General features: G+C 39.9%; 6 protein-coding genes, 2 long non-coding RNA genes and 1 pseudogene across 23 annotated transcripts in view; 3 read left to right on the top strand and 6 right to left on the bottom strand.

The window, feature by feature from the left end:
• LOC112652891 (uncharacterized) overlaps positions 1-963 on the top strand; it is a 36,510-nt gene extending 35,547 nt beyond the window's left edge. For all 3 annotated transcript variants that reach the window (XR_004818961.2, XR_007413171.1, XR_007413172.1), the window contains one exon: positions 1-963. This exon is cut by the window's left edge and continues 639 nt beyond it. This is a non-coding gene — a long non-coding RNA (uncharacterized LOC112652891).
• The window catches only part of LOC112652888 (leucine-rich repeat-containing protein 37A-like), a 59,832-nt gene extending 27,921 nt beyond the window's left edge, over positions 1-31,911 (bottom strand). For 4 of the 9 annotated variants that reach the window (XM_035721186.2, XM_035721187.2, XM_049114649.1 and 1 more), the window contains exons 1-4: positions 31,735-31,910; positions 8,921-12,756; positions 6,082-6,153; positions 2,620-2,691 (exon numbers count right to left, since the gene is read on the bottom strand). In XM_035721186.2, the coding sequence (XP_035577079.2) occupies positions 2,620-2,691; positions 6,082-6,153; positions 8,921-12,204 (3,428 nt within the window). In that variant the 5' untranslated portion in view covers positions 12,205-12,756; positions 31,735-31,910. Of the gene's footprint in view, positions 1-2,619; positions 2,692-6,081; positions 6,154-8,920; positions 12,757-26,693; positions 27,045-28,706; positions 28,788-29,698; positions 29,843-31,734 lie in introns of those variants that run through there. The other 5 variants (XM_049114648.1, XM_035721188.2, XR_007413170.1 and 2 more) reach the window with 5 other exon arrangements.
• On the bottom strand, positions 12,254-14,478 carry LOC125755680 (leucine-rich repeat-containing protein 37A3-like). The gene is made up of 2 exons (XM_049113767.1): positions 12,431-14,478; positions 12,254-12,293 (listed from the first exon to the last, which is right to left on the bottom strand). Exons 1-2 carry the CDS (start codon positions 14,476-14,478, stop codon positions 12,254-12,256), a joined length of 2,088 nt encoding a protein of 695 aa, XP_048969724.1.
• Positions 15,920-20,052, bottom strand: LOC125755816 (GTP:AMP phosphotransferase AK3, mitochondrial-like). The gene has a single exon (XM_049114669.1). The coding sequence runs from the start codon at positions 19,879-19,881 to the stop codon at positions 19,198-19,200; it is 684 nt and encodes a 227-aa protein (XP_048970626.1). The 5' UTR covers positions 19,882-20,052; the 3' UTR covers positions 15,920-19,197.
• Positions 31,912-34,329: 2,418 nt separating the features above from the next.
• On the bottom strand, positions 34,330-144,633 carry LOC112652896 (uncharacterized). Of its 2 annotated transcripts, XM_049114662.1 has the most exons (20): positions 144,513-144,633; positions 134,837-134,980; positions 132,625-132,696; positions 122,527-122,580; positions 91,941-92,045; positions 91,260-91,318; positions 90,400-90,504; positions 87,854-87,916; positions 84,468-84,572; positions 80,122-80,225; positions 73,867-73,971; positions 73,306-73,359; positions 53,504-53,608; positions 39,520-39,573; positions 38,505-38,558; positions 37,559-37,663; positions 36,976-37,029; positions 35,549-35,603; positions 35,325-35,467; positions 34,330-35,221 (listed from the first exon to the last, which is right to left on the bottom strand). In XM_049114662.1, the coding sequence occupies exons 10-20, from the start codon at positions 80,180-80,182 to the stop codon at positions 35,082-35,084; spliced, it is 930 nt and encodes a 309-aa protein (XP_048970619.1). In that variant the 5' UTR covers positions 80,183-80,225; positions 84,468-84,572; positions 87,854-87,916; positions 90,400-90,504; positions 91,260-91,318; positions 91,941-92,045; positions 122,527-122,580; positions 132,625-132,696; positions 134,837-134,980; positions 144,513-144,633; the 3' UTR covers positions 34,330-35,081. The 2 variants fall into 2 exon arrangements, with proteins under 2 accessions (XP_048970619.1, XP_048970620.1); XM_049114663.1 differs by lacking the exon at positions 53,504-53,608 and having other exon boundaries at positions 144,513-144,630.
• Positions 113,927-115,440, top strand: LOC125755679 (uncharacterized; annotated as a pseudogene).
• A 2,514-nt stretch (positions 144,634-147,147) lies between the features above and the next one.
• Positions 147,148-222,966, bottom strand: EFCAB13 (EF-hand calcium binding domain 13). Its single transcript, XM_049113766.1, is given in 25 exon segments — positions 147,148-147,296; positions 150,480-150,551; positions 152,736-152,879; positions 157,788-157,838; positions 159,430-159,579; positions 162,669-162,740; positions 163,499-163,642; positions 163,709-163,754; positions 167,050-167,096; positions 169,492-169,540; positions 169,542-169,639; positions 172,122-172,196; positions 176,037-176,080; positions 176,359-176,477; positions 182,816-182,898; positions 184,245-184,286; positions 184,289-184,378; positions 186,619-187,111; positions 188,424-188,425; positions 190,146-190,217; positions 208,311-208,393; positions 209,162-209,289; positions 211,745-211,813; positions 211,815-211,860; positions 218,784-222,966. Coding segments are annotated over 25 exon segments (2,598 nt in total). The 5' UTR covers positions 219,014-222,966.
• Positions 222,967-223,322: 356 nt separating this feature from the next.
• ITGB3 (integrin subunit beta 3) lies at positions 223,323-287,851 on the bottom strand. Of its 5 annotated transcripts, none has more exons than XM_025436522.3 (15): positions 287,371-287,851; positions 271,417-271,502; positions 263,534-263,729; positions 261,960-262,212; positions 260,484-260,646; positions 259,688-259,849; positions 257,709-257,804; positions 257,199-257,288; positions 256,350-256,484; positions 254,559-254,988; positions 249,761-249,983; positions 248,749-248,849; positions 246,550-246,669; positions 240,923-241,089; positions 236,032-239,013 (listed from the first exon to the last, which is right to left on the bottom strand). In XM_025436522.3, the coding sequence occupies exons 1-15, from the start codon at positions 287,840-287,842 to the stop codon at positions 238,948-238,950; spliced, it is 2,760 nt and encodes a 919-aa protein (XP_025292307.2). In that variant the 5' UTR covers positions 287,843-287,851; the 3' UTR covers positions 236,032-238,947. The 5 variants fall into 5 exon arrangements, with proteins under 5 accessions (XP_048970610.1, XP_025292307.2, XP_025292308.1 ...); XM_025436523.3 differs by lacking the exon at positions 287,371-287,851 and adding an exon at positions 280,566-280,635; XM_025436524.3 differs by lacking the exon at positions 236,032-239,013 and adding an exon at positions 245,416-245,481 and having other exon boundaries at positions 240,949-241,089.
• Positions 229,025-235,233, top strand: LOC118355809 (uncharacterized). Its single transcript, XR_004818980.2, has 3 exons — positions 229,025-229,313; positions 234,117-234,291; positions 234,934-235,233. It is a non-coding gene; the product is annotated as an uncharacterized LOC118355809 (long non-coding RNA).
• Positions 287,852-288,358: the final 507 nt, after the last annotated feature.

Raw genomic sequence — 288,358 nt, 5'->3', positions numbered from 1 at the left:
ACAATCCAATCATGAAATGGGCAAAAGACATGAACAGAAATCTCACAGAGGAAGACATAGACATGGCCAACACGCACATGAGAAAATGCCCTGCATCACTTGCCATCAGGGAAATACAAATCAAAACCACAATGAGATACCACCTCACACCAGGGAGGATGGGGAAAAGTAACAAGGCAGGAATCCACAAATGTTGGAGAGGATGCAGAGAAAAGGGAACTCTCTTACACTGTTGGTGGGAATGTGAAATGGTGTAGCCACTCTGGAAAACTGTGTGGAGGTTCCTCAAATAGTTAAAAATAAACCTGCCCTACAACCCAGCAATTGCACTGTTGGGGATTTACCCCAATGATACAGATGCAATGAAAGGCCGGGACACCTGCACCCCGATGTTTCTAGCAGCAATGTCCACAATAGCCAAACTGTGGAAGGAGCCTCGGTGTCCATCGAAAGATGAATGGATAAAGACGATGTGGTTTATGTATACAATGGAATATTACTCAGCCATTAGAAATGACAAATACCCACCATTTGCTTCAACGTGGATGGAACTGGAGGGTATTATGCTGAGTGAAATAAGCCAATCGGAGAAAGACAAACATTATATGTTCTCATTCATTTGGGGAATATAAATAATAGTGAAAGGGAAGAGAAGGGAAGGGAGAAGAAATGGGTAGGAAATATCAGAAAGGGAGACAGAACATAAAGACTCCTAACTATGGGAAACGAATTAGGGGTGGTGCAAGGGGAGGAGGGCGGGGGTTGGGGGTCAATGGGTGACAGGCACTGAGGGGGGCACTTGATGGGATGAGCACTGGGTGTTATTCTGTATGTTGGCAAATCGATCACCAATAAGAAATAAATTTATTATTAAAAAAATAAAATTGACACATGGACATAAAACAAACTCAAATATTTAAAAAATAAATATAAAGAGCTGGGTAGTGAATAGCAGAAACAAAATGACTGTGTAAAAAGAAATGTAGTTTTATGACTTTATGGCTCCCTCTTCTGCACCTCTTCAGCACTTTGTCATCCACTTAGTGCTTAGTGCATTATGGTTTGAGCTTCTGTCTATTTTCCTTGTGAGATCATGAGTTCCTATAGGGGTAGGAAGCCTGTCTTAATCATCTGAGTGCCTATGATACTGGGCATAGTGCCTGTCATATTAGCTTTTGATTGACCTTTTTTTTTTTTTTTAAATGAATGAGAACACTTCAGCTAACATAAAATAATTGGCTTACAAAGTATTTCATAGTAGTAGTAATGAAGTGCCTAATCCTTTGAGCAGTTTATCTCATTTGATTTTCTACAAACGGTGTTTGTAAAGTTTAGAGTCCAGATCACAGAAGTAGCCAAGAAAACCAATACAAGAGTGGCTGTCCCCTAAGACTTGGAAGGTTTGATAACTTAAAGGACTATTCTTAGTGTTTAATCATGCTCTTGCTCTTTTTTACCCACTATCCTTAAACCTTCTACATTTGCAAGAAGACTCTATTTGCTCAAGAGCATCATTAATAGGGATTAATGACTTACACAGCTCTGGATGCCACAGACAAAGATAAAAATTGAACCTTTATAGCAAAGAACATGGTATCTCTGTATGTATACCTAGAAATACTAAAGAAACATTTCCTCCTTGACAATGAGGCTGGAGAGATTTTATTTTATAATTAGTTAAATTAGGGGCATTTCTGATATGTTTGCTTAATGTAAACATTTCTAACCATAATACTTAACCATCATTTTATTTTACTTTAAAGATTTTATTTCCTTAAGTAATCTCTATACCCAATGTGGGTTTCAAACCCACAACCTCAAGATCCGAAGTCACTTGCTCTATCAACTGAGCCAGCCAGGTACCCCTTAACCATCATTTTAAACATCTATTTTTAATACTGGTGCTAGAATTCCCACTGAAATCCTTAATCTGCTCTCTTGGTAACTTAATAGGTACTTGATAATACTGCTTACATAATTAACCTGCTTAAATATTTAATATTTAAATGTTTAATTTAGATTAAATATTAAAAACATTCTGGGTTAATGGCATTCAAAATAATGTAAGTGTTCTATATTTTCTTGTCCTGTAGGTGACAATTTGAGGTTAATTTTAATTCCTCTCATTTTACTAAACCAACTTTTTCAAACCTTTTCTGTAAAGGCCAGATAGTAAACATTTTGGGCTTTGCAGGCCATATATGGTCTCTGTCATATATTCTTCTCTTTCTCTTCTTTTCTCTTTTACAGCCCTTTAAGAACGTAAAAATCATTCTTAACTCAGGCTGTATAAAGACAGACCTGAGCATGATTTGATCCATGAGCCATAAATTAAGTATAAATGTAAGCACACGGTATATGAACACTTACAAGACAGGTTCATATGTGCATCCATAATTGCTCAGACCTAATTACCCCTTTTGCTCTATAACTGAAGGGTCTTTTTCTATCTTTATCTTGTCTATAGAATTAAAAAACTGAAAATGCATATGAGATATTTAATGCTAGAGATGGAAATTTATTGTTAGAAGAAATTATAGTGATTATCTAATTTGAACCCCATATTTATTTTACAGATAATATAACTAAAAACTCATAATAAGTGATTAATTAACTTACAAATACTGTAGGGATAGCAGGCCTTCAAATGAGTCCTTATGTAATTCAGTCAAATAATTTTCACTGAGAATTCTGAAAAATGAAAAGGTTATTTCTGCATCAAAATGCAAAACAACTACAACTATTCACTACACAGGACTAACTCCCATTTGGGAGGGAAACCTGTGTAATGGTGCCACCTAAATATACTAATTCTTCTTTAATTTAGGAGTACTGAGCTCTGCGCTGTTTCCACTCAAATCCTTTTTTTTTTCTTTATTCCTCTCTCTCTCTCTCTCTCTCTCTCTCTCTCTCTCACACACACACACACACACACACACACACACACAGCCATCCACTATTTGAACCAAAATGCATATTAATGTCTACTCTCTGGATCACAAAGTCTCTGCTAGAACCCTGGTTTAGATGACAACAATACTGGCAGAACTGACACTTCCTCCTCTCTTTTTCTAAATTCTATGTTGGAAGCCCCATACAGCACTATAGGTAAAGTCATTTGTTTTTTCCCCAACCAAAAAAAAAAATTTTTTTTGAGAACTAAAAAAATGCACATCAAGTGTACATAACATAAATATTCAGTTTAATAATTATAAAGCAAATACCCATGAAACACCACTTGTATCAAGAAAAACCCCTGCCAGCATCCCAGAAGGCTTCAGTGTGCCCCTTCCAATCACAACCCTCTCTCTGATTCCCCAGAAGTAACCATTATCCTGACTTTAATAATTTCTTTGCCTTTTTTAATTTTTTAAAAAGATTAATTGCTGGGAGAGGGGCAGAGGGAGAGAAAGAATCTCCAGCAGACTCCTGGCTGAGTGTGGAGCCCTATCCCATGACCCTGAGATCATGACCTGAGCCCAGTCAAGAGTTGGACACTTAACTGACTGAACCACCCAGGGACCTCAAATTTCCTTGCTTTTTTAAATGTAGTTTTACCTATCATATGTCAGCCATAAACAACATAATTTAGTTTTGTCGCTTCTTGAACTTTATATAAATGGAATCACAGGTATTATTTTCTATGTTGCTTCTTTCACTCAATATTATCTTATAAATTCATTATATTGTTGCATGTAGCTGAGGTTGGTTCATTTCAATACCTAGTATTTATTGCATGTCTAGCTACATGTGGCTACTGAATACTTGGGAGTGGCTAGTGTGACTGAGGAGCTGAAGTTTTTATTTAATTAATTTTTTTTACTTTAAAATACAAATGAAAAAACTGATACTCAACAGTTATTAGAAAATGTTTAAATATGTTTGCAACAATGTAGGTATGTGATATTACTTTTTCAACTGTAATTTTTATGAAATCTAAATACAGAACAAGTATTCTTGATAAAAGACTAGCAATCAAATTGAGATTTCAAAGAGTTACTATGGAAAAAAGAACATAAAAAGAACACAAACTCTCAATAATTTTTATACTGATTACATGATAGAAATGATATTGGATATTTTGAAGACAGTATAAAACATAGACTATCTTACTAATAATGGGTATAATAATTATATGTCGAAATAATATTTTGGCTATAAGAGCTAAACAAAATATATTAACATTTATGTCATCTCTCTCTTTTTACTTTTAATTTTTAAGTGGCTATCAGAAAATTTGAGATTACTTATGTGGCTTTATGGTTCAAACAAATAGTGTTCCATTTTATGACTATTCCACACTTTATTCATTCTACTGTTGGCAGATATCATCCAATAGATATATAGAAAAACAGGTTAAAATCCTGCCCCAGGAGAGCAGTGATCCATAGTTAGGAACCTCTGCTTACAAGGTATAACCTTCAAGCTGAACCAGACATCTGCAGGACTTACCACATTCGTGTTCTAGTATATAAATTCCCAAACACATGCTTTTTAAAAATTAATTTTTTAATTTCAATTCATTTTTTAAAAATATGTAATATATTCACATGGCCCAAAATTCCAAAGGTATATAGTACACAACGCAAAGTTTTTCTACTACCCTTGTCCACAGCCCACCCATCCCCCTCCATTCCCTAAAGAAAATTAACGTTATTTATTTCTGCGACAATTATTTTCAGTTTTCTTATAAGTTTGGGAAATAAAATATCCCAGTCAGACACTATCATGGAGAAATATAAACTACACATAGTATTTAAGAAATTCACAAAATAAAAAACAAATGCCTAGTTCTAGCATTTCTCCCTTACCAATAAGATATCAGACTAAGGGGCGAAATCTACTTTAGAGGGATCATAATCCCTATTTTTAGATTGCTATGATTACTGTCTTTTATTGTTAATTCAGGAGTCATTTATGACTTCTCTGCTCAAGTTGCACTAATGATATGACACCAAACTCTCATAAAAACACCAGTTGATTGCTTTGATTGTAATATTTTTTTTTCTAAAAACACTTGTGTCTACATTGACTTTTTTCTACAGATCAATTTTTATAAAAGATAACAGAAAATTGGCAAAGGACAGAAAATTCACTCAAGAAATACAAATGTTCAGTAAACATAGGTATTTAAATTTACAAGTAATCAGAAAACTTCAAATTCACATGGGACCCCTTTTATTCACGCATCAGACCAGCCAAGAAATGGAGAATATCCAGTAGTGGGTGGTATGAGGATGTGAATGCTGTCATGGTCTATGGGTTGGAGTATAAGTTGGCACAACTTTTTTGAGGGCCATTAAAATTTTACATCTACATAGTCTTTATTCAAACAATTCCATTTCTAGATATCTATTCTACAGAAATACCTGCCCACATACACAAAGATGCATGGTTGAGGCAGTTCACTACAGCAGCGCATGTGACAAGAAAATGGGACACAGTCTAAACATTCATCAATATGAGAATTACTATATACATTCATACTTTGGAATATATTACACAGGCATATACATGAATGGGGTAACCCCCTATCTATACACTAAAAGAAAAGAAATCTAAGACATAAGATAAAAGAATCAAAAGATTCATTTATAAGCATAAGCATAAGCAAAAGAATCAAGTTGTAGGAAGTTATCATTTATATAAAAACAAAAACAAAAACAAGGTAAGAAAATCCCACAACAAACCTATTTTGTTGTCTATAAATATGTATGTAGACAAATGCATGGAAAAAGATCTGGAAGGATATATACTAAATCCAGATAGTGGCTATCTCAGTGGTAGGGGATCAGAACACAAAGAAGATGTTCACTTTATCTATTCTTTCATTTTTATATATTGAGGATATAATCATGTATTCCTATATAATGGAAAATAAGTTTAGATTGACTCTAAATTTTAAAGAGAGCCTGTCAAATTCAATTTTCAAGATAAACATAGAATTGCCATCAATAGAGGTTGATTTGGGATATGGAGGGGGAAATACCTTTCCTCCAAGATACTGACTTCAAAATTTTTGACTAAGAAGGATCTCAGGATGCAGTGTTTTGTATTCGTATTCGGAGAAAATATACTCACAATTTCTCAGTCCAACGGTATGGCTTCCATGTATTCTCCTCAATGTAAGAAATAGCGTTTCCTTGGAAATTTCTGTGAAGAAACACAGTTCAGATCCTTGACTAGTTAGGAAAAGAATGAACAGAATAAGTAAAGAATCATAGGCAACCTTGGGGGAATATGCAAATGCAGAAAATACCAGCTTCTTAATATCCATAGCTATCAGCATCCCAGTTTGCACAATTAATAAAGAAATGTGGGGCCATTGGTGTAAACAAGCCATCTCCTTAGAACCGGAACTTCCTATTTGTCTAATTTCTTGGATAGATAATGCCAGTTAATTACTTTATGAATATGGTATTTTTCTCCAAATCACCTCTATGTGTCTAAAATGGTTCTTTCTGTAAATCAATGAGAAAATAATTGAACCGAAAAATGGCAAAAAAAAAGTATCAAACAAAGGTAAAGAAAACAAAGGTAAAGAAATCCTATGCCAGGAAACAAAGGTAAAGAAATCCTATGCCAGGAACACCAAAGCTTTGGCCCAGTGACTTCTTTTGAAATCTGTCCAGCTGTTAGGAGAAGTTAGAAATGAGAGGAACTAATATGGAGAGATTTCTTAGACATGTTACATAGGGAAAAGCAACAAATTACTGAGCAAGGAACAAAAAGTATTACCTGATTAGGGGAAAATTGCAAAGGAAAGTGATGGGAAGGACAGACACCAAAATGGTAACAGGAGTTATCTTATGGGTGGTAGGGGGGGTTGGGTGGGATTTTCACATTTTATCCTATATGCTTGTGACATTAAAAAAAATGAGAATGTATCCATGAATTGCAAGTATTTCAAAAAAGCTATGAAATGCCTGAGTTCAGTTTTAATCACTAATTCTGTATATGACTGAATCTTACCTTTAACTTATCTTCTTCCCTCAGCAACAACTTACCTATTCATTTGTTAAGGTGTTATTTATTCATGAGAGACCAGAGAGAGAGAGAGAGAGAGAGAGAGGAAGCGGCAGAGACACAGGCAGAGGGAGAAGCAGGCTCCACGCAGGGAGCCCGACGCAGGACTCGATCTCTGGACTCCAGGATCACGCCCCGGGACGAAGGCAGGCACCAAACCGCTGAGCCACCCAGGAATCCCCCCCCTATTCCGTTTATATACACATTTTTTTCAGGGGAGTCAGAAATAAGGCAAAACAGATAGCCATCTGCCCATCATCTGCCTAGTGGCCATTTCCAGTCAACCAAAATGCCTTCTGGTTGCTTTATGTTCCCTGATAAAAGATGCCTAAACCTGAATTTATCTCCCTCCAACTGGCTGTCCTTCCCAACTGCTGTATTTCCACCTGCTCATCCGGGACAGAAATTTCTGAGAGTTATAGTTGATTTTTCTCTTTTCTGGATGCACCCTGCCCACTACTCCCCTCAGCAGTTACGCAGTCTTGTTGCTTCTTCCTCTGTGATGCTTTCAGGATTTTCTTTCTACTCCTATCACAGCCATTCTGTTCTGGCCCCTTGTCACTTTACTCCCAGCTTTTGCTAGACCATTCTTTCTGGTTTCCCTGGATCAAGCTTTCCTCTTTAGATCTCTCTACATAGGGAATAGAAAACAATCCTCTTGTTTTAGTGATACATATGTCTTTCTGGAAAACTTTCAATGGCTCTCTATATCTCAGCATAACTTTCAAACCCTTCTAGCTGATAGTCAAGGGTATTCATAACCGTATCTTTCACTGCTTCCTAAGCTAATGTTTTTTTTTTCCAGATTTTATTTATTTATTCATGACAGACACACAGAGAGAAAGGCAGAGACACAGGCAGAGGGAGAAGCAGGCTCCATGGAGGGAGCCGATGTGGGACTTAATCCCGAGTCTCCAGGATCACGCCTTGGGCTGAACGCAGCGTTAAATAAATCGCTGAGCCACTGGGGCTGCCCTCCTAAGCTAATTCTTTTTTTTTTCTAAGCTAATTCTTAATTCCTGATCATTCTCGCAGCTGTGCCTTTGCTTAGACTATACTCCCTATTCTTGCTGTATTTAACAAATCATAGCCACTCTAAATCTCAGCTGAAGTTTTAGCTTATCCATGCAGCTTTCTCTGACCCCTACACTCCATTGATTACAGATTCTGGTGACTTACAGAACCTATAGTCTGTACTTAATTATAGGTCACCTGTCTTTCTATGCCTATTTCCTTTCTTCCCACCTATTATTTCATATTCTAAAGACAATGCCATACTTGCATGGCTGCCACAGTACTGAGTCCTGGGCGGGGCATAAAATGGGTGCTGTATATAGAAAACCAAGGGACAAAGATGAGTTCTAAACATAGCTGAGGAATCAAATAATAGCTAACACTCACATATATGTGAGGCACTGAAAACGTGTTTTATATGTATTAACTCACCAAATCTCACAATAATCCCACAAGGTAGTAACTATTACCCCATTTTATAGATAAGGAAATTGAATCAAAAGCTAATAAGTGACAGAACTCAATTCAAACCCAGGCAGTCTAATTCCGGAATCTCTACTCTTAACCACTTTTTTGTATATCACCAAGGAGATGGAAAGAGGGACATGTTGCTATAAAGATGGGAGAGTAGAGGTTAAGCGATTAAATCATGGGGCTAAAAAAACTGGATAAAGAATAAGGACAATTACAAGTAAACGAGTGCAGACGTGGGAACCACAGCAAACAGGAAAATGAAGATAAGGACAGTTGTCAAAGAAAAGGTAAAAAGAGAGAGTCAGTCAACATGGTTGGGGAGATGACGAAGGCCCAGGAAGACCTCAAAGAAAGGCTGCTGTGTCAAGCAGGAGGCAGGGAACAAATGAGAAAAGGCAATTCTTACAAGATGGTGAAGGTGTTGTTGTCCGTGTTGGGCTCTGGCACAGGCACTCTGCGGAGCCTCTGCTTTGGGCTGAAACCAGTACACGATAGCGTCTCATCTTTGCAGGTACAGAGCTCACATATGTTGACATTTGTGGTAACACTCTGTTCTGGCTGCTCAGTGAAAGTTGTATATGCCTTTTCTGGGAAGTATTTTGCAAAATGCACCACTGAGGGCTGAGTCGTTGGGGGGAGAACCGACTCAGATGACTCTGGTTGGTGACTTACAGTAATTTCCAAGTCCATAGGTGGAACAGTGACTTTAGTCAGGTTTGGCTGTTGACTCTGAACACGCTCTCGATGTGCAAGTGTCACCTCAAGGTCCGCTGGAGAAGGAGCTGTAGTCTTCTTCGTGGTTGCAGAATGTTTAGCCTCTGTAATAGGTTCTGGAGTAATGGTAAGCCCCAAGCCCCCATTATGAAATGTGATGCTGGGTGATTCTGGATGCTGGACTTCACCCTTACTTGGAGTTGGACTCATCACTTCCTGATGAAATGGATATTGAACTTTAACCTCCTTAGGTGGCTCTGGAGGCTGAGTTGGGGTCTCTTGCCTGGCTGGAGAAGGTTCAACTTCCATATTGGATCCTGCAGTTACAGTAATTTCCAGGTCCATAGGTGGAACAGTGACTTCAGTCAGGTTTGGATGTTGCCTCTGAATCTGCTCGAGATGCGCAAGCGTCATCTCAAGGTCCTTTGGAGGGGGAGTTGTAGTCTTGGTGGTTGTAGAACCTTCAACCTGGGTAGTAGGTTCTGAAGTTATGGTAAGTCCCATGTCCACAGGATGAACTGTGACACTGGGTAAAGTTGGATACGGAGCCTGATCCTGACCTAGGGTTGGAACTGTCCCCTCCTGATGGAATGGATATTGAACTACAACCTCCTTAGGTGGCTCTGGAGGCTGAGTTGGGGTCTCTTGCATGGTTGGAGAAGGTTTGGTCTCTGTAGTAGGTTCTGGAGTTATGGTAAGCCCCAAGTCCAAAGGTTTAACTTTGACTTTATTTAAGGTTGAATGCTGAACCTGAACCTGCTCTGATGGTGGAAATGTCACCTCAAGGTCCTTTGGAGGAGCTGTAGTCTGATGCAGAGTTGTAGACTGTTCAACCTCTGTAGTGGGTTTTGGACTTATGGTAAGCTCTAGGGCCAAAGGTTGTGTTGTCACATTTGGTGACCACAGGTGCTGAGCTTGATCCTGAGCTGACGTTGGAACTGCTGCCTCTTGATATATGGAAGGTTGAGCTACAAGTTCCTTAGGCAGCTCTAGAGGCATGGTTGGAGAAGGTTCAATCTCTGTAGTGGATGCTGGAGTTATGGTAAGTTCCAGGTCCAAAGGTTGAACTGTGACCTTAGTCAAGTTTGGACGGCGAGACAGAACCTGCTCGAGATGTGCAAATGTCACCTCCACGTCTTTTGGAGGAGCTATAGTCTTTTTCAGGGCTGTAGAATGTTCAACTTCTGTAGTGGGTTCTGGACTTACAGTAAGCTCCAGGTCCAAAGGTTGAACTGTTACACTGGGTGATGATGGATGCTGAATTTGATCCCAACCTGGTGTTGGAATGGTCTCCTCCTGATATACTGGAGATTGAGCTACAGTAACCTCCTTAGGTGGCTCTGGAAGCTGGATTGGAGTCTCCTGCATAGGTTGAGGAAGTTCAATCTCCTTAGTGAATTCTGAAGTTATGGTAAGCCCCAGGTCCAAAGGCTGAACTGTGACTTCAGTCAAGATTGGATGCTGAGCCTGAACCTGCTCTTGATGTGCAAATGTCACTTCCATGTCCTTTGGAGGAACAGTAGTTTTACTCACGGTTGTAGAATGTTCAACTTTTGTGGTGGGTTCTGGAGTTAGGGTAAGCTCCAAGTCCAAAGGCTGAACCGTTACATTGGGTAACAATAGATGCCGAGCTTGATCCTGACCTGGAGTTGGAACTGTCACCTCCCGATACATGGGAGGCTGCATTACAGACTCGTCAGGTGGCTCTAAAGGAGGACCTGGAGTCTCTTGCATCGTTGAAGTTTCAACCTCTGTAATGGGTTCTGGTGTTATGGTAAGCTCCAGATCTAAAGGTTGAACTGTGACTTCAGACAAATTTGGACTCTGAGCCTCAACATGTTCTGGATGTGGAAGTGTCACCTCTGGATCCTCTGGAGGAGCTAGAGTCTGCTGCAGGGTTGTAGAAGGCTCTGGAGGTACAGTAAACTCCAAGTCAACAGGTTTAGCAGTGACACTGGGCAAGCTTGAACGCTGAGCTTGATCTTGTCCTTGAGGTGGAACTGTCATCTCGTTATGGACTGGAAGTTGTGGTTCAACCTCCTTAGATGGCTCTGGAGGCTGAGCTGGAGAAGGTTCTGACTCTTGATGGGGCTCTGGAGACTGAGTTGAAGCCTGCTGCAGAATTGGAAATGACTCTAGCTTCTCAGGGAGCTCTGAAGGCTGAGTCTGTGCCACCTGTTGGGCTGGAGAAAGTTCTACCTCCTTAAGGGGCTCTAGAGGTAGAGATGGAGCTTCTTGCAGGACTGGAGAGGATTCCACCTTCTCAGGAAACTGTAGAAGCTGAGAAGGGGTCTTTTGAGAGACTGGAAGAGGTTCCACTTTGTCAGCAAGTTCTAAAGACTGGGCTGGGGATTCCTGTTGTGTGGCAGAAGGCTCTACCTCCTGTCGGGGCTCAGGAGATATAGCTGGGACCTGCTGGGGAACAGGAGGCTGAGCTGGAACCTCTGGTTGGGTTGGAGGCTTGACGTCTTCAGTGGGCCCTGGAGAATGAGCTGAGACTGTGTACTCATTTGAAGATGGTTCAATCTCCTTATGGGGCTCTGATGGCTCAGCTGGGGCCTCCTGTTGGGCTGAAGTAGGTTCCATCTCCTTAGGAGGGTCTGGAGTCTTTACTATGAGTTCTTGTTGGCCTGGAGGAAATTCATCTTCAAGGGTCTCTGGAGACTCGAAAAGAAGCTCGGACTGGGCTGGAGAAAATTCAACCTGCTCAGGGGGAACTGGAGCTTGAGCAGAGGCCTCCTGCTGCCCTGGAGCATGTTCAAACTTAGTGGGCACTGGAGTTATGAAAACCTCCAGATCTACAGGTTTTGCTGTGATATTGGGCAACATTGGATGCTGAGCTTCACCAGGACCTAGACGTGAGGATGTCACCTCATGATGTACTGGAGGCTGAGCTACAATATCTGTAGAGGACTCTGGAGGCTGAGCCTGGTGCTCAGGCTGGACTGGAGAAGGTTCTACACCTACGACAGGCATCTGAGGCAGAGATGAGCTCCACTGCTGGCTTGGAGAAAGTTCAGTTTCTTCAGGAAGATCTCCAGTCTGTGTTGGTACTCCCTGCTGATCTGGATAAGGTTCAACATTTTCAGCAGGGGCTGGATGTTGTTCTGGAAACCCACTCTTCACATGAATTTGTGGAAATTGAGTGGGAGCCTCTTCCTGAGCTGGAGATGGTTCTCCCTCCTCAGAGGCCTGTGGATACTGGGTTGGGGCCTCCTGCTGGGTTGAAGAAGGTTTAGCTTTCTCAGGAGTCTGTGCATGATGATCCTGGCTCTCCTCCTGTATTGAGGAAGGTTCACCCTCCTCAGGGATTTGTGGAAGCTCAGCAGGGGCCTCCTGCTGGGGTGGAGAAGGTTCCTTCTCTTCCTGAGTCCCTGGAAGTTGAGCCAGGGCCTCCTCCTGGGTTGAAGGTGATTCACCCTCCTCAGGAGCCTGTGAATCCTGAGCCAGGGTGTCCTGCTGGGTTGTGGAAGGTTTAACCTCTCCAGCGGTCTGAACAGGGGTCTCCTGCTGTGTTGGAGGTTTCTCCTGTGTGGGAGATTCTGGGGACTCAGTTGGAGTCTCCTGTTGAAATGGCAAATGTTCATTCTCCTCAGGGGACTGTGGAGGCAGAGTTGGGGCTTCATGCTGGGTTGCAAAAGGTTCCACATTAAGGGGCACAGAGGGCTGAGTGACAGACTCACGTTGAACTGGCAAAGGTCCCACCTCTGTAGTGGGTTCTGGTGTTACAGTAACCTGCACGCCTGCAAGTTTAACAGTGATATTGGGCAGGTTTAACTGTTGAACCTGATGGTGACCTGGAGGTGCAACTTTCACCTCATGATGCTCTAGAGGTTGAGCTGGGTGCTCCTGCTGGGTTGGAATAGGTTCCACCTCCCCCAAAGACAGCTCTGGTGGCTGAGCTGGTTGTTCTTGCAGGATTGCAGGCTCAGCCTTCTTGGGGTGCTGTGGAGGCTGAGTCACAGTTACAGTAAGTGCCAAATCTACAGGTTTAACAGTGACATTGTGTAATTTTGGCCGCTGAGCTTCATTCTGACTCAGAGATGGCACATTTACCTCCTGAGGTGGTACCTTCTCCTCTGGTGGCTGAGCTGGGGCCTCCTGAGGGGTCCAAGGTTCTACTTCCTCAGGTGCCTCTGTAGGTTGAGCTGAGGCTTCCTGTTGGACTTCAGGGGTACTTGAAGGTTCAGCTGGGGCCTCCTGTGGGCTTACAGAATTTCCAGCTTCCTTAAGGATCTCTGGAGGCTGAGATAGAGCGTCCTGAAGAAGTGGAGGTGTTTCTGTCTCTTCAGGGGACTCTGGATGCTTGGCCTGGGCCTCCACTCCAGGCACAAAAGGTTCAGGTTCCTCTACAGTGGACTGGAGAGGTCCTGCAGGGGTCTCCTGCAGGAGTGAAGAAATTTCAAGCTCCTCAGGGAGCTCTGGGGGTTGATCTGGTCCCCCTGGGAAATCCATTGGTCGGTTTTCCTCAGGGTATATGATATCCATACCAGAATCTGAATAATCGTCCTGCAGTTGTTCTAGGAGCTCTTTATTTGCAAATTGGTTTGGAGTTCCAATAACAACTTTGGCAAGCCTTCGATGCTGAACTAGATCTTTGTCCAGGTTTGGGGATGAAACAAAAAACTTTCTTTGGTTTAAACCCTGACTGTCCAGAGGTGGAGCAAGTATTTCCAATGACTGGTGATCTTCTGGCTCATCTCCAGTTTTCATCTTACTTTTGAGTGGAGGAGGTAGAACTATGGCCTGATTCTCATCACCCAACGCTGGAACCACTTGTAAGAGCCTTTCGTGCAGGGTTGGCTTGTCATTCAGATACTGATCTGTCTCTGGGGGCAGCTCACCATTTGAATCCGTGTCCAGGAATGGAACCAAAGTCTCAGTCAACTGCTTAGGCGGGGCCGATATCTGGGCTGGAGCAGAGGACCTCAAGTTATTAAAGCCCCCCCCCGCCTCTGCGGGGTGGGTAAGTGCCTGGAGCGATTCATGCAGGAGTTCAGAAGAGTGCGAAGACCAGGGTTCCGGGGGTTCCGGGGGTTCCGGGGATCTCCGAGGGCCGGAGGTCCGACGGGCCCACGCGGGAAGCGGAGCTGCCTGGCCCAACAACCACGACGGTTGCCAGGTAAAAATAAAAAAAAGGGAGAGGCAAAGCCTGGACATGATACTCTGCGGAGCAGAGACCCAAGCCAGTGGGGCGCTCGGTCTCGCCAGAGAAACCGAAATGTTCAGGGAGCCCGGTGACGCCCCCATTGTTAGCAACTGCGCGCCCCTCCCCCGCCTGCGTCCCACCCTTTATTTACCACCTTTGTGAGCTTGGCACAGCTGGGGTGCGGCTGGGCTCCGAAGCCCCTGGTTCAAGCCTCTTCCCCAGAATCCCCAGGCCAAGCCTCCCTTCCCCTGCAAAGGCCACCACTACCTCCCGCCGAGCTACAGGGAAGGATTTGGGCTGCTGGAGTCTGCAAGGACCCAGACTCCAGCCGCTCTGAGGTGTAGGGTCGGGGTGTGGAGCAGTTTCCCCAGGAAGCAGAAGACCTGGCGTCCCGGGAGATTCAAAATGCTAGTCCACTTCTGGCGGATCGAACTTGTCCTCTTCAAAGCTTAAATCCGAGACACATTCCTCCTCCCCCTGGCTGTACTGCTTCTAAGAAAAGAGGCTGACCTGAAGAATAAGCACAGGGACAGTGGGGAGGGGAGCACACTTCACGGTTACTCTGAATGTTGCCATTTCCTCTAAGTTCTCCCATCCGAGTACTAACCAGGCCCGACCCTGCTTAGCTTCCGAGATCAGACGAGATCGGGCGCGTTCAGGGTGGTATGGCCGTAGACTCCTCTAAGTTCTCAATACGCATGTCTGAGTTTTAATTCACTACTGTGTTAGGAGGAGGCTACCTACCACTGAATCAGCGATGGCTCCAAACTCCTGTGGGAGGGGCTTGGGGGCATGGGGGGAGGGGAGAGGTGAGCAATTCATTCTGGGAGTGAGAGTCTGAAACCAAGGGACTAGCCCTCCGTTTACATTAGGATGGAAAACTTCCGCGTCCCACCTACACTCAACACACCTGTCAATCTAGAACAAGTAACCTTGAGGTCTACCCTGTGTGCACGCATGGAGAAGGCACTTAAAATGTTGAGGTCAGCATGTTAAACTTTCTGGAAATACTGTAACTAGCGCCCCGTTTACTTCCTTCACTGTCCTTTCTATAATCTCTTTCATTTTAGTCCGTGTTTATGGGCTGGCACAAGCTCTGGAGAACGTAGGTTTTTGTTTTGCTTTGCTTTCAAGGATTTATTTATTCAGAGAGACAGAGGCAGAGACACAGGCTGAGGAAGAAGCAGGCTCCATGCAGGGAGCCCGACGCGGAACTCGATCCGGGTCTCCAGGATCACACCCTGGGCTGCAGGCCGCACTAACCCGCTGCGCCGCCAGGGCTGTTGGAGAGAACGGATTTTATCCTATTCCCAGTGTCTAGCACATACTATGGTTTTTAAATGGAACTAATTCCATAACTGGTCTTATTTAGGAATGGATCTGTTGTTAGAGTCAGGTTTCTGAAATCTATAGCATCAATACTGAATCTCTTTCTCTCACATTTCACAGGAAGCTAGACTTCTTAAAGTGTAAACTTGGATAAGTCTGAAATTTCCTTGACTGGCTTGATTTAAATTGAATTAGAAGAATTTTTGCACAGACAAAACTTCAAATGCTTTTTCAGAAAGTAACCATCTTTTCATTCTCTACTCTCTTCCCTTCAAAACAAATGTTGCAACTTCGGAGTTAGTTAAATAATCAGAATTCTAGCCCCAAATTAAGTTCTTAATGACATGAAACACATTCTTTGCTCCTATTATTTATTTTTTTTTAACATTCAATATATAGAACATTGGCATTTTATTTTAGAAATTACTTTGTCAACTTAATCCCTAATTCAGGGTTAGGGTTACAGAAAAGTTCTTCAACAAAATATTTCATACAAGATGTCTATGTGATACTGATATCTGGGTAATATACCTTATTTGAAAGACAATTAAAAAAATATTTTATTTATTCATGAGAGCCACACAGAGCCCTGAGGGGAGCCTGATGTGGGACTCCATCTCAGGACCCTGGGATCAGGCCCCAAACCCAAGGCAGATGCTCAACCACTGAGTCACTCAGGTGTCCCAATGCACATAAAGGTTTTCAAATGCTGTAGCATCATCTCACTTAAGGCCATAGTTACTCTGTTCCCAAGTCCCTGAGATTCTGTTTGAGGGGAGCGCTAAAAGGCTGTGTCCTCTTCTATGTCCACAACTATAGGAGCACTCTGATGCAATTGGCTCTCCAAATTTCAAATAAGGGGTCAGAGCCAAGGGCCAAGACTTCAAGAAAAGCCCCAGAAATTCCCTGCACTCAAAAGCAGTTTCAGAGTTTCACATTTCCCAAAAGATGACAGAGCTAACTATAGTCTTCCAAATCCTGTCAGTTGCTTTAAATTATGGTTATAGTATAGTATAGTATAGCTGTGGAACCCTTGAGCTTTAATAACCAGGTGCTTGAATTAAATCATGTAGCTCCTCTTGGGTTCTGGCATCTGTAATCTCTTCACACTGTCTGTATTCCACAGCTATTTTACCACTTTCTGTAATAAAGTTAACGAGGATCAATTCAGAGTTTTTCTTGTTCTAAAATGTGCTGTACTGGGTGTTATGCTATATGTTAGCAAACTGAACTCCAATAAAAAAAATAAAAATGAGATTGCTGTATACAATAATAGAACCCATCATTAGATATTCTTTTGAAATTTAAAAGCAGAAAATAAAGCATTTTCCTAGAAGTTTTCTCATCTCACACTTCTGTTTTTATCATAACTATTTTTTTAAAGACTTTATTTGAGAGAGAGAGAGAAAGGGAAGGAGAGAGAGAGTGTGAGCACATAAGCAGGGGGAGGGGTAGAGGGAGAGATAAAAGCAGACTCCCCACTGAACAAGGGAGTCTGACTGTGGGGCTTGATCCCAGGACCCTGGGATCATGACCTGAACTAAAGGCAGACACTTAACTCACTGAGCCACCAAGGCACTCCTCTATCTCAGTGTTTTTTTTTAATTTTTATTTATTTATGATAGTCACACACACAGAGAGAGAGAGAGACAGAGACACAGGCAGAGGGAGAAGCAGGCTCCATGCGCCGGGAGCCCGACGTGGGATTCGATCCCAGGTCTCCAGGATCGCGCCCCGGGCCAAAGGCAGGCGCCAAACCGCTGCGCCACCCAGGGATCCCTCTATCTCAGTTTTTTTTTTTTTTTTTTTTGTTCTAGAATTTAATTTTATTGTAGTACATTAAGAGTCATGTATGCCAGGAAAGCCAGTAATATTCATAAGCTTAGTAGTTCACCACAGTTTTAGAAAGCACATAATACATTCAAATAAGGCATTACAGAAAGTTTTGTAAAGAATTAAATGTGTCCTGCAATCCTTTTTAAAAAAAGCCTTGGTCCATTCTGAAAGATCAACATTGAATTTTTAAAAATCAAAAGAAAAGTTTTTTCCCACAAAAATACACGAAGAACCACTTGCTGGCATTTATATTTTGAGTGCCTGGGATAACAGGCCGGTGTTCAAAGGCAGTTCATAACAGGTTGTACCAGGACTCGTTGCATCTGATTTAGCACCAAGTAAGAGTAAATATCCCACTGAAGATGTAGCTGATTTTTTCATCCACCTCTCATCGCCCCACTCTTCCTGCCAGGCCACAGGACATAAGCACGCATCCTTGTTGCCCTACGAAGAAATCAAATTCTCTTCGCTTTTAAAGGGCTACTTACTCAGGCTACACACACAGGTGGAGTTCTTGCCCTGCTGACGGTGGCAGGGAAAGCCAGCAGCTGCCCGCTGCTTTCACTAGGAATAAAGTCCTTCAACAAACTCAGTTACCTTCCTGGTCCTTTTTAACCTCTCATGTAAATCCTTTTAATTGCTACTAATTTGATTAGTTTACTAATTGATTGTTTACTAATTATGATTGTTAAGCATGTCAGGGAAATTCTCCCCAGGCATAGCTGATCTATTTCTACTTCCTGAGGACCCAGTATGCTTGCTTTTATGTAGGGCCATGGGTTTGCTTTTCTTCTTGTATTTTGTCACTCATCACAGCAGATTTTACATAGTGATCAAAAAGAGAAACTGGCAAGTAGATCCTAAAGCACATACTTATACTTCTAACCTGAGCAATAATCTGAAAACACAAGACTAATTACATTTTCTGTTGATAATTCAACCTCACTGCTTTTGTAAGAACTTCCAATGTCAATTTCTAATAAATCATTTTTTTCAATACACATGTTCTCAAAACCTGTCACAGGAAAGTAATATTTTCCTATATGCTAATTTAACACAATTTTATAGCAGACTGAAAATTCTGAATAAACTGAAAGTTTGTTTATGACATAATAAATACAGTATATACGGTTAAGTTTTTAAGTTTCTTACTGTAAAGGCAACAGTGAATTTGCATCCTGAAACTAATCTGCATATCTGGTTGCTTGTTTTCTAGAATTTGATAGTGTTTCACAAAACCATGTACCACAGTGCTAACGATGCTGGGTTTTGGCATCAGTCTACAACACATTTCTCTGATGAGCTACTTTACCGAGTGACATGGAAATGTTTTTAGCTTCTCCAAAGAATAAGAAAATTTTTTATCAACCACTTAAGTCTTCTGAACAAAAGTTAATATTACTACCAATTGCTCTTTTAATTAGGACATCTGATGTTTTTAAATTACATACCCATAGAAGATACCCTGGGTAGACAAAAAGATGAATCTTAGTATCGGACTCATTTGGCCCATTCTTAATTTCCAGAATGAAATCAGTAGAAGTGAAACTAATATAATTTTCAAAGAATTCATACATGCCAGTCTCAGAACACGGAGCTTCTAAATGCACAGGCGAGGAGTCTCTGCTCATCTTACTGGTGATGTACACTTTGCCTCATGGAGTAACCGATGCTTTCTGGTTTATTTGTGGAACTTTTGTTTGTAGGAAAGCATACACATGGGGCCAGATCTTGTTGGTTTCTGTTCCAGAGAAGGTTTCCAATACTCCCTTTTTCCGGTAATATTCCAGGACCGGCTGTGTTTGGACTTCATAAGCCTTGAGTCTCTTGACAACCGTCTCTGGCTTGTCATCATCCCGCTGAATGAGAGGCTCCCCTGTCAGGTCATCAATGCCCACGGCTTTGGGAGGGTTGAATTCGATGTTGTAGACTCGGCCGCTGGCCGGATGAATCCAGCGCGCGGTGAGACGCTGCTTAATGACTTCAAAGGGCACGTTCAGATTAATCACTGTGTCTATCTGATAAGCTCCGTCCAGGGCTTCTGCCTGTGGAAGTGTCCTTGGAAAACCATCCAATAGCCAGCTATATTGGGTGAGGTTTTTCAGCTCATGAAGGGCCAGCCGAGTCATGACACCATCCGGGATGAGCTTCCCTTGGTCAATGAAAGTCTTGGCTAACACACCAATTTCTGTGCCCCGAAGCATGTTGTCCCGGAGCAGGTCCCCGCTGGAGAGGTGCTTCAGCGCGAAGTGCTTGGTGATGCGCGACGACACGGTGCCCTTGCCGGAGCCCGGCGCCCCCATGATCACGGCGCGCAGCAGCCGCGCGGACGCCCCCATGGCCGCCGGGAGCCGGGGCGCGGGGGCTCCGGCCTGGCTGCGCGCTCGCGGGGCTGCGCCGTGCGGGGCGGCGGGCGGACAGCGCTGCGCGCAGGGGGCGGGCGCGGCGCCCGGGCGCTCCCGGAAGTCTCTATCTCAGTTTTTAAAAAGATTTGAGAGAGAGAGAGAGAGAGAGAGAGAGAGAGAGAGAGAGAGAGAGAGAGAGAGAGAGAGAATGTATGTGAGGGCACTGGTAGGGGGAGGGGCAGAAGGAGAGGGAGAGAATCCAGAGCAGATTCCCTGCTAGGTGTGGAACCCGCATTCAGGGCTGGATCTAGGACCCTGAGATCATGACCTAAGCCAAAATCAAAGGTCCAATGTTGGACGCATCTAGCCACCCACAAATCCATCTCATTTACTGATAAACCAATCACACTTAAAAAATCATTATGCTGCACAGTATGCTTTAATATCTGATATCTCTATTCTGTCTCATTACCCCCCCCTTTTTTTTTTACTAAAGATTCCTGTATATCCTTAGATTTTTTTTCCAGAATACATTTAAAAGCAGTTTGTCCAGATCCCCTCCCCAAAGCATATCTTCCCCCCCACCAAAACATGTCTCTATTTACCTATAATCTATCTACCTACAAAGATACAGATAGATATGCAGATACAGACATAAATGTACGTATCTTCAAGAGATTTATTTTTAAAAAATTTTTTTATTTATTTATGATAGGCACACAGTGAGAGAGAGAGAGGCAGAGACACAGGCAGAGGGAGAAGCAGGCCCCATGCACCGGGAGCCTGACCCCGGATCCCCAGGATCGCGCCCTGGGCCAAAGGCAGGCGCCAAACCGCTGTGCCACCCAGGGATCCCTTCAAGAGATTTCTAGATGTTACCTAATTCAACACCAATCTTGAGGCTGGATTAAGTATCTTTCTAAATCTGTGACCCTGTCTCTCGTAATAACTATTTTTAAGGGTATAGTTCAGTGGCATTAAGTACATTCACATTGTTGTGCAACCATTTCCAGAACATTTTTCTTTTCATGTGCCCAAACTGAGACTCTGTATCCATTCCACAATAACTCCCCATCCCACCCACAGCCCAGCCCCTGGCAACCACCATTCTTCTATTCTGGAAGCCTTTTGAGATGATCCCTTCCCTGCTGCTTTCAATCCAGCTGGAGTCCAGTTTTCCTCTCCTTGCAGATACAATATACAATACTTTGGGGAGAGGGCGGGCATGCATCTGAACACTTTATTGGCAGAAACAGGCCTATGTACCTTATAGGCAATAAAATTTCCCTTAAGGCAAACTAGAGCTACCAGACTTTTTAGCCGAAGGAGTTTTGAATGTGTATATGGATACCACAGCATATTAGGGCGAGTGTTGGCATATTAGGGCGAGGCCAACAACCCAGACGTTTAGTTTGGTTCTTAAAGGTTGTCAGAGTTGACAGCTAATGGAGATTCCATCTGATGACCACAGAAGTCAATCTACACTGGAAGAGCTGCCCAAGCTGGAAACCTGTGACCAATCCAGGGACAGGGTCAACTCTTACAAACAAACAAAGCTTCTAATACTTAGCTAAGATTTCTTAGGTTTTTTTTTAAAGATTTTATTTATTCACTCATGAGAGATAGAGAGAGAGAGAGAGAGAGAGAGAGGCAGCGACACAGGTAGAGGGAGAAGCAGGCGCCATTCAGGGAGCCCGACCTGGGACTGGATCTCAGGTCTCCAGGATCAGGCTCTGGGCAGAAGGTGGCGCCAAACCGCAAACCACCAGGGCTGCCCGGATTTCTTAGTCTTTAAAAACTAAACTCCAGCAAACCTAGCTAACAGTTGAAGTATCCTATAGCTTCAAAATCAAGTAAGACTTGCAAATGAACTATAGATATAGACAATTGTTTTTTATTCTACACCCTACAAATATTGGTGAAAATTATGGACATCACCACCCAAATCATTGAGAGTATTATTAATTTTAGGTGGCAGGCCAATGTTGAGGTCCTTCCACTTAGAGGACTCACATCTCCCCACTTCCAGTTCTCTCTTCTCTAATGTCCAAAATTTCGATGTTGAAGTGAGTCTGATTAGTCAAAGAAAATCTATAAAGTTTGCCTTGATGATCCTTTTTGACCATCCATTGAAACCAAAATAATAATTTGCCAATTCTTGGCATTGGGAGCTATTTAGGGCAAGGGCCTGATGTTGAACCGCTTTATGTTTGGTGCCAAGATGAACCTAAAGACATGAGAGAGAGACCGAAAAATATCACAACCTGCCACATAGGCTAGTTTTGGATACACCCGAGAGTTATCAATACCTATTTCATGAACTGATTGTGAAGATTAAATAGGGAACAACATTGTAAGCAATGAGCTCATAGTAAGCCCTAAATGAATGTTATTTATCATTGTTAAGCTACAGTACTGTTCTGCATCATTTCTAGGGCCTCTGATTAATTGGAAGATTTCCTTCACCTCTAGTGGTGAGAGTGATGATGAAAGCAAGGAAGCCCTCCAGAAGCAAATGACAGGGTTGTAGGTGAGCAAAGGAAGTAAATTGTTTTTGTTGTCCCATCCTGTAGCTCCTGTCTGAGAACACAACCTGAAGAGCAGACAAGATGGACCTAACACGGACAAAGGACCTTAATCTACAACACTCTTCTCCCCAAGTTACTAACCTGTTAGAACAAGGAATATACATACTTCTATAAATTTTATAAGCAACGAAACAATTAGAGGTTATTTGCATTAAATAGCTCCTTTGAGAAGGCCAATGCCTCCAGTGTTAACTCTAAATGACTTACATTCTGTGGTGAATTTCTTACATCCACTAGTTTAGTCTTAAATGCCTATGTCAACTTTAGGCAGGATGTAGTATATTAACATATTCATAAATATTTAAATTTTGCAAATAAAGTCATAGCACTATTGTTCTTTTTTAAATTTTTTAAAGATTTATTTATTCATGAGAGACACACAGAGAAAGGTAGAGACATAAGCAGAGGGAGAAGCAGGCTCCCTTGGGGAGCCAGATGCAGCACTGGATCCCACAACCACAGGATCACGCCCTGAGCACAACCACTGAGCCATCTAGGTGTCCCAGCACTATTAATTCTTATTTTTAAAAAAGATTATTTATTTATTTATTAGAGAAACAGAGAGAGACAGAGACACCAGAGAGAGACAGAGAGAGAAGCAGGCTCCATGCAGGGAGCTTCACGTGGGCGGCGCTAAACCACTAAGCCACCAGGGCTGCCCTATTAATTCTTCACTGTTTGTTCCTCCATCCTTCTCTATCACTAGTTTATAAGCTCCTTTAGTGCTTGAAGGAAACATATCTTATTCTTTTCTCATTCCTAGAACCAAGTACATTCTGTTGTTGATTGAGCGAATGAATGAAAGAATGAGTGATAAGAAAATGAAATTACTTTCTCTAGCTGAAGCTGCCTGCTGGGAAGGAGAAATGAAGACAAACTTTTAAATGTTGGGTGCTGCAGGGGAGGCTAATAGTGAGGCATAGTGGAGCTGTTCTGGACAACAAGGAAGCTTCAGAAGGGCCCTGAGCCTCCGAGTAGGAGAGATAGCTGTCACCTTGGATAAGCTTGCCAACCAATTTTCTTCATGCTACTGAAAAACGTTCTCAGGTGCCTTAGACCTTTCCTTGATTTATTTGGTTTAAGACATTATTTTTTTTTCTGTATTTATAAAAGGCAAAAAACAACAACAAAAAGCCCAACCAGGAACTATGTGTAGTTGCCAAAGTATTAAAGAACACATAAGTAAACTGGCTAACAATTTTGGAAAGCAGGAGTAATAACCCAAGGTTCTGTGTTAAATAAATAAAGAGGGTGCCTGGATGGCTCAGATGGTTGGGCACCTGCCTTCGGCTCAGGTTGTGATCCCAGGTTCTTGGGATCAAGTCCTGCCTGCATCAGGCTCCCTCCTCAGCAGAGAGTCTGCTTCTCCCTCTCATGGTCTCATCCTCTTTCAAATGAATAGGTGAAATTAAAAAAATAAATAAATTCACATAATAGTAAATATAAGCAACACTCTTCTTGTGAAGATTTCCTAAAATAAGAGGCAGCATAAAATGACACGGGATTCATTTTTTTAACGGTTTTATTTCCTTATTCATGAGAGAGAAAGAGAGAAAAACAGAGACACAAGCAGAGGGAGAAGTGGGCTCCATGCAGGGAGCCCGATGTGGGGCTCCAGGATCACGCCCTGGGCTGAAGGCAGGCGCTAAACCGCTGAGCCACCCGGGGATCCCCGACACCGGATTTAACATCAATTGGGGGTTGATCTCTCGCTTCCAGTTTTTGTCATGAACCCTAAGTAAGCCACTTAACTATCCTGAGTTCGAGTTTCTTCGTGTAAAAAAAGGAAAAGGAAAACAAGTAAAAGAAAAACACAAAAACGACACAGCCACCCAAGGAAACCAGAGGATCGATGTAGCAATGCACCCGAAAGCATTCTGTAAGTCAGGAGAGCTCTATGAATGCTAGTCTGTCGTCACAGAATTCGGCACTTTGTGCCAGCGGAGTTAGGAATTTCCTACTTGACCCACCTTCAGTGGAGAATTCTGAAACAGATGCTTCTCGTGACATGCCCTTTGTGCTCTGTGAGCATCCCTTGCTGAATAAAACTTGATGATGGCACAGAAACCAGGGCGGGCCACTGCCGCGTTTGGGAAGACTCCTACCGAATACAGGAGGCCGAACTGGGAGAATGCTGTGACCAGAGAGCGCTGCGGGCTGGTCCCGCACCAAATACGTACATGAAATTTCACGCCCAGAAACCAAAACTGCCCGTTCCCTTATATTCCCTAAACCCTCTGCACAGGCAACCCAAGCACTTGTCACTTCGCGAACAGGTTTTCCTCTGGAACCCTAAGATTCGAAAAGCATTAGGAGGCAACAGGCGCTGGCTGTGGAGCGCTGCCCCTCAAAAGTCTCTTGGGGCTGAGCGGCCGCCGAGGTCCCCTCTAGAACCAGGGTGCCTCTCAGCGGAGACTACAAAGCGCTGAGGGGTAAGGCCAGTCTCCAGGGCTCCCGGTCACCCGGTCACCGAGGGGGCGGCCTTCTCCCTGTCCCCTCCATCCTGGCTCGGCTCCCGGGCAAGGCCTCGGCCGAGGGTCCGGACTTAGCTCCCACACCAGCAAGGTTTTATCCCTCTCGGTGGGAACCGCAAAAGACACCGACTCCGCCACCCTCGCGTCACTGCTCGCAAGGTGCCCCCGCGCTTCTTCAAGAGAGGCGGGGCCGGGGGCGGGGCCGGCTCGGCGGGAGTGGGGAGAGCCCCGCCCCGCCCCGCCCCGCCCGCCCTGGCCCCCCACTCTGCGCGGGTCTCTAACTCTACTTCCCCTCCCGCAGCCCCACCGCGCCAGAGTCCTAGAGCTTCCTTCTTCTCTTCGAGTGAATTTTTAGGGTAGAGTCCAAAGGGTGAGCTTCCAGGATCCCAGCGTACGGTCATCTTTATAGCAACTGGCGTCAGCGGCACTGCCAGAGAAGATGTAGAGTCCTAGGCCGTTAGTAGTTACCTACTGACCTTTAAACATGTGCATTTCTCCGGTCGCCTGGCTGGCTCAGTGGTTGGGGGTTTCCTTCCGCGAGGGCTAGGGCGTGATCCCGGGATGCCAGGATCCGTCCCACCTCGGGCTCCCCTGGGGGAGACCCCTTCTCCCTCTGCCTACGTCTCTGCCTCTCTCTGTGTGTTTCTCATGAATCAATAAAATCTTTAAACATTTTTTGAGATTTCTCAACTCCGTGTGGGAAATGATCTCTAAAGATAGAATACTTTGGCTTAATGCTTTCAGGAGGCACACCTGGGTGGCTCAATGGTTGAGCATCTGCCTTCCGCTCAGGGTGTGATCCTGGGGTGCACGATTGAGTCCCACATCAGGCTCCTTGCAGGGAGCCTGTTTCTCCCTCTGCCTGTCTCTCTGCCTCTCTGTCTCTCTCTGTCTCTCTGTCTCTCTCTCTCTGTCTCTCTCTCTCTCTCTCTCTCTATATATATATATATATAAAACAAAATCTATCCCATTTTATTATCCTAAAAATATGACCTTCATTTTTCATGCTAAAAAATGTTTTATGAAGAGTTGCTGATAGAGGATAGTTTTAATGAGTGCTTTTACCTGAGCTTTAAAATAAAAAGTTGGAATTTTTTTCCAACTTTGTTGATGTTTTACTGGTCTGTGAAATCCAAGTGAAGGCCCAGAAGTAGGGATATCAGTGGCCCAAGTGGGACAGTTTAATCAAACAGTGTTGTTAGCTATGTGCAGGACATTCCTCCAACTGCCCCTTTTCTGTCTTTGCATTGTCCTTATGCACGTTTTACTCCGCATTAGCACCTTCAGATCCCAAATAGAGATGCCTTTATTTTCTTAAACATCTAGATTTTAGCCCATTCTCTGAAAGCACCCCCAAATCATTGGCACCTGGCACCATCTCTTGACCCCAGCCAGCACTACTTTCTCCACCTCAATATACAAGACCCTTAGCCCCAACCATTATCTTCTTCGGAATCTTCTTTTACTCTGAAAGTAGTTGGCTTTGGAGGAATAACCGGGATCCTGATACTGTTTTAAACCAAAAATTGTAGATTTTATTACCCATCTCATTATCCATTGTATTCATTGTATGTATCCACTCAATTATTATACCCATTGGTTGAGTATGTCTCCGCTTCTCTGGGTAGCTTATAAACACCTCAAGAACAATAGTTGTGGTTTATTTTCCTTCTTCTAGTGCCTGCCACACTCTTAGATTAGGTACTGGAATATATCTACAATTAAAAATGAACAAATCAACACATTCTTTGCACAAGGAATGCTTTAATAATTATCCAAATATAACAACTTCTTCATTGTGGTCCTCTTGGTTTGCAAATGAGAGTCAGAACCAGAGGCCTGGGCCCAGACAGGTACAAGGAGGAAGCCCGAGAAAACCATTTATTCCTGGGGGCTATGGTCAGGTTTATTGGTAAATGGGAAGGAAAGAAAATAACCTGAAGCAGAGGCAAGAGGAAGGAGAAATGAATTCCTGAGTGAGAAGAGGAGCTCTGGAATGACTCTACGGCAGCCCTGTGTCCTGTCTCATCCCGAGAAACATCCTGTCATCCAGTAGGAGAGTGGCCGGCCTGCACAGTGCAACCTCCATGCTACCCTGTGGAAAGAAAACAGATTGGTTCTTGTTTTTACCACTCAGTAAGCTCCTTCTGCACCTACATGACCCAGATCTTAGAGCAGTGCTCAGAATCCCCTTCATTCCTAGCTCTCTGCTTTGTCCCCCCTGGCCCTCTGATTCTTCCCTTAAATTTCCCCTATCTGTGGTCTTTGTCCTCTACTTCCCCCACCCGATATGCTTCCACATTTTCAAATCCTTCTCTTCCTCTGAAGTAGGAGAGCACCATTGTAGAAGGATGAAAGATACTAAATAAATTAAAAGGTAAATAAATAAATAATCAATCTCAGGTGCAACCATTGACTCTTCCTCCAGAACAGGTCAGCCCTCATAGCCATCAGTGTCCCTTGTGCGTGGTGTTTCTAGAGTAGGCAAGGCACTTAACTCCCTCCATCCTCACAGACGCCTGGAGGCCAGTTGTAGTCAACTGGCCAGTTGTATATACAGCCAGTTGTATTCTGTGTATATCTGGTTTGAAGCTCAGAAAAGTAAAGTAAACATCCTAATGTCCACCGTCGTGGACAAATGCTGACAGGGGCATTTACATTTACAGAAAATGTTGCTGCCAATTAGCGAGAGGGGACCCTGTGGCAACCATGAAGGTATAGCTCAATTGCTCCCAGGCCTCCAGCTGATGGAACCAAGCAGGGATCTGCATCCAAACTGAACCAATCAGGTTCTTTATCCCAGGCACTTGGACAGGGACTAAGCCTAGGCAGTCTCTGTTGCTGCTCAGGACATTAGCCCATCCACTTGGGGCAGCCAGAGTCTGTGCTGTGGAATGTGGAGCAGAGAATGCTGCTCTCTACCAAGAAAGTAGTGAAGCAAATGCACCAGGAGGCAGAAACTTGCCAGGAAAAGCTGGCTGACACTTTCCAGCTCTGCTTCCATTACCTTCTGAGGTCTAGCCGCACCTGTGTAAGCTCAGTGAGACACCTTGTGCCCTCAGGATACAGCTCCCTCAACTCACTTGAGTTACTTTGTTACTGCATCCAAAAGAGTTTTATTTATTTATTTTTTAAAGATCTATTTTTTTTAAAAGATTTTATTTATTCATGTGAGACACACAGAGAGAGACAGAAACATGGGCAGAGGGAGAAGCAGGCTCCCTGATGTGGGATTCGATCCCAGGCCCTGGGGGATCACCACCTGAGCTGAAGGCAGATGATCAACCACTGAGCCACCCAGGCACCCAAATATTTATTTATTTATTTATTTATTTATTTATTTATTTATTTATTTATTTATTTATTTATTTATTTAGAGAGAGACAGAGAGAGAGAGAGCGAGCACCCTAACGGGGTGAGGGCCAGAGGGAGAGGGGGAAATCCCAAGCAGACTCTGTGCTGGTGTGGAGCCTGACATGGGGCTTGAATCATGACTGTGAGATCATGACTTGAGTGGAAATCAAGAGTTGGACGCTCAACTGACTGAGCCATCCAGACGCCCCCTCTAAAATAATTTTAGTACATCAGAGAAAGACCCAGATCCTGGGTATTGTAAGTCAGAGTTCCAAGCCCTGCCACTCTCCCACATTTTTCTAGGCTATAAAGGGGTCTAGTCCTTGCCTACTGTGCCTTTCTCTGTCACTACAACCTTCCCAGTGCTCTGGCTGCTAACTTAGTCCCACAGTGTTCTCCTCACCAGTTCTTCATACCCCCTGCTCCAGAGACAATCTTTTTTTTGCACAGCTGATGGCTGAGAGAAGATTGAGGCTCAGTACATCTGGAAGGGAGAGAGAGAGAGAGAGAGAGAGAGAGAGAGCGAGCACACCTGTGAGAACAGAGGACTAAGACTGAGGCAAGCTCTCTCTCCTTGGCTTGTCCCTGCGCTGGCATGTACCCCCCAGGGGCTGAGTATTTCCAGATTAGGCAAAGCCTCCCTCCCAGAGGCCTATTTAGACATCCCCACAATGGGGATAGGGAGTGGCCTGGGTTCTGGCAGGAGGCACAGGACAACTGTTTACCCCCATACTTCCTAGTCAGGGTAGATGGTAGTTCATGCCACGTTTGAGGGTTTCTAGGGAAAGGAGATGTCAAAACAGGCAGCATAGAGACCAAGGTATATCTTGCCTGATCAGGGAGGCTCTTCAGATGAAGAGTCTCGGGATATGAATCAGAGTATGAAAGAGGAGAGAAGGTCCAAGTCATGGACCTATGGAGCCTCCTGGAGCGGCTCTGAGGTGGGCAGTTTGCACTTGGCCTTTAATCAGACATTGGCCAAAGTTTTTACTTGATGGTTAGAGTGGAGCCTTCAGGGCCACCAGCCTGGAATTCGGCACTGGTTCTATGAGTCTCAGTTTGCTCATCTGAAAAGTGGGCATAATAGTTTCCATCACATGAAACACTGGGTAAAATGGGCTCTGCAGGTAAAATGGTTAGTATATAACACACTCTCAAGAAATGTTGGCTGCTGCTGTTGCTCCTGCTCTGCTATTAACTATGCAGAGCTTTTCTAGAACCCGTACACCAAAGAATATGCTAAGTGGATGGGCACTACAGCCACTTGTCAAGTCCTCTGCTCAGCAAAAACATTCCTGGACTCCATGGGCAGTCCCTCTGGGGACATTCCCAGGCCTTGCATAGGAATAGAAGTCTTGTGAGTAGAGCTTCCCCACCCTGGAGCCCTGGCCAGACCTTGACAGTCCTCGTGGCAAATGTTTTCTGAGTGACTCCTGTCATCATTGCACCAGTAATGGCTGTTGATCTGGAAGCTGCCGTCTGCGTTTTCATTTCCCTTCGATATGTTGAATCTGCTTTCCACAAAAGCCAGACATAGCCCTTCAAACAGGGAGAAGAGGGTTTTTAGAAGAGGGTTTTATGTTTTTAAAAGAGTGTTTTTTTTTGTTTGTTTGTTTTTAGGGTTATTGAGCTGAAGGAGGAGGGAGATGGAGAGAGGGAGATCAGGAAGCGGAAGAAAGACAAGAGGATAGGCACTTTTACGGAGGGATATTGAAGGTAGACAGGCATTCAATTTTCAAAGAAGTGAGACTATAAATGGCAAGCAAAGACAATGGGTCTCTTTGGGGCCCTTTACAATTACTGTCAAACAGCCAATCCCTTTGGGCCTGGTACCAGAACTTAGAGGGGATGTGTATCCAAAAAGCCCAGGAAATTATAAATTATAAATGTTAACAAATGGGCCTGGGTGCCTCCTGAATGTCTAGATACTCTGGGGGAACTTGGCTCTCTCAGTTCAAGGGCAATCAAAATGGTCAAAACTTAACGATCCAGCACCTACAAAAAGAGGAAGCAATTCAAAAGCCTCCAAACCCACCTAGCCATCAGCTTCCCCAGGATCCACTCACCTACACTCTTCCCGACATGTAACATCACGTCTAGTACTGTGTTCCCTGTGTTCAGTACTGGGACTAACCTGCAATCAGCTCTGGCTGGGAGGAGCTCCGGGTGAGGGTCGTCTCTAAATGCCAGGAAAACCTTCATGGGCATGGGTCTGTGACCACAGCCAACCCCACATAGTGCAACCCCCTGGGTTTCTACAGATTACAGTCCAAAAGGCAGTGATAAGCTTCCAGTGTCCCAGGCTGAATGAGTAGCCATCCCTCACCTTCCAGGTATTTGGATGATAAGGTACCATTGCAGCAGCCAACACAAGTAACATAATATGAATGCTAGAAACACAATCCTTGAGGACAGGTGCAGGAGAGCAGACATTCAGGAAAACCTCTTGAACCACGGGACATAGATCTCTACTCCTCCACACTTACTTACCATCTGAGGCCCTGTAGCAATGGAGCTACTCAGTAACTACCCGGCTCTGAAAAAGCACCTGGATTGGCTGTTGGGGGGCAGCAGGTGGGGCTGGCAAGAGACTGCACTAAGTTTTCAGATCAGATGGGGACCGCATTAAGGGAAGAATGGGCACAGAGCTGAGAGGAAGAGATGGGGGCATGGAGGCCTCATTTTAAGAAGATTGGGTTGGGGTGGTAGGAACTGGGGCGGCAAGAGTCGGGGGCAGTTTAGCAAAGATGAAGTGTTCTCAGGATGGCTGCAGGTGGAAAGAAAGCATGTGGTGGGCTGGGAAGTGAGGGCTTGAGTCGGTGTGGACAAGAAGATGCATCGAAGACTTGGGATAGGGCAGAGATCAGAGCTATCAAGAAGGGGGTGAGCTCAACAGGGCATCCGCTTGGATGGCAGGCATTGAATAAGGGTGGGTGGAGGTGGGTGTTAGGGCTGAGCAGACCTTCCGGGACTGGGATAAGAAAGCTGGGTCAGAAAAGGGGAAAGCCATAGCGGTGGGGCTCAGGGGAGGTTGGCGTGGAGCACCGGGATTGCCACAGGGGTTGAGGGGTGAGGATGTGATGCCTCAGAGGGCGGAGGAGGGATGTGTCTGCGCTCGGGGTTGGAACTGGACTCCCAGGGGGTCAAGAGTGTGGCTGCATTTACGCGACGCCAGGGGCGAGGGGGTGGGGGTACGTGCTGGGCTCGGGTCCCCGTCGGGAGAAGATGGAGGGGGCGGTCAGCAGGGGCTGTGCCGGCTGAAGGCTCGGCTCCGAGGGGGTAGGGCGCGGGCTTACAACGGGGAAGGCAAAGGGTTCTGAAGCAGGACAGCGCAAAGGCGACCAGGGGTCGGGACCACGGAACGCGCCCGCCGCCCGTTCGCATCTCGACCCCGCCCCCCTCCCCCCTCCTCCCCCTGACCCCGGACTCACCAGAGCGAGCGGGGAGGGGGCGGGGTCGCTCCTGGCCGCTGCAGCCTCTCAGCCTCCGACCCGACGCTCCGGCCTCTCCGCCACCGACGCCCGGAAACTGCGCTCGAGGCGCCTGACGCCAACCCGGCGGTTGGGCGCTCGGCCCCGCCCCCGGCCCGCGGAGCCAATGGCGGGGCGGGAGGAGCCGCGGGGCGGGGCCAACGTTCCTGAAGCCTGGGAAGCCTTGAACAAAGGCCAACAGAGTTTTCAGCAGCTCCTGACCACTGCCCTAGTAAGACCCCAGTCCCCCTTAAAGTGCCTGCCCGTGAAACTCAAGGCTGTCTAAAGAATTTGCTGCTTATTCCAGCCACCACCTGAAGATAGGGCCCCTGTTTCCCAGCTTCTGTGAGAGAGTAGGAGTCTAGCTTTGGTAGGTGCCAGTTAGCAAGTCCAGAAGTTTCCATATGGGCTAACCCCCTTCCTGCCTTTTGTAATCTTTCACTTCTGACTATGGAGCCCCTACTCATTCCCTTCCCTAGTCCCTCAATCTCCCTGTGCAATACTCAGTCACCTCTGTACTTACCCCAGTTGAGTTCCGTTCACGATGAACCCTCTACCCTGAGCCACTGCAATATTCTATTACTATGGAAATCTTCTGGACAACTTTAAGTAGTGCCTGGTTTGTTTTTTTATGACAGGGAAGATGTTCAGGATCAGTTTTTAAATTTAATTTGCTTATTTTTCAGGATCAGCCTTTATATAAGCATCCCAAGGATGTTTGAGTTTAGAGGTCCAAAGGCCACATTTTTTAAAAAAAGATTTTATTTATTTATTCATGTGAGAGAGAGAGAGAGGCAGAGCACAGGCAGAGGGAGAAGCAGGCTTCATGCAGGAAGCCCGATGTGGGACTCAATCCCCGGACTCCAGGATCACACCCTTGGCTGAAGGCAGTCGCTCAACCTCTGAGCCACCCAGGGATCCCCATAAGGCCACATTTTTAGAAACTCTGTTTCCCTATGGGCACCGTTTCCTCTGGCAGCCCTTTTGAATGGGGGCTATGTTTTCTCAGATACCTCACTGCCATTAGTCCATGCAGCTTTCATTCCAGTGAGAACATTCTGGAGGCCAACCTAAGAATCAACTCCAAGTGCTTCTCCAGTCACCTCTGGGGATGACTGCATGTGATTGGTATCCAGTATCTGGTACCTTAACCTGCTGCCCAGCTAAAATGACACCTTTTGTGTTTCTGACTTAGCTAGCTCTCCACCATGTTACTACTCCATGTAGACAACACCTTCCTTTTAGAAAGACTTTAACACCCACCCATTTGTTAGATAGTATTGGTTGGCTCTTGCTACCCACTTCTATCCCTTTCTTTGCAGGTGCTAGAAGCCCACAAACCACATTTCACAGATTCCCTTGACAGCAGAGTTCTGCCAACAAAATGTACCTGTGTGAAATCTAGGAGGTGAAAAGGAGGTGGAAACCATTCTTTCCTCCTCTGCAGCAGCAGATGTGCAGGCTACATATTGGGACTGCATGTTGCCAGTCAAGGCTTGGGACCATGGAGTGCTGCAGTGACTTCAGCAGTGGGTTCCCGAAGTGTACTGCCTTTTGAGTGGCAGCAGCAGCTTTGAATGTATGGAAAGTAGCTGTGGTAAAGTAACCTGACATTCACCACTGCTAGCCCCACAGTGGTGAGCATCCATTCCTTGTAAGACATTATGACCAGAGCTGATACCAAGGGATGGATGCTTAACCATCTGAGCCACCCTGGCATCCCAGAAGTGGAGGGAGTTGTGCTTCTTCCACAGATTGCACTTCATTATCTGTGTTGGTTGAGGAAGGCAGTAGTAGGTTTGGTGGTGGGTGGCTTTGGGAGAGAGCCTGGTAGCACACATCTGACCCTCAGTGGAGTCAGGAGAGGCCAGTAGGGTGGTCCATGAGAATGGGTAAGTGGCACCACCAATATATTTTCTGAAATAAAGGCGTGAGGAGGGCAGTCTTGGGTAATTACCACCCTCACACATTTTTCTTTACCCTAGCCTTCCAGCCCCTCCCTGCTAGCTATCCAAGGGTTGGGATTTTTTTTTTTTAAGGAAAAGAAACAAAATACCCCAATGTGAATTATCTATAGCTTGTAAGAATGAAGAACCCCCTTTGCCAAGACGGGGCACATATTTTGTGCATGAGTTTGAGCGCTTGGGAAGAAAAAGAGGCCTTAGCCCTACTGTGGAGCTAGGCTCAGTGATCCAAATATTCTGGTAACGCTAAAAATCTGAAAGGAGGGGCCAGAAACAGATGATCTTCTATGGGCAGGTCAAGCATGCTGTGAATAACTTGTATTTGGTGAACCAGGGGAGAGAGCACCAGAATAAACTGCCAATTGATTTAATAGTCTGTACACCTGGAGATATGTTTTCCGGTCTTCAGACACTGATTTTATTGGGGAAATGAGGGGTAGATATCCTTTTCATCATTGCATCCACTGCCTCTTGTGGAAGTACAGACTCCCACGAGGGATTCTAGCTTCAGGCCTGTTCCTTTCTCCCATGGCCCCTGTTACCTGTATATACCTGTTTATTTCCATTTTAATTTCTTACCACATGGCTAGAATTGATTATTAATTTATACATTTTTAATATGAGAAAAATAAGTATTTTACAAGCAATGCTGAGAAGCCAATATCAGAAAATAAACTTTATGGTGGGAATGTGAACTAGTTCAGCCACTCTGGAAAACTGTGTGGAGGATCCTCAAAGAGTTAAAAATAGATCTGCCCTATGATCCAGCAATTGCACTGCTGGGGATTTACCCCAAAGATACAGATGCAATGAAACGCCGGGACGCCTGCACCCCGATGTTTCTAGCAGCAATGTCCACAATAGCCAAAGTGTGGAAGGAGCCTCGGTGTCCATCAAAAGATGAATGGATAAAGAAGATGTGGTCTATGTATACAATGGAATATTACTCAGCCATTAGAAACGACAAATACCCACCATTTGCTTCAACGTGGATGGAACTGGAGGGTATTATGCTGAGTGAAGTAAGTCAGTCGGAGAAGGACAAACATTATATGGTCTCATTCATTTGGGGAATATAAATAATAGTGAAAGGGAATAAAGGGGAAAGGAGAAAAAAATGAGTGGGAAGTATCAGAAAGGGAGACAGAACATAAGAAACTCCTAACTCTGGGAAACGAACTAGGGGCGGTAGAAGGGGAGGTGGGCAGGCTGTGGGGGTGACTGGGTGACGGGCACTGACGGGGGCACTTGATGGGATGAGCCCTGGGTTTTATTCTATATGTTGACAAATTGAACACCAATAAAAAAATAAATTTTTTAATAAAAATAAAAAGAAAATAAACTTTAGACAGCCTGAGGCAGGACAAGGTCACTTGAGGATGATGACATGCGGAGTTCGGAGTTCACTGTCGCTCTCCTCACCCAGGTCTTCAGCAGCTGAATTTGTAGCCTGAGGCTTCTCTGCTGGCGCATCACCTTTCTCTCTGCAAAAAAAGAAGAATGCCTTTAACTCTGTAAAGGAACAATTAAACTTTTCATAATTAACTCATTTTAGAAAAGAAGTATAAATTGTCCCCAATCAGGTACCCTGGTTCCTTGTTGAAAATCTCATCCTCATCAGAAGAATCCCTGTCGTGTAGCTTCTGTGCCATGTTTTTCTTCCGTGTGGCATTGAGAGGTCTGTACATGTCCCAAAGCCACAGTGGCCGCCTTCTCCAGAAAAAACCCTCCTAGAAAACAGAAAGGACATAGTTAGTTCTGCATTTCCCCTGCTCTCTCCAGCCATGGGACTTTATCTTCCTCAGATTTACCTGACTCTCCCGTTGGATTGAACATCTCTTATGCAGCAGAGACTTAAAGAAGAGCCTTGGAGGAAACACATATGCAGACAATTAGTGATTCACGCCATTTCTCATGCCTCTCTTAATGTGTATCTCTGGTCCTATTAGGACATCTCAGTCCATAATCACAGGAAGCAAAATCATGACAGACCTGGGATCCTGAAAACAATCCCATGCATGCTACACTTCCAGAATTTTCCCATGTCTGTCTATAATGGCCCCACAATTTCTCTGGGGAGGCCTTTGTATGTGGCTTGGCATTGAGTATAGGCAAGATTTTCATCCTGCTCACCTGGGCCCTTGGCCAAGTACCCTCGTGCAGTGAACAAACTGTGCAACTATAACACAGAAGCACCTTACTCTCTCCAGAAGCAGTTTACTTTGGTCCCCTTTGGACTTTGTCTCATAGGCATCATTCGCTGGGGAGGAGAGAGAGGTGTTTCTATTTTCCTAGCTGCTGTATCCTACAAGTTGATTCACACCAAATAAATGCACGAGTCCAAGCAACAAAGTTACCTAACTCACTGACTTTCTCACTGCAGGCTGTGGCTAATGAGTGAGTGAGGAAGGTCACAGCCAGCACTAAAACACAAAATATTATTTTTGAATACAAACAATATAGAAAAAATCAGAATGTATACTACGTTTGTCTTAGAAACTGCTTATGTTGGCACGCCCAGGTGGCTCAGCAGTTTAGTAATGCCTTTGGCTCAGGGCGTGCGTGGTCCCGGTCTGGGGATCGACTCCACATTAGGCTCCATGAGAGGACAATTACCTTAACCCTGCTTAATCCCACGTTGTGAAAATAGTTTATGAACACAGATATTTCTGGTGAATATTTTAAGGCAGAAACCTACTTGTATTAGTAAATATATATATATAATTATCTTTTAAACTACCTGGCACAGTACCAGAGAGGACTTCAGTTAAAAATTTTCTGAAGTTGGGGTGCCTGGATGGTTCAGTGATTGTCTGCCTTTGGCTCAGGTCATGATCCTGGGGTCCTGGGATTGAGTCCCACATCGGGCTCCTCACAGGGAGCCTGCTTCCTCCTCTGCTTATGTCTCTGCCTCTCTCTCTGTGTCTCTCATGAATAAATAAGGTTTTTAAAAAAATATATTTGGTTTTTTTGCTTGTTTAACTAATTCTCAGACTACCTATCATCCTCTTCATGTTTTGTTGTATCTATCTAGAATTCAATGTATGCTTTCAAGATTAAGTTTTGAAAAATATAAGAAAATGTGGGACTTATAAAGATTAAAAAATTTTTCTATCATAAAATAACACAGTTAAAATAAAGAAACTACATTTAAAAATCAGTTCCTAATACGGTGGCTTGGTTAAAACTCTAATGAAATAAATCAAAATGTTAACTCTCAAATTGCTCATTAACTCACCTTTGAAAGACTTTAGACCATCCAACAATCTATCTTGAAAGATCTTCCCAGAAGCTACAATGCAAAGCACACTCTATATCAGATAAAATGTCATATACATGGTCAGAAAAATGATACATATATTCCATAATTTCAGGGAGAGTTTTCATTTACTGATTAAATATGTTATTTCATCCTCTAGTAAAAATATAAAAAAAGGAGACTATGTGAGAACTTTCAAGGGAGAATTATGCGATTCTAAACAGCTGACAGAACTGTTAACAGACTCTCTACACTGATATTTCTTTCTTCTTTGATCTCTAATTCTTCTAAAAAATCTCTCCAGATCACATTTCTTCATATTCTTTCCTGTGGTTTTGTCCTTGGCTAGAGGTCATGACATTAAATTTATTTTGCCCCTGATGGCCTGGATTAAAATGAACAGGAGGGTATCCATATAACTTAAGACATACCTTTTCTAATTACTTTAAATAAATGTATTCTTAAAGCTAAAAGAGAACTTTAAAAAACTTTTAAAAACTTCTCCCATCATACCATAAAGCTAAGTATTCTAGATGGCAATTAAGGTATCTTTATGGCTCACCATCAACTGGAAGTTTGTTTAGCAGTCTCTTTTGTTCTTTATCTGGTAGCTCAATACATATATTGCTCACAAAATCTGGCAGATATTGCACATTAATCTTTCGTCCTTTGAAAATATGAAATGTGATCATTCAATAATTTTATAGAATAATTATTTCAAATAATTTAATGATATTACACATGTTTCTTCTTAATTTGTGGAAGTTCAAAGATACAATAAGATATATACATCTATATCTATACAGAATTAAGAAGGATCATATATCAAATTTAAAGATAAAGATACTGAAAAGTATGATTTCCTAACTGGACAAGGAGTGAAAGTAGAAGAGAATAAATTTTATCTGAATAACTATCTGGTTATCAACATCAATTCATTTACACACCTTACCAGAGTATTATGCATTTAAAAATTTTTTTCTAAAATGTTATTTGCTCTTGGGCAGCCCCGGTGGCGCAGCAGTTTAGCACCGCCTGCAGCCCGGAGTGTGATCCTGGAGACCTGGGATCAAGTCCCACGTCGGGCTCCCTGCATGGAGCCTGCTTCTCCCTCTGCCTGTGTCTATGCATCTCTCTCTCTCTGTGTCTCTCATGAATAAATAAATAAAACATCTTTTAAAAAATAAATAAAAAAATAAAATGTTATTTGCTCTAATACTGACAATAAAAAAGCTTTATCTTGTTGCTTGATATATCCTGATTTGGGAATCTAGTGTTAATTAATAAATATTGTTAGTCTAAAAACTCCAGAAAGTTTAGAAGTTGTTGGTAAGTTATAGATTTGGTTACTATATAAAAAGGCAAATTATGGGACATGAGCAGCAAATATTATTAGAAAAGGTTGAAAGCTAATATTTACAAATCAGTAATAAAATAGTAGAAAATATTTAAAACTAAACTACTACATAAAGCCTGAGGATCTTGGTTTTATATAATTTCCTACTGACCTGCAGAAGCTTTCAATCCATCAAACAACGTTTTCATTATAATTCTCCCATATGCTGTAAGAAGAAAAAAAAACAGGATGATAAAAATAAAAAAATAAAAAAATATATAAAATAAAAAAAGAGATAGACTGTGAGACAAAAAATAAAGTTATTATTTGCAATATTAAGTAATACTCATCTGTTAAAGGGGCCAAAAGAATACCAATGGTAGGATTGTCCCCATGGTGAATACAGACAGAATACTATGCATGTCTGTCCCCAAAACAAAGTCAAGGCATCAGATGAGAGTGATAGTTCAAGTTTCAGATCATCAGTGTTTTGCTATTACAATACACAAAAATGTATTAATGATTAAAAGATGATAAAAGTGATTCATTTGCTCTCAGAGGGAAGAGTGTCATGGACAACACATTCACCACAAAATTCTTCAAGGAATGTTGGTGGCTGCCATTATTCCAAGGGTCTGGGATGTCAGATGGCTGACTACCACCTGCAGGAGACGACTGTCAGCAAAACCTGTAACCTTTTTTCTTCCCCTTCCTACTTTTCCTTCTTGTCTCTTTTTCTAAGGACTGATAGGAAGAGAAAGTAAAAAAGCTTCTTGGTCAATATACTATGCTTCTTTTCTAAAATTGTTGTTGCTACTGTTGTTGCTAACTGGTCTTTGGGAAAGAACATTTTATAGAAAATAACTTAATTCATGTAATAAAATTATACTAAAGATCACTCCAAAATCCTTTGTATCATCGTTGGGCAAATTTCCAGGAAAAAACGGCCTATGATATTCTCTAGTTTGTTGTATAAATTAGATTTCAAATCCATTCAAGAGACAATGGATTCCTTGCAATGCTGTAACATGGGCGATTATGTAAAAGTACTGTGTGGTGAATGTAATAAAATAAAAAAATCTCAATAAAAATGTAAACATGATTCAAAATCTGGTAGTAAAAATTTTTGTGTTGATATTTGTGTTGACATTTAGCAGACTTTTCTGCTAATCATGGTTCTTAAATACCTTTTATAGACTTCACACCATCCAACAATGTGTTCTGATACACTTTTCCAGCAGCTATTAAAAAAAAAAAAAACAGAAAAAGCACAATTTATATCCGAAGGAAGAGAACATGGACAGTTACAGAGCTACTGGAAAACTTGGGTAATTCTAGAAAGAAAGTCTTTTACTCTTTCCTTAGGAAATCTGTTCCATCTTTCCATCAAGTAAAAATTATTTTGGGAAAAAGAAAATAGTCTTGGTGACAAAAATGTATATAGTGTTCAGCAACCAAGAAGACTGATGGGAAGACTCCCATCAGAAAAAAAAATCACTACATCTTTATGTTCCTTCTCTCTTTTTTTCTTTTTCCTAATCTCTCACTGCCCTCAGTTTCCTTCTTTTTCTTCCCTTCCTTTCCTTTAGGCTGCTCAGGAACAGGAATGGGTAGCAATATTATGATCTGCATCAACTCTGATGGCAAAATTCTCAGTTGATAAGCTTGGTGACTCCTAGATTGAATCTATATGTCAGTGAACTTATCTTTTTTTCTAATCATTTCAGTACCTTATAGAAGAAATAAAGAGGCAATATTCTAGAAATGCTTACAATGACCCCCAAAACCCAGCTCCCCAGAAAAGCTACTCTGGCACTCATATGGCTCACTGTTGATTGGCACTGTTTGTTGCAGCTTCACAAATTCTTTCTCACTGAGCTCGATCCCCATGTTTCCCAGAATTTTCAGCAGATCACTGACATCAATCTTTTTTCCTTTCAAAAGACAGGAACATCAGTGCTTGAAAAAATGATCACCTTCAACTTGGAAGTAATGAATGGGCAAAATGAGACACATACAACTACATAGAATTACCGGGAAACCACAAACAAAATACAGGTCCTTAATGTCATAAAAGGAACACTCTCAGGGTGCCTGGGGGACTCAGTTGGTTAAGCATCTGCCTTCAGCTCAGGTCATGATCTTGGAGTCCTGGGATTGAACCCTGCATATGGCTTCCTGCTCAGCAGGGAGTCTGCTTTTCCCTCTCCCCCATCCCTCCACACTACCTGTACTCCATCTCTCTCTTTCTCTAAAATAAATATATAATCCCTTTCACTATTTCTTATAAGAGAAAGGATGGGAACTGAGTAGGAAAAATTAGAGAGGGAGAGAAACCATGAGAGACTCCTAACTCTGGGAAATGAACAAAGGATTATGGAAGCAGTGTTTGTCGGGGGGGTTGGAGTAACTGGGTGAGGAGGGCATTTGATGGGATGAGCACTGGGTATTACTGTATGTTGGCAAATCGAACTTCAATAAAAACAAAACAATAAATAAATAAGTGAAATCTTTAAAAAAAGAGAATACTCTTAGCAATGGATTTGTGTACATCTAATGCAGCAGAGGATAAGTTTGCCTTTGAGATTGGCTAGCAAATTTGAATAATGGAATCAATAATTCTGGCAGGGGAACTCAGAATTGTGGGAAGATTATAAATTATATGATTTTTCTCTATATATGCCTGTCAAGGTATGGGGTTATCTGAATATTGGTGAGGTAAATGATATTATTGTCTTATTAAAAAAAAATTCTGTCAAATTTCTTACCAAAATACAGAATTTTAATTGTGTGTTAAGAATTTAAGTTGTTGGGGATCCCTGGGTGGCGCAGCGGTTTGGCGCCTGCCTTTGGCCCAGGGCGCGATCCTGGAGACCCGGGATCGAATCCCACATCGGGCTCCCGGTGCATGGAGCCTGCTTCTCCCTCTGCCTGTGTCTCTACCTCTCTCTCTCTCTGTAACTATCATAAATAAATAAAAATTAAAAAAAAAAAAGAATTTAAGTTGTTGGGATCCCTGGGTGGCTCAGCAGTTTAGCGCCCACCTTTGGTCCATGGTGCGATCCTGGAGTTCCGGGATCGAGTCCCGCGTCGGGCTCCCGGCATGGAGCCTGCTTCTCCCTCCTCCTGTGTCTCTGCCTCTCTCTCTCTCTCTCTCTCTCTATGTCTATCATGGATAAATAAAATGAATAAATCTTTAAAAAAATTTAAGTTGTTTAAATAAATGCAGTATAGGACTCTGAAAGTAAGTATTTGATGAAACATAGTATAAAGACAAAATGTAACAGTTTGGATAAGTTGAAAAAATATATTTTTTTTAATATTTTTAAAGATTTTATTTATTTATTTATTCTTGATAGACATAGAGAGAGAGAGAGAAGGGCAGAAACACAGGCAGGGGGAGAAGCAGGCTCCATGCCAGGAGCCGGATACGGGACTCGATACCGGGACTCCAGGATTATGCCCCGGGTCAAATGCAGGCGCTAAACCGCTGAGCCACCCAGGGATCCCCTGAAAAGATATTTTTTAAATGGTACTTTTTTATCTTTTTATTTTAATTTCAGTCAGTTAACATGTAGTGTAATATTAGACTCGTGAAAAATATAGTGATTCAACACTTTCATGTAACACCCGAGGCTCATCACAATAAGTGCACTCCTTAGCCCCCATCAATGTGTTCTCTATAGTTAAGAGTCTGTTTTGGGGGGATCCCTGGGTGGCTCAGCAGTTTAGCGTCTGCCTTTGGCTCAGGGCGTGATCCTGGAGTCCCAGGATCGAGTCCCACATCCGGCTCCCTGTGTGGAGCCTGCTTCTCCCTCTGCTTGTGTCTCTGCCTCTCTCTGTCTCTCTCTCTCTCTCTCTCCTTCTCTGTGTTTCTCATGAATAAATAAATAAAATCTTTTTAAAAAAGAGTCTGTTTTTTGGTTTGCCTCTCTGTTCTTTTTCCCCCTATCATTTTATTTTTTTTGTTTTTTTTCCCCCTATCATTTTAAAAATAAAATAGTACAATTTTACAGTAACTTGCCACTCACTAGAAAAAGCTTTCAATGCATCCATTAACTTTTTCATTTAACCTTTCCATTATCTGTTAAGAAACACATGTAAGTCAAACACAGATATAACACTGACACTCATTAGCAATATGAAATTAAAAAATAAAGCAATATATGTATACTCTAATATTTTATCCTATATTCATCCCTACCATGAGCCAGAAGTTCTAAAATATTACTAGAGCTTTGATTCATTGAACTGTAGCAAATTAAACCTCTGGCAGTTAAGGATGAGATATAAAATTATTCACCATATTCCATAGAGTCAGCTTCATGACTCCTATGCATTTGAAAACTCTACTGTTTACACCAAGCATAAGGAACAGGATTTACAATTTGTGTGTTACATATCAATATTTGCATTTAGCTGTTACAATTGATCTTCCTGTGTAATAAGCTAATACTGTGTAATGAGCTAATAAGCTAATAACCTGACTTTTCTTTTTTTTATTTTTATTTTTTTATTGGAGTTCAATTTGCCAACATATAGCATAACACCCAGTGCTCATCCTGCCAAGTGCCCCCTTCAGCCCATCACCCAATCACCCCAACCCCCGCCCACCTCCCCCACTTCCACTACCCCTTGTTCATTTCCCAGAATTAGGGGTCTCTCATGTTTTGTCACCCTCTCTGATATTTTCATTCATTTTCTCTCCTTTCCCTTTATTCCCCCTCACTAATTTTTATATTCCCCAAATGAATGAGACCATATAATGTTTGTCCTTTTCCAATTGACTTATTTCACTCAGCATAATACTCTCCATGTCCATCCATGTCAAAGCAAATGGTGGGTATTTGTCGTTTCTAATGGCTTGAGTTAAACTCCATTGTATACATATACCACATCTTTATCCATTCATCTTTCGATGGACACCGAGGCTCCTTCCACAGTTTGGCTATTGTGGACATTGCTGCTATAAACATTGGGGTGCAGGGGTCCCGGCGTTTCATTGCATCTGTATCTTTGGGGTAAATCCCCAGCAGTGCAATTGTTGTGTTGTAGGGCAGATCTATATTTAACTCTTTGAGGAACCGCCACACAGTTTTCCAGAGTGGTTGCACCAGTTCACATTCCCACCAACAGTGCAAGAGGGTTCCCCTTTCTCCACATCCTCTCCAACATTTGTTTCCTGTCGTGTTAATTTTCCCCATTCTCACGGGTGTGAGGTGGTATCTCATTGTGGTTTTGATTTCTATTTCCCTGATGGCAAGGTATGCGGAGCATTTCCTCATGTGCTTGTTGGCCATGTCCATGTCTTTCTCTGTGGGATTTCTGTTCATGTCTTTTGCCCATTTCATGAATGGATTGTTGGTTTCTTTGCTGTTGAGTTTAAGAAGTTCTTTATAGATCTTGGATACTAGCCCTTTATCTGATAGGTCATTTGAAAATATTTTCTCCCATTCTGTAGGTTGTCTTTTAGTTTTGTTGACTGTTTCTTTTGCTGTGCAGAAGCTTTTTATCTTGATGAAGTCCCAATAATTCATTTTTGCTTTTGTTTCTCTTGCCTTCATGGATGTATCTTGCAAGAAGTTGCTGTGGCCAAGTTCAAAAAGGGTGTTGCCTGTGTTCTCCTCTAGGATTTTGATGGAATCTTGTCTCACATTTAGATCTTTCATCCATTTTGAGTTTATCTTTGTGTATGGTGTAAGAGAATGGTCTAGTGTCATTCTTCTGCATGTGGATCTGACTTTTCTTTGACACAGAGTTTCTTACTCCTTTATTCTATGTAAGTAAATTAATAATCACTTCAGTGATTAGCTTGAGATAGTTTTTTTAAAAATGTAGAGATTCTGTATATTTTTAAATCAATATTTAAAGACATTAACATGAAAGGATATTACAAAGATAGAATTAACTCAGAAATTTGGGATACTATAGGATCTCAGATTTATTTTTCTTTATTAGACAAAAAACAACTAAGTCATTGCATTTGCATAGAATATTTTTTGTCTAATTGTAGATGACAATATTTAAATAGAAGCTTCATATTATTTTTCTTCTTTATTTTCTTCTAAAAGTATACAGCAGGCCATTATACATTTTTTAAAAAATTTGTTGAGATATAATTTGGGCACTGAGGGGAGCACTTGATGGGATGAGCACTGGGTGTTATGCTATATGTTGGCAAACTGAACTCCAATAAAAAAAAACTATACAAAAAAGAGATATAATTCACATACCAAATAATTCACTCATTTAAAGTATATAAATGCACATTTTTGAGATATGCACAGAATCCTGCAACTATCACCATGATCTAATTTTAGAACATTTTCATCATCCCGAAAAGAAACCTCATTAGGAAAAAAAGAAATCTCATACTATAGTTTGTAACTCTCACCTACTGCCCCAACCTCAATCCAAGGCAATCACTAATTTATGTATCAGGGGAAATGTCAGGAACTATTAAGGGTCAATATATTATATGAGGAGATAGTTTCTGAAATCCAAACAGAAATATTAATATGCAGTAATACAGATCTGCCTATCCTGGACATTTCATATAAATGGAATAATATAATATGTGGCCTTTTGTGACTTGCTTCTCTCACTTAGCATAATATTTTCATTGATCCACTACATTTCGGCCCTTATTCACCTTTAGTTATATTTCAGAGTTTGTTTCTAATTCATTAAGGGGGATGCCTGAGAATATGGCCTTTAGATCATGGAATCTCAAATAGGGAATGGGACATTATATAGCGTCATAAAAAGGCAAACTTCTATATATCGTAGCCTGAATGTTTGAAGAGCCCTTACTGGGAAAGTGAATGAGTGCTATTATATGGCTATGGAATGTTAATAATCTCAAGTTAATAATCTCCCACGTTTTCTCTTTTATTTTTGTATTTTTCTGCAATAATATCCTTCCGGAGTGTTTTTCATGCTATTTTACACCCAAATACTTGTCTTTTCCATCACTTTTTATAGTCCAAATAATAGGACTTATCTATGTTTTCAGTGTTTCTTTGGATCCAAAATTTATTCGTTTTTTTTTTTAATTTATTTTTTATTGGTGTTCAATTTACTAACATACAGAATAACACCCAGTGCCCGTCACCCATTCACTCCCACCCCCCGCCCTCCTCCCCTTCCACCACCCCTAGTTCGTTTCCCAGAGTTAGCAGTCTTTACGTTCTGTCTCCCTTTCTGACACTTCCCACACATTTCTTCTCCCTTCCCTTATATTCCCTTTCACTATTATTTATATTCCCCAAATGAATGAGAACATATAATGTTTGTCCTTCTCCGACTGACTGACTTCACTCAGCATAATACCCTCCAGTTCCATCCACGTTGAAGCAAATGGTGGGTATTTGTCATTTCTAATAGCTGAGTAATATTCCATTGTATACATAAACCACATCTTCTTTATCCATTCATCTTTCGTTGGACACCGAGGCTCCTTCCACAGTTTGGCTATCGTGGCCATTGCTGCTATAAACATCGGGGTGCAGGTGTCCCGGCGTTTCATTGCATTTGTATCTTTGGGGTAAATCCCCAATAGTGCAATTGCTGGGTCCTAGGGCAGGTCTATTTTTAACTCTTTGAGGAACCTCCACACAGTTTTCCAGAGTGGCTGCACCAGTTCACATTCCCACCAACAGTGCAAGAGGGTTCCCTTTTCTCCGCATCCTCTCCAACATTTGTTGTTTCCTGCCTTGTTAATTTTCCCCATTCTCACTGGTGTGAGGTGGTATCTCATTGTAGTTTTGATTTGTATTTCCCTGATGGCAAGTGATGCAGAGCATTTTCCCATGTGCATGTTGGCCATGTCTATGTCTTCCTCTGTGAGATTTCTGTTCATGTCTTTTGTCCATTTCATGATTGAATTGTTTGTTTCTTTGGTGTTGAGTTTAATAAGTTCTTTATAGATCTTGGATACTAGCCCTTTATCTGATACGTCATTTGCAAATATCTTCTCCCATTCTGTAGGTTGTCTTTGAGTTTTGTTGACTGTATCCTTTGCTGTGCAAAAGCTTCTTATCTTGATGAAGTCCCAATAGTTCATTTTTGCTTTTGTTTCTTTTGCCTTCGTGGATGTATCTTGCAAGAAGTCACTATGGCCGAGTTCAAAAAGGGTGTTGCCTGTGTTCTTCTCTAGGATTTTGATGGAATCTTGTCTCACATTTAGATCTTTCATCCATTTTGAGTTTATCTTTGTGTATGGTGAAAGAGAGTGGTCTAGTTTCATTCTTCTGCATGTGGATGTCCAATTTTCCCAGCACCATTTATTGAAGAGACTGTCTTTCTTCCAATGGATAGTCTTTCCTCCTTTATCGAATATTAGTTGCCCATAAAGTTCAGGGTCCACTTCTGGATTCTCTATTCTGTTCCACTGATCTATGTGTCTGTTTTTATGCCAGTACCACACTGTCTTGATGACCACAGCTTTGTAGTACAACCTGAAATCTGGCATTGTGATGCCCCCAGATATGGTTTTCTTTTTTAAAATTCCCCTGGCTATTCCGGGTCTTTTCTGATTCCACACAAATCTTAAAATAATTTGTTCTAACTCTCTGAAGAAAGTCCATGGTATTTTGATAGGGATTGCATTAAACGTGTATATTGCCCTGGGTAACATTGACATTTTCACAATATTAATTCTGCCAATCCATGAGCATGGAATATTTTTCCATCTCTTTGTGTCTTCCTCAATTTCTTTCAGAAGTGTTCTATAGTTTTGAGGGTATAGATCCTTTACATCTTTGGTTAGGTTTATTCCTAGGTATCTTATGCTTTTGGGTGCAATTGTAAATGGGATGGACTCCTTAATTTCTCTTTCTTCAGTCTCATTGTTAGTGTATAGAAATGCCACTGACTTCTGGGCATTGATTTTGCATCCTGCCACGCTACCGAATTGCTGTATGAGTTCTAGCAATCTTGGGGTGGAGACTTTTGGGTTTTCTATGTAGAGTATCATGTCATCGGCGAAGAGGGAGAGTTTGACTTCTTCTTTGCCAATTTGAATGCCTTTAATGTCTTTTTGTTGTCTGATTGCTGAGGCTAGGACTTCCAGTACTATGTTGAACAGCAGTGGTGAGAGTGGACATCCCTGTCTTGTTCCTGATCTTAGGGGAAAGGCTCCCAGTGCTTCCCCATTGAGAATGATATTTGCTGTGGGCTTTTCATAGATGGCTTTTAAGATGTCGAGGAATGTTCCCTCTATCCCTACACTCTGAAGAGTTTTGATCAGGAATGGATGCTGTATTTTGTCAAATGCTTTCTCTGAATCCAATGAGAGGATCATATGGTTCTTGGTTTTTCTCTTGCTGATATGATGAATCACATTGATTGTTTTACGGGTGTTGAACCAGCCTTGTGTCCCAGGGATAAGTCCTACTTGGTCAGGGTGAATAATTTTCTTAATGTACTGTTGGATCCTATTGGCCAGTATCTTGTTGAGAATTTTTGCATCCATGTTCATCAGGGATATTGGTCTGTAATTCTCCTTTTTGGTGGGGTCTTTGTCTGGTTTTGGAATTAAGGTGATGCTGGCTTCATAGAACGAATTTGGAAGTACTCCATCTGTTTCTATCTTTCCAAACAGCTTTAGGAGAATAGGTATGGTTTCTTCTTTAAACGTTTGATAAAATTCCCCTGGGAAGCCATCTGGCCCTGGACTCTTGTGTCTTGGGAGGTTTTTGATGACTGCTTCAATTTCCTCCCTGGTTGTTGGCCTGTTCAGGTTTTCTATTTCTTCCTGTTCCAGTTTTGGTAGTTTGTGGCTTTCCAGGAATGCGTCCATTTCTTCTAGATTGCCTAATTTATTGGCGTATAGCTGTTCATAATATGTTTTTAAAATCGTTTGTATTTCCTTGGTGTTGGTAGTGATCTCTCCTTTCTCATTCATGATTTTATTAATTTGAGTCCTCTCTCTCTTCTTTTTAATAAGGCTGGCTAATGGTTTATCTATCTTATTAATTCTTTCAAAGAACCAACTCCTGGTTCTGTTGATCTGTTCCACAGTTCTTCTGGTCTTGATTTCGTTGAGTTCTGCTCGAATCTTTATTAACTCCCTTCTTCTCTTGGGTGTAGGATCTATTTGCTGTTTTTTCTCTAGCTCCTTTATGTGTAAGGTTAGCTTTTGTATTTGAGTTCTTTCCAGTTTTTGAATGGATGCTTGTATTGCGATGTATTTCCCCCTTAGGACTGCTTTTGCTGCATCCCAAAGATTTTGAACAGTTGTATCTTCATTCTCATTAGTTTCCATGAATCTTTTTAATTCTTCCTTAATTTCCTGGTTGACCCTTTTATCTTTTAGCAGGATGGTCCTTAACCTCCACATGTTTGAGGTCCTTCCAAACTTCTTGTTGTGATTTAGTTCTAATTTCAAGGCATTATGGTCCGAGAATATGCAGGGGACAATCCCAATCTTTTGGTATCGGTTCAGACCCGATTTGTGACCCAATATGTGGTCTATTCTGGAGAAAGTTCCATGTGCGCTTGAGAAGAATGTGTATTCAGTTGAGTTTGGATGTAAAGTTCTGTAGATATCTGTGAAATCCATCTGGTCCAGTGTATCATTTAAAGCTCTCGTTTCTTTGGAGATGTTGTGCTTAGAAGACCTATCGAGTATAGAAAGAGCTAGATTGAAGTCACCAAGTATAAGTGTATTATTATCTAAGTATTTCTTCACTTTGGTTAATAATTGATTGATATATTTGGCAGCTCCCACATTCGGGGCATATATATTGAGGATTGTTAAGTCCTCTTGTTGAATAGATCCTTTAAGTATGATATAGTGTCCCTCTTCATCTCTCACTACAGTCTTTGGGGTAAATTTTAGTTTATCTGATATAAGGATGGCTACCCCTGCTTTCTTTTGAGGACCATTCGAATGGTAAATGGTTCTCCAACCTTTTATTTTCAGGCTGTAGGTGTTCTTCTGTCTAAAATGAGTCTCTTGTAGACAGCAAATAGATGGGTCCTGCTTTTTTATCCAGTCTGAAACCCTGCGCCTTTTGATGGGGTCATTAAGCCCGTTCACGTTCAGAGTTACTATTTAGAGATATGAGTTTAGTGTCATCATGATATCTATTCAGTCTTTGTTTTTGTGGACTGTTCCACTGAACTTCTTCTTAAAGGGGAATTTTAAGAGTCCCCCTTAAAATTTCTTGCAGAGCTGGTTGGAGGTCACATATTCTTTCAGTTGCTGCCTGTCTTGGAAGCTCTTTATCTCTCCTTCCATTTTGAATGAGAGCCTTGCTGGATAAAGTATTCTTGGTTGCATGTTCTTGTCATTTAGGACCCTGAATATATCCTGCCAGCCCTTTCTGGCCTGCCAGGTCTCTGTGGAGAGGTCTGCTGTTACCCTAATACTCCTCCCCATAAAAGTCAGGGATTTCTTGTCTCTTGCTGCTTTAAGGATCTTCTCCTTATCTTTGGAATTTGCAAGCTTCACAATTAAATGTCGAGGTGTTGAACGGTTTTTATTGATTTTAGGGGGGGATCCCTCTATTTCCTGGATCTGAATGCCTGTTTCCCTTCCCAGATTAGGAAAGTTTTCAGCTAGAATTTGTTCAAATACATATTCTGGCCCTCTGTCCCTTTCGGCGCCCTCGGGAACCCCAATTAAACGTAGGTTTTTCTTCCTCAGGCTGTCGTTTATTTCCCTTAATCTATCCTCATGGTCTTTTAATTGTCTGTCTCTTTTTTTCTCAGTTTCCCTCTTTGCTATCAACTTGTCTTCTATGTCACTCACTCGTTCTTCCACCTCGTTAACCCTCGTCGTTAGGACTTCTAGTTTGGATTGCATGTCATTCAATTGATTTTTAATTTCTGCCTGATTAGCTCTAAATTCTGCAGTCATGAAGTCTCTTGAGTCCTTTATGCTTTTTTCTAGAGCCACCAGTAGCTGTATAATAGTGCTTCTGAATTGGCTTTCTGACATTGAATTGTAATCCAGATTTTGTAACTCTGTGGGAGAGAGGACTGTTTCTGATTCTTTCTTTTGAGGTGAGGTTTTCCTTCTAGTCATTTTGCTCAGTGCAGAGTGGCCAAAAGCAAGTTGTATTGGGAAAAAGAGAAAAAGAGAGGAAAGAAAGAAGGAAAGAAAAGAGAAAGAGAAAAAAAAGGGGAAGAAAAAAAGAACGAAAAAAAAAAGAAGAAAAAGAAAGGAGAAAAAAAGGGGGTGGGGGAAGGAAACAAAAAGCAAAACAAAACAAAAACAAAAACAAAACAAAAAAAAGAACCACCGGGGAGTATCTTCTGATTCTGTGTACTTTAAGTCCCTTGGCTTCTCCTGGAAGTTGTCCGTCTAGCTGATCTTCTGGGGGAGGGGCCTGTTGTGCTGATTTTCAGGTGTTAGCAGTTGGGGGAGCTGCTGTGCCCCTGCCTGGTGCAGGGCTCAGTGGGGGTTGTTTACCCCGTGAGGCCGCAGGAGGAACAGCCCCAGTGGCGGGGCAGCTCTGGAAACCTGGATTCAGCTCCGGAGCTCTCCGTCTGCAGGGCCTGGAGGCTCTGGGGCGGGGCCGCTGATCTGCTCAGCTCGGGGCAGGAGCGTCCTCGCTGTCCTGGGCCCTCCCGGCCTCTGCCTGTCCCGGGGGAGGCGGGATCCTGGGCTGTGTCCCGGCGCCCTGTGCTCCGGAGCCTGCGCTGGTGGATTCGCGCTCCTGCCCCGCAGCCCCCTCCGCGGAGCTGCCGCCCGAGCCCCTCCGAGCTGCTCCTGGAACCGCGCAGGCCCCTCCGCACGGAGCCTCTTCCTCTGCCCGAGCCCACCGAGCTGCTCCTGCCCCGCAGCCCCCTCCGCGGAGCCGCCGCCCGAGCCCTCCGAGCTGCTCCGGGTCCCCCCGTGCGCGCTGCAGCCCTTAGGGAGCTCGGCGCACTCTCCTGGGCGCGCAGTTGCTGTTACTGTCCCGGGGAGCCCGAGGGCATCCCCGCCCTCCTGGGTCCTGCTCCAACTCCCCGCGAGCCCCTTTCCCCCGGGAAGGTCGGTGCAGCTCCTGCGTCTCCGGGACGGGGCTCTCCTGTCCTGGGGACACTCGCCCCGGCCTCAGCCCGGCTCCTCGCGGGGCCCCTCCCCCTTGGAGGCCTTTGTTCCTTTATTTCTTTTTCCCCGTCTTCCTACCTTGATAGATGCGCGAACTCTTCTCACTGTAGCATTCCAGCTGGTCTCTCTTTAAATCTCAGGCCGAATTCATAGATTTTCAGGATAATTTGAAGGTTTTCTAGGTAGTTTGGTCTAGACAGGTGATTTGGAGACCCTGCTCTTCCGCCATCTTGCTCCTCCCCCCCTGGATCCAAAATTTAAAAGGTTCATGATACATGTTAATAAAATGACAAGAAAGAATATTGCCTTATTTTCTTTCTGAGCTCATTTCTAAATTTTTAATTTTTTTTTTACTGGCAAGTAAAGTTTTTCAGAGGCAAGTTTATAGAAGCTCACACCTCCACGTCGAAGCAAATGGTGGGTATTTGTCGTTTCTAATGGCTTGAGTTATACTCCATTGTATACATATACCACATCTTTATCCATTCATCTTTCGATGGACACCGAGGCTCCTTCCACAGTTTGGCTATTGTGGACATTGCTGCTATAAACATTGGGGTGCAGGGGTCCCGGCGTTTCATTGCATCTGTATCTTTGGGGTAAATCCCCAGCAGTGCAATTGTTGTGTTGTAGGGCAGATCTATATTTAACTCTTTGAGGAACCGCCACACAGTTTTCCAGAGTGGCTGCACCAGTTCACATTCCCACCAACAGTGCAAGAGGGTTCCCCTTTCTCCACATCCTCTCCAACATTTGTTTCCTGTCGTATTAATTTTCCCCATTCTCACTGGTGTGAGGTGGTATCTCATTGTGGTTTTGACTTGTATTTCGCTGATGGCAAGTGATGTGGAGCATTTTCTCATGTGCTTGTTGGCCATGTCTATGTCTTCCTCTGTGGGATTTCTGTTCATGTCTTTTGTCCATTTCATGATTGGATTGTTGGTTTCTTTGCTGTTGAGTTTAAGAAGTTCTTTATAGATCTTGGATACTAGCCCTTTATCTGATAGGTCATTTGCAAATATCTTCTCCCATTCTGTAGGTTGTCTTTTAGTTTTGTTGACTGTTTCTTTTGCTGTGCAAAAGCTTCTTATCTTGATGAAGTCCCAATAGTTCATTTTTGCTTTTGTTTCTTTTGCCTTCATGGATGTATCTTGCAAGAAGGTGCTGTGGCCAAGTTCTAAAAGGGTGTTGCCTGTGTTTTCCTCTAGGATTTTGATGGAATCTTGTCTCACATTTAGATCCATTTTGAGTTTATCTTTGTGTATGGTGCAAGAGAGTGGTCTAGTTCATTCTTCTGCATGTGGATGTCTAATTTTCCCAGCACCGTTTATTGAAGAGACTGTCTTTTTTCCAGTGGATAGTCTTTCCTCCTTTGTCGAATATTAGTTGACCATAAAGTTGAGGGTCCACTTCTGGATTCTCTATTCCGTTCCATTGATCTATGTGTCTGATGGTATTATGCTGAGTGAAATAAGTCAATCGGAGAAGGACAAACATTATATGGTCTCATTCACTTGGAGAATATAAAAAATAGTGAAAGGGAATAAAGGGGAAAGGAGAAAAAATGAGTGGGAAATATCAGAAAGGGAGACAGAACATGAGAGACTCCTAACTCTTGGAAATGAACTAGGGGTGGTGGAAGGGGAGTTGGGCAGGGGGTGGGGTGACTGGGTGACGGGCACTGAGGGGGGGGCATTTCATGAGATGAGCACTTGGTGTTATTCTATATGTTGGCAAATTGAACACCAATAAAAAATAAATTTATAAAAAAATAGAGGAGAAAGTGCAGATGAGAATTTATTTTGAATTTTTAATTCTTATTTTAAAGTTTCACAAGTTTGAAACTGAGTGGGGAAAAATTAGAGAGGAAGACAAACCATGAGAGACTCCTAACTCTGGGAAACAAAGAAAAGGTTGCGGAAGGGGAACGGGGAAGGGGTGACTGTGAGATGGGCACTAAGGAGGGCACATGATGGGATGAGCACTGGGTAATATACTTTATGTTAGCAAATTGAATTTAAATTTAAAAAAATTAATAAGAATAAAGTTTCACAAATTTGCACAAAAAAAATAAGCTCACACCTCAAGTTATAATTAGTAGTATAAAAATGTATATGCTTACTCACCATCAACAGGTAGGTTCTTTAACAAATGGTTACTTTCCATTCCTGTGAGTTTAATTCCCATGTTTTGCAAAGCAGTGTCTAATTCAGCGATATCAACAATTCCTCCTTGGGAGAAGAGACTATAAGCAAAGTTGAATAACCTTACAATGTGACAAAAGCTATGAATTACTGTGTTGCAGATTTTGGTTTCACCTTAAAGAATAAGGCTGAGTGTCTATTCAGTTGTATGCAAACTGTCAGTAATAAAGGTGGAATTAGAATTTCCTCCATTGAGTTTTTTTTTGGGAATCAATTTATATAATTAGCTTTTAAAGGTTGCAGCATAACTTAAGACTACTTACAGAAAGAAAAAATAAGATTCATATACTAGGGGTGGTGGAAGGGGAGGAGCCCGGGGGTTGGGGGTGAATGGGTGATGGGCACTGAAGGGGGCACTTGACGGGATGAGCACTGGGTGTTATTCTGTATGTTGGTAAATTGAACACCAATAAAAAATAAATTTATTATTAAAAAAACAAAACAAAACCAAAAGATTCATATACTGCTGCCAGTATGAAAGTATTATTTTTGTTTTCTGAACAGAAGTTCACATGGTTCTCTCCTCTGAATACATTTTCCAAAAAATGTCTAATAATTTCTCTCATTTTTTGTCAGATTATAAAATATTACATGGATACAAATTTTTATGATGACACCACTGACATTTGTGTCTCTCACCCAGCTTCATTGATAAATAGAATAGATACAACAAAAATATCTTCTAAGTCCCTTCCTCACCTCCCTTCTTTTCCCACCTTTCCCAGGGTGACTTATTGACTTATACAATTCCCACACGTTTTACTGCATATATTAAATGGTTTGGCAGAACTTTAAAGTTTATATAAGTCATATCACAACGTGGGTTTCCTTTTTGCTACAAACATTCTCATTGCATTCTTCGTTTTTTATATTTGTTTATGTTGAACCATGGAACACTGTTTCATTCATGTATTTATTTAGAGTGCACATGAACAGGGGTGGGGGAGGGGCAGAGGGAGAGAAAGAATCTTAAGCAGGCTCCAAGCCCAGCATGAAACTAGTTACAGGGCTCCATCTCATGACCCTGAGATCATGAACTGAGCCAAAACGAAGAGTTGGATGCTTAACCGACTGAGCCACTCAGTCACCCTTCATTCATTTTAAATACTATTTATTATTCTTCTGTAGTTATGCTACCATATACTGATCTATTCTCCTATGGATAACATTTAGGTTGTACTCAATTTTTTGCCATTACAAAAAACACACATTCTTGTGAATGTCTCTTTGTTGACAAGAGTGAGAATCTGAGTTATAAGTTCAGGAGTAGAATAGCTGGAGTGGAATACATACATTTTTAATTTCTTGAGATTTTATCCAGGTGCTTTTGAAAATGTTGCACCAATTAATATTAATACTAGTAGCGCACAAGAGTTTCCATTGCTTCATATCATTGTCAGGACTTAGTGTGGCTTGACTGCTACAATTTTGGTGAACTTGAGATCTGTGAATTAGTATTTTACTGTTGTTTTAACTTAGATTTCCATGATTATGTGTGAAATGAAGTACTTTTTATAAGTGATTGACCCCTCAGAGATCTCCTCTTTTGTCAAATGTCTAATCTTAACACTAGTTGTTCGCCTTGTTCTTATGGATTTTGGTCTTTCTAATGAGTATGTAGTAGTATCTCATTGTGGTTTAATTTGTTTTTCTCGAATGACAAATGATGTAGAGCATCTTTTCATATGCTTATTTGCCAACTGTACATCTTCTTTGATGAGATTGCTATTCAGCCATAAAAAAGAATAAAATCTTGCCATTTGCAAACGACATGGATAGAGCTAGAGAATATAATGTTAAGTGAAATCTGTCAGAGAAAAATCTTTGGCCTTTTCTTAAATCAAGTGTGTTCAGCCATGTCCAGTCTACTAATAAGTCCACCAAAGGCATTTTTCATTTCTTTTAGGGTGTTTCTGGTGGCTAGCATTTTTTTTTAATTTTTTTTTTATTTATTTATGATAGGCACACAGTGAGAGAGAGAGAGAGGCAGAGACACAGGCAGAGAGAGAAGCAGGCTCCATGCACTGGGAGCCTGACGTGGGATTCGATCCCGGGTCTCCAGGATCGCGCCCTGGGCCAAAGGCAGGCACTAAACCGCTGCGCCACCCAGGGATCCCCTGGTGGCTAGCATTTCTTTGTGGTTCTTCTTAGGATTTCTACTTCTCTACTTATATTGTGTATCTGTTCTTGTATGCTATCTACTTTACCCATTAGCGCCTTTAGCATAGTAATCACAATTTTTTGAATTCCTCACCTTATAATTCCAACACCCCTGCCAAATTTGAAACTGGTTCTAATGCATGCTCTCTCTTCCAATTGTGTTTCTTGGCTTTTACAATGCTTGTGATTTTTTTATTGACAGCTTGGCATAATGTACTGGGTAAAAATAACTACTATAAAGAGGCCTTTAGAAATCTGGTGGTAAAGGGTATGGGGAAGGGAAGTGTACTATAATCCTACGATTAAGTCTCAATCTTTTTGTGAGCCTTCATGTCTGGACTGTGAACGTCATGTGTGCTGTGGCTAGAATATGCTGAAGCTGGGTATTTTCCTTCCCTTGGTCAGTTAAGCTCTGATAAAAGCCTACAAAAGTGTGTGCCTACCTTCTCTGTGACACGGTTCCCTTGGAGTTTCTGACTTGTCCACACTGAGTCTCTAGCAATTCATCAATTACAGTTTAGGTTCTCTTGCCCTACCACTGGTTCCCAGAGAGGTTTCTGCTCACTAAGTTGTGGTTTGCATGTCTTTCCCTCCAATTTGGGTGCCACAGTTTCCCTGTGATCTCAAGTCTCACACAGATCCAAGAAGAATTACTGATTTTTACATTTGTTTGGCTTTTTGCTTACTGTTAGGACAGTGTAGCTTACTTATTTCATCTAAGTTACCAAACTTATTGACATGTATTTATTCATCCTATATCCTTATTACCCTGTTAAAACCAGGTACCTCCCCTTTTACTTTTTAAATATATACAGTAAAATGTGAATAATACATTTACCATTTCAATTATTTTTCTGTGTACAGTTCAATGGCACTAAGTATACTCATTTTGTTTTGTAACTATCACCACTATCTATGCCCAGAACTTTTTATCTTCCCAAATCAAAAGTCCTGACTCATTAAATAATACTCTCTATTCCTCCCTAAATCCAGCTTCTGTCTCTATGGATTTAACTACTCTAGGTATCTTACATATATGGAACCATACACTATTTGTCTTTTAGTGATTGGCTTGTTTCACTTAGCAAAATGTTTTCTAGGCTTGCTCATGTCTTAGCATGTGTCAAAATCTTCTATTTTAAGGTTAATGAACACATTGATTGATTCCGTCTCTTGGCTATTTGAATAGTGCTGGATATACAGTTTTGGATATATACAATAGTGTGAATATTTGTGTCCCTTCCAAATTCATATTATGAAAACCTAATGCCCAAATTGATGGTATTAAGAGGTGGGTCCTCTAGGAGGTGATTAGGTCATGAGGGTAGAGCCCTGATGAATGAAATTAGTTTTTATAGAAGATGTCCCGAAGAGGTCTCTTGTCCTTTTCCCCTGGTTAGGATACAATGAGAAGTCCGCAACCTGGAAGAGGGCCCTCACGACCATTTTGGCACCCTGATCTTGGACTTCCAGCTCCCGGAACTGTGAGACATGAATTTCTGTTTATAAACCATCTAGTCTCTGGAAGTTTGTTAGAGCAGCCTGAATGAACTAAGACATATACCTAGAAGTGGAATTGCTGAATCAGAAATTTTATTTTTAGTTTTTGAGGAACCACCATATTGGTTTTCATAGTTGCTGTGCCATTTCACATGCCCACCATCAGTGCACACGGCTTCCAACTTCTCCACATTCTCACCAACACTTGTTATATTCTGTTCCATTTTTTAAAGTAGCTATCCTATGGGATGTGCCTATCACCCACTTATCTTTTCCCCCCCCAGATGAGTAGTTTTTAAGTATAGGATATATAAATTAGAAAGGAATGGAAGGACTGAGCAATATCTAATGTTCATGAGGCATTAGATATACATGAAGAACCTGTTCACTAAATATATCAGAAGACCTAAACATTTATGATATTCTAAAAATTGCTTGAGATATTAAGAGAAGCACTAAATATTCAAGATATGATACATATTCATGAGACTCATTATTCAAATGGCTTTAATTTGGCAACCTATTGGTGACACCCGTTTAAGGTGTTATGTGTCCTCTGCTCAAGGAACATGAAACCTATGGCTCTTCAATGGCCTTAATGGCAAGCTGCACCTATTAGCTGGAGGTACTTGTCCCTGTGTCTTTCTGAAAGAGCAAGTCTGTATCATTGGCTAGAGCACTTTCCATCTGTGAGCCCATCTGCTTGAACCTCAACTCTGGTCCTTGTCACCACATCATCAGTATGGAAAACTGCTACTGAACAGATAGACACAAAACTTACTTTGTGCATTATGTACCTTAAATTCAGGTACTGTGGTACTTCCATCCACCTTACCCTAAATTTGTTAATTTATTATATTATTTCCCTCTCACTACTTGCTGTGTGTTCTTAAATGATTTAATAAACTGTGGGATTCAAATATTTTAACTGGGTCCATGAGCCTTTCTGTTCTGTGAACTCTGGGCTAGCTTGTCTGGTAGTATACTTTGAGGCTACAATTGCAGAAAGTTTCCCTTCATGATACCCAGATTATGCATATTAAAATATTGTTTAGGGGATGTCTGGATGGCTCAGCAGTTGAGCATCTGTCTTTGGCTCAGGGCATGATCCCGGAGTCCTGGAATCGAGTCCCGCATCGGGCTTCCTGCATGGAACCTGCTTCTCCCTCTGCCTATGTCTCTGTCCCTCTCTCTCATGAATAAATAAATAAAATCTTTTTTAAAAGTACTGTTTGGAATAAATCCTAGAGAATCAAGAATTTTCTATCAAGGCATTGCACTAAAGTATATAGTGTAAATAATCTGAAGTTAAAATTGCATATAGTTTATCGTGTAAACAAGGACTACTCAGAGTAAAAGACAGTGTTAAAAATAGTTAGTATTAACCTACCTCAGTGGTAAGCCATACATGTCTAGAGAAAATTAGGATATAATAGCACTCTAAAGTTAAACTCTAAGCTAGGAGTCAGCAAACTTTTCTATAACAGTTAGTAAATAATAGAAAGTATTTTAGGCTTTGTAAGACATATGATCTCTGTCACAACTACTCAGCTCCATCATTGTACTGTAAAAGCAGCCATAAATAATACATAAACTAATGAGTGTAGATGTGTTCTGATGAAACTGTTTAAAGAACAGAAGCAGATTTGGCCCAAGGGTCAGAGTTTGCCCTAATACATATTCAGTTGGGAAATACTTCCCCCCCCCCAAAATGGTAAAATGGCAGAGTAAAAAAGGCAGTGATATGACAGTTGGAAGAGCATTAAAATACAATTTAATGTAAGTATTATTATAAGTTGGGGTGCCTGGGCGGTTCAGTCAGTTAAGTGTCCACCTTTGGCTCAGGTCATAATCCCAGGGTCTAGGATCAAGCCCCATATCATAGGGCTCTCTGATCAGTGGGGAGCCTGCCTCTCCCTCTCCCTTTGCGTGCCACTTCCCCTGCTTGTGTTCTCTCTCTCTCTGTCAAATAAATAAATAAATAAATAAATAAATAAATAAATAAATAAAATAAAATAAAATCTTTAAAAAACCAATTTAGGATTTTAGATTTGCAGTAACTATTCACTAACCTGTAACATCAGTCGCTGCATCCATCAATGTGCTGAGTTCAACCTTCCCATTAGCTACAAGGAAAGCCGAACTAAGGTAATAATGCCAAAGAGTCATATATAAAACAGACAAAAAATGGGTAAGTTGGGAAATAAGAGATCAAAGTTCATTAGCTCCATGGCTTTATCTGACTCAACTTTAAGGATATAAACCCTACATATTAAGAATAAACTACACATTAGGTAGGGGAGAGTCTTTGTTTCTTGGACAAAATGGACTTTTGAATGTACCTCTCAAATTTGAAGGCTACTCTCTCTCTATCTTACTGGCAGGTTGAAAGGTCCCAATGACTTATTTGGCTATGTAGCAACTTCTCAGCTTTGGTTCAGCCACATCTGTCAGACTACTTTGTGGGGACCACCTTTCTTATCTTCCTACCTTTTCCTCACTTATCTATCTCTAGTTGTTTTGTCTATCACAACTATCTTGGAATTTCTGATCACATAAATTGGTGATCTGTTTCTTCTATTAACATTATACGTACTTGTTTATAAAAATAGGTATGTGGGCAGCCCGTGTGGCTCAGCGGTTTAACGCTGCCTTCAGCCCAGGGTGTGGTCTTGGAGACCGGGAATCGAGTCCCACGTCAGGCTCCCTGCACGGAATGGAGCCTGCTTCTCCCTCTGCCTGTGTCTGTACCCCCCCCCCTTCTCTCTCTCTCTCACTGACTCTCATGAATAAATAAATTAAATCTTTTAAAAAATAGGTATGTATTTCTCTATAACCCTAAAAGAAGGGTAGATATTTCGGATAGTTCCCAAACTGAAAGAACTTGTGGTAAAATAATAATTAGTTACAAAGGGGACTCAACAGTTCACTCAAAGCTAATAGGTTAGCAGAAATTCTACGTCATAAATAGAATGTACAAGCTTACTCTCCCATGTCCTAAAGCTTCATAAAGTCTTTATATAAACTATTAATTATTTTAAGAAAGTAATAAGTCATAAAAAGGCAATCAACTGAAGAGAAATACTATGCCTTATTGGGAATAAACTGGAATTAGGATGGTTCTGAGGGGGAATTTTAAGAGAACGCAGTTTGCACCTGTATATTCAGTATGAACAGGTATCCTCTTGGATACCACTGAAATTGGCAAGGATGTTGCTGGTCATTTCAAAAATGAGTATATTTTCTGCCAACCCTTTCTTTGGAAAGCAGAATGCTGCATGAGTGATGACTAGGAAATAGTCTTTCTGCTTTGATAACATTTATACTAATGATTTGGAGCCCTCTGGTTATGTACTGCTCAACTGAAATGTTAGAGGTCTAGAATATCTTTGAGATTCTTCTTGAAGACTTTCTATCACTTTGCATTACTTGTATTTTCACTCTTTTTCATTTATTTTGTTTAGTCTCTCTGATTATTCCCTTACTCCATTCATTCTTCAATATTTATTGCCCCTAAATATAAAATGATGTAGACATGGTTTCTGCCTGTGAGACCAATCACAGTTTATAAACAAGAGTGATACAAAGACACTTATTTTTTACACAATATGGTAAGTATATAATAATATCTGTCTGTATACGACGAATTTTAAACTAAGAGGAAGGGTTGGTATGGGTCATGGAATAAAATAAAGTGACTTCCATGGGTCAGGGAAGTTCTGGAAAAGATAAACTTTGAGATTAGTATTATAGGCAAGACCTGCCTGATGAAATATGCCTAAGTGTTTCTGTTCTAAAAATTAGGAGTATGTAGAAAAAGGACAATTGGATGTCAAATTAGATGCTATGGTATAAGCATTAGATAATAAAGAAGATCTGTATATTCATTGGTTAAAGAACATTTTATGGAGTTATCTACCAAATTTCTGGCACCATCTGAGGCACTAAAAAAATTAAAATGTGGTTAATAATAAATTTAACATAGTCTCTGCTTTAGAACAACTCAGTCTCTGGGGTGAAAAGGACAAATAAACTTACTATAAATAGAGTAGTTGGGTTGAGGTGAAGCAGACAATAAAATTAGGAGATCCTTCTGCTAAAATCCATCCACTTATAGCTACTGCTTTGCAACAGGCTGGGGAAAATCCCATATAAAAACCTTGAACCATGCCTATATCCAATACTATGGTTTAGACACTTCAGTTTTGAAGGTCATTGTGGAGATAGGAAATAACACAAGATAAAGCTAAAAGGAAAGTAAGGGTCAGATCATAGATCTATGAAATAGTAGTTCTAACTGGTAGGACTTGGTATCTGATGAGATGTGGTACTAAAAAAAGATGGAGCGAAAAATGATGCCAATTTTTAAACTTGTTTTACTCAGAAACATGATGGTGCCACCAGCTGAGAAAGGGAATGTATAATTAGGAGACAGTTTTGGGTAGATATTTTTGAAAATATTGAATTGAGATATAAAGATCTGAGGCTTTGCTGAGCAAGAATGAATTTGGTAGGTAGAATCCAACAGGAATCAGAATTTGGTTTTACCCAAACCATGTTTGGGGAAGAATTTGGGCTGCACATAAACACCTAGAAATTTTCAGGATATAATGACAGTCAGAAATATGAATGTGGATAATACTACCCACTGAAAATTGTAAAAGTTAAAATGATTAACGGTCTTATGATACGACTATTTGAGGGATACTAATAGGGCAATTAGTCATTTTTTTTTCTTTCTTCCTTTCTATTCCTTAACTTAAATGTTCATTTCGCTCCTGTAAATTCATTACTGGTTATAAGAGTTCTGTGTGTGATGTTTATAATCCAAAAGAAAAGAGGTTAATGATATGGGGCTTACAGAAACAAAGGACAGAATTTGTACTCGCATTAAGATTGGTTTCTTTAAGCTTTTGCAAAAATAATATTTTGATACCATGCAGAACTAATTGCAGACACTCTTGTGTACAAGTGCACAAACTCTCCTCTAACATACAGTAATACTTGAAACACTAGCCAGTAAGTGGCAGATTTTCTGTTACACTTTCATGTTTCTTTTGTGTAAGCTTGAATTCCCAGATTTTCCAGGACAGTGTCCAAGTTTTTCATCTTAAAGTTTCCTCCTTAGGAACCATACAGGAAAGAAACATGAAAAAAATGAGTTTAAAATATTAAAAATACAACTTTGCATGTGAATTATTACCTGAATATTTGTATATGTATATAATACTTTACCATTACTATAATAAAGACAATGGAAGAAATGGACTTATGTGATTATTACTTTTCTGTATGACTCCCATTTAAGATATCTAAAAGCATTAAATAATCATTAGAAAAATCAGAATTAGTAATTCTTCCTTTAAACCTTGAGTGGAAGTAAATAGTCATGAAGGGATAGGGTACAGGGTTTGATTATAACCAATATTAGAATAGGAATGAGCTTTGATGCTAGCTAGGGACCTAATTAATTAAATAGTTAATTAATTAACAGAGGGAAACTCATAAGGTAACTTTAAAAAAATTAAGTTTTTAAGCTTAAATTCAATTAATTAATATATTAGTTTCAGATGCAAGTTAGTGATTCATCAGTCTTATATAATATCCAGTGCTCATTACATCACATGCCCTCTTTAATGTTCACCAGTTACCCCATCCCCCCACTCTTCTCCCCTCCAGCGACCCTCAGTTTGTTTCCTATGATTAGGAGTCTCTTACGGTTTGTGTCCCTCTCTAATTTCATCTTCTTTTATTTTTTCCCCTCTACCCCTATGATCCTCTGTCTTGTTTCTTAAATTCCATATTATCATATGATAATTGTCTTTCTTTGATTGACTTATTTATTTTTTTTAATTTATTTTTTATTGGTGTTCAACATACCAACATACAGAATAACCCCCAGTGCCCGTCACCCATTCACTCCCACCCCCGCCCTCCTCCCCTTCTACCACCCCTAGTTCGTTTCCCAGAGTTAGCAGTCTTTACGTTCTGTCTCCCTTTCTGATATTTCCCACACATTTCTTCTCCCTTCCCTTATATTCCCTTTCACTATTATTTATATTCCCCAAATGAATGAGAACATATAATGTTTGTACTTCTCCGACTGACTGACTTCACTCAGCATAATACCCTCCAGTTCCATCCACGTTGAAGCAATTGGTGGGTATTTGTCATTTCTAATGGCTGAGTAATATTCCATTGTATACATAAACCACATCTTCTTTATCCATTCATCTTTCGTTGGACACCGAGGCTCCTTCCACAGTTTGGCTATCGTGGCCATTGCTGCTAGAAACATCGGGGTGCAGGTGTCCCGGCATTTCATTGCATTTGTATCTTTGGGGTAAATCCCCAACAGTGCAATTGCTGGGTCCTAGGGCAGGTCTATTTTTAACTGTTTGAGGAACCTCCACACAGTTTTCCAGAGTGGCTGCACCAGTTCACATTCCCACCAACAGTGCAAGAGGGTTCCCCTTTCTCCGCATCCTCTCCAACATTTGTTGTTTCCTGCCTTGTTAATTTGCCCCATTCACTGGTGTGAGGTGGTATCTCATTGTGGTTTTGATTTGTATTTCCCTGATGGCAAATGATGAAGAGCATTTTCTCGTATGCATGTTGGCCATGTCTATGTCTTCCTCTGTGAGATTTCTCTTCATGTCATTTGCCCATTTCATGATTGGATTGTTGGTTTCTTTGGTGTTGAGTTTAATAAGTTCTTTATAGATCTTGGAAACTAGCCCTTTATCTGATATGTCATTTGCAAATATCTTCTCCCATTCTGTAGGTTGTCTTTGAGTTTTGTTGACTGTATCCTTTGCTGTGCAAAAGCTTCTTATCTTGATGAAGTCCCAATAGTTCATTTTTGCTTTTGTTTCTTTTGCCTTCGTGGATGTATCTTGCAAGACGTTACTGTGGCCGAGTTCAAAAAGGGTGTTGCCTGTGTTCTTCTCTAGGATTTTGATGGAATCTTGTCTCACATTTAGATCTTTCATCCATTTTGAGTTTATCTTTGTGTATGGTGCAAGAGAGTGGTCTAGTTCATTATTCTGCATGTGGATGTCCAATTTTCCCAGCACCATTTATTGAAGAGACTGTTTTTCTTCCAATGGATAGTCTTTCCTCCTTTATCGAATATTAGTTGACCATAAAGTTCAGGGTCCACTTCTGGGTACTCTATTCTGTTCCATTGATCTATGTGACTGTTTTTGTGCCAGTACCACACTGTCTTGATGACCACAGCTTTGTAGTACAACCTGAAATCTGGCATTGTGATGCCCCCAGATATGGATTTCTTTTTTAAAATTCCCCTGGCTATTTGGGGTCTTTTCTGATTCCACACAAATCTTAATATAATTTGTTCTAACTCTCTGAAGAAAGTCCATGGTATTTTGATAGGGATTGCATTAAACGTGTATATTGCCCTGGGTAACATTGACATTTTCACAATATTAATTCTGCCAATCCATGAGCATGGAATATTTTTCCATCTCTTTGTGTCTTCCTCAATTTCTTTCAGAAGTGTTCTATAGTTTTGAGGGTATAGATCCTTTACATCTTTGGTTAGGTTTATTCCTAGGTATCTTATGCTTTTGGGTGCAATTGTAAATGGGATGGACTCCTTAATTTCTCTTTCTTCAGTCTCATTGTTAGTGTATAGAAATGCCACTGACTTCTGGGCATTGATTTTGTATCCTGCCATGCTACTGAATTGCTGTATGAGTTCTAGCAATCTTGGGGTGGAGACTTTTGGGTTTTCTATGTAGAGTATCATGTCATCGGCAAAGAGGGAGAGTTTGACTTCTTCTTTTCCATTTTGAATGCCTTTAATGTCTTTTTGTTGTCTGATTGACTTCCAGTACTATGTTGAATAGCAGTGGTGAGAGTGGACATCCCTGTCTTGTTCCTGATCTTAGGGGAAAGGCTCCCAGTGCTTCCCCATTGAGAATGATATTTGCTGTGGGCTTTTCATAGATGGCTTTTAAGATGTTGAGGAATGTTCCCTCTATCCCTACACTCTGAAGAGTTTTGATCAGAAATGGATGCTGTATTTTGTCAAATGCTTTCTCTGCATCTAATGAGAGGATCGTATCGTTCTTGGTTTTTCTCTTGCTGATATGATGAATCACATTGATTGTTTTACGAGTGTTGAACCAGCCTTGTGTCCCGGGGATAAATCCTACTTGGTCATGGTGAATAATTTTCTTAATGTATTGTTGGATCCTATTGGCAAGTATCTTGTTGAGAATTTTTGCATCCATGTTCATCAGGGATATTGGTCTGTAATTCTCCTTTTTGGTGGGGTCTTTGTCTGGTTTTGGAATTAAGGTGATGTTGGCCTCATAGAACGAATTTGGAAGTACTCCATCTGTTTCTATCTTTCCAAACAGCTTTAGGAGAATAGGTATGCTTTCTTCTTTAAACGTTTGATAAAATTCCCCTGGGAAGCCATCTGGCCCTGGACTCTTGTGTCTTGGGAGGTTTTTGATGACTGCTTCAATTTCCTCCCTGGTTGTTGGCCTGTTCAGGTTTTCTATTTCTTCCTGTTCCAGTTTTGGTAGTTTGTGGCTTTCCAGGAATGCGTCCATTTCTTCTAGATTGCCTAATTTATTGGCGTATAGCTGTTCATAATATGTTTTTAAAATCGTTTGTATTTCCTTGGTGTTGGTAGTGGTCTCTCCTTTCTCATTCATGATTTTATTAATTTGAGTCTTCTCTCTCTTCTTTTTAATAAGGCTGGCTAATGGTTTACCTATCTTATTAATTCTTTCAAAGAACCAACTCCTGGTTCTGTTGATCTGTTCCACAGTTCTTCTGGTCTCGATTTCGTTGAGTTCTGCTCGAATCTTTATTAACTCCCTTCTTCTCCTGGGTGTAGGATCTATTTGCTGTTTTTTCTCTAGCTCCTTTATGTGTAAGGTTAGCTTTTGTATTTGAGTTCTTTCCAGTTTTTGAATGGATGCCTTGTATTGCGATGTATTTCCCCCTTAGGACTGCTTTTGCTGCATCCCAAAGATTTTGAACGGTTGTATCTTCATTCTCATTAGTTTCCATGAATCTTTTTAATTCTTCCTTAATTTCCTGGTTGGCCCTTTCATCTTTTAGCAGGATGGTCCTTCACCTCCACGTGTTTGAGGTCCTTCCAAACTTCTTGTTGTGATTTAGTTCTAATTCCAAGGCATTATGGTCTGAGAATATGCAGGGGACGATCCCAATCTTTTGGTATCAGTTCAGACCCGATTTGTGACCCAATATGTGGTTTATTCTGGAGAAAGTTCCATGTGCACTTGAGAAGAATGTGTATTCAGTTGAGTTTGGATGTAAAGTTCTGTAGATATCTGTGAAATCCATCTGGTCCAGTGTATCATTTAAAGCTCTCGTTTCTTTGGAGATGTTGTGCTTAGAAGACTTATCGAGTATAGAAAGAGCTAGATTGAAGTCACCAAGTATAAGTGTATTACTATTGGGATCCCTGCGTAGCACAGTGGTTTGGCGCCTGCCTTTGGCCCAGGGCGCGATCCTGGAGACCCGGGATTGAATCCCACGTCGGGCTCCCGGTGCATGGAGCCTGCTTCTCCCTCTGCCTGTGTCTCTGCCTCTCTCTCTCTGTGTGACTATCATAAATAAATTAAAATTAAAAAAAAATAAGTGTATTACTATCTAAGTATTTCTTCACTTTGGTTAATAATTGATTTATATATTTGGCAGCTCCCACATTCGGGGCATATATATTGAGGATTGTTAAGTCCTCTTGTTGAATAGATCCTTTAAGTATGATATAGTGTCCCTCTTCATCTCTCACTACAGTCTTCGGGGTAAATTTTAGTTTATCTGATATGAGGATGGCTACCCCTGCTTTCTTTTGAGGACCATTCGAATGGTTAAATTGTTCTCCAACCTTTTATTTTCAGGCTGTAGGTATCCTTCTTTGTAAAATGAGTCTCTTGTAGACAGCAAATAAATGGGTCCTGCTTTTTTATCCAGTCTGAAACCCTGCGCCTTTTGATGGGGTCATTAAGCCCATTCACATTCAGAGTTACTATTGAGAGATATGAGTTTAGTGTCATCATGATATCTATTCAGTCCTTGTTTTTGTGGAATGTTCCACTGAACTTCTTCTTAAAGGGGAATTTTAAGAGTCCCCCTTAAAATTTCTTGCAGAGCTGGTTTGGAGGTCACATATTCTTTTAGTTGCTGCCTGTCTTGGAAGCTCTTTATCTCTCCTTCCATTTTGAATGAGAACCTTGCTGGATAAAGTATTCTTGGTTGCATGTTCTTCTCGTTTAGGACCCTGAATATATCCTGCCAGCCCTTTCTGGCCTGCCAGGTCTCTGTGGAGAGGTCTGCTGTTACCCTAATACTCCTCCCCATAAAAGTCAGGGATTTCTTGTCTCTTGCTGCTTTAAGGATCTTCTCTTTATCTTTGGAATTTGCAAGCTTCACTATTAAATGTCAAGGTGTTGAACGGTTTTTATTGATTTTAGGGGGGTATCTCTCTATTTCCTGGATCTGAATGCCTGTTTCCCTTCCCAGATTAGGAAAGTTTTCAGCTAAGATTTGTTCAAATACATATTCTGGCCCTCTGTCCCTTTCGGCGCCCTCGGGAACACCAATTAAACTTGAGTTTTTCTTCCTCAGGCTGTCATTTATTTCCCTTAATCTATCTTCATGGTCTTTTAATTGTTTGTCTCTTTTTTCCTCAGTTTCCCTCTTTGCTATCAACTTGTCTTCTATGTCACTCACTCGTTCTTCCACCTCGTTAACCCTCGTTGTTAGAACTTCTAGTTTGGATTGCATGTCATTCAATTGATTTTTAATTTCTACCTGATTAGCTCTAAATTCTGCAGTCATGAAGTCTCTTGAGTCCTTTATGCTTTTTTCTAGAGCCACCAGTAGCTGTATAATAGTGCTTCTGAATTGGCTTTCTGACATTGAATTGTAATCCAGATTTTGTATCTCTGTGGGAGAGAGGACTGTTTCTGATTCTTTCTTTTGAGGTGAGGTTTTCCTTCTAGTCATTTTGCTCAGTGCAGAGTGGCCAAAAGCAAGTTGTACTGGGAAAAGGAGAAAAAGAGAGGAGAGAAAGAAGGAAAGAAAAGAGAAAGAGAAAAACAAGGAAGAAAAAAAACGAAAAAAAAAAAGAAAAAGAGAAAGAAAAAGAAAGGAGAAAAAAGGGGGGTAGGGGAAGGAAACAAATCAAAAAGCAAAACAAAACAACACAACAACAACAACAACAACAACAAAAAAGGAACCACGGGGGAGTATCTTCTGATTCTGTGTACTTTAAGTCCCTTGGCTTCCCCTGGAACTGGTCCGTCTAGCTGATCTTCTGGGGGAGGGGCCTGTTGTGCTGATTTTCAGGTGTTAGCAGTTGGGGAAGATGCTGTGCCCCTGCCTGGTGCAGGGCTCAGTGGGGGTTGTTTATCCCGTGAGGCCCCAGGAGCAACAGCCCCAGTGGCGGGGCAGCTCTGGAAACCTGGATTCAGCTCCAGCAGGAACTCCGTCTGCAGGGCCTGGAGGCTCCGGGGTGGGCCGCTGATCTGCTCAGCTCGGGGCAGGAGCGTCCTTGCTGTCCTGGGCCCTCCCGGCCTCTGCCTGTCCCTGGGGGAGGCCGGATCCTGGGCTGTGTCCCGGCGCCCTGTGCTCCCGGGCCTGCGCTGTTGGATTCGCTCCCGGCAGCGCAGCCCCCTCCGCGGAGCCGCCGCCCGAGCCCCCCCCCCCCCTCCCCCAGCTGCTCCTGTAACCACGCAGCCCCGTCTGCAAGGAGCCTCTTCCTCTGCCCGAGCCCCTCCGAGCTGCTCCGGGTTCCGCCGGGTCCCGCGGTGCGCGCTGCAGCCCTTAGGGAGCTCGGCGCACTCTCCCCGAGCCCAGTTGCTCTGTTACTGTCCCAGGGAGCCCGAGGGCATCCGCGCCCTTCTGGGTCCTGCTCCAACTCCCTGGGAGCCCCTTTCCCCCCGGGAAGGTTGGTGCAGCTCCTGCTCCTCCGGGATGGGGCTCTCCTGTCCTGGGGACACTCGCCCCGGCCTCAGCCCGGCTCCTCGCGGGGCCCCTCCCCCTTGGAGGCCTTTGTTTCTTTATTTCTTTTTTCCCGTCTTCCTACCTTGATAGAAGCGCAAACTCTTCTCACTGTAGCATTCCAGGTGTTCTCTCTTTAATTCTCAGGCCGAATTCATAGATTTTCAGGATAATTTGAAGGTTTTCTTTTTTCTTTCTTTTTTTTTTTTTTAATTTGAAGGTTTTCTAGTAATTTGGTGGAGACAGGTGATTTGGGGACCCTACTCTTCCGCCATCTTGCCCCTCCTCTAATTGACTTATTTTTGATTGACTTATTTTGCTTAGCATAATACCTCTAGTTCCATCCATGTCATTTCAAATGGCAAGATTTTGGGGTTTTTTTGATGGCTGAGTAATATTCCATTATATATACATACACACTCACATACACATCATATCTTCTTTAATCATTCATCTGTTGATGGACATATAGGCTCTTTCCATAGTTTGGCTATTGTGGACATTGCTGCTATAAACACCGGGGGTACAGATGCCCCTTTGGATCACTATATTGCAGTAAATCCCTAGTAGTGCAATTGTTGGGTCACAGAGTAGCTCTATTTTCAACTTTTTGAGGAACTTCCATACTGTTTTCCAGAGTGGCTGCACCAGCTTGCATTCCCACCAACAGTGTAAGAGGGTTCTCCTTTTTCCGCAACCTCTCCAACATCTGTTGTTTCCTGAGTTGTTCATTTTAGCCATTCTGACTGGTGTGAGTTGGTATCTCACTGTGGTTTTGGTTTATATTTCCCTAATGCTGAGTCATGTTGAACATTTTTTTCATGTGTCTGTTGGCCATTTGTATGTCTTCTTTGGAGAAATGTCTGTTCATGTCTCCCCATTTTTTTTATTGAATTATTTGTTCTTTGGGTGTTGAGTTTGATAAGTTCTTTGTACATTTTGGATAATAGCTCTTTATCTGATAAGACATTTACAAATATCTTCTCCCATTCTGTTGGTTGCCTTTTGGTTTTGTTGACTATTTCCTTTGCTGTGCAAAAGATTTTTATTTTGATGAAGTCCCAATAGTTCATTTTTGCCATTGTTTCCCTTGCCTTTGGAGCCAATGTTTAGCAAGAAATTGCTGTGGCTGAGGTAACAGAGGTTGCTACCTCTGTTTCCTCTAGGATTTTAATGCATTCATGTCTCACATTTAGATCTTTCATCCATTTTGAGTCTATTTTTGTGTATGATGTGAGGAAATGGTCCAGTTTCATTCTTCTGCATGTGGCTGTCCAGTTTTCCCAACACTATTTGTTGAAGAGACTGTCTTTTTTTTTTTTCAGTTGGATATCCTTTTCTGCTCTGTAAAATATGAGTTGACTATAGAGTTGAGGGTCCGTTTCTGGGTTCTCTATTCTGTTCCATTGATCGATGTGTCTGTTTTGTGCCAGTACCATACATACTGTTTTGATGATTATAGCTTTGCAATAGATCTTGAAGTCTGGGATTGTGATGCCACCAGTTTTGGTTTTCTTTTTCAACATTCCTTTGGCTATGAAGGCTCTTTTCTGGCTCCATACACATTTTAGGATGATTTGTTACAGCTCTGTGAAAAAAGTTGATGGTATTTTGATAGGGATTGGATTGGATATATAGATTGCTCCAGGTAGCATAGACATTTTAACAATATTTGTTCCTCCAATCCATAAGCATGGGACATTTTTCCATTTCTTTGTGTCTTTCTCAATTTATTTCATGAGTGTTCTATAGCTTTCTGAGTACAGAAAACTTTGGTAAGGTTTATTCCTAGGTATCTTATGGTTTTTGGTGCAATTGAAAATGACATTGACTTCTTAATTTCTCTTCTGTTCCATTGTTAGTGTATAGAAATCCAACTGATTTCTGTGCATTGATTTTATATTCTGTCACTTTGTTGAATTCCTGTATGAGTTCTAGGGATTTTGAGATGGAGTCTTTTGGGTTTTCCATATAGAGTATCATGTTATCCGCAAAGAGTGAGTTTGTCAATTCAGATGCCTTTTGTTTCTTTTTGTTGTCTGACTGTTGAGGCTAGGATTTCTAGTACTATGTTGAACAACAATGGTGATAGTGGACATCCCTGCTGTGTTCCTGACCTTAGGGGAAAAGCTCTCAGTTTTTCCCCCATTGAGGATGATATTCGCTGTGGGCTTTTTGTATATGGCTTTTAAGATATTAAGTTATGTTCCCTCTGTCCCTACACTATGAAGAATTTTAATCAATAAAGGATGCTATACTTTTTAAATGTTTTTTCTGCATTTATTGAGAGGTTCTTGCCCCTTCTTTCATTAATGTAGTGTATCACATTGATTGATTTGTGGATGTTGAACCACTCTTACAGCCAGGAATAAATCCTACTTGATTGTGATGAATAATCCTTTTAATGTACTGTTGGATCCTATTGGCTAGTATATTGGTGAGAATTTTTGCCTCCATGTTCATCAGGGATATTGGTCTGTATTTCTTTTTGGTGGAGTCTTTGGTTTTGGGATCAAGGTAATGCTGGACTCATAGAATGGGTTTGGAACTTTTCCTTCCCTTACCACTTTCTGAAACAGCTTCAGAATTCCCCTGGAAAGCCATTTGGCCCTGGACTCTTGTTTGCTGGGAGATTTTGATTACTGCTTCAATTTCCTTGCTGGCTATGGGTCTGTTCAGGTTTTCTATTTCTTCCTGTTTCAGTTTTGGTAGTTTATACATCTCTAGGAATGCATCCACTTCTTCCAGATTATCTAATTTGTTGGCATATAGTTGCTTATAATATATTCTTATAATTGCTTGTATTTCCTTAGTATTGGTTGTGATCTTTCCTCATTCATTCATAATTTACGTATTTGGGTCCTTTCTCTTTTCTTTTTGATAAATTTGGCCAGGGGTTTATCAATCTTGTTAATTCTTTCAAAGAACCAGCTCTTAGTTTCATTGATCTGTTCTACTATTTTTTTTTGTTTGTTTCTACTTCATTGATTTTTGCTCTAATCTTTATTAATTCTCTTCCCCTACTGGATTTAGGCTTTATTTGTTGTTCTTTCTCCAGCTCCTTTAGGTGTAAGGTGGGCTTGTGCTTTTGAGGCCCTTCTTGTTTCTTGAGAGAGGCTTGTATTGCTATATACTTCCCTCTTAGGACTACCTTTGCTGCATCCCAAAGGTTTTGAGCAGTTTGTGTTTTCATCCTCATTTGTTTCCATGAATTAAAAAAAGAAAAACTCTTTAATTTCCTGGTTGACCCATTCATTCTTTAGTGGGAGCTCTTTAGCCTCCCAGTATGTGAGTTCTTTCCAAATTTCCTCTTGTGATTGAGTTCAGGTTTCAAACCACTATAGTCTGAATATATGCAGGTATTGAGCCCAATCTTTTGGTACCAGTTGAGACTTGATTTGTGATCAGAGTAATTACTGAAAAATATGAATTTAGTGCCATTGTACTCCCTATAAAGTCACTGTTTCTGTATATTCTCTCTGTTCCCTTCTGATCTATGTTACTTTTCGGCTCTCTCAATCATAAGATAACTTTAAAAACAAGTAGAATCTTAGCACCTTTTTTTGGTGAAATTCACATAAAATTAATCATTTTAAAGTAAACACTTCAGGGGCATTTAGTACATATTCATGGTGTTGTACAAATATCACTTCTAGTTTCAAAACATCTTCATCATCCCCAAAGGGGAGCCCAGACATATGAAGTAGTCCCTCCCTACTTCCCTTTCTAACCAGCTCCTGGCAGCCACTAATCTACTTTTTGTTTCTATGGATCTGACTACCATCTTCCTACATAAAAAGCTCTCCTTACACAACTCCTTGAAAATTTGGTAATCCTTTTCTTTACAATTTGCTATGCATGATTAGATTTTTCCATGAGTATGGATTCCCTAGAAAGATATATTGAGACATTACAGTATAAAATATTATGATGATGAAAGTAACTAAGTAATCTGTACATAGGAAGCTAGACAGGATTTGTAATCTAAATGATAAATGTGAATCTTGAAGATTTCAGATATTCCTGCCTTTCTTGTCAGGCTTTTAACTTACCCTTAATGGATTTCACATCATCCAACATTTTATTCTGAGATACATTTCCAGCAGCTATAGGAAAAAGAACAATTCATATCAGAAGGGAAATGGTATGAACATTCACTTACTTATTTTATAACTGCAGTGAGACAACTATTTATAATTGAGTGAAGAATGTGTTCTGTCTCATTATTAAATTTAAAAAGAGATTACAGAAAGGAAAACTGTGACAAATACATGCATTTTTTGGCAACTAGGAAGAGATTGATGGCTGAGGGAAACACTCTTTTGTTAAAACAATCACTTATCTTCCTTCTTCTTTTGACTTCCCCTTTAACTTCTCTTACTAGTCCTTGTAGTTTTCTTCTGTTTTTAATTAGGATTTAGGCTGATGAATTATCTGACATTCTGATGGCATAGCGGTTGATAAACTGCAGACTAAATCTAAATGACAACATCTTTTCCTAATCATTTTCAGTAATTTCCAGAAGGGCCTGAACAGGTAAAAATTTTTAATTGTTCACACAAGCCACAAAACCAAGTTCCCTAGAAAGTCTTTTTGGCTTCTATGTAGCTCACCATCAATTGGCAGATTTTCCTGTAGTTTTTTCAGTTCCTCATCTGTGAGCTCGATCCTCAGGCTTCCCAGAACTTTCTTCAGGTCACTGACATGAACATTTTTTCCTTTGAAAATACAAGAACATTAATGCCTGAGAATAATCATTACATGAAATGGTGAAAAATTCATTCTTGCTATAATGTATCTCCCCCTATTTGAGGAGATATAAGGGGAAAATGAAACATAACTAACTACATAGAATTGTGAGGAACTTACAAAATAGAACATAATCCCTTAATATTTACAAAAGAAATGTCTCTTATTTCTGGGAACAAGTCTGTCCTGTAGAGAACAGATTTGTTTTACAATCGCAAATTATGATAACAGATGGACATTTTATATATTCAGCTGTCATTTATTATATTTATTACCTTGTGGTTTGAATAACATGATTTTCTCTTCATGATGACAATAATTAGATATCAGTTTTATAATACAATTGTAGATAATTGTACAATGTACAGTATAATGATCCAACAGCTTTATACATTACTCATTGCTCATCATGATAAATGTACTCTTTTGATGGGATCATTTAGCCCATTCACATTCAGAGTAACTATTGAAAGATATGAATTTAGTGTCATTGTAATACCTATTCAGTCCCTGTATTTGTGGATTGTTTCTTTGGGCTTCCTCTTTCTTTTACAGGGTCCCCATTAATATTTCTCACAGAGCTGGTTTGGTGGTCACATATTCTTTCAGTTTCTGCCTATCTTGGAAACTCTTTATCTCTCCTATTCTGAATGAGAGCCTTGCTGGATAAGGTATCCTTGGCTGCATCTTCTTCTCATTTAGTACCCTGAATATTTCATGCCAGCCCTTTCTGGCCTGCCAGGTCTCTGTGGAGAGGTGTGCTGCTAATATGATATTTCTCCTCATATAAGTTAAGAATCTCTTGTCTTGCACTGCTTTAAGACTTTTCTATTTGTCCATGGAATTTGCAAGTTTCACTATTAAAGGTCAAAGTGTTGAGCAGTTTTTATTGATTTTTTTTTTTTGGTGGGGTCTTCTCTATCCTTGGATCTGAATGCCTGTTTCCTTCTCCATATTAGGGAAGTTCTCAGCTATGATTTGTTCAAATATACTTTGTGATCCTCTCTCCCTCTCAGCCTCTTCTGGAATCCCAATCATACATAAATTCTTCCTTCTCAGGCTATCATTTATTTCCCTAAGCCTTTTTTTCATGGCTTCTTAATTGGTTTTCTCTTTTTTCCTCAGCTTTCTTCCTTACCATCAACTTGTCTTGTCACTCACTCTCTTCCACCTCATTAATCCTAGCAATTAGTACAACCAGTTTGGATTGCATCTCATGTAATCTATTTTTAATTTTGGCCTGATTAGATCTCAATTCTGCAGTGACAAAGTCTCTAGAGTCCTTTATACTTGTTTCCAGTGCCATCAGTAGCTGTATACTTGTACTTCTGAATTGACTTTCTGACATTGTATTGAAGTCCAAATTCTGTAACTCTATGGCAGAGGGTACTGTTTCCATTTTTTTCTTTTGTGGTGGATTCTTCCTTCTAGTCACTTTGTCCATTGCAGAGTGGCTATATGGATGGGTTGAGTCAAACATATCAACCATGATATAAGTAAAATACACCCTATTTTACTGATTCTGAAGAGGTCAGAGACCAGAAAATAAAAGAAAAAGAACAAAATAAAACAAAAGGACCACTAAAGTGAAAAACAAACTTTAAAACAAAGTAGTAAAAAGGCCCAAAACTACAAAGAAGAAGAAAAATGAAAAAGAAAAAAAGTAAAGAGGAAAAAGAGAAAAGAAGGGGAGGGCTGGGGGATGGTGGTGAAGTGGTAGTGGGAGAGAATGTAGTCTACCTGAGGGGTCCTAGATGGAGATCCTCTTGGTTCTGAGTGTATTTTGTTCTGTCTGTTAGAAGATGCACAATCCCAAATTTATATAAACCAGCAATACTTTTATAAAGCCCCAACATTGACCACCAAAACATAAACAAGATAAAAGATGGGGGCAGAATGGGAAGGAAGAGAGAATATAATCTCACAGAATAAACCAGCACGGTATTCCACTTGGTTCTGGGTGTATGTTGGTCGTATTTTAGAAAGTATTAACTTTCACCATTGTAAAACAAAACAAGGCAGAAAAAACAAAAAACAAAAACCCATATCTCATATATCTACCAAAATTAAACTGAACATGTTGAAGGGAATCCAGAAGTGAAAAATATATTTAAGACATGTAATTGTAGAAATATCAAAGTCAAAAAGGAAACAACTTAAAAATGAGAACTGTAAAATATTGTAGTTAAGGTGGGAAAAGGGAAAAAATATAAGACTAATATATTTAGTATGATATAAAAACCAGTCGTAATGGAAAAAGAAAAAAAAGGGGGGGACCCTCTATTTCTATGTACTATTTTCCCTCGATTTTCTCTCGGACTTGGAGCTTTCCAGCACTGCTTGGTCAGTAAACTTGCTCTTCTCTTGTTTTTCCAGCTGGTCTTCTGGGGGAGGGGTCTGCTAAGCTGATTCTCAAGGAGATGCCCTGCCCAGGTGTCAGGCTCACTGTGACCTGTTTATCCTGTGAGGCCTTTGTTCCCTGGCAGCCCCACCTCTCCCAGGCACAAGGTAAAACAAAGAGGGAAAACAACAATGGTGGTGGCCAGATTTCCAGCTCTGGAGTGTAGCCCCGTGAGTAACTAACTGCAGTCTCCCAGTCTGCACTGGCCTAGATGCTCCTGGAGGCTGGCGCGGGTGCACTAATCTGCACAGCTTGTGGGTACCCAGCAACAGGAGAGTTCTTGCTGTCCTGTGCTCTCCCTGCTTCTGCCAGTCCCAGGGGGAATGCAGAATCTCCAGCATCCACTTGGGCGGCCTGGGATCCGGGGCCCGGTGATGCTGGATCCACGCTCCTGGCTGTTCCAGGGAATGAAGCACAGCCACCACGGTCTGGAGATGGCCCGCCTAATCCCCGGGCTTCTCCCAAATGCTCCGGAGGGCTGCGGCGCTCCAGCCCTTTACCTGTATCAGACTGCGGTTTGCAGTGAGCTTTTCCCCAGGCGTCCCTCCTTTTATAGTGACTACAGGAATCTTGAGGCTTCACTCCCCTCCTGTGATTCTGCCCCTTTCCCTGCTGAGCACTTTTTCCATTAGAGAAAACAACCACGCAGATTTTAAAGTTCCGGTTTCTCGAGGTCTGGGCTTCCCTGTCCTGGAGGCTTTCATCGCTGCGCTTTAGCCCAGCTACTCGCGATTCCCCTCCCCCACTATTTATTTATTTGTTTGTTTGTTTGTTTGTTTATTTAGCCTTCCTACCTTGTTAGAACCAAAACTTTACTCTCGGTAGCTTTCCAGATGTCCTCTCTTTAAATCTCAGGTCAGATTCGTAGGTGTTCAAGATGTTTTTAAAGTTATCTAGGTAAGTCTGTGGGACCAGGTGAGTTGAGGACCCCTACTATTCTTCCACCACCTTACCGCTCCATCTATTATTTTATTTTTAAGAATTTATTTATTTGAGAGAAAGAGGATGAGTGAGGGGGAGGGGCAAGTGGAGAGGGAGCAGCAGAGACAGACTCTGTACTGAGCAAGGAGCCCAATATGGAGCTGGTTCCCAGGACCCTGAGATCATGACCTGAGCTGAAGGCAGATGTTTAACTGACTGAGGCCCCCAGGCATCCCTATTCACCACTGTTTTAATTGGGATTTTTTGAAAGTATATTTTTCTCTACTGAGGTTCTAATTACTATTTTGCTTTCATGTTCACTAACCTAGGCAGATCAGTTCACTCTTGAGTTACATGATTTATGATTTACTTGAACAAAATATTCATTTTGAGGTTAACTTCCCAACTCTAATTATTTACATAATTTGTATTGTATTCAACTGAATTTTATAAAAATTAATATTTAAAGAGACTTAACATAGAAACATATTAAAGTACAAAAATTATGTCACAAATAGATGATTTTGGGGATACAAATTTTGTGAAGAAAGAGAACCAACCTAAAAAATTGTCACTCTTGGTAAGTTGAAAAATACCTGATTTTTTGTCAAATTTTAAGTGATAAAATACAGAATGTAATATACACAAACCCCTATATCATGAAAAATTTACAAATGAAGGTCTAGATAACAAATACTTACCGAAGAATTATAAGTATGTAGTGACTTAACGAAGTCATGTAACACTTATAGGTACACATATAACAAGTATTAGAACAGAGAACGGGAAAAAAAACATTATTCATATGATTGTTAAATCTAGGCCAAATAGAATCTTTGTTCTTTTTCTTCTGGATCTGTTGAGGCAGGACATTCCAAAAATTGTTTCTTTTCTTTTCTTTTCTTTTCTTTTTTTTTAAGATTTTATTTATTTATTCATGAGAGACACAGAGAGAAGCAGAGACATGGGCAGAGGAAGAAGCAGGCTCCCTGCAAGGAGCTTTATGTGGGACTCAGTTACAGGACCCTGGGATCATGACCTGAGCCAAAGGCAGATGCTCAACCACTGAGCCACCCAGGTGCTCCCAAAAGTTATTTCTAACTAACTAGAAAATCAGCTAGCTAAGTTAGCAAAGCATGAAAATATCCATCAGTTTTATGGGGCTGCTGGAAATTTTCAGAAACAAAGATGATAACACCTAGTGGGTGTAAAACTCATTATTTGAGTATATGCTTCCTTGGGTCACATTTCAACTAACCTTGCCTTCTCCAGTAAATTCACATCTCCATCCTGACAGACATATTATGAGGAAAGCTTTTACCTAAATGGGAAGTTCAAGGTCTATTTGTCCTCAGGATTATAACTGGGGATCTATGCTTGAGACTTAATCTTTCAGAAAACATTTTAAGCTCAATCCTGATGGTAACTCCCCAGATGACAGATCACCAATAAGCAGTAATTTAAAAATTCTAACTCTGATTTTTAAAAAGAAGGATGAATCATTCAACATGTCCATGGTATTTCATGTATACTTTTTTTTTAATCTAACAGTGTTTGTCATTGTCTTGATTTTAAATTATTATTTAAAAATGAGAAACAGAAATCAATGGCAATACTAGAAGATAGTCCCAAATAATGGCTATATTTCCCACATCATTCTACTTATTTTAGCAATGTTTTTAAAATTCCATAACCTCAGAAAGACAAAGAATAGTATTCTGTTATGAAACCTGGGGGTTCCACATTTAATCTCACTTTTCCTGTTTTTCTTATTTCATTGCAAGTAAAGAAAATAAGACAATGAAGACCACTTACATATTCTTTCTGGTACACTAAGTGGTAAAAATTAGAGTAAATTAAATAAATTAACAAAAATATATTTGAGGGAATAGTGTCTACCTTACATAATGATGGAATTAAATGTGCCTCAATAGGATAAGCAAGTATTGATTCCTCTAAGGTTATAAGATGGTTAAGTAATGTTCCAGACAGTTACTTCTTAGCTCTACTATAATGTTCTCAGACTAATATTGAACTTTTGCTTATTTACTTTGAGAATTCTTTTAGCCCCCATTCAGAATTTACTAAAATTTATTCAATGTTAGACTACCTTTAGCCCATCAAAGGATATTAGAACTTTGGGACAGTCCTTGGATCATGGAGTCTGGCTCAGGAATGTGTGGATTTAAGCAGAAGCTCAAGTGGTGCTGCTGGGCCTTCAGGCATTCCACACATTCAGGCCTGAGTGATCCTTTTCCCTTCTGGGATATCTGGAAGACATGGTCTTGTTCATTTGCTGTAGGAAATAAGTCCTACACTTCACATTCCTCCTTTATTCTGTCTTTTTAAATGTTCTTGAAGATGGTAGGGACAGAAATGCTATTTTAATAACTTCCTGCTAAGAGCTGATGCAGTTGATAGAGGATGTGATTCCTGATCTTGGGGTGGTGGGCTCAAGGCCTAGAGCTTAGTAAAAAAATAAAATAAAATAATTTCCCACTTTGGGCTATGTTCTATAATTTTTAAAAAATTTTTCCTGTGTTAAAGTTTCTTCTATTTTATGCATCTCATTCTCTTCCCCCCACAGCACTGTCTTCCTCTAATTCTGTCCAGGTCTAATAGTGGCACTGGCCATATTCCAGGCAGAAATAAAGTTGCTGAAAATATCAAGGAGCAAAACATGTTTACATGTAGTCTGAGTCACCTTTAATATTTCCATCTTCTTAATGCCAGAGTTTTCAGAGATTCTTTTATAGAAGCCCATACTAACCAATTCAAATATATCTTAAATACTCACCATCAACTGGTAGATCATGTATCAGATCATTAATTTCCTTTTCTGAAAAGTTCATCCCCATATTTTGCAAAGGAGTACCACTTTATTGACATCAATAATCTCTTCTGTGGGAAAAAAAGAATATAGGAAAAACTTATTAACTCCAAAATGTGACCATTGATATTATTTATGGTGCATTCTGATTATTTGCCTCATGAGAAACACCAAGATTCAATAAAGTCCATTCATAAATATTAAAGGGGTCAATAAGACTGTTAGAATTAGAATAGAAATCTTCTAGGTGATTGGGAAATTTTTAAATCATTTACACCAAAGGTAAAATCAAAATATGGTTAACAATTAGGTTTTTTTTTTTTTTCTGAACTTTTAGACACCTTAACTTTATTTTTAAAATTTTTTTAAAAAAGATTTTATTTATTTATTCATGAGAGACAGAGAGAGAGAGAGAGAGAAGTAGAGACACAGGCAGAGAGAGAGAGAAGCAGGCTCTATGCAGGGAGCCCAACGCCGGACTCGACCCCAGGTCTCCAGGATCACACCCCGGGCCAAAGGCAGCGCTAAACCAACTGGGCCACTGGAGCTGCCCGACACCTTAACTTCAGACAAAAATCTGTACTCACATTCTGTTTCCATTTATGTGGAGGCCTATGTTATTCAGACCAATCTTTCTGCTAAAAACTGAAATCTTTGATAAAATGTAAAAAGCATTGGGGCACCTGAGTGGCTCAGTCAAAGTGTCTGCCTTTGGCTCGGGTCATGATCCCAGGGTTCTGGGATCAAACCCCACATTGGACTCTCTACTCAGTGGGGAGCCTGCTGCTGCTTCTCCTCCCTGCTTGTACTCTCTGGTACTATCTCTGTCTCTCTCAAATAATAAATAAAATCTTTAAAAACAAAGCATGTCCTCAAAAGTATTGAAAAGCTGGTAAGAGAGTAAGGAATTACTACTGCAAAATCTAATGGAAAGCAAGAACCTAGAGAAGTGAGCAGAACATTGTTACTGTTTTTGCTCAAATGATATTTGCTCCATCTGGATTTGAACTGTAATGGTTTGCCTCATAGAGTGTGGGTGATTCTGTCCAAATGCCCAGTAGAAGCAAGTATTCCCTAGGAATGTACTTCCATCCTTAGCCTCAAAGGGTTCTTTCAATAATTACCCAAGGAAAATCTCTCACAGTCAAAAGAATCAAATGCAGAATAAAACAAGTTACCTAAGAGAGAATAAGCATAAATAATAGGCAGTAGCAACATGCTTACAAAAACTTCAGATTTAGAAATTATCGGGCACAAATCATAAAACTATAATGGTTACTATGTTTAAAGCAATGGAAAACAAGCTACAAAATACCTGCAAGAAATGGGAAACAATACAAAATGACCTACTTTAGCTGAAAAAGAAAAAAAAAAAACAAATGAAAAGAAGAGGGAATGATGAGGAAGGAGGGAGGAAGGAAATGGTCATCTGTACAGGAACATGAAGGGGACCCTGAGCCATATGGAATTCATCTTCCACCCACTAGTGAATCTACGGTTACAGGCAAGTCCTTGGGGCAACCATTGACTTAGTGCCAAACAGAGGTGCTGTCTTTCTTTCCTGAGCTTCTTAGTGGGTGACTCAGGATGTCTATGGGGCACTCTTGTTATGCACAACTACTGAGGCACGTATGACATCATCTGCACCCCTGGAGGCCCAAGCTAGAGCCAAATGAATACATCACCACATGGTCTAATCTTGACTCAGAATAATGCAAATCTATAGTGAATGTGGAATATTTTGATGTTAAATTTAAATTGGAAAGGATGGTCAATATTGCTGTACCAAAGAAAACAATAAATAATAGTGTACTATATGCCTTCATATTTCTTCATTATATTGGAATTTTTAACTTGGCAAGATAAGAAACATGTACATGTGATAAGTCCTCTGATATCCTAAGTGGTTTCTAAACCTTAAAAAATCAAACTTCTTCTCATTAGGAAATACTTAACACAGCAAATGGAAGATGGGGGAAAAAAAGAAAAACCAAATACCTTACTATTAAAAATCATACAAAAAATATGTTTCCATAAAGAATAGCCAGAGCCAAGGTAGGGGGGTGGGCATGAGGAGCCGTGTGTGTGTGTGTGTGTGTGTGTGTGTGTGTGTGTGTATGAGGGCTGGGGAGTGAGGTGTTAGATCTATCAATATTAAAAGATTATAAAGCTATTAATATATTCAAAGCAATTTGGAACATGAATAAGCAAACCAACAGAACAGAATGTAAATTCCCAAAATAGACAAATGCATATAGAAATCAAATATATAATTAGGATGGCATCTCAAAATGAAGGGAGTGGTGACAAACTTTTAAGTAAACGATTTTGGACAACTATAGAGCCATTTCAAAAAGGTAAATGAGATCTGTATTTCCTGATGGAATGGAATGTGAAGTACATAGTATTACTTATGAAGTAACTCCTGGGATGGAGTTTCATATCAGGCTTCCTATGGGGAGCCTGCCTTTTCCTCTGCTTATGTCTGCCTTTCTCTGTGTGTCTCTCATGAATAAATAAATAAAACCCTTTTTTTTTTTAAAGAAAAGAATTCTGGAGGTGGGTGGTGGTAGGGGTGGCATGGTCGCATAAAAATGTGAATGTATTTAATACCACTGAACCATACACTTAAAAATGGTTAAGACAGTAAATTTTATGTTATGTATATTTTACAACAATAAATAAATTGAAAATAAAAAAGAATGGAATACTGATACATGCTACAATATGGATGAACCTGAAAACTATATAGTAAGTGAAATAAGCTAGTCACAAAGACCACATACTATCCCATTTATATGAAATGTCCAAAACAGCCAAATCTATAGAGACAGAAAATAGATTAGTGGCTGCCTGGGACTTACAGCGTGGTGGGAAGAATAAAAGGGTGGGAGTTATAGGGTATGGGGTTTCTTTCTGCGGTGATTTGGACACTCATCAAGTCCTTTGATAACTCTATTAACCATAATGATATTGTGATTAGTCCCCAAAAAGTAAATTATAACCCAAAAAGGCAGATCCAATGACTCAGACTAGAAGGACATGGGGCTAAAATGGGGAGATGGCAAAGAGGAAATTAGAAGCAAGTAAGAAAACAAGTTTTGGTCTGTATCTCTGCATTGTATATGAAACTGTCTTCCTACCATGTCACTGAGAATTGAATAGACAGCAGTGGATTACAAACTTGCCTGAGAACATGGGTTCCTAAATGCAAACAAGGTAATAGTACTTCCTATAATGTCAGAAGATGATTGTGTGTGGGATAACTATGAGAGCATCTGGTACTAACAATTGGTAAAAGATTAGTATAAAGCTTTTGATTAAGTACAAAAGTCAGCAAATATTCAAGACATCTATCAATAGTCTACCCTAAATTACCAGTTTACTTCTCATTTGGTATAGAAACTCCTTTCATTTATTCTATTCATTAATTATTTATTATGTGCTTAATATGTAAAAGATACTCTGTTGGGAGGGATAAAGATGCACACTGAAGGATCAGGCATGGTCTCTGCCAAAAGAAGCTCTCATTTTTAAGAAGGGAAGAGTGGTACTCGTTCGTAATACAACTAGTTAAGTCAGTGCAAGGTGAGTAAAATGTTGCCTCTCAGGATTTTAGCTTATATTACTAGGATAATAATGATGCTACCAAAATTGTGAAAGAGTATGAAAACAAGAGCCAGAATTTCTCAACTACTGGAAATGCCATTGGCACCTTCTTCAGGAACAATTCTTCATCATGTTGAAAAGTCATATGAATTGCAAGGCACTTAGTATCCCTGACACTCAAGGAATGTAATGCTAACAATGCCCACCCTTACAATCACTTGGTGACAGCCATTTGTGACAACCAAATATGCCCTCAACCTATTTCTAAAAGCCCCATGTGGCTACTTCGGTCAAATACCACAATGAAAACTATGAACTCAGTTTCAGACAAAGTCTATGATGTCTGAGGGATGGTCATAGAAATGTCCTATAGAAATTCAAATACAAAATTCAATATTTGAATGAGAAAACTGATCTGAAGATATTAATCTGTACATTCTTAGAATATAGGGACATGGGAGGAAAAGAAGTTTTTCTAGAGAGAGTGTTAAATGAAACAATGAATTGAAGACAGAGCTTCATTCTGCTCCCTGGGATTTATAAAAATGAAAAAATAGGACTTATTTTTACATTAGGAATTAATTCTTCCTGAAGATCTACAAAATATCTTCTGAGTACCAATGTCACTAGTTTTAGAAATTCTCAGATGCAAGTTCACAAGCACAAACTCCCTTTGAAGGTACAGTCATTTCTCAAATACTCACCATTAAGTAGCAGGTTTTCTGTTAGTTTTTCCTGTTCCTTTTCTGGGAGCTTAATTCTCATTTCTCCCAGAACGCTGTCCGAATTACTCACATTAACCTTTCCTCCTTAGGAAAGCAATAGGGATAGAAAATGAGAAAAATTGAATGTTTCCAAAATATTAAAAATGCATTTGCCTGTGTATTATTAATTAGCCTGTGCTAATGCTATAAAAATAGAGAAAATATAACTCCTATCTTTGTATTATCATTTAACATTTTTAAAAAATTTAAATTCAATTTGTCAACATATATCATTTAACATTTAAAAAAGGACTATCAAGACTCATTTGACTTTTCTAATTATTCAGAAAAGTTTAATAGGATGGATAAACTGGAACCTATTTCCTTTTACCTTATCTTATGACAACCTGAGAGCAAAATGTGCCTAAGGTATAATTTAGCACCCAGAGCTGTTGGACCACAGATCACATTGTTCCAAATAAGAACAAGTAGTCATTCTCATTTGTCTAAACTTCCAGATCATTTCTGCTGAGCAATTGCTAATCCTTCACTTCAATGTTTGCTGTGTAGACCTTTATTTGATTTCTTAATTTAAGATTTTCTCATTTTATTTCCACTCTCCCTGTCCTCCGTTTTCTTTTCCCTGACTCTTCTCTGACTTTTTGTGGACTTTAGAAACCTCAGCATTGCTTATGATTCACAGTGAAAACAGTTGCTGATATAATAAATTTAACATAAGGTTTTAGGATGGCATTTATTTCTATTTAGAGATGTGTTCTTCTGTGGGTTTTTAAAATGTCTTCTTTGTGCCAAATTAGTAGCTTTAGAGATTCTTTCCATCACTTCATAAACCCAAGACTTCCCGAGTGGCTCAATGTTGTGTTAAATGCTCAGTGTTAATTTGCATGTTCAGGCTCAGATTTTTAAATTCCTTTTCTGTGAAATTCAACCTGTTTTCCAGAAGATTGTACAATTTTTTGATTATTAATCATCCCTACCTCCTTAGGAAATCGAGAGGAAGAAGACCAAAATTTAGTGACTCTTAAATGTGACCTAAACTATTAAATCCTATATAATACAATTATAAGTTTTAGTACAAAGACTACAGCTAAATAAATTCTTTGAATATTTAAGAGATATTCAATAACAGAGTTAGAATAAAATCTCTTTCCTTGATCAGTCCATATAGCAGAAAGCTTTAAAGGAAATCAATGAACTCCTCAGTGAAGTATAGTAGTGGGGATAACAAATTTCATACTTTCACCTAATAAGTGTGATTTTTAAAAAATTTTATTTAAATTCAATTTGCCAATTGAATTTATTATATGTAGTATAACACTCAGTGCTCATCTCATCATGTGAACTTAATTATCATCACCCAGTTACCCCATCCCCTCACCCACCTCCTCTTCTGCAACCCTTTGTTTGTTTCCCAGAGTTAGGAGTCTCTAAGGTTTGTCTTCCTCTCTTCTCTAATTTTTCACCACTCAGTTTCCCCCCCTTCCCTTAATAAGTGTGTTTTTGTTGACGATACCCAGAGAAAGTTTTCTTTTTCTGAGTAAATTTCCTTAAACATTATTAATTTTTTGTTTATTAATCACTCTTCAGGCTAGCCTTATTTTCTTCTTTGCCATAAATTATAAAATTTCAATAAATTATGGAACTCTGTCCTCCAAGATATAATGTAGACTGTCTGCAAAAGTACAGATGGATTAAAAGAAGCATAAATGTGCTATCAAAATATTTGAAAGGTGGCAAGTATCAAAATTTAATATTTTATGTCTTTTTTCATCTTTAAAGACCTTCATTGCACAGCAAAGGAGACCATCAACAAGACGTGAAGACAACCTAATGAATGGGAGAAGATACTTGTAAATTATGTATCTAATAAGGGGTTAAAATCCAAAATATATAAAGAACTCATTCAACCGAACACCAAAACAAATATACAAACAATTAAAAATATACCTGCCCTATGACCCAGCAATTGCACTGTTGGGGATTTACCCCAAAGATACAAATGCAATGAAATGCCAGGACACCTGCACCCCGATGTTTATAGCAGCAATGGCCACGATAGCCAAACTGTGGAAGGAGCCTCGGTGTCCAACGAAAGATGAATGGATAAAGAAGATGTGGTTTATGTATACAATGGAATATTACTCAGCTATTAGAAATGACAAATACCCACCATTTGCTTCAACGTGGATGGAACTGGAGGGTATTATGCTGAGTGAAGTAAGTCAGTCGGAGAAGGACAAACATTATATGTTCTCATTCATTTGGGGAATATAAATAATAGTGAAAGGGAATATAAGGGAAGGGAGAAGAAATGTGTGGGAAGTGTCAGAAAGGGAGACAGAACGTAAAGACTGCTAACTCTGGGAAACGAACTAGGGGTGGTGGAAGGGGAGGAGGGCGGGGGGTGGGAGTGAATGGGTGACGGGCACTGGGGGTTATTCTGTATGTTAGTAAATTGAACACCAATAAAAAATAAATTAAAAAAAAAAACAAAAAAAAACAAATATACAAACAAAAACCAGGCCAAACAAATAGTCTGATTTAAAAATGGGCAGAGGACTTGAATAGATACTTTTCAAAAAAAAGACATACAGATGGCCAACAGACACATGAAAAGATGCTCAGCATCTCTCATTATCAGGGAAATGCAAATCAAAGCCAAAATGAGTTATCACTTCATGCCAATCAGAATGGCTAGATTAAAAAAAGATAAGAAATAGTAAGTGTTGGTGTAGATGAGGAGAAAAGGGAGCTCTTGTGTACTACTGGTGGAAATGTAAATTGATGCAGCCACTCTGGGAAATGTAGGGAAGTTCCTCCAAAAACTAAAAATAGAAGTACCATTTGATCTAGTAATTCCACTTCTGGGTATTTATGAGAAAAAATAAGAAAACACTAACTTGAAAAGATATAAGTGCCACTATGATTATTGTAGCATTACTTATAATAGCCAAGAAATGGAAGCACCTAAATGTCCATTGGTAGATGAATGGATAAAGAAGATAATGAATGAATACACACACACACACACACACACACACACACACTGGAATACTACTCAGCCATAAAAATTAACAAAATCTTGTCATTAATGACAACACAGATGGTATTATGCTAAGGGGAAAAGTGAGACAGAGAAATACAAATGCTATATTTTGCTTACATATGGAATGTAAAAAAACAAAGCAAATAACAAACTCATAAATATAGAGAACTGGTGGTTGCCTGAGTAGAGGTGGGTGGAGGATAGGTGAAACAGGTGAAGAAGATTAAGAGGCACAAGCTTCCAGTTATAAAGAAAATAAGTCACAGGGATAAAAAGCATAGTATAGGGAATATAATCAATAATGACTCTAAGGTGTTACCTGTGATAGCTTTTACTCCATCCATTCCATCTGTTAAGATACTGACACCAAACTTCCCATTAGCTGTAAAAAAAAAAAAAAAAAAAAAAAAAAAAAAAAAAAAAAAAGGACTTAGTTGGAATCCAGAAAAAGAGCTTTAGAGTAAAAACATAAAGTTCCTATGCTGTGAAAAAACTCCAGGGAGAATCTAGTATTCCCACTATTTTATTTGAGTACATTTTCAATTCTTAATTTCGGGCGTACTAGGATTCAGTCTGAATTAGCAAAATGAACTCTGAGAGTCTAGGAAAAACATTTTGTGGTGCCACACTAGTTCATAAACTCTATAGGACAATTCATGCTGTCCATGTTTTCTCTGGAAACTCTGTTCTGGCAGGGATACAGAACTCATGAAAGTACCAAGAGTAAAAAAAGACAAGACCATAATTCTGATCTCATGTCTTTTACTAATAATGTACTTTCTGTTCTTTTTAATCACTGTGTCCATTTCAGAATGGCTGATGACTAATTATTACTTTACCACTGCATCAATGGCTACTAGTTCTTTGTTACTCCATGTGATTTTTTTCTTATTCTTTTCTTCTTATTTCAGTTTATCTCTTGATTCATCTTCCCAGACTCATTAATTCTCTATTCATTCATTAATTCATAATAAAAGGAGACAGAGAGAAAATCTCACTCCAAGGAACCACCGAACAGACCAATTAATGCCAGTTCTTAGGAATTAAGACTTTGAAACCGCTCCACTCCCCCCACTGTTCCCTCCAGTGGTTTCCAGGCTACTAGTTCTCCCTGCAAATAAATAATGTTACTTTTCAAAACTATTATGGAGCTGTCAGAGGATGGGAATAGGGCAAATTAAAATGTCACAAAGCTCACTATTCTCACAGAGATTCAGTCTTTTTAAAATAAATGGTCCCCAGATTGCAGCAAAACTTTGGTTAATTTTCAGGCCTGAAAATGTTAATTTTGATAATTTGCCAATTTTCTAATTGCTTTTTATGGAGGAGAGGATTTTTTTGGTGGGTCTTACTCTGCCTTTTTTCTGACATCCCCAAGTGAGTTTCTGAAGCTAAAAATTACTTTGTCTGGCAATTTTTGATAGCTCCACCTAACTGTTTTTTTCCTGATATCCCAGTGAATCTTAAAAGCATAAAGAAAATAAGCAAATAGGGATCCCTGGGTGGCGCAGCAGTTTGGCGCCTGCCCTTTGGCTCAGGGCACGATCCTGGAGACCCGGGATCGAATCCCACGTCGGGCTCCCGGTGCATGGAGCCTGCTTATCCCTCTGCCTATGTCTCTGCCTCTCTCTCTCTCTGTGACTATCATAAATAAATAAATAAATAAATAAATAAATAAATAAATAAATAAATTAAAAAAAAGAAAAGAAGCAAATAAAAAACTAACTACATTATTCATTGGTACACAATAGTACTGGAAAATTAAGGAATTATTTAATAAAAAATATCTTTTGGAAAAAAACCCTCACTCTATTAGAAGGGTATGAAACTTATGGCAAAGATATGACTAACTAGCATTTGAATCATAGGAAAAAACATATTTAGGGATGTCTGGTGGCTCAGTGGTTGAGAGTCTGCCTTTGGCTCAGGTCGTGATCCCAGAGTCCTGGATGGAGTCCCACATCAGGCTTCCACAGGGACCCTGCTTCTCCCTCTGCTTATGTCTTTGCCTCCCTGTGTGTGTCTCTCATGAATAAATAAATTTAAAAAAAAAGAAAAAAATTTACATGTAAGCAGTATTCAGTAAAATGTTTCTAGGTGATATTGCTTGATCTCACTGGATTGTGTCTAGCTAAATATTCTATTTTAGTTTATTTAAAGTGGGGATCACTTTGTGATTCATCAACTTCAATCCTTTTTTTTTTTTTTTTAAAGATTTTGTTTATTTATTCATGAGACAGAGAGAGAGAGAGAGAGAGAGAGAGAGAAGCAGAGACACAGGCAGAGGGAGAAGCAGGCTCCATGCAGGGAGCCCGATGTGGGACTCGATCCCTGGTCTCCAGGATCACACCCTGGACTGAAGGCGGCGCTAAACCGCTGAGCCACCCAGGCTGCCCATCGACTTCAATCCTAATGAATATTTTCTTTTTTTTTTTTAATATTTTCTTTAATACCTATAATTCTGACCTTGAATCATGAAATCTGGCCCAAGGATATGGTAATCTGTGCATATATATAACTAGGAAAAATGTCATACATATTGGCTGAAACCCTGTAATCCTTATTCCTATGAAACCAACATTCTCAGCTTTAACTAGAATACTAAGAATTGTGAAATACTAGACATTAAGCTCTTTAGGTCAAGGACTATGCTTATTTTTACTCACCATTGTACCTGTAGCACTTAGCACAACACTTGATATATAGTGCTCATTAAATATTTGCTGCATAAATAGTGAAAAAGTACCAACTGTAGATTAATCTATTGAGAAAAAAATCATTCTTATTTCAAGATACATAAATCCTATAAAATATATCAGCCTCAAAACCCAAATTTTCACGAAGGCACATATCTAAATCACTTACCATCAACTGGTAGATTGGGAGTAAGATCATTAAGCTCCTCAACTGTAGGTTTGATTGCCATGTTTTCAAGAATAGAGTGAAGGTCATGGTCATCAACCTGCAACCCTATAAAAAAGGAAGACATGAAGAAATTAAAATAAATGTTAAAATATAATATTAATTCCTATATATGCTGGTTATTAATTTCATCATAAAAAGAGGCCAAGGACATTTAAGTTTTAAAGAGAGTCATTAATGGACTAAAATTAATCTATTCATTTCTAGTCAAAAGATCCAATTGTGAAGATAAGCTTGCATAACACAATACATCAAATAGTGCTGAGAAACCACTCAAGTCAATTTTAGCAGCAAAACAGCAGACCAAACAGTTTTTAATATAAATATCTTACAAGTCAAATTCAGTTTGTTCACTGTATTTCAAGATATACTATCTTAAATTTTTATAACTAGGCCTAAATTTTATTATGTCCATATCCTAAGTTGAGGTAAATCTTAATATTTAGAACATCTTTTAAAAATAAAGCAGAGGAGCAGCTCAGTCAGTGAAGTGTCTCCCTTTGGCTCAGGGTCCTGGGATCAAGCCTTGCATCAGGCTCCCTGCGTAACAAGGAGTCTCCTTCTCCCTCTGCCCTTCCTCCCCACCCCCACTCATAGTCTCTCTCTCTCTCTCCCCCAAATAAATACCATCTTTAGAAAAAATTAAAATAAACCAGAAACTTATTTCATCAATATGAACATACATATGCATTCAAACTAATTATGGAAATATATATGAGAATGGCAGGAAGCAATATTTAATAAGCAAAAAAGAGCAAAACCCAAGAGTCTCAATCTGACTTCTCAATTTGCATCTCACTCACCTTTTATATCTTCTGCACAAGTCAGCAATCTATTCTTATATATTTTCGACTAGCTGTAGCTGGAAGAAACACATAATTTAGGTCATAGACAAAGTAAATAGACATGCTAAAACAATAGCAAATATCCAAGTTCAGAAATATAGAGCATATAATAATTTTCTCCAAAAATTTACCTAATAACTTCTAGAAATAACAGAAAATATAAACAAAATTCTTAATAGATATGGTAAATCTATCAACTCTTTAGCATCTACCATGCCAAAGCAAAACACTTCTATATGTTGTATTTTTTAAGTCCACCATTTTTTTCCCTCTACTAGTGTAGATCTGCATCTCTCCTTATCCTCCTCCTGTTTCCTAGAGGGCCTAACCAAAGGTCTTTCAACAAATGAAAAATAACTATTAATATTTCTTATTCCAGATGACAAGAATTATGATTTATGAGCCTCTTGATTTACATGTTTTTAAATGGCAATTTATGCATTCCTATATATTAAAAATAATCATCTTTAAAGTTATGGATCTTTTAAAATTCTAACTTAAAAATGATATATAATAAACTTGGAGTATTGGATAATAAAAAAATCTAAGGATATAATCCTAAATCCCTGAAGATTCTACCTGACACTTACAATGCTGAATAACTCTCTTGAAGACTATTCTGATATTTGAAATGCCCACCATTAATTGGATGTAACTTCTCTAGCTCCAAGTGGTCTGTAGGGGAGGCCTCTATCCCCATTTTTTGCAGGACAATATCCAGCTCACTGAGGTCACCTTCTCCCCCTTCAAAATAAAAGAAGTAGAGAAACATATTTTTTAAAATACCATAATTTCAAATTATTAAAGAAAAGTAACGCATAATAACATCTGCTAAACAACAAGCAGTCAATTGCAGATACAGACAATAGTATTTCTTAAACATTGGTAAAAGAGATGCTCCCATAATGATGGTTATAAAGTAATATTTCACAAATAACTTAAATATAGGATATGAAATTAAGCTAGAAATCAATAGCAAGAGATACTAGGAAAATCCCGTAAGTTTGGAAATTAAAGAATCCCTCTCTAAATAAAAATCATGTGTCAATAAACTACACTGGAAGTTAGAATACATTTTGAATTGAATAACAATTATTACATATTAAAACTTGTAAAGATGTGCCCAGAGGGAAATTTACACTCTTAAACACATATAGTAGAAAAGATGAAAAGATCAACAACCCAAAGTTCTATCACAAGAAGTTAGAAAAGAACAGTAAATTAAATCCAAGAGGAGAAGAAAAAAAAATAAAGACAAAAGCAGAATTTACTGAAATGAAAAACAGACTTCAAATAAAATTAATGAAAGTGCTAAATGCCTGCACTAAGACTGACAAAGGAAAAAAGAGAGAAAGTACAAATAACAGATATTTCTCATGACAAAAAGGACATCACCAAGAATAGCACCAAGAAACAGGTTTAAGGAAGTAAAACAAATTTGGAGGATTTATACCCTAGATACCAAGACATATTTTTTTAAAGATTTTTATTTATTTATTTGAGAGAGAGAGAGAGAGAGAGCGCTCCAGTGAGCATGAGCAGGGGGAGGGGCAGAGGTAGAGGGAGAAGTAGAGGGAGAAGTAGACTCCCTGCTGAGCAGGAAACCTGATGTGGAGCTCCAGCCCAGGACCCTGGGATCATGACCAGAGCCAAAGGCAGACACTTAATTGCTTAGTCAAATGAGCCACCCAGGGGCCCCAATATCAAGACATTAAAGCTAGGTTAAACAGAAGTGTACTGATGCAAGGACCACTAAATAGATCAAAAAAGAAAAAAACCAAAAAGAATAAAAAGTTCAGATATAGCAACACATTTATGGTCTTTGATTTATTAAAAAGTTAGCCTTACATTAAAGGAGGGAAAGGATCACCTTGTTAATAAATGGTGCTGAATATCCATTTAGAAAAAAAATAGTGAACCTTATCCCATATCATATAGAAAAGTCAATTCTGAATGGATTATAGATCTAAATGTAAAAGGAAAATAATAAAACTCCCAGAAGATAAAATAAGAGATGTTTTCATGACCTTAATATATGCCAGTATTTCTTAAACAGGCCCCCAAACACTCTAATTATAAAAGAAAAGATTGACTAATTCGACTACATGTGAAAGAGAAACTTTGTTCATCAGAAGATAAAACACAACATGAGACCCTGCACCAACACCCTGGCAGAGAAGCTGAGGTCATCATCAAGTTTGAAATATTTAAAGTGGATATAAAATTCTTTCAGCAATACAGATAATTAAAGTGTGGTGTTGTGGGTGATGGTGCCATTGGTAAAATGTGTCTTCTGATATTCTACACAATAAACAAATTTCCATCTGAATAGGCACCAACTTTTTTTTTTAAAAGATTTTATTTATTTATCCAAGAGAATGCATGGGAAAGAACATGCAAATACATAAGTATGGGGGAGGGACAGAGGGAAAGGGAGAAGCAGACTTTCCACTGAGCAGGGAGCCCAAAGAGGGGCTCAATCCCAGGACCCTGAGATCATGATCGGAGCCAAAGGCAAATGTTTGACTGAATCACCCACGCACCCCTGTGCTGTTTTTGACATCTATGCAGTCACAGTTCTGACTGGTGAAGAGCCATACTCATGGACTTTCTGATACTGCAGGCAAGAGGATTATGACAGAGTATGACCACTGAGCTGTCCAAAACCAGATGTATATCTAGTCTGTTTTTCAGTGGTCTCTCCATCCTCATTTGAAAAACATGAAGGAAAAATGGGTACCTGAGATAGCTCACCACTGTCCAAAGACTCTTTTTGTGCTGGTTGGAATTCAAATTGATCTCAGAGATGACTCCTCTATGACTGAGAAACTTGCCAAGAACAAACAAGTCTGTTACTACAAAGACTGTTGAAAAGCTGGCCCATGACCTGAAGGTGGTCAGGTTTGTGCAGTGTTCTGCTCTCACACAGAAAGGCCTAAAGAATGTATTTGACAAGGCTACACTGACTGCCTGGAGCCTCCAGAACCAAGGAACTACAGGTGTACGCTGCTATGACTGTCTCTCCAGAGCCCTTCTGCACAGCTGGTATCAGCATCATACTAAAAGCAATGTTAAATCAAACTAAAGGTGAAAAATTAAAATGCTTTTGCAATAATGACAAATGCCCTGCACCTGCCCACATGCACTTGTTTGAGATAAGGTCCATGAGTATGGTCCCCTTCCCCCTCTTGATACTAGTTAATCTGAATAATTGTGTATTGTCAGAAAAGTGATTAGTACTAGTTTTTGTTTTGTCATTTCAAAAATTTTGTTTAACAGCAAGGCATGCTTGTGATGACTCTGTAACAGACTAATTTGGGTTGTTGCAGCTACTCCCAGGCTCCATCTACACTGGAGAATAAGCTGGAACATCTAGGTTTTTTTTTTTTTTTTCTTTTGTGGAGGAAAGGGAGAGTGTGTGGGAGGTTGTTTTTACTTAATCATGTTTTTAAAGTTCATTGGATTGCCCTTATGGGAGAAGGGTGGATTGATTCCACATTCCATTTCCTAGATCTATTTTAGAATGCTTGTTCCCCATCTGGTGCTCTTAGGAAGGAATATAGTAAATGCCTCAATAACATATGTTGAAAGTTGCCTTTCTCTCCATTCTTGAGTGGTCAAGTACTTGATGAATCTCATGAAAGTGGGTGAAACCTGTTCTGCCCCTCCTCTTTTCTAGAATGCATATATGTGACTAGACTGTGACTTTCAAGGAAATTTGTTTGCCATTTGCTGATTTTTTTTTGAAGTTAATTCCTAACTTCTTTCACTGATAAATGAAGAAAAGTATTGTACCTTTTGAAATACACCAAACGGATTGAGTATGTAACTTAAAAATGTTTTTCCTGGGGGATCCCTGGGTGGCTCAGTGGTTTAGTGCCTGCTTTCAGCCCAGGACATGATCCTGGAGTCCTGGAATCAAGTCCCACATCAGGCTCCCTGCATGGAGCCTGCTTCTCTTTCTGCTTGTGTCTCTACCTCTCTCTGTGTCTCTCATGAATAAATAAATAAAATCTTTAAAAAAATAAAAATAAAAATGCTTTTCCCTGTCAAAAAAGAAGATAAAATACAACTGAAAAGGCAAAATATACAGTGAGATATTTACAATTTATAAAACCTGCAATGGACTTGTATCCAGAATACATAAAAAACTATAGATAAAGACAATAAATAAAAATTTCAATATGAATTTTCAGGGTAGGTGGTGAAGTAGGAGGATCCTAAGCTCACTTTGTCCCACAGATACACCTATATACATATACATTAGTGTAACTAACCCAGAAAATGACCTGAAGACTGGCCACACAGACCTTTCACAGTTAATTGAAGAGAAGAGGCTATATTGAAAAAAAATTTTTTAGAAAGGTGGGGATGTGTGGGGGTCCCCTGGGTGGCTCAGCAGTTTAGTGCCCGCCTTCAGCCTGGGGTGTGGTCCTGGGGTCTTGGGAGAGTCCTGCACTGGGCTGCCTGCATGGAGCCTGCTTCTCCCTCCATCTGTGTCTCTGCCTCTCTCCCTCTCTCTGTCTGTCATGAATAAATGAATAAAAAAAATCTTAAAAAAAAAGAAAGGTGGGGATGTGTTTGGAACCAACTCCCAGAAAGACTAACCACAAATGAGAGGGACACCCCAAGCACAGAGAAAGGAGAGCAACAGACCTCATGCCAGGCATGCAAGATATGGAGGACCTGCACTGTGGAGACAAATCCCCATAACATTTGGCTTTGAAAACCAGGAAGTCTTAATTTTGACATTTTACCATCAGTGGATCACAGTAAGAACTTCACAAGAATATAGATATAGAAAACATAAAAAAGAACCAGATGAAGAACTCATTAATTGAAATTAAAAACACTAGAGTGAATAAATAGTAGACTAGCAGAAGCAGAAGAACAGATCAGCAAGCTGAAAGAGAATAATGGAAAGCAAATAATTTGAACAGGAGAAAGAAAAAATAAAAACAAAAAGCGAGAAGAGGTTAAGGGAACTCAGTGACACATCAAGCATAATAACACTATCATTACAGGGATCACAGAAGGAGAAAAGAGAAAAGCGTACAGAAAATTTATTAGAAGATATAATAGTTGAAAATTCCTAATTTAGGGAAGGAAACAAATCCAGATTCAGAAGACACAGTGTGTTCTCAACAAAATCAATTCAAGGAAGTGTGCACCAAGATATATAATAAAAATGGCCAAATATAGTAGTAAGGAGAGAACTTTATTTATTTATTTTTAAAGATTTTATTTATTTATTAATGAGAGACACGGAGAGGGAGAGAGAGAGAGGCAGAGACATAGGCAGAGGGAGAAGCAGGCTCCATGAAGAGAGCCCGGTGTGGGACTTGATCCTAGGTCTCCAGGATCATGCCCTGGGCTGACGGGGGCACTAAATCACTGAGCCACCCAGGCTTCCCTAAGGAGAGAACTTTAAAAGAAGCAAGAGAAAACAGTTATATGTAAGGGAAACTCCATAAGGCTAACAACTGATTTTTCAGCAGAAACTTTACAGGCCGGAAGAAAGTGGTATGATATATTCAGAGTGCTGAAAGAAAAAAACAAAAACAAAAACCCTGCAACAAAGACTACTCTATCCAGCAAATATCATTCAGAAATAAAAAGAAAGCATAGTTTCCTAGACAAATGTTAAAGAGGTTCCTCACCACTAAACAAGCCTTACAAGAACTGTTAAAGAAATTATTTGGAAAGGAAAGCCCATAATCAAGAGTAAAAATATTAGAAAGGAAAACGTTTCACAGGTGCATACAAAAATTCACAGGTGCATACAAACATAACAAAAGTAGCGGATTAATCACTTATAAAGCCAGTATGGAGGTTAAAGTACAAAGTCAGTACAATCAGTCAAGGGATTCACAAAATAAAAGAATGTATAGAAAGATATTTTATATATCTTTATATATATAAAAATATATAAAAGATATATATATATATCTTTATATATATATATAATGTGGGAATGTAAAAATATAGCACTTTAGAATGGGTTCAAACTTAAGCAACCAGCAACCTAGTATAGACTGCTAAATGCAAAAGATGTTATATATAAATGTAACGGTAACCACAAATCAAAAACCTGTAATAGAAATGCAAAAAACAAAGAGAAAGATGTTCAAGCATATCACTCAGGAAAGCCATCAAACCACCAGGGAAGAGAGCAAGTGAAGAAAGGAACAAAGAACTACAAAAATCTATCATAAAACAAGCACCATAAATGGTCATAAGTGCATACCTATCCATAATTACACAGAATGTAAATGGACGAAAGGCTCTAATCAAAAGACATCATGTTGCACAGCCATCAACATCTGTCTCAGACACCCATCAAGTGGACCCCAAATAACTACGAGCTTTGTAACATTGGGGAGGTGTGTCAGGAAACACTTCTGCTCATCGACGTAGATGCAACAGGGCCAGCAGTACCAGTGTCTTGTTGAACTCTCTCCCTCGTTCAGCTGCCCCTGCCCCGGGAGATTTGCAGTGTCCCATCTGTCTGCAGATCTTTGGATCCTGCCCAGAAAACCCAGAAAAAGTTACATGCCCCAGTGGCACCACTCACTGTTATAGTGGTTACATTACTCTCTGGGAAGGTGGGATATATTCTGCATTGGACATTCAGGGCTGCATGACCCAAGGTTCCAGCTCCTTGTTGAATCATGCCAGGACAATTGGGGTCTTCTCTGTGATGGAGGACTCTAAGAAGAGCCGGACCCAGTTCTCCAGACTGGGGAGGTCCCTACACAAATGATGGGGTTTGAGCTATCCCTAGCCCCTGGTGTGGGATGCCTCTCTGCTGACCCCATTTCCCTATGGCTCTTAGCTCCTTGCTGACCCCTAAACTAACCTTCCCTCTGATTTCATTAACAAACCGCCTTGGACACTGAATTTGTTTCCTTGTCCTCTCCATGAATTGCCATCCCCTGGTACATCCAGATACTTCATGGCCTGATAACAACAAGTGGAAGCATCTGGGGGCAGCTGAACTTGCCCTCTGGGTGAGGGGATAGTTAAGCAGTGGTCACAGCTGTCTGATGATAAAGATATCGTCCTTGGAGCTCCTGGGTAGCTCAGTGGTTGAGCGTCTGCCTTTGGCTCAGGTTGTGATCCCGGGGTGCTGGGACTGAGTCCTGTGTCGGGCTCCCTACAGGGAGCCTGCTTCCCCCTCTGCCTATGTCTCTGCCTCTCTCTCTGTGTTTTTCATGAATAAATAAATGAAATCTTAAAAAAAAAAGACATTGGGTGATGAAATGAATAAGAAAGCAAGAACCACCTATATGCTATGTACAAGAAACTCATTTCAGATCTAAAAACGCATGCAGATTGAAAGTGAAGGGATAGAAAAACATTTATCATGCAAATGGAAGTGAAAAAAGAAAAGATGAGATAGAAATAACTATATTGAACAGTTGCTGGAATAGGTTTTCTTTCTCCTTAAAAGTTAGGAAAAGAACTCAGAAAGACATTTAAGACATTTAGCAGTTTCAACATAAGAAAAATACCACCCATGCTTATATATTATCATTCTAATACGAGAAGATTTGAGACATCTCCAGTTAATTACGCAGACTAAAATGAAGTCATGTTCTGGCTTACAAGTCTAGGTCAGATAAACAAAGCTTGTAGTTTTGTAACTATTCTTTGAAATTACATTATGTATTAGTAGCACTAATGATTCCATTAACAGATTGTTATTTTCTCTTGAATTATAAGACTAATTGTCTATAAATATAAAAGTGAAATCTGAAGAAAAAATACATATATTCTATCCTAATATTTACCCTCTAAGCCTCTGGTTCCTCATCTATAAAATGAAGACTGTAATAGTACCATAAATATACTGTTAATAAATTATGTAAAGCACTTAACTCAGTGCTGGGTACAGAGAAAGAGCCCACTAAATGGTACTTATTCTTATTTTTATTATGAAATTCAGACTTCTTTTTTCTGAAGTGTGGCAAAGAGAAGCGCACCATTGGTAAAACCTCTGCAGAAAGGAACTGGAAGGTATTATGCTGAGTGAAGTAAGTCAATCGAAGAAGGACAAACATTATATGGTTTTACTCATATGGGAAATATAAAAAATAGTGAAAGGGATTATAGGGGAAAGGAGAGAAAATGAGTGGGAAAAATCAGAGAGGGTGATAAAACATGAGAGACTCCTAACTCTGAGAAACGAACAAGGGGTAGTGGAAGGGGAGGTGGGGGAGGGGATGTGGTGACTGGGTGACAGACACTGAGAGGGGCACTTGACAGGATGAGCACTGGGTGTTATACTATATGTTGGCAAATCAAACTACAATAAAAATATGTTTTAAAAGGGAACACTTCTGTCAAGAAATAGTATATTTTTTTTTTCAAAAATACTGGCGGAATTCAAAGTCAAAATTGTTCATTAGAAAAGATATTTCTATTAGTTGTTAAAGTGGCAGGAGTCACAAGGCAATGCTTACATAATTCAAAATAGTATTGCAAACCTCTATGTTTACTGCAGTATTATTTACAAAAGCCGAAATACAGAAGAAAACTGTCTATTGATAAATGAATGAAGACACACACACACACACACAAACGCACACTGAACTATAGCTAGACACAAAAAAGAATGAGATCTTGCCATTTGTGACAACATAGATCTAGAGGGTATTATGCTAAGTGAAATAAGTTAGAGAAACAAGTACCATATGATTTCACCTATATGTGGAATCTAAAAAGAAAAACAAATGAATAATCATACAAAAAATAGAAACAGACTCATAAATACAGAAAGCAAACGGCTGCCAGAGGTAAGAGGAGTGGGAGGATGCATGAAATAGGTGAATGGGATTAAGAGGTACAAACTTATAGTTCTAAAACAAGTCACAAATGACAATTACAGGAGAGTGAATATAGTCAACAATATTATAATAATGTTGTATGGTGACAGAGGGTACCTACACTTACTATGGTGGTGAGCATTTTGTAATGTATATAATTACTGGGTCACTGCAGAATGCCTGAAACTAATAAAATATTTATGTCAACCATTCTTCAATATAAAAAAATCATGAAGAACACAGTTGTAAACAAATGTTTTGAAATCATGTGTATCTCAGTCTTTTTTAAATCTTTGTTTTTTAAAAAATTTTATTTATTTATTCACGAGAGACAGAGAAAGAGGCAGAGACAGACAGACATGCAGGGAGCCTGATGAGGGACCTGATTCCGGGTCTCCAGTTTCACACCCTGGGCTAAAGGCGGCCTAAGCCACTGAGCCACTGGGGCTGCCCTGTATCTCAGTAGGACAGGTTTCGCTTTATTCATTAGTTTATGAGGTTCAACTTTTCCATCAGCTGTAAAACGAAGTACAAATTATAGAGATCACAATGAAGTTCACGAACAGTATGAATGTATTTGTTGTGAACCAGAGCATAAAAACCAAGTCTCCCATGATTGTTACTACAACTGTATTCTTTCTATCCTCCCTCTCCACATCATAAAACATGAAAAAATGAGTACAATACAAATGGTACAATGCTCTTTTAAAGTATTAAGATGTCAAATTGGCAAAGAAGTAGTCAAACTCTCCCTCTTCGCAGATGACATGATACTGTACATAGAAAACCCAAAAGACTCCACCCCAACATTGCTAGAACTCATACAGCAATTCGGCAGTGTGGCAGGATCCAAAATCAATGCCCAGAAATCAGTGGCATTTCTATACACTAACAATGAGACTGAAGAAAGAGAAATTAAGGAGTCAATCCCATTTACAATTGCACCCAAAAGCATAAGATACCTAGGAATAAACCTAACCAAAGAGGTAAAAATCTATACCCTAAAAACTACAGAACACTTCTGAAAGAAACTGAGGAAGACACAAAGAGATGGAAAAATATTCCACGCTCATGGATTGGAAGAATTAACATTGTGAAAATGTCAATGCTACCCAGGCAATTTACACATTTAATGCAATACCTATCAAAATACCATGGACTTTCTTCAGAGAGTTGGAACAAATAATCTTAAATTTGTGTGGAATCAGAAATGACCCCGAATAGCCAGGAGAATACTGAAGAAGAAAATCAGAGCCAGGGGCATCACAATGCTGGATTTCAAGCTGTATTACAAAGCTGTGATCATCAAGACAGTGTGGTACTGGCAAAAAAACTGACATATAGATAAATAGAACAGAATAGAGAATCCAGAAATGGGCCCTCAACTCTGTGGGCAACTAATATTCAACAAAGCAGGAAAGACCATCCACTGGAAAAAGGACAGTCTCTTCAATAAATGGTTCTGGGAAATTGGACAGCCACACGCAGAAGAATGAAACTAGACCATTCTCTTAGCACCATACACAAAGATACTACTCAGAATGGATGAAAGATCTAAATGTGAGACAAGAATCCATCAAAATCCTAGAGGAGAACACAGGCAACACCCTTTTTGAACTTGGCCACAGCAACTTCTTGCAAGATACATCTATGAAGGCAAAGGAAACAGAAGCAAAAATGAACTTTTTTGAATGGGACTTCATCAAGATAAAAAGCTTCTGCACAGCAAAAGAAACAGTCAACAAAACTAAAAGACAACCTACAGAATGGGAGAAGATATTTGCAAATGACCTATCAGATAAAGGGCTAGTATCCAAGATCTATAAAGAACTTCTTAAACTCGGAGAGGGAGGAGCAAGATGGCGGAAGAGCAGGGTCCCCAAATCACCTGTCTCCACCAAATTACCTAGAAAACCTTCCATTCATCCTGAAAATCTATGAATTCGGCCTGAGAATTAAAGAGAGAACACCTGGAATGCTACAGTGAGAAGAGTTCGCGCTTCTACCAAGGTAGGAAGACGGGGAAAAAGAAATAAACAAAAGGCCTCCAAGGGGGAGGGGCCCCGCGAGGAGCCGGGCCGAGGCCGGGGCGAGTGTCCCCAGGACAGGAGAGCCCCATCCCGGAGGAGCAGGAGCTGCACCGACCTTCCCGGGGGGAAAGGGGCTCGCAGGGAGTTGGAGCAGGACCCAGGAGGGCGGGGATGCCCTCGGGCTCCCGGGGACACTAATAGACACCTGCGCCCCGGGAGAGTGCGCCGAGCTCCCTAAGGGCTGCAGCGCGCACGGCGGGACCCTGCGGGACCTGGAGCAGCTCGGAGGGGCTCGGGCAGAGGAAGAGGCTCCGTGCGGAGGGGGCTGCGCGGTTCCAGGAGCAGCTCGGAGGGGCTCGGGCGGCGGCTCCGCGGAGGGGGTTGCGCGGCCCGGGAGCGCGAATCCAACAGCGCAGGCTCCGGAGCACAGAGCGCCGGGACACAGCCCAGGATCCGGCCTCCCCCGGGACAGGCAGAGGCCGGGAGGGCCGGGACAGCAAGGAAGCTCCTGCCCCAGCTGAGCAGATCAGCGGCCCCGCCCCGGAGCCTCCAGGCCCTGCAGACGGAGTTCCTGCCGGAGCTGAATCCAGGTTTCCAGAGCTGCCCCGCCACTGGGGCTGTTCCTCCTGCGGCCTCACGGGGTAAACAACCCCCACTGAGCCCTGCACCAGGCAGGGGCACAGCATCTCCCCCAACTGCTAACACCTGAAAATCAGCACAACAGGCCCCTCCCCCAGAACACCAGCTAGACGGACAACTTCCAGGAGAAGCCAAGGGACTTAAAGTACACAGAATCAGAAGATACTCCCCGGTGGTTCTTTTTTTTTTGTTGTTTTGTTTTGTTTTGTTTTGCTTTTTGATTTGTTTCCTTCCCCCACCCCCTTTTTTTTTCCTTTTTCTTTCTCTTCTTTTTTTTCGTTTTTTTTTCTTTTTTTTTTCTCTTTCTCTTTTCTTTCCTTCTTTCTCTCCTCTCTTTTTCTCTTTTTCCCAATACAACTTGCTTTTGGCCACTCTGCACTGAGCAAAATGACTAGAAGGAAAACCTCACCTCAAAAGAAAGAATCAGAAACAGTCCTCTCTCCCACAGAGTTACAAAATCTGGATTACAATTCAATGTCAGAAAGCCAATTCAGAAGCACTATTATACAGCTACTGGTGGCTCTAGAAAAAAGCATAAAGGACTCAAGAGACTTCATGACTGCAGAATTTAGATCTAATCAGGCAGAAATTAAAAATCAATTGAATGAGATGCAATCCAAACTAGAAGTCCTAACGACGAGGGTTAACGAGGTGGAAGAACGAGTGAGTGACATAGAAGACAAGTTGATAGCAAAGAGGGAAACTGAGGAAAAAAGAGAAAAACAATTAAAAGACCATGAAGATAGATTAAGGGAAATAAACGACAGCCTGAGGAAGAAAAACCTACATTTAATTGGGGTTCCCGAGGGTGCCGAAAGGGACAGATGGCCAGAATATGTATTTGAACAAATTCTAGCTGAAAACTTTCCTAATCTGGGAAGGGAAACAGGCATTCAGATCCAGGAAATAGAGAGATCCCCCCCTAAAATCAATAAAAACCGTTCAACACCTCGACATTTAATAGTGAAGCTTGCAAATTCCAAAGATAAGGAGAAGATCCTTAAAGCAGCAAGAGACAAGAAATCCCTGACTTTTATGGGGAGGAGTATTAGGGTAACAGCAGACCTCTCCACAGAGACCTGGCAGGCCAGAAAGGGCTGGCAGGATATATTCAGGGTCCTAAATGACAAGAACATGCAACCAAGAATACTTTATCCAGCAAGGCTCTCATTCAAAATGGAAGGAGAGATAAAGAGCTTCCAAGACAGGCAGCAACTAAAAGAATATGTGACCTCCAAACCAGCTCTGCAAGAAATTTTAAGGGGGACTCTTAAAATTCCCCTTTAAGAAGAAGTTCAGTGGAAAGTCCACAAAAACAGGGACTGAATAGATATCATGATGATACTAAACTCATATCTCTCAATAGTAACTCTGAATGTGAATGGGCTTAAAGACCCCATCAAAAGGCGCAGGGTTTCAGACTGGATAAAAAAGCAGGACCCATCTATTTGCTGTCTACAAGAGACTCATTTTAGACAGAAGGACACCTACAGCCTGAAAATAAAAGGTTGGAGAACCATTTACCATTCGAATGGTCCTCAAAAGAAAGCAGGGGTAGCCATCCTTATATCAGATAAACTAAAATTTACCCCAAAGACTGTAGTGAGAGATGAAGAGGGACACTATATCATACTTAAAGGATCTATTCAACAAGAGGACTTAACAATCCTCAATATATATGCCCCGAATGTGGGAGCTGCCAAATATATCAATCAATTATTAACCAAAGTGAAGAAATACTTAGATAATAATACACTTCTACTTGGTGACTTCAATCTAGCTCTTTCTATACTCGAAAGGTCTTCTAAGCACAACATCTCCAAAGAAACGAGAGCTTTAAATGATACACTGGACCAGATGGATTTCACAGATATCTACAGAACTTTACATCCAAACTCAACTGAATACACATTCTTCTCAAGTGCACATGGAACTTTCTCCAGAATAGACCACATATTGGGTCACAAATCGGGTCTGAACTGATACCAAAAGATTGGGATCGTCCCCTGCATATTCTCAGACCATAATGCCTTGAAATTAGAACTAAATCACAACAAGAAGTTTGGAAGGACCTCAAACACGTGGAGGTGAAGGACCATCCTGCTAAAAGATGAAAGGGCCAACCAGGAAATTAAGGAAGAATTAAAAAGATTCATGGAAACTAATGAGAATGAAGATACAACCGTTCAAAATCTTTGGGATGCAGCAAAAGCAGTCCTAAGGGGGAAATACATCGCAATACAAGGCATCCATTCAAAAACTGGAAAGAACTCAAATACAAAAGCTAACCTTACACATAAAGGAGCTAGAGAAAAAACAGCAAATAGATCCTACACCCAGGAGAAGAAGGGAGTTAATAAAGATTCGAGCAGAACTCAACGAAATTGAGACCAGAAGAACTGTGGAACAGATCAACAGAACCAGGAGTTGGTTCTTTGAAAGAATTAACAAGATAGATAAACCATTAGCCAGCCTTATTAAAAAGAAGAGACAGAAGACTCAAATTAATAAAATAATGAATGAGAAAGGAGAGACCACTACCAACACCAAGGAAATACAAACGATTTTAAAAACATATTATGAACAGCTATACACCAATAAATTAGGCAATCTAGAAGAAATGGACACATTCCTGGAAAGCCACAAACTACCAAAACTGGAACAGGAAGAAATAGAAAACCTGAACAGGCCAATAACCAGGGAGGAAATTGAAGCAGTCATCAAAAACCTCCCAAGACACAAGAGTCCAGGGCCAGATGGCTTCCCAGGGGAATTTTATCAAACGTTTAAAGAAGAAACCATACCTATTCTCCTAAAGCTGTTTGGAAAGATAGAAAGAGATGGAGTACTTCCAAATTCGTTCTATGAGGCCAGCATCACCTTAATTCCAAAACCAGACAAAGACCCCAACAAAAAGGAGAATTACAGACCAATATCCCTGATGAACATGGATGCAAAAAGTCTCAACAAGATACTTGCCAATAGGATCCAACAGTACATTAAAAAAATTATTCACCATGACCAAGTAGGATTTATCCCTGGGACACAAGGCTGGTTCAACACTTGTAAAACAATCAATGTGATTCATCATATCAGCAAGAGAAAAACCAAGAACCATATGATCCTCTCATTGGATGCAGAGAAAGCATTTGACAAAATACAGCATCCATTCCTGATCAAAACTCTTCAGAGTGTAGGGATAGAGGAAACATTCCTCGACATCTTAAAAGCCATCTATGAAAAGCCCGCAGCAATATCATTCTCAATGGGGAAGCACTGGGAGCCTTTCCCCTAAGATCAGGAACAAGACAGGGATGTCCACTCTCACCACTGCTGTTCAACATAGTACTGGAAGTCCTAGCCTCAGCAATCAGACAACAAAAAGACATTAAAGGCATTCAAATTGGAAAAGAAGAAGTCAAACTCTCCCTCTTCGCCGATGACATGATACTCTACATAGAAAACCCAAAAGTCTCCACCCCAAGATTGCTAGAACTCATACAGCAATTCGGTAGCATGGCAGGATACAAAATCAATGCCCAGAAGTCAGTGGCATTTCTATACACTAACAATGAGACTGAAGAAAGAGAAATTAAGGAGTCCATCCCATTTACAATTGCACCCAAAAGCATAAGATACCTAGGAATAAACCTAACCAAAGAGGTAAAGGATCTATACCCTCAAAACTATAGAACACTTCTGAAAGAAATTGAGGAAGACACAAAGAGATGGAAAAATATTCCATGCTCATGGATTGGCAGAATTAATATTGTGAAAATGTCAATGTTACCCAGGGCAATATACACGTTTAATGCAATCCCTATCAAAATACCATGGACTTTCTTCAGAGAGTTAGAACAAATTATTTTAAGATTTGTGTGGAATCAGAAAAGACCCCGAATGGCCAGGGGAATTTTAAAAAAGAAAACCAAAGCTGGGGGCATCACAATGCCAGATTTCAGGTTGTACTACAAAGCTGTGGTCATCAAGACAGTGTGGTACTGGCACAAAAACAGACACATAGATCAGTGGAACAGAATAGAGAATCCAGAAGTGGACCCTGAACTTTATGGTCAACTAATATTCGATAAAGGAGGAAAGACTATCCATTGGAAGAAAGACAGTCTCTTCAATAAATGGTGCTGGGAAAATTGGACATCCACATGCAGAAGAATGAAACTAGACCACTCTCTTTCACCATACACAAAGATAAACTCAAAATGGATGAAAGATCTAAATGTGAGACAAGATTCCATCAAAATCCTAGAGAAGAACACAGGCAACACCCTTTTTGAACTCGGCCATAGTAACTTCTTGCAAGATACATCCACGAAGGCAAAAGAAACAAAAGCAAAAATGAACTATTGGGACTTCATCAAGATAAGAAGCTTTTGCACAGCAAAGGATACAGTCAACAAAACTCAAAGACAACCTACAGAATGGGAGAAGATATTTGCAAATGACATATCAGATAAAGGGCTAGTTTCCAAGATCTGTAAAGAACTTATTAAACTCAACACCAAAGAAACAAACAATCCAATCATGAAATGGGCAAAAGACATGAAGAGAAATCTCACAGAGGAAGACATAGACATGGCCAACATGCACATGAGAAAATGCTCTGCATCACTTGCCATCAGGGAAATACAAATCAAAACCACAATGAGATACCACCTCACACCAGTGAGAATGGGGAAAATTAACAAGGCAGGAAACAACAAATGTTGGAGAGGATGCGGAGAAAAGGGAACCCTCATGCACTGTTGGTGGGAATGTGAACTGGTGCAGCCACTCTGGAAAACTGTGTGGAGGTTCCTCAAACAGTTAAAAATAGACCTGCCCTACAACCCAGCAATTGCACTGTTGGGGATTTACCCCAAAGATACAAATGCAATGAAACGCCGGGACACCTGCACCCCGATGTTTATAGCAGCAATGGCCACGATAGCCAAACTGTGGAAGGAGCCTCGGTGTCCATCGAAAGATGAATGGATAAAGAAGATGTGGTTTATGTATACAATGGAATATTACTGAGCTATTAGAAATGACAAATACCCATTTGCTTCAACGTGGATGGAACTGGAGGGTATTATGCTGAGTGAAGTCAGTCAGTCGGAGAAGGACAAACATTATTATGTTCTCATTCATTTGGGGAATATAAATAATAGTGAAAGGGAATATAAGGGAAGGGAGAAGAAATGTGTGGGAAATATCAGAAAGGGAGACAGAACGTAAAGACTGCTAACTCTGGGAAACGAATAGGGGTGGTAGAAGGGGAGGAGGGCGGGGGTGGGAGTGAATGGGTGATGGGCACTGGGGGTTATTCTGTATGTTAGTAAATTGAACACCAATAAAAAATAAATTAAAAAAAAAAAGAACTTCTTAAACTCAACACCCAAAAAACAAATTATCCAATCATGAAATGGGCAGAAGACATGAACAGAAATTTTCCCAAAAAAGACATACACATGGCCAACAAGCACATGAGAAAATGCTCTGCATCACTTGCCATCAGGGAGATACAAATCAAAACCACAATGAGATACCACCTCACACCAGTGAGAAGGGGGAAAAGTAACAAGATAGGAAACAACAAATGTTGGAGAGGATGTGGAGAAAAGGGAACCTCCTTGCACTGTTGGTGGGAATGTGAACTGGTGCAGCCACTCTGGAAAACTGTGTGGAGGTTCCTCAAAGAGTTAAAAATAGAGCTTAGCCTATGAGCCAGCAATTGCACTGCTGGGGATTTACCCCAAAGATACAGATGCAGTGCAATGGCAGGACCCCTGCACCCCAATGTTTATAGCAGCAATGTCCACAATAGCCAAACTATGAAAAGAGCCTTGGTGTCCATCAAAAGATTAATGGATAAAGAAGATGTGGTCTATATATATAATGGAATATTACTCTGCCATTAGAAATGACAAATACCCACCATTTGCTTCGACATGGATAGAACTGGAGGGTATTATGTTGAGTGAAATAAGTCAATCGGAGAAGGACAAACATTATATGGTCTCATTCATTCAGGGAATATAAAAAATAATGAAGGGGTTTATAGGGGAAAGGAGAGAAAATGAGTGGGAAATATCAGAGAGGGAGACAGAACATGAGAGACTCCTAACTCTAGGAAATGAACAATAGGTAGTGGAAGGGGAGGTGGATGGGGGGATGGGGTAACCGGGTGTCGGGTACTGAGGGTGGCACTTGATGGGATGAGCACTGGGTGCTATGCTATGTTGGCAAATCGAACTCCAATAAAAGTATACAAAAAATACATATAAAAAATAAAGTATTAAGATGTTAAACTATACAGCAGAACAGAAACCTAAAGATTTAAAAGTTTTCTCCTCCAAACCATCATTTTGATTTGACCTCCTGACCTCTCTAACCTGCTCTCTTTTAGTCAGGGAAGGAAAGAAAACTGAATTTAATAAGTGTCTACTAAGCATATAGTGTGATGGGTGCTTCCATATACTATATCTCAAACTTCTGTTACTATTTTCACTTTTTAAAGAAAAACAAAGAAACAGCCTCAGAAAAGTAAAGATTCTTGTCTAAAGTCACAAAGCTAGTAGGATAGAAAACTGTAGCTGTCAGATTCCTAAATCAACACTTGCTCAATTCCACCAAATCAACCAGGCTGCTGTAGAATTAAAAGCAGCACAATCATTTGCATTAATATTTTTAAAACCGACCATGAGCATCCTTACACCTCAGAAAGAACCTTCCCTAGTATGATACTCCTAACCTCTTAATCAAATCTTCACTTCTGTTTTTTGCCTACATATTTCTTTTCCCACTTTAATGAAATGCAACCTTAAGAACAATAACTATGCTTTGTTTATCCCTGCATGGGTTGAAGGACATTAGGATTGTTTCCAATTTGTAGCTGCTATGAATATTCACACACAAATATTTTTGTGAACATATATATTTATTGACCTTGGAAAAATACCCATCAGGGGAACTGCTGGGTCTTATGGTAAATTTATGTTCAGCTTTTCAAGAAATGGCCATACTGATCTCCATGGTGGTTAGAATACCCTCTAGCAATTGTATGAGGTATAATTGCTCCATATTTTGCTAAAACTTGGTCTTGTCGATCTTTTTAAATTTTGCTACTCTAAGGGATGGATAGCAGTGTCTCCTAATGATTTAAATTGCATTTCTCTTATAACTAATAATGTTCAGCCTCCTTTTGTATGGTCATTGGCCAGGTATATTTCTTCTTTTGTGAAATGTCCACTCAAATCTTTTGCCCCTTTCACTGGGTATCTTCTTATGATTGAGTTGTTCTTGTATTCTGGATATCAGTCCTTGGTCACATACATTATGCCAATATATTCTCCCAATGTGTGTCTTGTCTTTTATTTTCTTAACTGTCTTTCATAAAAAGAAGTTATTAAACTTGATGAGGTCCAATTAATCATTTTTAATATTTCCCGCCAACAGTGCAAGAGGGTTCCCCTTTCTCCACATCCTCTCCAACATTTGTTGTTTCCTGCCTTGTTAATTTGCCCCATTCTCACTGGAGTGAGGTGGTATCTCATTGTGGTTTTGATTTGTATTTCCCTGATGGCCAGTGATGCGGAGCATTTTCTCATGTGTTTGTTGGCCATGTCTATGTCTTCCTCTGTGAAATTTCTGTTCATGATTGGATTGTTTGTTTATTTGCTGTGGAGTTTAATAAGTTCTTTATAGATCTTGGATACTAGCCCTTTATCTGATAGGTCATTTGCAAATATATTCTCCCATTCTGTAGGTTGTCTTTTAGCTTTGTTGACTGTTTCTTTTGCTGTGCAGTAGCTTTTTATCTTGATGAAGTCCCAGTAATTCATTTTTGCTTTTGTTTCTTTTGCCTTCGTGGATGTATCTTGCAAGAAGTTACTGTGGCCAAGTTCAAAAAGGGTGTTGCCTGTGTTCTCCTCTAGGATTTTGATGGAATCTTGTCTCACATTTAGATCTTTCATCCATTTTGAGTTTATCTTTGTGTATGGTGTAAGAGAATGGTCTAATTTCATTCTTCTGCATGTGGCTGTCCAATTTTCCCAGAACCATTTATTGAAGAGACTGGAGCTATGACATTTTAAATTGTATTAATGTATTTTTCTTTTTCATATTTCCTTTCTTCCATAAATCTTTTCCTATTCAGCCATAGATAAATAATCAGAGGGTTTTTTTTAATTTTCTAAAGCTACTTTTTACAAAACAAATCTGAACATTTAACATTTCATTTTACTGTCAACCAGATGGTTGAGGGGCCAAAAAAATGACATAGGGTTGTTCCTTTCCTATTCCTTTCCTTCTTTTTTTTTCTCCTTTCCTTCTCCTTCCCACATCCTGTTTGGATAGAAGAGGGGAAAATTCTACTTTATGTTCTAAGAAAATGCAACCAGGAAGAGAAATAGAAATAAAGATCTCTGTGTCTCTGTCTCTCTCTGTTTAAGTGTTCCTGCTGCCTACTGGAACTGCACTCATCTCTACTCTCAATTGCCCTTTCCAAGTCAAACTCTGAGAAAAGGCAGGATAGAAGAAAAATTCTAGATATTTTGGTGGTAAGCAGGTAAGGGTGGTAATCAAGGAGACCGTTTGTCATGTTTCCTATTTGGATCTCTGACATGTTAGCACCTCACAGAGTTTCCAGACAACATGGCATTGTCACCAGAATAGATATTGTGGTATGGTGTCTATAGGTAGAGGAAGGGCTGGCAACAGGCTACCCTGTTGCCCCTTTGGCTTGGTATGATATGAAAGATATTCAGTTATTCTCATGTACTCCCGGTAAGAAACGTGGAAGGTTTCTCAGAGATGGAGTCAATGGATCTGCCATGGGACACCAAGTCAAAGGGAAAGGTGATCTCTAGCAGAGGCTACGGGGTAGAAAGTACAGTCTAGGGACTAGTAGAATACTTGACTGAGACTCAACGGACCTCACGAGCAGTGAGTGCTAAGGCTTACCCAGCCAAATTAGTGAGGGAAGGACCATAGATCCTTGACTTTGTTAAAAAATAAAAATAAAAAATAAACAAACAACAGCAGACCACAAATTATTCAAGTAGTGAACTTCAGCAGGAGAGGTCACCAGAATGCTCAGGATTCTTGACATGTGAAACACTGGTAAAGAGGCTATCAAGAATCCAGAGGACAACATAAGGTCTGGCCACCCTTCTCTATCAGCAGGACACCAAGCTTTCCCTGACACTGGGATACTTTTCTCAGGGAAAATAAGGGAAAGGCATGAAAAACTGAGAAGTTCCCAAAATAAACTGGATCAACCAAAAAGAAACTTTTAATTTTAAACCAGAATAAACTAGGTTAACTTTATTTTTTTAAGTTTTTACTTAAATTCCAGTTAACATATAGTGTAATATTAGTTTCAGGTCTACAAGATAGTGGTTCAACACTTCCATACAACACCTGGTGCTTATCACAACAGGTGCACTCCTTAATCCCCATCACCTGTTTTATCCATTCCCCACCCACCTTCCCTCTGGTAATCATCGGTTCTCTGTAATTAAGAGTCAGTTTCCCGAGAAAAAAGGAGTGAAAATATCAGTGAGGATGACAAAACATGAGAGACACCTAACTGTAGGAAAAGAACAAGGGGCAGTGGAAAGGGAGGTGGGCGGGGGGTTAGGATGACTGGGTAATGGACACTGAGGGGGGCACTTGGCAGGATGAGCACTGGGTGTTATGCTAAATGTTGGCAAATTGAACTCCAATAAAAATAATTTAAAAAAAGAGTCCCTTTCCCAGTTTGCCTCTTTCTTTTCCTCTCTTTTCTCATTTTGTTTCTTAAATTCCACATGAGAGAAATTGTGTGGTATTTTTCTTTCCTTGACCAGCTTATTTCGCTTAGTACTCTCTAACTCCATCCATGTCATTGCAAATGGCGATTCTACTCTTCTTTACGGCTGAATAATAGTCCACTGCATATGCATGCATATATACACATCATCCTTTTTTTTCTTTCTCAAATCTAGAGTTAGGGTTAGGGACAGTGAAGGGGATGTGCTTGGTATCCTGCAGTTTATAGGCCAATCCCAGAGTTACCATAAACCTAACCCTGGAGAGAAGTCTCTGAAATTAGATGAAATTTAATTGGCCAACTTAAGTCCTGTCCTCTCACTTTTCAACATATTATATCCCACTCACAGCCAGAATAGGATGGTGATTGAGAGGGAAATTAGTTAGAAAGAAATAAATAATACCAAATTTGATTCTGCTACATACATACACCTATTTAATATTTTTTTTCTTTCTGACAACTTTCCTACTTTCTGTTTCTGTTCCTCTCACATCATTTGTCTTTTCTATATTTAGACTTCAGGTCTATCAGTGATTCCAGAATACCTTTAGAATCTGCTTAGTCCTGATGACAAAACCCAAATGAATGATTCTCTAGTATCCACATTCTAAAAACTAAATCACAAAATAGTTTCCTCTTCCAAGATAGTCATATCTAAGCTAACATTTTTCTCAACATATTTTACCAGATATGTATAGATCTAGAAATTATGACACAAAATTCTCAAGACAAAACTTTGAAAGGAAATGCTTTTGATCCACTGGCAAAGTTGTCAGTAAACATTTTACTTATCTGTGTGTTTAATTGCCATACTCCCCCCAAATATTTTGAAAGTTGATAATTTTCTTTCTTCTGAAGTTGGGAAAAGAACCCAGAAATATGTTTAAGACATCACCAGTTTCAACATAAGAAAAATGCCACTCATGCTTATATATTATCATTTTAATTCAACTGCAGATGAGAACAAAGATATGAGACATCTCCAATTAGTTACACAGACTAAAATGGAGTCACGTTCTGGCAATGCTCTTAGAAATCCAGGTTAAATCAACAAAGTTTGTAGTTTTGTAACTGTTCTTTGAAATTATATTATGTATCAGTAGCACTAATGATTCCACTAACAGCATTGTTATTTTCTCTTGAATTATAAGACTAGAAGGCGGAATTGGGGAGACCCGGGCTTGCGCAACCTAAACAGCGCCGGGAGCAAGGAAAGTGGCCGATGCGCAGCGCTGCCATGCTCGGGCACTGCTCCCTGGAGGACGGTTGAGAACCCGACCGTGTGGCTAGCTGGGCTCAGAGTGGAGGAGGGTCAGGATGGACGAGGACGTGCTGACTACCCTGAAGATCCTCATCATCCGTGAGAGTAGCGTGGACAAGTCCAGCCTGCTCTTGAGGTTCACAGATGATACTTTCGATCTGGAACTTACAGCAAGGATAGATTTCTTGTTCCAGAAGCAAGGCAGTGCCAGAAACCACTAGAATGGAAGCGAAATTGACTTCCATGCTCTTCCTGAAGATGGAGAAGTGGTTAAGGCCGTGATCTTCGGGGACGAACCAGACGGCCACTCTGACCAGGTGCCCTACATCCTGATCTGGCAGGACATGATCGAGAATCCCCCTCCTTGGATAAAACCATTTTTACCCCCCCAAAGCAGGACCTACCAAGATTCTAGCCCTGCGGAAAGCCGAGAAGGAGACCGACTCTACGACCCAACCCCTTTATCCGGTCTTCCAGGATTCCTCCCCGGAGAACCAGATCCTCCCGCTGACCTACTGGGCACCCCCTCCCCCTTCCACCCCTCCATTGGAGGCACTGGGGGCTGCAGAAGGGGCGCCACCCCTCCCTGATGAGGGAGTCCCTGTGCACGGGTCAGCAGTGGGGACACGTGTAGGGACCCACCTGGTGGCCCCACCTCCAAATGCGGGGTGGCCGACTCCACCACCCTTCCTCTCCCTGCCATGCCCCCCCCCCCCAAGATGAGACTGACGGACAGCTAATGTTATATTGCAAAGTTCTCTGATAATGCGAGAGATCTAATGGGGCTTTTAGATACTGTTCTCTTTACCCACCAGCCTACTTGGGATGACTGCCAACAGCTCTTGCAGGTTCTCCTCACCACCGAAGAGAGAGAACGAATTCAGGTGGAAGCCTGGAAGTCTGTCCTGGGAGAAGACAGCTGACTCAAAACCCAGACCTCATAAATGCTGCCTTCCCCTTATCCTGCCCCACCTGGGACTACAACTTGGCTGAAGGTAAGGAGAGACTCCGGGTCTACCGCCAGACTCTAATGGCAGGTCTCAAGGCTGCCGTGCAAGCCTACCAATCTGGCCAAGGTCTATGATATAAGACAGGGTAAGGATGAGAGTCCAGCAGCCTTCTTAGAATCGTGGAGGCTTTTAGGCAGTGCACCCCTATGAACCTAGAAGCCCCAGAAACAAAGGCTGCAATTATCATGGCTTTTGTTAACCAGGCCACTCCAGACATTAAAAAGAAATTGCAAAGAGTAGAGAGACTAGGAGAGAAGAGCAGTCAGTAATAGTAGCACAAAGAGCCTATAATAATAGAGGAAGTCCGGAAGAACAATAAACCAAACTAAGTGAGCAGCAGACCCAAAACCTGGCCAAGATCCTGCTAGCTACAACCATGGATGACCCACAGGAAAGACGGAGACACCTCAAGAAGCTGGCTTCAGGGACAGGTAAGGAGGATGGTCCTGGTCCCCGTCGGGAGTGCCCTAAGGTGAACAAAAACCAATGTGCTTTTTGCAAAGAAAAGGGCCACTGGGTGAAAGACTGCCCTAAGAAAAGATCTTAGGCCCCTGCCAAGATCTTGGAAATGGAGAACCTGGACAATTAGGGGAGTTAGGGTTCGGCACCCCTCCCCGAGCCCAGGGTAACTCTTAGAGTGGAGGGGCAACCTGTTGAATTCCTAGTGGACACTAGGGCACAACATTTGGTTTTATTACAACCCCAAGGGAAATTGGCAAACAAGACTTCATGGGTATAAGGGGCCACGGGCACCAAACAGTACTCATGGACTACCTGAAGAACTGAGGATCTCGGCATGGGCCGGGTATCCCATTCCTTCATGGTCATCCCTGAGTGTTCCTACCCATTGTTAGGTTGGGATTTGCTCACCAAGATGGGGACACAAATTTGCTTCCACCCTGAAGGAGCAAAAATCCTAAACAAGGAGGGGCACCCTGTTCAAGTGCTTGTCCTGAGTTTAGAAGACGAATATCGTCTCCACCAAACACCATCAGCCCCAATGACTGACATTGACCGCTGGCTGTGGGAATTTCCCCAAGTGTGGGCAGAAACGGGGAATTGGGCTGGCCTGGCACTGACCGGCCATATACATAGAACTAAAGCCAGGGGCAGACCCTGTCAGGGTCTGTCAATACCCTATGCCTCTCGTAGCATGTACGGGAATCACACCCCACATACAGCAACTACTGGACTCGGACATATTAAGGCCTTGCCAATCGGCATGGAACACACTCCCTTGCTGCTGGTTCAGAAACCGCACTCTAACGATTACAGGCCAGTCTAGGACTTAAGGGAAGTCAACTGGCGGTGAGTAGAGGATATGCACCCTACAGTCCCAAACCCATACACCCTCCTCTCCACTCTGCCTCCAGACAAAACTTGGTATACGGTATTAGATTTAAAAGGCGCCTTTTTCAGCCTGCCTTTAGCACTCAAGAGCCAAGACCTCTTCGCCTTTGAATGGACGGGCCCTGAGAAAGACATCAATGGACTCAACTACCACAAGGATTCAAAAATTCACTGACCATCTTCAATGAGGCCTTACACAAAGACTTCGGTGAGTTCCATTCCAAGCACCCTCATTTGACCTTATTACAATATGTAGATGATATCCTGTTGGTGGCGGAGGGGACCAGGACACATGACTGCAAGGCACCAGGGACTTGCTCCAGACAATAGCAGCTCTAGGATACCGGGCCTCAGCTAAAAAATCCCAGATCTGCAGAGCACAGGTGAGCTACCTTGGGTACAAATTAAAGGATGGACAAAGATGGTTAATGGCTGCACAGAAGGAAACCATCTTAAAGATCCCACAGCCGCAAACCATCCGCCAGGTATGTGAATTCCTGGGGTCAGCAGGGTTCTCTGTCGATTATGGATTCTGGGTTTTGCCGAGATGGCCAGACCCCTCTATGAGGCCACCAGGCACCAGCAAAATTTTGAATGGACAGGGGCCATGAACAGAGCTTTTAATGACCTTAAACAGGCCTTGCTGTCTGCCCCGGCTCTCGGGTTGCCTGACCTAGCCAAGCCCTTCTACCTGTATGTGGACGAGAAAGACAGGGTGGCAAAAGGGGTCCTTGTCCAGTACATAGGTCCCAGGAAGAGACCCATAGCCTATATCTCCAAAAAGCTGGACACGGTGGCTGCTGGATGGCCCCCATACTTAAAAATTATTGTCGCGGTGGCCACTATGGTTAAGGACACAGGCAAGCTGGCCATGGGGCAAGAACTGCATGTTACCATCCCACATGCTATTGAAGGGGTACTCAAACGCCCCCAGACCACTGTATCAACAATGCCCATCTGACCCATTATCAGAGCCTACTGCTAAACCCCTTCAGAATTTTATTTAAGCCACCAACAACCCTGAATCTGGCAATGCTACTCCCTAATCCAGACTGGGACCCCCCCCCCTCTACATGACTGTCAAGAAATTTTGGCACAGGTGCACAGAATCAGAGCTGATCTCCAGGACTAGCCACTGCCAAACGCAGACGCCACCTGGTACATGGACGGCAGCAGTTTTGTCTGAGAAGGAGTCAGATATGCGGGGGCCGCCGTAACCAAGGAAACGGAGACAATCTGGGCAGAGCCATTGGCAGAAGTGATCACACTGGCCAAGGCACTGACCATGGGAGAAGGTAAATGAATAAACATTTACACCGACAGCAGGTACGCCTTTGCCACCGCTCACATCCACGGAGCCCTTTACAGAGAGAGAGGGCTTCTGACAGCAGAGGGAAAGACTATTAAAAACAAAACAGGGATCCTTGAACTCCTGAGGGCCCTCTGGCTGCCCAAGGCATTAGCTATCATCCATTGTCCGGGACACCAAAAGGCAGACACACCAGTAGCCAGGAGAAACCAGCTAGCCGATTTGAAAGCAAAGGAGGCAGCCCTTTCGGTGACCCAGGTCTTAGCAACCACGCTACCCGATCCGGGGGCACCGACCCTGCCGAACACCCCCAACTATACTGATGCTGATTTACACTGGATCAAACACTTGCCTATGACCCAGTGCTTGCGTGGCTGGTGGAGGGCTGCAGACTCCAGCATCATCCTGCCAGAGGAACTAGGACGGCGAGTCCTATCCAAAATGCACTGGAGTATTCATATGGGAACAATGAAGATGGAAGACCTCATACGATACACAAAGATCACTATTAAATACTCTTGAGCAAAAATCGAGCAGATTGTGGCAAGCTGCCACACATGCCAGTTAACTAATGCCACCGCCCATGGATCTAACCCAGGCACCCGGCTCTGAGGGGACTACCCAGGAGCCTACTGGGAAGTGGACTTCACTGAGGTAAAACCTGGAAAATACAGATACAGGTATTTACTATTTACTAGTATTTGTAGATAACTTTTTCAGGATGGACAGAGGCTTTTCCCACCAAACGTGAAACAGCACAGACTGTGACCAAGAAATCCTGTTAAGATTGGATCAGACAACAGCCCAGGATTCATCTCTAAGGTAACACGGGGAGTGGCACTAGTACTTGGGGTAGATTGGAAATTACATTGTGCATATAGGCCTCAAAGCTCAGGACAGGTAGAGAGGATGAACAGAACATTAAAGGAGACCTTAACTAAATTAGCCCTGGAGACTGGCGAGGACTGGGTGACTCTCCTCCCCTTTGCCCTGTATAGGGTGAGGAACTCACCTATAAGATGGGACTTACCCCCTACGAAATCATGTTCGGTATTCCTCCACCTATTATCCCCAATTTAAAACCTGAGGTGCTTATGAGTTTGATGATCACCAACTCCTTTTCTCCCTCCAAATGTTACAACGAACCCATGAACAGGTGTGGCCTAAGCTGAGGGCCTATGAGACTGGGCCACCCCTGGCCCCCATCGATACCAGCCGGGTGACTGGGTGTATATCTGGAGATACCAACACCAGACACTTCAACCTTGCTGGAGGGGACCCTACGTTGTGATCCTGACCACTCCCACTGCTCTCAAAGTCAACGGGATTACTCCCTGGGTCCACTACACCCACGTCTGGCCAGCTGATCCACACTCCACACGCCATTCTCAAGGGCTTTGTTCCAGAATGGAAAAGCCAACCAGACAAGGACAATCCCCTAAAGCTAAGACTGTGCCGTTCTCACTTATTTCCCACCTCCAAGACTCCCTAGGCTGAGGTTGTCCTTCAAAATAGATTAGACTCAGTCTTCTTACAACAAAGGCAGGGGGGTGGGGTGGGATGGGTTATGTGCTGCCTTAAACACAGGATGTTGCTTCTTCACTGGGATGTAAACAGGAGCGAGAACAGCAACAAGGTTGGTTTGAATCCTGGTTTAATCATTCCCCCTGGCTCACTCTGAGAGCAACCTGGACCCATGATAGGGTCCTTCCTTAGGTTCCTCTGAGAGGGGGAAATGTCAAGGCCGAGAAAATTAAGGCCATTCCACCTTAAGTTCAGCGTTAGCACAAGTACAGCCATCTCAGGCCCTTTTGGATAAGAGCTGAAATTTACATTACCTCAGTTACAGGAAAAAAAACAGCTTATAGGTTAACCCTGGAAAGCCCCATATTAGAATGAGAACAAAGCTCAATGCTCTTGAAAGCCCCATATCAGAATGTAAACAGAACTTGAGAAATTCCTCCACCCCTTCTGGAGGTCCCCTAGACCAGCCCATAAAACTAAGCTGGAACCCACCTCGGGGTCCAAGTCCCTGCTCCGCTGTGTCGGGTATACTTGGACCTAAGCTCAAGCTTGTAAATAAACCCTCGTGTATTTGGAAAAAAAAGAAATATTATTCAATATAAGTGAAATCTGAGGAATACATACATTTTATCCTAGTATTTACCCTCTGGCCTCTGGTTCCCCATCTACAAAATGATGACTATAATAGTACCTATATCATAGATATAATATTAATAAATTAATAAATTACATAAAGTGCTTAACGCAATGCCTGGTACAGAGAAAGTCCCCATTAAATAGTAGTTATTACTATTTTTATTATGAAATTCAGGTTTCAGATTTCTGAAGTGTGGCAAAAATGAGCACATCATTGCTAAAACCTCTATAGAAAGGAACACTTCTGTCAAGAAATAGCAATATAGTGTTATTTCAAAGATACTGAAATTCAAAGTCAAAGTTGTTCATTAGAAAAGTTTTTTTTTAGTAGTTAAATTGGCAGGAGTTACAAGGCAATGATTACATAATTCAAAATACTATTGCAAACCTCTATGTTTATTGCAGCAGTATTTACAATAGCTTAGACATAGAAGAAAACTAAGTGTCTATGATAAATGAATGAAGATAGATGCACAGAAGACAGACACACACACACATGCACACACACTGGAATATATTATTCAGCTACAAAAAAGAATGAATGAATGAAATCTTGCCATTTGCTACAACATGGATGGATATTCCGGGTATCATGCTAAGTGAAACAAGTGAGACAGAGAAATAAATACCAGATGATTTCACTTTTATGTGGAATCTAAAAAACATATAAACAAACATACAGAAAACAGAAACAAACTCATAAATACAAAAAGGAAACGGTTGGTTGCCAAAGGAAAGAAGAGTGGGAGGATGCATGAAACAGGTGAATGGGATTAAGAGGGACAAACTTCTAGTTCTAAATAAGTCACAGAGATGAAAAGTACAGCATAGGCAATATAGCCAATAATATCATAATAACACTGTATGGTGACAGATGGTAACTATATTTATTGTGGTGAGCATTTTGTAATGTATATAATTTTTGAAACACTGTTGTATGCCTGAAAACTAATATAACATTTATGCCAAACAAACTTCAATAATAAAAAAAACTTTAATAGTTGCATAAATATGTTTTGAAAACATGAGTATCTCAGTTTTACATTAACTTCTCACCTATGATAGCTTTTGCTTTATTCATTAGTTTATTAGATTGAACTTTCCCATCAGCTGGAAAATGGGATACAAATTACAGAGATCACAATGAGATTCACAAACAGAATATGAACTTACTCATTGTGAAATAGAGCATCAGAAATCAACAACTTCCCATGATAGATGTCTATGTCTCTCCTCCATCTCCACATCATAAAAAATTTAAAAATGAGTACTCTGCAAATGGTACAATGTTCTTTTAAAGTACTAAGATGTTAAACTCTACTTACAGCATTAGAACGGAAACTTAAAGATTTAAAAGTTTTCTCCTCCAAACCCATCATTTTGATTTGATCTCCTGACCTCTCTAACCTGTTCTGTTTCAGTCAGGGAAGGAAAGAAAACTGAATTTAATGATTGTCTACTAAACCATGTAGTGTGATGGGTGCTTTCATACCATAACTCAAACTTTTGTTATTATCATTTTTTAAAGAAAAACAAAGAAACAGCCTCAGAAAAGTAAAGATACGTGCCTAAAGTCACAAAGCTAGTAGGAGAGAAAACTGTAGCTGTCAGATTCCTAAATCAACACTTGCTCCATTCTACCAAATCAACCATGCTGCTGGGGTAGAATTTAAAAGCAGCCAATCAAAAAAAATAAAAAAAAAAAAATAAATAAATAAAAGCAGCCAATCACTTGCATTAATATTCTTAAAACTGACCATAAGCATCCTTACACTTCAGAAAGCACCTTCCCTAATATGATACTCCTAACTCCCAAGTCAAATTTTCACTTCTGTTTCTTGCCTACATATTTCTTTTCCCACTTTAATCAAATGCAACCTTAAGAACAATCACTATGGGGGATCCCTGGGTGGCGCAGCGGTTTGGCGCCTGCCTTTGGCGATCCTGGAGACCCGGGATCGAGTCCCACGTCGGGCTCCTGGCATGGACCCTGCTTCTCCCTCCTCCTGTGTTTCTGCCTCTCTCTCTCTCTCTCTCTCTCTCTCTCTATGTCTATCATAAATAAGTAAATAAATAAATAAATATTAAAAAAAAAAGAACAATCACTACAACTTATCCCTGCATGGGTTGATGGATATTAGGATTGTTTCCAATTTGTAGTCATTAGGAATAAAGCTGCTATGAATGTTCATTCACAAATATTTTTGTGAACATATATATTCATTTATCCTGGAAAAACACCCATCAGGGGGATTGCTGGGTCTTATGGTAAATTTAGAAAAAAGAAAATCCTTTTCTACCCTAAGATCACAATATTATTTACCTATGTTTTCTTCAAGAAGTTCTCCTTAGGGCAGATATATAAATAGTTGTCTTTAACTAATAAATGAAAATTGAATTTTGGGTTTAGTTTTTATTAACTAAATTCATTGGAAACAATCTAACGTACATTACTTTTCAAAAAGTGGCAAAATATGCAAAATATACAAAAAAGAATTTGCCACAGATACTACTGAAAGTTTATTTTATTATTTTAAAGATTTTATTTATTCATGAGAAACAGAGAGAGAGAGGCAGAGACATAGGCAAAGAAATAAGCAGGCTCCTCACAGGGAGCCCAATGCGAGACTCAATCCCGAACCCCAGGATTATACCCCGATCCGAAGGCAGACACTCAACTGCTGAGCCACCCAGGCATCCCACTGCTGCAAGTTTAAAAAGTTTATATACTTAATTAAATCTCTAGCACTTAACATAGTATCACTTATTTAGTAAATATCTGTTAAATAAATGAATGAATTAGTTCATTAACAAATTTTTCACTCACCAGCAGATGACCTCCCATCTTTTATCCCATTCTTCTCATTCATGTCTTTATCAGCTGTAAAATAAGAAACTAGGTCACAAAGCTAAATACTTATAGTGAATTTTATAAAACTATTAATGTAATTATAGCAATTTAAGGAAGTTGTATGTATTGATCTAAATATGATCCAACTTAATTCCAAATAAATATAAGGAATAGGAAAAAAGAAAGCTATTAGTCAATGAAGATTCCTGTTTCAGAGACATAATGAATCATAATGACCTACAAAATAAGGCAGTTTGAAATAAATAATGAACAAAAAAAATCAGAATTCAAGTTTTTAGTATCTTTCAAAACTCACAATGAGTTCCCTTTTAGAAGGTGATGAAAAGAAGACACATTCAGGGTGCCTGGGGGGCTGGGTTGGTAGAACATGTGATTCTGGATCTTGGGGTTGCAGGTTTGAGCTCCGCACTGGGCAGAGAGATTGCTTAAAAATAAAATCTTAAAAAAAAACATTCATTCTGCTCATGTAAGGAGATGGTGATAAGGCATCTTTTCTTTCCTTGAGACCTAACAAAACTTTTAAGCAATCCATTTTAATGAGCTGCCTCTTAAAATTGTGCAAACCAACCAAGAAAAACAGGGTCTGTGCTTGATAGTATTTTAGGAGCCCTGGAAGGCAGCATGACATGCAGCCTGTGCTGAGAAAATACAGTCAGAGGAAAGTAGAGAAGAAATGGGAGCACTGAAGAGGGAGGGGGCAAGATGGCGGAAGAGTAGGATCCCCAAGTCACCTGTCCCCACCAAATTACCCAGATAACTTTCAAATCACCCTGAAAACCTATGAATTCGGTCTTAGATTTAAAGAGAGAACAGCCTGGAATGCTACAGTGAGAAGAGTTCACGCTTCTATCAAGTACAACTTGTTTTTGGCCACTCTGCACTGAGCAAAATGACTAGAAGGAGAAACTCACCTCAAAAGAAGGAATCAGAAACAGTCCTCTCTCCCATAGAGTTACAAAATTTGGATTACAATTCAATGTCAGAAAGCCAATTCAGAAGTATAATTATAAAGCTACTGGTCACTCTAGAAAAAAGTGTAAAGGATTCAAGAGACGTCCTGACTACAGAATTTAGATCTAATCAGGCAGAAATTAAAAATCAATTAAATGAGGGCAGCCCCAGTGGCGCAGCGGTTTAGAGCCGCCTGCAGCCCAGGGCGTGATCCTGGAGACCAGGGATCGAGTCCCATGTCAGGCTCTCAGCATGGAGCCTACTTTTCCCTCTGCCTGTGTCTCTGCCTCTCTCTCTCTCTCTCTCTCTGAATAAATAAATAAAATAATCTTTTTAAAAAATCAATTAAATGAGATGCAATCCAAACTAGAGGTTCTAATGACAAGAGTTGACGAGGTAGAAGAACAGTGAATGACGTAGAAGACAAGTTGATGGCAAGGAGGGAAACTGAGGAAAAAAGAGAAAAACAAAAGATCATGACAGCCTCAGAAGGAAAAATCTACATTTAATTGGGGTTCCCCAGGGTGTCAAAAGGGACAGAAGTCAAGAATATGTATTTGAACAAATCATAGCTGAGAATTTTTCTAGCCTGGGAAGGGAAACAGGCATTCAGATCCAGGAGATAGAGAGATCTCCCCCTAAAATCAATAAAAACTTCTCAACACCTCAATCTTTAATAGTGAAACTTGCAAATTCCAAAGATAAAGAGAAGATCCTTAAAGCAGCAAGAGACAAGAAATCTCTAATTTTATGGAGAGAAATATTAGATTAACAGCAGACCTCTCCACAGAGACCTGGCAGGCCAGAAGGGGCTGGCAGGATATATTCAGGGTCCTAAATGAGAAGAACCTGCAGCCAAGAATACTTTATCCGGCAAGCCTCTCATTCAGAATAGAAGGAGAGATAAAGAGCTCCAAGATAGGCAGAAACTGAAAGAATATGTGACTACCAAGCCAGCTCTGCAAGAAATACTAAGGGGGGACTCTGTAATAGAAAGAGGAGGTCCAAGGGAACAATCCACAAAAACAGGGACTGAATAGGTATCATGATGACACTAAATTCATATCTTTCAATAGTAACCCTGAACGTGAATGGGCTTAATGACCCCATCAAAAGGCACAGGGTTTCAGACTGGATAAAAAAGCAGGACCCATCTATTTGCTGTCTACAAGAGACTCATTTTAGACAGAAGGATACCCACAGCCTGAAAATGAAAGGTTGGAGGACCATTTACCATTCGAATGGTCCTCAAAAGAAAGCAGGGGTAGCCATCCTCATATCAGATAAACTAAAGTTTATCCCAAAGACTGTAGTAAGAGATGAAGAGGGACACTATATCATACTTAAAGGATTTATCCAACAAGAGGACCTAACAATCATAAATATTTATGCCCCGAATGTGGGAGCTGCCAAGTATATCAATCAATAACCAAAGTTAAGACATACTTAGATAATAATACACTTATACTTGGTGACTTGAATGTAGCACTTTCTACAATTGACAGATCTTCTAAGCACATCACCAAAGAAACAAGAGCTTTAAATGATACACTGGACCAGATGGATTTCACAGATATTTACAGAACTTTACATCCAAACGCAGCTGAATACACATTCTTCTCAAGTGCACATGGAACTTTCTCCAGAATAGACCACATACTGGGTCACAAATCGGTTCTGAACCGATACTAAAAGATTGGGATCATCCCCTGCATATTTTTAGACCATAATGCTTTGAAATTAAAACTAAATAACAAGAAGAAGTTTGGAAGGATTTCAAACACGTGGAGGCTAAGGACCATTCTGCTAAAAGATGAAAGGGTCAACCAGGAAATTAGGGAAGAATTAAAAAGATTCATGGAAACTAATGAGAATGAAGATACAACCATTCAAAATCTTTGGGGTACTCTCACAGAACATGAGAGACTCCTAATTCTGGGAAAAGAACAAGGGGTGGTGGAAAGGGAGGTAAGTGGGGGTGGGTGTGACTGGGTGACGGGCACTGAGGGGGGCACTTGATGGGATGAGCACTGGGTGTTATTCTATATGTTGGCAAATTAAACACCAATACAAAAAAAAGAAACCTAAAAAAAAGTCATAGAATATGTAACATCTTGGGATAAGCTTATTAAACGCAGTATAAAGGCAAAATCTTTGGGATACAGCAAAAGCAGTTCTGAGGGGGAAATGCATCGCAATACAGGCATACATCCCCAAACTGGAAAGAATGCAAATACAAAAGCTAACCTTGCACTTAAAGGAGCTGGAGAAAAAACAGCAAATAGATCCTACATCCAGCAGAAGAAGAGAGTTAATAAAGATTCGAGCAGAACTCAATGAAATAGAGACCAGAAGAACTGTGGAACAGATGAACAAAACCAGGAGTTGGCTCTTTGAAAGAATTAATAAGATAGATAAACCATTAGCCAGCCTTATTAAAAAGGAGAGAAAAGACTCAAATTAATAAAATCATGAATGAGAAAGGAGAGATCACCACCAATACCAAGGAAATACAAACGATCTTAAAAACTTATTATGAGCAGCTGTACGCCAACAAATCAGGCAATCTATAGAAGAAATGAATGCATTCCTGGAAAGCCACAAACTACCAAAACTGGAACAGGAAGAAATAGAAAACCTGAACAGGCCAATAACCAGGGAGGAAATTGAAGCAGTCATCAAAAACCTCCCAAGACACAAAAGTCCAGGGCCAGATGGCTTCCCAGGGGAATTCTATCAAACGTTTAAAGAAGAAACCATACCTATTCTACTAAAGCTGCTCAGATAGATAGAAAGAGATGGAATACTTCCAAATTTGTTCTGTGAGGCCAGCTTCACTTTAATACCAAAACCAGACAAAGACCCCACCAAAAAGGAGAATTACAGACCAATATCCCTGATGAACATGGATGCAAAAATTCTCAACAAGATACTAGCCAATAGGATCCAAAAATACTTAAAGAAGATTATTCACCATGACCAAGTGGGATTTATCCCTGTGATGCAAGGCTGGTTCAACACCCGTAAAGCAATCAATGTGATTGATCATATCAGCAAGAGAAAAAACAAGAACTATATAATCCTCTCAATAGATGCAGAGAAAGCATTTGACAAAATACAGCATCCATTCCTGATCCAAACTCTTCAGAGTTTAGGGATAGAGAAAACATTCCTCAGCATCTTAAAAGCCATCTACGAAAAGCCCACAGAAAATATCATTCTCAATGGGGAAGCACTGGGAGCCTTTCCACTAAGATCAGGAACACGACAGGGATTTCACTCTCACCACTGCTATTCAACATAGTACTAAAAGTCCTAGCCTCAGCAATCAGGCAACAAAAAGACATTAAAGGCATTCAAATTGGCAAAGAAGAAGTCAAACTCTCCCTCTTTGCAGATGACATGATACTCTACATAGAAAACCCAAGGACTCCACCCCAAGATTGCTAGAACTCATACAGCAATTTGGCAGCATGGCAGGATACAAAATCAATGCCCAGAAGTCAGTGGCATTTTATACACTAACAATGAAACTGAAGAAAGAGAAATTAAGGAATCAATTCCATTTACAATTGCACCCAAATGCATAAGGTACCTGAGAATAAACCTAACCAAAGAGGTGAAGGATCTATACCCTAAAAACTACAGAACACTTCTGAAAGAAACTGAGGAAGACACAAAGAGATGGAAAAATATTCCATGCTCATGGATTGGAAGAATTAATATTGTGAAAACGTCAGTGCTTCCCAGGGCAATTTACACATTTAATGCAGTCCCTATCAAAATACCATGGGCTTTCTTCAGAGAGTTGTAACAAATCATCTTAAGATTTGTGTGGAATCAGAAAAGACCCCGAATAGCCAGGGGAATATTAAAAAAGAAAACCAGAGCTAGGGGCATCACAATGCCAGATTTCAGGTTGTACTACAAAGCTGTGGTCATCAAGACAGTGCGGTACTGGCACAAAAACAGACACATAGATCAATGGAACAGAATAGAGAATTCAGAAATGGGCCCTCAACTTTATGGTCAACTAATATTCGACAAAGAAGGAAAGACTATCTACTGGAAAAAGGACAGTCTCTTCAATAAATGGTGCTGGGAAAAATTGGACAGTCACATGCAGAAGAATGAAACTAGATCATTCTCTTACACCATACACAAAGATAAACTCAGAATGGATGAAAGATCCTAATGTGAGACAAGAATCCATCAAAATCCTAGAGGAGAACACAGGCAACACCCTTTTTGAACTTGGCTACAGGAACTTCTTGTAAGATGCATCCATGAAGACAAGAGAAACAAAAGCAAGAATGAACTATTGGGACTTCATCAAGATAAGAAGCTTTTGCACAGCAAAAGAAACAGTCAACAAAGCTAAAAGACAACCTACAGAATGGGAGAAGATATTTGCCAATGACGTATCAGATAAAGGGCTAGTTTCCAAGATCTATAAAGAACTTATTAAACTCAACAGCAAAGAAACCAACAATCCAATCATGAAATGGGCAAAAGACATGAACAGAGATCTTACAGAGGAAAACATAGACATGGCCAACAAGCACATGAGAAAATGCTCTGCATCACTGGCCATCAGGGAAATACAAATCAAAACCACAATGAGATACCACCTCACACCAGTGAGAATGGGGAAAATTAACAAGGCAGGAAACAAGAAATGTTGGAGAGGATGCGGAGAAAGGGGAACCCTCTTGCACTGTTGGTGGGAATGTGAACTGTTACAGCCACTCTGGAAAACTGTGTGGAGGTTCCTCAAAGAGTTAAATATAGATCTGCCCTATGACCCAGCAATTGCATTGCTGGGGATTTACCCCCAAAGATACAGAGTCAGTGAAACGCCGGGACACCTGCACCCCAATTTTTATAGCAGCAATGTCCACGATAGCCAAACTGCGGAAGGAGCCTCGGTGTCCATCGAAAGATGAATGGATAAAGAAGATGTGGTCTATGTATACAATGGAATATTACTCAGCCTTTAGAGATGACAAATACCATTTGCTCGACATGGATGGACATGGAGGGTATTATGCTGAGTGAAATAAGTCAATCGGAGAAGGACAAACATTATATGGTCTCATTCATTTGGGGAATATAAAAAATAGTCAAAGGGAATAAAGGGGAAAGGAGAGAAAATGAGTGGAAAGTATCAGTGAGGGGACAGAACATGAGAGACTCTAACTCTGGGAAAAGAACAAGGGGTGGTGGAAAGGGAGGTGGGCAGGGGGTGGGGGTGACTGGGTGATGGGCACTGAGGGAGGCACTTGATGGGATGAGCATAACACTGGATGTTATGGTATATTTTGTCAAATTGAGCTCCAATAAAAAAAATAAAAAATAAAGAAATGGGAGCACTGCCATCTTCAGCAGAAGAGTGTGTCACAGCCACCACATTTTCCACAGCTCCAAAATAGATCAAATAGCAAAAGATCTCCTGTGACCCAGTAAAAGGAAAAGAGGTTAGAGACAGAAGCCAAAAGTCCCAATGTGCCTGACAGTCAAGCGGAGGTTCCACAGCCAGTACAGAAGGCAAGATAAAATGCCAAGTGAAAAGGGAGGTCATTGAGTGAATGCCAGCATGAAGATTTAAAAATAAATGAGGATAGGAGCAGACATATTATCATAATGATGGTAACCTCTGGTTTGTCTCAACTATAGTAACCTACCTGGCCGAAGCTGCTCCTTCATTTTCTTTTCTGAGCCCTACAACACCATTTCCATACCCGGACACACCAGTATTTCTATTTGGAATGCCTGAACCACCCGTCCTAATCTATAAAGTCCAGGTGAGGACTACTTAACCTCTCTTCCCAGTCTTCTGCAAACTAGGGAGTCAGGTACAAGAGCAGCCAGCTTTTCTGTATAATTCTATTGTCAAGGATTCATTCAGTGCTGTTTCCTTCACATCCATTTCCCTGTCAGTGTCAGGCCTCCTCTCCCAAGCTCCGCTTGCCTAGGGAACATTGTCTGGTCCTAGCTGTGGTTCCCCCATCACTCTTTCCTCACACCCCTTATTGTCATCATAAGGCAAGATGCCCATTCTCAACACTTCTAGTCAACATTATACTGGAGGTGCTAGCCAATAAAATAAGTCAAGAACAAGAGAAAGAAATAAAAGGCATAGAGAATGGGAAGAAAGAAGTAAAATCATGTCTATCTGCAGATTACATAATTATTTACATGAAAATCTTAAGGAATCTACCAAAATACCAGGGCTAATAAGAAAATTTAACAGAGCCACAGAGTACAAGGGTAATTCAAATAAATAGATTCAATTTTATCATATTGGCATCAAACAATTTTTCCATTTTATTCTTCAAAACCATGCTTCCAAACTGTCTTCTGAAGAACACAGGAAAAACTAGTATGTGAACTACAAAGGGTTCTGTACAACTTGAGGTTAGCCTTGGGAAATGAATGAGGAAGTAAAGGTAACAGAATTGAGAATAGTAATGGGGGCTTCCACTATAACAGAATATTTTTATTTCTTTAAAAATCAAAAAGTTAAAGGTCCAAAGCAAATATAGGAAACTATTAAATGTTGTTAAATCTATTATTTCCTATAATTTCTGTGTGTTTGAAATATTCCATAATTTTTTCAAGTTTTTACTTAAATTCTAGTTAGTTAACATATAATATTGGTTTCAGGTATGGAATATAGAGATTCATCACTTATATACAACACCCAGTGCTCATTACAAGTACCCTTTTTAATCTGTATTATCATTTTACCCATGGTAAATGGGTAAAAGTACCCATTTTACCCATTTTACTCACCTCTTTCCATCAACCCTCAGTTTGTTCTCTATCATGAAGAGTCTGTTTTATGGTTTGCCTCCCCCTCTTAATCTCCCACTATGTTCATCTAGTTTGTTTCTTAACTTCTACATATAAGTGAAATCATATGGTATTTGTCTTTCTCTGACTGACTTATTTTGCTTAGCACAATACACTCTAGCTGCATCCATATCACTGCAAATGGCAAGATTTCATTCTTTTTGATGGCGGAGTAATAGTCCATTTTATATGTATATACCACATCTTCTTTATGCATATATCAGTCAATGGACATTTGGCCTCTTTCTATTGTTTGGCTATTGTTAATAATGCTCCTATAAACATTGGGGCACAAGTACCCCCTTCAAACTAGTACTTTTGTAGCCTTTGGGTAAATACCTATTAGTGTAATTCTGGATTGTTGGGTATCATTTCTAAAATTATCAAAACAAAATAACAACAATGAAAGAATTCTGTGATCTGGTAGATTCAGGGTCTGCTGTATATCAACTCTATCAAACTCTTTTTTTTAATATTTTATTTATTTATTCATGAGACACAGAAAAAGAGAGAGAGAGAGAGAGAGAGGCAGAGACACAGGCAGAGGGATAAGCAGGCTCCATGCAGGGAGCCCGACGTGGGACCCTGGGCCAAAGGCAGGTGCTAAACTACTGAGCCACCCAGGGATCCCTCTATCAAACTCTTAAATGTATAAAGTCTCTTAATAGTCTGGTTGCAGGGAAATTTGTTTTATACTCTAGTGTTTTTCATATTTAGTCACAGGACTCTTTTTTATGACATATTCATAGATATCCCATGGGCCAGCATTCACGGATACCAGTTTTTGATACACTGCTTCATAAAGAATGACTTCCCAAAATAGTTTAAAGAATTATTCAATGCAAATTAATACACTAAAATAGAAATAGAAAAAATTTTAAAACACACAAGAAAAAGGTAGTAAATAACAAACAAAGCCAATAGTTATAATGATTAAATATTAAATTTAGATCTGAACTTTTTGGAAGCTAAGGCATAATGGGGAACTCAGGTTACTGTCTACACAAAGAAGCACACTGGTCTTTGGGAGAGAGAAAGGTTTTTTTATATATTAAATTTCAAGACATTTTTCATATTCATCACTAAATAGCATAATGGGCAATGCTTTCAGGAGATACAGTGACACTTTTGTTATGGCTGTTTTGGCACCAGTTCTCAAAAACAGCTGAGATATATTAGAAAGTTGCCTCAAAAAAGGCATTTCTACAAAACATCTCTTCATAAATATTTTTGGCTTGTCAAAGCTACACGTGTGTGCCTATCCAAAAGTAGGTGGAGATGGTTGAAGAAGTAAACCTTGAGCTTCTGCAACCAATAAGCATGCTTAAAAATGGACAGTATAAAGTGATTTGAATGTGTGTATAATTTTGGCTTGGTGTCAGAAGTCTTCTTCTCACTTAAATGTGCAAACTATAAATCGTTCCTTCCTTTTTCAGCACCAGAGGGGCAAGAAAGTGCAGCCTACCAGGGAACTCAGAGGCCTAAGATTATGGAAACACCAGGCAAACCAAAAGAGGGAAAGGGTTCTTAACGTTATAACTGACAAACATTGTGCTAAATTTAAACTTTGAATTAGTGTATAAAGAGAAATTTTTAAAAAACCCACAGAGCTAATACAAAGAAATAGCCAAAGAAAACAATATTCAAATAAAAGAAAAATAACAAACCTGAACAAAAATTCTCCTAATAGTAACAAAGGTTTTCACTAGTTTCTTGATAAAGAATTATTATAAATCAGTACCAGGAACCACTAATTATCATGTTAAAATGTCTCATGCAATTACACTTAAGTTAAAGAAGAGTAACTTGTAAACAACCTAATGCCAAGTGCTGTTTTAGTCATTTTAACTAATAATATTCTTTTCTTCATAAGGCCCTTACTGAAAAGATAACTGCAGTCAAGATTCTGGTCTCAGACTAGGCAAAAGAGGTAACTAGTACTCTCTAAAGAGTATGTTCTCTTAGTTGTCCTACACATTTGACATGTATAGAATAAAGACATTAGAAAACTAAGCCAGTGTTAAATCAGTTTAAGAACACCTCAAGAAAGGGAGGTGGGTGGGGTGATTGGCACTGAGGGGGACACTGAGGGGGGCACTTGGCAGGATGAGCATGGGGTGTTATATGTTGGCAAACTGAACTCCAATAAAAAAAATTTTTTTAAAAGAACACCTCAAAACCCTAGCTGGGATTTTCCCAAGAGATCCACAACCCGCTTATTATCTATATTCAACTGAAAATTCTTACTTTCAGGTAGAGGTGAAGATCCTGGATTGATTAAATTGCCAATAAATTCTTCTAAATTTACTTTTCCATCCTCTGAAAGAAAAAAAATGCATGTCAATGAACAGGGAATATGATCAGAGATGGGCAACCATAGCATAATTGCCATACTGAAAAACAGTTTATAGATTTGGCCTTGAAATATAGACATACATATTTAATCAGAAAGACAGACTCATGCATATCTTTCAGACACATACACTAATCTCCTATAGATCTTCCTTTGTATGATGCTACTGAAAATGAGTAGGATTCAACTGGGTAGTAGGTAGAAAAGAGGCTTGGATAATCCATGAAGCAGATAGACCTCTTAAGGATTCTTGAAAAGTTCAAACAGATGCATGTCAGCTAAGATAAAGGATATCTAGAAATATTACTCACCCATGAGAGCCACATTCTGCACTGATCTTTGAAGTGCATCTTGAGGTAATGGAACTCCTATATTTTTCAGGATGGAGCCTAGATCATCAGGAGTGACCACATTTTTTCTAATGGCAGCCAGAGCTTTCAGGGGGCCTTCTTCTTCTATATTTAAAAAAATATACAACGTACGAAGTTTTTTTTAAAAAAGCCACTCAAATATCAATAATGGGTCCTGGATAATAATAGTAATAATAATAACTACTAGTTGTAGTACTACTGCTACTTCTACCACTTATTAAGCATTCAGTCTGAGCTTCCTGGGCACTATGGTAAGTGCTCTATATATACCATTTCATTTAATACCACAAAAATTCTGTGAGGTTGTTACTAATATTTCCCCTTTTTAACAGATGAGGAAACCCAGCCTTAGAGAGTCTAGTCAGTCTAAGCATACAGTTACTAAACATGAAGCCAAAAGTCTAGGCTATCTGATTTTATAGGCAGAATGTAGCCACTAGGCTACACAAATCATTGCAAATATTTAATTAAAGACTGAAGAATGATTACATAAAAAGAAATCTCAGGACATTTGCTTATCTTCATCTCTGGCATATCTGAGGCTGGGAATTCCATCAAAGCTATGATAACTAATCATACAAGTAATTCTCTTGCCAAAAAATAGATAACAAGCCATTGTTTGATGTTGCTATTCTTAATTTTTTTATTCATTGGATACTTGGATGTATCCAACATATATACACAAAAATGTCCCCCAAATATTGGAAAGACTGGCACTGCTATATCAATACCAAAGAAAGGTAACATTGATTTCAGAAAGCATCATGCATGAATTGTTCAAGTAAGAAAGAAATTCTAAATGTTGTACTATGATAAACCCTATCATATCATTAATATTAACCCTGCAAGAGATTTGTTTATAAACCACATATCTAGGAAAGTTTTATAGGCCCATTTAAAAAACCAAAGTTTAAGGACAAAATATTTTGTCAATTGGAAAACATAACATTTTTGTTACATCCTAAACATCTTGGCTCTGGCAATAATTTAATTTTTGTAGCTACCTAAATTCAGCCTAAAACTTAGAGGAAATTAATCTCAAGAACATGGGTGACTCCAAGGAGACCCAGGGGATCCAAAACAGTTGTAAATTTACTAACCAAGGTTCATTTAGCCTAAACTTCAAGGAGACCCAGAAGTTCCACAGATATCATAGATATCTCACATTTGGAGAAGTCAGTTAACTTCACATCAAAACCAGAGTACATTCAATGTTTCATGGGTAAGATAGTAGAGTAATGGGAATACCTATTACATAATATGGAAGAAGCCTGTATGCTTCAGTATTTTCCTATAAGTTTTAATAGTTAATCTTCTTATGATAAAACCCCATTTTAACATCATCCTGCTAAATATCTCATTGGCAAGATTCCAAAAATACCAGTGTACCCCTTTTAGCACCATGGGGAAACAAAACTGGTAGTGTGCTATCACCACACCAAGGCCTGGCCATGTGCTTCATAGACATGAGAGAGTTTCATAGCTCCTGTCCAATAAGAACATATAATTCAAGCCTCAAGAGGCAAAGAATGGGAAAAAGAGGAATACAAAACTTCCCTAGGATAATTCAATATGAGAATAACCCCAAACAAATTCTCATCCAAGCCTAATAGAAAATACCTAATGTTACTGAATTCATTACATTTGATTCCTAATTGATCAGCTCTGTGGATTTATTAGTGAAAGTAAATACAAGTTTGGTATGTAATAAATGACTCAGAAAAGGAATACTTACTATCAAGAGGAATGGATGTAAGCACCTCCTGTAATTCTTCCTTTGGGAAATATATTCCCAGGCCTTTCAGCATAGATTTTACATCATCAACATCAACTTTCTCATTGGTGACTTTGTTTAAGGCATCTGCAAGTTCATTAACCTCTATCAGAAGAAAATATTTTCAGTTTAGATACAAATGCTAAATAATTAGTTTAAGTCATAATTCAAAATATTAGTATAGATATCTAGCAATTTTAATTTTTTTTATGATAGTCACAGAGAGAGAGAGAGAGAGGCAGAGACACAGGCAGAGGGAGAAGCAGGCTCCATGCACCGGGAGCCTGACGTGGGATTCGATCCCGGGTCTCCAGGATCGCGCCCCGGGCCAAAGGCAGGCGCCAAACCGCTGCGCCACCCAGGGATCCCTCTAGCAATTTTAAAAGATGATATAGCACTCACCTTAAATACTCTCTCAAGGTTCATATGTATCTAATTCTCATTTCATACATATAAAACAGATCAGTTATAAAGCAGACTCATAGAAGTTAAACCTTGATATGTGTCTCCTTCTATCCATCTATCTTTACTTCTCATGTTTCCTATGTCCTTTCTGTATGTGTCCAGTGATCTCTCTGCAGCTCCCAGTCACTAACACCTTAATCTGCCTTTTCCCCATTTCTTTATTAAACTTAATTTGTCTTATACTGACTCTCTTTCACTTAGAGTTGAGAACCTTGGTATATAGGGTAATAGCTAATAAATTTGTTAACAGAACGGTTATTTTTTAAAATAATTGGAAACTGAGGTTAATATAAGACTTTTGTGCCTTCCCCCATATGTCAGTCTTCTTATTTAATAACACTAGTGGCCTAATATAGATAATAACATATATGTTACTTCCAACCCTAGGACCATTCACAGCTTCTTCCTTCAATCTGGAAAACTCTTCTCTCAACTCTTCAAGTAGTGGAATCCTTCTCATCCTGTAGTTTTAGCCTAAAACTAGTTTAGTCACATCTCAGAACATGCTTCCCTGACTATCCTATTTAAATTAAGCTACTACACCTTAATGTTGTACCTCCTCCTCGCACATTTTCTCCTTAACATTTAGCACAATTTGTAGTTATTTATCTGTTAATCTTTCTTCAATGAGTTCTCTGGGGTCAGAGATCAGTATTTACCTATCTTGCTTACCAGCACAGTGCCCCTTGTTTGTTAAAAGAATGGACTGAATAAATTGTCTTCCCACTTCTAGTGGCTCCTTAATCCAATACACTGTTAAAGTCAATTTTTAGAGACAGCTCAGCACCTGACACTCTCTTACCCAAAGAATATATTAAGACCTATTTGAGCTAACATTTGATACTCCCTTCAATGTAGACCTACCAACTATCACTCATTCCTCGTCTTTCAAATCTTTCTCATGTCCCCATTCTTTTCTTCCCTTCTAATCTCTAGGTCTTAGTGTTTTCTTGATTCCCCTCTACCTACCAAGATGTTACCCTTCCTTCAAAGACTTCCTCCATTTTGTTTCATAGGAATCTAATCTTCATCTGAACTCCTAAAATAATAAATATGCATCACTAATTTGATCTTATAGAATATTAGTTTTTATATAAATGGCCTAGTTTTTCATCTAAATTTTAAGATTCTCACAGCCTACCTCATGCATTTTTTGTGTTCAATGTATGTGTGCTGGTCATGATTTTAATCTGTAAATTATAATATAAAATTAATTTGTAAGCTAAACTGTTAAGCTATAATACATAAAAAATATATCTGCACGTGGAGTACAATATTTGCTTGTTGTGGGGTTCTAGGTAAGGCACAATTTCTTTGAACTTCATTTTTCTCATTCTTTCTAAGACTCCTACTTAACAGGAGAGTCATAAAGAATAGTTGATAGGACATAAATTATGTGAAAGTGCTTACTTAGTACAACATCAAATACTATACAAATGTATTATTATTGGCAACCAACTATTATGACATTATTTGAAACTAAACCAAACAAAATATATCTTTAGAGACTATGAAATAAAACTATGCACTTTTGTCACTAAGATACTTTTTATATTGAAAATAAGAGTTGAAGAGTTTTGGTAAGTTCATAAAACATTAGGCTATTAACTCATTTCTAAAGGGAGTTAGAGTTTTTCAAAATTATACTCAAAAGTTAGATATTTCATGGAAGATATCTATCAGGTGATGCCACAAAACATTTCTGGGTGCCATAATTGAAAAGACAAATATTCAAGTTGGATGAATCACTGATCCCAATAAGTTAAACGTAACTATCTCCATCAGAATGAAAATTCACAAATTCTCCATACAACTACAAAAAGGAATGAGAAAGCTCTTTATATTCTGATATGAACAAATATACAAAATATATTGTTATATTAAAAAATCAAGGATATAGAACAATGTACACATTATACTTCCACTTATGCAAAAAGTGGGTAGAGGGAGAATAAGTATATATACATATATATATATATACACACACAAATATATTCATATTTTCTTGAATGGACTAAATACTACCTATATAAGAAACTAGTTACTTATTATAGTTACTGGAGAAAAAGAATAGGAACTGAAGGGAGAGGCCAGATAGGAGAGAGATTTTTACTGTGTATCTTTAAATATTTTATTTATGAGTTATATTTTTATGTAGGTGGTCTATTACTTTTTGACAACTAGATTAGAATTTCCTATATTCTAAAAGTGTATAAAACTTCCTAATTAGATAGAGGAGGGGCAAGATGGCAGAAGAGTAGAGTCTCCAAATCACCTGTCCCCACCAAATTACCTAGAAAACCTTCAAATCATCCTGAAAATCTATGAATTCGGCCTGAGATTTAAAGAGAGAACAGCTGGAGTGCTACACTGAGAAGAGTTCGCGCTTCTATCAAGGTAGGAGGAAGATGGGAAAAAGAAATAAAGAAACAAAAGGCATCCAAGGGGGATAGGCACTGCGAGGAGCTGGGCTAAGGCCGGGGCGAGTGTCCCCAGGACAGGAGAGCTCCGTCTGGAGAAGCAGGAGCTGCACCAATCTTCCCTGGCGGAAAGGGGCTCACAGGGAGTTGGAGAAGGACCCCAGGAGGGCGGGGACGCCCTCAGGCTCCCTGGGACAGTAACAGAGGAACTGCACCCCGGGAGAGTGCGCCGAGCTCCCTGAAGGGCTGCAGCGCGCACGGCTGGACCCAGGAGCAGCTCGGAGGGGCTCCGGCGGCGGCTCCGCAGATGGGGCTGCCCGGCCGGAGCGCGAATCCAACAGCGCAGGCCCCGGAGCATAGGGCGCCGGGACACAGCCCAGGATCCGGCCTCCCCACGGGACAGGCAGAGGCCGGGAGGGCCCAGGACAGCAAGGACGCTCCTGACCCGAGCTGAGCAGATCAGAGGACCTGCCCAGGAGCCTCCAGGCCCTGCAGACCAAGAGCTCTGTAGTTACTGCGAGGGCTGACTCCAGGGCTCAGAGCTGGCTGCTGCCACTGCAGTTGTTCCTCCTGGGGCCTCACTGAGCCCTGCACCAGGCAGGGGGCAGAGCAGCTCCCCCAAGTGCTAACACCTGAAAATCAGCACAACAGGCCCCTCCCCCAGAAGACCAGCTAGATGGATAAGTTCCAGGGGAAGTCAAGGGACTTAAAGTATACAAAATCAGAAGATACTCCCCTGTGGTTTTTGTTGTTGTTGTTTTGTTTTGTTTTGTTTTTTGTTTGTTTGCTTTTTTATTTGTTTCCTACCCCCACCCTTTTTTTCCTTTCTTTCTTTTTCTTTCTCTTTTTCTTTTCTTCTTCCTTTTTTTTTCTCTTTTCTTTCCTTCTTTCTCTCCTCTCTTTTTCTCCTTTTCCCAATAACTCGCTTTTGGCCACTCTACACTGAGCAAAATGACTAGAAGGAAAATCTCACCTCAAAAGAAAGAATCAGAAACAGTCCTCTCTCCCACAGAGTTACAAAATCTGGATTACAATTCAATGTCAGAAAGCCAATTCAGAAGCACTATTATATAGCTACTGGTGGCTCTAGAAAAAGGCATAAAGGACTCAAGAGACTTCATGACTGCAGAATTTAGAGCTAATCAGGCAGAAATTAAAAATCAATTGAATGAGATGCAATCCAAACTAAGAGTCCTAACGACGAGAGTTAACGAGGTGGAAGAACGAGTGAGTGACATAGAAGACAAGTTGATGGCAAAGAGGGAAACTGAGGAAAAAAGAGACAAACAATTAAAAGACCATGAAGATAAATTAAGGGAAATAAACGACAGCCTGAGGAAGAAAAACCTACATTTAATTGGGGTTCCCGAGGTGGCCGAAAGGGACAGATGGCCAGAATTTGTAATTGAACAAATCCTAGCTGAAAACTTTCCTAATCTGGGAAGGGAAACAGGCATTCAGATCCAGGAAATAGAGAGATCCCCCCCTAAAATCAATAAAAACCGTTCAACACCTCGACATTTAATAGTGAAGCTTGCAAATTCTAAAGATAAAGAGAAGATCCTTAAAGCAGCAAGAGACAAGAAATCCCTGACTTTTATGGGGAGGAGTATTAGGGTAACAGCAGACCTCTCCACAGAGACCTGGCAGGCCAGAAAGAGCTGGCAGGATATATTCAGGGTCCTAAACGAGAAGAACATGCAACCAAGAATACTTTATCCAGCAAGGATCTCATTCAAAATGGAAGGAGAGATAAAGAGCTTCCAAGACAGGCAGGAACTGAAAGAATATGTGACCTCCAAACCAGCTCTGCAAGAAATTTTAAGGGAGACTCTTAAAATTCCCCTTTAAGAAGTTCAATGGAACAATCCACAAAAACAGGGACTGAATAGATATCATGATGACACTAAACTCATATCTCTCAATATTAACTCTGAATGTGAACGGGCTTAAAGACCCCATCAAAAGGCGCAGGGTTTCAGACTGGATAAAAAAGCAGGACCCATCTATTTGCTGTCTACAAGAGACTCATTTTAGACAGAAGGACACCTACAGCCTGAAAATAAAAGGTTGGAGAACTATTTAACCATTCGAATGGTCCTCAAAAGAAAGCAGGGGTAGCTATCCTTATATCAGATAAACTAAAATTTACCCCAAAGACTGTAGTGAGAGATGAAGAGGGACACTATATCATACTTAAAGGATCTATCCAACAAGAGGACTTAACAATCCTCAATATATATGCCCCGAATGTGGGAGCTGCCAAATATTTAAATCAATTAATAACCAAAGTGAAGAAATACTTAGATAATAATACACTTATACTTGGTGACTTCAATCTAGCTCTTTCTATACTCGATAGGTCTTCTAAGCACAACATCTCCAAAGAAACGAGAGCTTTAAATGATACACTGGACCAGATGGATTTCACAGATATCTACAGAACTTTACATCCAAACTCAACTGAATACACATTCTTCTCAAGTGTACATGGAACTTTCTCCAGAATAGACCACATACTGGGTCACAAATCGGGTCTGAACCGATACCAAAAGATTGGGATCGTCCCCTGCATATTCTCAGACCATAATGCCTTGAAATTAGAACTAAATCACAACAAGAAGTTTGGAAGGACCTCAAACACGTGGAGGTGAAGGACCATCCTGCTAAAAGATGAAAGGGTCAACCAGGAAATTAGAGAAGAATTAAAAAGATTCATGGAAACTAATGAGAATGAAGATACAACCATTCAAAATCTTTGGGATGCAGCAAAAGCAGTCCTAAGGGGGAAATACATCGCAATACAAGCATCCATTCAAAAACTGGAAAGAACTCAAATACAAAAGCTAACCTTACACATAAAGGAGCTAGAGAAGGGATCCCTGGGTGGCGCAGCGGTTTGGTGCCTGCCTTTGGCCCAGGGCGTGATCCTGGAGACCCGGGATCGAGTCCCACGTCTGGCTCCCGGTGCATGGAGCCTGCTTCTCCCTCTGCCTGTGTCTCTGCCTTCTCTCCCTCTCTCTCTGTGACTATCATAAATTAAAAAAAAAATTTAAAAAGGAGCTAGAGAAAAAACAGCAAATAGATCGTACACCCAGGAGAAGAAGAGAGTTAATAAAGATTCGAGCAGAACACAATGAAATCGAGACCAGAAGAACTGTGGAACAGATCAACAGAACCAGGAGTTGGTTCTTTGAAAGAATTAATAACATAGATAAACCATTAGCCAGCCTTATTAAAAAGAAGAGACAGAAGACTCAAATTAATAAAATCATGAATGAGAAAGGAGAGATCACTACCAACACCAAGGAAATTCAAACGATTTTAAAAACATTATTATGAACAGCTATACGCCAATAAATTAGGCAATCTAGAAGAAATGGACGCATTCCTGGAAAGCCACAAACTACCAAAACTGGAACAGGAAGAAATAGAAAACCTGAACAGGCCAATAACCAGGGAGAAAATTGAAGCAGTCATCAAAAACCTCCCAAGACACAAAAGTCCAGAGCCAGATGGCTTCCCAGGGGAATTCTATCACACGTTTAAAGAAGAAAGCATACCTATTCTCCTAAAGCTCTTTGGAAAGATAGAAACAGATGGAGTACTTCCAAATTCGTTCTATGAGGCCAGCATCTCCTTAATTCCAAAACCAGACAAAGACCCCACCAAAGAGGAGAATTACAGACCAATATCCCTGATGAACATGGATGCAAAAATTCTCAACAAGATACTGGCCAATAGGATCCAACAGTACATTAAGAAAATTATTCACCATGACCAAGTAGGATTTATCCCCGGGACACAAGGCTGGTTCAACACCCGTAAAACAATCAATGTGATTCATCATATCAGCAAGAGAAAAACCAAGAACCATACGATCCTCTCATTAGATGCAGAGAAAGCATTTGACAAAATACAGCATCCATTTCTGATCAAAACTCTTCAGAGTGTAGGGATAGAGGGAACATTCCTCAACATCTTAAAAGCCATCTATGAAAAGCCCACAGCAAATATCATTCTCAATGGGGAAGCACTGGGAGCCTTTCCCTTAAGATCAGGAACAAGACAGGGATGTCCACTCTCACTACTGCTATTCAACATAGTACTGGAAGTCCTAGCCTCAGCAATCAGACAACAAAAAGACATTAAAGGCATTCAAATTGGCAAAGAAGTCAAACTCTCCCTCTTCGCTGATGACATGATACTCTACATAGAAAACCCAAAAGCCTCCACCCCAAGATTGCTAGAACTCATACAGCAATTTGGCAGCATGGCAGGATACAAAATCAATGCCCAGAAGTCAGCGGCATTTCTATACATTAACAATGAGACTGAAGAAAGAGAAATTAAGGAGTCAATCCCATTTACAATTGCACCCCAAAGCATAAGATACCTGGGAATAAACCTAACCAAAGAGGTAAAGGATCTATACCCTCAAAACTATAGAACACTTCTGAAAGAAATTGAGGAAGACACAAAGAGATGGAAAAATATTCCATGCTCATGGATGGCAGAATTAATATTGTGAAAATGTCAATGTTACCCAGGGCAATATACACGTTTAATGCAATCTCTATCAAAATACCATGGACTTTCTTCAGAGAGTTAGAACAAATTATTTTAGGATTTGTGTAGAATCAGAAAAGACCCCGAATAGCCAGGGGAATTTTAAAAAAGAAAACCATATCTGGGGGAATCACAATGCCAGATTTCAGGTTGTACTACAAAGCTGTGTTCATCAAGACAGTGTGGTACTGGCACAAAAACAGACATATAGATCAATGGAACAGAATAGAGAACCCAGAAGCGGACCCTCAACTTTATGGCCAACTAATATTTGATAAAGGAGGAAAGACTATCCATTGGAAGAAAGACAGTCTCTTCAATAAATGGTGCTGGGAAAATTGGACATTCACATGCAGAAGAATGAATCTAGACCACTCTCTTGCACCAAACACAAAGATAAACTCAAAATGGATGAAAGATCTAAATGTGAGACAAGATTCCATCAAAATCCTAGAGGAGAACACAGGCAACACCCTTTTTGAACTCGGCCACAGTAACTTCTTGCAAGATACATCCACGAAGGCAAAAGAAACAAAAGCAAAAATGAACTATTGGGACTTCATCAAGATAAGAAGCTTTTGCACAGCAAAGGATACAGTCAACAAAACTCAAAGACAACCTACAGAATGGGAGAAGATATTTGCAAATGACATATCAGATAAAGGGCTAGTTTCCAAGATCTATAAAGAACTTATTAAACTCAACACCAAAGAAGCAAACAATCCAATCATGAAATGGGCAAAAGACATGAACAGAAATCTCACAGAGGAAGACATAGACATGGCCAACATGCACATGAGAAAATGCTCTGCATCACTTGCCATCAGGGAAATACAATCAAAACCACAATGAGATACCACCTCACACCAGTGAGAATGGGGAATATTAACAAGACAGGAAACAACAAATGTTGGAGAGGATGCGGAGAAAAGGGAACCCTCTTACACTGTTGGTGGGAATGTGAACTGGTGCAGCCACTCTGGAAAACTGTGTGGAGGTTCCTCAAAGAGTTAAAAATAGACCTGCCCTAGGACCCAGCAATTGCACTGTTGGGGATTTACCCCAAAGATACAGATGCAATTAAACGCCGGGACACCCGCACCCCGATGTTTATAGCAGCAATGTCCACAATAGCCAAACTGTGGAAGGAGCCTCGGTGTCCATCGAAAGATGAATGATAAAGATGATGTAGTTTATGTATACAATGGAATATTACTCAGCCATTAGAAATGACAAATACCCACCATTTGCTTCAACATGGATGGAACTGGAGGGTATTATGCTGAGTGAAGTAAGTCAATCGGAGAAAGACAAACATTATATGTTCTCATTCATTTGGGGAATATAAATAATTGTTAAAGGGAATAAAAGGGAAGGGAGAAGAAATGTGTGGGAAATATCAGAAAGGGAGACAGAACATAAAGACTCTTAACTCTGGGAAACGAACTAGGGGTGGTAGAAGGGGAGGAGGGCGGGGGGTGGGAGTGAATGGGTGACGGGCACTGGGGGTTATTCTGTATGTTGGTAAATTGAACACCAATAAAAAATAAATTAAAAAATAATAAAAAAATAAGAAAATTTAATCTTCTGCATGCATATGATTATCAATTTCCATTCAGTTATTTCCAGATACTTCTTGAATGTATCACAAGGCTAGTTAACACCTACGTTTTTACAACATTATTAAAAATCTATGTCATTAGTCTCATTTCTCTACATTTATTTTCCACAGTGCAGCAAGAGAGGTCTTTGTCTTTAAAAAAAAATCTAGTTATGCCTCTGAATAAAACCCTTCAGGAGACAGAACATGAAAGACTCGTAAGTCTGAGAAATGAACTAGGGGTGGTGGAAGGGGAGGTGGGCGGGGGTGGGGGTGACTGGGTGACGGGCACTGAGGTGGGCACTTGACGGGATGAGCACTGGGTGTTATTCTATATGTTGGCAAATTGAACACCAATAAAAAATAAATTTATAATTAAAAAATAAAATAAATAAAAAAATAAAACCTTTTAGTAGCTTCTACTTGCCCCAAAAGTACAAAAAACAAAAACAAACAAAAAAAAACACATTGTGGGTAGGGTAAGAGGCTATAGACCAATACTCCTTACAAATGTGTTAAAGTCTAAGTAAAATACTAGAAAACAGGATTTAGCAGTATAATCAGAAATTAAAGTTCTAGATACCTTTAAGACATACAGGGGATCCCTGGGTGGCTCAGCAGTTTCGCACCTGCCTTTGGCCCAGGGCACAATCCTGGAGTCCCGGGATCGAGTTCCGCGTCGGGCTCTTGGCGTGGAACCTGCTTCTCCCTCTGCCTGTCTCTCTCTCTTTCACTCTATCATAAATTTAAAAAAAAATAAATTTTTTTTTAAAAAGACATACATTCTCATGGAGGGCAATTAGGCTTTCAAGGAGGAAAACTAGTTCTTAGAGAAAGAGAAAAAATCTTAGCTGTTACTATGGTTTGTGGCCACAGTACATCAGCAAATATTTATCTGTGGTATTAAATGTTCATGGGCTATGAGGCAGTGAAAAAGAACAAAAATGTCCAGAGTCCAGAAATAAATCTCCATATGTATTCAGCTAATATTTGACAAGGGATCCAAGAACATCCAATGGAGAAAGGACAGTCTCTTCAATAAATGGTTGGGAAACTGGATAATTATATCCAGAAAAATGAAATTAGGCCTCCATCTTACACAAAAGTTACCTCGAAATGAGTTAAAGACTTAAATGTAAGATCTGATATTGTAAAAATCCTAGAAGAAAACATAAGGAAGCAGCTTTCAGACAATGGTCTTGGTAATGATTTTTTTGGATGTGACACCAAAAGCACAAACAACAAAAGCAAAAATCAACAAGTAGGCCTTAAGTAAGCTCCAACTTAAAAGCTTTTGTACAGCAAAAGAAACAATCAGCAAAATGAACAGGCAACCTACAGAATGAGAGAAAATATTTGCAACCATATATCTGATAAAGGGTTAATATCCAGAATATGTAATTCACACAGCTCAATAACAAACAAAATGATGGGGAAAAAATGGAAAAAATGGGCAGAGTAACTGTATAGACATTTTTCCAAAGAAGACATTCAAATGGCCAACAGGACATGAAAAGGTGTTCAACATCACTAATCATCAGGGAAATGCAAATCAAAACCACAATGAGATATCATTCACACCTATTAGAGTGGCTATCATCAAGAAGACAAGAGATAAAGGTTTGCATGGATATAGAGAAAGGGATTCCTTGTACACTGTTGGTGGCAATGGAAATTGATGTAGCCACTATGGACAACAGTTGGAGGTTTGCCCCAAAATTAAAAATAGAACTACCGTATGATCCATCAATCCCCCTAATGGGTATATATTAAAGGAAATGAAAACAGGATATTTAACAAATATCTACACTCCCATGTATTTTGCATCATTATTCTCAAAAGCCAAGATATGGAAACAACCTAAATGCCCATCAAAAAGTGAATAAACAGATGTAGCATATATATATATATATATATGGATCTTGAGGGCATTATGCTTGCTTAAAGGAAATAAACCAGACAAGGACAAATACTGTATTTATCACTAATTTGTGAAATCTAAAAAAGCCAATCTCATAGAAATGGTAGTGACCATTGGTAGTTGGTAGTTTCTAGCAACTTAGGAGGTGTGGTGAGTTGTGAAGATGTTAAAAGGTACAAATTTGCAGTTAGAAGACGAGTAAGTTCTGGAAATGTGATGCTATGCCAACCTAATATGATATTATATACTTAAAAGTTGCTAAGAGACTAGACTTTAAATGTTCTTACTAGAAAAAATAAATTATAATTATGTGATGTGATAGAGGTGTTAGCTAACACTATGGTGATAATCATACTGCAATATATATGTATCAACGCATTATAACCCTTAAAGTTACACAATGTTATATGTCCATTATATCTCAATTTTGCAAAAAGGAAAAGAAAAATTCTATGGAGACTGAGTGAAAAAAAATACCTCCAAATCACTAATATTGAGAATGGAAATGAAGATATTATTGCAGATCAGGGAGATACCAAAAAAGATTAAAAAGTAGATGTCAATGACAACTTTATCCAATAAATTTGAAAATTCATATGAAATGGACAAATTCCTATAAAAACACAGCCTGCTAAAATTAATAAGAAAATATAGTATTTTTTTGTAATCCCATACAATTTAAGAAATTAAATCAATAATCCAGAACTTTCCCATAAATAAAACTCTAGGCCCATAAGGCTTCACCTGTGAGAGTTCTACTTAACATCTGAGGAAGAAAAAGTCACTTACAGAGGATAGAAAAATAAAGACTACTTCCCAACTGTTTTGAAAATGCAGCAAAGATAATATTCAACAATACTAGTCATTAAAATAATTAAATTATTTTGTACATTTATCAATATCTGCTTCCCTGAGCCAACACCATGTGTAACATCCTCTGGTATTCCTGGATATCAGCATAGTTTACCTTCCAAAGGGTTAACACCCAGCAAAGGACCTCAAAGACTCTGTTGTACTCCATGCATTCTGATCGAATACTGTCCATGCCAGTCAGTTTGCAAAGTAACCTCATCTCCCAAGCACCACCACCTCCAGGGATAAACTAGGCCCTGACTTATGCCTCTGTTTGGTTTCATATGGCTCAGGCTTGGCACACCAGAGCAGCACTGGTATTCCCCAGTCATCCCCCTGTCACTGCCACAGGCTGCCTTCCATTTGCTGTGTATCCCATCCATACATCTCCCACCCCCACTGGTAGACAGATGATGGCCTTTATAATATAAATGCATTTAAACTACTAACCACGTTCAGGTACATTGCTTAATATTTCATTAAGTAAAACATTAGCTGCACAAAAGTCATTGTTCATCAATAATGCCTTGAGTTCAGAGACATCAATTAGATCATTCTGGAGAATTTGGGTGATAGCTAAGAGTAGCTGTGTAGCTGAAAAAAAAAAAGAGCAAAGACTAATGTTTCAACAGCAGAAATAAGATTATTCACTTTCACTTAATAAGCTTAGGCTGCATAAAATTTTTTTTTAAGATTTTATTTGAGAGACAGAGAGTGCATGCTCATATGAGACAACCCGAATTGGGAGGGGCAAAGGGAGGAGAAGAAGCAGGATCCCCCTTGAGCAGCCCAGGATCATGACTGAAGCCAAACGCAGATGCCCAACCAACTAAGCCACCAGGCACCCCAGCATAAAAGAATTTTACATGAAACTACTCGTATAGTTTTAAAAGCCATTGTGTATTATAATAGCCAGCAGTTACTGAAAACCTACTAAGTGCTAGAGACTGTTTCAAATACTTCTGCTTCATCTATTTAAGCCTTATAATAATTCCAAGACAGGCATTATTATCCCTATTTTTGAGATGAAGAAATTGAGATTGGTGAGATTAAGTGATTTACTAAAGAATATATCAGTAGTGAGTGGCAGGGCCAGGATTCAAGTCCAGACACTATAGTTCCAAAGCCCATGCTCTTAACTAATATGCCTTTTAAGTTGACATCTCTAAGTGATCAACTTTATACCTTTGGCTACATAATACTCCATATATGGCCCCTGAAATAACTGTGAAGCATTACAAATAAATTTATATCAAAATTTGCATTATTTCACTTAAAGTTATGTTACAGAGACAAAATAGATAAGAAGCAGCAGCAGCAAAAAAAAAAAAAAAAAAAAAAAAAAAAAAAAAGCAGCAGCAGGTGCTGTTGCTGCTACAAGTCATGCTCTTTGTATTTATCTTAAAGCCCCATAAATCCTGACAGCTTTGGTTCCTTTCTAATGCCTTCAAACAGTTGTGGTTCTTGACGCTGTTTAATTTAGTCCAGATTTTACTAGTTATTCTCAGCAGGAGAGTTGGTTTGATAAGCTACTCCATCATACCCAAAGTAGAACCAGGTGGATCAAGCTTACAGGTAATCCTGATGCCCTGCTCGGGTTAAAGATTACTGCTTAGGTTATTACTTTACCACAAAGCTATAGTAATCAAAACCATGTGGTACTGGAATAAGAATAAATAAAAATCAATGGAATGGAATTGAGAGTCTAGGAATAAATCCATACCCTTATGATCAATTGATTTTTGACAAGGATGCCAAAACCATTTAATGGGGAAAGAATAATCTTGTTAACAAATGATGCTGGGATAACTGGATATCTGCATGCAAAAGAATTACAATTGATTCCCATCTCACACCACATACAAATATTAACTCAAAATGAGTCAAAGATTGAAGTTAAAAGGCTTAAACTATAAAACTCTTAGAAGGGAACATTAATATAAATTTTTATGATCTTGGATTATCTTTAGGCGTGACTTCAAAAGAAGTAACAAAATAAAATATTAATTTAATTTCACCCAATTTAAAGACTTTTGTACTTCAAAGACACCACCACCAAGAAAGAAAAAAAGGCCCACAAAATGGAAGAAAAGATTTGCAAATCATGTGTCTGATAAAGCTGTAGTATCCACAATGTATAAACTACAACTTGACAAATAACTCAATTTCAAAACAAGCAAAGGATACATGTCTTCAAAGAAGATATACAAATGGCCAATAAACACATGAAAAGATGTTCAACATCATTAACCATCAGGAAAATGCAAAACCAAACCCTGGTGAGATCCTTGTTAGACTAGACTATACTTAGACAGTAACAAGTCTTGACAAGGATGTAAAAAATGTACATTGCTGGTGAGAATGTAAAATGAGGCAGCTGCTTTGAAAACACTCCAGCAGTTCCTCAGGCTGAATATAAAGTTATCATGTGACCATTAATTCCATCCCCAGGAATAGGGATGAAGAGAAATGAAAATATACATCTATACAAAAACTTGTACTCAAAAAATATACACCAATGTTCATAGCAGCATTATCCATAATAGTCAAAAAATGGAAACAACCCAAATATCTATGAACTGATAAATGGCCAAAGAAAATGTGGTATAACCATATAATAGACTATCCCACCACAAAAAGGAATGAAACACTCATTTATGCTCTAATACAGATTAATCCTGAAAACAGTATGCTAAATGAAAGAAATCTGCCATGAAAGTCTATGATCCCAATTATATGAAACACTCATAATAGGTAAATCAACACAAACAGAAAGTGGATTAGTGGTTGTCAATGGCTGAGGAGAGGTGGATATAACTACCAAAGGGTACAGAGTTTCTTTTTGAGGCAATCAAAATGTCCCAGAACTAGAGTGTGATGGTTGCACATCATCATCCATACACCTAAAAATACTGAACTGTATACTTTAAAGGGATGCTTTTATGGTATGTGAATTATATCTCAATACAAATGTACATCTGAATTGCATCTCAGCCTTTGGGCTAAGATCAAGTGTAAAATGTACATCTGATAAATAATGCCACCAGTTACAAAGATGTACTAATTTTAGAGAGATTAAAATGCAAAAAAAGAAAAGAAAATGTAAAAAGCATTTAGAAATACATTATTAACAGAGGTGTCTGCATCTGTGGAGAGTTCTTTGGTAGGTGTTCTCTGTAGACATGGGGGTTAGGAAAAGATGCCTGTATTGAAATGGTCTCCCTAATTTCAAAGATGATGAGAGGAACTTTGGGGACAAAGATCAACCAATAGTCTTTATACAGCAGGGGCAAAATGATGTCCTTAGGCAGATGATATGAATGATACGGAGATTAATACCACAAGGAATTAGACAATTAACTGAAGTTAAGATTTCCATAAATGAAATCAATGGGCAGTCCAGTTGGGGAAACCTGAAAACTCCAGCGGCCTAATTTGAGATGACACAATAGAGAGTAGTTATGCTTCATCCAATTTCCCGATTGGATTTAATTCATCCATCCAGAACCCCCGGAATGAAGAAAAACTTACTGCCTCTTGGGTTAGCACTTTGTAATAACAGCAAAGATGTTTCCTATGTATCTTCATCAACCCTATTTCATTTCTTTCCATTCCGTTATAACTTTGTCCCATTTTCCTCACTTTGTCTTTTATAAGCTGCTCAAAATCCTTTTTAAACCTATAGATGCTATAGAGTAAAAACCTGACCTCTAGATAGTAATTTTTTAATATTTCATTATTTTAGTCATTTGTCTTTAACCAGTACTATTCACTTACCCATTCACTCTTTGAAATGTGGACTTTCTTTAATTCTTGTAAAGAAATCTTTCAAATTCACCTCCTTATTATCTGAAAAGTCAAAATCAAGTATGCTGATTGATATGCTTGGCACGAATTGGTACATAAAGACTGATTTATGATATCTAAAATTCCATTCTACCTTATTTTCTATCTCAAATGATTGAAACTATTTCAACATAATTTTTCAAACTTTAAGGAACCATCCATGGAACAGCTGATGATATTAATAGCTAACTTTTTTGAGTTCTTACTCAAAAGAACTTACATAACTTTTCAGTTCCTTATATATAAGTATCCTTTTATAATGCTTTACATTTATTAACCAAAATCTTCACAATAATTCCATAACAAGGGCAGCCCCAGTGGCTCAGTGGTTTAACGTCGCCTTCAGTCCAGGGCCTGATCCTGGAGACCCAGAATTGAGTCCCGTGTTGGGCTCCCTGCATGGAGCCTGCTTCTCCCTCTGCTTGTGTCTCTGCCTCTCTCTCTCTCTCTCTCTCTGTCTCTCATGAATAAATAAATAAAATCCTTAAAAAAATAATTCCATAACATGTGTATGCTTGATCTGCCTATCTTTAAAAGATGAAAGCAAAGAGAAATTAAATAACTTGTCCAGGTCACAAAAGCCGAAAGTACTGAAAGCTATAGTATTTGAACTGAGGCAGTATAAGGTCAAACATGACAATGTTAACTATTAGGACATATACACACGCTTGAAGTAAGATGCAATAGTGTAACCACAGCAGAAAATATAGGACTATCAACTACATTAAGAAGACTTTAACTTACAACACAATGGAAAGTTGGGTAGCACAGAAACTATCACACTGCAAGTCCCTAGAGATGCTGTATGAACTACAATATTCTACAAATACATGACTAAGTTATATGAAAAGGAAATAATAAGTTAGGTGAGCACAGAAATCCAGAGTAGGAAATAGTGAGTACTAAGCCTACAACTATTTAGGGATATGTATCAGATCCCATAGTGGCAAGGTGTTTTATCTAAATGCTCATGCATATTCACAAAAGAAAACTTGGGTCCATAATACATGAAGAGTTTGAATTTATTTTTTTTAAAGATTTTATTTATTTATTCATGAGAGACACACACAGAGAGGCAGAGATGCAGGCAGAGATGCAGGCAGAGGAGAAACAGGCTCCATGGAGGGAGCCCAACACGGGACTCAATCCCAGGACTCCAGGATCACGCCCTGGGCTGAAGGCAGGTGCTAAACTGCTGAGCCACCTAAGCATCCCAAGAGTTTGAATTTAGATACCAAATACAACTGGGATGTTTAAAGAAGTTCAATCCTGTGAAAGGGAGATTAAAATATTGTATTCACTGGCCCAGATAAACAAAAAGGAGACCTAAATATTCCTAAGAGGCAGTGAGGAAAAGAAAATCTCCTGTAAAAAATCTCCAGCATCTCATGTGGGTTGGGAGTCTAAATTTACACTACTCTAAACCACTAAAGAATATACCATGATATGAGAAACCCCAGATCAAAACATAAAAATTGACTGAGGTCAATAATAATCTGTTTCCTGGCAAAGGCAATAAATAACCAAAATGTGATGGGGAGGTACTCTTAATCCTAAGACTCATGGGATTCCCATTGAAAAAACAACTAGATGGTTAAGATAAGCCCCAAATAAAAAGCCCTAAAACCAGTGAAACTCATCAGCTTCTAGAAGTATTCCCACCTGATTTGATGCTTAAGCATGGCTATATAAAGGAAGAGATCAAGTACATATTACATGAACTTAAATGTAAAACAAAGGTAAATACATGCCCACCTGGAAACAACAACCAAAAACTAAATAATTGTTTTGAAATGTAGAGACGCTTGGGTATATTCTTTGGTTAAAAAACAGAACAGGACAAGTACTATAAAAGGACAGTTGAAGGTGGACCTCCTCTGAAGAAAGACTGCATGTCAAAATTAAGCTACTGGTGTCATGTCTTTGTTTTATTACATAATAGTATTTTCCACCCATGCTTATAAGAAATGAATGGGAATTATATAAATAAGCATATATATATCCAGATGAGTATGACCAGATAGATATGATCAATAAATATTTAAATTAACAGACTATTCTGGCTCTAATTTGTATCAGCCTAAGTCTCCAGTGTGACTACTATTTTATCCACACATATATGCTTTAAGACTGTTTCTCATCAACAGGGAAAAATGGAAAGAATCTCAAGCCAAAAAAACTGCTCACCACTGATGTCGCAAAACTTAAGGGCTTCACTGATAGCCTCCTCAGTTATATTAACATTCAAACTTTTCAGGGCATGCTCCAAGTCAGGTATAGCAATTTTGCCATTATCAACACTTGACAAGATATGAGCAGCTTCTTTAATCTCTACAAAAATAATTAAATATATATATAAAATACTATTGTTTTTAAAAGTTCAAAATCGTTTGTTCAAACTCCAGGTGTTAGCAGTTGGGGGAGCTGCTGTGCCCCTGCCTGGTGCAGGGCTCAGTGGGGGTTGTTTACCCCGTGAGGCCGCAGGAGGAACAGCCCCAGTGGCGGGGCAGCTCTGGAAACCTGGATTCAGCTCCGGCAGGAACTCCGTCTGCAGGGCCTGGAGGCTCCGGGGCGGGGCCGCTGATGTGCTCAGCTGGGGCAGGAGCGTCCTTGCTGTCCTGGGCCCTCCCGGCCTCTGCCTGTCCCGGGGGAGGCCGGATCCTGGGCTGTGTCCCGGCGCCCTGTGCTCCGGAGCCTGCGCTGTTGGATTCGCGCTCCCGGGCCGCGCAGCCACCTCCGCGGAGCCGCCGCCCGAGCCCCCCCGAGCTGCTCCTGGAACCGCGCAGCCCCCTCCGCACGGAGCCTCTTCCTCTGCCCGAGCCCCTCCGAGCTGCTCCCGGGGCCGCGCAGCCCCCTCCGCGGAGCCGCCGCCCGAGCCCCTTCAGCTGCTCCGTGTCCCGCCGGGTCCCGCCGTGCGCGCTGCAGCCCTTAGGGAGCTCGGCGCACTCTCCTGGGCGCGCAGTTGCTGTTACTGTCCCGGGGAGCCCGAGGGCATCCCCGCCCTCCTGGGTCCTGCTCCACCTCCCCGCGAGCCCCTTTCCCCCGGGAAGGTCGGTGCAGCTCCTGCGTCTTCGGGACGGGGCTCTCCTGTCCTGGGGACACTCGCCCCGGCCTCAGCCCGGCTCCTCGCGGGGCCCCTCCCCCTTGGAGGCCTTTGTTCCTTTATTTCTTTTTCCCCGTCTTCCTACCTTGATAGATGCGCGAACTCTTCTCACTGTAGCATTCCAGCTGGTCTCTCTTTAAATCTCAGGCCGAATTCATAGATTTTCAGGATAATTTGAAGGTTTTCTAGGTAGTTTGGTGGAGACAGGTGATTTGGGGACCCTACTCTTCCGCCATCTTCACATATGCTCCTGTTCAAACTCCATTATAGGTGAACTCTCAAATTAAGTATATATAATTTAACTAAAATCTCTGTAAAAAAAGGAAAATATTTTCTATTTATAACAACCCACTTATTTCAAGCTGCATTTAAAACCAAAAAATTATGTGCCAAAGAGAGTATGATGAGTTATCTGAATCCATCAATCTATTAAATACTGAATGAGCTGTAAGCCTTTCTTAAATAATAGTTGTTGGGGCCAGGCGGGAAGGGAAACTCAAGATGGCGGATACGCCAAAATGGCTGAAGTTCCTGTCACCACCTCCACTTGGGATGACAGCTTGAGCAGACCCTTACACCTCTCCTTTGGACTTCCTCAACCGAACCCAATGCCCTTCAAACCCCAGAGGAGGAAGTCACCTTTGACTGGTCGAATTGCAATCCTTCCTATGCATAGTGAGGGTCACTCTGACTGGTTGGATTGCAATCCTTCCTTTGCATATGAGCCAACCAATAGGAAACCGTTCTGCCTTACAACGTTATGTAAACCCCCTACCACCTTGTCTTGGCGCGACTTCCTCGACTCACTCTCTTTCCCCCGTGAGTCGGGGAACCTCGCCCGAGGGTGCCTGCAATAAAATCTGTTCTTGGACCCTCGCTTGCCTTGGCGGTCTCATTTCCGTCTAGTTACTAAAAAACTTAACAATAGTTAAGTCTTTACCTAACTCTGGGAAATGAACAAGGGGTAGTGGAAGGGGAGGTGGGCAGGGGAGTTGGGGTGACTGGGTGATGGGCACTGAGGGGAGCACTTGGCGGGATGAGTACTGGGTGTTATGTTAAATGTTGGCAAATTGAACTCCAATAAAAAATTTTTAAAAAATAGTTAAGTCTTCTACATGTAGGTCTAAAGATTTCTATCAACTAATAAACAAAAAATGGCTAAAATTTGAGAGGAGAGCTTTTGATCCTGAGGGCCACTACCAGTCCATATTGAGCTTTTGTGTGATTGTCAAAGGGCACCCCTCTGTATGTTTCAATTACAAAGAGGCACACCTGCCTCTGGGCAGCTGCAGTCTAGCACTGTGGTCCAAGCCTGAAGAGCACAGTGAAATATGGAGTGCATTTCAGTCTCTACTTGTACCCTCTCAACCAGGCATCTTTGTGCAAGGCACAACCCATACAACCAAATGGGGTAGTCCTGTTGATACCCCACCAGTTTAAAATATAAAATGTGATCATTATTGGGTGTTTTAATTTTTCATCAATATCATTTCCCATTCTGTTTCCCTCTCAACCTCAAAATGAAGTCATTGTGTTTCCACAGTCTGAAAAATTGTTGTGTTATACCAACAGATCTCAAACTTCACTTGGAAAGAACCCTATAATACCATTTTAGACTTTTATTCATTCTATTAATATTTATTTTATAGCTACTAAGACCAACAATGAAAATGTTAGCACTCTCATCAGAGTTTCCTATAAAAAAGTTTTTCTATAAAACCCTGAAAACAGAGACTGAATCTGTCATATCTGCAAAAAAAAATAAATTATAATACATTATATAGTTGGTACTATGAGAAAAACACACACAAGTTAGTATGAAAGCACTGAGACAGTTCATCTAACCTACAACTCTGAAAAATCTTATGGGATGAGAAGTGACATTTGAGCTGAGTTTAGGGGGGAAAATGTGAGTTTGTCAGATAGGAAATGTATCGAAAGGAAACAGCACATGCAAAGATATGGAACCAAAAGCAAATAAAGCCAATTTAAATTATAATAAGTTAGGTGGCTAAATTATAATAACTGGTGGCTCAGTTGGTTAAGCATCTGCCTTCAGCTCAGGTCATGATCCCAGGATCCTCTCGCTTGCTGTCATAAATTAATAAAATCTAAAAAATAAATAAATTCTAACAAGTAGTATGGCTACAGAATAAATACAAGTGTAAAAGTGATGAGAGATGAGACTAATGAGATAAAACATTTATTGTCATTCAATCATTCCAAAAATATTTACAATTATATGAGTTAATAACAAAAGATTTGGAACAATACCTAGTTCAGTAAATATTATATAATACTATAATATTAGCTACTACTAAGAGCCTGCTAAAAGCCAGGATTATGCTAGGATCTGGAGCAAAGTGAAGACATGGTCCTTGGCCCAATGACCCTTCCAGGCATGTAAGAGAAGAATTATTAATCAAATAATCAAAAATATGACTGGAAAATACACAGATTTTAACATGGGCAGAGGACCTAAATAGACATTTTTCTGAAGAAGACATTACAGATGGCCAACAGACACATGAAAAGATATTCAACATCATTAATCTCAGGGAAATGCAAACCAAAATCACAATAAAATATCACCCTACACCTGTCAGAATGGCTAAAATAAAAAACATAAGAAATAATGAGTGTTGGCGAGGATGTGTAGAAAAAGGAACCTCTGGGCACTGTTGGTGGAAAGTAAATTGGTACAGCCACTGTGGGAAACAATATGGAGTTTCCTCAAAAAATTAAAAATAGAAATACCATATGACCCATTTAATTCCACTACTGGGTATTTACACAAAGACAACAAAAACACTAATTCAAAAAGATACATGCACTCCTATGTGTATTGCAATATTATTTACAAAAGCCAAAATATGGAAGTATCTCAAGCATCCATCACTAGGTGAATGAAAAAAGATGTGGTATATTATGAAATATGACACTGCTGTGAAAAAGGCTGAGATTTTTGCCATTTTGCCAACATGGGTGGACCTAAAGGGTATTATGCTAAGTGAAATAGGTCAGACTGAGAAAAAAAATTGATTGTACTTGTAAGTCAAATCTAAAAAGCAAAACAAACAAAAAGCAGAATCAGATTTATAAATACAGAGAACAAACTAATTTTGGCCAGAAAGAAGGACAATAGGAGGATGGGCAAAATGGACGAAGGGGAGTGGGTGATACAGGCTTCCAGTTATGCAATGAATATGTCATGGCACAATGTAGGGAATATAGTCCGTGCTATTGTAATAACATTGTATGGTGACAGATGGTAGTTACATTTGGTGTAACTAATGTGGTGAGCATAACATAATGTATAGAGAAGTTGAATCACTCTGTTGTACACCTGAAACGAATAAAACACGGTCTCCCATACTCAAATAAAACATGCCTCCCATACTCAAATAAAAAATTTTTAATGAAAATCATTTTATTTTGGTCTTAATGAATTAAGATGATTTAAGCTAATATTTGTGTTACTTTATTTTTTTCTAAGTAAGCTCTATACCCAACGTGAGACTTAAATTCCTGACCCCAAGATCAAGAGTCACAGGCTCTACCGACTGAGCCAGCCAGGTGCTCCATTTTTGTTTTTACAAGATAAAATATACTGAGCATTTCTAGTATTGTTTAAAAAATGAGTATTTATAATATGAAATAAATGCTATGAATGAGATATGATTTAATGAAAGCATATAACAAAGGAAGCTGACCTAGACTAGCAGGTGGGCTCCCTAGAGGAAACTGATGCATACCTGAAAGATGAGTAAACATTAACCAGACAAAGAGGGTCAGGGAATAAAATATGCAAAAGCTTTGTGGCAAGAGAAAAAGAGATTATCTAAGGAAATGAAAAAGCCAATATATTTGAAAGTACAGAAAGCAAGGGTAATGATAGAAAATTATGCTAGAGAACTAGGACACGTAGGATTTTGGTCTTTATCTAACAGCAATGGAAATGTTTAGAGAGTTATAAATAATGTGACATAACATAATCAGATTACTTTTTTAAAAAAAACAATATCACTTTGGCTAAAGTAGGAAAAATGGATAGGAATCCACTGGCACCTGGCAATGATCCTAAAAAATAACTCTTTTATAGAGAATGCTTTCTTATATACATATAAAGTTCTTACCATCTGCTTTTGGTAGTTTCAGATTTGAAGACAAAGTCTCTTTCCTAAAATCTGCAAATTTAGAGAAAGAGATTATGCCATAAGGAATAGCATCCTGATTTCATCCAGTTTCAAAAAAAGCCAACTGATAGATTAAATACTTCATTTCTCAGTAACATTTATTATTGACCATTCCCTTCTCAAAATCTTCCACTGGCTTCCAAAATATTATTCTCTACTCTTCCTCTTATTTCTTAAATTCCATGGATTTGTCAACCTCCAAAGCTCCTTAAATGTGGCTGAGAGTTTAATGTCACAAATGTTTCCTTTCTTCCTAAGAGGGCAGGTTAATCCCCAGGCCCATATATTCAACAAAATGTTTAATTATTAGTTTGAATCATCCTTCCGTAGTTCTGCTTGCCTATCTACCTAATTCTGAAGCTTTTCATAAGGACAAGTTGCAGTTATACCCTTCATTCTATACACTTTCTACAAAAAATGCAAATTGCTAGAGAGATCTATTTAAGGAACAAGTGATAGAAATAAAATATGTCCATTTGCATAGATGGACCATATTACAGTTAGAGAGCAGTTTAGAATAACTCACAACGAGTCCAGGTATTACCTTGAAACAAAAGGTTAGAATAAAGATGCATTATATTTATCTTAATTTTTTCTACTTGTTCTAAGCAAGATAAAAAAAAACTAACCTATTAAAAAGTACTTTCAAAATAGTAGGTTTGGCAATTTTATAAGATAACTCTAAAACAGGATTTCTCAACCTCAGAAAAATTACATTTGGATCCAGATAATTATTTGGGGAAGAAGTGTCCTATACACTATAGGATGGTTAGCAGCATCCCTTGCTTCTACTCACTAGACGCCGGCAGTCCTCACCCATCAGTTTTGACAATCTAAACTGGCAATTTTTCCCTGAGAGGTAAATCTGATCTTATTTTCTAGCTGAAACTAAATTTAAAGATAGGAAATGGCTTTCCAAATATAGATAAAATCCATCTGGGTATATCGCAACTGAGAATCTAGATGGGTCAGATAATTGCTTTGCAAATAACAGCTCAACACTTATATAGAGTGTTATATAGACAATGTTTTTATTGTTCATTTTTTTTGTTTCATTTCATTGTTTCTATTGTTTATTTATTTAAAAATAAATAGAGTCAGTAACTTGTACTTTTCAAAGGGTCTTTTGCCTAAAAAGAAAGAAAGCTAGAAAACTATTAAGACCTCTCTAAAATTCATAAAAGGAAAGGGATTAACTTTGAAATGAAACTACTATAGAAAGAAACATTTTTTTTTTTTGAAAGAAACATTTCAAAGCCATACAACAACATATATAAATACTTGGAGACCAACTTTACAATACAGTCCAGGAGATCATCCAGGAATCTGATACTATAATAACTAAATGCAATAACTTTGGATGTAGAAAATAAAGTATATTCCTAAATTTGATCTGTAGTAAATCACATTTCAATACATTTATAGTATTATTTAGGAACTGAATATTAACTAAATATTATTTAGTTAGAAACTATGTGTTAAGATTTAATTAGTATTTTAGTAAAATATTTTTAAACTTTTAGATAAAATTTTAGAAGAAATACTTATTACAAGTCACTGGTTATCTGCTCAATCAATTCACCCTCAACAAAGGAATCATCCAGTATTTCTTGAAGAATTTCATCAGTGAAATAAATTCTATTGGTGTTTCCAAGTGTATCTGCATATTTGTCCTTATAAGACTGATCACTTTCTTCCATAGAATCCAATGTATTGATGATGTTATTCAATGCTACAAACACAGAGAATATACATACAACATGTAATTCAGCCCATGGATCTAAATCTTTAGAACATAACAATAAAACTGATGGACTCTTCTACATTTGCCTATCCAAAATGGCAGTCACTACCCATATGTGGCTATTGAAATAAATAGAGCAATCCATTCTCCACTATAGTTTTCCATAGCCCCTTATCTTTATTTTTAAAACTATTTTGTTAAAATTCTGGGTGGGCTATTCCTGTATGAACAAAAAAATATGCTAAAGTTTCTCTAGTTATCTATTGATGAGTTCACCATTTCAGTAAAAAAAAAAAAAAAAATCCTCCATTCTTCACAACTGTTCTCAAATCCCTATCCTTCCCTTTCCACTTTCTTTCCCTATACCCCTTGCTTTTGTAAGCTCACTTCACCCAATTTAGAGAATCAGCAAAGCCTATTATGTTTAGCACAATAACATCAAACATATAGACTAGGAAATCTATGACTGATCTCCCTTAATTAAAAAAAAAAAAAAAAAACTTCAGGGGCACATGGATGACTCAGTCAGTTGGGCATCTGACTCTTGATTTTGGCTCAGGTCATGATCTCAGGATCTTGGGACTGAGCCCCACATACATTGGGTTCTACACTCAGCATGGAGTCTGCTTGGGATTCTCTCTTCCTCTCCCTCTGCTCCTCCTCTCACTGGTACCCTCTCTCTCTCAAGTAAATAAATGAATGAATAAATGAAATCTTTTTAAAAAATCATTTACATTTCTAAAGCACATATCTAAAAAATCATCTGTCAGGATTCAACAAGAGAAATGTATAATAAATTACTTTAAAATTAGCTAATTTATGTAAAAGTATAATTTAATACATTATGGTGTTCCATGATTTAGTCATTAGTTATCGGTAAGGAATTTAAAAAACAGGCTATGTGAGGAAGGGCTGAAAGGAAATGTGAATCTAGAGAAAAGATGATTCAATGTGAAAGAGAAAATCTAAGAGTTCTCCTCATATCCCTGGAAGGCTACTGACAGGAGGAAGAGTCCAAATGTTAAATATGGTTTAAGAATGGAATTATAATGCAGGATTTCCACCAAATAATTGGAATAATTGACTAGTTCTACAACTGTCCAAAATTATGAAATGGGCTGCTTCAAAAAGTCACAAGGATTTCCATGATAAATATTAGGATAAGTGTGTACTACCATTAGCCTGTCCCTGAAAGCCACTAATGTGGCTTTTAAATAAACATATAATAATGAAGAAACTCCATATCTAATGAGCATGGAAACTATCAAATCCTCTACTACAGACCTCATTCTCTGGTCACAATAAAATAAAACTAAAAATAAACAATAAAGATAGGGCAATAATGAAATTAAAATTGATTTAAAAAAATTTTTAGGGCAGCCCCAGTGGCTCAGCGGTTTAGCACCACCTTCAGTCCAGGGCGTGATCCTGGAGACCCGGGATCAAGTCCCATGTCAGGCTTCCTGCATGGAGCCTGCTTCTCTCTCTGCCTGTGTCTGTGCCCTCCTCTCTCTCTCTGTGTCTCTCATGAATCAATAAATAAAATCTTTAAAAATAAATAAATAATTTTTATGTAGTTATTTATTTTTAAAGATTTGTTTATTGATTCATGAGAGACACAGAGAGAGGCAGAAACATAGGTAGATGGAGAAGTAGGCTTCCTGAGGGGAGCCTGATGCAGGACTCAATTCCAAGACCCCAGCATCATGACCTGAGCCAAAGGCAGATGCTCAACCACTGAGCCACCTAGGTGCCCAAAAAATTGCTTTAAAATTTAAAGTTTTCTCTTAAACAATTCTTATATTAGGAGAACATCAAAATATGCCTGAAAATACTTAATTCTTAAATTATAAATAGAAACACTAAATATAAATCTAAGAGGTAGTGCTTTAAAAAGAGATGATTAAAATATTATATTAGTAAGCATAGAAAAAGTACATATTAAAATAATTTTTTACAGAAGAATTTTTAAGAATTAATATCCATTATTGATAAAAGTTTTTGCAACCCTTTCAGAGGATAATTAAGCAGTAGTTGTTAACATCTTATATCTGCATATATTTTGTTCTAGCACTGTGACTTCTGAGGAATTTTATTCTCCCGGAAAACTTTGTGCACATATATACATACAAGGATGCTCATCAAAATGTTTGAATGATGAAAAATTGACAATAACCTAAATATTATCAAAACTGTTGTGGATAAAATTATAGTACACCCCCACAATGGAATATTATGCAGTCTTTAAAAAGAATGAGGTAGTTTATATGACATAATGGGACATGGAACAGTATCTAAGATACACTATTTCTTCAAAAAAAGCAAGTTGTGAATATTATGGACATAGTAGTTTACTATTTAATAATTTCAGAATATACAAATATTCATAAATACAAATTAAAAAGCCTATAAAGTTACTTACCAAACTTTAATAGGGGTATTTACAGAGGGTAACATTACAAGAGCCTTACGCTTTATATTTCTTACATATCTGGTCACTAAATTTTTTTAAAAGACTTATTTATTCATTCATGAGAGAGACAGAGACAGAGACCGAGACAGAGACACAGGCAGAGAGAAAAGTAGGCTCCTTGCAGGGAGCTCGATGTGGGACTCAATCCCCAGACCTGGGATCACGTCCTGAGCCAAAGGCAGAAGCTCAACCGCTGAGTTACCCAGGGGTCCATGGTCACTAATTTTTTTTAATAAAAGTTTAAAAATTGCCATTATTACAAAATAAAGTTTTCTTATTTAGATTTTGGAAAACATTACAACTTTGTGATTTTCCCAATTTTTTCCATTGAAGTAAACATTTTAAAAAAGATTTTATTTATTTATTTGGAGAGTGCACATGTGCACTCTGTAGAGGCCCAGAGAAGGCCAGGGAGAGGAAAAGAATCTAAAGCAAACTTGGTGCTGAACACTGAGCCAACAAGTCAAAATGTTCAAATATAGATGAAACAAACATTTGACACAATTATTACAAAGATTTAAGCACCAAGTGTTTGACTAGGTGACCTCTGAATGAGATCTGAATGTGCTGTGGTAGTTCAAAAGTTTTACCATAAAACTCTTACCAATAAAGTTGGAAAATTCCTGGGTGTTCTTCAAAGTCTTCATACAGTCTTTAACATTTACCATGTTGTCATCTGGAAGAAAGAGAAAAGTGATAGACAAGGTCATGGACAAGGTCATATTACAAAGCTAGTATGAAAATCAAAATCAGAATACAATTTCTTTTTTTTTTTTTAAGATTTTATTTATTTATTAATGAGAGAGACAGAGAGAGAGGGGCAGAGGCAGAAGCAGGCTCCATGCAGGAAGCCTGATGCGGAACTCGATCCCGGGACTCTGGGATCATGCCCTGAGGCAAAGGCAGACACTCAACCGCTGCACCACCCGGGCATCCCCAGAATATAATTTCTTAAATTCTTTATGTGCAAGATACTTTGGATTCATTTTCACCCATTATGCCTTGCGATTCACCTTACAAGATTGTAGATATACTAGTTCTTATTCTACCTGTAAGGGAGCCAAAATACCAAGAAGATTATAAGTCCAATAACCACTTGGCACAAAGTGGCAAAGCTCGGTTTACTATTCAAAGAACTGGAATTTCCAAATTATTCATTAGTCACTAAATCAAGACCTATCTCAGGAACTGATACCCAGAAGCCCACTCCCCGCAAAATTTCAACCTTCTTATTAAAAGCATTCTCATAACTGCAAAAGAGGATATAAAGGAGGAAAGGCTCCTTTTCAAGATGTTTACAGTAATACAAGCAAATATCTGTAGATATTTGCTCAAAGAAGAAACCACATTTATTTGAACAAAGACCTTGCACACTTTCTTTATAGGTACTCCTACCCAAAACAAAAAAACTGATAGTAATATTTAAATGCTTACCAGAAACAAAATTTGATTGAAGAATTTTCTCTACCTCCTTTTCAGGTGACTTAATCCCAATATTTCCTAGAAAGCTCTCTAAGTTCTTCCTAGGTATCATGTCACCTTCAAGCAAATCAAGAGCTAAGGTAATGTCCTGTAACTCTAGAAATAGAAAAAAGTTATTTGGTAATTGAACTAACCTCTGATTTAAAAAACAACAGTAGCTACCACTAAAGACTTTTGTCAGTGGCAGTCTGAGAGTTCTTATCGCATCCTGAATTGAAGAATAAGAAATACCAGGGAAGAACCCAGCCCTCAGGGAATACTAGTCCAGCAACACAATACCCTTAGTCTGTCATGTTTCTTTGGTGGCCAATATAAAATTGGCACAACCAAAACGATCCATATACTGAATTTTTCACTGCAATTACACAAAGTAGCTATTTGACCAGGAAGCTCTAATGGTAGCAAACAAAATTATCTGTATCAAAGTAAAATAAATTTCAGAATCATGAGAAATGTAAAATATGAAACATGAATATCACAAGGACTCCTTAATCTTTTTTTTTTTTTTCAATTCTACCAAGATCCAGTTGTACCCTGGCATCTGGAATTTTACTTTATTTCCAGCTCTTACAAAGGAGGCAGTGTTAAGTCAGACAGACTTGCATTCATATCCTGGCTCCAGGATTTGTCACCTGGAACTGTGTGACCTTGAACAAATTATTACTTACCTCCTTTATAAAATTCAGAAGTCATATATCTAAAATGAGATAATACTATCTACCTCACAAGGTTGAAGTGGAGATTAAATGTGATGATGTATGAAAAACATTTAAAACAATATTAGATTTATGGCAAGCACTTAATAAATGTCATATTAATAGCAATAAAGTTACTACTACTATTATTACTAAAACCATCAGGAATTAGCTATAAATAGAAATCACAGCTTTTTAGTACCTTTGATCCTGCCTTGCTTTCTATCCTCCTAACATCATAGGGAGGCAACTGCAAATGGCAATTTGAGCTTTGCTAGCACCTAAAAACCTGTATCAGCTCTGCTTCTTTGTTTTAACTACAACTTGGTTTCCTTTAAAATACAGTTTCCTTGCATAAACCATCTTGAGTAGAGACTGCTCATCCTCTTATGCTCCACATAAGACTAAGAAGTAGAGAAACACTTCTAAATTTCTGCTGCTGCTGTCAGGCTATTTTAGTTTCAACTTCAATCAAACCTTATCCCTCCCCTCTGCAGTTCAGGACTGTCATTCACCTACACCACCCTCCTGACACCATCATCTATTACTTTCTGATCACATTTTCACCATCTCTGAGGATCTTGGTATCTTGTTCATAATCCTCCCTCAACCCCATTTCCCATTATCATTTAATGATGATAAGGATGACCTTGACCTTTTAACTCCAAAAAGCTTCTACTTCCTTTCCAAATTCATCCATACCATTGGTCATCCTTGATTATCATTAACTAAAATTTCCTGCCCCCCCCAAATCTTAAACTACAAGATCATATACCTGACCATAATCCCTTAAAATTATGTGTGTATGTCGAAGGAAAGCATAGAACTTTATTCACAATATGTCTACTTTCTAGGACCCTCCAAGTTCACCAACAGTCAAGGCACAGTAGACTAGCCTTCTCCATTAGTAATGAAGGGAACATTTTGAAAACCAAGTTCTAGTATGCCAGACAACCTCGCAAGCAGGCTTTTCTTTCTTTTCTTTTCTTTCTAAATATTTTATTTCTTTACTCACAAAACACAGAGAGAGCCAGGAACATAGGCAGAGGGAGAAGCAGATTCCATGCAGAGAGCGCGATGTAGGACTCAATCCCAGGACCCTGGGATCGCAACCTGGGCCAAAGGCAGATGCTCAACCACTGAGCCACACAGGTGCCCTGCAAGCAGTCTTTTCTAAAGAGAGAAGCTTAAGGCCTGCTGCATTAATACTTTTCTTCTACTGTGGTACTTCCTAACTCTTCCCTGTAGTTATTGGCCTTATAGTGTACTAGCTGACAGGTGCCATCCCCCTAATCATTGTGACCATCTCCCAGATTCAGGTACCTAATCTCTATCTGTTCTCTTTTCTCAATTCATTTCAAGCTTCATTTCAAAATTTTTTTTCTTCCTCCTCATAAAAAGTTACCTGTCCTAAATACCAGTCTCTTTCTGAGCTCTGCATTCTGATCTCAAAATTAACTACCATTTACCAAGTATATAATATGTGCCTAATAATTAGGTTGTGTGCTTTACATGTGTTTTTGTAGCTGAGTCTGACAACTCTATCAGAAATATGATTTTATCAGCTTCCTTGTTTTAAAGATGAGGAAGCCAGGATGGCCTAGAGAGATTACCATCTCTCTCTTGTTGTGGTAAGTCAACAAACTACAAACTCCATAGCCCGTGTTCTTTTCTACTTCTATGCATTGTTTCCTAGAGCACAGCTAACCTAATTAACTATACTATGTTGGTGCTAACTATATTATGTGACCCAAGTAACACATTTATATGTCAACAGGGAATTATTAAATACTTTTCCTAACCTAAAACAGAAACAATAATGTCAGAAACTTCATATGCCAGGGCAGAGTGGTTATTGAAAATCTGAAAAGTATTTGCCTACTTCTTCATATCCAGAAATGATTCAGCATCTGTTTCCCTAAAAATATACCTATGTTGTTACTCTTTTCTTGGTAAATGCTTATTGATCGAATAATCATTTGAGTGGGTTATTCAAATAAATTAGCAGTGGTACAAAGTTTTAAACTTATTTTCCAAACAAAAAGGTACACAGACTCCATGAACATCATCTTCATTGGTTTTAGTTCTGTTTTTAACTTTTAAGCAAAAATGGAAGTCAAGGAGTAGAAAATACCTATGCTACCAAAATGTACATGACCACTCTTGTATTTTAACAAAAACCAAAGAAAGAAACATGAGGAATGTCTACTAAAGGAAGTAGTAGAAGATTTCTGAGAAACTTTATAATACAGAAGCCTATATACTGGGTAGAATCCTAAGTCTGAGGCTTAAAATGATATAGGAAATATTCATATCTGAAAAATTTTAAAGCCAGTAGCTGACTTTACACAAAGTCAGGAAACAAAAAAAGGGATTTAAAATAGCTTTACACAAACCCCATTCCAGAAAAAAAGCCTTTTTCTTTCATCATGGAAGTTGCCAACTTTTAATCAAAACCAAATTTTGCTTTAAAACAGATCAATGTTGGGCAGCCCCAGTGGCGCAGCGGTTTAGCGCCGCCTGCAGCCTGGGGTGTGATCCTGGAGACCCAGGATAGAGTCCCGCATCGGGCTCCCTACATGGAGCCTGCTTCTCCCTCTGCCTGCATCTCTGCCTCTCTCTCTCTGTGTCTCTCATAAATAAATAAATAAAATCTTAAAAAAAAATTAAAACAGATCAATGTCAACACTTTAACCAGAAATTAGCAGAACTAGAAACACTAAAAAACAAAAGACACCCATTCAATAAAAGTAAATTTAACAGTCACAAGTAATCTAGTATTTACCTTTTAACCTGGAGGCATCACACGTCCTTTACTACTTTTCCAAATTCTTCTACTTGTATTTCATCATTCTCTGCAAGAAAAATATTTTCCTTTTAAAGAGAACAGAGAAAGAGAGAGAGGCAGAGACACAGGCAGAGGGAGAAGCAGGCTCCATGCAGAGTGCCCGACGTGGGACTCGATCCAGGGTATCCAGGATCACACCCTGGGCTGCAGGCGGCGCTAAACCGCTGCACCACCGGGGCTGCCCCAAGAAAAATATTTTTAATAGATCAGTCTCACTAAGCAAAAGTCAGGATCCAATGAAGCAATCTATAAAAATGTAAGTCATTTGATGTACTCATAAGAATCATATTTCCTTTTCATATTGTTGACTAGCCAAAAGATTAATTTTATAGAAAGAATAAACCTTCAGATTACAGGAGAAAGGCTGAGTTTTCAATCTCCATCAATCAAGAGACTGTGCAATCCATAATCCATATTCCTAGAGATAACACTAACAAACTTCAGTTTTAGTTTAACCTTTTAAATATTTGAAGATAAAAATACTGTACCAGATTAACTTTAAGATTTTTCCAATGCCAGATGGCCCTATAATTTCTAACACATGTTTATACCCATTTCTTACACAAGAACATGCAGATACTAGATTACAAAGTCAAAGTGACAAACACAGAAGACAGAAGTTAACTTTGTTTTCCCAGTCAGAGACAGGGAACCTCAGACCAAGGATTTAGAATCACTGTAGTTTATGATCATAGGATAGAACAGGGCGCTATAAATAAAGTGAGGTATTTGGGAAGCATTTCTAAATTTGCCCAATGATAAATACCATTTCTAGTTTTCAATGCCTTTTTGTAACCATCATAAAAATACTTTTAAAAAAGTTTAAATATACTTTAAAATATTAATGAGTCGATATGTCATACCATCAATAACCAATAAATAATTTTTCAATCTCACTAAGTAGAGGGAATCTAAATCAGCTTTTTTTCCCCTTTTTAACACACCATGATCAAAAAAGAATATCCTAGGTCAGTCATTTTTAAGTTTTTCTTTGTTTCTAAGTCTCTGCTGAACCATGTAAGCAGTTCACTTACTCAACTTTTATAGATTAGTCAGTGAAACTCAACCTTTATGATTTATATATTGAGGTACTCTGTAAGATTTCATTTAGAAGAAAAGGATTCTACTGCTTTAACAGCGCCAACTTAAATACAAAACCAAAAATAACAAGGTTCAAAACTTTGCAAACCACTGCATTAAAATAAGAATTAAATCACTTTGTACTGAAGGTCCAATGTTAAAAGAAGAAATGATATGACAGATGGGGTTTACAAAGTTTTCAAAATCATGCGTATATTTGGATTTAAATGGTAGAAAAATCTACATTTTATACACTGTGTTTTTCCTTTATAAGTATATAATAATGAATAGGATACAGTATATGGGGTTTTTATTATCAAAATAAGTAATTTTACATATAGCCAAGTTACTTTAATAATTCATAAAATAATACCTTATTGGTCTGATTAAAATAAATGTTATCTAATACTTTTTCTGGCTACGTATTGCCTTCAAGTTCCACTCACTCTATCAAAAGAAACTGAAGTTTTGCAATAAAGGGGGGGTTAAATCTATCTCTATTATCGAGTAGTAAGTACTCCTCTATTTTGACCATCGCTCTTCATCTCAAATATCTCAATAAACAAAACAATCAACACATCTAAAGTCCAAAATTACCAGCAGCACTTAAGCAGCAGCTTAATGGAGAAAAAGGGGTAAGTAATCCTCAGAGGGAAAGACAGTTCTTTGACTAAGACCCCAGACACATGCTTGTGTTACTAGCCTAGTTTGGCATAAACATTATACATACAAGAGTTACAGTAATACATTTGTAACTTCATGAGGGAGTAGAAATGTTCACCTGTGCTTGTATACTACCCTTTCTCCTGCCTGCAGAACATTAGCAGTAAATGATAATCTTATTTTAAAAATTCTAGTCTATGATCTTTGTTTTGCAGTACTTTTGTGAACTTATTTTTTGTTTTGATTCCTTTTTTACTTGCTAACTAAGTAGAAGTGGTAGCCACCATCAGATGTGTTTTTCTTGCAAATTAAGTAAAAGCTTATTTCAACAAAACCATATGGATATCCTAATTAAGTAGTGTTAATAAAAAAACTGTAATAGATCACTTAACATTTCCTAACAATCCCTTCTGTGTTCACTGTGCTCATTTTCCAGTAACATGTTACACAACTTGAAAGTAGTGAATGCATATTTGATTAATTTAGAGTAATAATAAATTAGATATTAACATTTTTTCTATAGGACAATTTGAGCTTTATTTTTCCTAAATGTGTATATTGGCATATCACCAAATAGAAGATACAAGGAAAAATAAAGATTGATAGAAGACAGAACATATTCTTGTATATCTTTTAATTTTAGTATTTGGAATACTTACCATCAATTATTGCTAATTTCAGTGCATCTATGAATTCTTTTTTTTTTTTTCAAGTTACTATTCATCCTAGACAGAGTGTTCCACAGGTGAGATGCATTCATCTTCTCTTTGCTGAGCTTGTGGAGGTTTTCAATGATAGCAGGCAACACTAAAGGGTAGATAACACACAAGTTTTAACAACATGCTTGTCCAAGAAGTTAATACAGTAGGCTTATTATCTCGACTAGTCAGGAATCAAGGTTTTTATGGTTAAGAATAATAAAAAATACAGCATAAATGATTGCCAATTTTCTTTCTTTTTTTTTAAGCTTTTATTTTTATATAATTCCTATGCCTAATGTGGGGCTCAAACCGACAATCCCAAGATCAGGAGTCCCATGCTCTACTGACTGAGCCACCCAGGCATCCTTGCCAATTTTCATGTATCAAAACACAATAAAATATTTAATATCAAAATTAGTGTGTCTGAGGATTCTGAGATATTCTAAGAATTTATAGTGATCCCACCCCTGAATAACCATATAAAGAGTAATTTGCATTGCCTTATAATTTAAACATGTCTGAATTCATAAATAAACCCAATTGATAAAACCATGAATTAAATAGCTTTTGTTAGGGCAGCCTGGGTGGCTCAGCGATTTAGTGCCACCTTCAACCCAGGGCCTGATCCTGGAGACCCAGGATCAATCCCACGTTGGGCTCCCCGCATGGAGCCTGCTTCTCCCTCTGCCTGTGTCTCTGCCTCTGTGTGTGTGTGTGTGTGTGTGTGTGTGTCATGAATAAACAAAGTCTTAAAAAAAATAAATAAAGGTTTAAAAAAATAGCTTTTGTTCTACATCTTCCCCCAAAATTCTTCCCTGGATCTTATTTTCTTTTCAATCTATCACTGCAGACCATGGGATGAAGTTTTTGTGTTTTTTTTTTTTTTTTTTAATTCCAGCAGACTTTAATGGAAGTTTAATGTGTGTGTGGGGTGAAATTATCTCATTATAAATGTGTAAAAGATCACTCTGCTGCTGTATTGAGAATGGATTCTCTGGAAGATCAGGCATCTAGGAAGTTACTGTAGCAGTTCAGAGAAAAAGAGGACAGTAGCTTCAACAAGGGTAATAGTGATGAAGCTAATGAGAAGTGGACAAATAAAGGATGTGTTTTGAGAATGAACCTGAGAATATATTAACTTTTTTAAGATTTCATTTTTAAGTAATCTCCACATCCAAGGTGGGGCTCAAACCTATAACCCAGAGATCGAATCACATGCTATACCAACTGATCTAGCCAGATGCCCCAAGTCTCAGAGTATTTAGTGATGAATTAAATGAGAGGCTGGAGCCATCAAGAACTCCTACGTTTGAGAACTGAGCAATTGGGTGGATAGCGGTATTAAAAACTGAGAGAAGAGGGAGGGGGTAAGATGGCGGAAGAGTAGGATCCCCAAGTCACCTGTCCCCACCAACTTACCTAGATAACTTTCAAATCATTCTGAAAACCTACGAATTCGGCCTGAGATTTAAAGAGAGAACAGCTGGAATGCTACAGTGAGAAGAATTCGCACTTCTATCAAGGTAGGAAGACGGAAATAAATAAAAAAAATAAATAAGCATCCAGTGGGGGAGGGCCCTCCGGCCGCCCCCACCCCCCGCCACCTCCCCCGTGAGGAGCCGGGCTAAGGCCGGGTGGGGAGAGCCTCCAGGACAGGAAAGCCCAGTCCGGGAGAAGCAGGAACTTTAACAATCTTCACGGATGGAAAGGCGCTTGCTGGGAACTCAGGAGGGGCAGAGTAGAGCCCCCAGGTTCCCGACATCACTAATAGAGGAAGTGCACCCCAGGTGAGAGCGTGCCACACACCCAGGTGCCACTAACCCCAATTTTTAAAGTATTAACTTTATTCCATTTAAAAAATACATATGTGATCTTATATTTCTTTACAGGTGAGTTAATGAGTGGCAAGAGTGTCTTTCTCAGCTTAACACACTCACAGCTTAACATAACACACTCACAGCTTAGCATTAAGCTGGTACGTAACAATGGCTCAATAAAGTTACTGAATTGGAAGATTACAAACAGCTGAAAGTAGAAAATCTGCATATTAGCACTCAGCTATAGTCACTAGATGGCATCACTTCCCCAAATTGGGAAGACATTTTAAATCGTCCCAAAATGCATTTTATATACATGGTTCTAACTCTCTCTAGCATGAGGATAAACAGTAAGATTATGATAGTTTTCAATTCATTTGCACGTGGAAGGTGTTATAGATATAGGGATCATTAATGGAGAAAATTAAGGCCAACCATATTAGCAGTAAGCCAGGCATTTATTTGCCTGATGACCTGTAGAGTGACTACCTCTTTTGGTATATTATAGTCTTCTAAAATCTGTCATACTATTTGATATATTAAATGCACAAAATATGGGATCCCTGGGTGGCGCAGCGGTTTAGCGCCTGCCTTTGGCCCAGGGCGCGATCCTGGAGATCCAGGATCGAATCCCACGTCGGGCTCCCGGTGCATGGAGCCTGCTTCTCCCTCTGCCTGTGTCTCTGCCTCTCTCTCTCTCTGTGTGCCTATCATAAATAAATAATAATAAAAAAAAAATTTAAAAAAATGCACAAAATATAATGTTCTTACATAGTTTTTCAGAGAAGCATTCCGTATTGGTCATCACTGTATCAATGAATTCTTTAAAATTCACTTTTTTTGTTTCTAAAGGGAAAAGAACATTTTCTTCAGTATCTTCAAGTATTAAATTATTAAGACAAATACTGAATTATGTAAAATAAATTCTCTATTTAGGGAGATTAACTAATACCACTAAAAATATACAAGTATATGAGGAAAAAGCAATTCACCTTACAGGGAGAAAAAAAAACACTGAAAATTGCCAGGAAAATTAATCAAAATACTTCTAGTCACAAGTGTACATTTCTAATTTTAACTTACATTACTTTATCTTGGCCTTGCAACAACTCACTAAGGTATGTAGGTCAAAAATTAGCATGTTATTTTCCATATTTAAAAAAATACTTATACATGACATCATGATTTTTTTTCCAAGGTCATAAAAGGAAATATGAGATCAGAGATTAGAAGTGAGCTATCTTGACTTCTGATTTCTTTTACATCAGGCTACCATTCATATTGCTATCTCTATTCCAGTATACTACTGAAACTATTAAACACTTTAATAGTCATTTTTACTTAGAAAATGTCTTTCCTTAATTATATATAATATCCCAATATTAGGATGGATAAAAAATTTTTAAGAATTTTCCAGGGCCACATATAAAGGTTTTATATAAATATAACAAGGTTTTGAGAACTCTACTCCTTTGCTTATCCCACACACACAAAAAAATTCTAATTCTAATCTATAAAAGCCTATTGTCCTATTCCCAAGATTAAATATCTTTGAAAAGTTTACTTTAAGGACTACCAAATCATTTTGTATTCTTTTTTTTTTCATTTTGTACTCTTAACCAAATATTTGGAGACTTTAAAAAATGAGATTTTAAAAAATTCTGGGGGAATGTTAGAGTTAATGAAGATTTATATTCACTAACAGGAACATACAACTTTCTAAAGCAATAGATTCCCTAATTTTTGATAATATCTATTTGATACACATACATTTCAGCTCACCACTGAACCCACCATCCAAGAACATTATTAATACCACTGTATCTGCTTCTGTGCTTTTCTAAAACATTCCATTCTCCTGTTTCTCTACAGAGAAACATGGTTAAACTTTTAAAATCTCTTGCTTTTCTACATGTCATTTTAAACAGGATAAACAAAATATTCCTTTATAACAATCTGAGACTTGCTTTTTTCATTCAATATTATATTTCTAAGAATGATCTATAGTATATTACTATAGTTTGCTTTCATTAACATATACACTATTAGTATTTCGTTATGCACCAAAGGTATATATCACAACCTCTTTATACATTCTATCACCAATTATGTTGGTTTTTTTTTTTTTTTTTTTTTTAGCTATTAAGTTCAGTGCTGCCATGAACATTTTTAAACATGTCTCTTGTACCTGTGTGCAAGAGATTTTCTGAGATCTATAGCTAAACATGAATTTTCTAAGTCACAATGTATGAAAACCTTACAAAATACTACATAATGTTTTTCAAAGTTCCTTTACCATTTTTGCTGTATTTACCAACAATTAAATTAATAGATTTAACTTTAGCCAATCTACTGGGTATAAAAAGATATTTCATTGTGACCTAAATTTTGCTTTTCCCTGATTATTAATGATGTTGAGAGTCTTTTCATATGATTATTAGTAACTTATGTTCCTTCATCTAGCAATGGCTGTTCTTGTAATTTAGCCATTTTTGTATTGGGTTGTTAACTTTAGGGGTTCCCTATATATTCTCCACAATGATATTTTGCTATTATGAGTGTTCCAAATAATCTTCACTCCATTTGTGACTTGTATTTTCATTCTGTTTGTATTATCTTTTAATAAAGAAAAGTTTTTAATTGTAGTCAAATTTATCAACTTTTCTTTTCTGGTTGATTTCGTATCTTAAAAATAAACCTTCCTCTAAAATTAACAAGTCAGGAAACAACAAATGTTGTTGGCAAGGGTGTGAAGAAAGGAAAACCCTCTTACATTGTGAGTGGGAATGCAAGCTGGTACAGCCACTCTGGAAAACAGTATGGAGGTTCCTCTTCAAGAAGCTAAAAGTAGAGTTACCCTATATGACTCAGCAATTACACTACTAGGTATTAACCCCAAGGATACAAATGTAGTGATCCAAAGGGGGATGTACACCCCAATGTTTATAGCAGCAATGTTGATAACAGCCAAACTATGGAAAGAGCTGTCTATTGATGGATGAATGGATAAAGATATGGTGTGTATAGATACACACATACATACACACACACAAATGGAATATTACTCAGCCATCAGAAAAGATGAAATCTTACCATTTACATTGACATGGATGGAACTGGAGAGTATTATACTGAGCAAAATAAGTCAATCAGAGGAAGACAATTATATGGTTTCACTCATATGAGGAATATAAGAAACAGTGCAGAGGATCCTAGGGACAGGGAGGGAAAAACAGAATGGGAAGAAATCAGAAGGAGACAAACCATGAGAGACTCTTAACTATGAGAAAGAAACTGAGGGTTGCTGGAGGGGAGGTAGTGGGCAGGGGTAACTGGGTGATGGGCATTAAGGAGGGCATGTGATGTGATGAGCAATGGGAGTTATACACAACTGATGAATCACTGAACTCAACATCTGAAACTAATGATGTTCTATATGTTGACTAATTGAATTTAAATAACACATAAAAATAATAATCCTTCCTTAGAAAATTTTTCATCTCTTTTCTTCTAAAACTTTTACTGTTCACATCTAGAAATTATTACTGAATATGATAAATAGATAGGGATCTTTTTTTTAATAGATAGGGATCTGATTCCATTTTTTGCGTTTGAGTAATTAATTATTGCAGCACCATTTATCAAATGGTGTTTTCTCCCCTCTGTGATCTGCCATCTCATTACATATGTTTCCATTTTTGTGTGTGGATATATTTGGAAGTTTCTGATCCTGTCCTATCAGTCAATTTCTCTATAACCTGTGCCATTCTTACACTGTTTTATTTACTATAGTTTTATAATGAGTCTTCACATCCAGGAGAGCAAGTTCCCTCCAATACCACATGTTTTTCTTCCTCAAGAGTGTTTTAACTATTCTTGGCCTTTGTTCATACATACAAATATTAGAATTAACTCATCAAAAAAGTTAAGGTTTTAATAGAATTGCTTTGGATAAATTAATTAGGAGAATTGACAGTCTTGGGCTCTGAATTCATGAATATGGGATATATTCCCATGTAGGTATTCTATACTGTCTTAACAAAGTCTTATCATTTCCTCTACATAGGTCTTACATGTCTTATATTTGTTTCTATTTCTTTTTTCCTTTTTTTTTTTTTTTACTTATTATGGAAAACTAAATATACACAAAATAAAAGGTATACACAAAAAGCTTTTGTAATAAAAGCTCATGTACTCTCCTTGTAGCTGCAAATATTATCAATTCATGGCCTATCTTAGATTACCTATAATCCCACCCACTTGTCTACATCACTACCACCCATTCCCTTTAGAAAAGTTGTTGCTAAGTTACAAGAGTGTAGATACTCAAAACTAGTACCTTCATTATGAATTGTGGGCTTTGAAATAATAAACAGTACTTTGTCTCATGTAATGCTTTTGTCCTGACTTCTATCTTGTCAGAAAGCAAAATCACAGAACTTTCTTTTTGTTTGCATTTTTGCCTATAGGAAAAAAAATGTCTGAAAAGGCAGTTAATACTGGTTATTTCTGGTTAATGGGATTTTGTGGATTTTGTTGTACTTTGAGTATTTTTCCATATTGATTTAATTTTAATGGACTTTTTTCTAATAAAAATAATGAAGTTATTATCTTGAGGAGAAAAAATAGCAAAGTGATCCTCTTTCATATGTGTCAACTCAGTTTTCCTGAAAACGTATCACTTACCATTAGCTTCAGTCAATTCTAAAATCTTCTTAAATTCTTTCTTCTTTCTTAGAAAGGTCATTCATTTAGGGAATATAAATAATAGTGAAAGGGAACAGAAGGGAAGGGAGAAGAAATGGTTAGGAAATATCAGAAAGGGAGACAGAACATGAAGACTCCTAACGCTGGGAAACGAACTAGGGGTGGTGGAAGGGGAGGAGGGCGGGGGGTGGGGGTGAATGGGTGACGGGCACTGAGGGGGACACTTGACGGGATGAGCACTGGGTGTTATTCTGTATGTTGGCAAATTGAACACCAATAAAAAATAAATTATTAAAAAAAAGAAAGGTAAACTCCAAAATGCTGAAGACAAGTATTCAGATCCTCATAATTCATATTTTCATCTTTACTTTCATCAACGGCTTTAATGACATCAGTGAACACTAAAAATAAAGCAGTATGCTAACAAGTATTAAATATCAGTCAAGAGGGATCCCGGGTGGCTCAGCAGTTTAGCGCTTGCCTTTGGCCCAGGGCGTGATTCTGGAGTCCTGGGATCGAGTCCCGAATCGGGCTCCCTGTATGGAGGGAGGGATAATATATTTAATAATTCCTCTGCCTGGGTCTCTACCTCTCTCTCTCTGTCTCTCATGAATAAATAAAATCTTTAAAAAAATAAATATCAGTCAAAAAAGAAAACACCAATAGTAAGATGAATTTTAGTTCTAACACTAAGTTAACAAACATATAAAAGAGCTTCAGGAATGTTATGCAAAAAAAGAATTACCAGGATCTTTAATAATACTAAAAACTAATAAGGTAAAAAATCAGAGCCAAAAATATATTCTCCTTTACTACAGTCTCTGTATCTAAGGAAGTGCCAATTTAATTACAATTTAAATGCATAGGAATAAAAATATTATACAATTTCCCCCATTTAATTCTCTAATAACTTAAAATTTCCTAGTAATCTGTTTCTCAGTAGCAGAGACAGGAGTAGAAAATCTTCAATCTCATATGACATAAGGGGGAAAGGTTTTGTAGCAATACATGGCTCAGTCTTTGGTAAATTTATCCTAGTTTATCTTCTGTATATATAATTACTTGGAAATAACTATCCTACATGTCTTTTTAATATCTTGGACTATGTGTTTCACAAATCTGGGCAGTATTCCATCCATTGAATTTAAACAGATAATTTTTTACTGCAGTCAAAGCTTTCTTAAAATAACTTGCAAATATATAGAATTATTAAGGAGGTTGATAGATATGTGTGCATGTGTGATAAACTTTGGAACAAATTAAACTTAAGTAGACGTTTTCTAATAGGTGATTAGGATAGGTAAAATGAGGAAGCTGGGCAGTGGAAGGCATTAAAGCCATTATCAGGAGTTAACATTAGGAGTCACTGAAAATCATTATGGATTGCTAAACAAAGAAATAACAATCAAAATGATGTCTGAATTAGATGATTATTTAAAAGATGATTCTTATATATAAATACATACAACAAGATACATGTTCCTATCTTGTGAAATGAATTTTTAGGTGAAAGAAATTCTCACTTAAAAGTAAACAGATGACGAGTGACATCAGCAAGATCGTTGAACAAGAAGCCTCGGACCCTTCTTCCCTCAAATACACTGATTTAGTAGAAAATAAAAAATAAATTCCCTTTGTCACTAAAGAGGGCACTTGATGGGATGAATACGGGGGTTATACTATATGTTGGCAAACTGAATGTAAATATTTTTTAATAAAAAAAATAAATTCCCTTTGTGAGAAATCAGAAACTTAACTAAAAGGCTCTTAGACCCCAGGAGAAGGCAAAACCAGAGGCACTGAAGCTGGTAGGAAGATTTGGAACAACCTCCCGCAAAAGCTGGAGAGCCTGCCTCCAGCGCAGCACCATATGATCCAAAAATGCTCCCAGCTTCATCCATCCAGTAATGGTTCATACATCCAGCAATACAACTTTTCCAAAAGGCCTCCCCAGAAGACTGGCTTCTATCTTGCCAATCTCGGAACCCTGATGGGTCTAGCACAGCTAGCTGATTAGGTAGAAAAAAAGGTGGTGTGTTGAGCTGGTAGATGCAAGTGATCCTCCTGTCCGCTCAGCACAGAGTAGACAAAAATCCTAGCTTTTAGTTTCCCCCTGGAGAGGGAAAGAGTTTATCCATCCATCTAGCACATCAGCTTTTCAAGAACCAGCATCCGTCTTGCCACTCCTGGCCTCTGGGGAAGGAAAAAGTTGGTAGAGGCCCAGAGAATATCTGGCTGGGCTGATTGGTGTACAAGGACAGTATGTGAAGACCAGGAGGTGCTTTGTCTATTGCACAGACACCAACACAGAAAGTCCAAATGGAAATTTCACAATTAAAAAATACAATGACTGAAATGAAAAGCTTAGTGGTTGGACTCACCAGCTGAAGGGAAAAGAGAAAGAATCAATGAACTGAAAGACAGCAATAGAAATCACCCAGCGAACAACACTGAGAAAACTGATAATAAAATGAACAGTTTCAGGGACCTGTAGGCATATAAGAACAATCTAATGGGGCACCTGGGTGGCTCAGTTAGCTAAGCATCTGACTTTGGCTCAGGTTGTGATCTGAGGGTCCTGGGACCCTCACATGGGGCTCCCTACTCTGTGGGAAGTCTGCTTGTCCTTCTCCCTCTGTCCCTATCTACCCGCCCCACCCCCCCGCTCCTGTTTGCTCTCCGTCAAATAAATGTTTAAAAATCTTAAAAAAAAAAAAAAAGAACCTAAACCTAACATTTGCGTTCCAGAAGAAGAGAAAGAAACCATGGTTAAAGAGGTGCTCAAAGAAATAATGTTTAAACATTTCCCAAATTTTTAGATTTTTAGCAAGAGACTAACCTACAAATCCAAAAGAAAAAAAAAGTAAACCTTAAACACGTGACTAAAATCTAAAGAAATCCATATCAAGACACATCATAATTAAAGTTAAACTTCTAAAAACAAAGAAAAAATCTTGAAAGGGTCCAAGGAAAAACACTGTAGGGAAAGAAATCAATTTGAATTAAAGGATTTATATCAGAAACCATAGAAGCCATAATAAAGTGGCACAATACTTTTCAAGTACTGAAAGGAAAGTACTACCAACCTAAGATCCCATACTCAGAAAAAATATTCTTCAGGAATGAAAAGGAAATCAGGATGTTCTCAGATGAAAGAAAACTAAGATAATTTGCTGCCAGTAAACCTATGAATGGCTAAAGTTCTAACAGAAAGGAAAGGATAAAAGAAAGAACTCTTGAATGTTAGGAAGGAAGAAAAAAAATGGTAAGCCAAAATATGGGTAAATATAGTGTGTTTTGTTCTCTTGAATTTTTTTAATCAAGTTAAATGGTAGAAACAAAAATTATAATACTGCCCAATGTGGTTTTAAATATATGTAGAGAAAATATTTAAGACAGTTATATCACAAATGGGGGAGGAATGTAAAAGGAAATAAGGCTTCTGTATTTCACTTGAACTCGTAAAATGATGGCATCAGTAGACCGTGGTAAATTATGCTTATATAATGTAATACCTGGAGCAACAACTTAAAAAGCTTCACTTTTTAAGTGTACACTTTAAGATATACTCTGAAACACTACAAATAAATCAAAATGGAATTCTAAAAATGGGCAAAAGAGTTGAATATATATTTCACCAAAGATATATGAATGGCTAGTAAGCATGTACAAATATACTTGACATTATTAGTCATTAGGGCAATGTAAAATAAAACCATAGTGAAATTCCACTATGTATTTATTATAATGGCTATAAACAAAAAGATAATATCAAGTGTTGATAAGGATATGAAGAAACTAGAATTTTCATACATTGCTGACCATAAACTCTGGAAAACAGTTTGCCAATTTTATTAAAAGCAAAACATGAATTTACCACACATACTAGCAATTATTCTCCTAGGAATCTATCCAAGAGAAATACAAACATATTTCTGGTATGTTTAATTTCAGCAATATTCATACTAGTCCCAAATGGCAAATAAGAAATGTCCATGAACTGGTGAACCATCAATAAAGTATATCCATAAAATATAATTTGGATTTACTTAGTAATAAAAAGGAATGAACCACTGATACATACAACATGAATTAGCCTCAAAAAAAAAAAGTGAAGGAAATCAGGCACAAAAGACCACATGTTATATGATTTTGTTTATATTAAATGTATTAAAAAGAGAGGCAAATTTATACAGATAGAAAGGAGACAAGTAAGGCACCTACATGGCTCAGTTGGTTAAGCATCTGCCTTTGGCTCAGGTCATGATCTCAGGGTTCTGGATTTGAACCCTGAGTCAGGGAGTCTGCTTCTCCCTGTCCCTTTGCCTCTCCCCTACTGTTCACCCATACCCATACTCTCTCTCTCTCTCTCAAATAAAAAAATAAAATCTTTAAAAAAAAGTCAGTAAGTAGTTGTCTGGGATGTAGGTAAAGATTTAACTGCAAATGGCCAAGAGATAATTTTAGGAATGGTGGAAATATTATAAAAAATGGACTATGTCCACTTCTGGTCCAATTTCCAAAGAACTGAAGGCAGCAGCTCAAAGAGATATTTGCATACCCACATTCACAGTAGCACTAATCACAACTGCCAAGAGGTTGAAGTAACATAAGTGTATATTAATGAATGAATGAACAAATAAAATATGGTATACGCATGCAATGGAATATTAGCATGAAAAGGGAAGGAAATTCTGACATATGCTACAACACAGATGAATCTTGAGGGTATTATGATAAATGAAATAAGCCATTCATGAAAAGACAAATACTGTGTGATTCCACTTAAATATCTGGAGTGGGCAAAATTCACAGAAACAGAAAGTAGAATGATGGCTGCCAGAAGATAGAGGGACAAAGATGGGTAGGTGTAGTTTAATGGGTATAGTTTCAGTTTTGCAAGATGAAGAAGTTCTGGAGATTGGCTGTACAACAATGTGAATATACTTAACATTATTGAACTGTAACTTACAAATGGTTAAGATGGCAATTTTTTATGTTATGTGTTAAATACCACGATTAAAAATAAATTTTAAAAATGATATAATGGGGAAATGGTTGGAGGAAATTAGCTGTGACCAAGATATTAACTCACAAAACAGCAATGAAACAATGACTAAGTTGGTGAATAAATTATTGTATGGTGAAGCATTCAAGAAATTGATTTGATAATAGTGCCTTTAAGAAATCCAGACGCTGGGGATCCCTGGGTGGCGCAATGGTTTGGCGCCTGCCGTTGGCCCAGGGCGCGATCCTGGAGACCTGGGATCGAGTCCCACATCCGGCTCCCTGCATGGAGCCTGCTTCTCCCTCTGCCTGTGTCTCTGCCTCTCTCTGTCTCTCTCTGTGACTATCAAAAAAAAAAAAAAGAAAGAAATCCAGACACTTAAGCACTTGCATTCATCAGAAATGACAAATGATAATTTTTTAAAATATTTATTTATTTATTTATTTATTTATTTATTTATTTATTTATTTATTTATTTATTTATGATAGTCACAGAGAGAGAGAGAGAGAGAGAGAGAGAGGCAGAGACAGAAGCAGGCTCCAAGCACCGGGAGCCCGATGTGGGATTCGATCCCGCGTCTCCAGGATCGCGCCCTGGGCCAAAAGCAGGCGCCAAACCGCTGCGCCACCCAGGGATCCCCGACAAATGATAATTTACCTTTAAATATGAGACTCTTGGGACACCTGGGTGGTTCAGTGGTTGAGCATCTGCCTTCCACTCAGGTCATGATCCAGGGGTCCTGGGATGAGTCCCACATCAGGCTCCCCACAGAGAGCCTGCTTCTCCCTCTGTCTATGTCTCTGCCTCTCTCTCTCTGTCTCTCATGAATAAATAAAATCTTTTTTAAAAAATGAGACTCTTCATCCAGGTATAAGAGAAAATCTCTTCCTTTGGATTAATTTTTCCTTATCTGAGAAATCTTTTGGGAAGAGACAAAAAGCTTATCTTTCTTTTTAGCATAGGAATAAATAAAAGGAAATAAAAACAACAAGCCTTATCTTTCATTTCTTTTAATCTTGCTGAAAAATATTTAATTATTTGTATAAAAAAATAAAATCATTGCAAGCAAAAAATTTTAAAGACTTAATTGTGGTGATGGTTGCATGACTATAAATTTCATAAAAATTGCACGCGTGAATTATATGTGTATAATTACACCTCAATAGAATCGTTTTTAGAAGCACTCTAAAACAAAGGTAAATCAAAACAGTGTTTCATTCAAACATGTTCCTTATAAAAATTAAATCAAATCCCCAATAAATTGCTATGATGGAATCATTACCTATTTGATCTCCTCATAATCTTACTATTACTGTACATTTATGTAGTACATTATAATGTTTAAAATCCACATAACAACTCTGTGAGGTAAACAAGTTAGCTATTATTACCTTGATAGAGTAAGTTTTTAAAAAACTGGCAAATGGCTTGCCTGAAGATTTCAGGACTATTAAGTATCTATCTGAAAAGCAAGCTTAGTTCAGTTGAACTTCTTTTCAACCTAACTGCTTCTTTCCTCCAAATCATTTTAAAATGGGATCCCTGGGTGGCGCAGTGGTTTGGCGCCTGCCTTTGGCCCAGGGCGCGATCCTGGACACCCAGGATCGAATCCCACATCAGGCTCCCAGTGCATGGAGCCTGCTTCTCCCTCTGCCTGTGTCTCTGCCTCTCTCTCTCTCTCTCTCTGTGACTATCATAAGAAAAAAAAAAATAAATAAAAATAAAATGATTTGAATTTTGATATGATACTTGAACTCTTTGATAACATTTAGGAAGACTTTGCTCCACAGAGAGAGCACTCATAAAGTCATCTAACTTCACCATTCCACTTTCTGTAAAGTTGTGTTTTGGCATAAAAGGTAAATTCATATTTTAATACAACTAGGAAAGAATTACTTCTCTTTTATTTCATCATCATCCTATTGAAACTTCATATCTTGTCTCCCTAGATGAGTCTTTCTTAATTAGGTCAGCTCATTTCAACAATTACTCAACAACTTTTAAATATCTATTATAAAGTGCAATGGACTGCGTTAGGTACTTGATATAGAAAAAAAAAGAAAAGTGCCCATATAGACGGACCATGAGAAATTTGAGTCTATTTTACACCATCATGAAAATTCAGTCAATATGCACAAGGTGCATCAAGCTCCCTTGACAATACTAACCAATCCTTTAGAGACCCAAGTGTCCCTCCTCTCTACCCCTAGTATCCAGCTGATCCAAATAACTACCTATTTTTAGATACAAACATTCCATCAGTGATCATGCTAGTCCATTAGTGACAGAAAGGGCTCAATAATTGTAACAGCACCTATTCCTTAGATTTTTAAAAAGTCAAATCTTTTCTATTTGCCTTAGCTAGGACATTTTGCCCAGGTTCTAAAAATTCATTTCTAACATATTCCCAAGTCTGTCTCTTCCCAAAATGTTGCCTCTGACCTCTCCTCAACTGAACTTCTGCTGTGGACAATTCTTACTAAATGATAAAACAACTCTCTAATACAAAGCCTTTCCTAAAAACTTAAACTCTCAATCGCTTCTCAGCCTTTGGCTAAGATCAAGTGTAAAAACTTAAACTCTGCCTTAAATTTAGGCTGGTAACTGAGATATGCCATTTAACATCTAGATACTAACTGCTTGCCTTTTGTTTAAGTATCCCTAGCCCTAAATTCCTAGCTGTAGCACTCTTCCATTTTGGAATCTCCAATTCTTTCTTCTTGGGTCCTTAGGCTAATTGCTTAGAGATCCCTGTACCCCTTGAATATTGTGGTCTTACTGCCTGAACCTCCCTATAATTGGATCAGGCTTCCCTTAGCTAGGGATAATCATGGAGTCTTACATAAACAATTCTGAGGTACAAAAGGCCTAGCTCCTCCAAACCAACACATTAGATCAGACTTTCCAGGAACTACTTTCCTCTTCCTCTTCCTCCTCCTCTTCTTCTTTCTTTTTTCTTCTCCTTCTTCTCCTCCTTTCTTCTTCTCCTCCTCTTCCTCCAACCTCCTTCTTCTTCTACTACTACTACTACTTTCTATCTTTATACCTGTTCTTTTAGAATCTTCTTTAATATAGCCCATTCTGTTCTTATCCTAGTTGAGAGAACTTACTCAATCATTTAATACTATCCCATAAAAGTATCTAATTTTCTCAAAAAGTTTGGCATTATCAGTCTCACCATTTTGAGTAGTGTCTGTCACAATCTTCTTGAACTCTTTGATAAAGTAATTCCTATCAAAGGCAAAATGGATTGAAGTTCTTCTGCAGCAATGTAATTTTGTTGGAGTTTATTGATAGCTTTGTAGATGTTTTCTAAATATACAAAATGTAGAGGACTACTCAGAAACAGAATTTATGTGTCTTAAGCAATGATTAGTATCCAAAATCTTTATGTAGTAATCAGAAAGAAAGTTTTATCTACTTATTATCATCTCATAGGACTTTTTTCATATTTCTGTTGTAGCTTACATTATACCTAAATACTTCCCTTATAGCTCTCAAACAGAAAACAATCTTGAAGGTTGTTTTTTTAAAATTTAAATTGAATTAGCCAACATTCTATAAACATTTATAAACTATTTGTTTGGAGGAACAGCCTGTTCAAGTGGCCCAGCCAATACTGCTTGGTTCTGATTAGAACATAATGAATGGGCTCAGGACATCAAAATATCAAGGTGTTCAAATTCTAGAATTCTAAATAAAAAATGAGAGTTCTTCCCCTTCTCATCACTTTAGTCTATCGTGCTTTCAGTTCACAATCTTCAAAATCATAAGATTTTATTTATTTAAAGATTCTATCTATTTATTCATGAAAGACAGAGAGAGAGGCAGAGACATAGGCAGAGGGAGGAGAAGCTGGCTCCATGCAGGAGCCCAATAAGGGACTCGATCCTGAAACTCTAGGATCACGCTCTGAACCGAAGGCAGATATTCAACCACTGAGCCACCCAGGTGTCCCCAAATCATAAAATTTTAGCAGATACACATGGCTATGATGATCCCTGTAATATCACACACTAAGATGGACATAATATCACTTCAGTGGTATTCCAGCCAAAAATGCATAACCTGAACTTATTCATGAAGAATACAAGGAAAACTACAAATGAGGGACATTATACAAAATAACTAGTCAATACTCTTCAAAAGTGTCATGGTCATGAAATCATCCCAGATTGGAGGAGATTAAGGACACATGACAACTCAATGTAATGTATGATCCTGGATGAAACCTTGAACCAGAAAAAGGACATTTATGGACCAAATGAAAAAAATTGAATATGGTTTCAGAATAGTAAATATTATATCACCATAAATTTATTGGTTTTGTACATTTACTGTGATTATATCAGATCTTAACACCTGGGAAAACTAGATGAAAAATATATAGGGATGTCTTTACCTTTGTATAATTATTATGATTTTAAAGCTATTTTAAAATGAAAAGCTAAAAATGTTTTAAAAATGTAAATCAAGTGACAGTCATATTTCATAGATGCTCAATTACCATCAATTTATTTTGAGAAGTTATACCAGATAAACTATTTCATACTTCTCTACATATGGAACATTAAGTATGGCAATGGTAGGTGATTTGATTTTAGTGACACCAGGAAGATAGATAACCATTTTATTCCACAATCTTCTACTCACTGGCTAAATGCCTGTTCTTCCATTATTCCTTTAACGAGGGTTCTAATTCTTCCTGGAATATAAAAAACTCAGAAATAGGAATAAGGCACAGAGTAATAGTAGTGCATTAGTAAAGGAATCAGAATGAAAATCTGATTGTGCCTCCTTAATAGAACACACTTTTTCAAATGAGTTATTGTAATATGCATTATTGTATAAGAATCACTAATATTTCGCTAAGCACTAATTTAACAATCCATGTAATATGAAATGCAATAAAAAGGTCACTAGTTTCTTTAAAGAAAATAAACTTAACTTCAGTCAAGGACTAAAGGAAGGAGAATTTAAGTTCCATACGTACTATTTCTGTAATAGAGGTACCACAGAAGGAAGAAAACACATATTGATTGGGAACTATTGCTCATCTTTGAAGAAGACCATAAAGCCCTGATGAGCTGAGATATATAATATTAATTTTCTCTTGATATTCCCACATCCATAAGAAATAATATCTGAAGTATTATTATATTATACTGGATATGGATAGCATATATTTAAGTTATGGAATCTGAGCAAAAATTTCACATAGACTTCTTACATACTTGGTTAAATAAACTGTAAAATAAGCATTTCCAAAAGACTACAGGTCCTCTCTTTTCTTGAACTTGAGTGAGTCCAATTAATCACTGAATCAGCTTCTTGGTCAAAGTTAGGCATCTGAAAAAGGGAGCATCTGGAAAGGCACAATCACCAAAACCACAGTTTATATGCGTTGGCCTACAGACCAGAAGTCATGGTTACTCAAAAGTACTGACAATTGAAATGCATACAATTATCTAATAACTGATTGATTCAGTATGTTTCTCTGATGATTCAAGAATTCAAGGACCTAGATTTTGACTTACATACATGATACTAACCCAGAGCATTCATTGCAGTTTTTTCCTTTGATGAAACCTGTTTTAGGGGGCTGGAATGCCTTCTCACAGTTGGCTTCTGAAGTTTGGGGATACTAAATGTATCACTTTTATCCAGAGACTTTTTGAGGCTTGTAATACTCTTCAAGTTATGTGGTATAGACTTTGAGTCATGAATTTCAATCTTCTCTGAACTTTTCTTAAAGCTTATGCCATCCTTTGAATATAGTTCCTGGAATCCTATATTGCTGCTATCAACCTCACTTAGGAATTTTTTTATTTGCAAAGGATTTTTTGATCTTCTAAATTCAAGGTAATCATTATCCTCTATAATTTTATGGTATTGGAGGTGTTTTCTACTTAACTTTGGGAATAATGATGGTTCAAATGGTCTGGAAGATAAAATGTTTTTCTTCCTATATTGTAGATAGCATTCTGATATATTTGATAACTTTCTGTTAGAAGTAGATTTGTCCAGGGCTTGACCATTCCGTAACTGCTAAGCAAGAGAAACATATTTAATTGTTTAATTTACCTGTACAATTTGAAATAGTTTTTTAAAAATATTAACTAAGTTCTCATGAAAACTATTCAAGAAATTATCAATTGCTTAAATAAATAAAACAAAGTTAACATGTAAAAAAAAAACAGAAATGAAAACCAAAAATGAACAATAATATATTGACTAGGTTAAATATAATCTTCTGGTTTGATATATTTAAATTCTTCCATCCTAAAATTACACTAAATCAAAGCGATAGGTTCCTAAAGCACATAGTTCTCATTCCCCACTCTTTGCCAATTTTGAAAGATAATAGGCTGATATGTCAATACAGCTACAAATCCCTTAGTTATGAGCATACCAAACTACAAGGAAGTTGTAGTGGGGAAATTTTTATCTTTAAATCAGAGTACAAATATTTACTCTTCTAAAGATACTTAGTAGTTGTGAGGGAAAAATAGCTTTATATATAAAATAAAATCTTTAGAAAAATATTAATACAATGTCCCACTGGAGCTTCAATTATAAAGTCCGCTTGATGGCTCTGAATAGTACGTTATATTTGAATAACACATTTAAAAGTATTTCAAGTGTTATAATATTTGATCCTCAAAACAACCCTATGAGATCAAGATGTTATAAAATCAAAGAAAAACAAGAAACTTCAATAGAGTAGCAGTAAAATCTTGACTATGAAGTCATTTCACTTAGAGAAAATAGAAAGTTTCTTAGTTTAGTTTGTGTTAGAATGAACAAGTAAAGGAAAATATTTGGATTCTAAATGTCTGGAAATGCTTTTCTGAAATTAATTCTTTTTTTTAAGTTGACATATAACATTGTATTAGTTTTAAGAGTAAAAAGTTTAGAAATCATCTCTAAGATCTATCAAAAAGAAACAGGCGAGTGAATGGGTAAAAAAATAAGATAAAATCTTTGACACTTCTGCTTTGGACTAAGACAATGTGATAGGGAACAACTTTATCCTCAAACCTTAAATAACTAAAAAATTGGATAAGTTATGTGAAAAAAATCATTTTCAGGCATTGGACAATAAGCAGCATAGGACTAAGTAATCCTTTAAAAAAGAGAAACAAACCAGCTGGGAATCCTACAGCTGTATCAGCTTACTGTCTAGAAGGAGTTTCTTTTTCTTTTTCTTTTTTTTAGAAGGAGTTTCTAACTGTAGCATAGGAAAAGTAAAACCTGAATAGAGCCCGCTGGTTTGAATGAGTAGAGGAAACAGAGATAAGAGACCAATAAGGCCAGAGTCTAAAATGTGGGAGTAGAGTGCCAAAAAAGAGAGAACTGCTGAGTTCTGGAGATTACCATTAACTCTTTGAGTATTAATTTGCACATACATGAGAAGATACTACTCAAGGACATGGAAAAAATTACCAGGAAATTGTAGGTAGAACAATTCCTATAGCTCACTGATAATTGAGAATGATTTATGATCCCATTAGCCAGAGCGGAAAGATCTCATAATACATGGGGCATCCAGTAAACTCATCCAAAGAATGCTGCCTTAGAAGCAGGTTGATTTTGGCTCAGGTCATGATCTCAGGGTCATAAAATCGAGCCCCACTTTATACTCCATGCTGGGTATGGAGCCTGCTTAGAATTCTCTCCCCCTTTTCCTCTGCCCTTCTCCCTCATCTCCCTCTTTAAATAAACAAATAAATACAATATTTAAAATCAAGCAAATAAATAAGACTATTATTAATTCAAAGAGGGAAAGGTTTGCACAAAAAAGGGAAAGTAGGGCAGCCCCGGTGGTGCAGCAGTTTAGTGCCGCCTGCAGCCCAGGGTGTGATCCTGGAGAACCTGGATCAAGTCCCACGGCAGGCTCTCTGTGTGATGCCTGCTTCTTCCTCTGCCTGTGTCTGCCTCTCTGTCTCTATGAATAAATAAATAAAATCTTTTTTTTTAAAAAAGGGAAAGTAATCACAAGATACCTACTAAATGGCTCAGCTATGAGTAGTGTTTACATAAACATTTTAGCATAAACATTGAATTAAAACTTAATCAAATTACCATATAACTATATTGGCAGCATGGGTAAGTATATGAAGAGTAAGTGGTTGTGGTGGGGACAGGGAAGATGAAACAGAGCTAAATTCCTATTTTTCATTTTAGGAACTTCACTACATCTACCCCAAATTTTAAAAATCAACAAGTAACAATACAAATATGTTATTTACAGTCACTAAGCAACTATCAAGTAATCATTAAAACATTTAAAATGTTTGTTTTTTGGAGAAGCTGAGGAAAGGATCAGGTGAGAGAGTGCTTTATTTGTAGTAAAATTATATACATAAATAATCTTGATGAAAGGATATCTGGAAAGAATAAGGAATGTCATGATGTGCAATAGGAAGAGATTTAAAGAATAAGGAATGTCATGATGTGCAATAGGAAGAGATTTAAAAAACATACTTAATGAAGAAAAACTGAACTAAATCATGAATGATAGTGAAGAATGTACTAAAAATTTTTTAACTGTTGGGCAGCCCGGGTGGCTAGGTGGTTTAGCGCTGCCTTCAGCCCAGAGCCTGATCCTGGAGACCTGGGATTGAGTCCCACGTCGGCCTCCCTGCATGGAGCTTCTCCCTCTGCCTGTGTCTCTACCTCTCTCTCTCTCTGTGTCTCTCCCTCTGCCTGTGTCTCTACCTCTCTCTCTCTGTGTCTCTCATGAATAAATAAATAAAATCTTAAAAAGAAATTTTTTTTTAACTGTCAATGTCAGGATGTCAGAATGACCCACAAATTGCAAATATTATCTTTTTTCAGTTTACTACTTTGTTTTGAAGTTTACTTTGTGTTGCAAAATATTAAGGGAAAGATAAAAGTAAAAAATCATAAGATAGTTGTATAACCAATTTTAATTAGGTATATTTAGAGTATTAACCTTTTTATTTCCCTAATTTGAGAGTTAGAGCAATGATTCTAGAGAACCTATAAATTAGGGCTTAATTTAAAGACAATTTATTTATAAACAAAATTTGTTTAGCATCAAGAGCTCACTTACAAAAATCCTCATACTGGTGCTGTAGTTCATCCAAAGTAAATACAATATCTCTAATATCCGCCCTGTGGTTACCTGTAATAAGTTCAAATTTTGTATTTCTTTTTTGAACACAAAAATTACTTTCATCCTATTATAATATAAAAACAACACAAAAATGTTTGGAAGGATGAGTGGAGGGCCAGCTATTACAGGTTTTGAATAATATCTGGAATTGTGAGTTAATAACTCAGTACACACTGAAACATAAGACTAAGACCATTATTTTCTTTTCTCCTTAATAAAAGAGTTTTCCATCAAAAGAAATTAAGTCACATTTTAAGCCCCAAAGCTAGGTAAAATCAGGATAATATTTAATAAATAGTTTCTGGAGAGTTTTCCATAGGTGGAATTTCCTCACTAGATCATGAGCTCTTCAAGAGCAGAGGATGTGTCATTTGTTTCACCAATGCCTAGCAAAATATCCACTTCCCAACACTTAGAAATTATTTTTGAATGAGTAAAATAGACTGAAGAATAATGCAATGTCTACCTTGTGGACAGCAGAAAACCACTGACTTAGCACTTTATATGTGCCCAGCACTCTCATAATGGTAACTTCTATCATTCTTGCCCTTGCATCTAAGACCATTTTCCTTCTTGGACAGGGCAGGACGGAGGATGGGTTCAGAGGCAGTAACCTTAAATAACATCATTCCCAATTGTAAACAGAGGCAGAAAATGCTTTTCCCACTACTTCTTGCCTCCAAATATTTGACTTTCCTTGACATGCAAAGTGAAAAAGACCAGGAGTTGACTTATCTACTTATAAAAATACTAGGTTTATTCTTTAGTCTATGCATAAGAAATCAACTGTTCTATTATATGCATGAGTGAAGACCCTGAAAATAAAAGATGCAAGTTTATAAGTTTGCCTTCTGAGTCAAAGAAGAATTATATATAATATAGTTTTAGTGTTAAGTTTGATTCATTCTGAGTCTTGAAAATTGGCAAACTATGTCAGGTGCAGGTTTTTCAATTACTGCAAAGCAAGGTTAAGTATTTGACCTGTCTAGCATTCAAAGAAGTGCTAGACCAATTGATGTCAAGTTGTCTTCTGATTAGGAACTGCTTCTTACATTCTGTTTTTTATTTCCTCAATATTTAACCTAATTCTCTTCGATTATGGTCCTAACACCCCACTTAGTCTCTCCAGTGAACTCCTGGCACTTATTGATTCCATGTCTCAAGTTCTTAGATCATAGCTTAAGTCCTAAAATAATTCAAGGTTTCAGCCCTCAAACTCTTGATCAGTGAAAAATATTCTGTTGGACCATACATAAATTAATCCAGTGGGGAAGGCCATAACTTGTTTATGTCTGCTCTCCACTTAGAAGACTCCCTTCTCTGGAAAGAGGTCCAGCATCAACCAGTGAGAATGCGGTTGCCAACTATTTATAGATTCACTAGCTCTTGCTCAAAATTTACTCCTTGCTTCTACGCAATCATAGATACTTATCACAAATGTGCCAAACAAATATTTTCTATTTAAATAGAACCTGTAGCCAAATAAACATTACAAAATCTGAAATTACTATTTTGGCCCCTATGTGGCTTATCAAAACCTTAATGAATAATTCCTGGTTGAGAGTGAGGCAATCAGTATAGTTATAGGCACCATTTATTTTGTAAGGGAAGTTCAAAACAGCCTCCCACTCATATATGGTACTTCTGGAGGAAATTCAACCTGAAAAATATAAATACCTAGTGTGGAAAAATTATCCGAATCATCAAAGTCATATTCAAGGCAACACCACTTTGAAGGTGTTGAGTGACTATTAATACTACATTTCTGTAATCTTTACAATAGCTCCACAATATCAAAAACCACTCTATCAAAAATTATGCTAGTCACTACTTTTCACTCAGTTCAATGATCAGATCACTAATCACCATGAGAGAAAAAACTACTGTACCAATATCCCACTTCAGAAACCAAAACTATCTGATACTCCCACAACTGTCATCAAGTTATTTTCCATATTCCTCCTGCCATATCTTAATAAAGGAAATACTTGTTGGACTTCTTGCAAATTCCAATGGCATAATTCTTTCCTCTTCTTTATGAATACTCATAAAGATGAACATACTCTCCATGTATCATTATTATGCCAAAAAAACACAAACCAAATACAAAACAAGTTGTTAAAACCTATAAGAGAGTGCTATGCCTTCTACTAGGGATAACCGAGTTATATCACTCCTTACTTCAAAATTCTGTCATAGAAGAATCCACGTCTCTTACCTGGGTAATCCAAAACTTTTGGCATTCTGGGGTTGTCCTTTCCTTTAATATTTAAATAAAATAGTTCAGAACCCAAACCATACACTACAGGAACATAAATCAACACTCCCATCAAAATTTGAGAATTCCTGAGTGTTTTATACTCTTGTGGTTGATTTTTGTTTTTTCTATTCCCCTGGACTCTTGATCTCACTCATATTACCACATTCAATCTCTCTCTGCTATATTCTCTCCACCCCAAGCCTACCTAGCACAGAACCTACAGATCTTTTTCTTTAAAAAAAAAAAAAAAGATTTTATTTATTTATTCATGAGAGACAGAGAGAGAGATAGGCAGAGACACAGGCAGAGGGAGAAGCAGGCTCCATGCAGGGGCTCCAGGATCATGCCCTAGGCCCAAGGCAGGCACTAAACCGCTGAGCCATCCAGTGATCCCCAGACCTTTTTCCTTTAAATCTACCTATCAACACTACTAACACAAGGCCAACTTTTACTAGGTAACTTGCGATTAATGGGAGTAAGGGAGTTCTTTTCTTTTTTCTTAAAGATTTTATTTATTTATTCATGAGAGACACACAGAGAGAAAGAGAGAGAGGCAGAGACACAAGCAGAGGGAGAAGCAGGCTCCATGCAGGGAGCCTGATGTGGGACTCGATCCTGGGTCTCCAGGATCACACCCTGGGCTGAAGGCGCCGCTAAACCACCAAGCCACCTGGGCTGCCCAAGGGAGTTCTTTATAGCACAGCAAGCAACTACATACTATTGTCCTAGAGTTCTATAGCCGCTCTTTACTGATTGCAGGACCCCCATCCACTCTTAGCTTCCCTCAGTCTTCTTTCTCCAGCTACCAGTTAGCCACCACTGTTGTATTCTAAGTTCCTGTTGTTTGCTTATATAGAGTACTTCACCTTACCTTGTACTTTCACCTTCCCTTTACCTTTCTGCTCAAACTAGGTGTCTCCCAACAGGTTTTAACTCCCATAATCAAACAAACCTATTAAAATGATTTTCCTAGCCAAAAGAACAAGGACGTTCCCTATGAGGAATTTTACCTTAAGTCACAACCAGCTTATAAAAATGACAAAATGAAGATATCTTGTTCTCCCTGGTTAGAGGAGATGGAGTAAAGGGTGAGAGTTATTAACTCATTCAACATATATTTGTTGAGTAGTTAATATGTACCATAAGCACTAGTAGGTACTAAGGATACAATATGAGCAAAAGTAGACATGATATCTGCTTAGTTTTATTTGAGATACAAATCTTAATAAAACAATAAGAGGAAAAAAAGGAAAAAAGAAAACAGTAAGAAATAAAAATTGCAACTATAGCTAGTGCTGTGAGAGTATATAATACGAGAATTTGACCTAGTTAAGAGAAGTCATAGAAACTTCCCTATAGAGTTAAGTTTAAATCTAAAGTATAAGTAGGAACTAACTAGTAGGAGCAGAATGTTCCAGGGAAAGAAAAGAACATATGCAAAGGCTATGGCAAGAGGAGGCATTGGTATACTACTGAATATCCATGAAGGCACAGTAACCAAAATAAAATGTGGTCTGCAAAAAAGCTGGAGACCTATGGTAAAGGACAGCTATTGCAAAGCCCTGAATGGAATGTTAAAGGGTTCTTTATCCCAAGAAGTATTAGATTTTTATGCACAGAGGTAACATGATGAGATGTGTGTTTTCAAAAGATTATTCTGGCTACAGTGTAAAGGAGGAAAGACCAGATATGGGTGGACTTGTTAGGAGGAACACTGATGGTCCTAAGGAAAGATTATGGTAACTTGGACTAAAGTAGGAATATTGGAAAATAAATTTAAGAGACATCTAGGAATTTTAAATAATAGCAATTCATAATGATTGCATTATGACAACAGAGTTGTCAAGGATAATTCTCAGGTTTCTGCTTCACATTTCTTGACACTATTCTAGATAATAAATGACACTATTCACAATAATAAATGTTTATATTTAATTCCTACAGCAATCCTATGAAATTAGCATAACCCTTCAGTTTAGCTCCCCAAATAAAATAGAAGGCCTAGAATTCCAGACTGGAATTCCCTGTTTCCCTGTCAAAAAAAAAAAAAAAAAAAAAAAGTGCTACAGTGATCTCATATATGATTTCTCTGCTTCTGGTAGAACATGCCGTAAAGGCTATTTAATAATATAGCTTAGATTAATCTTTAAAGTCCCTGTTTTATGGACATCTCATGTCTCAGAACATTCCCCCACTTCTGTCTACTCACACAGAACCATAAATGACTACCTAGTAAAACCATACAGCCTGGAATACCTGGGTAGCTCAGTTGGTTAAGCAATCAACTCTTGATTTCAGCTCAGGTCTTGATTTCAGGGTTGTGAGACTGACCCCCAGCATTGGGCTCTGTGCTGGTTGTGGAGCCAGTATAAGATTCTCTCTCTGCCCTTCTCTCTCCTCTCACTCTTAAAAAAAAAAAAAAAAATCCATGCAGTTTGGTTCTATATTCACAGCACATTTTAGCAACCAAAGGCCTACTAAAAAGCTACCACTAACAAATGACAAAAAACAGTGGAAGCCCAATGAAAAATATGTCATGTCTGATTATTTTTCTGCCATATTTATACAAACTACTCCCTCAGTCTCAAATATTTTTACTCTTCATACCACCTTCAACCAACTAACCCCTACTGATCCTTCAAGATTTAGCTCAGACTCACAACTTCTAGTAATCTTTCCATGGTGTTTCCAGGATACATTTGCAGCCTATCTACATTCTATAATAGTATTTGCTACACATTATAATTTTCATTTTATTTAATTCTTTCCACACTAGAATGTGAGCTCCTTTGGAAAAACAAGTGTGTTCTATTCATCTGTGTATTACTTAGCACAGTTCCAAGCACAATAGATATTAAATGACTATCTGACTCATTAAATGAATGGATAACCAATGAATCAATCATTTATCAGTCTATTATTATCAGACACCCTCTGGTGACATGTAAACATGTAATACAAAACATCTGTTAAATATATTTATAATGTTTAAACGAAATCTACATTTTGTGGAGAATAACTGAAAAGTATAAGAAGCATTGTGTAATCAAAGCTATCTGATAAAATTTAAAATTCAAAAAATATAGGTCTCCTAACTTGTAAAGCCAATGCCCTTGACACTACAGAAACCATCTCTACACAGATAAGAAAGTGATTTTTGGAAAAGAGGTTAAGTTTGAAAAGAAAATAAATCCATTTTTCTCTTAGATTTTTACCAAACATACCAAATATAACAATTTTAGAAATTTCTCATCTAATTTTCCTAGACTATCTCTTACCACAGACATCAGTAAGCAGTGATGATGGCAAAAGGCAAGTATCAAGAAGAAAAAGGAGGAGAAATAAAGGATCAATCAGAAACTGATATCCAAGATATAGATATAGATACACACACACTATACACACACACATACACACACACACACGAATTCAAATAACTCACTGTCTATACTAGCATGTTTTATCACTTCCTGAAAAGTTTCAGGGATTACAGGGCTATTCAAAACAGCAGCCAGTTCATCAATTGCAACTCGACCACTTTTTATCCTACAGAAAAATCTTCAGGGCATTCTGGAATGCTGCAAAAATACAACAAAGAAGTTATTTTACCATGAGAATGAATAGCTTTTCTTGGAGGAGCTGATTTTGTGTCAATAACCCACCAATGGAAAATAACTTTACAAAGGCATAGAATTTTCTAAAAATTTACCTATAAATAGGCATTTGCCCAATTCTCAGCACATTCCTAGTATAAAATGTAATTTTTTCTATTACCCCTACTGATATAATATTAGCAATAATAACTGGTGTTTATTGAATGCTATTCATATGCCACGCATTGTGCTAAAAGCTATGGGCATTGTACTAAAAGGTATGGGTTTGGGATGCCTGGGTGGCTCAGTGGTTTAGCACCCGTCTTCGGCCCAGGGCATGATCCTGGAGTCCCAGGACTGAGTGCCACATTAGGCTCCCTGTGTGAAGCCTGCTTCTCCCTCTGCCTATGTCTCTGCCTCTCTCTCTCTCTCTCTCTCTCTATGTGTGTGTGTCTCTCATGAACAAATAAATAAATAAATAATCTTTTAAAAAATAAATAAAAGGTATGGGTTCTCTCATTATACTATATTAATCTCTTAGGTAAAACTTTTAACTAAAATAATTTCTTACCACCAGTGGTATAATCCGTAAGAGCAAGGCTGCTTAATACAAAATTTGAGGGTATCATTAATTGCTTAAAAATGTAATTTAGAAAAAATAGTATAAAAGAGAGAAGAATGGAGTAGATGCAAAATTTCTCTTTAGGTTTTTTACCATATTACAAAAAGTTTAACAACAGGTTAACCACTATAAAAGGTCTTCTATTTCTCCATAGAAACTTCATTTTCTTTTTTTTAAACTTCATTTTCTTATGCTAACAGTCCTTAGTATCAAAAATGAATTGGAAAGAACATAGTTAAAAGAAAATATTCATATTAATGAGAGAATTTTCCCTAAACAAATGTCTTTCTTAAAATCTAAACAGATTGATATCTGGTCCTAGTGCTAAATTTAAGTGCTCCTCAGACCACCGCATCTCTTAATTTGATAAGGAAACATAATTCCCACAAGCAATTCTAGAAAGCAAATAATTTTATAGTCAGACCACATTTTCTTGGAATGCAGGATATAAGAAGCATAATGATCCAAAAGGTATTGATTTGCACAGTCAGGGAGGAAGAACTGGGCATTCATTATTCATTCATTCAATTAGTAATTATTGATCAAGTGGGCAAAAGTGGCAGAGGAAGTACCTCTGAGAATCCTTGCCTCCATAAAAGTAATGAGAACACTGGCAAAAATTGTCAGAATCAATTGTTTTCAAAATTCTGGATATAAATCAAAGGCTTACAGCAATCCAAGGAGTGTTTTTTCAAGAAAAATGCTGGAATCTCAGTAATAGTAAACTTTGTGGCATTTTAACTTGCCATATTCCCATCTCACCATCCCAGCTTCCCAGAAACTGAAAACTAAGAGCCTACAATAATGAAAAACAGCAGCCTGACAGCCAATACAGAAGAATGAGGTTGGAACTTCTTCAAGGTCCCATGCCTTAAGAACTGGTGGTTCCCTGGAAGACCCTACTTGTAAAGCTGTCCTTATTTGACTTGACTCAAAGCTTGCCCAATGCAGAATCTTTTCCCCAGGAGTACTCATCAAAAACAATCAGAGGCAATTAGTTAACATTATGACTGCTTCAAGCGGTGAGTAGCAACTGAAGCAAGCACTGAGTGTTATATGTAAATGATGAATCACTAAATTCTACTCCTAAAACCAATATTATACTGTATGTTAACTAACTAGAATTTAAGTAAAACTTGAAACAAAAAACAACAAAAAAGTCATATTCTGAAGTCCTTGCTCTTCGATGCTATTGCTGTTTCTACAATGACCTACTAATTTTATAAAGTCAAACCCACAACTGTTCATCGAGAATAAAGATAAAAGCAACAACAAATTTCCCATCTAAGAGTATGAAAAAAATGATGCATTTTGATTAACATCCTACTCATGTATCTTTCTATCTCTCTTTATGCACATCAATGATTGTGAATATTTCACCCAAATGAAACAGTACATATTAAGTCCACTGTCTTTCCACTCAAAAAGATGTCATGGGTCTATTTCCAAATCAATAAAAACAGCAAACAATAGGCTAGCAAACAAGCTTAAAAGGAAAATCTGAGAAATGAGATGTCCATAGAGGGCTTTGAATTCTAACATATTCTTGAGCATCTGGATGGCCACACACATAGATAAGGCCATACCCAGGAAAGCCTCAGCAGTTCCTGAACTCTCACCTCTAGTTTACCCTGCGGATACACAGGAGCAGGAAGTGAAAGCTAAAGAAGAGTTGAAAACTATCTGAGTTTTGAAAGCATGCCCCAATGCACACATAGAATCTCTCTGGTTCTCTTCTACCTAATAATTGACAACTAATTATACCTTACAAAGGCATCATAAAAATACAGGCATACATATAACACAAAAGTATGTATGTATATATATAAAATATATAAGAAAAGTTATATTTACTGTGAAATTGTTTATAATGCTAAGATAATTAGAACCAATTAAATATTCAATAATAAAGGATTTATTAAACACATTATAGTGTATATACATTTTTCAGATACCATGCAGCTATTAAAAAGTAATACATTGACTCATATCTACTGGCATGAAAAACCTTTCAAGACACAATATTCAGTTTAAAAAAAAATCATGCTAGACAATATATATAATGTGTATATATATATATATATAGCATGATCCCTTTCTCTTAAAGTAGAAGATAATTCTATTTTAAAAAATTTTCTTAGTGTCTTGATTCCTAAATGTATGCTTGATCTTTTTACTTGCCTCTATAAGATTTAGGCCCTCTTATTCTCCTCTGCCAAGTAATTGATAACTCATTTTGTCTTATAAAATATATATGTATGTATACATACATATATATGTTCATAATTGCATAAAAAAGATTCTAAAGTCAACATTGAACTAATAACCTAGGAAGGATTAAAAAGGGTCTTTTACATTTTTATACTCATATATTGCTTGGGTATTTTATAAAAATAACATATTCAAGAATTAGGCATATCATTTTAGGAAGTAAAGAAGAAACTTGGGACTTCTTGGTTGGCAGCAGAACCTTTAAATAAACAAAAATAAGTTTAAAATAGGAAATTGGGACTTGAAAAACAAAGGAATACATGGAAGCTAAATTGTGGCACGAAAAGTAGGCAGCACTTAGGAACCCAAACACACATATAAATCTATGGTCAAGAAAAGGCTGTAAGGTGAAAACCAAGTAGACAAAGGAACCAGGAGAAACCCAATGCTATAGGAGTTAATAAAAATGCTAAGTAGGAAATAAGGAGTTAACAAAGGAAAAACAAGCCAAGCATCATATCTATATTGTAAAGTGCTGTATATGGTAGGTCATTTAATAACATTTATTACATTAATGAATATATACACATTAAAGAGTTTTTCTTGTCTCTTGTTTGCTTATCCAGGTATATGAAGACTATCATATTCATATATCCTTGATTCTAAGAAAATACAGTCTGGTTGACTACAAAAATATATAATCCCAAGGACTGATTATAGGAACTTGATCTTGCCTAATGGAAAAACCAGGGAATTGGTTTTTGTTTTGTTTTAAACCAAGAAACTATTCAAATTAGGTCATGAACACTAGAGATCTCAGACTTTTAGAAGCACTGTTTCTATCACTAAGATGAATAATTCTTCCAATCACTTTCTTTGCAATTTATATCTAGTGTAAACTAAAAGTTGTTAGGTGATCCATCAGTATATGAAATTTTAGGGAGAAACAGAAGCAGTAAGGAGAGTACTGTTAACATATAGAAGAAAACAGGAGACCTCAAAGGGGAAAAAAAAAAGAAAAATACATGAACAAACGTATGGAAAAAGAATGAAGTTGACACGTATAGGGATTTTTGATTAACTGGAGCACGGGTTTTTGCTTGGAAAGGATTCTACGGAGAAAGGAGGAATGGCAAGCAAAATTATGACAAGGTGAGGACGTCAAGCATAAGACTTTGGAGTACATTTGTTCGTTCAAAGGAAGAGCATCTAAATTTTTGAGGAGAATGACATGATAAAAATTACATTAAGAAAATTAATTTAGCAGTTGTGTGCAGAAAAAGGTTGAGATTAGAGAAAGAAAATTAGGATATAATGGAAGTGATCCAGGTTTTTAGTACCTTTTATGAAATAACGCGTGTAATCTTTCTCAACCTAGACTACTGGGGGGAAAAGTACTTAAAAGATTCAGGAAAAATATAACCACCCCACCTTAAAATCAGTTACAATCAAAATCATTCTTCTCTATAATTTTGAAGAATCATTTTTTTTAACCTGGATCCTGAGAGACTAAGTAACAAACATCATTCACAGCCTTAAAGAAATCCGAAAAGTCCAGCATTCCATTAACTATAATAATGGTTGAGGAACAGAAGGGGAAAAAAACTCCATCAGCAAACTCACTAAGAACATAAGATAAAAATGCTAAAAATGTGAATAGAGTTAACTGATATTGGAATAACATAGTTGATACATACATAAGGGTAGTCAGCATTAACATTAAATATAGAATGTAAAAGAAAACTCAGCAGAAAAAAATTTACATATTGTAATTATATACTAGTTTTCATTAATAATAATAATGATATAAAATTAAAGTTACTGCAGTGCTCTTTGCTCAAAGCTCTAATTTTTATATTTGTAATTAGATTCCAAAAAAATCTTGCAACATGTCAATTTTACATACACAACGGTTTTATCTTAAAAGAATAGGATTGATTTCATTGAGTTCTAGAAAAGTCTTCTATACCAAGGGTTTTAGGGAAAAGCCCTCTATACCAAGGGTTTTAGGGGAGATTATGGATCCAACTGAGATTGTAATGAAAGTTTTGCCTCACATTGTTCCATCTCCCTCTCTCCTCCTTTCCTTTCCTCTCCTCTCCCGCTCAAATTACATACACATATAAACAAAATGCATTAAATCAAATGCACAAAATATTGCACAATATTAAACCAATCCTTATCCCCCCAAAACCATCTCATTTCTCAGGTAAAAAGTAATGCCTATTTCTTAAAAGAAGAAAAACAAGAAATCTAAATAGTACTAATGAAATTTTCAGTAAGAAATTTTTGATTGGCTTGAATGAGAAGTTAAAATTATGACTTTTTTTTGCATGATAATGCATAGGTCATCTCTAATAGCAACTAGAGCTAAAAATCCAGATTTACAAAGTGTGACAAAACACAGAATCAGGTTCTTAAATCCTATTTTCTAGATAAGCATAGATCTGTGTCAAGGAACATCTGAATTTTTCAGGATTTTTCAAGTTAAATTAACTATGAAGTCATTTCCCTCATCATTTAGTAAATTTGGCTAACTTTGAAAGGGTTTATCTATGTTCAGAAGAAAATTATTATAAACACACATTTCAAATGTCAGCTGAATTAAATAACCTATAAAAGAACATTTCAGGGCTTCCAGTGGTCTGCAGGATTCTACCTTCAGAGAATTTGACAAGGCTTAGTTGTTCTCATTTCTAAGCCACAGAAATACTTTCTCTCTAATATTGGAAAGTTTGTCAAGTTGTCTGCCTCAAAACTTCTTTTTCAGTATAATAACTTGAGAGTGGTTTCTTCTTTCCTTCAAAAGACAATGAAACATCTGTACAAATTTCAATTAACTACTTTGATTTGTTTTCTGACTTCCATGTGATCTAGGGTTAAACAAAAAGTTTTTAGACAAAACATCAAAAGCACAATCCATACAAGAAATAATGGTAGGTTAGACTTCTATAGAAGTATGAATTTATGCTTTTTGAAAGACAAGCCAAACACTAGAAGAAAATAGTCACTAATCACATATCCAGTAAAGGACTTGTATTCAGACTATATACTTTCAAAATGCAATAATAATAATGCAAACACATTTTAATGGCCAGAAAATATACAGATAACAAATAAGCATAAGAAAATATATTCAAAATCATTTGCTCATTCAGGAAATGCAAATTAAAACCACAGTGAGATAATACACCTATTAGAATGACTAGTTTTTAAAGGCTCACCCATTCCAGGATTGGCAAGAATGACAAGCAGCTGGAACTCTCATATATTGCTCAAGGCAATGTAAAATTATTTAGCTGCTTTGCAAGCAGTTTAGCAGTTTCTAAAAAGTTTAAATATATATCTACCATATGACCCAATCATTCTACCACCAGGCATTTACCCAAGATAAATGAAAGCATATCATCACACAAAGACATACAAATGAATGATTACAGCAGCTTTATTAGTAATAGCCAAAAACTGGAAACAACCCAAATGTCCATTATTAGTGAATGGATAAACAAATTATGGTTATAACCATAAGAAAATGCCACTTAGCAAAAAAAGAAATAAAGTCATATGCACAAAAGCATAGATTAATATCAACACAATTAAGCTGAATGAAAGAAATCAGACTAAAAAAATGAGTACTTACTACATGATTCCATTTACATAAAATTATAGGAAATGAAAACTAGTCTGTAATGACAGAAAGCAGATTAATATTTGCTTAAGGTGTGCTGAGGGGGCTTGTGGAGAGAGAATGAGGATTTGCAAAGGGGTGGGTATAAGAAGTACTGAATTTTCACAAGTATATACATACGTCAAAATATTCAAATTATATACTTTATATGTTGATTATACCTCAATAAAACTATAAAACATGTAGATAATTTAAAAATTCATTGGTATAGTTAATTATGAAAACTACAAAGTTTTATAAAAATTTTTAAAACAGACCTACCATATTATCCAGCAAGCTCACTTCTATATATATCTCCAAGGAAACAGAAGCACTATCTCAAAGAGATATGTGCTCTCCATATTCATTGCAGCATTATTCACAATAGCCATGAAATAGAAACAGCATAAGTGCTCACCAACATATGAACAGATAAAGAAAATGTGATATCTATATAACTATGTGTCTATGTATACACACACACACACACACACACACCTATATAGTATATTTTGGGAGACAGAAGAAATGGGCAGATGTTTGTCAAAGGATACAAACTTTAGGTATAAGATGAACAAGTTCTGGGAATCTAATATACACCATGGTGAATATAGTTAATAATATACTATATTGTATATTTGAAATTTGCTAAGAAAGATCTTAAGAGATTAGTGTTCTCATCACACACACACACACACACAAGTAACTATGTGAGGTGATGGGTGTGTTATTTATTTGATTGTGGTATTCATTTCACAATTAACATGTATATCAAATCATCATGTTGTACACCTTAAAAATACACAATTTTGTCAATTATATCCAGTAGAGCTGAACAATGACATAATTTGACATAACCATTTTCCTATGGATATACACATATCCTATGACCCAGCTGCTTCATTTCTAGAAATCTATCCTATAAAAATATTTACACAAATGTGCAAAAATTGATAAACAAGGGCAGCCTGGGTGGCTCAGTGGTTTAGCGCCGCCTTCAGCCCAGGGCCCTGATCCTGGAGACCTGGGATCAAGTCCCATATCGGGCTCCCTACATGGAGCCTGCTTCTCCCTCTGCCTGTGTCTCTGCCTCTCTCTCTGACTCTGTGTCTCTCATGAATAAATAAATAAAATCTTTAAAAAATAAATAAAGTCTTGAATATCTAAAGTTCTACAGTTTTATTGCTTTGAATTTCTAATAATAATTACTTAAAAACCTTAAAATTTTCATTCTTTCACCTAGCAATTTCAATTTTAGCTATCTTTTGTCTGATGAGCTAAAGAGAAAACATTACTTATAAGCACAAATATATTAGAAAGAACTCATATTTATATAGATTATTTGTTATATAGGTTATTTTTCAAAACAATTTTTTTGTTTTTTTATTTGGCCCACAGAATAAATCACAGCCATTTAAATGGATCTGTGCTTATTTATTATATGGAAAGTTGACTAACATATAATGTTAATAGGAAAAGGTAACAAAACTGTATGCATGTGAGTCCATGTATATTTTTTAAAATCATGTGTTCCTGGCATGTGTATATACCACACACACACACACACACACACACACACTCTAGAAAAATCCTAGAGAAATATATATAAAAATGCCAAAATTCAGCTCTAAGTGGAGAGAATACACATAATTTTTATTTTCTTCTGTATTTTTATTTTCTCCTGTACTTTCAGAGAATAAATTATTTCCACTTTGAATAATTATCTTAATATAAATCTCCAAAAAATTAAGTCAAGACAATTAACATAGATAAACATGTCAGAAAAAATAGAGCTGATTCTTAGCCTTTCTAAAAGTTTGGTTTATATTTATTATTTTATTTTTATACCCTCTGAAAGCTGACTACAGTAGACACTCAAAAAATGTTGTGGTGACTTGGACAGATGGACAGATGGATACATGCACACTATTGCAACTTGTCAATTTGATGCAGGAACACAGGGCTAGCTAAGGACAAGGCATGAGCCCAAGGCAGCACATTGACAAGTCCTTGAAACAGGCAAAGGGACATTCCTCTACAGACTCAACTGCCTCGATGTTAATACTTTGCTAAGGGCAAAAGGCAGTCTTAGTCCGACCCCCAGGATCCTGTAAGTCCACTTTAACATATAAAATTTCCTTTAGAAATTTCCTTTATTTCTAAACCCCCAAGGTACATGTTGGCTTTTACTCCCCAAGTACATGGCCCACCGATATACATCTGAAGGGTCTCATGACTAAGGTTTTATTAGACAATAATAAGTGACCTTTTCCCAACAATAAGCTAGTCCCCTCAAGGTCCTGGAAACCTTGCTTCCAAAATTCCTTAGAGAGTACCTCTCTCAACTTCCAGGGGTATAATCAGCCATGCCTCACAGGTGGGGGGCAGCAGCTCTTCCTGCCCATGGGTCCTGTCCCCGTGCTTTAATAAAACCACCATTTTGCACCAAAGACATCTCAAGAAGTCTTTCTTGGTAGTTAATTCTGGACCTCACCCCACCAAACCTCACCTATATTCCAAAACTTCATCAAATTCAATACTATTAGATTGCTTAGTAACATTCTATTGGTGGTAACATCCTCTCCTAGGATTTTCCACCTACAAATCTTTTATAATAATAAATCCACATCTTATATTTGAGCAGCTTGATACTTTCAACCTTGAAGTATTAGTTTGCATTTATGTGTACTGAATTTATTTTATTTCTGACCACCCCTTCAACTTATCTCTACCATTTTTTAAATTTTTATTTATTTATGATAGTCACACAGAGAGAGAGAGAGAGAGAGAGAGAGAGACAGAGAGAGACAGAGACATAGGCAGAGGGAGAAGCAGGCTCCATGCACCGGGAGCCCGACGTGGGCTTTGATCCTGGGTCTCCAGGATCGCGCCCTGGGCCAAAGGCAGGCGCCAAATCGCTGCGCCACCCAGAGATCCCTATCTCTACCATTTTTATTCTAAACTTGTCTCTCCTCCTAACAAGCTTGGAATGGTCTGTAAATGTAATTAGTTCTTTATTATCTACTTCTTTGATTAAAGTACTGAACACTGACTACAAAAGAATAATTCCTTTTCTAGATGTTTTTAATTGAAGTTATTAGGATTTTGATTTGCATTTCCTTGACTAATGATGACAGAATATATTTTTACATGATTATTGGCTATACACATTGTCTTTTATGTGAAACACTTGTCCATGTGTCTTACCCACTTTTCTAGTCCATTGTTTTTACTGATTTGTATGAGTTCTTTACACATTCTATAAACTAATCCTTAGCCAATTCTGTGAATTGCAGATATTTTAAAGTTAGTAACTTATCTTTTTATTTCAAGGTGTCTTTTGATAAATTAAAGTCTTAATTTTAATATAATTAAATATATTAATCTGTTCTTTAATACTTAACATTTTTGCCTTAAGAAATTTTCCCTATGTCATCCCTATCCCATACAATTAGCAAAAATTAAAGTCTAAAAATGCCAAATGCTGATGAAAGTATGTCATAATCCAATCTATTAATTAACAATCCTATTAGGTACCTGAGCCCAATTTTTTATTATCATTATCATAAATGTGCAAAAAAGTTTTATAGTGCATTATAAAGCTTAGCTTTCCTATGATTTGTAATTAACCTGACCAAAATATAACTTAACATCTATGTTTTCAGACCTTAAACTAATAATGCAAACATAAAACTTACCATCAATATCAATAGTCTTTAGTGCCTTTTGCATTTCCAAATCACTTATAAAAATCTTGAAGGTGTGATGGATTGTTGGTAGATCATTCACATAAATCTTACCACTCTGAATTTTACTGAAAATTTTACGGGCCTTCTCAAGTGCTAAACACACACACCTAAGCAGTTAGTTAATGCAAATAATAATTATCTTATTTCCCCTACACCCTCTCTCAAGGAAAAACAATAATCACTAAAAGAAGAAAGAGGAATAAATCTTTCTATTCTAATTCTCTGCTTTAAAATCAATCTCATGACTTATGTAGGTATGTCTAAAGTGAATGGCCTCCAAGTCTTTAAGTTTCCTAAAGAACTCTCGAACTGTGAAAAAAATCATGCAAAATTCACATGGTAAAGGCTTCCATAACTTTCCCTGGGAATGTTGAATCCTTCTGTGCTCACCTATCACTTGGTATGTATCTCAGTCAAAGCTCTTGGTATATTGTGACTGTTTGCATGTTAGTATCTCTCACTAAACTGTCAATTTCTAGAGGGCAAGATATTTTGTTCTTTAGTGTCAATGTCTAATTCAGGATAGATCCTCAAAAAATGTCTGGACTGAATTTAGTTCAGTGGATACTACACTTAGTTTTCAAAAACAAAGGTGCTAGATAACAGCAGTAAATCCAGAGAAAGACTAAAATATTGATAATAATGACTTTAATAATAGGAGTTTTAATAGAATATTGGAAATGGAAATAAGGTTTCAGTGAGATGGAAAGTAAATAAATAATTAAGGAAAACAACTCTTTCAAGAAGCTTCTTTGAAAAACGGAGTATAAAATTGACATAGGCCTGGGGCCCCTGGGTGGCCCAGTAAGTTAAGAGTCAAACTCTTGGTTTTGGCTCAAGTCATGATCTCAGGATTGTGAGATCAAGCCCCTCATTGGCTCCACACTCAACAGGGAGTCTGCTTGAGATTCTCTCTCTGCCTCTCTCTTCTCTCTTTAACCCTCCCTCCTCCTGTTCACACTGCTCCCCCCTCTAAAATAAATATATATTTTAAATTGACAATGAGACAATACAGAAGGCCATAGATATTGTTTACAATCCTAAGAGTTTTCCTCACCAGGAAAAATGTTTTCCTTTTTTTCCTGTATTTACATGAAATGATGGATATTAATTAAGCTTATTGTGGAAATCACTTCATAGTATATGCAAGTCAAGTCATTATGCTGCACATCTTAAATTTATATAGTGCTACATCTTAATTATATTGCAAAAAAACTGGGGTATAAAAGATACCGGATATAGGGGCATCTGGCTAGCTCGTTAGTAGAGCATGCAATTACTGATCTTGGGGTTATGATTTTGAGCCCCATGTTGGGCATAGAGATTATTTTTATTTTTTAAAATATTTATTTATTTATTTGAGAGAGAGCACAAGCAGGAGGAGTGGCAGGGAGAGGAAGAGGGAGAAGCAGGTTCCCTGTGGACCAGGGAACCCGATGCAGGGCTCATTGTGGGGCTTGATGCCATCATGGCCTGAACCAAAGGCAGACACTTAACCTACTGAGCCACACAAGCTCCCCTACAGATTACTTTTTAAAAATGCCTAATATGATGACCAGAGTTAAGGTAAGAGGAAAACTATGCCAAATGATTCCCTTAAATATAGAGGAGAAGCCCAAGATATGGGAGAGCTCAGTGTCAAGAAGTGAAGAGTACTATGATTCTTAATATTAAGATACCAAGAACTAAATCCCAGTAAAATCAGTGACTCCAGTGCTTACTAATGTATTCATTAGATATAATATCAGACATTTTTCCAAAAAATTGAACTAGAATAAGCACATATGTTATATTTTGCCTATCTCATCAATACAACAGAAGATATTCATGAATACTTAGTTTACTTATGCTTGCTCACAGGCTATAGCATTTGTCATATCATGTAATATTAGTTGATATCATATGCCATTAGGAGTAAAGAGACACTAACCACTGAAACAATTCCTAAAAAAGCACACAATCAGGAAATTTATTCAAGAAATTCTAGAACCTATTATTACCACTTAATTCTTGTGAGTATAAGTGTCCTTGAGGTACTTCATTATATAATATCTTGTAGAGGCTAGAAATCATTTCCTTTTTCCTGTCAAAGAAATAGCCACATTAGAAAGCAGCACAAAGACAAATCAAAACCATACACAATGCCATTTTTCCACTAAAGTATTAGCAAACCTAGTAATGGCTTGAGATTCTCCAGTCTCTTACTCCGTAAAAACCTTTCTTAAAGAACTGTCCAAGTGATAGTGAATCACACATTCTTCATCCCAGAATTCCCACCTTGCTTCTTTTAGGTGTTCTAGGGAGAATTTACCCTAGTCAGTATGTCGTGCCCATGATCCACCATCCTTTGGTTGTGGTCCAATTTTTACTACTCTTAATTCAAGTCACAGCAAATTTTCAGAAAGTTATCATAATAAGGAAAAACAAGAATATCTTTGAATAACAAATATCCCAGATTCCACAATCTGCCAGTAAAAACATTTTGAAAAGATGATTTATCTAATCCTATAACATATAAATAACTGAAATCATAGATTTAGGGTTAGGGTTAAAAGAAATCTCAAGAGTCCATCTAGTATAAGATTCTTGTACAGATGTGGAGACAGGCCCAGGGATATAAAGTGAATTGTACAAGAGCCTAAGATAGCATATGAGGTTAATTAGGACTCAATTCTAAGTCTTTCATTTCCGTATACACTGGGCTCAGCTCTACACTACCTTCCTAAGAGCATACTTTTAGTTTGCACAAACTATTTTGCACACTTTATGTGGAAAGGATAGATGATTCCAAAAAGAAAAACCTCAAATCTGAATGCAACAATTAGGGAAAAAAATACAATTATTTAAATACCCAATAACTGAGGAAGATGTACAAAGGGGTGATAAAGTCTTGTGAATGCTGTACTGATTCGGCAACTTGAATAAACAGTTTTCTTTCCTAGTCATCTTCTTTGACATCTTCACTGAGGAAGAGGCAAACTAGAGCCAAATACAAGAATGTTGGTAGCTGAGATCACATTAATAAACCAGCATTATTGGACAATAAACCTCTCAAAAGATAGGCTCATCATATCATATCTAGGTTCCTTACTGATACAAAATTGCTTTTTGTAATGAAATTAGTTTATATATACTAAAATTTGAAATAAACTAATTTTTTTTGCAAAGCCACATTTTTCTAAGTATGCAACTAAATCATCTTCTAATTAATATTGTGTCAATTTATAATAATGGATTTTACAAAGCAGGGAAAATCTATGTTATAGTGAAGACAAGACCACCAGATTCTAGGCTATATATAGGCTTTGGCTATATGAGCAAAATAATGTAAAGAACCAAAAATGTTATTCAAATAACACAGGTAGCTATGCTTTATTCTTATGATTGAGAAAATGATCCACTTAACATGTATGTATAAACATGATTCAAAAGTGGCAAGTAGATAGAAAGCATCACTTTAGAAAATGAGAACTGTAATATTAGGTATCTTCAATTTTACATGGAATCTAGAGCCTTGTCTTTTAAAGACCATGTAGGATGTAGAAAGAAGACCCTACAAAAAGACCATAGAAGATCAGTAAGAATTGGTCCTGAGATCTCACATAGAGCAAAAGTTTAAAAAGGCAATGTTACCACCAAAAGTAGCCTAGGGAAAAAAAAAATACAACAACAAATCAAAACAATTTATCTCCCAAAAGAAGTATGCAAAGTAAAATTTATCTTTGTCTCAGCTCCAGGCTGTAAAAAAAAGGAGAGAAGAAAAATACTTCTCTTGATTAGTTTTAACTATAGGTCTAGCCACATATGAGCATAGAATTCAAATCTACACTAAATATATGGGATAGGAAAAGAGAAACCAAAAAATTCATTTAAAGTGATCCCATGTTTGGGATGCCTGGGTGGATCAGTGGTTGAATGTCTGCCTTTGGCTGTGGGTGTGATACCAAGTCTTGGGATCAAGTCCCACAACAGGCTCCCTGCTTCCAGCCTGCTTCTCCCTCTGCCTATATCTCTCTACCTCTCTCTGTGTGTCTCTCATGAATAAATATTTTTTTAAAAAGTGGTCCCATGTTTGTAACACCTCTGAAGTGCAGGGCAGAAGCGAATTCAAATTCTCTTGTAAAAGGGTACTCTAAATCTAGACTCATCATGAGATTCCCACAGATTTAGATATAACTTAATGAGTGAGAATCAGACAAAGCAATAAACAGAAGATTTGGATCCCTCAAGGATTTTATATTAGGTTTATCGGATATCTAGAAACAACTATGGAACATGAGCAAAGAACACAAAAGGAGGGATATTATGAGAAGAACCAAATAAAATTTCTGTAAGTAAAAAATATAAGCACTAAAATTAAAACTCAATAGATAGATTAAACTGCAGATTAGATTCAGCTGGAAAAAGAAAATCTAGAAAACAGTTGGGAGAAATTGCCCACACAAAATAGAGAGTGTATCTAAATACATCATATATTGAATATAGTAGGTTGAATGGCAGCCCCACAAAAGATATGCCCATATCCTAATCCTCAGAACCTGTAAATATGACTTTATTTGGATAAAAGATCTTTGCATATGGAACAAAGTCAAGGATCTCAAGATGAGATCTCAATGACAGCTTATAGAAGTAGAAGGAGACCTGAGATACAAACACAAGGGAGAAGACCATAAACAGAGCAAGATGGTGGCCAAGAATGAAGTTATGTTGCCACAGCCAAGGAACCCCTAGAGCCATTGTTACAACAGGAGAAGTATTAACAGAGGGCACGGTAATACAAATAAAGGTGTAATAGAGAAAGAAGGGGGAAATGTCATATTCTTCTGAAAGGGTTGCTTGTTATATTAAAAAAAAAAGAAGAGGAAGAAAAGGAGGAAAAGGGAGAGGAGGAGCAGGGGAATATATAGATACACACACACATACACAATGGAATGTTACTCAGCTAACAAAAAAATGAAATCTTGCCATTCACAACAATGTAGATGGAACTAAAGGATATTATGTGAAGAAAAGTAAGTAAATTAAAGAAAATTATCATATGATCTCACTCACATGTGGAAATCAGGAAACAAAACAGGAACATAGGGTAAGGGAGGGAAAAATAAGACAAATCCAGAGAAGGAGACAAACCATAAGAAACTCTAAATCATAGGAAACAAACTGAGGGCTGCTGGAGGGGAGAAGGGTGAGGGGATGGGGTAACTGGGTGATGGGCATTAAGGAGGGCACTCGATGTAATGAGCACTGGGTGTTATTTAAGACTGATGAATCACTCACTGAACTCCACCTCTGAAACTAATAGTACACTATATGATAATTAATTGAATTTAAATAAAATTTTTAAAAAGAAATAAAAGACTAAATTGTGATGGAATGTTTGAAAGCTAAAAACAACACTAAAAAGTAAAATATATATTTTCAGATCATTATTTACCTCAGTTCTTTTAGTATGCAATTGTACTTGTAAATTTTTCTTTCTCCTGACCTTTTTTTCTCCTGAAAAAATCAGAGGATTTTTCTTCACCACAGAAGAATATTGACGTTTCATACCTAAATTGCACAGAAAATTGAAATAATACCTGAATTGCTTTTTTTCTTATTTAAATCTTTTATTTGTAGAAATTTTCAAACATAAACAAAAGTAAACAGAGTAATGTGATGGTTTTCCCATGTACCCATCACCCAGCTTCAATAATGGGCAATCCTATTTCATCCATATCCCTATCCTTACTCCCATTTCTTATTACTTTGAAGCAAATTCCAAGATCGGATTATTTCATGTGTAAAGATTTAAACATGAATTTCTACAAGATGTTTTTTCTTTTTAAAAACATTTAAAACATGATTATGACTCTCAGAAAATTAACAATAATTTCTTAATATTATCAAACAGTGTTCAAATTTCCAATGTTTCATAAACGTCAAAATTTTTTAACACTTTGCATCAGGAATCAGTAGGGTCCCCATTACAGTTTGTTGATGTGTCTTTTAGATCATCTTTTATCTATAGGTTCTTCTTCCACGTCTTTTATAATCATCATCATCATCATCATCCCCAGATGATTTGTCTTAGATATTTTCCACTCTGGATTTTGCTAATTATATCACCATGGTTGTAGAATTGTAAAGACTTGATTGGATTAACGTTTTTTTGTTTTTTGGCAAAACCACTATATAAATGTTAGTACTTTCCATTGGGAGGCGTGTTATGCATAAGTAGTTCTCTAATTGTGTTATTACCTGCTATACTTATACATAATAACTAGACTCAGCAAATCATCAGGGACTATAAACTCTTTATATATAAATCTATCATTCCTTCTTCACTCATTACTAGAATATTTTTATAAAGAGAAACTTCCTCTTGGGTACTATTTGATTACCCAGTGGTATAGTTCATACAGAAAGGCAGGATAATTATTCTTTCCCTTTATTTACCACTTTTCATAACAATGATTTGGCTCACTTGACAAAATAATTTTGTATCATTTTGTACACCTGGATTTACACACATTAAATTCATCTTACTTCCTTGTAATTATTATCCTTATTGATGCCCTAATTATTTCATGTATGATGGGATCCTCTTCAAGTAGGCTCTTGAGTCCTGTTGATGCATCCCTGGTAGGAGTCTTTGTTAGTTTCCTTATTTCTGTAGCACCAGATGCTCCAGGCTCATCTGTACATTTCCTTTCCCAGACCTGCAATCAGTTATTTTTCCAAAGAAATGGTTCCCTTTAATAAATGATCATTCAGACTAAAATCTGGGCACTAGAAGCTGGAATGCTTTTCAGTAATTATCCTGCTTCCTTATTACTTGATTTTTTTTCTTGTTTCTGCTTCTTTTCCTTCTTCTTATTGGACTGTCAAGAACTTTTGTCATGCAAACATCCCATTAAACTATACAACAATGAAATGAGTACAATAAGCCTGAATTAAATTTGAAAGAGAAAATCCCTTAGAAATTGAACACTTTGCTTCAAGTAATCAAAGGTAGACCTAAAACTCAAGGACAACCTTAAAATTACTTTGTGCTTCTGGGACTCTGTAGACTAGGAATAATTCTGAGCTTGGCAAGACTCAAACTTGTCTGCCCTCTGGAATCACCTAGGAGCTTTGAAAATACTAACATCTGTGTCCCATTCCCAACTGTATGACTTAGTTATTTTGGGAAACGGGCTGATACTTGTAATTTTTTAAAAATAGCCAGGTGTTTATAGTGGCATTATCTACAATAGCCAAATTATGGAAAGAGCCCAGATGTCCACTGACTGATGAATGGGTAAAGGAGATGTGGTATAAATATAAATATATATATATATATAATATATATATTATATATATGCAATAGAATATTACTCAGCCATAAAAAATAATGAAATCTTGCCATTTGCAACAACATGAATGTGGTTATAGAGTATTATGCCAGTGAAACCAGTCAGAAAAGGCAAATACCATATGATTTCACACTCATATGTGAAACAAAAAATTATAGTGGGGAAAAAAGAACAAAACCTAGAAACAGACTCCTAACTACAGAGAACAAACTGATGGCTACCAGAAAGGAGGTGGATAGGTGGATGGGTTTAAAAAAAAAAAGTGATGGGGTAGATTCTAATGTGCAGACAAATTTGAGAATTACTATGCAAACAACCACAGTCTCATTCCTACCCAGAACCCACATCAATTGGTCTATAACTCAGTCTTTTACAAGAAATAATTTATTAATCCTTACAAAGCAAAACTAAAGACTCTTTAGCAGCCTTGCTATCCAAGGGCTATTTAGGTCATACATAGGACAATGAATGGATTGAATATATAACAGCTTTAGATAAACTTGGCTCTAAACAAAATTGTGATATAAAGGTAATTTTTATCATACACAGCACTCCCCTTCCTTTACAGGTAGCTTGCCCTTTTGACTCTCTATCCCTTTATATTCAATCCCCTGAATTCCTACCCTGAGAGTGACCTTACATTGCCCTTCGCCACTATCCCACCCCCATGAATTTGCCCTATGATTCATCTCCTCTGTAGTTCTCCACTCACAAAGGTAATGACTTTAACTATTTTGATTATGACCCAGAATACAAAATACATTTCTACAAGATATAGTACACATATACAAAGAGACAAAGAACTGAAATAATTTCACAATACTTATTATGTGAAAAAAAGACTAATGTTTTCAACATTATTCTAATTTCTTTTTAAACAAAATACCAGTAGTGACCTCCTAAGTTGATTTCATAACACACAGATGAGTCATAATCTACGGTCTACTGCTACTTTACATCCCCCATCCTCTCTCCATATATCTCCATTGAAAGGATCTTCATATTTCTGAAATAATTATGACTTCCACAATACTACATGATTTTTTAAATCTTTTCTCATTTTCCTAAAGTATAAGTGTATTTTAGTTATGAGTTGCTTCAAATATTTTATAGAATTTGGATGACTTACTATAAATAATGAATAAGTAAAAACATTTATTCTGTATCCTATTCCTCTAGGGCATTGTGCCCTCAGGTATTAACCTATTATATACAATGCTAATAAAAGAAAATAAAGGAACACTTCTACCACCTCCCATTCTTTTCTGAGTGACAAGTTTTATTGTGGTGTTCTAGAAATAACTATCTTGCCTTTCATCATCTAACACAAAGGACTAGTGAGTACCCCCATGACACTATCAGCAGATTTGTCAGCAGAAACCTGCAGGCCAGAAGAAAGTGGTATGATAAATTCACAGTGCTGTGGGGGGGAAAAACTGCCAACCAAAATACCTTATCCTGTAAAGCTGTCCTTCAGAATGGAAGGACAAAGAGTTTTACAGACAAAAAAAGGTGAAAGGAGTTCATCACATTAGATTGGCCTTATAAGAAGTGTTAAAGGGAGTTCTTCAAGCAAAATGAAAGAATACTAATTAGTAACATGAAAACAAATCTTACTGGTAGATGTAAATATATACTTAAATTCAAAATACTCTAACATTGTAATGGTGTAGGTAAAAGACATAAAACTCTCATATAAAGGTTAAAAGGCCAAGGTATTAAAAATAACCATAGCCACAATAATCTGTCAATAGATACACAATATAAAAATATGTAAATTTTGGGGGATCCCTGGGTGGTGCAGCGGTTTGGCGCCTGCCTTTGGCCCAGGGCACGATCCTGGAGACCCGGGATCGAGTCCCACGTCGGGCTCCCGGTGCATGGAGCCTGCTTCTCCCTCTGCCTGTGTCTCTGCCTCTCTCTCTCTCTGTGTGTGACTCTCATAAAAAAAAAAAATGTAAATTTTGATATCCAAAATGAGGAGGTATAAACATGTTGAACTTTTATATACCTTTGAAGTTACGTTGATATCACTTAAAATAGACTTATAGCTATAAGGTGTTTTATATAAGCCTTATGGTAATCACACAGACAAAAAAACATACAGTAAATACTCAAAAGATAAAAAGAAAGGAATCAAAGAATATCATTAGAAGGGCACCTGGCTGGCTCAGTTGGCAGAGTAAACGACTTTTGATCTCAGGGTTGTAAGTGCAAGCCCCACATTGGGTGGGTGTAGAGATTTCTTAAAAATAAAAAAAAAAAATTAAGCATATCACTACAAAAAAAAAAAATCATCACATGACAAAGGGAGAAAGCAAGAGGAAGAAAGAACAAACAAACCCAGAAAATAGTCAACAAAATGGCAATAAGTCCATATCTATCAATAATTACCTTCAATGTAAATGGACTAAATTCTCCAAACAAAAGACACAGAGTGACTGAACAGATTAAAAGAAAAAAAAGACCCAAATATATGCTGCCTCCAAGAGGAGGAAGAAGGAACATACATCAATATAATAAAGGCCATATATGATAAGCCCAGAGCTAACATCATACTAAATAGTCAAAAACCGAAAGCTTTCCCTCTACAATCAGGAAATAAGAGAAGGGTGTCCACTCTCACCACTTTTGTTCAACATAGTACTAGAAATCCTAGCCAGATCACTTAGGCAAGAAAAAGAAATATACGGCATTCAAGTTGGAAAGAAAGAAGTTAAACTGTTTCCAGATGGCATGATCTTTTACACAATATAGAAAACCCTAAAGAGTCTACCAAAAAACTGTAGAACTAATAAATAAATTCAGTAAAGTTGCAGGATACAAAATCAATATACAAAAATCAGTTGCAGAAATTTCTACAAACTAACAACCAACCAACCATCAGAAAGAGAAATTAAGAAAACAATCCTATTTACAATAGCATCAAAAAATAAAATACAGGGGTGCCTGGGTGGCTCAGTCAGTTAAGCATCTTCCTTTGGCTCAGGTCATGATCTCAGGGTCCTGAGATCAAGCCCCACATCAGGCTTCCTGCTCAGCAGGAAGTCTGCTTCTCTCTCCCTTTCTTCCTCTGCCTCTGCCCACTACTTGTGCTCATATTCTCTCTCTTTTTCAAATAAATAAATAAAAGCTAAAAAAATAAAACAATTAGGAGTAGATTTAACCAAGGAGTTTTCAGTTTTAACTCTGAAAACCATAAAACATTAATTTTTTAAAAAAACTGAAGATAAATGGCCAGACATTCTTTATTTGTGGATTAGAAGAATTAATATTGTTTAAATACCGTACTATCCAAAGTGATCTATGGATACAATGCAATTCCTATCCAAATTCCAGTGGCATTTTTCACAGAAATAGAACAAATATTCCTAAACTTTGTATAGAACCACAGAAGACCTCAAAGAGCCAAAGCAATCTTAAGAAAAAAAGAGTAACACTTCTAGAACATAAGCAATAAGCTCTTTGACATTGGTGTTGACAGTAACTTTTCAGATTTGATACCAAAAGCAAAGTCAACAAAAGCAAAAATGAACAAGTGGGACTACATCAAACTGAAAAGTTTCTGCACAGCAAAGGAAACCATCAGCAAAATGAAAACATAAACTACGGAATGGGAGAAAATATTTGCAAAACCATATATCTGACAAATTGATAGTCAAAGTATACAAGGAACTCATGCAACTTAATAGGAAATAAACAAATAATCCAACTGGGGCGCTGGCTCCATGGTTGAGAGTCTGCTTTTTGGCTCAGGGTGTGATCCAAGAGTCCTGGGATCGAGTCCCACATCAGGCTCCTTGCAGGGTGCTTATTTCTCCTTCTGCCTATGTCTCTGCCTCTGTCTCTGTGTCTCTCATGAATAAATAAAATCTTTATTTAAAAAAAATCCAATTTAAAAAGGACTTGAATAGACACTTTTCCAAAAAAGATATACAAATGGCCAACAGATACATGAAAAAGGTGCTCAACATCCCTCATCATCAAGGAAATGCAAATCAAAACCACAATGAGATATCACCTCACAGCTGTTAGAATGGCTATTTTCAAGAAGAAACGAGTATTGGCAAGAATGTGGAGAAAAGGAAGTTCTTGTGCACTGCTGGTGGGAACATAAATTGGTGTAGCAACTACGGAAAACTTTGGAGTTTCCTCAAAAAATTAAAATGTAACTACCATATGATCCAGCAATTCCACTTCTGGGTATATATATTCAAAGGCAATGAAAACAGGATCTCAAAGAAATATCTTCACTTCTGTGTTCACTGCAGCATTATAATAGCCAAGATATGGAAACAATCTAAATGTCTATCAACAGATAAATGGTTAAGGATGTGATCTCAATCTGTCTCTCTCTCTCTCTCTCTCTCTCTCTCACACACACACACACACACACACACACACACACACACACACACAGGAATACTATTTAGTCACAAGAAAGAATGAAATCCTGCCATTTGTGACAACATGGATGTACCGTGAGAGCACTATGTGAAATAAAATAAGTCAAATAGACAAAGGCAAATACTGGATGATCTCACTTATATGTGGAATCTAAAGAAAGCCAAATTCATAGAAACAGAGAATAGAATGGTGATTTCCAGGGGCTGCAGGCAGGGGAAATAAGCATAGGGAGAGGCTAATAAAAGGGTACAGACCTTCAGTTAAAAGATAAATAATAAGGTCTGTGAGTCTAATATGGAACATGATGACTATAGTTGATAATACTGTATTGTAAAATTGAAATTTACTAAGAGAGTAGAACTTCAGTGTTCTCACCAAAAGTAAATAAGATAAATATGTGAAATGAGTAAAAGATGGTAATCATTTCACTATGTAAACATATATTTGTCATCACATTGTACACTTAAATTTATTATTTTGTCAAAAAAAGACAAGCTTACTGACATATGGATAATTGCCCTCCTATAACTAGAAGTCTATGATGGTTTATAGGCTTCTATTTGGTTGTGAGAGAAGTGAGAAAAAAATGGAAAGAATGGCTATCTAGAAATCAAAACTACACTCCGAAGAAATGGCCACAAAAAAGCATGATCCTCTATATTTAGTACATTATGAGAACTTATGAGCTACATTTTTGGTTTTCTCAAACTTGCGGAAGTATAATTCAACTAAGTTCAAAGTTTGACTTATATTTTTTTGGATTCTAGTCTCAAACCCCTATTTTCATGTGAAATTCTCTTCTGTGTTGTTTTAGAAAACTTGATGTCTTTCTTGTTGTTCATATGTCTTGATGTCAAGTTGGTTACAAAAGAATTACAGCCATGATCTGATAAATTCATATTGTTTTTCTGCCTGTGAAGCAACCAAGAGGCAGAGTCAACTATGTTCTCTTTGCACATATAAATTAAATTTTGACATTCTAGGTCAAATCATTCATTGTTGATCAGCATTTTCTCTAAAATGATGCTACCAAACAGAATTTTATCGAAGGATTTAATTATTAGTGCATTGGTACAGATTAGGTACATATTCTAAACACCACCAACTATCTTCAGTGCATTATGCAGCTATAAAATGCCCAATATTCATGAACGTATCTAACAGCTGTTGAATCTGGTTCTTAAGGCATCTTAAGCTTATTTCATTACACTAAAAACTGTTCTGTGAAAGACACTCTCAAGAGGATGAGAGGATGAGCCACAGAGAGTAAATATTTACAAAAGTCATATCTGATAAGGGGCTGAATTTTTTTGTATATTCAAAAAATATACAATTCTTAATAATAAGAAAAAACACAGCCCAACTTAAAAATGGGCAAAAGAGGGACACTTGGGTGGGCTCAGTGGGCGTGATCCCAGGTCCCGGGATTGAGTCCCACATCAGGCTCCCTGCGAGGAGTCTGATTCTCCCTCTACCTATGTCTCTCTCTGCATCTCTCAGGAATAAATAAAATCTTTTTTAAAAAACGGCAAAAGATCAAGGTGTCTGGGTGGTTCAATCAGTTAAGTGCCCGACTCTTGGTTTCAGCTCAGGTCATGAACTTGGGGTTGTGAGGTTGAGCCCCACAAAGGGCTCTGTGCCCAGCATGGAGCCAGCTTGGGATTCTCTCTCTGTGTCTCCCTCTGCCCCTCCCCCACGTGTGCATGTTCTCTCTCAAAAAAAAAAAAATAGGCAAAAGATCTTTTTTTTTTTTATTGGAGTTCAATTTGCCAACATATAACATAACACCCAGTGCTCATCCCGCCAAGTGCCCCCCTCATTGGGCAAAATATCTTAATAGACACCTTACCAAAGAAGATGTACAGACAGCAAAGAAGCACATGAAAAGATTGCTCAGGTCATTAGGAAATTGCAAATTAAAACATCAAGATACCGCTACACATCTATTAGAATAGCCCAAATCCAAAATACTGACAAAACCAAATGCTGGCAAGGATGTGGATCAAGAGGAACTCTCATCCATTGCTGGTGGAAGTGCAAAATGGCATGGCCACTTAGACAGTTTGGTAGTCTCTCACAAAACTAAACATACTCTTACCATATGTTGCAACAATTGCACTTATTGGTATTTACCTAAAGGAGTTGAAAACCTATATGCACACAAAAACCTGCACATTGATGTTAACAGCAGCTTTATTAATAGTTGCCAAAACTTGGAAAAAAATGTCCTTCAGTAGATGAATGGATAAATGAAGTGTGGTATATCCAGAAAATGGAACACTACTTGGCACTAAAAAGAAATGGGCTATTGAGGGATGCCTGGGTGGCTTAGGGGTTGAGCATCTGCCTTCAACTCAGGTCATGATCCGGGGGTCCTGGGGTTGAGCCCCACACTGGGGTCCCCAGGGGAGCCTGCTTCTCCCTCTGCCTATATCTCTGCATCTCTCTCTCTCTCTCTCTCTCTCTCTGTCTCTCATGAATAAATAAAATATTTTTTAAAAGACATGAGGTATTGAGACATTAAAAGACGTGGAGTTGTCTTAAATGCATATTACTAAGTGAAAGAAGCTCTTTTGCAAAAGCTGTCATATGATTCCAACTATATGACATTCTGAAAAGGCAAAACCATGGAGACTAAGAAGATCAGTGGTTGACTGTGGTGATTGGGCAGGGGAGAGGGGTGAGATGAATAAGCAGAGCACAGAAGATATGCAGGGCAGTGCAACTATTCTATATAATAAGGGCAACATGTCACTATGCATTTGTCCAAATTCATAGTATGTACAACACTGAGTCAATCCCAATGTAAACTATGGACTTTGGGTTACAGTGATATGCCAGTGTAGGTTCATTGATAGTAACAAATGTACCACTGTGGTGCAGGGTGTTGATAGTGAAGGAGGCTACACAGGTATAGGGGCAGGGAATGTAATTTTGCTGTGACTCTAAAACTGCTCTAAAATATAAAGTTTCTCTTTGAAAGAAAAAAAGCAGCAGCTATATTACTTCTAAATAGACACACACACACACAACAAAAAGGAACTAAAGCCTAGGAGCAATGAACATGTTTAGAAAAAGAGGAATGAAGTTAGAAATATATTCTTTCGAAATTAGGCTGTTTGCTTAAAGCAACTGGAATGCATCTAGTTGATCAAAGGTATATTAATTTTTAATCCCTGAACAAATTACACAATTACACAATTTATAAAGCAGATCACTAAGGGAGTTTAGAGAACCTCTATTTCTGCATACAATGGAAATTAAGGGAACGAATTTAAGGACTTTTAGGATCTGCATACATTTGTCTTACAACAGAGGCACATCTTTAACAACTTGCTTCAAAAAAGCGATCTGATTTGCTGCCTTAATGAGATATTTATTAGGAATGATGAAAAATTTCTTAGAGACATTGAGAAAAATGACTCAAAATAGAAACTAGGAAGATAAGAGGAAGATCTAAAAATATAGAGAGGCACAAAAACCTGTTTATCAAATACCAGATGAACAGAAGCAGTTAAATAGTGGACAGACACTTTAGGATACAGAACAGGAAACAATCTCTGAAACTCCATGGTTAGAGATGTATGAAGTATAAATTATATAGCTAAAGTAAGACAAACTGGTATGCTATATTAATATCATTAATTTATTTTAATTTTTAAGAATTCACCTTCAACATCAGTTTATGAGGGCACAATCAACAAAGTATTAAGTATAAGAATATGGAACATGTTAATATATATATCACACATCAAAGCACTTAGCAAAAAGCCTTGAAATTGGTGTGGGTTTTTTTGGATTATACTATAGATACATCTTACCTGGTGGCACCAAATCCATTAAAAGCATAAATTTGAAGGGTTAGAACTCTCAGTTGACAATATTGAGTTTTACCTGAGCCCCGTGCTTCCAGAAAACAATAAAGATTAAAGGAATCCCCCTCACCCTTTTGTATTCTGGAACAGGGCTTGCTGCAAAGAACCACCCCCCATATACTTTAGATAAAACTCACAGATGCCCTCCTTGTTTACTTATAACAAGATCAAAATTCCCTTTCTTTGTTTCATGAATGATTAGCCAAACTGTTTTAACCTCACTGATCAATCAGAACAAAATGCTTATTCACCAAGCTTTGGTTAAGCTTCTCTCCTTCTTCCAGGACCCTAAAACACTCTCTGATCTATTTATCTGCTCATGCCATTGTTGACTTCTGTATATAATAGATAGATAGATGATAGATAGATAGATAGATAGATAGATAGATAAGATAGATGATAGATAGATAGATAGATAGATAGATAGATAGATAGATAGATAGATAGATAGATAGCCCTTCTGCCTAGCCCTTGAGATGCTTGCAGATCTTCTGGTCACAGCCTTCTCCCTATTACAATAGCCCCTGTCCTGCTATTTCAATAAATAGTCCATTTTCTCCCTCGCAATAATCTTTTTTAATAAAGTCTCTCCTTACTAAGTCCAGGTTTGTTTTTGTTTGACACAATACTAGCCAATGGATAAGAACATTCCCTGAATCTTACATATTACTTTCTAGCTAGATTTCCACATCATCAACTATGAAATCTACAATCTCTCATGTAGGTTTAAATCCTTTATTCTCCTGAAAAATTATCCCAGTTCGTATCCCCCCCAAAATAAATTTCATCATATACCACAGATCTCTTGATACTACACAGGTTGCTGGGATGAGATATTTCAGTATATACCCATAAAAAGACCTCAAAAGTCACCTTAGTTGTTAAGCAAGATCTTGTAACTATATTGCTCTATGAATCTGCTTACTGATTATGGATATGAGCTAATGTAAACTAATTCTTAGTGTAAACTAATTTTTTTAAAAAAGAAGAGGAAGGAGTCTTTAGAAACTGCTTTGAGGAAATATCTGGCAGAATAAAAGTACCTTAGCTTCCATTTTTCAGTTTAGAGGTAAATTTTGCCCTTTGGGACTCAAAAGCCTTGATGAACAAGTATGAATGAGCAATAGCACAAAAGGATTTCCTGTCCAAAAAAAAGAAAAAAGAAAAAAATCATATGACTGTTTAAGAGACTTACTTATATTTACCTACCTAAGGTTATCCTTGTAACACAGCATAAACCAAATAGGTATTCCCCAACCCAGATATGTGTGTGAAAGCTGGGGGGAAAAAAGCAGTTAGTAGATTGTAATTCACAGGAGATCATCTAGTCCCTTAACTTTACCTTTTAGTATAAGAAGTAGAGAAATCCAAACTCAAATGACATAAAAAGCAGAAAAATCCAGTTATATTTATTTATTCAAATAAACCCAGAGAAGCAGAACTACTAACATGGCAGCAATCATTGATGTTATTAAATGCTTACCGTGTACCAGACGTTATAATAAACACTTTGACATAAATTATTTCATTTATTCCTCACAAACATCTTTTAAAGAATTATCATTACCTTTATTTTACAGATGAGGAAAATAAAGATTTAGATCAAGTTCCACAAGATTACATAGCCAACAAATAGTGGACTCAGAATTTGAACTTCAGCAGCCTAACTCAAGCGCTCATGGTCTTCAGCACCCTATAATACTGCCTGTCAAAAAAAAAAAAAAAACTACTGCAAAAAAAGCCTGTTTTAAACCAGACTTCCACATCACATACCAACCAATTTTAGAAATTCCCCACATTTTCACAATGTTTTTGTACTCATATCTGAGTCACATTGGATGTGCTATTTATTACATTGCTAGTTATATCATATTGTTAGTTATAATTATCAGTGTCATTTTCATACTGTCAAGTTTAACTGCAAATATGAATATTCTATTAGAGATAGTACTTTAAAATCATTTATTTCTGAAATGTTATACTAATTACTGTTGAATGGGGTATGTTATACTAATTACTGTTGAATGGGGTATGTCCAACATTCTTGGAATTCAAAACACATCAAAAATAAAATGAATCCATCTCAGAAGAGAGATGTAGACCTAGATAAGTAGGTAAAACATGTAGTATGTTTTCTGTGATAAATACTAAAAAAAATGTAAAGTAGGGGAGAAGAATATGAAGTATGGTGTTGGGGAAAAGATGCAGGGAATAGACAGGGGAGCCAAGGAAGATTCTACTGAAAGGGAGACTTTTGAGTACAGACCTGAAGGAATTAAAGTGGAAAGCCAATGAATATCTTAGGAGAAAGCATGTCAGCCAGAGAAAACCAAGTACAAAGGCTCAGAAGTAAGAAGGAGCTTCATTGTTCAAGCAAGAGTGGGAAGGCCCAAAAAGCTAAAGCAGAGAAGGCAAAGGGAAAGGAGACAAGGGGAGCAGAGGAGTCAAGGGAGGCAAGCGGATATAGAGGGCCCCTAGCTTGTGTGCTGAGATGGGAACCCACTGGAGTGTTTTGAGCTTAGAGATAACATGATGTAAAGTCCTTTCTGAAACAATCACTATAGTTGTAAAAGGAGGAAAATCAGGTGAGTCTAGATTCCTAAAACCCAAGTGAGAAAAAGTACTTCAAAAGAAGAATGAGGGCAGCCCGGGTGGCTCAGCGGTTTAGCGCCGCCTTCAGCCCAAGGCCTGATCCTGGAGTCCCGGGATCGAGTCCCGCATCGGGCTCCCTGCATGGAGCCAGCTTCTCCTTCTGCCTGTGTCTCCGCCCCTCTCTCTCTCTCTCTCTCTCTCTCTGTGTGTGTGTGTCTCTCATGAATAAATGAATAAAATCTTTATTAAAAAAAAAAAAAGAAGAATGGGTAATCGACTGGGACAAGTGCTGCCATTAGGTCAAGTAAGATGAGTACTAAATGACTGATTAGGTTTTCCAACATGGAGGACACCAATAATCCTAAGAGAAGCCATTCGGGTAGCATGCTAATTTCTTAATTACATAAAGAGTAGATGTGGTTGTGGAAGCTTGTGGAAATCCTCTGATTAGTTTTCTAATACATATATATTTTTTAATTTTTTTTTAATTTAAATAGGCTCTACACCCAACATGGGTCTTGTACTCAAGACCCTGCGATCAAGAGTCACATGTTATATCAACTGAGCCAGCAAGGCATCCCTAAGTGCTTTAGTTTTCTTAGTAGAAAAGGAAGCAACATAATCAACTAAGAATAAGGATATGAGAAGACATACTAGAGGTTTGAGGACAGAGATACTGTTACAAAACAGTCCTCTAGGAAAATGGAAAAACTAATAGCCCATGGGTACCTGATATAGTTGCTGAGCAGCATCAGGGCCCCTTGAGGAAGTGATCATGAATTTACATGAATTTAAAGTAAAACCAGTAAGTATAGTTGTGTTTTTTTTTTCTCTTGCTATGTTCAATTCAGAAATTCTGGCACTGAAGCAGAGATCTAGATTTAATCTAGGATTACAATTTAGCCAAGAAAGTAAAACGAACGGAAAATGTGAAAGGGAACCGGGGAATACAAAGGAGTGGATTTTTTTTTAAGATTTTATTTATTTGGGAGAAAGAGAGCACAAGCAGGGGGGGAGGCAGAGGGAGAAGCAGACTCCCCACTGAGCAAAGGGCCTGACTCAGGGCTCGATCCCAGGACCCTGGGATCATGACTTTAGCCAAAAGCCAATGCTTCACCGACTGAGCCACCCAGGCACCCCCAAAGGAGTGGTTTTAATTATTGACCATGAAACAAACTGAGTAGGTGGATGGGAAATAAGTACAAGAGAGGGTGAATGACATTCAAAATAAAAACCCAAAAAAGATAGACTGAAGATCCTGGTGGGATCCAAGGATTATTAGAGCCCAGAGTGAGCCTGAAGATAGGACTGTGATGGAGGGAGAGTGGAACATACAGTACTCTCCCCTCCCTTATCCTTGGGGGATCCACCCTGAGACCCCCCCAGTGGAAGCCTGAAACTACAGAGTGGCAAATCCAGTATATATTGTTTTACCTCTACACACATCCCTATGATAAAGTTTAGTTTATAAATTAGGCACAGTAAGAGATTGACAATAAGTAATAATAAAATAGATTACAATATATTGTAAAAAAGTTATGTGAATGTGGTCTCTCTAAAATATCTTATTGTACTGTACTTATCCTTCTTGTGATAATGTGAGATGATTAAAGGCATATGTGATGAGATGAAGTGAGGTGAATGAGGTAAGCATTGTAACATAGCGTTATGCTACTACTGATCTTCTGATATAGGTCAGGAAGATCATCTCCTGAACCATAGTTGACCACAGGTAAGTGAAACCATGGAAATTGAAATAAGGGGGTGCTAACGAGAATAAGAGGTAAAGGACTACTGTATTAAGATAACAGAGTTGGAATTATTGGTAATACAAGATTGAGAATAAGAAATAGGGAACAAGTGACTGAGGACAGATTAAATGATTGTAGGAGGACAGGAACTGAGAGAACAGAGCACAGGAAGGATCATCTGTATGAATGCTAAAGTCACAAGCATTACAACAGAGGTAGAGTTAGAGCAGCAGAAAGCCAGGGGCTGAAATTTGACTGAAGTAATAGGGAATGATAGTGGGTAGGATAATCCGATAATGTGAGATGCAAAACTGAGCATTTTGCAAATGGGATGAAAAAAAGTCTGGAAGCACATATGAGAATCAAGAAGTCATCTCCTCCCTGCTCTTGTCCCAGTGGTACTAGGAGAGTGAGAGAGAAGACATCCACCACCATCTATACTTGTGTTCTGCCCCCCACACTCCCAAATACACACTGTCCTTTCTCATTTTCCCTTACATCTTGGTCGTCACTCTCTGATTTATCAAAAACTATAAAAAAGAAGTAAAGAAATTCAAAACCCTCTGACACATGACAAGTATTTTTTAAAGTATCAAACTGATTCAGTCTTTATATAGATAAAGCTATCATTATTACTGGAGGGTTTTCCAATCCTTGGCAGAGTATAAAATTTTCAGTATTTTATAATTTAAGTATATATTTTATAACTTAATAGACATATTATAAGATATATATAGGGGAGGAAGACATACAGATGGCCAAAAGACACATGAAAAGATGCTCAACATCACTAATCATAAGGGAAATGCAAATCAAAATCACAATGAGATAGCTGACATCTGTCAGAATGGCTAAATTCAAAACACAAGAAACAAGTGTTGGCAAGGATATGGACAAAAAGGAATCCTTGTGCACTGTTGGTGTGGACACATATGGTGCAGCTACTGTGGGAAACAGTATGCAGATTCCTTAAAAAGTTAAAAGTAGAAGTACCCTATGATCCAGTATTGCACTACTGGATATTTAGCCAAAGAACACAAAAACACTAATTGAAAAAGATACATGCACCCCTATGTAGCATCATTTACAATAGCAAATTATGGAAGTGGCCCAAGTGTCCATCAATAGATAAATGGATAAAAAGGTATATGTATATACAATTGAATATTGCTCAGGCATTAAAAAAAAAAAGAATGAAATCTTGCCATTTGCAACATGGACAGATCTAGAGTATAATGCTAAGTAAATAAGTCACTCAGAGAAAGACAAATACCACATGATGTCACACATCTGTGGAATTAAAGAAAGAAAGCAAAGAACCACAGCAAAAAAAAAAGAGACATAACAAAAAAGAGACTCTTAACTATAGAGAACAAAATAATGGTTACCAGGGGGAGGATGGCTGGGGCAAATGGTGACATAAGATGGGGATTATAGTAATGAGCACTGAGTAATGTATAGAACTGTTGAATCACTATATTGTATACCTGTAACTAACACTATATGTTAACTATATTGGAACTTAAATATATAAATTTTAAAATAAATAAAGTTGGGGAGATTCCTTGTCTATTGTTACAAGAAATCATAGGAGCCGTAACAGAACTAGAATGATTTTAGAAATCTTTCTGGTCTAATCCCCTAATTATATATAAGGAAACTTACACAGAGAAAGATTGTGATTTGCCCACACAGCATACACGAAATAGCAAAATTCTGGTCCCTGACTCCCAATTCCAGGGATAGCTTTCACTAAATTCATGGCTTCTTAGTAAACCAAGAGGCACCACTAGGCAGAAAAACGGAGAATCTAGCTTTATTTTGTTTTTAGTGCGCTGTGGTTTATCTTGTGCTTTCACCCCTGCAGTTTCTCACTTGGGGAGTTACCACCACCTCCACATACCCAACTGCTTCCTTCCCAGGGGGGAAGGGTGACATCCCTCCACCACAGTATTTTCCGCTCTTCCCAGTCTTCCATCCGGCTTCCCTCACAACCCGCCCCCCCCCCCCCTCACTCACCCTTCCCTTGCTGCGCTGACTGCAAACGGCTGTGAAAGCACCTGCAGACACCTCTTCAGGGCACCTGCATCGCCCCTAATTGCCACCTTTAACAAATACTGAGTGAACTTCCACTTCACGCAAGGAATGCTGTGCAGCATTCCAAGAGGCCCTGCTTGTTTCGACTTCTCCGGGAGAAAGTCAGCGGACACGTAAACAAGGGAAACTACCCACCAGACGACAACTGCTCTAACACAGGTGTCAGCGGATGCTGAAGGCGCAGGGATGCCCTCCACCCTTCTAGAACCAACACCATTCCCGAGGCACTGTCCGACCCAACCCCGTCACCCCTCCGCCCCTTTACTGTTGGGCCCAATCACCTCACTGCCCCTTCTGGAACCTTCCTCCATCTCCGTGACGGTTCCACGTGCTCTCTCGCACCGTGCTGCACTCTTCCCTCAGCCTCCTCTTCTCCTCTCACAGCAAGTCTTTGCCTCCCTACCTCTGTCCCCTGAGGCTCACACCGTGGACCTCCTGGGCTCCCGGGGGTGTACCCGCCTCGCGCCTCACGGCCGGGTGCCCTAAACCGCCCGGATAGGTAGGTCGTCGCCTCAAGCCCCACAGCACCTCGCGCAGCACGGCGCTCTGACTCTGCCGCCTTCCCGAGTTCCCGCGCGGCGAGGCCCCGCCCCCAGGTCACCTGACTGGGGCCGACGCTCCGCCCACCGAGCCCCGGGGCTGGATGCGTGCGGAACCCTGGCTGGCTCTCCAGCCGCCGCGCAGGGGTCCGGGGCCGCGGGGAGCGGCTCAGCTCGCCGCCGCCTCCGCGCCGACTGGACTGCGCTGCGGCCCCGCCGCTCCACCCCACCTCACAAGGGCCTGTGACTTCCCCCAGCCGGGCTCGGCGGCCCAGACGCGAGTGGCGCGAGTGGCGGGGCTGTTCCGTGCGGGCTTTCCTCCCCTCGCCCCCCACCGCCACGGCACCTCGATTTCGCCCTCCATCCGGCACTCCCGGTGCTTCCTAAGGCTCTCCTGGTTCTCTGGTGAGCCGTCTGACCCCAGTCTCACTACTTCTCAGTGTTATCTTCTATCCATCCTCGGAGTACTTCCCGCCCTCCCTTCTAAAACATTCGGTCCTTCGCGGTCTCTGCTCCTGCATAACGCACAGCAGCAGAAAGCCACTTGTTCCGCTACTTGGCTGAAATGAGTTCCAGGCTGCCTTTCGGAGGCAAAACGCTTCCTTTGGGAAGAGACTTGTTTTTTTACTTTGTTTTTCTTTGAAAATCAACTTCTTGTGTGTGTGTGTGCATCCTAGAGCCCAGATGATATTGGTAATAGACTCAAAGCGATTTTTCATGAATTGCCCTGATTATGAGGTCACTAAAATTTATGAGTCCAATTCAGTGAAATTAATCATTTTTAAGGTTTGCTAAAGTTGCAAATGTTCTATCAAGGAGCATTTTGCAAATATTTTCCCCCAAAAGCCCACGATTTAAGGTATGTTTTCTTTATGTGTAGATAAATTTATTAACATTAATTGATCCAGCCTGAGCCCTATGTTGGTAACATCGTGGTGAACAGCGTGGGCTTCAGAGACAGATATATTCAGGGCACCTGGGTGGCTCAGTGGTTGAGCGTCTGCCTTCAGCTCAGGTCATGATCCCAGGGAGCTGGGAGCAAGCCCCACATCAGGCTCCCCATAGGGAGCCTATGTCTCTGCCTCTCTGTCTTTCATGAATAAATAAATAAAATCGTTTAAAAAAAGATCTATTCGAATACAATTATTCAGTCATTATCCTACTTACTGTATGCAGTGGAGCAAACTACTTAGGCTCTTTAAGCATCAATTTTCTCATTCAGGATTGTGATAATTCAAAAATGTATAGGTAGTGTGCTCAATAAATGCTAAAATAGTTAATTCCTCCAGAGATCTACTGTGCCTGTTTGTATATATACTATGCCTGTTTGCATCTTAAATCTTGCTCTGTAGGTATTCTCTAGTACTTTTAACATGTATCTGATTTATCTCCCTAAACAGTCTGTAAAGAATCTGAGTTCTGAGACCATGTCTTTTCTGTCAACACCCCACCCACCACTCCCTACTTCCTCACTTTCCCCCCTTCCACTGTTTAGTCACCTCTATTGATGAACTCAGCCCATTTTCCACCTATTCATAAAGCATAAACTTCTAATGTGTAAGGATTATAAATGGTTTCAGTCTGTGTGTTGATCAAAAGGTTGTGGATGCTTCACAAATCTTGAACATTTGTAGTTTTTAGTACTGAATCTGCTGAGTTAGTTTCTGTATTAGTTTCACAGACCACCTCCCCACTAAAATAGCACCAAGAGTGTATTAATTAGGATTAGATTCTTTTACCAGTAACAGAAAATTCCTAAAAATGGTGGCCTAAGCAAGATAGAATTTTATTTCTCACATTCAGGAGGTTCAGAGATAGTCACTCAGGGGAGCAGATAATTGTTTACCATAGTTGTAGGCACTGTCTTCTATCTTATTGCTCCACTGCCTTTCATTGCAGCGACGGCTTAAGTGGGGTAGTGCAAGTACCCTTTAATCAGGCAAAAGCCTCTGTAAAGATTTTAAGGTTATGACTCTTGGGGGACGCCTGGGTGGCTCAGAGGTTGAGCATCTGCCTTCAGCTCAGGGCGTGATCCCAGAATCCAGATCAAGTCCCCCCTTGGGCTCCCTGTGGGGAGCCTGCTTTTCCCTCAGCCTATGTCTCTGCCTCTCTCTCTCTCTCTCTCTCTCTCATGAATAAATAAATCTTAAAAAAAGAAAAGGTTATGAGTCTTGGATAGTCTCATTCAAATAATATGACCTCTAAGAATCTTAAGACTTTTGCAGAAGGTACAAAAAGATTTAGCTCACAGATATTTATCGATAAGGCTTTTATCTCATGGTCTAAAACTCAAAAAGATTCACAGGAGATTCACAATTTTTTTTAAAAAAGACTACTGTATTATCAGAAACACTGCCAGCGGGGATCCCTGGGTGGCTCAGCGGTTTAGCGCCTGCCTTTGGCCCAGGGCGCGATCCTGGAGTCCAGGGATCGAGTCCCACGTCGGGCTCCCGGCATGGAGCCTGCTTCTCCCTTCTCCTGTGTCTCTGCCTCTCTTTCTCTCTCTATGTCTATCATAAATAAATAAATAAATCTTAAAAAAAAAAAAAAGAAACACTGCCAGCTTGGGCTGAGTCAGAGTACAAAAAGGAAAAAGGCCTTTGGACCCTCAATTCTATTAGCAGGCAGCAGGTTGAGAAAACCATTTACAACATACACTACCTTTAATGGGAAAAAGATGACTTACAGGGTAAAACCAAGAGCCTAGAGAGTAGAATGAAAATCCGTGGAGAATTATTCCCAGGGCTTGAATATGGAACTGTGAATCTATACCCAGTGAATTTAAGAATTGCTATGGACTGGGGGCTTCTGCGAACCTCCTGTTTTCTGCTTGTTAGAATGGGAGTGTCTGTAGCAGTTACCTTATCTTTTACATTGGTTGTTGTAGGAAGGAAGCATATAGCTTTTTTTTCTGTAGGGCTTCAAATAGAGAGGTACATATTCACATGGATGAATATAAGGAACTAAAAAAAAAAAAAAAAAAAAAAGGATCTATATCCAAAAAGTTTCATCTGCCCCAGGACCTAATGTAGTGGACAAGACTGAACTTTGAATGAATGCTAGAATGGCATACAACTCTGGGGCCTTGGGAGAGATGAGTGCATTTTGCATGTGGGAGGACTATAATTTGTGACCAGAGGGTGGACTGTGGCAGTTTTAAAATATGTCCACAAATTCTTTCGTGTATTAGTTTATTCCTATCACTATAACAAATTATCACAAGCTTAGTGGCTTAAACAATTTACTATCTTACATTTCTGGAGGTCTGAAGTCCAAAATTGGTCTTGCAGAGCTAAAAATAAAGGCTGCATTCCTGAAGACTCTAAAGGAAAATGTATTCTTACTTTTCCCAGCTTCTAGGGGCTATCTGCATTCCTTTACTCATGGCCACCTCACTCCGACCTGTTCCCATCATTACATTTCCTACTCTCATTCTGACCCTCTTACCTTCCTCTTATAAAAACTCTTCTGATATTAAGACTACCCAAATAATCTATTAAATTCCCCTGTTTCTATTCTTAATTATATCAACAAAATCCTTTATTCCATGCAAGGTAACATATTCACTAGTTCTAGGGACCAGAACATGGATACCTTGGGCAATGATTCTATCTACCACAATGCTCATCTCTTCAAGAAGTGGCATCTAGTCCACTCTTCTTGAATGTGGAATATGGGCTAGATGTAGTGAGCTACTTATAATGAATAGAGTATGGCACAAGTGATGATATGACACTTCAGGATTGTGATAATTTACAAAACTAAGTCATGGGGCACCTGGGTGGCTCAGCCGGCTGGGTGTCCAACTGTCAATTTCAGATCAGGTCATGATCTCAGAGCTCTGAGACCAAGCCCTGTATCTGGCTCCCATGCTCAGTGGGAAGTCTGTTTGAGATTCTCTGTCTCCTTCTGCTCTTCCCTCTGCTCATACTCTCTCTTTCTCTCTCTCAAATAAATCTTTAAAACAAAACAAAAATTAAGTCATAGGGGTGCCTGGGTGGTGTAGTTGGTTAAATGCCTGCCTCTTGGTTTCAGCTTAGGTTATGATCTCAGGGTCATGAGATCAAGCTCCATATTGGGTTCTGCCCTCTGCCTGGAGTCTGCTTAAGACTCTCTTTACCCCTTTCTCCTGCCCCTCTCCCCTGATCTCTCTCAAACAAATATATCTTTTTTAAAAATTAAGTTATAGGGAAGCCCTGGTGGCACAGCAGTTTAGAGCGGCCTGTAGCCCGGGGTGTGATCCTGGAGACCCAGGATCGAGTCCCACGTCGGGCTCCCTGCATGGAGCCTGCTTCTCCCTCTGCCTGTGACTCTGCCTCTCTCTCTCTCTCTCTCTCTCTCTGAATAAATAAATAAAATCTTTTTAAAATAATAAATAAATATATAATAAAAATTATAATTTATTAAACTTAAAATTAAGTCATAAAAGACATTACAGCTTCCTCCTTGCTGTCTGTTGGATTACTCACTTGGGGAGAAGCCAGATGACATGCCACAGAAACTGTGAGATGGTGTTTATTGTTTTAAGCTGCTAAACTGTCGGATACTTTGTTATGTAGCAAAAAAAAAAAAAAAAACTACTACAATTCCTTAGGTCACATCTTGATCCATAACGTCTGCTTAAATTCTAGCTATTATCTTTACATTCCATCCTTCCTGAAAAAGGAAAGGGAGAAGAAAGGCATGCTCCTTCCCTTTAGTGGCACTTACTGGAAGTCGTATGCACCTCTTCCATTTACATCTCACTGTCTATGAGATAGACATGGCACACCTAGCTGCAAGAGAAGCTGAGAAACAGTCTTTATTCTGGGCAGCCATATGTCTAACTGAAAATTAGAAGTTCTAATAATATGTGAGAAGTGAAAACAGATATGGGGGCACAATTAGCAACCTCTGTCACAATGGGTGATTATAAAGGTTGGGAAAAGCAAAGTCTAGCATATGTCCATCAACGTTTTTCCTTTTTCTTAATGAGGTATTTTCATTGGCCACCGAATGATGTTTACACACCCAACACTCTAATCTCTCCAAAGAATCATGCCAATTGTGTATGAGTCACAGGAAAAACCAACTAATACGTTATATAAAACACAATGAATGGTGAAATTTTTTTCTTACAAAGTTCGTTTCAGGGGTACTGATAAAGAATAATTTACTATGGAGATTTTTGCCTAAAGACTCTTAAACTTCCTATATGTTAATTTCTAGATACTTATATTCTGTGAGCATTCTTTGATGTACTGTCAGAAGATACACAGCTGATGGAAAATGTTTCCTCTCTGCAAGAGATTGGAGAGACCTCACTATGACAGCAGTTGTAAGGAACACAATCATGTTCCTGACAATTTTCTTCTCACATGCTAAGTAAATGTTAGGAGTGATGGTAAGTGGACTTTTAAAATTTTATTTAACAATATAGTTAACCCCAACCACAAGCATTTAAAACTACCTCCTTGTATAATTTAGTCAAACTACAAAAAATTAGAAATGCATTTCCAGAAATAAATTACAAAACCAAATAGAAGTTATTTTTCAATAAGTATTAAATGGCTTCCTTGAAAAGCGCATATTATTGTTTCCTTACATCAATGTGAAAAAGGAGTGCCCTATAATTCCAAGACAATCTGCTTATAATTTGTCCCAATGGTCATTAGAATGGCTACTACTATAGTAGTAGTAATTCAGACTGCAGAGGTCAAGAGTTGGGGGATTACCAATGTGATTTGACATGTAGCTTTTCATTTCATTTTCACAGAAAGTCCTCCATTTTCATCCAGACATTTAGTCATCAGTTATCATAATGTAAATATAGTGAGTCTTACAAAATTTCACCATAAAAGGACTCAGTGTATGTTCACATAATCTTTTTTATGATGTCATGTAATGTGTTTTTTAAAATGTATGTTACATAAGGAATGCAAGATTCAAAGGCAAAGATTTTGAGTGTACTTCAATCCTGTACTGTTGATGCTCAATACATTTTAAATAGCAAAGTCAAGTTAAAAATTCTTTTTTTTTTTTTAAGATTTTACCTGTTTATTCATGAGAGACACAGAGAGAGGCAAAGAGAGGCAGAAACACAGGCAAAGGGAGAAACAAGCTTCCTGCAAGGAGCCTTATGCGGGACTTGATCCCAGGACCCTAGGATCACAACCTGAGCCAAAGACAGCCACTCAACCACTGAGCCACCCAGGTGGCCCAAAGTTACAAATTCTAAAGTCTTATCCTATAGAATGATAACACTAAAAATGAAGATATTGATCCCATCCCCTGTGAATAAAAGTCTTCTTAGATGCCTGCCAAGGATCCTGTTGGTTGTTTTTTTTTTTTTTTTTATTCCTCTGATTTTGATCTATTACTTCTTTTAGTTTTTCATGGGAATTTGTGGCTGTGCGTGATCCCAAGAAGCCTTTGATCACTTAACCTGGAAAATGGGTCAAAAGTAAATCTTCATGTTATGTGGGTAGATACTTGGTTTTCTTAATCTATCAAGCTATGTTCATGATCTTTTAATAACTGAACTGACTTACTGAAAACTTATTAAGCCAGAAGTATGGGTATGTGACTCCTTATGTATGCAACAGAATCACTGGGAGGGCTTACTGAGAGAGAACACTGAGCCCCACTCCCAGATTTTCTGGGTTAGTAGTTCTGGGGTGTGGCCTGTGCATTTATATTACTAACAACTTCCCAGATGATACAGAGGCTGCTGGTCCTTGAGACCTACGGTCTGAGACCCAATTCCTTATATAAAAGTTGAGTGTAAATCATCTTCCCTTAAGCCTTTACTGTACCGATGTATGCCTCCCGCAAACAAAACCTAGGCTGAATTGACAGTCTGTTCTATTGAGATCACACAAGTTCCAAAAAATATCCCCAATTAAAAAGCAAAACAACTCTAACTCTTAGAAACTGTAATAACCTATTTATTTTGAAAATGTTTAAAGTCTAAGAAAAACTCTGGGCTCTGAGCAAACTTCAGTTCCTGTAGCAGTCATCATTTGGTTACATTTGGAAACATGCTTGTTCTAAAATAATCATTTTTGAGGCAACGACACTTACTCTTTTCACCCAAAGAAAACAGAAAGAACAACACAGGAAGAACTGGGCAGGCTTAGGTCAATTCGTTTTGGAAAACACATTTAATTCACTGTTGCACAACTCAAACAGAGGGGTGGCTGGGAAGTCAGGAAGGCACTTAAGTCATTTCAACCAGGAATACTTAACAAAGAAAAGTATCTTGAAGTCATGGATGGTCTAAGAATATCTGAGAGGTAAAGAACTGACTCCTTATGGGACAACTTGTAAGGAACGTTCAGAGCTTCCCATTACTGTCCACAGACCCTGAGATTGAACATAAATTATTTCCAGAGGAGCTGAGCATGAATAATAACCTTTTGGGGCTGTGCTGATGCCAAAATACTATTTAGATGTTCACCCCATGTGATGCCAAAACTGACTTTTCTTTGCTATCTCGTGAACAGGTTCTCCCCATATACAGACAAAGAGTATTGGTCTTTTAAAACCTAGAAGCCTCGTTCCAGAAGCTCAGACAAGAGTCCTACTGATTATTTTAATCTTATAAATATATGTTCTTCCTCTTTTGATATAGTTTCTTCATATAAACCATCTTATCTAAATAAAATGTCCAACTACTACTCTAATAGACTCTTGTCTCAGTAGCCAAAGGATATAGTTAGGTTTGAAACTTCTTGGACCCAACCCTCTACTGTACTACCATCCCTCTACTGCACTTCCATCCCCTTCACTAAAGGGTAATCCATGGGTGAGACAAGGCTCAGTCATTTGCCCCATTTCTAATTCCAAGGCTTATTCTCAATGTTAACACATGAATACAGAATATATATTTCAGCTACTTCTTACGGATGCCTCTTCCATATGCATGGATGCAAATGTGTGCAAAGTGAACTAGGAAATAATAAACTAAGTGGAGCTTGAGTGCTACATCAGGAGATGTAACTGCTAACAAATGTTGAGGAAGGGCACTGGGTGTTTTTCTATATGTTGGCAAATTGAACACCAATAAAAAATAAATTTATTATTAAAAAAACATCAATGAAAATAAAAAAAAATGTTGGGGAAGGTGTTCTAAGAGAGGATAGAATGAGGCTCTTTCATTGGGAAAGGTGATATGGAATGATATCTGCGCTTGTCAAAGCCAGGTCTCTCAGATCTCCCAACTATAACAACAAATAGTAACAACATCTCACAGAATCTTGACTGTACGTTTGATGTCTCAGGAAGTCCCAGCATCTTAGAATATCAATACTGTAAGAGACCTTCTAGAGTGGCTGGTCCAAGCCTACCATTTTTCAAACTAGAAAATTGAGCCCCAGGGAGACTTGCCTTAATCGAAGTTAAAAATTCCTTAGCTGCAACACTGAGGCTAGGGCTTAGATTTCTCTGATCATCAGACCACTGTGTATAGGTCCTTCCCTTTTTCTTGATGAATGGCAGTGAAGATAGTTGTTAATGTTAGACTAAGGTAAACACCAACGGAGCAACTGTTATGGCTAGGAAAAAAGAACAGCCTGTATTCCATCTCCTTAGAAAGAGCCCAACATGCCCATGGGTCCATCCCCAAAGGCTTCCAGAATGAGAGAGCCCTTACAGACCTAGCAACTGAGCAGCAACTTGCTATGAATGATGCCAAGTGGGAGGGTTTGTATCCAGTCCAAGTCTGTGTAGGTTTTGTTTTTTTTTTAATATTCACCCTCCTCACCATCAAATAAAATTACAAGTATATGCGAGTGTGTTTATATACATATTCCTTTAGATTAAACAAGCCTCATCATGGTTTCAGGTGACCCAATGAAAAAATAAAATAAAATTGCAGTCACAGCCTCCCAAATTAAAGACTGAGTTAAAATGAGGTTGCCCAGCCCATAAGAGAATAGGCCACACATGCTGATACAACTGGTCCATCATTCCAAATGTGGCACTTATTCCCATCAGACTCAGAGACCCATGGGAACTATTCATTCACAAGACAGCCAAGAGGTAGATAAATGTAATCAGCCGCATGGATGAATGTAGCACACGTTAGCACCAGGTTGGGTGTGTGGAGGTGCCTTGGACAAGGCGGGGAGGGCCTGAAGAGTGGGGCCAGACCTCGGGCTCTAATCGTAGCACTCACCCTGGGAGGAAAAGCATTTGGTCATGAAAGAAATTCCCAGTATGTTTACAGCAGTGAGAGTGTGGAAGTGGAAGGTAAAGAAGTGATGCTGGTCTAAGGGTGACGCACTTCTAAACGAACTTCTAGGGTGGAGCTGCCAATGAGACAAATCTTAAGGGTTATGATTATGAACTGGGGACCCTGGCACATTCATCCAGGCCATGCACGACCCCTGAGTAGCCCTACCATCCTCACTCCCAACACAATTGCTAGCAAGGACTCCCTTTATGAGGGAACCATACTGGATTGAGGTGATGGCAAAAGGCACAGGCAACTCTGATGGTTCAGCTTGCCTCTGATTTCTCCTTCAGCCTGAGGGAAGGGAAAGGAGATAAAGGCCTAGCTGACACAAGACTGCCAAGCCCAGCAGTTGCTATCAGAGCCACTGAGAGTCAGGCCTGAGAACCATAAACTCAAAGTAGAATCAAGGCCGCTTCCTCTGGAATGAGAGACTCAGCCCTGCCCTTCTCTTCAGAAAAAATGGCCTGGAAAGGAGAGCTGGCTTCTCACTGAGGTAATGAACACCTGCTCAGCTATGTCACCCTCAGGTTAAGCAGGAAAGATCCCTGAAGGAGGCATTCTGTGGATAAAGGCTGAGGAGTTCCGCTGACCTGGGACACACCACAAACTTTAAATTACACATTCCCCCACACGCAACACACTCACACAGACACACACACACACACACACAGAGCCACACCTCCGCATGCTGCCATTCCTCCAACCCACCCCACAACCAGCCCCCAATCCCGCCCCACAGATACTGTTCCCTGTAAACATGACAGCAGAGATGTCCACAATTCTGGGACAGACTGATAGTGATCTGAGGATGGCTCCTTGGTGTTAAGTGCCCCGGTAGGTGATGTTGGTAAAAGTGGATGTGGCCTCTTTATACAGTGGGTTGTTGGCCTGTGGAAAGAGCAGAGAAGTGTCTTACAGCAAATTCCTTGACTCTTCCCTACCCTCCAAGGGTTACATTTCATCTGAAAAGTTTACACAAGACACCCTTCTCTGAGTGGGATATACCACTGACGAACCACTTAATGTTCATTGTACCCCCATATTCACTCTGAAGATGGGAGGGGATAGGAAAGAAAAGCAGAGAGAAGGGGGAATGCCATTCTGGGGCTATGTCTAAGAGGTTGAATCCAGCCCATTACTTTTTGATGATCACCAAACATTTCAGGATCTCTTTTCACCATTATTGATCTCTTGCCTCTCTCCTGAACTCTCTCTTTTGCTCTTCTCCCCATTTTTTGGTTTGACAGTGCTGGGGATGTGGGCAGAGATCGGAAATGTAGCAGCTGATAGCTGATATTTGAAATTGAGAAGACAGGGTTTACCCAGAATAATTTAATTTGTTAAAATTTTAATTTAATTTGAATTTAAAATTAAATTTTCTCATCTCATCCCTCCATGCACTATCCACATATTGTCACATTGGCAGTTAAAAATAAACCCTCACTGGGTTTCCCAAATTCTTTTCTTTTAATATTTATTCATTTATTTGGGGGGAGGGAAGAGGGAGAGACTCTAAAACAGACTCTGTGTTAAGCACAGAGCCTGACACAAGGGCTGTCTTATCTTACAACCCTGAGATCATGACCTGAGTTGAAACCAAGAGTCACATGTCAAACCAACTGCACCACTCAGGCACCACGACCCAAATTATTTTCTTTTTTTTTAATTTTTTTTTAATTTATTTATGATAGTCACAGAGAGAGAGAGAGAGAGGGGGGGGGGGGGCAGAGACACAGGCAGAGGGAGAAGCAGGCTCCATGCACCGGGAGCCCGACGTGGGATTCGATCCCGGGTCTCCAGGATCGCGCCCTGAGCCAAAGGCAGGCGACAAACCGCTGCGCCACCCAGGGATCCCCCCAAATTATTTTCTAACAAAAAGTGACAAATCCCATAAGATCTGGTAGCTTTTAGGAGTCATTTCAAGAAATACAACATATTCTCATATTCCTCAGAGGTTCCAGATTTCTACACTGCACTAACAGAAACATCTCAAGTTTCTTGAGGCTCTTGGGTACAAAGGCCTGAAGTCACTATCAAATGGGAACAAACTTTCAGCCTCCCCCTGGACATTGATGGAGTCAAAAGCCATTTGGAAGGCCCAGGAAAAAGTTAAAATGTGGAAGATGAGCCAAAGGAGAACAGAGAAAAATTAAGTATACAGAAAGTTCTCCGTAGATGCTTCTTTCATTTAATTCTATCAGAATAAACTGTAGGGAGAATATTTATTAAGAGGCTGGCCCAAAAAATAATTCCTATCATAACTTAATTCCCTCCCACAATAGGGCAAGCTGTTTAAACTTTCTGTGCTCAATTTCCTTATCTATAAAATGGGAATAATAACACTGCCTCCTATCCTGGGCTGTTATAGGGATGGAAGAAGTGAATCCTCAGCAAAAGTTAGCTAGCTTTTTTTTTTTCCTGTTTGTATTTAATGCTTTGGACTTCATCGGTATATAATACATTATATGTTCTCAATGTAGGATTCACAAGTTTGTCCTGTCTTCCTCAATTGGAGAATAAGTCACTGCATTTCATTGCATCAGTGTCCAGAGCAGAGCTGGGCCCTATGTATGTTCCGTCAGTACTCACCAATGTGGCCTGTGGTCACTATGGGGTAGAGAGGGAATTGGGTGGTTTCCAGGAATAATAAGGACAATGGGACCATCTCCCAATTTCCAGAACAGAGGCTAACCGGAAAATTATGGGCTAGCTGAGCCTGGCTACCCTACACATGTACTGTTTCTACTTGAGGCTCTCAAACCAATGACTGAAGAAAATGCCCAGCCCAGCCTCTTACTGTGTCCCATTTTGCTCTGGCTCGCTCTTCCTCAAATTTAGCAAACTCCTTCCGATCATGGATGGTGATGAGGAGCTTCCAGATGAGCAGAGTAGCAAGGCCAATGAGCAAAATGGCCCCCATCACTGAAAGCAGGACCACCAGGATGTCAGGACCCTTGGGACACTCTGTGAGAGGAAAGCATAGAGCAGAGATGTTATGAATGCAGCAGAAGTCACTTGAACTGGCTGTGAATAGCACTTCTCGACAAACTAAGAAATTATTAGAAGATTCTCTGAAGGAAACAAGACTTATAAAATGCATCAACTAATTTTTTAAAGGAAGGAGTGTCAATCTTTAAGACAGCAATAGTCTCTCCTGAGTGGTTTATATCAGAGGTCATAAGCAGGTCACCTATGGCAGAACCCAACCTATGCAAGTGTTTATTAAAAATCTGATTTTATGTTAACTACACTGGAATTAACATGAAAACTTAATTTTAAAAATTTGATTTTGGGCAGCCCAGGTGGCTCAGCGGTTTAGCGCCACCTTCAGCCCAGAGCATGATCCTGGAGACCCGGGATCAAGTCCTGCATCGGGCTCCCTGCATGGACCCTGCTTCTCCCTCTGCCTGTGTCTCTGCCTCTCTCTCTCTCTCTCTCTCTCATAAATAAATAAATAAAATATCAAAGAAAATTAAAAAATAAAAAATTTGATTTTGTTGGCAACATGAATAATCAGGAGATTCTCCCCCTAAAATTTCAGATTCTTCTTCTTTGCTTTAAAAAACAATAATCAAGGACAAACATTATATGATCTCATTCATTTGGGGAATATAAATAATTGTGAAAGGGAATATAAGGGAAGGGAGAAGAAATGTGTGGGAAATATCAGAAAGGGAGACAGAACGTAAAGACTCCTAACTCTGGGAAACGAACTAGGGGTGGTAGAAGGGGAGAAGGGCGGGGGGTGGGAGTGAATGGGTGACGGGCACTGGGGTTTATTCTGTATGTTAGTAAATTGAACACCAATAAAAAATAAATTAAAAAAAAATCAAAATATAAAAAATAAAGCAAAAGGTCTGGAAACATGGAACCCACAGGGCAGCCCTGATTAGATGTGAGGAGCAGCTGTCCCCTTTAGATGGGATACATTTTCTGGTTGGCCAGAGCTCATCATTCTCTTTCTCCACTAAACAGAAGCAACATGTAACTTGTCATTGAGGCCATGCTACCTTGGGCTCTGGAGATAAACTGCCTGGGTTTGAATCTTGGCTTACCACTTGCTTTGTTTTGTTATTTAACCTTTCTGGGTGTCTGTTTCCTATTTCTCCATGTTTAAAATATAGAAAGTAATAGCACTGATCTCCAAAACTTAGAAAAATAATTAAGTTAAATATATTTAAAGAATTTAGAACACTGCTGGCAGAGACTCAGTGCTCAATAAATTTCAGCTACTGTTATTACTGTTATTACTATTATTACTGTTCTTGCTAAATCCGACAGTTTTCACTAATTTATTTGCTTAGTTCCTGGAGGTATTTGTGTTTGTTACCTTGACTCAGATATGCACATCCCTGAGGGCGGGGAACCTATTGACCTTATTAGCACACTTAGAGATTAGGAGGCCTGCCAACCAAGACAATATTTTGGGCTCCTTTGCAAAATATTTCATCATCTAAAATCCTAAACCTATTGAGAGCTGACTTTCTTTTCAACCCCCGCCAACAACCAAAACAGACAGAGGTGCGTCACCCCTCTGAGGGCCAAGCTGAGTATGCTCCGCAGAGCTCTGTTTCCCATTAACCACGGGTGTGTGATGGGTGACCTCACTCCAGTGACTTCTCAGGTGTTATGTAATTAGGTGTTTGGATATGTGAATATGGATGGGTCTGGAGAGGTGGTCACACCCACTTTCCACACTGTCTCCCACCTTCTTCTCTAAACATGTATACTGTGCTCACCACACACAATCTAAAAACAACCACCAACACAAACCCAAGCTGGCTATTTCCCAAGCCACCAAATTATAACCTGTCTATAATTAAAGGGGCATCTGGAGAGAGGCTGAGGTCTCAGTGTCTGAGTTCCCAAGAGTGAAGGGCCTCAGTTCTGTGAAAAATAATTAAGAATTCTCTAGAAGATAGGGCTGACCCTCAAACCTCAAAGTGAAATCTCTTTAATTCTGCATATCAGTATGGGCAGGACAGGTAGAATGTCAAGAGGTCTTCGGGGGAAAAACATCTTTTAAGCATTTGTCCTGAAAGGGGTGGATGGCAGGCTTCCTAGAAGCAGAAGACAAGATCAGGTGGTCTTTAGAGAGCTCTCCTAGCCACAGTGATGAGGACCCATGGTGAGGGACCTGAGGTCAAGAAAGGCTGGGTAGAACGAGCAGATTTGACAAAAGTATAAGGAATCCAGTTAAATGTGAACTTCAGATAAGCAATGAATGACTTTTTAGCCTAAATATGTACTAAATATTGCATAGGATATACTGTATTTACCAGGCAACCCTATCTGGAAGTGAGAGGGCTCACCTCAGGGGATCCCACTCCATGGAGGTCGAACACCACCCAGCCAATGCCAAGCCCTTTGCCAGTGCTCTATTGCCCTGAAGTGGCCCAGCCCTTCAGGGAGAGCATCTGCATGGGCATGATCATGAGTTATGGAAGAGAATGAGAATAATCTCCTTCTATACTCCAGGATATGAAGTACTACATTCTGCTTGAAGCCAGAACCCCTGAAAATGGTAGGAGGTAGTGGGTGAGAGGGGAGGCAGAACTTGGAATTCCAGGGCAACAAGAAAGGAAATGTAGGTCTGGGATCCCATCTCCTAATGTGGAGAAAAGGAACTATATCAGAAAAGTTACCACCCCACCAGGGGTTACTTGTACCAGCTCAGGTTATCACTATCTTTGTTCCCCACAACTCCCAGTAATGGACTCCAGTCTAAGAACATCAGGTCAAAAGATTTTGGTAAGTGATATAGCAGAAGTACCAGCAAGGATTATTGTAGAAAAGAGATAAAGTGGGATTCCTGTGTGGCTCAGTGGTTGAGCATCTGCCTTTGGCCCAGGGCGTGATCCTGGAGATGCAGGATTGAGTCCCACATCAGGCTCCCTGCATGGAGCCTGCTTATCTCTCTGCCTGCATCTCTGCCATTCTCTCTGTGTGTGTGTGTGTGTGTGTGTGTGTGTTTCTTGTCAACAAATAAATAGAATCTTTAAAAAAAATAAAAATAAAACATAAAGGAAAGAGATAAAGTGATGTTAAACCCCAAAACAAGAACCTACCACCCTTCTGAAATGAGAAAGGACAAAGGTGCAGATAGGGTGGGTATGGAAAAATCCATGAAATATGTTAACAGAGGTGGATGGGAAAGTGTGAGGAGTCATGGCCAAGTAATCCACATCTGCTCCCCCACAGATACATATCCAGACTCTTCCCTCTCCCCTTCCCATATCAACTTCACCTTGCATCAGTAAATAAAGCTAAGGCCATTCCCTTTCTTTACCTTCCTTCTCCCTTCTAAAGGGTGAGAGCCCTGGGAAAGGCTGGTGAACAATATCACAGAGGGGGGCACCATGCTCTTCTCTACCCATGAGGCCAGCAACACCCTGGCTGACATAGATGAGGCAGAGTTTCTTCCCACTCTCACCCCTTTCCTTCTCCAAGCAGCCAAAATTCTCCCAGCAGATATCAAGATGTATACAAGTCTGCCTGTCTCCTAGAAATAATAAGTCCTATTAATTCATTCAAAAACCGTTAAATATCTTCTCTGTAGATGACTGAGCCAAATATGGATATAACAATAGATAAGAAAGACAGTTCCTGTGTTCCAGGAACTTGTGATTTACTGAGGGAGATGGGTGACTAAAGATGCAATTTAATGGTCTGATGAAGGCCCTTCTAAGGGAAGCATAGCTGCTTTGAGAAGCAAATAGGAGCACCCAACCAAATCAGCAAAATGGATGCTGGAGGCAGTCTGAAAAGGCTCACTAGGGGAAATGATGTGTCCAAAACAGAAGCACTCAAATATTGGGTGTATCACATCTGCCAGGAGCACTAACCAAGAACATAGAAGCTCATGGAAGTAGGACAGGGCTCAGGACTCTGGATTTTTTTTTTAATATTTTATTTATTTATTTATGAGAGACACAGAAAGAGAGGCAGAGACATAGGCAGAGGGAAAAGCAGGGAACCCCCACAGGGAACCAGATGTGGGACTTGATCCTAGGACTCCAGGATCACGATCTGAGCTAAAAAGGCAGGTGCTCAACCACTAGGCCACCCAGGTGTCCCAGGACTTTGGATTTTAACAACAATACAAAAGTTTGAGACCCATTTTCCTAAGGCAGGGGCCAGCCAACTATGGTCTGGGAGCCAAATGTGGCTTACTACCTGTTTTTGTAAATATACTTAGGCTCATGCATTAAATGTATTGCTGCTTTCCAGGTACAATGGCAGAGTAGTCATGGCAGAGACCACATGGCCCACAAAGCCTAATATACTTACATGGTCCTTGGCAGAAAGAGTTTGCTGGACACTGGTCTGAAGGAAGATTTGAAGAAATTCCTACAGCTGTTAAGAATGTCAAGCAATCAACTGATTTAGTCTCTGCCTTCAGACACTGATCCTTCACTTCCATAAGTTCTTATCTACCCTCTGCCATACCATAGCCCTTGCCCCTCAGCAGGTGTCATAATCAATTTATGTGCTCCTTTCCCCTGACCTGTGAGTGCCACATCTGCTTTATTTATTGTTACATTTCCAGAACCTAGTCCACTGCCTGATATATAATAAGTACTCGAATATATTTTCTAATGATTCATAGCTTAGTCTGTTATTTAAGAGAAAGGAAGGTGACAGAGGTAGTAAGGGGAAGCAAGCAAATTTATTGTATTAGATGGTGACAAACCTGCAGTTGGTCTGTGTATGATAGATGAGCTCCTCCTGCTTCCAGAGGCCTATCTTTTCAGTGTTCAGGGCACGTTAGCTTGGTGCCTCAAATCCAGTACCATGTCTCATGGTCAACCTGGTAAGGTCAACATGAGGCCTTCCTCTGAAGCTGCAGGCTGGTTGCTCTTGGCAACCACCTAACTTTTAACAGAGCAGATGCTGAAAAGCCCTAGACTTTAAATTCCTTACTTCTTAACACTGCCACCTCAAAAAATGCCATGATACATTTTGTCCCTTCATGGGATCTATATCTACCTTCCTTTTTAAAAAATTTTTATTTATTTATTTATTTATTTATTTATTTATTTATTTATTTATTTATTTAGAGAGCATGAGCGGGTGGAGGGGCAGAGGGAGAGAATTTCAAACAGACTCCATGCTAAGTGCATAGTCTGATGTGGGGCTCAATCCCACGACCCTGAGATCATGACCTGAGCCAAAATCAAGTCGGACACTTAAACAACTGAATGACCCAGGTGCCCCTCTATCTTCTTTTCCTTACCCACCTTCTTATTTTTCTATCTCAATTAGCAAAGTCACTTTGTCACTAACATTTGTATTTAAATATTATCCATACCCAGATGACAGGCCCTAACTTATCACTTGTAAGGTCAGTTTTAACCTAGCTGTTGTATAAGTAGAGGAATAGGAGGAAACTACTGCCTAACATGGCCCTCAGGGTTCACTTACCTGGCTCTTCTACCACATAGAGAATGGACTTTCCACTGGAGTCTTCATAGTACTGAAATCTGACAACACAGTCATCCTCATTCTTGTATGTACAATTCACTGCATCCTTGCCAGTATCCTCTAAGGAAGGGAAAAGATGGGAGAATGAAAAGCGAGTCAATTCCTGGAAGATGGAATCATTCCCAAACCCCAGTCATGAAACTTCTGAGAAAGTATATAAACACTATGTATAACATTAGGCAAGATGCCTAGATTTGAGATAGCCTGGAAATTGCCTCTAGATGACCCTCACTTCTGTATTTTGTTCCTCCCAGACACTTTTAGGTTCTTATTCCTTCCTTCAAAAAGGACATAACATGTTACATGGTCTGATTCAAAGCTCTACCACCTGCTGGCTGTGTAATGCTGGAAAAGTAACTTGACCTCATCAGCTATCTCCTTCTTCATCTAAAAAAAGAAAATGATACTCTACCTCACAAGGTTGGTAGAGAACTAAGTGGCTTAAAGTAAACAGTACCTAACACACAGTGGGTGATCTCTTCCCTCTCTTTCCTCTCTCTGCTTGTCCAACAATTCTTAATAGTTTGTTGACTCAGCATTTATATTTCTTCAATTGTTACTTCTGATCCAATGTTCCCCTCTAGAGCCACCCCCTCTTCTCTGCCTCCCATCACATTTTGTAGGCTTCACCCCTTCTGATTCTAAAACCTCTTATCCTGACAGGGAAACTATAGGTACCCCTCCATCAGCTGTACTATGCCCTACAGTGATGAAGCCAGATGAGTAAAACTGACACAAGATGAGGTTAAGCAAATGTCCCAAGGTCACATCACAAGTACCTGACAGAGCAGAATGCAAACATGAGTCTCAGAGCACATCCTACAGACTTGAACTCCACAAGCCTTCAGAAAACCAGTGGTATAAGAAAACAACAGAAAGGGTAAGGATTTCCAGATTTAGTTCTAAGCTTAACTTGTTCGGGCAAGTTGTGTAACTTTCCTGAGATTGCATTTCCTCATCTGCAAAATGAAGGTAACAACAATACTACAGTTCTACTTTACTAGGTGGTTGAGGAAAGGGTAAGATTGTATTATGAAAGGACACCTTCATAACTTGTATAAGTTATACAATCCATAAACAAGCATTCATTTTGATTATTATCATGGCATGGGGGAGGGGGTAAAAGCTAACCCGTGATATACAACTAGTCTAGGTAATAAAAACATCTCACATCTCTCTCAGCAGTCTCTGCCCCCTAAACTAATCATAGCATATACCCAATCTCCTCCAGAGAAAAGGCTGTCTCTTCAAATTCAATCCCCAAATCCTTACCCCCACTCCCAGCCCCACTTCTGATATTAGCCAAAGGGTTCAGAGATCTGACCATTTTCTGTAACACCCACAGCCAGAAGCTGGCTGTGTCTTACTGTGGCTGTCACTAAAAAACATGTTTTCTGCCTTCATAGGAGATGGCTATCTCAGGAGAGATTACCATCTATCTCCATGAAACCAGCCAATGCCTAGCTGACCCAGAAATCTTATCAGATTTGCTGACAGCGGGAAAGATTATCTCCTTTTAAGTCAAGGTAAAGTGCAAATCAGAATAACTGCAAGCAAGAGTCTTGCTCCCCACTGTATTTTTATCTGTCTTATTCCAAGAAGGGCCCCAGCGTAATTATTTTAGCTATAAATCCATAAGGGTGAAGGTTTCCCTCCAAACCAGCAAAGCTGCATACCTGGGTATCATTTAACACTCTTAGTTAAGTAAACTTAGTAAATGCTTACTAGCTTACTAAAAGGACGACTGTCACTCTGTGCCTCAGTTTCTCCATCTGTCAAATAGAATGCACTGTCTTCTCTTTCTTGGGGAGGTAAAGTTAGGGTTGCCTGAAATCAGTTATTTAAAAGTTATTTGTAGGGGGAAAAAAAAGCTATTTGTAGGATCTTGCTGCATCTGTGGGTGCTGGGAAGCAGAATGGGGAGGGACCATGAAACAAATTAGTAGAGGTGCAAGAGGATTCAGGGAAGCCAGCTTTTATGAAGTGCCTAGTGTGCATCAGGTCTGCACAACATGCCTCTGAGGTGGGAATTACTCTTCCATGTTACTGATGAGTGTTGGACAGATGCTGGGATTAATTGAAAAACTCTAGAAGCTGTGTGTGTGTGTGTGTGTGCAACTCTAAGACATGTTGAACTTACTAAGCTCCTTCACAGACTCAATCTCATCACGACAGTAACGGTTGCAGGTATTATCATCATGGAGAGTTCCTCGGTCAAATTTCTTACACTCCACACACTCCCTAAAAGAGAGAGGACACCAAGAGTAAGACAAGGGAGAAGCAAGCCTACACAGTCTGTCTGGCTCTGACCACCACACACCAAAAAGCTGCTCCGCCGCAGAAAATAAACACCTGTAAAACAATCCTGGGAGCCCAGAGGGTCAACTCTGGAGTTCAGAGTGAGAGGCCTGGCAGACAGAGGACCTCAGCACCCTCATTAAACTTCTTCATTTCCCATTCAAGAGAGTATGAAAGGAAATGAAGCCTACACCAGTTTGGGAAGCCTTAAAGGCAGAACCAGTCACATAGTCTGGGGGCCCAGTGCAAAAGGAAATGTTAGGTCCCTTGTTCAAAAATTACTAAGAATTATAAGACAGTACCAGCAGAGCAGTATACCAAGTGTAGGCCCCTTCTAAGCACAGAGCACTGTACAAATGCACAGACTGTGCACCCATGAGTCCAGCCCTGTTTAAAGTAGCAAGAGAAATGGCAGAGCATCCTTGACCCCCAGATGAGTGCAGTTTGTGCTGGTGACCTTCTCCCATCTCACAGCGTCCTTCATAACTCCAGCCCACATCTCCCCCAGCATCAGTACATTAGCAGTGGAACATTCTCCAGAAGCTCCCTGGTTTAGCCTTCCTCCCAACTCAGGGATTCAGGAATGGCAGCCCAGGGAACTGTTTCTCCAACTACAGTCCCATGGGAACTACCCTGGCCCCTGCAGGGTAGGCTCTCCCTCCAACTTTGCCCAAACTTTTCAGTGCAAAGAGGAAAGCTAGACTCCTCCCCAGCAGCTTCCTCTTCCTAAAGCTTTGGTGAGTAAGAGACAGGCCCTGGAGGGATTGGGGGGCTTGGGGTAGATTCCAGCCTGAGGTACCCTCTCCCTCTTTCCAGCACCCAGCTCTCTCCTATTCACTTCTCTGCCCACTCACTTCTTAAAGGTGCAGGCGTCAGGGCAGGTGGGGCACTTCTCGCAGGTGTCCCCGTAGGAGCCAGGTTGGATGCACACGCAGCTGCCACACTCACACTTGCCCCGACCGCCGCACAGCAGCCCGTTGCTGGACATGCACGTGTCAGTGCGCGTGGTACAGTTGCAGTAGTAGCCGGTCCAGTCGGAGTCACACAGGCAGTCCCCACAGCTGCACTGGCCATGGCCTGGAAGCACACAGCCCAAGGGGGCAGGGGGCAGGTGAGGGTCCCCACCCCGTGGCTCAGCCTGCTCCCTGCTCTACCTTCCTCTTCTGTCCTCCTGCCACCACTCGTTAGCACCACACCAAGTGGTTCACCACCTTCTACACTTTCCTTCCATCATCCCCAGGCCAAATCAACTGTCATGTGTTCTCCTGGCACTTGCGTGTACCTTTATTTTAACCCTTACAGTCAGCCCGTTTGTTTCCCTATCTGTTTCTCTTTCTAGATCATGACCTCCCCAACGGGAGAGGACCCATATCAATTTGTCATCAGTAGTGATTAGCATAACATCTGAAACAGAGTAGGCATGCAATCAATGTTTGTTTACTTATATATTCCTTTACTCAACAAATATTTATTGAGTTCATGCTGGGGCACTGGAGATTCGGCAGTGAACAAGACACACAAGGTCTCTATTTCCATGGAGTTAATCTCCTCAAATCCTGGAAAACATACACACATTCACCAGCATGTACCCCATGCTGCATGATCATTGCCAAGAGCCATCAGCCCTAGAAGGGAAGACCTATTCACTCTACTGCATGAGTGTAGGAATGGGAGAGAGAGGGCTGGGGTGGGGGTTAGGTTGGTTAAATGCAGGTGTTACATCCAGTGCTACATTCCCCCTAAGCATTTAACAAGGCTTGAAAACTCGGCTCCCAAACTTGGAAGAAAAGGTGACTCATTCTCAAGGATTCTGAATCAGGAAGAAGTGGATGAATAATAAAAATCTGATTGTTAATCAGAGGAAAGGCAGGGAGCAAGGCGGAAGTAACTTCAATTGGTCTGAAAACCACGCCACTTGTGTGAGCCAATGGGCCCCAAGATGGTGGAGGAGAGAGAGAGGTGCATAGGCAGGCTCAATCAGCCACTAGCTGGCACCTTCTGCTCCCCAGTGATAGCCAGGAGAGCGGGGCCCCCCAGTGTCCACTACAACCAGCTTTTAACCATAGGTCCTGGACAGGGAAAGGCAACCCCACAGAGGATTGGCAACACTGAGAGGCCTCAGCCTCCTCAGAAACCCCTGTCCCATAGTGTTTCCTCTGTGGGGCCAAACAAAGTAATCTTTGAGAAGATGATGTGCCAGGCAAGCCAGTGGGTAAGGCTGGGAGTCAAGTGGCAGGCTAGAGTCAGCAGGCGGATCCCAAGCCCCGGGAGGGTCAGCCCTTGAAAGGAAGCCACAGTGTGGTAATGTCACAGGACTGGCACCCCTCCAGCAAAAGGGTGGCTGAGCCTGGGTTCACAGGAAAGTCAGAGGAGGGAGCAAGGAATGAAAAGAAAGTGTAAGAGAGAGGAAGGAAATAGAAAAGAAGGCAGCAGGGGAGGGGTAGAGCTTAGGGAAGGGGAGGGGAAAGGCAGGAGCAGGCATTTCAGGTCCCAGGGAATGCAACTACTCTCCCTATGCAGCTTGACCCTCTGGGCTGACGCTTAGCTCCACTCTTCACCTTTATGAGACAGCCCTCTGTTTGACATCCTCTACTTCCTCCATGAAGCCACCCAGGCTTCCTCTGTCTACAATGAGTCTCTCTCCAGTGGACTCCTAGAACTCCCAGAACTCCTAGGACTATTCCCCAAGGACATCTCACTTCCAAGATTTGGCAGGTTCTGCCTCATGTTGTGAATTATCTTTAGGTAAGTTAATTAAGGGCAAAACTGTCTTACTTGTGTCTCTCTATCCCACAACACTACAGCACAGAACTCAGGGGTGGCTCAGGGTACCTAGTCAATCTATGCTCATGGATGTGGCAGGAATGAGAGTCCCTTAAGGACAAGGATGCACTCCCTGATGTTTGGGGCAGGAGTGCTGAGAACATGTAACCACAAAGACCATGCCCCAGTGGGGAGGGGGGGAAGGGGCGGGGAGGAGGAAGGCCAGAGCTGGGGAAATAGCTAAGTCATAGCGTGCCACCCTCCTGAGCCAGCTTGCAGCATAAAACAGACCACAGGCCAGCTGCTCTGGGAAGAGACAATGGTGAACCAGTCTACAAGCTGACAGGTCAGGAATCACACATGACCCCTGTTCACCCATAGGGACCAAGTGCCTGGCACAGAACAGGTGCTCAATAAGTGTGTGTTCCTGAGTATCTGTTACTGGAGAGTATGATGGTGGCACCACAGGATCCAGACCTGAAACCAGGAAGCACATAACTACTCTCAGAGTAGGGTAAGGAAGGCCTCTCAGAGACGACTGCGGCTGGCTGGGGTTCCCTCATGAGTTAAGCTGGAGCACACACTGAGGACGAGCTGTTCTTGCACCAGTAGGAGGCAGGAAGCAGGCTGCTGACCCAGGCAGCTTTGTTTTATGGCTTCAGTGCAGCCAGCAGCAGAAGGATCTGCTGGATAGGATCCCTCCCACCCTACATCACACCAGACCAGGAACCATGAGGCAAAGGAATAGTAGACCTCCCTCTGTCCCTGGTGCCCCCAAGGGGCTGTCTGTAGGCCTCTCCTAGGACCACCCTCTCCCCCTGAGTCCCAAGCTTCTCCACATGGTCTCCCACATCAAACTTACTCATTCCCTTTGGTGCTTTGAATATGATGTAAGTACTATTAAATATTAAAATGAGCTGAAATTCCTGCCTCAGCCCCTAATTCAAACTGCTGTTTGTATGTGTGTGCGTGTCTGTACCTGCTCTCATTCTCTCATTCTCTCTCCCCTCATCTCCCTGATGTTATTTCTCTGCAAGCTCTCTCTCAAATTTTGTTGGCATGAGTAAAGGAAATAATGTGGCAGATGATAAAAATAAGCGGGGAACCTGCGTGGCTGTGGTTGAATGTCTGCCTTCGGCTCTGGTCATTATCCCATGGTCCTGGGATCGGATGAGTCCCACACTGGGCCCCCCACATGGAGCTGCCTTCTTCCTCTGCCTATGTCTCTGCCTCCCTCTCTATGTCTCTCATGAATAAATAAAATCTTTTAATAAATTTTAAAAATAAGCCATTCTTATGTTACTTAGCCATCCTTGCTTTAGAATGACAGATTTACCTTTCTAATCAAGCTTTCTTTTTTAAGATTTTATTTATTTATTTGAGAGAGAGAGAGCACACATGAGCAGAGGGAGGGGGAGAGGGAGTGGCAGGGGGAGAAGCAGACTCCCCACTGTGCAGGGAACCCTATGCAGGGGCTCCATCCCAGGACTCCAGGATCATGACCTGAGCAGAAGACAGACGCTTAACCAACCAAGCCACCCAGGTGCCCCTCTAATCAAGCTTCCTTTGCATTCAGAATGCAAAGGAAGTCAATCTGAGTCATAGATCTGATCACCATGAAAGCCAATTATAATCTCTGTTGATTGGCTACAAAATATACCCATAAACCAATCCCAACCAATTTGCAAATGTCTTCAATCTCTCTGTCACAAGAGGGATCAAGCCTCAGTGATCATAACCCAGCAAAAACCTATCCCCAGTGCCCCAAGAACTACTCAGAACTGCCTATTTGCCTCTGAGAGTACTGTCAGCATGTCTGCAGATAAAGACTACACTCATGTCAGTTTGACTTCTTCTAGCTGGGGAAGTATCCTAGAAATGGTCTTTGGGGCAAGAAAAAACCAGCTTGAGATTTTCCATGGTCCTCAAGATCTTACTGAATTTTGTAATGAGAAGGACAAAAACTCAGTATCCTGAGGTAGGACTCAAAATCATAGTCCTCCATCTGTAGGCTGGACCTCTCAATGGCAATGATTTCCAATTTATGTGCTGTCCAGCGCACCAGCCACTGGCCACAAATAGTTCCTGAGCAAAAGGGGAACTGAATCTTTCATTTTTCATTGAATTTAAATGTTTAAATTTTACTTAAGTTATAATTCAATTTGCTTAATTTAAGTGTAAATAGCCACACGTGGCTACTATATTTGACAGCACAGGCCTAGAATCCAAAAAGCAATAGCACTGCCAATAATGATAACAAAATAGTGCCAACATATAATACATATATAATTTTCCAGCCTTTGTTCCAAGCATATTGCCTCACTAAATGTGTTCCATTGTCTTCCTTTTTTACTATTTTCCAAGTCTTATGATGAAAAGACAAATTCATGTAAAATAATTATTACTAATTTTACTATATATTCTGATAGCATGAAATTTTGAAATCTGTAACTACTAAAAATCTAATTACTATCAGTCAGTGATTTTTTTTTTTTACCTAAAAAAAAAGGGATTGGTCCATATCCTTCAAACGATTAGGAATCAATGACTTAAAGTATTACCAAAAGGGCAGACGAAAGAAAAGAAAAAAAAAAGCTGTCTTCACCTTCAAGCTTCCCCACTCCTCCCCATGCTATTCTAGGAGAGAAGTCCCCTGGAGCAGAAGCTCACTTCCACTTCTGTGTGTGCCCCAGGAACAAGGACTCAGGGAGCTGAGAGGAATTAAAGAGAGCCTCCTTCTGTTTTCCATCGTGGGAGTGGAACACCATCCACTCGGCTCTGTCTGCCGGGCCTTCCTGTGCCTACCTAAGCCCTGGCCTAAAGTTTCCAGACTGCCAATGTGTGAGCGAGAATGCGTCCAGGGATAGGAGGGCAGGCAGTTGTACTCACCTGAGCACATCTCCCCCTTGTAGCGGACACAGGAGAAGTCATCACACTCGCAGTACTTGCCCGTGATCTTGCCAAAGTCACTGCTATGGCAGACACATTGGCCACACAGGCACTCGCCCCGCTGGCTGCAGGCGGGCTGGCCCTCCCGGGGGCTGCACTCGTCCTGCTGGGAGGGATGATAGTCCTCTTCCGAGCATTCACACTGGGACCCCAGCCAGCCAGGCCCACAGAGGCACACCCCACACTCAAAGGTCCCATTGCCATTGTTGCAGCGGTGACTGGAAGGCTCAGCCTGGGCCTGGCAGGCACAGTCACAGTCAAAGGTGACCTGGATGGTGAGGCTGTCTTTGAAGCCCACAGGCTTGATGGTGAAGGACTTCTCCTTCTCCTGGGGGCAGCCTCGCACTTTGGCCTCAATGCTGAAGCTCACCTGGGAGGAAAGGAAGATCACATTCAGACATGGGTGGACCCTGTTTACACTCTGGCCCCAGCGGAGAGAAGCTGTGCCCTGTCCTGTCCAGGGAATGTCCAACCCCCAGAAATCTGGAGTTCCTCAGTTTCCCCACTACCCAGGTCTGCAAAGCAAAAAGAAGAGCCTGGGGACAGGGCAGTCCGGGTGGCTCAGTGGTTTAGAGCCACCTTCAGCCCAGGGCCTGATCCTGGAGACCCAGAATCGAGTCCCACGTCAGGCTCCCTGCATGGAGCCTGCCTCTCCCACTGCCTGTGTCTCTGCCTCTCTCTCTGTGTGTCTCTCATGAATAAATAAATAAAAATTTTTAAAAAAGAGCCTGGGACAGTTGTCCAGTTATATCTGGGTGCACAGATATGATTTACAGTCATAAGAGAGGCTAGGGTTTTCTTAATTCCACACACAAAATAAGCCAGCTCAAGCAGAACAGAACCTGTGATCTTATAAACATTCTGCTCTGGCCAACTAAGCTAGCTGGACTGATGACACAATGTCATATGTCTTTGTAGTAAGACATACACAGCACTATTTTGCACCACACGACACCACACAGTCACCAACCACAGGGTCAGGATCTGTTTAATTTCCATATGACATTTCATCACTGGAGCAATCGTACACCTTTCTGGCCAATATTTCTTAGATGGGGTATATGTACATGTTCTAGAATATAGATAGATATACAGACAGATGGATAGAGACAGATATACAGATGATATGGATATAGCTACCCCCCTTCTGCTTCTTTCCCTCTTCACCAACCCCTCCCCTTTAGGCAGAAGCAGAGGAGAAGCAACCACTAAGGAAAGAAAGCCATAGAGACCATAGAGGGACTGGAGGAGCAAAATGTACATTTGCATTCTGAAAGTCTATGACAGTGGGTGTTTGGTATTTTTGACGGTTCCATTTGCTGGTGAATCTTCAGCATCTAGAATGATGCCTGGCACAAAGTCAGTGCTCAATAAATACGTATAGATAACACTGTCACTTTACATTGTAGAGGAAAGAAAGGTGTTACCTTGGTTAGGGGCTTAAGGTAAGAGATATCTGCATTTGCAATCAACTAGGCATACACAAACAGAGGTAACTTAAATGCAAGTTTTTTTAAAATCCTGATGGTGAAGTTTACATAACAGAGAAGTTTAGACAACAGGAGCCTTGGAGGAAAAGGTTGGCAGCTCCATTATATCTAACTTGTTATGACCTTCAGGAAGAAGTTGTAGGGAAAGAAGGGGAGGGGTGATCCCAGATGCTGGGGGGGCGGGGTATAGGCTGGGGCAAGAGGTGCAGCTTCATGCCCTGCTCAGCTCAGCCCACCTCACCGTGTCTCCAATCTTGAGGCCGACACAAGACTTGAGGCCCGGGATGACCTCATTGTTGAGACAGGTGGCGTTGAACGATAGAGACAACTCCTCAGGGAGGTCACGCACTTCCAGCTCCACTTTAGAGCGGATTTTCTAAGCAGAAACAGGCAGAAGAAGGTAAGGAGATGAGCTGAGAGGAAGGGGATAGGAACCAATTCCATTCCAAGCAAAATCTATCAGGTGGCCCTGGATTCACACTGGCAGGGCCAGATGCTGAGGTTCACCTAGAAGCCGCCAGAGGAGAGCATCCCCAGGAGCCTGTTTCTTACTATATTTCTTGCCCAAGACCTGCTCCTCTCTCTCTCCAGTGGGGACTGGTGCATGGGTGAGTCTGAGTAGAATCTAAACCATCTACGCCCTCCTGCAAGCCTCATGGACGTGCAAAAAGGGAGTGCTAGTCCTGCTCACCTTGGAGAGTAGCATTTTTTTCTAATTTTTAACCAAACTCACCTTCCCCATGGTTCAGCCCCCCTCTACTCTCTCATGTTGGAGCCCTATTCCTCACCCTATCCTTCCTCCAATTTGCTCCTTCCTCATCACCATCTCCAGCCTCTTTTTCCTTCCCACCTTCTCTAAGCTCTTCACCCATTGCTTCTAATACTCCCTGGCATTCCTTTATGAGCCATTTCTCTCTCTGAAAGCTGCATTCCTCCTGGTGCTGGCCATCTGCCAGTGTCTAGAAGAATAAGAGGAAGGCAGTGAAGGCTGCATGGTGGATTAACATCCAGGACTCCCAAATCTAGCCCTGCTGGGTAATGCCAAGTGAGGTGGATTCTTAGCAGGCCCATCCCCAGGCAGGACACTTACTCCATAAGCATCAACAATGAGCTGAAGGACATTGCTGGAATCCGTAGACAGAATCCCCACTGTGGTCCCTGGGATGAGCTCACTGTAGTTCTAGGAAGGAAGACAAAGATGGGCAAGGCTGACTGAATGAAGATAGTCATCTCCAAAAGCCCTCCCAAATGAGACCTTGAAGGGTCTTGAAGCGAAGATGGAGGGAATGATGGGATATTTTACCTGTCACTGCCAGTAATAAATCTAGCAGTTTTTCAGCCTTGAGTATAAAATTATAAAGAACCTCTCACATCCCCCACTAAATGATTCCCCTCTGGCTCTGCAAACACCAACACACCCATCCTGCTAGGTTCAAGGCTGGAGGAGAGACTATAAAAAGAACTCATTAGCTCCTGGGAAGAGGTTGGAGGAGAGGCTCTCCTGGTTGGGGACACTGGCCAATGCTTGTGTGCACTGGTTTCCTGACACAGGTCCACCCATCACGGGCCCCACTCCAGGAAGCCCTGAAGATGTAGTTACCTGGTAGAGATTGACCACATTTTCCGTTACTGCAAAGATCAAATTGATGTTTTTCTGGGAGAGCTTCTCTGTCATCAGTCCCAGAGAGGGATAATCCTGTAAAAAGAGAGAACATGGAGTTTGGTTAAGAATTCACCTCTGTTCACATACATCCCTGAATTCTAAGCCTTAGGACTCAGCTGATTTGGGCTGTGGCCCAGACGGTCGTGGTGCTTGAACCTTTCTACCCCATGATCAATATGAGGCAAGGGAGTAAGTAGCAACACAAACCCAATTGTGAACTCCAGGGATAGATGAAGAGGCAGAGGTTGGTGGTATCAAAACCAAGCATCTCTTTCTTCCCACTAGACTTCAATGCATTCATACCAAGGAGCAGCTTCCATGAGCCAGGTACTGTCAGGCCTCATTTTGTTTTCTATTAACTCATTTAACAAACACTTATTGAATGACAAATATATCATAGTCTCTGCTGCCAAGGAGTTCATAGGCTGGTACTGAAGACAGGTACATACAACTACAAAACAAAGTGAAGATCCAAAGAGTGGCATCACAAAGTGATGTTGGGGCTCAGAGGAGAGAGGGATGGGCGAGGAGCAGGAAGGAAGGAGGGGGCTGCAAAGCAGAACTTGGAGTCTTCCTATCCCTTGCTCTCCCATACGTGTCAGGCCTCATTTTGAAGTTTCTTCATTTTGTAGCTACTGATAAATGCCTTGGCCCAGTGTGTGCATCCTAGTGGCACACCACCCTGTGGTGGTCTCAGCCTTCCTTTCCAATCAGCATCCACATCTCTTCCCCTTCCATTTACCACTGAGCTAGCATACTCTTTCTCCCCCATGGAGTGGCCTTCTTTTTGGTAATCCTCCTCCTTCCTTAGACCCAGCCTAGGTCCTGCCTTCTATAGGAGGCCTTTCCTGACCATCCCAGTTCTGATGAGCTCTCCTCCTTTGGATTCCCCAAAGCCTTTATTGACTGCACTATTTAGCACTAATCACCTTCTTTACTAGTAGCACATCTCCTCAACTAAACCAAAAAGGGTATCTTAGATAGTCCCTTTATCTCCCTCAGCCCCTGAGGGAAGCACTAGGCAAGGCACTAGATTAGGTGTCAGGGATAACTGACTCGCCCAATGCCTTGCAGTGCCCAACTTAGACATGGCTGACACCAAGGAACTCAAGCCATAACAGGGATGCTGGTGAATTGTGAACATGTCCCTGGGATCCTAGACCTTGCAGGGAGCTCATGAGATCATCCAGCTCGGACTCCTGCCTTTACACAGGTATACCGTTAAGCCACCTAGACAAGCTGTTTTGTTGTATTGTCTTTAAGAGATGAAGAGTTCATACCTACCCCCCAGATACCCAGAGTATCAGTATTCTGAGGGTCTTACATTTCTTTATGGCTTACAGTAATAACTCCATTCCTCTTAATTGACCCTCAAAGGCCATAGAAAACAACTTATAAGAAGTCTTCTCATATATCAGTTAAACTTTCTTTCAAGCTAAGTGACTTGGACCCCTTCAATCTTTCCCCACAGGAACAGATATCCACTCTTTTGATGATCTTTGTCTCTTTATCCCCTATCTTCTTCCAATAACCACAAGTGAACATGGCATTCTAAGAAGAGGCTAATCTGTACACAGTACACAGGAAGGCCTGCTTTCCAACTAGACCTGCAAAAGTCTTTTGGGTCAATTCTGGAGGCCATGATACTGCTGCTGGTGCTGGAGGCAGTGGAGACAGTGGTGGCAGGAGCAACCACAGCCAGGACTACTTATAATGGCTGTGCAGTCTGTCCCCTGGATGAAAGTGTCCAGTTGGTACAGGGGGTGGGGGGAGCAGTGAGAGGAAAGGCTGACACAAGCCCTGCACCCTGCACAGGGAAAGAGCTGCCATCTTCATACTCACACAGAAACTCTGCCTGGGTAAGCGTAGCCCTGGCCATAGTAAATGGGGACCACAGGCGGTACCAAGAATCTCACCATGGTAGTGGAGGCAGAATAATGGTTGTCACTGCCAATGTGACACTGCCCATCGTTAGGTTGGACAATGCCTGCCAGCCTTCCATCCAGCGCTATATGGGTCTTGGCATCAGTGGTAAATACCAGCAAGTGGGATGCATCATTCCTCCAGCCAATCTTCTCCTGTTTTAAAAAATAAATAAATAAGCAAAAGAGAGAAGGCAACTTTAGCCATGTCATTGGTACAAGACAAAGACCCAAGGACTTCCACGCTGAAGAGCTGAATAAGTCATCTTGAAGAAAGGCTTCAGTCCCAGTCCTTAGAACACAATCTGGAGCTTTTCCAATTCAAGGGTTTCTGTTCTCTTAGGAAAGGAGCCTCAGCTGATTAGTTCAAGCAGTTGAAAGACACATACTTCAACTCTAAATATAGCTTTTCCACAATAATCATGTAGCCTGTCTAGAAACCCACCAGCACAGGTGGAACTGAGCTGGGCTACAGAAATCCCATCTGAACATCTGTCCACTTTGCTAAGGTTAAGTCAACCAGGCTTGACTCTGATACACTTCCAGAGAAGGCAAGAAGATACTCTACCCAGAAAACATCTGGGGTCAATGAGGTTCAAAACATGTCAGCTCTGGCCAGGGAGTGACACAAACAAAGACTGCCTCTCAGGAGAAACTTACTGCTCACACCATACAAAACTCGGCTTACTTCCTATCTCTTTTTCACACTAATTCCCACAGCTGAACCATTTCCTTCCCCCATTTTAATATATGACAACCACACCAGACGTTCAATGCCCTCCAAACTCACATCACAGACTGTAGCCTGCATGATAGCATCAAAGCCGCCCTCTGGGGCATCTCGGTTCCGTGACACACTCTGCTTTTTCACTTCCTCATTGAAGCGGGTCACCTGGTCAGTTAGCGTCAGCACATGTTTGTAGCCAAACATAGGCAAACAGGTGGTCTTCATACTGGGGATGGAGGGGGATAATTTAAGCAGACACCCTGATGGGAAAGGCTGTATGGGAAGTGAGAGTGAGAGAAGGGGAGACAGAGAGAGCACAATGCCCAGGCCAATTCTCTACAACCACAATTACCCAGACCGTTCAGACTCCAAACCCCTCACATCGCCCGAGCCATCACAATGGCTTTCCCTTCTAGCGAGGGTGGAAGATAAGACAGTGAGCTGTGGAACCAGACTGCCTGGGTTCAGGTCCCAGCACTTCATCATGGGACAAGCTTCTCTATAAAAATGAAGACATGATAGGTTATATCTCCTAAGAGTTGTTGTGAGGCTTAAATGAGTTAATTCATGTAAAGCACTTCTATTAGAGTGAGGCTATGGCTCACTATGCTATCACTTTAGGCTTAACATTTCTCTGAAGTAACATTAACACAATGATAAAGCAAAAGTTCATCAATAACTTAATGTCCATGAACTATTGACACATTGACAGATCTGTGCTCGACAAGAGCATTTCTGTCCTCAGCCCAGTGGCTTGTTTAATCGATGGCTGACATCTTTGCTGGTGAAACTTACAACCCAGATAGGCTAAAAGGGTACATCATATAAATTCAAAAACTAAAAAGTAAATTCATATGTTGTCAGGCTCAGTAACCATCATTTTAAATTAGTACACTCCATGGATTTTTAAACTCTCCACCAATTAAATAAATAAGCCATTCAGCTGTAAGCCAAAGTGTGAACAGAGACACACATCAACCTTTGGATTTATCAGAAGGTTCAATAAATATCATTTCTACTCTATTTATACTCCACTAGGACCTAATCCCTTGCACTTTAACTCTGTAGGACTATGAGTTAATACTCCTGATGAGGAGGAGGACAATGGAATCAATTCTTCTGAAATCATAATTCCTCTATTTACTTATCCATAAATTTCTCTCAACTTTTTATCTCATTTTCCTCCCATTCTCTCTGGTGTCCTGCTTATTTGTGACCAAAACCAAGAAGGTGATTAGTTTTCTTTCTGGAAATTGTCTACCCTGTGGATTCTAAATGCCCATCTGTCTAATACTCTGGGTCCCAAGGGTCATAGAGGTTTTGGCAGTTACTACCCTCCAAACAGCCTTGGATTCTATTGACACATCACTCCACATTAATAGGCCAGCTCACTTGCCAGACAGGAAGACCAAGGTAGAAAGGAGATATGATCTGGCCAGCAATAAAGCAATCCTAGAGCCAGAAACAGGAAGCAGGACTTGGACCTGCCTGAGACAAAGGGGAGGAATGCTGCCCTGGCTTCCACAGGGAGGTACTTACTCATAGCAGGGGTTTTTGAGGGCCTCTGGTGGGGAGATGTACATGTATGGAGACACAGGCTTGTCCACAAAAGCCCCGAAGCCAATCCGCAAGTTACTGGTGAGCTTGTGCATCTGGGAGGCCAGCTTGGTGCCTAGGTTCTGGATGCTCGACAGATCATCCTTCATGGAATAAGACAGGTCCATCAAGTAGTAGATGTCCACAGGGTAATCCTCTACTTGCCGAACTTGGATGGAGAAATTCTTTGAATCATCTGAAAGGCAAGAGGATGTTAGTTTTTCTCCTTTTCTCCAAGATTTCATAAGTGGATTTGGACACACTTGAAATTAAGTAACTTCTTGATCAAATCAAACTTGAAAGCCCTGGTCCCTTCTCCTCTTCCCTTGCAATTCTTTTCTTCTTCCAATCTCTTGATCCTCTTATGATTAACCTCTTTTTTTCCCCCATTCTAAAATTCTCTACCCTTTCCAAATGCCCCCCTGCCTAACCCTCTGGGTCCCAAGGGTCACAGAGGTTTTGGCTGTCACTACACTTCAGACTCTGTAAAAGACAGGAACTATGTCCTGCCCTTCTCTGAATCCCATAGCACCCAACAGATGCCTTGCACAAAGAAGGTACTTGGCGGGCAGCCCGGGTGGCTCAGTGGTTTAGTGCTGCCTTCAGCCCAGGGCGTGATCCTGGAGACCCAGGATCGAGTCCCACATCAGGCTCCCTGCATGGAGCCTACTTCTCCCTCTGCCTGTGTCTCTGCCCCTCTCTCTGTGTGTCTCTCATGAATAAATAAATAAAATATTAAAAAAAAAGAAGGTACTTGGTTAAATCTTTTTTTTTTAAAGATTTTATTTATTTATTCATCAGAGAGTGAGAGAGAGCACGCGCATGCAAGAGAGAGAGAGAGAGGGAGGGAGAGAGAGAGAGGGAGGGGGAGAGGGGGACGGGCAGAGACACAGGGAGAGGCACAGGCAGAGACACAAGCAGAGAAAAAAGCAGGCTCCATGCAGGGAGCCCAATGTGGGACTTGATCCCGGGACTCCAGGATCATGCCCTGGACCGGAGGCAGGTGCTAAACCACTGAGCCACCCAGGGATCCCCCAAATCTTCTGAATATAATTGGAAAGTCTAAATCAATGCTTCGAAAAGCCTGTCTCATAGCCTAATCTTTCCTTCCCTGTAGGTCTCCTGCCCCTATATTCTCTGTCCCTGTGCCCCTCATCTAATCTCACCTGGAAAGGGGGCTTAACAATTATAAATTGCCTTCTCATCTTCTCATTTGAGCCTCAACACAAGGTTGTCAGGTAAAACAGGCATTAGGGAAAAGAAGAAATAAGCATTTTGTCAAGTTCCTTCTCTGTTAGAAGATTTAAGTAACTTGCCCAAGGTCAAAGAGCTAATCTACGGGAGAGTCAAAATTCAAACTCAGATCTTCTGACCACAGGTTCCAATACCTTCCATTATCCTGCATTTTCCAGCCCAACACTGCCCTCAATATCCTTCTTTTCCCACCCCATTTCCATTGTGAAATGTCCTGTGCCCATCTGTCCAGGGTCTCTCCCTGAAAAGAGCCCTCAACCTACCTGGCCGGAGCCGCAGCGCAATCCTCTGAGGGCTGACTTGAGTAATCTGGGAGCTGTCTCCAGAGCCCTTGTTGCTAAGGGGCCTGGCCTCCAGGATGCGGACCTCACTGATGGGGAACTCAATGGATTCCAGGGCACAGTTATCCTTCAGCAGATTTTCCTTCAGGTTACAGCGGGGAGATCCCAGAGGCAGGGCCTGTAAGACAGGAGCCCAAGGTGAAGCCTGTGATTGGTGCTATGTGGCTCTCTGTCTCCCATAGGCTAGGCCAACTCCCAACAGCCTAGAGCTCACCCAGCCCTCTGGAGCTAAACCAGCAAAAATGAATTTGGGTGGTCCCTCCTAAGATAGCTCATCATACAGAAGGGGGAAACTGAGGTACCAGAAAGGTTAGGTGAGTACCTATTCACAGATTGGTAGCTAGGAAGAGGGCTAGAATTGTAAAATGCCTGTTAGACCAGTGGTTTTCAGGGACACCTGGGTGGCTCAGTGGTTGAGCCTCTGCCTTCAGTTCAGGTCATGATCCCAGGATCCTGGGATCGAGTCCTGCATCAGGCTCCCTGCAAGGAGCCTGCTTCTCCTTCTGCCTATGGCTCTGCCCCTCTCTCTGTGTCTCTCATGAATAAATAAAAATAAAATCTTAAAAAAAAAAAGGCCAGCAGTTTTCAAACTGAAATGTGACCCACACCTGGATCCCAAAAATCAATGTAGGGGACTCAGCCTCCAATTTATTCAATAAAATTCAACTGAATAGAATAGAAAGTATCAACATATATACATACATAGTAAAACTAAATACTGTTTTATGAAATGTTTATATATGGGGAGTTGGATAAAATAAATGACAATATGCAATGCATTTCTTTCTCTAGGTCAGGGTCAAACAGTTTGGAAGCCACTATGTCAAGACACTGGCTAGGGTGTGAGATCCCAGAGGGCAGGGGCTATTCCCTCTTTTCCCAGCACCCAACCCAGGAGTCACCACAAAGGTCGTAGGGGGAACAAGGATGGGGAGGCAGCAGAGCTGGGGCTAAGACTGGAGTAGACTGACAGAGACTACATCTCAGCATTGTCTCTTGCTAGCTGGTTCCTTGGGTAAGTCACCGAAGCTCTCCATGCCTCGCTTCTCCAGCTATAACAAGAAGATAATAAAAGACCACACTTACAGGGATGTTATGCAGGACTAAATAAGACAATGCTTATAAAGATTTATTTATTATTTGAAAGAGAGAGAGGGGGGGAGGGAGAAGGGGCAGAAGGAGATGGCAAGAGAGAGAATCTCAAGCAGACTCTAAGCTCAGCACAGAGCCTAATGCAGGTCTCGATCCCATGATCCTGAGATCATGACCTGAGCCAAAATCAAGAATTGGCCGTTCACCTGACTGGGCCACCCAGGCACCCCAAGACAATGCATATAAAATCCACAGTATAGTGCCTGCCATGGAATAAGTGCTCAATAAATATTAGCTGTTGTTATGAGATGCTCTATAAATAGCTCCTGGATAAGTGAGTTATGAATAAACTCCACAAGCTTGGGCAGATCCCATGATGCCAGCCACTGACGAGAGCCTATCCTATCACTTCACTTTAAACTTCCTCTCTCACCCTGGACAAAAGGTAAACTGAGTACCCTTCCAAACACCCTGGTGTGTATCCCTTGGCTCTCTGAATCGCTGTGTGTCTATACCTGAGTACTGAGTGGAGGGTGTGCTGCAACGGAAAGAAATCAGGAATCAGGTTCAATCCTGGCTCTACCACTAGCTGGCCCTGTGCCCTCAGACTACTCATTGCACCCCTCTGAGCCCTGGTGTTCTCACCTGCTGGATAAGGGGGTAGGTGACATGGCAATTTCGGTCCCTTCCTGCTCTGTGCCCAGCTAACACAGTTAGCCAGCACTGTGTGAGTGTCAGTCTATGAGGGCTCCTTCCTTGCAAGTCTGGGGTGGGGAGGACCGGCTAGAAAGCTGGAAAACTCTTCCCTGGGCCTGTATCACAATATTTAGAACTTTGGGCCCTCAATCCTCACCTCTATCACTACCTATTCCTTCTCACAACTGTCTCCAGAAGTCAGCCAAACAACCCATACCATTATCCCAGAAAACTGGCATTAACATATTGAGAACTCAACACATGTCAGGCATGGCAATACGCACTTAATGTGGATTCCTCCGCATGTGGAACCCTCCTGTGTACAGCTCTCTCAGGCTGGAATAATAATAATAATAATTATTATTATTATTATTATTATTTCACAAGTGATAAACCTGGGGCTTGAGGAATTCACAAATGAGGAAGCCAATCTTCCAAGAAAGAAATCTAAGGCTTGGAGAAGTCAGCCACCTGCCCAAAGTTCCAGAGCTAAGAACGGCAGAAGTGAGGTGCTTCCTAGATTGTCTGACTGACATGATCCTCATAAAAGGAGAGTTTGTGTTCAATGCCATATAGAGTGAGAATCGAGGCAGAGAAGTAGAAGTATGCAAGCAATGGTCCCAGAAAGACCACACCTGAGAATGCCCTAGTAGGGAACAGAAAGTATGAAGGGGATGTGGAAGGTGTGGGAAGGAGAGGTAACATTCTGCCTCCTTGGCCCCTGCAGGTGGCTGGTAGCCTTATTTCAAGGGGAGGAATTTGGCCACAAGTAACCATCCATACTCAACAAATCAGAACTCCATAGCCTAAAGCCCCTCCTGATGCTTAAAGTCTCTCTCCCTCTCATGCCCAGGCTTGTCTGATAGGCTGAAAGGCTTCCCCAGGTGGATGGGAGTGTGAACATCAGCAGGGATGTAGACTGAATGTCTGTATCCCCCCAGGATTCATATGTTAAACCCTAACCCCCAAAGTATTAAGAGGTAGGGCATTGGGAGGTGATTAGGTCTTGAGGTAGAGCCCTCATGATGGGATTTGTGCCCTTAAAAAAGAGGTCTCAGAGAGTCCCCTGGCCCCTTCTGTTGTGTCACAGCAAAAAGACAGCCACTACAACACAAAATTTGCTGAAACCTTCATCTTGGACTTCTCAGCCTCCAGAACTGTACAAAATATGTTTGTTCTCAAGCCACCAGGGCTATGGTATTTTTGTTATAGCAGCCTGAATAGACTAAGATAAACAGCATGAAGACTACCTTGGCCCAGGCATGAAGTAGAAAAAAAATTGGAAGCCAGCAGCTTCCTTCTTTCCCACTCAGCCTCACAAGTGTGATTTGGATAAATGGGAATGGGAAACAGTGCCTAAACCTTAAACTTCTTGGTTCCAAAGATTCCAGCAGAGGCATCATGGATCCTCCAAGTCTCCGAAAGAGTCAAAAATGCCCTCCCTGCTCCCAGCCTGGCATAGGACAGGATGGCAGAGGGGAGAACTTGGGAGCATTTGGAGTTCTAGTGCCCAAACTCTTCTTGCTGCCCCTGCAGGCTCTCCCAATTCTTCTCCCTGAGGAAGCAGTCTCCTGTTCAGAGCACTCCCACCTTATCTCTGATTCCAGCTGCCCACAAAACCCCACAGAGAAAATCTTCCCAAAAAGGCGATGACTGGATAGACCCAGATGCAAGGAGGAGCTGATCCTTTCCAGGACTCACGCAGATGCCGAAGGACTGGGGGAAGGGGAGACTGGGAAATGAAATGAGAGCAGTATGGAGGCCACTGTGTATCTTTAAGCTGCATCCAAGAAGGGAGAGAATGTTCTTGAGGGGGTTTTCTGACTCCCTGTTTTTTCCAACGCAACAGTGCTTATTACAAGAAGGTCTGAAGTGCTAAGCCCTGCTGACTGTCCTTATGGTTTGTTATGAATTTCCTTAGAAATATAAACACTGAGAAACAAAAACTGTTTCCCTCCCTCCCTCTGTGGTCGCTGACATCAGAGGTCAGGAAGACAACAGGCCTGCTCTTCACCATGCTCTCCCTGAGAGCCTCCTGTCCCAGAAGGATACAAAAGTGGTGACCTCAACACACTTGGGCAACATTCCCTTTCTTACTAACCCAGACTGGGAAAGTAGAGGAATGTCTCTAGGTTACTCAGAGAAATAACTGGAAGGAGGGAGGAGGAATGTTAAAGTTCTAGTTCCCAGTGAAACCGGATGTGACACAAAAGGGCAGAAATAACCAAGACCCAGGGGAGGATCCTGAGCACAGAGGTGGGAGGTTCCAGCCCACGCGTGGCGTGAGCTGAACCCTCTCCCTCTCCTGGGAGGATGATGCACACTATTAATCCCATTCTCCATTCATCCCATTTTGGAAATTGGGAAAATAAAGCATGAAAAACTGTCATTATCCTACCTACCTATCTCACAGACTTTGGCAGGGGATCAAATAAGACTGAACATGAAATGCTTTCAAAATATGAAAAATCTCAATATAAGTCAAACATATTCAAATCCTTTTGATATGATATGATATGATGTCATATGATATGATGGCATATATCATATCATTGCATTTATCTGATAAATACAGATAGAAGGTGGCTTTTTCTACTATTACCATTAAAATTACTACTATTATTGTATACTCTTTTCTTGGAAGACAAGGGACAATAGGCCCTGCTACTTATTTTTTCTCCCAGAGAACTACCAAATGCCTCCAACTGAAATAAATTAACGTTGTTTTCTTGATTGTTTCAGTGAGAACAAGAAATCACTTGAGCATATAGAGAAGCAGAGGAAAAGAAAAGCACTTTGATTTATAGCTAGCTGTTGGTATCCATACCCCACTGTTTGGGGGGAGCACTTTTAATATTATACTTTTATTTTTACAACAAGTTGAGCAAAACTCTCAAGATGAATATTTAAACTCTGGATGTTGAAAAAAATTAGAAAGACAAGCTGCAGACAAGTAAGAACAAAATTATGCTGTGACTAAAAAGGAATTAAATAATGGCCCCATACGTGTTCCCTACAGATGCAGAGAAGAAAATATGTACTCCTACTAGAGTCTATTTGGCTAGACCCAAACTCATTCTTCTTTATTCATCCTTGGCTGTCAGGCTGAGTGTGAGCTGGTCCACCTTCTGATGTGTACTCAGGACTATGTAAGAATTCCTAGTATTTCCCTCCATCTTAGAATTGCCAAATTTAGCAAATATTTGAGACATACTTATATTAAAAACTATTTGTTGTTTAATTCAAATTTAACCGGACATCCTATATTTTATCTGGCTGCCTTAACTCCACCTCTGCCTACCATGATCCCAGATCAGCCCCTTTGATCAGTAAGGTTTGCCAAACCTGCTATCGTAACAACCCATTCCAATGCAAAAGGTCCATGATCTGACCTGGGAACCTTTATATTGAACAAACAATCCCAAGTGACTCCTACAACCAAGCAAGTTTGAAAGGTTCTAGATTCCAACATGGCACCAGTGAAGCTGAGACCATGAGTTGAATCTCTGTGTGATCTTGGCCTCTTGGTGATATTCACAGCCAAGAGGCAGCACACCACTCCCACCCATATCAGTATGCAACACCCCCAAGAACACACCCTATGCAGATGGCCCCAAACTCTGCACTCATCCACTTTGGCTATGTTTTCCTATGACCCAGCCAAGCACTTGCTATACACACCCAGAGCTGCTGTCCTCTAGGACCACGGGAAAGCTGAGCCCAACCAGTTGTTTTTCCAGGCACTGCCAACCCTGCCTGCAACTGCCAAGGTAAGGGAGGCAGAAGTAGAGGGCCCTCTAGGGTCAATTATTCAACAAGTCACATACAAAATGGCCCGGAGGGTTCACTTCTGGTTTTGTAAGTCAATAGCCAAGACACTTTCAGTGGTTAAACTTGGCCTGTGCAGGGGAAATCCTCAGGGAAAAAAAAAAAAAAAACACCAGCAGTCAAGTTCAGGTTAGAGCCTGGGATTCCCATCTCCCACTCCTCCCTGGAGGAGGCTGGCTGACACACTTTGCCTCACACTGGGCTCCTCTGCTATCTCTCTTCCCCTCCTCCTCCTTTCCCAGAGATAGTTGTAGTCATTCACTAAACGCTTGGCTTCACCCACTTTCCTGTTTATATTCCATTCTTCCAGAGAATATATTATTGGACCTTCTACTTCCACTCATCAGTATTTTTTGGTTCATGATGCACTCATTTCCTCTCTGACTCCCCCACCACTACCACCATCCCTAACTTATGCTTTGATCCTACCCTGCACCTTCTCCCCATGTCCTCCCCTGGTCTGCCCCAGGGGACACCATTCACTATAGTCATCTACAAATATTCTGCACTTGACTCTCCAAAATCTGGTCACATGACCTATGGGCTCTGTCTGGTTAGGCCTCAGCATACCTCAGCTACAGGGCTTGTCCCTACGCAGATCAAAAGGGGGGACAGACACTCCAAGTATAAGTTTTCTTTTTCCCCAGACTCCTCTTAGTCACATTTGCCTGCACTTTCTGTTCACTTTGGGTGGAAAAGGAGAGAAAAGGAATGGGGAGCATCCTCTGAGTGGCACTAGGGCTTCTCCCCTGGCTAACCCATCTGCTCTAGCCAGCTTCAGGCCATTGAATCCAAGAAGCTCTCCCTTCTTCCAGGATGTAGTTGCAGAATTCCAACTTCCTTACAAAAGCAGCTTAATAATATTATGATGGCAACCAAGGGAAGGAAGATACGGCAAATGAGAAGGGAGGAGGCCACATCACACTTGAGTGGCCAGCTCAGCCCAGAGGGGTGGAGAACCTGTGGGGGTGGAAGGGATGGATTCACCCACCCCCTCCCCACCCCTCACTCCCAGCCCCAGGGAATGTTTCATTTGCTAAATGAAGTCAATGTGGCCCAGATGTTGGGCAGCTGCCTCTGGAAGGAGTTCCCGTGCTGAACTGTACAGAGGCAAAGCAGTGTGTTGGGCTGGCCTCTGCAGCTCTGGCAATCCTCCTGTCTAGGGGTAAACACAGCCTCCCAGCTCCCACTCCCTCCCCCCCTCCTCACACCCCACCAGCCAACCAGGAAGGTTGCCTTTTTAGGAAACTCAGCAGATTGGGAAGAGAAGCAAAGAGAATGAGGAGGCCTGATTCAAGCAGTTGAGTAGTTGAGCAGTCATAAAACTGCAGAGGGCAGAGACATGCTTTTATGACAGAGAGGTGGCCTCAGGTGGCTGGAAGTTCAGGTAACCACCTGGGGGAGGAGGGCAGACCAATGACTCAGCCTCAGACTCTGTAATCACTGGAATCACTCCAGCTACACTCACCACCCCCAGCCCTCATAGCTCCAAATTCCTGTCCCAGCCACAAACACAGCAATTCCCTCAGACACACTCATTCCCTAGGGCCCCAGACACAACAAACCCTCTGCCTAGACACAGCTAAACCTTTCCTGTCACCCTCCTATCCTCACCAAATTGGCCCAGCACCTTGTCTCATTGACACCTAAGGGAGGGAAGGAAGGAAGAAAATAAGAGAAAGAGAGAGGAAAAGGTAAAGGCTTTGGGGGTCTGGACTTCACAAGAGAAAAGATCCTCTGACAGAACAGCACCCATCCCCCATGGAAGTGCAAGATTTCTCTTTCATTTGCCTTTTTAAAACTCTGAGATGTTTGTAAGCCAGCATCCCTTCTATACCAACAACCTTCTTCTGCCTCTCTGATACCTGACACCCTGGGGGTGCTCTACCCTCAACAAAAAGCAAGCAAAGTGTGGTAAAGAGGGACAATGGCTACAGTGAGACCAGGGATCTAACCAAACTGGTTCACACTAAGTAAGTGTCACACAGCCCAATACGGGTGGCACTCCAGGCAACAACCCCATGACAGCTCACTTCGACTTCCATCAATAGGAAGGCTTCACCCTGGCTTTGCTCTGGAGGGACAAGGGGCTTGTGTATTTAGCAGGGAGGAGATGCCCCTCTGGATCCATTCCTGCATGAAAGCAGCCAAGCCTGGGGAAGAACTACGGTCACATGTCTTCTCCTTACCTCATCTGAGCACCAGGCACACACAGGACTCACAGCTAGACATTGCTGGCAGGAGTGGACACCTCGTGTGGTACAGATGTTGGACACTGCAACAGAGACAAAGGCATTAGCACCCAACCTGGCCTGACAGTGTAGCTGACCTCCTACAACCTTTCCAACTTCCCCAGTCACCCAGATTTATAGCTCTCAGATGCACACAGCAGGTCTGACCATACCATAGACATTCACCAACCACAGGCTGTGCAGTAAGGAGGAAAGAATGAGAAAGGTCGCTCTCTCTGTGTGTCTCTCATGAATAAATAAATAAAATTTAAAAAAAAAAAAAAAAGAGAGAAAGGTCGGAGGAAATGCATCACCACCCGCATTGATGAGGCCCCAGTGATGACAAGTGCTGGATCAAGACTGAAACCTGGGCCAAACTATCAGATCATAACTGATGGAGAGGCTTTAATTAATACCTGGTTTGACACCTACATGGTGCATAGCTAAATCTGAGGCCCAGGGCAATGTAATGTGCCCTCTCTCCAATTATTCTAGTGATCGATTCACAGCCCCTACTCTGGAATCCAAAGCCCTGATGCGCTAACATTAACACATAGCCTATGTATGGTGGGGGGCGGGAGTGCGGATGGCCATGGGAACGTTCCACTGGCCTGCCAGGACAAAGCAAAGCTTCCAAAACCTTCTCAAGCATCCCAATACGTATATCTTTGGGTCAAGGTGTAGACTGGTCCAGGGAAAGCTCCAGAAATGTCAGAAAAGGCTTAGTGAGATAAACTGGAGGGTGTAACATGGATCAGAGTTGGAAGTCCTGGAAGATATTTGAATCCTGAGTGCTCTTTTTTACTAGCCATGTCATGACTTTGAGCAACTCAGCTAACCTTTATGAAATGGTAATATCTATCTCACAGGATTTGTGCAAAGTATTCAGTGAGGTAAAAGAGAAGCATGTGGTGCCCTACAAAATGTCATTCAAATGTGAACAGTCTTCACACTGTCAAAAGACAGAGAAAAAGCTAGAGGGAAAAGCAGAGACAAGCAGAAGGACCAAAATAAACCAGGGAAGCCTAGCCAAGAAGCAAACTTCAGGCGTTTACTTAGAAGTTCTCCCCCTCCCTGCTTCCCCTAGCTCAGCCTTCTTGGGCTTAGCCAGGTAAACCTCTGCTTTCCGCAATGCCCCCAGGAGGGTCTTTTCAAATATAAAGGTCTCTCAGCCTGAGGAAGATACATTCCCCTCTGTGACCCAGGTCCTCCATCCAATTTTCTAAAGTGGTCCCTTGCCCGCATCTGGGAAGACCAGCAAAGCCATTTTTAGGGAAATCAACCTGATCGGTGGGGTGTTTTTCCAGTGCCCCTAAAACCTCTCATCAAGCTGAATGTCTCAGTCCATTTTATTATAGTGTGACTAAACTCCCTTCCAACATCCAGACAAAACATACCCAGAAAATGTGCGCACACACACACACACACACACACACACACACAACACAGTATTGTCAAAAAAAATTATCCGAGATTTGGAAATAGGCAAGGAAATACTGGATGTCCTTTCAATGCAGGGTGTTGACAAGTAGACCCACCATACCTAGGGATTACCTGATTTTCTTGGGGAATATACCTTTGTTTGACTTCTAGTGATTAGGATATTTTAAAACTCCATAAGGATAGAGGTTAACTTGTAGAAAACCAGTTACAACGGAAATAATTCTTGATGAGAACAGTATATATGATTCTTCTCCAACAGCACTGCAAATAATCTGTCTGGTATCAAAGGTAACCCTCTGAAGGTTAGGGTTTATTGCCTTGTAGAACATTAACTAATTTCGAAACTGTCAGATAATTGATTTAAACATTCCTCTGACTGACCAACTATAAATTTCCCTTCCCTGAGTTTTCTAAAGATTTTTAAAAATAATCTCTCCACCCAATGTGGAGTTTGAACTTCAAACCCCAAAATCAAGAGTCACACACTCTACTGACTGAACCAGCCAGGCGCCCCTCCCTTCCCTGAATTTTCTTGGAAACTAATCTTAATAACTTACTGCTTCCCTCATTAATTTAGTTGAATAAAATTTTTGACACATATTCATGTTATGTTTGTATGGTAAACATACTTTAAACTCTTTAAACATTACATTTTAACGATATCCATCTCCTCTAGGGTCTCACTGGAGGGCAGAGAGATCCATCAGAAGGGTATAGACCGCAGATCTGAGTCACCACTACTAAGGTGGCCTTAGGCAGTCATTTAACTCCTCTCAGCCTGTTTCTTCACAGACTATCCTTAACATATTACAATTACTCATCTGTCTTAACAACACTGCCATCCAATAGATTTTAAGCCCCTCAAGGTCTGCCCTGCCCAGCCCAGCCCCAGGCCTTGCTCAAAGCAAATGCTCCATAAATGTATACTGGAGCAAACGGAGAGAAGTATTGGACTAGATCTGTTTTGTTTTGTTTTTTAAACAACTGAGCTCCAAATTATGCAAGGAATTCCGATATAGAACATGCAAATTGGTTGAAACAGTTCCTCTGACAATTTAAATTTTCATTGTTTTCCTAAAAACACGAGAATTTTCTGTGGAATCCTGGAAGCCCCAGACTTCCTCAGAGCTTGACTCTAACTTCAAAGGCCCTTCCCAACTCCACGGTTCTGTAAATGGGGTGCTGCTACCAGCCCAAGAATAATCCCTGGGCCCGAGCCTCTGATGTGACTGCCCCTTACCCATCAAGCACGAGGTCTGTGAAGTAGGAATTATGGCAGTGGTTCCTGGCCTGGCCCTAAGGTTCCAAGGCCACCTCTGAGCTGGGGCAACCTTCAGCCACACCCTGTCTATCTATAATGGAAGAAACGTAGCTGGTCTTCCCAGAGCTCTGGGCTTCAGAAGGCCTCATGGTTCAGATCACACGATGCGACCAAGAGGCCTCCCTCGGCAAGGGCTGCCTGGCCACGTCTCAGCTCACAGTGGCTCTTTTCCCAGCCAGATGTGAGCACAGCCCCTCTTACTGCCTTACTGGAAGAGCTCTGAGAGGAGCATAGCCTGAACTATTTTAGGTCTCTGCCTCTCTCCTTGAGGTTTCCATGGGAATTGGCATCCAGGGGGTAGTTCGATTTTCACTAGGGTGGGGAGGGAGCAGAAGCATGAGGAAACCTTGGGGAAGAGTGAGAAGAGAGGATCATGGGAAGTATGGGCACATCAAATTATTTTTGCCAACTTTTTTCCCAGCCTGTCCATTTTTCCATCCATTCATTCTCAAATTAGCATTTATTTGTCTATGAGTCCTTGACTTGTAGCCAGAATAGAAAGCCTTGCCAGATGGTAAATAAATAACAGCAGGCCCCCTCCCAGTGAATGGGCGGCCCCCGACCCCAGAGGATGAGACAAGCTGCTGGGATTTGTTCCTTAGGAAGTCATGCCTGGGGAGTCATGTCAGCCAGTTCCCTTTACCGCCTCTGTCAGTGAATCACAGGTTGATTTCGTGAGAACCAATGATCCCCCAACAATATACCCCCCACCAAGACCTGCCACCAAGGGCAGGTTCCCTGGATTGCAGTGGCTAAAAGTGACTGACTCATCAGAAGTCTCTGTGCCTGGGCCATGCCAATTCAATGAGCTGGGGCTCTGAGGCCACCCCTCCCTCCTGAACATGTGGAAGGAGTTTGGGCCTCCTTTTCCAGTCATTTATAAGGCTCTGTTCCTGCTCAGTCTCAAAGGCCCAGACTCAGCCCTGCTAGAGAAGTGGCGATCCCCTTCAGAACTTTATCATTGAAAAGAATTAGCAACCCCCAACACCCATTTCCTCTGACAGTTTAGCTAAAGCCAGGAAACAAGGTGGATTGTCCCTTGTTCTCATGGGTGGCTGTAAGGATTCAATGAATCAATCCCTGTCAAACTCTGAGCACCACAGGCTAGTATACAGGAAGGGCTCACTCACTGTAGGCAGCTGCTGCTCTAGATGCTATTGGTTTTGTCCTCCCTGTTTTTATCCTGAGTCCCAAGCTGTTTAAGGCAGGTGAATGTTTTACTTTTTTCTTTTTTCTCAGAACTCACTACATTGTCAGGACATAATACATACAGTTGAGCATGCCCTGAATGGGGCAGTGAAGCCAGGAAGCGCTAGACTAGAATAAAATGATCAGTTGTCAGATCTCACTTCTAAATGGAGTCAGGAATATTAGTGTTCAAAAATCCAATCTGGGGGCACCTGGGGGGCTCAGTGGTGGAGTGTCTCCCTTTGGCTCAGGTCATTATCCCAGGGTCCTGGGATTGAGTCCCACATTGCGCTCCCAGTAGGGAGCCTGCTTCTCCCTCTGCCTATGTCTCTGCCTCTCTCTGTCTCTCTCATGAAAAATAAATAAAATCTTAGAAAAAAAAATCCAATCTGGGAGGGCTGACCAAGAAGAGGAGACCAATTCAAAAAGACAAGACCGCCAACACAGTTGCCTGGAAAGCAGTAGAAGGAAAGGCTGTGGTTTGGCACATCAGCCTAATTCACAGAACCAGAAGAGAGACAAAGGATGGGGAAAAAAATGGAGAAAAAAAGGGGAACAAGGAAGAGAGTTGGAACAAGTGGAAGTCATAATGCGTCAATGAGAGCTATTTTGAGGACATGCTGTCCAATGAGACAGGATGTTAGACTGCAGGAGCAGGCCGGGGAACTTCAGGAGAGGGTTAAGTGGGGTTAATGGAGAGGTGTTTAGTGGGGAGAAAGGATGATCCATGCTGCATATGCTATGGACTATCTTACTATCTGCCAGAGAGGAGTTCTGGCCTAGGTCCCCAGCCCTGCCACTGACCTTTGGCTGGTCACTTCCCAGTTAGGCCCATGGGGATACTGGGTGACTCAGGCAATGCCTGAGCCTCCATTGCAGTCACCTGGCTGAGTGAGTCATCCAAGAACAAAACATCTCATGCTAACTGCCATATGGATTCACAACTGGTTTCTCCAGAGCAAGCTGCTGAGAAAATTTATTTTATTTTTGTTCTTTCATCACATGTAGAACAGCTCAGTAATCTAAAGAAGGGGAAACAGACGGGAAAAGTGGTGTCCAAGCTAATACATACCTCTAAGTATAAAGCTCCAGTAAGCATTACTCAAAATGGCAAGCAATCCAAACTACCACATTTCACCATATCTAAGATCATGGATATAGAATGCATCCTAATTTCAAAGATTTTTTTAAGTTGTTTTAAGTTCATGATATGTAACATCAGAAGACATTTGTGTATAATTTGCCTCTACCAATATTAAAATGCATTATGGATTGAATTCTGTGCCCCCAAAAAAGATACACTAAAGTCCTCACCCTTAGTACTGATGACTATCACCTTATTTGGAAATAAAGGTCTTTGCATATATGATCAAGATAAAGTCATTAGGGGAGGCCCTAACCCAATATGACTGATGTCCTTGTAAGGGGAAAATACCATGTGAAAACAGACACAGAGAAAATGTCATGTGATGACAAAGGCAGAGATCAGAGTAACCCAACTGGAAGGCAAAGAATGCCAGGGTACCAGACCTCCACTAGGAGATAGGAAGTAGCACAGGAAGATTCTACCCACAGCCTCAGAGAAAGCATGGTCCTTCTGACACCTTGACTTCAGATTTCTAGCCTTCAGAGAAAATAAATTACCATTGCCGTAAGCCACACAGTGGTTGCAGCCCTAGGAAGCTAATACAAAATGGACTTGCATTTCCATAGCATATATGACACCATTTTGAGGAACACTGCCCTGAAATACTTTGCATAATAGAGAAAAAGCCATCCTGGAATGAAAACTGCCATGGTTAATCCATCTGTAGATAATGGGAAAGTGGGTACTTTGGCTTTATACTTTTCTACTAACATACATCAGTGATGTTGGCATTCCGTCATTCATTTATTCAACCAATATTCATTGAGCACCTACTGTGCCTGGCACTCTCCTAGGCACTGAAGACATTGTTGAACAAAACAAGCCCCCTACTCATACGGAGCTTAAATTATAGTGAGAAAATAGAAACAAAAACATACACAACAAAATATAATTTCAAACACAGGCAAATGTTTTTTTTAAAAAAACAAACAGAGTGGGCGGTCTGGGTGTCTCAGTCAGTTAAGCATCTGCCTTTGGCTGGGGTTATGATTGCAGGGTCCTGGGATTGAGTCCTGCATTGGGATCTCTACTCAGCAGGGTGTCTGTATCTCCCTCTCCCTCTGTATCTGTTCTCTCTCTCAAATTAAAAAAAAAAAAAAAAAAAAAAAAAAAAAAAGGAAACCATAGAAGAATAGCATCAATGAGAGGAAGTAGTCCCTTATAAAGAAAGTAGTCAAGAAAAGCCTCTCTGGGGGCAGCCCTGGTGGCTCAGCGGTTTAGCGCCACCTTCAGCCCAGGGCCCTATGCTGAGACCTGGGATTGAGTTCCATGTCGGGCTCCCTGCGTGGAGCCCACTTCTCTCTCTGCCTGTGTCTCTGCCTCTTTCTCTCTCTCTCTCTCTCTTTCTCTCTCATGAATAAATAAATAAAATCTTTAAAATAAAAAAAAGGCCTCTCTGGACCTGAATAGACATTTTTCCAAAGAAGACATACATATGGCCATCAGACACAGGAAAAGATACTCAACATCACAATTTCCCTCATTATGAGGGAAATGCAAATCAAAACCACAATGAAATATCATCTCACACCTTTCAGAATGGCTAAAATTAAAAAGACAAAGAATAATAGTTATTGGGCAGGATGTGGAGGAAAAGGAACCCTCCTGTGTGTTGGTGTTGATGTTAATTGGTGCAGCCACTGTGGAAAACAGTAAGAGGGTTCCCAAAAAAATTAAAAATAGAAACACCATATGACCCAATAATTCTACTACTATTTACTCAAACAAAACAAAAACACTAATTCAAAAAAGATATATGCACCTGTATGCTTATTGCAGTGTTATTTACAATAGCCAAGATATGGAAGCATCCTAAGCGTCCATCAATAGATCAGTGGATAAAGATGTAATACACACGCGCACACTCACTGGAATATTGCACAGCCATAAGGAAGGACGAGATCTTGCCATTTTTTATGACAACATGGACGGACCCAGAGAGTATTATGCTAAGTGAAGTAAGTTAGGCTAAGAAAAACAAATACCATATGATTGCACTCATATATGGGCTCTAAAAATACAAAACAAATTAATGAACAAATAAAAAGCAGAAAGAGACCTATAAATACAGAGAACAAACTGATGTTTGCCAGAGGGAAGGGGGGTAAGTGGATGGGCAAAATGCGTGAAGGGGAGTGGGAGATACAGGCTTCCAGTTATGCAATGAATAAGTCATAGGAATAAAAGGTACAGCATAGGAAGTATAGTCGATGATATTGTAAAAGCGCTGCATGGTGACAGGCCATGGATACACTTGTAAACGTAGCATAATGTATAGAGATGCTGAATCACTATGTAGTACACATGAAACTAATGTGACATGTATCACCTGTACTCAAATTTTTAAAAAAATTTTTTTTAAAAAAAGAGGAAAAAATGAAAAAGAAAGGCCTCTCTGAGTTGACATTCCAAAATGATATGAAGGAGTGTGTCTTGGGAAAATCTAGGGGCTGAGCATTCTAGAAAGAATCCATGACAAGTGCTAGATGGACCTCAGTCTGTTAAAGCAATAGCAGGAAGAGAGAGAGAGGAGGAAAGAGGCAGAGAAGCAGCAAGAGAAGCAGTCAGGGAGCAGAATGCTAGGAAGCTATAACCACGGTAGGGAATGTGGCTTTCATTCTCTATGTGATGGAAAGCCCCTAGAGGAGTCTGAGCAGAGGTGAGCATAGAAAATATCATCCTGGCCACTCAAAGGAAGGCAGACATTAGGGAAACAAGATGGAAAGAGACCAATTAGGAAGCTATTACAATAATCCAGGCTACAGATGGCAGGGATTTGGATTGGGAGAGTAGCAGGGTTAACAGTGTGGTCAGACCTAGATATGTTCCAGGGCCTTACTGATGGATGGCATGTGGGGCATGGCAGAAAGACAGGACGGATTTTGCCCCCTAACAAGTGGATCCCCTTGGACAAAGCTCAGATGTTTTGACCACTGGCCATACCCTTTCACTGACTCTTCAGCCAGTAGGTCCTGCCCTTGTAAGTGAAGCAGGATCATGCCTGGTTAGCATCTCCAACCGGGTTAATTAGGGAGCCATGTGCAGAACACTGCAGAAAGCCCATCCTCAGAGTCCTATCTTCCATATGGTCGTCATATAAAATTAACATTCAGTCCCTGAGCAACATCATAGGGCAGCAGTGGTAAAACAATGAACATTATTATTGTGTAACAGTGGACATGATGGGGAAGACATGCAGAGCCATAGGCAAGAGACTTCAGATCCAAAGGCACTTTTGCCATCCGCTGGCTGTGTAACCTTGGCCAGGTCCTTTCATCTCCCTGGGGCTCTAAGGTCCAATGACTCTTTCATTCTTTATTCAAGGACTCATAATTGCTCCCTAGTATTTAACAGGCCTAATGCAGCCACATCAGCCAAGTATGGGAGACCCCAAATCATTGCTTCCTTTTCCCCATGCTCCCAAATATGGACATACTTCATGCAGTACTAAGATTAAATGAGATAATTTTATCTACCTGCAGTGCATGCTCAGTAAATGTGTTAGATTCCTTCCTGTGTACCTTCACTCTAACTCCTTCCTGCATTAGGAATGCCCATCTACATCCCCACCACAGCCCCGCCTCAGGATCAGATTCACTGCGCCTTCTGCCTCTAATAGGATATGCTGAAGAAATCACAGGCCAGGAGACAAGAGCTCCCTGGGCTAGACTCTACCAACGCCCCAAAACTAGCTGTATGATCTTGGGCAAGTCATTTTGACTCTCAGGGCCTCTCCTTTTTGCTTCTCTGTAAAGTAGTGTTGGATTAGAAGTGCTGCCAGCCCTGGAAGTATATATTCCAGCCAGAAACCATCACCGGTGACTAACGCTCTAGGAGGTCCAGCATCGCAGAGGCCAAGACCCCTCACACAATGCACAAATGTCCATTTCTTCCTAATAGCTTAGTGGAGATTTGATGCAAATGCATCTCAAGCTCTGGAAAATTTTATCAGCACTAGCCCCACCTCCCATCTGACTCACTCAGTAGAGAGAAAAAGCAAGCCCGTACCAAGCTCTGTTTGAGGCTCAGCCCAGCAGTGCCCTGTTGGTGACCTCCTTGGCATCCAGCACTCTAGTTCTGCTACTTCTCCTCCTCCAGTTCATGTCTGGTGGGTATGGACAGCAGGTAACGGTGCTGCTGCAAGTCTTTGTCGTCCCCATCCTAGTAGGAAGGCAAACTGCTCCCACCATTCCAGAAGACAATTTGGCAAAACCTATTAAAATTTAAGTGTAAAATATTCACTTCCTTTGACCTAGAAGCTTTAGTTCAAGAAATTGAGCCTGTAAAAACACTTGAACAAAGGTGCCAACAATGAGCAAGGCCATCCCCCGCAGCTTTATCTGTAGTAGCAAATAATTGGGAATGATCCCACCGTCTGCCAACAGGGAACCAGTTAAGAAAATTCTGCTACATCCGGGATCCCTGGGTGGCGCAGCGGTTTGGCGCCTGCCTTTGGCCCAGGGCGTGATCCTGGAGACCCGGGATCGAATCCCACGTCGGGCTCCCGGTGCATGGAGCCTGCTTCTCCCTCTGCCTGTGTCTCTGCCTCTCTCTCTCTCTCTGTGTGACTATCATAAATAAATAAAAATTAAAAAAAAATAATAAAAGTTTTAAAAAAAAAAAGAAAATTCTGCTACATCCATTTGACAGTATGCCTGCTGGCTAGAATTCTTACGATAAATAACGGAAAGATATAAACTCACATAAAGATATGCTTAAGATATATTATTGAGTGACATTGATCCTATTGTGGGTGATCCTACTTGAGAAATAACAGTAAGGATAAGTAACTGTTTATGGTGACATATACATAGGGAAAAAAAACTCGAGTAACTTAACAGCAGTTATCTCTAAGGACAAAACTACAAGGGACTTGGCGCTTTCTGCATTATTCTGTTTCTACACTGCTTGGCTTTTTTTTTTTTTTTTAATACAACAGGCTGAATTACATTTATAAGCTAAAAGGAAATTAAAGCTGATTTTAAATGTTCTCTGTCCTCTCTCACTTTTTACACTGGCATTCATCTAAGTGCAGACTCCCCAGGGGTGCCTGGCTGGCTCAGCCAGTTAAGCATCTGCCTTTGGCTCAGGTCATAACCCCAGGGTGCTGGGATGGAGTCCTGCATTAGGTTCCCTGCTCAGCAGGGAGGCTGCTTCTCTTTCTCCCTTTTCCTCTGCAGCTCCTCCTGCTTGTGCTCTCTGTCTCTCAAATAAATAAATAAAACCTTTAAATCAATTAACATACATACATACATACATACATAAATAACTGTAGACTCCCCAGAGCATGCCTGGCTTCTTATAACATGGAGCACCTGTGGCATCAAAACCCTATAGATACTCTTTCAATCTGCAGTTCGGTGGGAACTCCAAAATAAACATTGGCCCACTCCCTTCAGGAACCTCCCAGGAGAGAGACAATCTGTTCTCAACCTATAGAAGTTCCAGAACGGAGACACCATGTTACCCTCCATCTCAAAGAGGTGGTCAAGCCTGGCCGCCCCCAGCAAAGGCAGCAGAGGTTTAACCTAGAGGAGTTTATCTCGTGCTGTCACTAAAACAAGGGTTTGGAACCATGGGTGGATCTCATTGGCCCAGGTTTCTCTATCCAAGAATCCTATTTAGCAAAGAGATTAAGGTTGGCTACAGGGACTTTTAAAGTGGCTACTGGATGTGCCTTTTGCTAAATTTCTGGAGCATTCTTCGGTTGAGAAGTTTTTTGAGCCTGTTTTTAGCTGAAGACCTCCCTTTCCTCACCCTCCACCCCCAAAGAAATCTTTACATGGAGTTCCATGTTATGAATTAGTTAAAGGAAAAACTTCTCCACCTGAAGGTACGGATGTGCAGGTGCAAACCAAAAAGACTCCCCCTCCATCTCCTTCCACTTTGCAGCCCCTGAGACACCTAGTGCCTGAGGCCCAATGGGAAGATGGCTTGTGCAAAGTTACCCAGCAAGCTGATGAAAAAGCCTGCACAGGTGGGAATCAAAAATAGATTTCTCAGTTCCCGACCCATAGCTCTTTTCACACCTGAGGTCTGTTTTTTTCTCTGCATGAAAGGAAGTAGGTTTTGTAAGTTAAAAACAAAACAAAAACAATAACAAGTTTAGGTAAAGGAATACAGACACACATGACGATTATTATATATATACAAGGAGGAAAATCTAAATTGAACACACCATCTGATTTTAAAAAATGGACATTATGGGAGAATAAAATTAAAGGGTAACCAGAAAAAAAGGGGGGGAACTAGCCATTTTATTCTCCAGCTTTTGACTGTCTTAAAAAAGTTCACCTCATTCTCTCCTTGAATGTTGGAACGTCTTTGCCAACTGAACTAAGAAATGCTGGCAAGAGTGAGACTAGTCTTTTTGTGGCAACATGACTGAAAACCAGAAGGAAGACTTGTATTTTCAGAGATGCTACCAAATTTTTTTAAAGATAGAATAGCCCCAGGTTTACTTAACAGCTTCTGGCTCTAAGGATTGTGACATACCGTATTTGGCCACAAAATATGCACTGCTTTCCAGACCAATAATAAAAGTGCTGGTTGCTGCAAAATCCTCCCCAATATCCTGAAGATATCACTACTTAGCATTTGGGAAGTCTAATGGCTTATAACATGGCCCAAATGCATTCATCCAATTAGAAAATTTAGAAATTGAAAGTTGCATCTGGGTTTAACTGACATAGTCCACCTGCTTTCAGGGTAACTGTCTCAGCACCTGAGGAAGATGGAGTAGCCTTAGCTACCAGATACATACACAACAGGGGTGAATCTCAAATGTGTCATGCTATGTGAAAGAAGCCAGACTTAAAAGACTACATGTCCTATGACTTCTTTTATATGACATTCCACAAAAGGTAGAATTGTAGGGACAGGAAACAGATCAGAGGCTGCCGGGAACTCAAGGTGGGGATAGGATACTGACAGCAGAGGAGCTTAAGGGAAACTTTTGAGATGATGGAAATATTCTGTATCTTGATTGTGGTGATGGCTACTTGACTAAATGTGTCAAAATTCAAAAAACTGTACACCTAATAAGGATGGATTTCATTCCATGCTAATTACGCCTCAATAAACCTAATTTTAAAGAGTGTTCCTGGAGATACTGTGCACATGGGGAAAAAAGGCAGATTTTTTTGTTGTTGTTAGTTTCACATTTAAATAAATGTCTTCAGTCTACACAGGGAGACAGGCAGTGTCACTTTCCCGCTCCTATCTGCATTGCCACTCAGGACCTGAGTTCCTTCAGGCACAATGATCGTTCCATTCCAGAAGGGTCAGGGCTCAGGGAAGGAGGGAAGGCAATGGGGTGAAGCAGCAGGCCAGCTCTGTGGGCAGCAGAGGGAGCTGGGGCAGGCCAAGTGGTTTATCCCTGAAGCTGCTCTGTCACTCCCCCAGTTAATTATCTGTCTGCTGATTCATGAGTTGTGGTTCCTGTGGGCATGCTTCCTGGCTATTTCTGCCAACAGAGGCAAGAAGGATTGGTAGGGCTGGAAGGGGATGATAACCAGAGATCCTGAGTGGGGTGGGGAGTTTCTATTAGGAAACTCCAGAGTCATATGCATTCTCCCCCTCCTCACTATTGCCTCCTGGCCCCATCTGATACTGCTGTCCCCAGGAGACCTCTACCACGCACAGTTTAGAGGCAGGTTAAAGGAGAATGCTTCTCCCCTGTATGTCTTCTCCCAGGAAAGGAAGAAAAAAGCAGACAATCCATAGAGGGTCCCCTGAAAACAGAGGTCTAAGGCACCATAGCACAGAGATCCAAATACCCAAAGAATTCATGGTCTCAGCTATATTCTAAAATTCCCCCAGAATGCTCAGATGAAACCCTTGAGGATCCTCTGTGAATGAATGCAGATATTCAAATATTGAGTTTCTTACAATGAGGCACATCACCTCTAGATGCCCTCTCAAAGCGTTCCCATTGGCTGTCAGTGTAGCAAGGCACTGGGCCTAGCACACCGAACAAAATAGACATGTTCTTCTCCTCATAGAACCTGAAATCTTGTGAACGTCTTTTACTTTCCTCTTTCCTCAGACAGAACTTCAGATTTTCTAGTGGATAAAGCAAATGTATGAGCCTCTTCATCCTTGGTCTCTTCTGTGGGTTCTTGTTGGGTCAGAGTGGCTGAGATATACCAAAACACCAATGGGGGAATGCCATATAGGTGTGGGAAAAGGGACCCCATCAGTCTCATTCTGGGAGCCTGAGTTGCATTCATGCACTAAGCAGTAATAGCTCATCTCCACTATATGTAGATACCAAGAATAATGGCAAAAATAAATGCCATTTATCGAATGCTTTTTTGTGCCTTTATCTCATTTAAGTAGCACAATCATTGAATACTTTACAGATGAGGAAACTGAGGTTTCAAGAGATTAAGTAACTTGCCTAAGGTCACACAACCAATTAGAGACAAAATCAAGAATTAAACCCACATCTGGCTGGCTTAAACCATAACTGTCCCCTTCCCCAGCCAACAAGCCTTCCTGCCATGTCTCTCCAGGCAGAGGGCTTCATTCAGAGTTTCCAGGATATAAACTCAGAAGAAATTAGCACTTCAGCTCAGAACTAATCAGTTTAGATGGTGACAGCAAATAAAACTTGTTACCCCTTAGGTATCAAGTTAGAATACAGGCTTATATATGTGAAAGCCACAAAACCCAATACCTCTTGGGTGAAGCCAAAAGATCATCTTTGTATACAAATTCCAAAACTCTACTCTCAAACAACCTCTCTTCCACCCATACCAGACTCTCCTATTCTGGGACAGCCTCTCTGTGCCACCACCCAGCTCTTTCTGTGTCCTTTCAACACTCTGTGTACCAACAACCCTCTTCTACTCTCATCCTACCACCTGCTCCCCCAGGAATCTGACAACATCTGCAACCCAGCCCCCAACCCTGAGTAGGATCCAAATATAATCAAAACCGCTCTTATGGGGGCTTTCTTACTCTGGAGGTCTAACTCTAAAGCCCATGCTCTTAAATACTATTCCAACCTGCTTCTCATCCAGGGCTAGCTCAGTATAACCCATCACGACAGCTGGAATCATCCCAATCATAATGATGAATCTGTGAACAGATCTCCCAAAGGATACTGCAAACTAAGGTATGTCAATGCAGTGGAATCCTTTTTTTTTTTTTTTTTTTAATGCAGTGGAACCCTATATGGATCATCACAACTCTGTATCCAGAGCAGCAAAAATACTACAAGTGAGAGGTGGGGGAGAGATACACCAAAATAACAAGTACATTCTTCATCCTCACTAATATTGAAATCCATAATGCAAGGCTCTATCTTATGTTACTTTACTTTCTTCTAAGTCTATAAGAAAATACAATGATTAGACTCAAATCATTCAGAAAGCTGTAGATGTGAAAAGAAAGCAACAATTGTTTTGAGTTCACAGAAGCAGGCATTTGGAGGAGACCGCTCCACTGCCCCATCCACATCAGATAGCATCTGAACTGAGTCTCTAACACCTCCTTAGGGCACAATGCTGGAGCTTTGTATTTCAGTACTGTGTCATCAAGCTGCTGACTATAGGATGAAGACATCGCTGACCTGATTGAGCATCTATCACATGGGAAGCTTCAGCAAAAACAACTTAGCCCCCCATATATTATCTGTAACTCCTCCACCAAGACATCATTCATAGATTGTGGTGATGGCTTCATGGGTATATATGTATCTCCAAATTCATCAAATCATATACATTAAATACACACAGTTTTTTGTATGTCAGTCATACTGAATAAAGCGATTTTTAAAAGATATTGTTGCCTTGTCCTGTATAATTTCTTACACACATACACACAAGATCTTGAAGGCAGTCGTCAAAGTATTTCTTAATAGCTACCTTTGATATGGATTTATCAGCAAATCTTAATTTTTTAATACCTTCTGCAGGATTTAAATTGCCTTACAATGAGTACTACTCTTTTTCATTAAAAGTGTATATAGGTAGAGTTGTGCACCCTCTGCAGAGGAACGCCCCCGAGGAACGGGAGCCAGAGCTCTCTCTGGGAAGGTCACCGGGGCTCCGGAAGGACCAGGGGCAGCATCCCGGGGCTGTAATCTCCTCTGCCCCTCCCCGGCACCAAGGAGGCTGAATGCCAACTGCCTCGGCATAGTGTGTGCAGCAGCAGGAGAGACAAAGCCAGGGATCCAAGCCAGTTCCTGGGACCCTTCGTGTGGCTCCTCGCACACACGGGAGGTTTTTCAGATGTAAGGGCACCGCTGCCACCGGGGGACACTGCCGGAGTCAGAGCCCTCACCCTCCTGCGAACCGCTCCCCAGGGGAGCCACCAAGGAAAAAGACTAAGAAAAGAAAAACTTGGGAGAAAGTGCAATGCAAAGGGCTGGTAACGTCGAGGAGCTGGCACCCCGCGCGCGCCCACGGTCGCACGCGAGCAGCTGCGGCCACATCCCCCGGCCGCGCGCGGGGACAGCCCGGGAAGCCGCGGCTGGCGGTGCCCACGGTGCCCACGGCGCCCGCCCGCCTCCGCAAGCCCCAGACCACCTGCGAGGCGCGAGCCCGGGACCGGCGCCCCCACGCCCGGGCAGGCGCCTGGCTCGGCCAAGGGCTCCGGGGTCCGGGAGCACCCGCCCGAGGCGGCCCTCCAGCCGGCACCGCGGGGCGGGGAGCTCCCCGGCTGCGGGCCCCGGCGACGCCGGCCTGGCCCCGCGCTCTCGGGGCCGCCCCCGACGCCAGGCTCCCGGGCCGCCACCTCGGCCGCAGGATGCGCGGCGCGGGAGCTGCGGGGAGCCGCGTCCCCGCCGCGCGGGAGCCCCACTCACCTCCGACGCCGGTGCCCGCCAGCGCCCCCAGCAGCAGCACCGCGGCCCAGAGCGGCCGCGCCCGCATCTCGCCCGCCGCCGCCGCGCCCGACCCGCCACAGCGAGCGGCGGCGCCCGCGGCCACTTTTCCCGCAGCGGGAGGGGGAGGGGACGCGGCGGGCGGGACGTCACGGGGCGGGCCCCGACTCGCGCTTCCTGCCCCGCCGCTTCCCCGACCCTGCGCCGGGCACGGGGCGGTGGGCCAGCGCAGCCCCTTCCCCGCCTCGCCTCCGCCCGCCGGGATCCGCCGGGATCCGCCGGGATCCGCCCGCATCCTGCCCCCGGGGTCCCCCGGGGTGCGCTTAGGAAAGCGGGGAGCCTGCGGCCCGGCTCCTGAGCCAGTCCCGCTTCCCCGAGACACCCGCACGGCTTTCTCTTTCACCTGCACTTCTCGGCACTTTCCCTCTGGACCTTGAGTCTGATTCATGCACATTTGATTTGTTTGTTTGACAAACCGTGTGAATGCTTACTCTGGTGCCAAGCACTGGTTCAGTCCTTTATTATTCCTGATTTTTTTCCCCCTTGGGATAGTTTGGTTTTCCGGAAAGCCTCTTGAGACCTCTGAAGCTTGTGTAAGCGGTGATGTCCATAAAGGGCCTCTGTCTGCAAATGCTCGCACCTAGTAGTTGATAGTAGTTTCAACCTACTGCCTCCAAACGCGAAGTCACTGGCTTTACAGCTTTGTCCTGTCTTCCTCAGAGGTCTCCTTCCCAGTCCGCCGATCGTCCCGTCCTTCCTCTGGGTCTCTGGGTCTTCTCCAGACCAGAAACCTCAGGCGGCTCAAAGAGGCAAAAACCAGCGCTGTGAGCGGGAGACCGCCAGTGGTTGGGGCTGATACCCTTGAAGCGATGGGTGGCGCAAATGACCCTAAAAACAAGACCTGATGCATCAAGGCGCATGGAAGTCTCTCCAGCTCCTGGGCTTTAAACAGCTTTAAAGCTGCCCTTGG

The sequence above is a fragment of the Canis lupus genome, chromosome 9 (assembly GCF_003254725.2).
Source record: "Canis lupus dingo isolate Sandy chromosome 9, ASM325472v2, whole genome shotgun sequence".
NCBI lineage: Eukaryota > Metazoa > Chordata > Mammalia > Carnivora > Canidae > Canis > Canis lupus.
The sequence above is the reverse complement of the archived record's forward strand: the minus strand, read 5'-3'. Positions and strand labels throughout refer to the sequence as shown.

Coding starts and splice junctions, on each gene's coding strand:
- LOC125755816 (XM_049114669.1), bottom strand. CDS start 19,881: ATGGGGGCGTCCGCGCGGCTGCTGCGCGCCGTGATCATGGGGGCGCCG.
- LOC112652896 (XM_049114662.1), bottom strand. CDS start 80,182: ATGGGGATGAACTTTTCAGAAAAGGAAATTAATGATCTGATACATGAT. Junction 73,360..73,866: donor GGAAAATCTGCCAATTGATG/GTGAGCTACATA, acceptor TTTTTCCTATAG/CTGCTGGAAATGTATCTCAG. Junction 39,574..53,503: donor AAAGAACCTACCTGTTGATG/GTGAGTAAGCAT, acceptor TTTTTTTAATAG/CTGCTGGAAAAGTGTATCAG.
- LOC125755680 (XM_049113767.1), bottom strand. CDS start 14,478: ATGGGGGCGTCACCGGGCTCCCTGAACATTTCGGTTTCTCTGGCGAGA. Junction 12,294..12,430: donor CAGCAGGAGGCCCCAACCCA/GTATCCACAGGC, acceptor AACCTTATCCAG/ATCAGCAGGGAGTACCAACA.
- ITGB3 (XM_025436522.3), bottom strand. CDS start 287,842: ATGTGCATGAATCAGACTCAAGGTCCAGAGGGAAAGTGCCGAGAAGTG. Junction 263,730..271,416: donor GTGCCTGGTGCTCAGATGAG/GTAAGGAGAAGA, acceptor CCTGTCTTACAG/GCCCTGCCTCTGGGATCTCC. Junction 262,213..263,533: donor TGCGCTGCGGCTCCGGCCAG/GTAGGTTGAGGG, acceptor CTTGCCTTTCAG/ATGATTCAAAGAATTTCTCC.